At 41.0% G+C, this 244,264-nt stretch overlaps 1 protein-coding gene and 1 pseudogene across 3 annotated transcripts; one reads left to right on the forward strand and one right to left on the reverse strand.

Moving 5' to 3' along the window:
• Positions 1 to 8,665: 8,665 nt before the first annotated feature.
• ATP7A (ATPase copper transporting alpha) lies at positions 8,666 to 241,714 on the reverse strand. Of its 2 annotated transcripts, XM_080653267.1 has the most exons (23): positions 241,531 to 241,714; positions 129,150 to 129,290; positions 110,473 to 110,962; positions 109,256 to 109,981; positions 91,396 to 91,602; positions 87,034 to 87,197; positions 80,767 to 80,928; positions 67,037 to 67,113; positions 66,618 to 66,843; positions 64,926 to 65,159; positions 63,133 to 63,224; positions 58,683 to 58,810; positions 47,932 to 48,086; positions 47,363 to 47,497; positions 44,351 to 44,545; positions 42,226 to 42,408; positions 39,525 to 39,741; positions 21,581 to 21,745; positions 20,166 to 20,308; positions 17,942 to 18,145; positions 17,309 to 17,426; positions 13,126 to 13,228; positions 8,666 to 12,735 (listed from the first exon to the last, which is right to left on the reverse strand). In XM_080653267.1, the coding sequence occupies exons 2-23, from the start codon at positions 129,267 to 129,269 to the stop codon at positions 12,459 to 12,461; spliced, it is 4,521 nt and encodes a 1,506-aa protein (XP_080509393.1). In that variant the 5' UTR covers positions 129,270 to 129,290; positions 241,531 to 241,714; the 3' UTR covers positions 8,666 to 12,458. The 2 variants fall into 2 exon arrangements, with proteins under 2 accessions (XP_080509393.1, XP_080509394.1); XM_080653268.1 differs by lacking the exons at positions 44,351 to 44,545; positions 47,363 to 47,497.
• LOC308239427 (glutathione peroxidase 1-like) lies at positions 79,124 to 79,754 on the forward strand (annotated as a pseudogene). Its single transcript has one exon. The product of its transcript is annotated as a glutathione peroxidase 1-like (transcript).
• Positions 241,715 to 244,264: the final 2,550 nt, after the last annotated feature.

The raw sequence follows: 244,264 nt of genomic DNA on the forward strand, positions 1-244,264 counted from the left end.
TCAAAAAACTAACAGACTTAATAAATGAATTCGGCAATGTAGCAGGATACAAAATTAACACCAAGAAATCTATGGCATTTCTATACACCAACAATGAACTTACAGAAAGAGAGACTAAAAAAGCAATCCCATTTTCCATCGCACCAAAAAAATTAAGATACTTAGGAATAAACCTAACCAAGGAGGTAAAAGACCTATATGCGGAAAACTACAGGACACTGAAAAAAGAGATAGAGGAAGATGTAAACAGATGGAAGAACATACCATGTTCATGGATTGGTAGAATCAACATCATTAAAATGTCCATACTACCCAAAGCAATCTATAGATTCAATGCACTCCCCATTAAAATACCAACGGCGTATTTCACAGACCTAGAAAGAACTCTCCAAAAATTCATCTGGAATAAAAAAAGACCCCGAATAGCCACAGCAATCCTGAGAAAGAAGAATAAAGTAGGAGGGATCTCAATACCAGATTTCAAGCTGTATTACAAAGCCACTGTCATCAAAACAGCCTGGTACTGGCACAAGAACAGACATATAGATCAATGGAACAGAATAGAGAATCCAGATATCGACCCAAACCAATATGCGCATTTAATATTTGACAAAGGAGGCATGAGCATACAATGGAGTCAAGACAGTCTCTTTAATAAATGGTGTTGGGAAAATTGGACAGATACATGCAAAAAAATGAAACTAGATCACCAACTTACACCATACACAAAAATAAACTCAAAATGGGTACAGGACTTAAATATAAGACGGGAAACCATAAAAATACTAGAGGAATCCACAGGCAGCAAAATCTCAGACATATGCCAAAAGAACTTTTTCAGTGATACTGCCCCTAGGGTAATGGAAGCCAAACAGAAAATAAACAAATGGGACTACATCAAAATAAAAAGCTTTTGCACAGCAAAAGAAACCATCAACAAAACAACAAGAAACCCCACTGTATGGGAGAACATATTTGCAATTGGTATCACTGATAAAGGTTTAATTTCCAACATCTACAGGCAGCTTATACAACTTAATAAAAGGAAGATAAATGATCCAATAAAAAAATGGGCAACGGACCTAAATAGAAGCTTTTCGAAAGAAGACAGAAGGAAGGCCAAGAGACACATGAAAACATGCTCAAAGTCACTAATTATCCGAGAGATGCAAATCAAAACAACAATGCGATACCATCTCACACCTGTCAGAATGGCTATCATCAACAAATCAACAAACGACAAGTGTTGGCGAGGATGCGGAGAAAAAGGAACCCTCGTGCACTGCTGGTGGGAATGCAGACTGGTGCAGCCACTGTGGAGAACAGTATGGAGTTTCCTCAAAAAACTGAAAATGGAACTCCCATTTGACCCAGTAATCCCACTCCTAGGAATATATCCTAAGAAACCAGAAACACCAATCAGAAAGGATATATGCACCCCTATGTTCATAGCAGCACAATTTACAATAGCTAAGATTTGGAAACAGCCTAAATGCCCATCAGCAGATGACTGGATCAGAAAACTATGGTACATCTACACAATGGAATACTATGCTGCCGTAAAAAAGAAGGAATTACTACCATTTGTAGGCACTTGGATGGAATTAGAGAACATTATGCTAAGTGAAATAAGCCAGTCAATGAAAGAAAAATACCACATGATCCCACTCATTTGGGGATAATGAAAAACATTATAAACTGATGAACAAAAAGATAGTTACAGAGGCAGTAAAGCATCAAACAGACTGTCAAATTACAGTGGTAAGGTTAGGGAGAGGTGGGGGAAATAAGAGATCAACTGAAGGACTTATATGCATGTATATAAGAGTAACCAACGGATGCAAAACATTGGGGGGTGAGGGCATATATGGGAGTGGGGTGGGGGTGGGGGGCAATGATAAGATATGTACACATATAATACCTTAATAAAAATTTGAAAAAAAAAAAAAAAAAAAAAAAAAAAGAAGTGAAGAATAACATAGCTGAAATAAAAATAAAATACCCTGGAAGGAATCAAGAGTAGACCAGCAGAAGCTGAGGACAGAATCAGTGAAATAGAAGACAACGTAGAAAAAAACACCCAATTAGACCAGCAATTGGAAAACAAATTAAAAAGTAGGAGGAGAGTCTAAGGGAGCTTTGGGCCAACATGAAACATAACAATAGTCACATCACAAGTATACCATAAGGAGAAGAATCTGATAAAGGAATAGAGAACATGTTTGAAGAAATAATGGCAGAAACTTTCACTACCCTGGTGAAGGAAAAAAAAATCACTCAATTTCAGGAAACAGAGAGTCCCAATCAAGATGAACTCCAAAAGACCCAAACCTAGGCACATCATAATTAAAATGGCAAACATTAAAGACAAAGAATCTTAAAGGCTGCAAGAGAGAGACAGAAAGTTACCTACAAGGGATCTCCCTTTAGACTGTCAGCTGATTTCTCAACAGAAACACTTCAGGCCAGAAGGGACTGGCATGAAGTATACAAAGTAATGAAAAGCAATGGACTGAACCCAAAACTGCTCTATCCAGCAAGGCTATCATTCAAAATTAAAGGTGAAATAACCAGCTTCACAGAAAAAAAAAATAGGCTAAAAGAGTTTATTATCACTAAACCAGCACTGCAAGAAATACTAAAGGGACTGTTGTAAGAAGAAGAAATAGAGCAAGAGAAAGGAACACAGGCATAAAGAGTAAAAATGGCAACAGGTAAGTACCTATCAATAATAACTTTATGTAAAAGGCTTGAATGTTCCAATCAAAAGACATAGGGTAGCTGAAGGGATAAAAAAACATGATCCATATATATGCTGTCTAAAAGAGACCCACCACAGCCCTAGCTGGTTTTCCTCAGTGAATAGAGTGTTGGCCTGTGGACTGAAGGGTCCGAGGTTCGATTCTAGTCAAGGGCACATGCGCAGGTTGTGGGCTCGATCCCCAGTAGGGGACGTGCAGGAGGCAGCCAATCAATGATTCTCTCTCAACATTGATGTTTCTCTCTCCCTCTCCCTTCCTCTCTGAAATAAAAATATTTTAAAAATGCCGAAACTGGTTTGGCTCAGTGGATAGAGCGTTGGCCTGCGGACTGAAGGGTCCCAGGTTCGATTCCGGTCAAGGGCATGTACCTTGGTTGCGGGCACATCCCCAGTGGGAGGTGTGCAGGAGGCAGCTGATCGATGTCTCTCTCTCATCGATGTTTCTAGCTCTCTATCCCTCTCCCTTCCTCTCTGTAAAATATTAATAAAATATATTTTTAAAAAAATATTTAAAAAAATTTTTCTTAAATAAAAGAGACCCACCATAGAACAAAAGAGTAACACAGAATGAAAGTGAAGGGATGGAAAAATATTTTTCCATGTAAATGGAAATAAAAAAAAGGAGGCATAGCAATACTCATATAAAAAAATAGACTTCAAAATTAGGTGATAAGAAAAAATGAAGGCCACTTCATAATACTAAAGAGAATGATAGAATAAGAGGGTATAACTCTGATAAACATATATGCACCCGATACAGAAGCACACAAATATATATTTTGAAAAAAAAGTTCCGGAGGGAGGTATCAACAGTAATACAATCATAGTAGTGGACTTAAACACCACACTGACATCACCGGATAGATCTTCTAGACAAAAAAATCAACAAGGAAATAGCAATCCCACACAACACACTGAATCAGATGGGATTAATTGACATTTACAGAACATTTCACTCCAAAGCTACAGAATATACATTCTTCTTAGGTGCTCATGGGTCATTCTCAAAGATAGACCACATGTAAGGACACAAACTAAGTCTCTACAAGTTCAAGAGGACTGAAATCATATCAAGCACCTTCTCTGGCCACAATGGCATGAAATTAGAAATCAACTACAAAAAAAATACTCAAAAACATTCAAACACATGGAGGCTAAATAAGCATGTTATTAAACAACTAGAGGCCCAGTGCACAAAATTTGTGCAAGGGGCTCGGCCCCTGCTGCTGCAGCCGCTGCCTCAGTCTCGGCCCCCCACCGCCGTGGCTTCCTCCAGAAGGTTGGCTGGAAGGATATCTGGTCTAATTAGCATATTACCCTTTTATTATTATAGATGAATGGCTTACCAAAGAGATCAAGGAAGAAAGAAAAAACTTCCTGGAAACAAAGGAAAAGGAACACACAACAACCCCAAATCTATAATCTATGGGACACAGTGAAAGCAGTCCTGATAGGGACAGTCATAGCATTACAGGCCTACCTAAAAACAAACAAACAAACAAAAAACTTCTGATATACTATCCAACCATACAAATTAAAGAATTAGAAGGAGTACAAGAAAAGCCCAGAGTAAGGAGAAGTAAGGAAATAATAAAGATTAGAGCAGAAATAAATGACATATAGATGAAAAAAATACAAAATATCAATGAAGCCAAGAGCTGGTTCTTTGAAAAGATAAACAAGATTGAAGAACCTATAGCCACACTCATCAAGAAACAAAGAGAGTACCCAAATAAACGAAATCAGAAATGAAAGAGGTGAAGTAACAAATGACCCCACAGAAACACAAAGGATTGGCTCTAGCTGGTTTAGCTCAATGGATAGAGCGTCAGCACACAGACTGAAAGGTCCCAGGTTTGATTCCGGTCAGGGGCATGTACCTTGGTTGCAGGCTCAATCCCCGGCTTTGGTCGGGGTGAGTATAGTAGGTAACCAATTGTGTCTCTCTCACATCAATGTTTGTCTCTATCTCCCCCTATCCCTTCCACTCTCTCTAAAAAAACCAAAATGGAAATCCTAGGGTGAAGATTAACAAAAAAAAAAAAGAAAGAAAGAAAGAAAAGAAACAACAAAGGGTTGTAAAAAAAATACTATGAACAACTATTTCCAACAAACTGGACAATCTGGATGAAATGGACATATTCACACAAAAATACAATCTTCCACAACTTAATCAAGAAGAATCAGAAAACCTGAACAGGCTGCTAACTACTAATAAAAATGAAGCAGTAATAATAATAATAAAAAAAAAACTCCTAGCAAACAAAAACCCTGTTCTGGTCTGCTTCAAAGGAGAGTTTTAACAAACATTCAAAGAAGAACAAACACCAAGCCTCCTCAAACTATTAAAAAAAAAAACAAGAGGAAAAACACTTCCAAGGTCTTTTTATGAGGCCAGCATTAGCCTAATTCCAAAACTAGATAAAGACACTACAACAAAGGAAAATTATAGGCCAATATACCTGATGAACATAGATGCTAAAAATCTTCAACAAAATATTAGCAACTTGGATCCAACAATATATTAAAAAGATCATACACCATGACCAAGTGGGATTTATTCCAGGGAAGCAAGGCTGGTACAATATTTGCAAATCAATAAATGTGATACATTACATAAACAAATTGGAACACTAAAATCACTTGATCATATCAATTGATGCAGAAAAAGCCTTTGACAAAATCTGACACCCCTTTTTGATAAAAACTCTCAGCAAAGTGGGAATAGAGGGATCATACCTCAACATAAAAGTCATATATGACAAACCTACAGCCAACATCATACTCAATGGTCAAAAATGAAAAGCATTTCCCCTAAGAACAGGAACAAGACAGGGATGTGAGCTTTCATCACTCTTATTCAACATAGGACTGGAATACCTAGCTACAGCAATCAGACAAGAAGAAAAAAATAAAAGGCATTCAAATTGGAAAGGAGGAAGTAAAACTCTCATTATTCGAAGATGAGATGAAAACCCTAAAGACTCCACCAAAAAACTATAAGATTTAAAAAATGAATTCAGCAATGTAGTAGGTTACAAAATTAACACCCAGAAATTGATGGCATTCTTATTTTTAATTCTTTTTTAATATATATATATATATTTTTATTGATTTCAGAGAGGAATGGAGTTGGGAGAGAGAGATAGAAACATCAATGATGAGAGAGAATCATTGATCAGTTGCCTCCTGCACGCATGTGCCCCGAATGAGAATTGAACTGTGACCTCCTGGTTCATAGGTCGAAGCTCTACCACTGAGCCACGCCAGCTGGGCTTGACAGTATTCTTATATACCAATAATGATCTCTCAATAAGAGAAACTAAAAAGGCAATTCATTTCACCATTGCAACAACAACAAAATTAAAATACTTAGGAATAAACTTAACCAAGGAAGTAAAAAGCCTGTACTCGGAAAACTACAGGACGTTGAAAAAGAAATAGAGGAAGATATAAACAACTGGAAGAATATACCATGTTCATGGCTTGGTAGAATTAACACCATTAAAATGTCTATAGTAGTACTACCCAAAGCAATGTATAGATTCAATGTAATCCCTATTAAAACACCAATGGCTTATTTCACAGAAAGGAACAAAGTTGGAGGGATAACAATACCAGATATCAAATTATATTACAAAGCCACTGTAATAAAAAACAGCCTGTACTGGCATAAGAACAAGCATATAGACCAGTGGAACAGAACAGAGAACCCAGAAATCGACCCAAGCCATTATGCTCAATTAATATTTGACAAAGGAGACAACAGCATCCAATGGAGTAAAGACAGTCTCTTCAACCTGGCTGGTGTCACTCAGTCGTTGAGCACCAACCCATGAACCAGGAGGTCATGGTTCAATTCCTGGTCTGGGCACATGCCCGGGTTGCAGACTCGATCCCCAGTAGGGGACATGGAGGAGGCAGCTGATAAGTGATTCTCTCTCCACTAATATTTCTATCCCCTCTCCCTTCCTCTCTGAAATAATAAAAATTTTAAAAAGACAGTCTTCAATAAATGGTGTTGGGAAAATTGGACAGATACATGGAAAAAAAAAAAAAGAAAGAAAGAAAAAAAAAGAAACTAGACCACCAACTTACACCATACACAAGAATAAACTCAAAATGGATAAAAGACTTAAATATAAAACCATAAAAATCTTTGAAGAAACCATAGGCAGTAAAATCTCAGGCATTTCTCATAGCAATATGTTTCCCAATATATCTCCTAGGGCAAGGGAAACTAAGGAGAAAATAAATAAATGGGACCATATCAAAATAAAAAGCTTCTGCATAAGAAACCATCAACAAAATGAAAAGGGAGCCCACTGCATGGGAGGACATGTTTGGCAATGATACATATGATAAGAGGTTAATTTCATCTTTTTTTAAAAATATATTTTATTGATTTTTTACAGAGAGGAAGGGAGAGGGATAGAGAGCTAGAAACATCGATCAGCTGCCTCCTGCACACTCCCTACTGGGGATGTGCCCGCAACCAAGGTACATGCCCTTGACCGGAATCGAACCTGGGACCCTTGAGTCCACAGGCCGACGCTCTATCCACTGAGCCAAACCGGTTAGGGTGTTAATTTTCATCTTACCGGTTTGGCTTGGTGGATAGAGCATCGACCTGCAGACCAAAGGGTCCTGGGTTTGATTCCTGTCAAGGGCATATACCTTGGTTGCAGGCTTCTTCCTGGGCCCTGGCCCTGGTCGGGCCCCATGCAGGAGGCAACCAATTGATGTGTTTCTCTCACATCAATGTTTCTCTCTGTCTTTCCCTCTCTCTTCCACTTTCTCTAAACATCAATGGAAAAATATCCTCAGGAGAGGATTAACAAGAAAAAAAGAGGTTAATTTCCAAAATATATAAGGAACTCATACAACTGAACAAAAGGAAGACGAACAATCCAATTAAAAAATGGGCAAAGGACCTAAATAGATACTTCTCCAAAGTGGACATACAGATGGCCAAGAGAGTATGAAAAAAATGCTCAAAATCACTAATCATCAGAGAGATGCAAATTAAAATGACAATGAGGTATCACCTCACACCTGTCAGAATGGCTATTATCAACAAGTGACAAATGCTGGCGAGGATGTGGAGAAAAGGGAACCCTAGTACACTGCTGGTGGGAATACAGACTGGTACAGCCACTGTGGAAAACAGTATGAAGTTTCCTTAAAAAACTCAAAATGGAACTGCCATTTGACCCTGTGATCCCACTTCTAGGAATATATCCTTAGAAACCTGAAACACCAATCAGAAAGAATATATGCACCCCTATGTTCATAGCAGTACAAATTACAATAGCTAAGATCTGGAAACAGCCCAAGTGCTCATCAGTAGATGAGTGGATAAAAAAGCTGTGGTACATTTACACCATGGAATACTATGCAGCTGTAAAAAAGAAGGATCTCTTACCCTTTGAGACAGCACAGAGGAAACGAGAGTATTATACTAAGCGAAATAAGACAGTCAGAGAAAGACAATTATCACATGATCTCACTCATATGTGTAATCTAAAGAACAAAATAAACTGATGAACAAAATAGATCCAGAGACATAGAAACATAGAACAGACTGATAGATCTTAGAGGGAAGGTGGGGGTGGGGTTGTGGGTAGGAAGATTAACCGAAGATCTTATATGCATATATGCATAACCTATGGGCACAGACAATTGGGTGTTTAAGGCCTGGGGCGGGGGGAGAGGCGGGTTTGAAGGGTTCAATGGGAAAAAAGGGTACATCTGTATTACTTTCAACACTAAAGATAAATTAAAAAAAAAGAAAATTAGTATAAAAATAGCTAATAATTTGACATGAATATATATACATTTTATTGATAAAATAATATTTTTAAATATTGAAAACTAAGAACTAAACAAACAAAAAATCCAAATGGAGTTATTCCAGGAATGTTTTTATTCTCATTAAAGTAATCAATAACCAGATGCCTCACCCCCAAAAAATAACAAGAGTAAAATAAATATTAATAAAAATCATTTTAAAGCAAGATCCACAAGTAATGGAAAATTTTTCTAAGAACATACATTCTTGATTTTAAGCTGTGTACATAAAATATATGTATGCTTAAATTTTTGGAAATGTCTGTCTACAGTGCTATTTAAGCATTCTGAACAACGAATACATTTGAAAAAAGAATACTTTTTAAAAAGTTAAAGCACAATATAAAATTATTTATTCACAAGACATCAAATTTTACACTCTAAAATGTTGATACTAAACAAGGAAAAATAGGATTTCTATTTTCACAAATAACAACCATACTTTATACTATGACACTAAATACTTTAGTTGTGTTTTAAGCTTTGAAATTCAAAAGGCATCTTTGGATATTTAAGATAAAAGGCGCCCCCCAGAGTTGAGTCCGAATCAGCACTGGATATCAAAACATCTTTGTTAACTTCAGACTGAGGGCATGGTTGCTGAATGAATACAGAAGAGTGATAAAGGAATAACAAATAAAGAACTTCAAATATTAAATTCAAATATACAGTAGTGCCTCCTTATCTGTAGTTTCAGTTTCCCCTATCAGCTATACATGGTCAACCATTGTCCGAAAATCTTAAATGAATAATTCCAAGAAAAAGACAATTCATAAGTTTTAAATTGTGCACCATTCTGAGTATTGTGATGTAATCTCACACTGTCTCAGTCCATCCCACCCAAAACATGAATCATCCCTTTGTCCAGCATGTCCACATTATAAATACTCCCCACCCATTAGTCACTTAGTAGCCATCACAGTTAACAGATTGACTGTCATGGTATCACATTGCTTGTGTTCAAGTAACCCTCATTTTACTTAATAATGGCCCCAAAGTGCAAGAGTAGTGATGGTGGCAATTTGGGTATGCCAAAGAGAAGCCATACAGTGTTTAAGTGAAAAGAATGTATGTAGGGAAAAGCATAGCATAGTGTTCAGCTGTATCTGCAGTTTCAGGCATCCTCTGGGGGTCTTGGAACATACCTCCCACAGATAAGAGGAACTACTATCAATCTATTTTCCTTCTATAGGGTAATATGTGTGTACATATGTGTGTATTTATATATGTACATGAACAGATATACACACATACATACACATTTCTAATATTTGTTCTCACTAGTAACCAGTTTCTTAATGCTAATTTTAACTGAAAGCAATGTTTTTGATCCTCTCTACATATCACCTCTCTCTCTCCTGTAAATCAGGGTGCTCTATGAAGCTAATGGGAGTTCAGGATTGCAAAAGACAACTTGTAGTAGAGAACTCAAAGATGGCTACATATATTTAAAGCAGGATTGTTTCTAAACAGCATGCTTTGTGTTCTGGTAATAAGGGCTGAAATTATATCCTTGATTTTTCCCAGACTATAGGCTGCTCTTCTCACTATCTTAAAACTTTGGGTCCCTTGGCAGGTGGGGCCAAGAGCACAACTCAAACGCACACATAATAATAAAAGTAACTGGCTTCAGAGAGAGAGAGGAAAAAAGTAAGAGAGAGTGAGTGACGGGAGGGGTGCTTCTTTTTTCAAAAGTCTAGTATACACCTATCGTATTAACTGTTTCTTCTGGAAGAAACAAGTTATAGTATGATGGGCCACTGGAATAAATAATAAGAAACATTAAAATTCAAACTGGTAGCATGGAAGATGGCATAGGCATTGGTCTAAGAAAGAGCCTAGACATACAAACTCATTCTTATTTCATTAAAAATGTGTTTGCCTTTCTAGATTAATAGCACCTTCATCAAGTTTCAGTTCTTTCTTTAAAATAGCTGAGATAAAAATGAGATCTTCTCTAAATCTGAAAAGACAACATGGAATAATGTAAACTTTTTTGTGTGTGTATGAAAAGATGAGAGAGAGAAAGTAGACTGGAAAGAAACCCATCCCCCACTACCATCTGATTTCAGACTCTGCTCTTTAACAATGATTTTTAATATTTATTACTGACCTCAAGCAGAGAAAAGAGTTAACATTTACTGAATACAAACCCTATGTACTAGGCACTGTGTTAGCAGCTTTATGGCAATGGGAACAAAATATTGGAAATTTATTTATGAGTTCACTTACATATTCTACATATGAAATCCATCTTACAATTACCAAGGAAATTTTAATAGTGATACAAGTACAGTACCAGATCTCTGGCCAATGTATAAACTCCCAGGCACTCACAGAGGAATTTCTAAATTTATATGGTAATGAGAACAAACCTCTGAATTTGCCAATCACACTAATTAGCAAGTGCATAAGTTTTAACTAAAGAAAAGTAGAGATTGGCCTAAAAGGTATCACAACCTAGAGAAATTCTCATTTCTGTTTTATAATTTATTGTATTTTTGGTAAAAGAAGTTTTGTATAATAGCATTAAAAGTCATTTTGAGTGGTTATCTAAAACACTAAAAGACAATTAAAATCTATTAAGTTATATATACCAGCTAAGGACAAATATATACCACATAAAAGGACAAATTTAGTGAACCCAAGTAATTTTTTATGACCCTTATATGTTAAAGATGGTAAAAAAAAATACCTTTAAAAATGTTTTTATTGATTTCACAGAGGAAGGTTGAGGGAGAGCAGGGGGTAGAAACATCAGTGCTGAGAGAGAATCACTGATTGGCTGCCTCCTGCATGTCCTCTACTAGGGAGCGAGCCTGAAACCCGGACATGTGCCCTGACCGGGAACCAAACCATGACCTCCTGGTTCATAGGCCGATGTTCAACCTCTGAACCACACCAGCTGGCAGTAAAAAATTCTTTGAAAAGTCTTTGATCTTTGAAAAAAATCAATTGTGGAAGAAGCTTAAAAATCTTAAGTTTCTGGATTGAGGCTGATAGACTACACTAAAAACAACCTAGAGCTGAACTCTGCAGGAGTGAATTGAAAGCTTGCACCAAGCTAGAGTGTCACTGAAGGAAGAACCTGATATACTTTTAACAACAATGGAAATATGAGATGGGAAGCAGGGAATGCTAAGGACCTGTAAAGTCTTTTGAACTACAAGATAAAGAAAGGAACAAGATATTGGAAATATTGTGTTAATTTTATCAATGAAAAACCACCCATACTTAGCTTACTCAAAAGGAGATACAAAAGAAAACATACTGGGTCATCTAAGAAAGCAAATACAAAGACAAAGATGTACAGAAATAAGGGGGAAAGAAAGCCTATAATAATGAAGGCATATCTATTTTCAAACAGTTTCTACTATTTTCCTTCTAAAACTAGATGCTTTACACAGTGCTTTGAAAGCCACTGTTTCCCAATCTGGCAGGGATGAAGGCTCAAGAATCTCCTCAAGATCATGCTCTAAAATCTTCAAATTTTTAATTATCCTTCTCTTGAGGTTTCTTTTGTCAAATAAAAGAATCATCTATCACTTTAGCAGCAGTTTGGCAATCTTCCATTGAAGGGCTTGCTGTAAACCTCACTGGCCTACCTGATTGGTTGCTAGTGAAAACAAAAAATAATGGAAGTTTATTTTTAATAAAGCTGGGTTCAGAGCTGATACCCTGAAAAGTATATTTTTGTTATCAGAAAAATGCAATCCAAATAGAATCCCTAATATAAGAGCATAAAACCTATACAAAATCCTTTCATAATATTTTGAAAAGCTAAGGTGGCATCAAGTATACTGTGTCAGTGTATAAAACATGAGCTCGTAGCACTCGTTGTGGCCTGTTACAATGCAGTGTCGTCATCTTCCCTGCAGTCCCCTACCAGGAGTGAATGCTTGTCAGGTTCACTGGTACCAACGCTGTTTAGGGACCGTTTATCAGACAGTAGTGAGTTTATGGAGGCTCTGCTGTAATTAACAATCCGGTCCAGCAAACCCAGTTTAGGAGAATTTCTTGAGGTGTCATCTATTCCGACATGAATGCTGATTTCTGAAGGATTTTTCTGTCCCATGTGACTTCGGGCATGCAGTTCGTAATTCTCATAAGTCGGTTTCCTATAACTGGACACATGCAAAAGTACACTAGTTTGAAATAACCAAATGTGAACTAGATGCTTGTTACATTAAAAAATGAAGAGATTTACCTGTATGAAATGTACAAAGATGGTCCCTGCTAGGAAAGCTCAAAAGGAATGGTGTGTAGTCACATGATCAGAAATCCTACCTCTCAGAGTCTATGTACTCGATTTTACCCCACTTGGTGCTTGTGCTTGCTATGTATAGACTATATAAGGTGATAATTACATAGGTGACATTTATTATTAAGACAGTTTGGACTTATTATTAAGACTATATAAGGTGATAATTACATAGGTGACAGTTATTACCAAGACTGACTGTGGAAGATAAAAGTAATATAAAACACAAATGTGAACAAGCCATCATACTTACAGTTTAAGGAAGAGAGAAGAAAGTACTACTGAAACAGATGAAGCAGCCATTGCAGCAGATCCCATCCAAGGCTGCAAAACCAAACCAATGGGCATAAACACTCCTAGGAAACAGGTGTGGATTAGTTACAGCAGATAGTACTAAACAGATCACCAATGTGTTTCTAATACATATTTACAAATCATTTCCTCATTTGATATTTATTCAGCAATTAATATTCCTGTTGGTGGAAATTTATGTGGTTGTCAATTTTTCACTAATAGAGTATTGCCGTGAACATTCTTGTGCATGTCTCCCTGTGCACGTGTTTGAGAATTACTCTAGAGCAGGGGTGGGCAAACTTTTTGACTCGAGGGCCACAATGGGTTCTTAAACTGGGCTGGAGGGGCGGAACAAAAGCATGGATGGAGTGTTTGTGTGAACTAATATAAATTCAAAGTAAACATCATTACATAAAAGGGTACAGTCTTTTTTTTTATTTCAATAGTTTTATTCATTTCAAACATTTTAACAAGAAGAATGTAAACACTAATTATTATAATTTGAAACTTCAAAAAATGGAGGAATCATAGCACAATAACATACCTTATATTGAAGATGGCAAAGGCAAAATAAAATTGCCTAACAAAGGAAAGGTACAAAAGCCTTTCAAATTAAACTTAAATATAATAAAATAATTTAAAACTAAAACAAATAGAAAAGAACAAAATGTGTAAACAGTAAATTAAACATTTTCTTTAGTGCAACTTCCAAATTATGCCCGGGACGTAGATGTAGATGGCAATGTAGACTGGGTTGAAAGGTTTTTGGTCTTTAAAACATCAACTTCAGTGGGAACAGTGTTGTTGGTCTCCTTTTTAGCTAATGCTCTGATACTGTGCTCTCCAGGGCCGTGTCTCCCTACATCACCACAATAATGTGTCTATGCATTCCCAGGGTGATGTCGGGGGACGCGTCCTCGGGCATTACAAGGAGCCTCTGGAAGATTGAGAGGTTGTTCCTTCTACTGAATGGGCGGATATAAATCCGCCCACTCAGAAGAAGGAGCTTCGGCCCCGTGTTTCCCGACATTGCCATGTTAACACTGCTGCTGGTGAAGGAGCGGAGGGGAGAGCAAGAGAACCCTCCGCTCTTTCAGCTCCACGGGCCAGATAGAACAGCCGAACGGGCCGGACCGGCCCGCGGGCCGTAGTTTGCCCACAGCTGCTCTAGAGTCACACCTAGAGGTGTAGCTGCTGGGTTATATATAACATGGGCACATTTTCAACTTTAGGTGGATATTCCTCAGTTGCTTTCCAAAGTGGCTGTAACAGATCACAGTTCTATCAAAAACTTGTCCACACTTGGTTTTGACAGACATTTTAATATTTGCTCATATGATGGGGATGAGATAGACTTATTGTATTTTTAAATTTTTATGTATGTAACTGTATTTTCTACTTTTTCTACAGAGATCTTATATAATTTACATATATTTTTAAAAAATAACTTGCTCCATAAATTAATCTATCCGGATTTAAAAAATTTTTTTGATTTGAGTGAGAGGAAGGGAGAAAGAGACAGAGAGAAACATCAATTTGTTGTTTCATTTATTTATGCATTCATCGGTTGATTCCTTTTTTAAAATATATTTTTACTGATTTTAGAGAGGAAGAGAGAGGGAGAGAGATAGAAACATCAATGGTAAGAGAGAATCATTGATCGTCTGCCTCCTGCATGCCCTCCACTTGGGATCAAGCCTGCAACCCGGGCATGTGCCCTTGACCAGAATCGAAGCCAGGACCCTTCAGTCTTCAGGCTGATGCTCTATCCACTGAGCAAAACTGGCCAGGGCATCATTGATTGATTCTTGTATGTGCCCTGACCAGGGATCAAACCCACAACCTTGGTGTGTTGGGTCAACACTAACCAACTGAACTATTCGGCCAGGGCTAATCTCTCTGGATTTTAATTGTTCTTTTACTCTTTGTCCTCTCAGCATTTGTGTTTATCAACAGCTTTGTAATTGCTCTCATGTCATTTTGTCTTTCTTCAGCTCTCAAACCAGAGAAAACAAGAAGAAAATGACAACTATTTCTCTTATGTTATTACTAACCTCTATCAAGCCCCCAAGTACAGGAGATTATCAGGTGTTTATTAAATAACTAGAGGCCTGGTGCACGAATTCATGCATGGGTGGGGTCCCTCTGGGTGGCCTGCAGGGATCGGGCCAAAACCTACAGTCCAACGCTGCCTGCAGCTCCTACCTGCCACTCCTGCTTATCCTGGCCCCACTGGGCCTGCTGTGGACTCACGCCCAATCAGTCCCAATCGGGAGAGGCTCACGCTGCCATTGCAGTGCTCGCCAGCCTTGAGCCCTGCGTCTGGCACCCTCCCAAAGGGAGTGGCCTGTGGGATCAGGCTGAAACTGGCTCTCTGACATCCCCCGAGGAGTCCCAGATTGCGAGAGGGTGCAGGTCAGGCTGAGGGACCCCACTGGTGCACGATTGGGCCGGGGAGGGACCGCAGGAGGGCTCCAGGGCATGTCCGGCCCATCTCGCTCAGTCCTGATCAGCCAGACCCCAGCAGCAAGCTAACCTACCTGTTGGAGCATCTGTCCCCTGATGGTCAGTGCACGTCATAGCAACTGGTCAACCAGTTGACCATCTGCCCCCTGGTGGTCAGTGCACATCATAGCAAGCAGTTGAGCAGCCTTAGCATATCATTAACATACTAGTAGCCCTGTGTACGAATCCGTGTGCAAGCAGGCCGCTGCCGCCCTCCTGTAGCTCTCCACCCGCTGCCCCGCCTTCCTGTAGCTCCCCCCACCCCCCCCCTCATAGCTTGCTGCCCTGCCCCCTCCTGAAGCTCTCCACCTCCCGCTTGCTTGCTGCCCTGCCCTGTACTGTAGCTCTCTGCTGCCCACTTGTAGTTCGCTGCCCCACCCTCCTGCAGATCCGTGATCCGGTCATTACGTGGTCAGTCGTTATGCCTCAGGGCGTAACAGATAATTGGCATATTCCTCTCTTATTATATAGGATTATGCTTTGATTGGTTGTTCAGTTGTTCTGCGGTTTGGTCTATTTGCATATTAGCCTTTTATTATATAGGATTCTAAAATGCTTTTTCTTGGTCATATTCCTTCATCCAATCTCTCATCTGGTCCCCAAATGTAAAAAACAAAACAAAAAACCTATTGGCTATTGTAACATTACATGAAGAGCAGAAAATTCTCTGTATGCTATAATTACAACTATGTGACCAGACAAAAACTAATGCAAAGTAAAAAAAACCTGAAGTAAATAGACTAAATGCTAACAGTAGTTGTGTTTAGGTAGTGAGATTAATGGTAAATTTGTTCCCTTAAGCAAAAAAATCCTATATAATAAAGAGGTAATATGCAAATTGACTGTCATGCCCTCACAAGATGGCTGCCTACACCCAGGCCAGCAGGGGGGTTAGTGAGGGACGACCAAACGACTGAACAAGCAGGCTGCATGGGGCGACCAGGCCAGCAGGGGGGCCGTGAGGGGCAACTAGGCCGGCAGGTGAGGCAGTTGGGGGCGACCAGGCCAGCAGGGGGGACAGTTGGGGGTGACCAGGCTGGTGGGGGGGCAGTAAGGGGTGACCAGGACAGTGGGGGGGGGCAGTTAGGAGTGACCAGTCCAGCAAGGAGGGGGCAGTTGGGGGCGACCTGGCTGGCAGCAGGGGGCAGTTAGGGGTGATCAGGCAGGCAGGCAGGTGAGCAATTAGGAGCCAGCAGTCCAGGATTGTGAGAGGGATCTCGGATTGGAGAGGGTGCAGGCTGGGCTGAGGGGACAACCCCCACCCCATGCACGAATTTCATGCACTGGACCTCTAGTATATATATGTATATGTATGAGAGTATATGTAGAAAGAGATGAAGCAATGTAACAAAATATGATTAACTGATGAATTTAAGTAAGTGTATCATTTTTTCCCCTGTAAACTTGGAGAAAAAGATAAAGTAAAATAAAATAAACCTGTCAGAATGCTTATACATTCTAGACCATAATGAACATTGCTGAAAATAAAAATGTGGATTTTAATATTACCTCTCAGCATACCAGCAGGCTACACACAAAAAAATGAGCTCAAAACCAATAAAAAGCCTAAAACTTCCAAAATGATATGTCTCTAATGACCTCAGAGGAAAAAGCAATACTAGTTAACAGTCACGTACCAGCAGCTATAGGAATTCCAACCAGATTATAAATTAGAGCGAAGACAAAATTAATCCGAATCCTCTTGACTGTCTTCCTTGATAAATCAATACTTGCCACCACATCCAGGAGATCATTCTGAGAACAGAAATATTTGTGATATTAGCAAGAGACTCTAACCTAACTAGTAATTTTTACATTTGATACTGTGTATATTGAAGATGACATGTACCTTAGGGTAATATGTAAATTAACTACAAATCTCAGATATTGCTAAAAACTTGAGTCAGCCTTGGAAGATGTTTTTCAAGAACTTTTCTGAGTTCTGAAAACACATTAGGGTTGTATGCTAGTAGAGGGATTAAATACTATTAAAATAACCTCACTATTTATTGAAGATAATTTTAAGTATGTTCCCAAATCTTGTTCTTCACTTTAGAAACTTTTCATTCTCATTTGCTTTGCTGGATTAAGAAAGTCTAGAAGTAATTAGTAAGACTTCTCATACACCCATCTCGAATTCTCCCAGTCTCAATAGCTGGGAGCATGGGAATTAGAAGAACAGAATCATCCTGCTCGATGCACTTTATGACACTATCCCTGACTATGTAGAGCAGATTTACACTCCTCAAAGTGCAGGCTACAGGACTTACCCTTATCAAAACCACATCGGCCGCTTCAATGGCTACATCTGTGCCTGTGCCAATGGCAATCCCAACATTGGCCATTGCCAGAGCTGGGGAGTCATTGATTCCATCTCCTACCATTGCTACCCGTTTCCCCTCCTCTTGAAGTTGCTTCACCTTAGCAACCTTGTGGGAAGGTAGAACTTCAGCAAACACCTTAGTAATGCCAACCTATGTCAGGAAAAATAGACTCAATTCAAAAAAATATTACCGAGTACCTGAAATATAACTCAGCAATGAGCCTTCATTTTCTGCCCACCACATGTCCAAGTTTTAAAAGGCTGATAATACCCAGTGATAGTAAGGATAGGAAGAGATGAGCTTCCTTATACACTGTTGGTGAATGTGTAAATTGGCACTGTCTTTTTGGAGGGTATTAGGCAGCATCCATCAAATTGTGCACATCATTTGGTTCAGCAATTCCACGTCGAGCTATATTTTGTACAAATTTATACGTGACAAAAAGAGGTATGTTCAAGGATGCACATTACTACCCTGTTTGTAACAACAAAATTTTCAAAACCACCTAAGTGCCCATCATTAGAGGAATGGTTAAATAAATCATGATACAGCCACACCATGGAATTCCTTGCAGCAATGTAGAAAGAATAAATAACTTTATATGTTTAGACATGGACAAAGCTCCAAGGCAACATATTGTTATGTAAAAAAGCAAACTGCTAAACAATCTATATAAAAATGATCCAATTGCCCAGTCAGCATAACTCAGTGATTGAACACCTATCTATGATCCAGGAGGTCACAGTTCGATTTCCTATCAGGGCACATGCCCGGGTTCTGTGCAGGAGGGAGCTGATGAATGATTCTCTCTCATCATTGATGTTTCTATCTCTCTCTTCCCCCTCTCCCTTCCTCTCTGAAATGAATAAGAATATATATTTTTAAAAGATTATTCCATTTATGTTGAAAATGGAATAATCTTTTAAAAATATATATTCTTATTCATTTCAGAGAGGAAAAAAAGACTTATATTAGTTCAAATAAAAAAATTTAAAAAAGGTTATTCCATTTATGTTGAAAATACCAAAATGATACATTTGTATATGAATGTGTATACATATGAAAAAGTGTGGGTGATAGGACTTACAGGAAGCTTGGGAAAAAGGTGAGGAACTTTTCACTTTATAACCTTCTGTATTTTTATACAAGAATGCATTCATGCCCTAACCGGTTTGGCTCAGTGGATAGAGCGTCGGCCTGCGGACTCAAGGGTCCCCAGTTCGATTCCGGTCAAGGGCATGTACCTTGGTTACCGGCACATCCCCAGTAGGGGGTGTGCAGGAGGCAGCTGATCGATGTTTCTCTTTCATCTATGTTTCTAACTCTCTATCCCTCTCCCTTCCTCTCTGTAAAAATCAATAAAATATATTTTAAAAAAGAATGGATTCATATATTACTTGTGTTATTTAATAGGAGACAAGGCATTCCTAAGAAAAAAAGACTAATATGAGAAAAGTTTTGACGGTAAGGCAAATATAGGTGTCAGTAGCAGAAAAATGATATGTCAAATGGTGTACTAGGAAGATGGTTTCATCAGTGGTGTTCAGGATGAACTGAAGAGGAAAGTGCATAAAGCTAGTGCTGTATTTTTGGCATAAGAAGATTAGAGCCTGGCCTAGGCTGGCAGCACTGGTGAAAAATCTGAGCAACATTTCAAAGAAAGCATCAACAGAAACTGGTGCACAATGTCACTTAAGCATCTCATGAACTAAGTAAATAGCTTTCTACTTATTACAGTAGCACAGAAAGCCCAAATTCCTGCCTGAATAGCATGCCAATTTTTTAAGAAACCAGTTACATCTACTCAGGGGTAATGAAAATAATAGATAATATGAACTTTTTAGCATTTGAAGGCAAAAAAAGGAAATGTATATAAAGAATTAGAAGTGCCCCAGCTGGTTCTGTTCAGTGGTTAGAGCATCAGCTGACTGAAGGGTCCTGGGTTTGATTCTGGTCAAGGGCAGGTACCTCAGTTACAGGTTCGATCCCCAGCCCCGGATAAGGCTTGTTCAGGAGGCAACCAATCGATGTTTCTCTCTCTCTGCCTCCCCCTCCCTTCAACTCTCTCTAAAAATCAATGGAAAAAAATAAACTTGGGTAAGGATTAACAACAACAAAAGAATTAGAAGTTACTACATACCCCACCCCAACAACTAAGTAAACCAATTACCTGAGAAGCAATAGATCTAGCTGTTTTACTATTGTCTCCAGTCATCAGAATTACTTCCAAGCCCATGGATTTTAGAATATGGACAGCCAGTTCTGCTTCAGGCTTCACTGTATCAGCAATAGCTATCAAGCCGCACAGCACATCTAGTATAGGAATACCAAAAAAAGAAGAGAGTTTGGAATACCGAGAAAGCAGAATAATATTCTGACTTAAAATTTCATAAACAAAAGAATTTTGTGAAGGAAAATTGTTCAGGGCTTGGCTTAACTAAAAATATCGCCAAGCCAACACAGAGTTTATACCACAAACTCTGTAACAAACCTCCATGTTTGTTTATGAAAATTTCATAGAGTAAGATAGGGGTTATTAATAAAGATAGTAACAGGAAAATGAAAAGAGGAACCTTACTGGATACTAAAAGACCCCCTTTCTTTCCTTAGAGAAGTATTGGCCAATAGCCCAAACAATTTAGCTAATTTACAGGCAAATGAACTGAAAACTAATACTTTTTTTTTTATTTTTACGATAAAGGAGTGGATAGAGATAAAACTGGCATTTTACTGGGGGAGGAGGGGAGTCACTGCAAGTAGTTATTTCATTTTTAAAAAGAAAAGTATATTATATTTTCTGCTTCTTCCTAGACTTCAAAAGGCCTTATAGTAAGATACTGTGTTCATACTTAGCAAGGATTATAAATGTTGACTAATTAATCTCACAGCTAGAAATTTATCCTAAGAAGTAATTTAACAAAAGAAAGGACCTAAAACCTCAATATGTTTATTGTAGTGTTATTTACAATAATGAAATATCAGGAATAGCTTAAATTTACAACAGGGTGATGATTAAATTAATTATAATGTATAAGTTTGATAAATTATGCAGCATTAAAATAAAATTGAAAAATATTTGGTATTATATAAAATAAAGCAAAATAAAATAGTATGTATATAAGAAATTTTAATTTTGTATTCAATTTTATTGAGGTAAAATTTACATACAATAAAATGCAACCATATGTACTAATAGTGTAATTCTCTTTGTGAATGTATATGTATGTATATACATATATAAACCAGAAATGGAATATATACAGTTAAAACTGACATTGTTAGAATGATGAGATTATAAATATTATTTTACTTTGCTATTAGTTTAATGTTATTTCATTTTTAGGTTTTAAAAAAACCTTGATTAGTTTTTAAAAACAACAACACATAGGCTAGGGAAGAAAATAAAGTCAGGCAAATGCAAGAGAATTTTAAATTTATCTATAACAAATATGTATTGCTAACATTTTCATTGCATTCAGGCTGCTTTCAAATAATCCTTATAATTCAGAAGTCTCTAAAAAATACACATAAAACAATAGCTGAGATCACAACATTGAGTCATAGTGTACTCATTGAAAACCTTACTATCAATTGCCACCAATACAGCCGTACGGCCTCTTCTCTCATGTTCAGTCATGGAATCATCTACATCATTATTAATGACAAGACCATTTCTAGTCATCCACTCCCGGTTACCAATGAGGACTTTGTAGTGCTGAGCATTAAGAGCTTCTGAGTATGAAAGAGCACCTGAAAGTACAGAAATAACATTTAATGAGCTCATTTTATATTTATAACAACCCCATGAGACACATTCTTCCTGCCTAACCTTGCACAGTCACTACATTGTATTTTTAGTAGAATGCAGACTATAACACTGCTTTCCAAATTTTGAAGAAACATACTCTGCTCTTCCATGCCTGTGGGCTTTCGAATATGTTGCTGCCTCCACCTGGAACATCCTTACCCCTCCTCTCAAAATACTAAACTGCATCATATTCTTTTTTAAAAATATATTTTTATTGATTTCAGAGAGGAAGGGAGAGGGAGAGACAGAAACATCAATGCTGAGAGAGAATTATTGATCAGCTGCCTCCTGCACGCCTCCTACTGGGAATTGAGCCTGAAATCTGGTCATGTGCCCCGACTGGGAATCAAACTGTGACTTCCTGGTTCATAGGTTGACGCTCAACCACTGAGCCACGCCGGCCTGGCTGCATCATATTTTTCAGGAGCCTGTTCAAATGTTACTTTCTTGGTGAAGCTTACCTTTTGGCCTTTCCCCTTGACCTTCCAAGGTAATTGAATTAAATTAAAAATATTTATTGTGGATCAGTAGTTGAATGTGGTTATATGAAAACATACAACCATACTGATGTCTCAGTGTAAGCGTGTAACTATTAACTTTAAGTGGGCCCTTAGTGCTGTCTGGCAATTCTATTATGGTTCCCTAGTCCATTCATTCTCCATTTCTTCTATATCTCTTCTCCCATTCTCATACCAGAGGATAACTCTGCATCCTACCTCAGAAAAAAAATAAAATCAGAATAGAACTTCTTCAAGCTCTCATTGCCACATCTACTCAGCTACCTGTCTGTATCTGTGTACACATTAATCTACCTTCCCTTCTATCATATACTGCCTCTGCTCCTATTTAAGGACAACCTCTCTACTTTTGCACTAGCTCCCCATCCTTTGCATATTCTACAAACATCTAACAACTCACCCCTCTCTCTCTTACATAATAAAATTTTCTATCTCTACTATACATAGTCCTATCTTTTTTAAAAAATCCTTCTTGATCTCACTTACCTCTCTATCTACTGTCCCATTTATCTGCTTCTGTACATATAGAAAAACTTCTCAGAAAGTGTTGACTTCATTGGCAGCTCCAATTCATATCTTCCCTTTCTATTATGAACCCATTCCAATAAAGTCTTTGTTTCTACTACTTCAAAGAATTGTTCATACAGTACAACCAGTGACCTTTACTTTAATAAACATAATGGCAAATTATCAGTCCTCATTTTACTTGCCCTATTAGCCGCATTTTACACAGATAATCACTCCTTTTTTTTTTTTTTTTTTTACACTCACTACTACTTGAAATACTTTCTTCACTCGGCTTCTAGGACACCACATTCTTATGAATTACCTACCTCCTCACTCACCACTTCTTCTCAGTCTTTTTCTGATTCTTCCTCATCTCCCTGATCTCTTAATTTGTAGTGCTGCAGAGCTCAATCCTTAAGCCTCCTTTTTACCCTCTATCTAGTCTCACTCCTTGTTGATCTTATCCAGTCTCATGGCTTTAAATGCCATCTATATCAGTGCTGTCCAAAAGGATTTTCTTTAGTGATGGAAATGTTCTATATCTGCTCTGTTCAATACACTAGGCACTAACATGTGGTGATTGAGCACTGAATATGTGGCTAGCATGATTGAAGGCTGAATTTTAAATTAAATTTAACTTTACTTAAATTTTAGAAGTCACATGTAACTAGTGACTACCATATTGGACAGCACAGATCTATAATTGGATCTCCCAAATCCCTATCTCCAACCCAGTCTGTTTCCTTGAACTCCAGACTTGTGCAGCCAACTGCCTAGTTGATAGTTCCATTTACATGACATCTTCACTTGAATATCTAATAGGCACTCAAAATTTACATGTTGAAAACTAACTCCTGATCAGTTTTCCTCAATATTGCTCCTGCTGTGGTCTTCCCCATCTTATTTAAATGGCAACTCTACCCTTCTAAATTGCTTAGTCCACAAACCTTGGCATAATTCTTTATTTTTTCTTTTTCAATTACAGTTGACATAAATTATTATATTAGTTTCACATGTACAACCCAGTGGTTAGACATTACATAACTTATTAAGTAATCATCTCAATAAATCTCACACCATACATAGTTATTAGAATACTAGTAGCCCTACGCATGAATCTGCGAGCCAGTAGCTCTCTGTGGGGCCTGGCCACTCCACGCCAGCTGCGCAGAGGCTCTCTGCAGCCCAGAGGCCCATCCACAGCCAGGCGCAGAATGCTTGCCTCATTGCTGTGGCAACAAAGCAAGCATTCTGCCAGGCTGCTCACGCTGCCCACTCTCAGCAGCCGCCCCCGTCCTCCCAGGACTGGGGGACTCCGTCAGGGCTGAGAGAACTGAGCACCTCCATCTTGTGGCTATGGGCGCCTCCATATTTGTGACGAAGTTATGGTTAATTTGCATATTATCCTTTTATTAGATAGGATTATTGACTATTATCCCTATGCTGTACTTTAGATCTCCATGAATATTCTGTAATAACCAATTTGTACTTAATCCATTCACTTTTTTCACCACCACCCCCCCCTCACCACAATCCCACTCCCATCTGGCAACCATCAAAATGTTCTATCTGGAGAAAACCAAGATCGTGGCATAGGTAAGCACCTAAACTGCTGCCTTGCACAACAATTTCAAAACTACAACTAAAAGACAGAATGGACATCATCCAGAACCACAAGAAGGCTGGCTGAGTGGAAATTCTACAACTAGAAGGAAAGAGGAAAGCTCATGGAGAATCAGAGGAGCGGCAAAGGAGGGTTGAGGTGCGGAGACGTGCGCAGAGAGGAAGGGTGACTGAGTGCCTGGCTGACTTTCTCTGGTGGGAGGGGGAAGGAAGCCCCCGACTGCACTGAACCCCAGTTCCGACTGCACTGAAACCCAGTTCCGGGAGAAACCCCGTGGACCCAGCCTCATACAGGGGGAGTCTGGACTGTCAGGTAGAGAGAAAGGCCCACGGAGACACAGAGACTCGGAGACCCAGGGGAGTCGTGGCGGGTGTGGAGGCTCGCGCGAGAAAGCTGAATGCGGAGGTTGCCGCAGGCATTTCCCTAGCGGAAGGGAGTCGGAAGCTCCTGACTGCACTGAATCCTAGTTCTGACTTCACTGAACCCCAGTTCCGGCCAAGCCCCTGGGGACCCACGCTCTTACAGGGGGAATCTGGACTGTCAGGCAGAAACTCAGGGGAGTCGCGAAAGGCAGAGGTCTGGAGGCGCGCGCACAAGGGCAGGGCTGACGGGAAGCCAAGACTGTCTGCTCCACCCTGACACTCTGCCCCATCCAAGCTGAGCACAGAGGCTTTTGCAACCTGGCAAGGCTAATCCTATAAGGCTGTCTCCAGCACCGAACTTCTCCCAGCGTAGACACAGCTGATCCTCACAGCCAACTGGCCTGGAGGTCTATTCCTCCCAGTGATACCAACAACAATCAAGACTTAACTACAACAAGGCTGTACACACAGTCCACAAAGGGGTGCACCAAGAGTGTCCACCTCAGGTTAACTGGGGAGGCCGACCCACTGGGCCATATAGGAAACCTAGCACACAAAGCTACCCTACCAACTCAGGGAAGCAACGAAAATGCGGAGGCAAAGAAACAGATCACAAACGAAAGAAATGGAGAAAAACAAATGACTGGATATAGAATTCAAAACCACGGTTATAAGGCTTTTCAAGAATATCCTAGAAAAGGCCTATAAATTTAGCGAGACCCTCGAGGGTATGAAAAAGGACCAACTAGAAATTAAACATACACTGACTGAAATAAAAAATATTATACAGAGACGCAATAGCAGACTAGAGGAACGCAAGAATCAAGTCAAAGATTTGAAATACAAAGAAGCAAAAAACACTCAACCAGAAAAGCAAAAAGAAAAAAGAATCCAAAAAGTTGAAGCTAGTGTAAGAAGCCTCTGGGACAACTTCAAGCGTACCAACATCAGAATTATGGGGGCGCCAGAAGAAGACAGAGAGCAAGATACTGAAAACCTATTTGAAGAAATAATGACCGAAAACTTCCCCTACCTGGTGAAAGAAATAGACTTACAAGTCCAGGAAGCACACAGAACCCCATACAAGAGGAATCCAAAGAGGACCACACCAAGACACATCATAATGAAAATGCCAAGAGCAAAAGACAAAGAGAGAATATTAAAAGCAGCAAGAGAAAAACAGTTAATTACCTACAAGGGAGCACCCATACGATTGTCAGCTGATTTCTCAACAGAAACTATGCAGGCCAGATGGGAGTGGCAAGAAATATTCAAAGTGATGAAAAGCAAGAACCTACAACCAAGATTACTCTACCCAGCAAAGTTATCATTCAGAATGGAAGGTCAGATAAAGAGCTTCACAGATAAGAAAAAGCTAAAGGAGTTCATCACCACCAAACCAGTATTATATGAAATGCTGAAAGGTATTCTTTAAGAAGAGGAAGAAGAAGAAAAAGGTAAAGATAAAAATTATGAACAACAAATACATATCTATCAACAAGTGAACCTGAAAATCAAGTGAATTAAAAATCTGAGGAACAAAATAAACTGGTGAATATAATAGAATTAGGGGCATAGAAAGGGAGTGGACTGATAATTCTCAGGGCGAAAGGGTATGGGGGGGTGCAGGAAGAGACTGGACAAAAATAGTACACCTATGGATGAGGACAGTGGGGGGGGTAAGGGCAGAGGGTGGGGTGGGAACCGGGTGGCGGGGAGCTATGGGGGGGGGGAGGAGAAACAATTGTAATAATCTGAACAATAAAGATTTATTAAATTTAAAAAATGTTCTATCTATGAGTCTGTTTCTATTCTGCGTGTTCATTTTGTTTTTTAGATTCAATTGTTGATATATATACTGTATATCTATATCATTTATACTGTATATATATATATATATATCATATATACTGTGTATATATATATATATATATATATATATATATCATTGCCATTTTGTTGTTCATAGTTTTTAAATATATCTTTATTGTTAAAAGTATTACAGATGTCTCCCTCCCCCCCTATTGGCCCCTCCTCCCCACTCCTGCCCCCTGTTGTTCATAGTTTTGCTCTTTTTCTATTAAAGAAGACCCTTTAACATTTCATATAATGCTGGTCTGTTGGTGATGAACTCGTTTAATTTGTTATTTCTGGGAAGCACTTTATCTGTCCTTTGCTTCTAAATGATAGCTTCACTGGGTATCGTAATCTTGGTTGTAGGTCCTTGCTTTTCATCACTTTGAATATTTCTTGGCAATCCTTTCTGGCTGCAAAGTGTCTGTGGAGAAATCAGCTGACAATTTTATGGGAGCTCCCTTGTAGGTAACTAACTGCATTTCTCTTTCTGCTTTTAAGATTCTCTCTTTGTCTTTAACCTTTTTCATTTTAATTATGATGTGTCTTGATGTGGGCCTCTTTTGGTTCATCTTGTTTGGGACTCCCCTGCATTTCTGGGACTTGTATATCTATATCTTTCACCAAGTTAAGGAAGTTTTCTGTCATTATTTTTTCAAATAGGTTTTCAATTTCTTGCTCTCTCTCTTCTTCAGGCACCCCCATGATGTGAATGTTGGTACACTTGAAGTTGTCCCAAAGGCTCCCTACACTATGCTAATTTGGGGGGGATTCTTTTTTTCTTTTTGCTGTTCTGATTGGCTGTACTCTGCTTCCTTAACTTGCCAATCTCTGATTTGATCCTCCGCTTCATCTACTCCACTGTTGATTCCCTGTAATGTATTCTTCGTTTCTGACTGGATCTTTTTTATGTTTTCTAGTTATACTTTTATGCTTCCTATCTCTTTTTGAAGTTCTCACTAAGTTCATCTACTCTTCCCCTGAGTTCATTGAACATCCTTATAACCAGTGTTTTGTACTCGGCATCTAGTAGATTGCTTGTCTTCATTTTGTTTACTTCTTTTTCTGGATATTTGTTCTGTTCTTTCATTTGGGCATGTTTCTTTGTCTCTTCATTTTGGTAGCCTCCCTGTGGTTGTTTCTATGTATTAGGTAAAGCTTCTGTGTCTCCTGAGCTCAGTAGAGTGGCCTAATATAGTAAGTGTCCTGTAGGGTTCAATGGCACAGTCTCCCTGATCACCCAAGCTAGGTGTTCAAAGTGCGTCCCACATGTGGGCTATGTACACTCTCTCCTTGTAGTTGAGCCTTGATCACTCTTGGCACTCCAATGGGAGGCATTTACTCGCAGGATATTCAGCTCCAAGTACTGGCTGCAACCACCAGCCACCAATCTCTAAACACTATAAAAATCAGCTGTTCAGGGGCCCATCCCACAAAACAGGACTGACGTCAGCAAGGCTCTGGTCCCACTGTGTCTGCTCCTTGAGTGTATCGGGTGCTTTGATGTGGTCTGAAGCTGTCCATGGGTGTGCTTGCTCTGGGACCTCCCAGGAGGGGCAGGCCACAGTCACCACCTGTGTCCTGCTTAGGGCCACTGGTCATAAACTACAAAGTGATCTGCCAATGGCTGCTACTTGTGCTGGGCTTGGAGGTACCCAGGCAATTCCAAGCTGTGATCCAAGTCTGACTGCCACTAGTGCCAGGCCTGGGGCCAATTAACAAGAGGTAAAGGAAACACCGAGGCTAGATGCTGCTTGTTTGAGAGATTTTAGGAAAATCTGAAGCATGAGCCAAAGCAGGCCATTTTTATGGAAAATCCATTGGAAAACAGCTTGGGTAGGCCTGCAATTTGGGTGGGACAGGGTCTCAGGGAATCACTAGGGTGAAGCAAATAGTTTGAGGCAGGTTGATGGACTCAGATAGGGTACCTGTCTGCTAGTTCGGGGCAGGGTGGGGGTCTGGCTCATCAAAGGAACAATGGTCCTTGGCAGCACTTCTGTTTGGGAGAAAGCTGCCTCTCAGCTCTTTCCCTAATGCCAGACAATTCAGTTCATCCCCACCTGCTTGGCATAATTCCTGACTTTTCTCATACCCTACCCATATCTAATCTGTGGAAAAAATTTGTCTGCCAGCTTCAAGGCACATCTAGAAATTGACCAATTCTTATGACCGCTACTGTTACCACACTAGTCCAAGCAACCATTATCATAATGGCACTAATTCACCTCCTTGCTTCTGCCCTTGCCCTTCCCTCAACAGTGTATATTTATCAGAGCAGCTGGAGTAACAATTTTAAAACGTTGTCATATTCCATCACTCCTACACTCAAAACTCTCCAGTGGCTCACATCTCAGGGCAAAAACCCAAGACCTTTAAATATCCTTACCAACCTAGTCCGGCACTACCTACATCTCTGGCCTCATCTCTTATCCCCTTCCCATGCATTTCCTGCTCTAGCCACACTGTTCTCCTTGATGTTCCTGAAACTAATCAAGCACAGTCCTGGCTCAAGGCTTTTGTATTTAACATTCCTCCTGTCTGAGATGCTCTTATCACAGATATTCATGTAACTTTCTCCCTTCCCCTGGTTTTTGCTCAAATACCACCTTCTCAATGAGGCCTACCCTGATCATCCTATCTATATATATAAAACCGTAATATGCAAATAGACCGAACGGCAGAACAACCAAACAATGGGACACTATGACGTGCGCTGACCACCGGGGGCACACGCAGAACATGGCAGGCATCAGCAGTAGGCAGCAGAGCGCAGAACATGATGGGCAGGCTGTGGTGGGATGGTGGAGCAGGTGAGTGGGGGCACCAGACCAAGGCAGGGCACTGGTCGCTGTCATTGGGGTGAGCCTCTGGTGGTTACTGAAAATTCTTTGCTCCCATGTACCGCAGTCCTGCCTGGCGCTTGCACCTGCTGCCAGTGCAGGCCCCGCTCGCACCCGCTGCCGGCACCAGGTGCCAGCCCTGATTGCTCGGCGCCATCAGTGGGTGTGAGTGGCAGCTGCTGGCCCTGATCACCCCTCAGGGCTTCTCCACCTCCCCCTACTCCTGAGGGGCAATTGGGGCAGCAGCCGCCACTCACACCCACTGATGGCGCTGGCCCCACTCACACCCGCTGCTGGCGCTAGCCCCAATCTATCCGCACCATCAGTGGGTGCGAGCAGGGCCAGCACCATCAGTGTGTGGGAGCAGTGGTGGAGGGTGCAGGGCTGTGAGCAGAGAGGAGACTGGGGGCCGCGGCGGGAGGGGCGAGGCAGGGGCACGGAGGATGGGTTGAGACCCACCCCTGTGCCCACTGCAGCCTCATGGCCCACACTTCCTTTCAAGGTGCATGAAATCATGCACGGGGCCCCTAGTATAAAATAAGACCCACTACTCCCAGCATTCCCAATATCCCTTACCCTTCTTTACCTCCATCATACATTATATATATACACTGAGTGGCCAGATTATTATGATCTCTGAACGCATAATAATCTGGCCACTCAGTGTATATATATTAGAGGCCCGGTGCATGAATTCGTGCATGGGTGGGATCTGGCCAGCCTGGCCAGGGGGAGGGGACATGGGCGGTTGGCTGGCCTGCCTGCTGGTCAAACTCCTGGTTGAGGGGACAATTTGCATATTAGCCTTTTATTATATAGGATATGCACTGAGTGGCCAGATTATTATGCATTCAGAGATCATAATAATATATATATTATTTATATATATTATATAAATATATTATATATATATATGTGTATATATATATGTATGTGTGTGTGTGTGTGTGTGTGTGTGTGTATATATATATATAAAATTTATTTATTTGCTCAAGTCTTGTGTTCCCCCATCAGGAATGTAAGTTCCATGAGATAGGGACTTTCTCTATTCTGCTCACTGTTGTTTCTTTAGTGTCTTCAACAGTGCTTAATAAAAGCTGTCAATTGAACAAAATTACTATGTGTCAGTGTGCTTGATACTAGAAGTTCATGGAAAAATAGAAAGAAATTACAGTTTAGTAGAATCATATAGGAAAATAAAGAATTTTCATGCAGTGTACCTAGTACAGAGACTAAGTACAGTTATGATTTAAAAAGAAAAGCAAATATATCTGCCTATGTATGTCAGTCAGTGAAGGCTTCACTGAAGAGAGATGTGAGCTGAATCTTAAAAAGATGAAAATAAGTTAATGAGGTAGATGCCATTGTGAACAAGGATATTACCCAGAGAAAATAGTAAACGAGCCCTAGCCTGTTTGGCTCAGTGGATAGAGCGTCGGCCTGTGGACCAAAGGTTCCCAGGTTCAATTCTGGTCAAGGGCACATACCTTGGTTGCAGGCTCCTCCCCGGCCCGGACCCTGGTCTGGCTCATGCAGGAGGCAACCAATCACATCGATGTTTCTCTCTGTCTTTCCGTCTTTCCCTCTCTCTTCTACTCTCCCTAAAAATCAATGGAAAAATACCCTCGGGTGAGGATTAACAAACAAACAAATAGTAAATGAAATTATCTAATAAGCATGAAATGACATGATATAAGGAGGAACAATAAGTAGTTCCATATGGACAGAACACAGAGTACATGGCGGGGGGGCTAGCAGTGAAAAAAGACAAGATGGGTAGTGCAGGGAGGCAAGAAATATATCCTGGGGAACAGATTGTGAACAAAGTCCAGAGAGACTGGACTTTGTTCTGCAAGAGACAGAGAGCCAGTAAAGTTAGGATCATTAACAGAATTCCATGAATGGGCTTTATGATATATGCAAACCTCTGAAACAGAAATTTTCTGAGTGAACATAGCTTTCATCACATTCCTCCAAAGGTTCATGATTCAAAAATAGATTATAAGCCACCATAGTAAAAGGTATTATAAAGTAATATAATCAGATTTGCATGTTAGCAAAATAACTTGAGCACAAATGGGTGGGGAGGTGGTGGAACACTTAGGTGTATATATCATGTTTGGGGGCAGATGGATAGACCAACAAGAAACTCAAGAAACAGGGCTTGGCTAGAGATATTGATTTTGAAGTGGCAGTGGAAGCCCACATGTGGTAGAATAAGCAATAGGCATGAATTAAATTGTATAGAGAGAGTATGTAAAATGAGAAAAAGACAAACAACAAAACCCCAAGAGCAGAAGAAAAGAGGAATCAGAGAAGGATTAGAAAGAACAACCAGGTAAGTGAGAGGACAATCTAGAGAAAGCAGGGTCATAGAATAAAGGGAAGAAAGAGTTTTAGGAAGAAAGAAATGATTAACATTGCCAATTGCTTTAGTGAGATCATGCAGGCAGAAGACTGAGAAGTGACCACTGCAGAGGGTATTAAATAAGGTTATCAGTGGTCATAAAAAGAATAGTTTTAGTAGTATGGATGGGGCAGAAGCCAGACTGAGCCATGAATAAGTGAATTCAACAAGCCTAGGCTACTATTTCTAGAAGCGTGGATATAAAGGGAAAAATAGGACAAAATATTGATGGGAATATAATGATTTTGATGGAACAAGTATTTATATATTTAGAAAAAAGGAGCTAGTACAGAAAGAGAGCTGAAAAATAAAGAAACAAGGGGACATAAGAGAGGGATGTCCCTGAGGAATCAAGAGAGGGTGGAGAGCCCTAACTGGTTTGGCTCAGTGGATAGAGTGCCGGCTTGCAGACACAAGGGTCCCGGGTTCGATTCCAGTCAAGGGAATATGCCTGAGTTGCAGGCTAGATCCCCAGTGGGGGGTGTGCAGGAGGCAGCCGATCAATGATTCCCTCTCATCATTGATGTTTCTATCTCTCTGTCCCTCTCCTTTCCTCTCTGAAATCAATAAATGTGTGTGTGTGTGTGTGTATACTTTCCTCTCTGAAATCAATAAATGTGTGTGTGTGTGTGTGTGTGTGTGTACATATATATATATATATATATATATATATATATATATATATATATACCCTATCTAATAAAGAGGGAATATGCTAATTGCCATCACTCCGTCACAAAGATGGCTGCACCCACAGCTGAAGCCAAGTTCCTATAAGGAGCCTTAACAAGCAATCAGCAGGGACCTGAGGCTACACCCTCCCCCGCCCCCATAGGGCCTGACAGGGTACCTCAGGCCGCATCCCCCACCCGGCAGGGCTTGCTGGGGGACCTCAGGCCACACACCCCGCCCCGGCGCCAAGCCAGGGGACCTCAGGCCATGCCCCCCACCTGGAGGAGCTTGACGGGGGACCTCAAGGTGTGCTTTGCGTCCTGGTTCTGGGCTAGGGGACTTCAGGCCGCACCCACCACCAGGCCGGGGGACCTCAGACTGCACCCCCCGCCCAGCGGGGCTTGACGGGGGAACTCAGGCCGTGCCCCCCACCCAGCGGGGCTTGACAAGGGACCTCAAGGTGCACCCCCAGTGCTGGGTCGGGGAACTCAGGCTGCGCCCCCCACCCAGCGGGGCTTGACAGGGGACCTGAGGCTGCAATCCCCTGCTGGCGGGGCTTGACGGGGGACCTCAGGCCACACCTCCCGCCTTGGCACCAGGCCAGGGGACCTGAGGCCACACCCCCCACCTGGCGGGGCTTGATGGGGGACCTCAAGGTGTGCTCCCCATCCTGGTGCTGGGCTAGGGGACCTCAGGCTGCTCCCCCCGCCCCAGTGCCAGGCCGGGGGACCTCAGGCTGTGCCCCCCGCCCCAGCACCGGGCCAGGGGACCTGAGGCTGCGCCCCCTTGCCTGGCGGGGCTTGACAGGGGACCTGAGGCTGCACGCCCCCACCTGGCTTGACGGGGGACCTCAGGCCATGCCCCCCACCCAGCGGGGCTTGATAGGGGATCTCAGGCCATGTCCCCCACCTGGTGGGGCTTGACAGGGGACCTCAAGGCACGCCCCCCACCCCGGTCTGGGCTGGGGGACCTCAGGCCATGCCCCCCGTCCTGGCGCCAGGCCAGGGGACCTGACGCTACATCCCCTGCCCGGCGGGGCTTGACAAGGGTAGGACTGGCCAGGTCTGGATCTAGCCCAATGGGGGCGGGGGCCAGCTGGGTCTGGGTCCCACGCGATTTTGAGGTGCATGTGGGTGGGCGGGGACTTGACTCTGGGTCTCGTGGTGCGCCCCAGACTCTGACAGGTGGGGTTTTCATATACATTTTACTAATTTTCTTTCATCTCTGACACTTCTATTATAGAGAAAGGGCAAATAGCAATATTAAATTATTTCCCCTAATTAATCCCCTTTTAATGTGCACGAATTTTGTACACCGGGCCAGTAGTGTGTGTGTGTGTGTGTGTGTGTGTATATATACATATATATATATATATATGCAAGAGAGGGTGGAGGTAGAGGGGGGTGAAGAAGGTGGCAGGGGGCATAAAGGGGATAGTGATGGGGAAAAAAATATATATATATATCCTATATAATAAAAGCCTAATATGCAAATTGTTTTACCGGGAGTTTGACTGCTTGCTATGATGTGCGCTGAGTACCAGGGGGCGGTGCAGAACATGGTGGGTGTTGGTGACATGGCGCTGGCAGTGGATGGCAGTGGAGGTGCTGCCAGCCCTGATGGTCCCCGACAAGATCAGGACAGTGGCGGGGTGGTGGAGCAGGTGAGCGGGCGGCACCAGGCCAAGGCAGGTATGAGTGGGGGCCCAACTGCCCCGCCGATTGCATCGCAGACTGCGACTAGCAGTGGCAGCAGGGTTGGGGCCGCTGCCCGGCTCCCAGGCACTGAGAGAGCCAGGCAGGGAGCCCGGCCCTGACTGATTGCCCCACAGGCGGGATGGTGGAGCAGGTGAGGGGGTGGCGCCAGGCCACGGTGGGGTGCCAGGCAGGGCTGCGGGGCTGCAAGGCTGGGGGCGCGAGCTGGGGCTGTGAGCCTGGGGGCACGAGCTGGGGCCCAATCCCCACAGGCCACCCCGAGGGACCCCAGCCCAGCCTGCACCCTCAGCAATTTGGGACCACTGACTCCTAACCGCTCACCTGCCTGCCTGCCTGATCTCCCCTAACCACTTGCTTGCCTGCCTCACCAACCCTAACCACTCTGCCTGTCTGATAACCCCTAACCCCTCTGTCTGCCTGCCTGATCGCCCCTCACCACTCGCCTGCCTGCCTGATCGCCCCTAACGGCCCCTGCTATGGCGGCTTTGTCTGGAAGGACGTCCGGAAGGTCGTTTGGCTGTCCAGTCTAATTAGCATATTATGCTTTTAATATATATATGTAAAGAGAGGATGGAATCCAGAGCAAAGATGAGGGGATTCATTAGACAAGATGAAAAAGGAATAAATCTGGGGGAGGGGGAGGTGTCTGCAGCCTTAATTTTCCTATGTGAAAAATAAGCCAGATAATTTGCTTAAGGAACTACAGGTAAGGCCACAGGATCGTGTGAAAAATATTAAGTTTGGAGTCTAATGAACAAAATAGAGCCAGAGACATAGATGCATGGAACAGATTGTTGAATCTCAGAGGGAAGGCAGGGTAGGTGGGTGTATGGGAAGAGATCAACCAAAGAACTTGTATGAATGTATGCATAACCCATGGACACAGACAATAGGGTGGTGAAGGCCTGGGGTGGGGGGCGGGGGTGGGTTAGAAGAGGTTAATGGGGAAAAAAGGGGACATATGTGATACTCTCAACAATAAAGATTTTTTTTTTTTAAGTTTGGAGTAGCTACAGATGAGAAATAAAAGAAAGCTGAAATTAGATGAAAGATCAGATAAAGGCTAGACTTCATCACTCTATAGTGGAATCAAGAAGCACAGTTGAGGGCTACAGCAAGGAAGACACGAAGATGGCCAGGTAGGTAAACACTAGTACTCCCTGCCTCCCACAACCACATCAAAATTACAACTAAAATACAGAACAACCGTCATTCAGAACCACCTGAAAACTGGCTGAATGGAAGTCCTACAAATAGAGAAGTAAAGAAGAAAGTACATCAAACCTGGTAGGAGTGGCAGAGTCATGGAAAGGGCTGGTCCAGCACCCATGTGTGGAGGTTTCTTCAATCAAGAGAGATAACTTGGCTGCAGAGGCCTCCCGTGAGGAGTAAGGGATCCCAGCCCCATACCAGACATCTCAGCCCAGTGTTCCAGAGCTGGGAAGAGAAGTCCCCATAACTTCGGGCTGTAAAAATCAGCAGGGACTGTGGCTGAGTGACATGGAGGCTACTGGAGCCCCAGGCAATTCCTTTTAAAGGGCTGACACATGGCCCTAACCCAGCCGTGGGCAAACTACGGCCCACAGGCCGGATCCGGACCGTTCGGCTGTTCTATCCGGCCCACGGAGCCAAAAGAGCGGAGGGTTCTCTTGCTCTCCCCTCCGCTCCTTTACTTTGAATTTATATTAGTTCACACAAACACTCCATCCATGCTTTTGTTCTGGCCCTCCGGTCCAGTTTAAGAACCCATTGTGGCCCTCGAGTCAAAAAGTTTGCCCACCCCTGCCCTAACCGGTTTGCCTCGGTGGATAGAGTGTTGGCCTGCAGACTGAAAGGTCCCAGGTTTGATTCCAGTCAAGGGCATGTACCTTGGTTGCAGGCACATCCCCAGTGGGGGGTATGCAGGAGGCAGCTGATTGATGTTTCTCCCATCGATGTTTCTAACTCTCTATCCCTCTCTCCCTTCCTCTCTGTAAAAAATCAATAAAATATATTTTAAAAAAATAAATAAAGGGCTGACACATGAACTTACACGGCCTGCTGCCTTTGAGCTCTAGTGCCAGGCAGCAGCTTTGGGGGATGCAGAGACTTATGGGAAGGAACTGGATTGTCTGGGATAAGGGCAGGAACCTGGAGGCAGCTCTCTGACGTGTAGACAGGGGTGCTTGAAGGGATTATTATTCCTGTGCTGGAACCTCCCCACAGAGCTGACTGGCAGCCACATCCGACTCTACATATCCACAAGTGACACACTCAAGAGGTAAACTCAGTGAGCACCAAAGCCCCATTGAAGCAAGTCCTGCTCCATAGCGGGGTCTCCTGCACAGCAGCTCTCCCACTGCAGTCACAGCTGGTCCCCACAGCCAATTGGCCTGGAGGTCAATTCCTCCCAGTGACACCAACAGCAATCAAAGCTCAACTACAATAAGACTGTGCACACAGCCCACACAGGGGCACACCTGGAGTGTCCAGCTCAGGTGACTGAGAAGACCGAGCCACTGGGCCCTACAGGATACCTACTACACAAGACCACTCTACCAATTCTAGGAGACATTGCATCTCTACCTAATACAAAGAAACAAACACAGGGAAGCAGCCAAAATGCAGAGACACAGAAACATGTCACAAATGAAAGAAATGGAAGTAAGCAAACTATTGCATATAGAGTTCAAAACAATAGTTATAAGGTTGCTCAAGGATCTTAATGAGAGCTTCAAGGAACTTAGTGAGACTTTTAAGAATTTTAGTGAGAATTTCAAAGACCTGAAAAAGGAAGGACCAGTCAGAAATTAAGCATACACTAACTAAAATAGAGAATAATTTACAGGGATTCAACAGTAGAGTAGAGGATGATTCTGAGAATCAAATCAACCAATTGGAACATAAGGAAACAAAAAACACCCAATCAGAACAAAAAGAAAAAAAGAATCTTTAAAAAATGAGCATAGTGTAAGGAGCCTCTGGGATAATTTTGCATTATGGGGGTGCCAGAAGGAGAAGAGAGCAAGATATTGAAAATGTATTTGAATAAATGACAGAAAACATCCCTACTTAGCGAAATAAATAGTTATACAAGTCCAAGAAGCACAAAGAGTTTCAAACAAGAGGAACCTAAAGAGTCCCACACCCAAGAAACATCATAATTAAAATGCCAAGGGTTAAAGACAGAAAGAGAATATTTTTAAAAATATATTTTTTATTGATTTCAGAGGGGAAGGGAAAGGGAGAGAGAGAGAGAAACATCAACAATGAGATAGAATTATTGATCAGCTGCCTCCTGAATGCCCCCTGCTGGGCTGCTGGGGATTGAGCCCAGAACCTCGGCATGTGCCCTGACCAGGAATTGAATAGCAACCTCCTGGTTCACAGGTTGATACTCAACCACTGAGCCACACTGGCCAGGCAAAATGAGAATCTTAAAAGCAGCAAGAGAAAAGCAGTTAGTTACCTACAAGGGAGTGCCCATATAACTGTCTGCTGATTTTTCAACAGACATTTTGCAGGCTAAAAGGGAGTGGCAAAAATATTCAAAGTGATGAGTAGTAAGGACCTACAACCAAGATTACTCTACCCAGCAAAGCTCTCATTTAGAATTAAAGGTCAGATAAAGAGATTTACAAACAAGAAAAAGCTAAAGAAGTCCATCACCACCAAACCAGTATTACATGAAATGTTGAAGGGTATTCTTTAAGAAGAGGAAGAGGAAGAAGATGAAGTAGAGATTAAAAAATATGAATACTGCCCTAACCGGTTTGGCTGAGTGGATAGAGCATCGGCCTGCAGACTCAAGGGTCCCAGGTTCGATTCCAGTCAAGAGCATGTACCTTGGTTGCGGGCACATACCCAGTAGGGGGTGTGCAGAAGGCAGCTGATCAATATTTCTCTCTCATAGATGTTTCTAACTCTCTATCCCTCTCCCTTCCTCTCTGTAAAAAATCAATAAAATATATTTCAAAAAATATATGAATACTATGCAGCTGTAAAAAAGAAGGAACTCTAACCATTTGCAACAGCATGGATGGACCTAGAGAGCATTATGCTAAGCAAAATAAGCCAGTCAGAGTAAGATAAGTATCATATGATCTCACTCACATGTACAATCTAATGAACAACATAAACTGATGAACAAAAATAGACCCAGAGATATAGAAACATCAAACAGACTGTCAAACCTCAGAGGGAAGGCAGGGGAGGATGGAGGGGGGGAATAAATCAATCAATGAACTCATATGCATACTAGTATATGCATAACCCATAGACACAGACAATAGGGTGGTGAAGGCTTGGAGGGAGGCGAGTAGGAGAGGGCAATGGGGGGAAAAAGGGACATATGTAATACTTTCAACAATAAAGATTTATAAAAAATATGAATGATAAAATGGCAATCTACACTAATAAAAGAGAAATATGCAAATTGACCGTACCTCCACAAAGCCCACCAGCCAATCAGGGGTGAGTATGCAAATTAACCCAACAAAGGTGGCGGGTTAATTTGCATATGCAGGCACAGAGTGAAGACTGAAGTCTGAAGACTAAAGACAACTGAAGACTGAAGACTGAAGAGGCTTGGCTTCTCCGCTGTGGCCAGAGTGGAGAAGCCTCGAGGCTAGGCTTCTCCGCTGCAGCCAGAGTGAAGGCCTGGGTCCCAGGTGCCAGAGGAAATCCGGTGACGGCAGCCAGGGGAAGGAAGGCCTATTGCACAAATCTTCGTGCAACGGGCCTCTAGTAAATACATACCTATCAATAATTGAATCTAAAAATCAAAATAGAATCTAATGAACAAAATAAACTGATGAATAAAATAGAATCAGAGGCCTGAAAACATGGAACAGACTGACGAATTTCAGAGGGAAGAGGGGAGGGGGGGCAGGAAGAGATTAACCAAAGAACTTATATGCATATATGCATTACCTATGGACACAGACAATAGGGTGGTAAAGGCCTGGGGCAGAGCAGGAACCAGGTGGAGGAGGGAATGAGGAGTAAAAAGGGGGACATCTATAATACTCTCAACAATAAAGATTTTTTTTTTAAATAGGAGTATAGTTGGAAAATGTTCTCAAGTAACTTAAGTGAAGCAATCAGAGGCCTATGGTAAAATTGATGTGCAAGAATGAAACCATAATGCCAATTTTTATTTATTATATAATAGTTCAAGATTATAAATTAGACATCCATTAATTACTGTCCCGTAATTGGTACTACAAAGAAAATTAGCTTACTTGAGAACTGGGCATCAATAATCATGCAAGACGAAGTTGATGACTGTTCATTACTTGCATCAATTTGAACCAGGGATGCATTTTTAATATTATTTTCCTCTAATTTCCAGTTATTCTTATGTAGCAAGCCTTCAATATTGGTGACTTGACAGCTAATACCACAGCCTGGCACAACCTGGAAATCTATGCAGGTACCCAAGGTTTCAGTGTCCAGCTCCTAGCAAATAGAAACAGAAGGATTTCCTCTATTGTTCTAATAATCCAAGATCATCATTAGCAAGATCAAAGATTACTTTTGGTTAACTTAAAATGTTTAGAACAACATTATCACTTACCATTGTCTATTTGACAGTGGAATTTTTGGTCTTTATATTAACTATTATGTTTTATTACAGTGAAAGGACACGGATTAAAATCAGCAAAAGAAAGAGGTTCATTGGACAGGTTCAAGAGATACCCAGCATGGAGCTTCCAGTGGTCCCCTGCCAGTAGAGTCATGTGAATAATGCTTAATTCACTCAGCAAGTATGTATGATGATGTCTACGGAGTGTTGCCAACCGGGGATGCTCACCTGGAACTTGGTGTCCAGAGTTTTTACTGGGCCTCAGTCATGTAGACATGACTGACCTTCTCCATTGCTGGCCTTAGTCTCTAGCCCTTCCAGAGGCTGAGCTGATATAGCATGGCCCTAGGTCTCTCAACATAAATCATATCATTAGCATAGACTATCTGGCATGGCCCAAGGCCCCCAGGTAAACCAAGACATTCTTATCAGGCAGCATACTCCAAGGACCTAGGAGCTAGGGCCAAAGGCCAAACCTTTGGGCAAGTTTAATACTTTACTACACAGACTCACAGAGGAGGACTTATGGAGCTTTTATCACCTATATTTAAATGATAGTGGATTTAATAAGATCAAAGGAACCAAGTGTTGAGTATAATGTCCAAAGTTACAGGAGACCCTCAGAATCCTTTGTTTTAATCCCACTCTCTAAAATGTATACCAATCTTAGGGAAAGAAAACATGGATGATTTATCAATATTCTTTGCCCTTTCCAGTAGAGAATCACAAGTTAAATATTTAATTCTACTGTCAGGTCGGATTTTCTGTTCAGTACAGGGCAAAGGGCAAAACAAAGAATAAGGCCTTTAATTACTAGAGTGCCTCTCTAGAATAATTCTGTGTTCTTAGTAAACCAAGGAATTCTGGCTCTTTATATCTTCATCCTCTAAATTGTTTCATGTGCATGTAAAGAAGCCAGGTCAGTAATAGTTAATAGGTAAAAAGGAAAAAAAAAACAAATAGAGAAATGGAAACATCAATGGTAGAAATTGCCACATTTTAACTATAAAAGTATGTGAAATAACTTACAAAGAACGTATACAAAGCAATAAGAAAAAGGTAAGTAACCCTATGGAAAAATTGTCAAAGGATTCAAGCAAACAGGTTATAGAAAAGGAAATTCAAATGATTAATACATATATGAAAATATGCTCAACCTCATTCATAATTAAGAAATGAAAAGCAAACCACCAATGAGTTAACATTTTTTACTTATTATATTGGAAAAAAATAGTGTTGATGAGAATGGGGAAATGGGCAGTCATAACTTCTGGTGAAAGTATACACTATTACAACCTTCCATGTGGGTGTTGGTAATATTTTTCACATGGACATCGGTAGTATTCATCAAAATTTAACTGCATGATTTCCTTTTGTGGGTTACTGCATGTGGTTTTCAGTTTTTTCTTTTGCTGAAGGCAGTTTTGAGGTCAGAGGTTAAATGTATTTGGAGAAAGGCACCATTGGTGATCTTAAACTGAAATAAGATTTGTAACCCTTAGTTTGTAACTACTCAAACTCTCTTTTTCAGAGATCTTTTCAAATTTCCTGTGTTATTTCTAAATATAATTTAATAAGTACCCCCCCAAATTTAACTGCATGTATCCCTTGATCTAGCAATTGCATTAATAGGCATTTAACATAGAATAAACTTGCAAAAGCTGATAAGGATATTAACTGTATATTGTAAGAGCCAAAACCCAATTGTACAATAGAATATAATGTAGCCATTAAAAACAATGAGGCAGATCTATATGTCTTGATATGGAAAAATCATTTAATAAAATTGAAAAACAAGGTACCAAATATTGGTCATTGTGTGACCTTTCTATGTAAAGTTTAAAAAACAATAAATGCATGTATTTTGTTATATGCATTAAAAGTGGTTAACAGATTCACAATAGTGAATATAATAAAAAGTATTGCATTGTACACTTTATAAGGGTAAACTTTATAGTATGTGAATTGTACCTCAAAAAACTGTTATTTAAAAAGACTGTTAACAGGTTAACACTTCTTAAAGTTTGGAGAGAGAAATTATGGAAGTAGGCAGGGAATAAGACTTTCCCTTTTCCTTATGCAACTCTCTGATCTGAAGTTTCTTACCATAATTTGTATTACTTATTTTCTTTAGTCAACAGGAGTTATCTGTGTAGCATTATAATTAATTCCTGTTTTCACCTTTATATTTCTCTATATGAAGAATCAGACATATCATAAAATAAAATAAGAAAATACAAGTCTCTGTAAGCCTTATACCAACTATCTACATAAATCATGGTTAAATGCGTTTGGATTTGGTCTGAGTAATTCCAATAGTAGATGACTACATTACTAAACAAGGGGAAAAACCATACCTGTTTGCAATATTTGGTTATGGCTGCTCCTAGAGGGTGTTCACTGTGACTTTCAGCAGTTCCCACAATGGCCAGGATCTTATTACGTGATATTCTGTTACTTTCCACTAGAACCTTTATTTGACTCACTACTGGGGTTCCATGGGTAATGGTTCCAGTCTTATCAAATACTACTACCTTTACCTGTAAGAAAATTAAAATACAGCACACCTATATGACTTGATAATCCTTAATATCACCTTTCCAGAAATGAGAAAGAAGTTTACTTCTTAATAAGCTTGGACTTAATAAACTGTCTTTGGGAGAATAAGGGAAGAAATACCTTTAGTTACTTTCCATCCCCTCCCCACCACACACACACACTGCAAATGTTTAACCTACTGTGGATACATGTTAAACACCTAGAACTAATTGTTAAAGGTTGACTGTTAATAGTTAATTAAGAGATGCCTCTAGTGCAGCCGTGGGCAAACTACGGCCCGCTGTTCTATCCGGCCCTCGGAGCCGAAAGAGAGGAGGGTTCTCTTGCTCTCCCCTCCACTCCTTTACTTTGAATTTATATTAGTTCACACAAACACTCCATCCATGCTTTTGTTCCGGCCCTCCGGTCCAGTTTAAGAACCCATTGTGGCCCTCCAGTCAAAAAGTTTGCCCACCCCTGCGAGTGCCTCCAGGGAAAGATAAGACTTTAAATAGCAATGGATTACAGATCTATAGGGGAAATCTGGGCATTAGGAAGATAATTATAAAAGAAAGGTAAATAATTAAGTTGAAGTGAGCACCAGATAAAACCTGCTGGGCTGCTTTGACTTTATTGAAGAGAGAGCTCAGGGAATCAATGAGGGAACTGCAACTCAGACAGGAATAAGGAAGAGTCTGCAATTAGAAAACACAGTCACCTCACAGTAAGCTCAAAATACAAACCCTAAAAAATAAATAGCTTGAGGAACCGAGATGAAAAAATATGACAACTAAATAGAAAGCATTATTCCTGACAAGAGGAAAAATAGCTATAAAGGCCCACCCGGTGTGGCTCAATGGTTGAGCGTTGACCTATGAACCATGAGGTCACGGTTTGATTCCAGTCAGGGCACATGCCCAAGTTGTGGGCTCAATCCCCAATGTGGGGTGTGCAGAAGGCAACCAATCAATGATTCTCTCTCATCATTGTTGTTTCTATCTCTCTCTCCCTCTCCCTTCCTCCTTGAAATCAATAAAAACATATTTTTAAAAAATAGCTATAAAGGATATTTTGGTGACAACTGAGGAAACTGGAATATGGACTATTGATTAGATAATAGTATTATATCAATATTAATTTATTGATTTTGAACTTTGTACTGTGGTTATGTAAAAAAGTATCATTCTTCTTAGGAAAGGAGGCTGATATCTGCAGTAAAGGATTACAGAAATTCTTTATACTATTCTTGCGATTTTTCTTTAAGTTTGAAATTATATCAAAATAGAAAAATTCCTATAAAAATTAATAGCCTGTATTCACTAGATGAGGTTCCAAATCTGTTTTAAACTGTGTTCTGTGTTTAGTATATGCATGAATTCTATATAGTTCATATCCTCATAATAAGAACATACTAGAAGAAATATGGTTTTAGTTGAAGTCAAGCAGCCTTGATTGAGATTATGAAAATCCTAATATGAGAGAGACCAGGGATAGGATTATATTCCTGAAATCATAGTTGTAAAATGACATCTGGTGGCAGAAAGGCAAAGAAACTGTAATGTAACCACAAGTGCTACCTCGCAGTGAAGAACACAAACATGGAGTCACACACAAAAAGGTTAGAAGCCTGAAAGACCTGGGCAAACACCTCCTCTGTCTTCCTGCCCCAAAGACTTTTCTAGTCTGAGCAGGGATAGGATTCCAGATTTTCCACATCAGCATCTGCTCTAAGAGTGTAGGACTCTAGTAGTTTTAGAGGCCTTAGATAATTAAGGACAATCTGGAACAGAACCAAAATAACACCTTTCCTACCTCGACCCTCAGGATAGTGCCAGAGGCTTGGCTTATGGACCAGGTGGAAATAATTTAGAACTCTGTGTTTCTCAGTAGGTGTGCTACTGCCAGTTTGGATGGGACAATTCTTAGTTCTGGGGACTATCTTACCTTATGAGCCATCTCCAATGGCTCGCCACCTTTGATTAGTATGCCATTTTGAGCGCCTACTCCTGTACCCACCATTACAGCAGTTGGAGTCGCCAGACCCAGTGAACATGGACATGCAATGCACAGAACTGTGATAGAGGCTTGGAAAGCAAAGCGTATTATTGTTTCTGTTCGGGAGATACTTCTGTTGTAGCCCTTTAGAAGAAAGGCATGAATTTTGGTTACTGATTTAGAGCTATATAAAACAAAGTTTAACTCTACTAAAATAAAATCTCAATTTTGAAGTCATACATAATCCTACTTAACTACCAACTTATATGTTTTAGTTACTAGTAAGAAAAACATTTGAAATTTTTTTATGAATAAAAGAAATTGTGACATAACTGGTAAACAAGTCATGGTCCCAAATCAAAATTTCAATTTTACTAATTTACAGTTACAAACTATGGAATGAATATAAGGAACATAAAAGTCAGCTTTTTTGCCGCATATTAACAGTAAGTATTTTTATTAGGGACTTTCAAAAATAGCTGCAAACATAAGACGTAATTCTCAACAAATTTGATCATAATAAAAAGGAATTCTGAATCTCTGTATACTGAGGCCTACCTTCCACACTCCTCTCTAAAGACAATGGAAAAAAAATCACCCAGCATGCAAAGGGAGCTTAATCACATTTCAATAAAATTCTTTTGGACGTAACTGTGAACTGAGTATATCTGGTAGTATAGCTCTTTTTAAAAATATATATGTTTTTGTTTATTTTAGAGGGAAAAGGGAGTGGGGGGAGGGGAGTGGGGGGAGTGCAGGATGACTAACCAACTGAGCCACACCAGCCAGGGTTATTTATTTAATGTGTTTATTTATTTGTTAATTCTCACCCAAGAACTTCTTTTAGAGAGAGTGGAAGGGTGGAAGGGAGAGGGGGAGAGAGACATTGATGTGAGAGAGACACATCGATTGGTTGCCTCCTGCACATGCCCCCACTGGGGTTGGAGATTGAACCTGAAACCCAGGTACATGCCCCTGACTGGGAATTGAACCTGTGACCCTTTGGTGCATGGGCTGACACTCTAACCACTGAGCCCACCAGCCAGGGCAGTATAACTCTTAATGGCATTGAATATTTGCTTGTGTGGGTAAATATGATTGACTATACTAGGAGAAATCTCCTAAGATCCCCTGAACTCATGATACACATTCCAAAATACCTCCCAGAAATTCTCTCCAATGTTTACTTAACCAATAGGAATCAATTAAAGAACTTTTTTTTATTATACTAATGACCATACTATGGAATAGGTACACAGTTGTTATGATTCTACTTGTTCTTTAATTGAAGGGCCAAACAACATAAAACACTATACAGAACAGCATCTTTTAAAATAAAGAAACACAACAAAGTAAGACTTTCTTAGCAATAATGGTTTTACAGTGCTAGTTTCTTACTAAGTTCTCAAATACTTAAACTAAGTGTTCATCTATACACTAGCAGAGTTGGAAGGGACTTTCATAAACATCTAATCTTATGTTTTCATATATGTCAGATGTGCATGTTTTCACCTACATTAAATCCAATCCTGCAATTTAGGTATTATCATCACTATATTACAGATGACAAACTGAGGCTAAGAGAAGTGACTTAAAGGTTATATCTCTAAAATGAAACATAGTCCAGGTCTACTTTATCACTTTATGACATAATACTTTAGAGACTATCATAGAACTAGAGAGAAGCAGGCACTAATATTATCTTTAAAAATATTTTAATTGATTTTAGAGAGAGGAAGTGAGAGAAACATTGATGTGAGAGAGAAACATGCAATGTGGATCTAATAGGTAACCTGGGTGTGTGCCCTGACCAGGAATTGAACCTGTGACCTTTTGGTACGAGACAATGCTCAACCAACTGAGACACACTGGCCAGGGCCCAATATTATCTTACATTTATAAAGCATTTAATAAAGTACTAAGTGTTTCTAATATATAATCTTATTTAACTTTCACAAGTTATGCAGGATGGGATTATTAAAATCTCACTTTATAGATGAGGAAAATGAAGCTCATCGAGAAATTACATTGACCTAAGATCACACAGATGGTATGTGGCAGAGCTGAGATCCCAAGATTTTCCTCAATCCTATCTAATAAAATAGTAATATGCAAATTGACCGTCACTCCAACACACAAGATGGTTGCCCCCATGTGGTCAAAGATGGCCGACCCCATGTGTACACAAGATGGCCAGCAGGGGAGGGCAGTTGTGGGCAATCAGGCCTGCAGGGTAGGACAGTTGGGGGGGACCAGGCCTGCAGGTGAGGGCAGTTGGGGGTGACCAGGCTGGCAAGGGAGGGAAGTTAGGGGTGACCGGGTCAGCAGGGGAGGGCAGTTAGGGGTGACCAGGCCAGGAAGGGAGGGAGTTGGGGGCGACCAGGCCTACAGTGGAGGGCAGTTATAAGCAATTGGGCTGGCAGGGGAGTGGTTAGGGGGTGATCAGGCTGGTAGGCAGAAGCAGTTAGGGGCAATCAGGCAGGTAGGCAGGTGAGCAGTTGAGAACCAGCAGTCCTGGATTGTGAGAGAGCAGTCGGACATCCCTTGAGGGGTCCCAGATTGGAGAGCATGTAGGCTGGGCTGAGGGACACCCCCCTCCGTGCACGAATTTCGTGCACCGGGCCTCTAGTATATCTATAGTCCTTTGTGATAGCAAAATAATGCTGGAAATGAGATTAGGCATAAAATGTAAAAGTTCAACTACCCTCCCCTGCTGGCCTGATTGCCCACAACTGCCCTCCCCTGCCTGCTTTGGGAAAATCACATGTGATAATGAAAAAAAACTTTCTAAAAGGAAATCTTTTATATTTACAGAAATGCAAATGTTATTCTTATCAGCCTCCCACTCCAGTCTCTTAAAGATACTAGTAATTATTAAGGTTACTTTCCAATTAATTACTTATGCAAAAAATACACAAACTGTTTTACATATGGTAAAAAATTGTTATATGTCACACTTACAGCAAAGTAGGTTTCCACAACTTGAAAATTCAGAAATCCAATTATAATCCAAACCAAGAGGGTAGCAATGGAAATAATAACAATAAAAGGAACAAAGTAGCCACTGAGTTTGTCTGCAAATTGCTGGATAGGAGCCTAGAATTTAATAATAATAATAGTAATAATAATGATATATATATAAATCAAAGTTTCCTTTTTATAATAAATAGAGCACAGAGCTTTTTTAATAAATTCCTTATTAATGCAATTAGAATTAATTAAAGGAAAATATGAAAACTAAATAAAGATTTATACTGAGTGAGCTTTAAATAAAATACTTTCTGTTTCTCCTAGGGCAGTGGTCGGCAAACTGCGGCTCGCGAGCCACATGCAGCTCTTTAGCCCCTTGAGTGTGGCTCTTCCACAAAATACCACGTGCGGGCGTGCACATACAGTGTGATTGAAACTTCATGGCCAATGCGCAGAAGTTGGTTTTCGGCTCTCAAAATAAATTTCAATCGTTGTACTGTTGATATTTGGCTCTATTGACTAATGAGTTTGCCGACCACTGTCCTAGGGAATTAAGTTACCTTTGATGTTTGTGCCTCCTCCACAAGTTTTACAATTTGAGAAAGGGTTGTGTCTGCTCCAACATGGGTTGCACGGATAAGTAGTGACCCATTCTGGTTAATGGAACCAGCAATCACTGTGCTGCCAGATTTCTTAGCCACAGGCATTGCCTCCCCTGTATAAGGAGTAAAGATAGATTTAGGGAGTATAAATAAGCACTATCTTGAAATATACCATTATTTGTTAATTGTCAAAAAATATCTAAAAAGAAAATTCTTACTTCCTGAAATAGAATTTGGACAAATGCCCAGGTGAAAGTTGACCTATTTCCTTATGTCAGTTCTGGGTCAAACCTAGGCATACTGTCTTAAACTGGAAAAACCTAATATACTAGCTCGTGTTAGAAGATCTTTTTGGAACTCTACCCTAGTTTAAGATCATTTTATTCTCAGCCTATTCCCAAGGAACATTTATATATGTGGGAGGGAGTTCTTGTAATAAATGCTGGTGGGTGATGGGGTGCTGCTATTCTAATTAGTGGGCCAGGGTCAAGAATACTAAGTGGGGGAGGAGAAAAATGGCGGCGGAATAGACAGACATGTTCCGAGCCTTGTCCCAGAGCAGAAAGAAAGAACAGCTGAGGGTCGCACAAGGAGTGTTTGTTGGCAAGTTAAGGGACAGCTAAACTCCAGGAGAAGGTGGGGGACTGCTAGACGGGGTTCCCCTGACCGGGCAGCCCCCACTGCAACTGGGTCCTCTCCCGGAGCTATGGGCTCGGACGCGGAGACAGCGCCATCTTGAAAGGTAAAGTGGAGCATATCGGAAGCTTTAAAATCCACAACTGCAGCAACCACCGAACAACTGCGAGCTGGAGAGCACCAGCCCCCAATTGGCGCAAACACGCGGATTCAGAGGAGCTCTACACTCCACCACGGAAAGGCCAGATTTCGCCTGGGATAAGGTGAGGTCTCTGGTCCCGGCGGGAGAGAGGAACGCATGTTTTGCGGGAGCTGGAGGACCAGGGAAGTCTGTGCCTAGAAAAATCCGTGGCTGTTGGGGCTGGTGTGATCCGTGAATGTGGAAGGGGATCCTCAGAGCTGCTAACAGAAGGGATCTCTATAAAGCAACCCATTTTGATCTGATGTGCAGGGACAGCCTAAGAATTTCAAAGGTGTGCGGGCTGCTTAGACTTGCGCGCAGACCCATTGTTCGCACACTTGGGCTTTTTCCTCTTCAAATCCTTGCTTCTGATTGCTAGGCTCAATGCATAGGATCACCCAGTTGGGGACACCCTAGGAGACTGCAGGGGAAGGTTGTTTTTCTGGAACGTGGGGATCGGAGCGGGGAGTGACCATCCGAGAGCCAGCTCTGAGGCAGCCCACTTCCAAAAACCGGTATGGAGTGCCACAGGGAAAGAAGGATCTAAATACAGGCTAGAGAGGCCCAATAGATCTGGAAGTCAATCCAGAAACACTGCCACACAGGGGCTGAATCACAAATTGACTCTTGTGTAATCAAAAATAAAGGAATACAAGAAATTAAGACACACCGCCTGCTTAAAAATCAGGACTGGCTCACAACACTGAGGAACTGTGGAACGCAGGGAACTGCAATACTGTCCGGACTGAGAAACAGGCGTGCCAAACAGAACAATGGAGGAAGTGAATGACCTTCACTACTGCACATTTTATTTTTTTATTTTTTATTTTTATCATTTTATTTTCATTTTTTGCATCTTTTGCTCAAGAAACTAATTTCTTTTTTCCTCACTTGATTTTACCTTTTTAATTATTACATTTTTATTTTCAATCATTATTATTACTACTACTATATTACCTTTTTTTGTAAAGTATCAGTTTATTTTCTCTTTATTTTACTTTGGGATTAGTATTCTACATTTTATTTTCATCTTTACTTTAGCATTGTTTTACTCTATCTCAACTCTACCTTTATGCCATCACTCTCTTCCTAACCTTTCCCCTTTTGGTGTCCTGTTTCTCTTACCCTATTCCTGCTTTAGATCTTCCCTATTCTTTCTGTTTACCCCCTGTTAAAATTTCACCCTACTTATATATCTAATCTCCAATCCCCGGCTCCAAGTCCAAACACATCTCTCTCTTCGCTGTCTTAACTATTCAAAAAAATTGTTTTTCTCTCTGTCCTTTTGTTGTTGTTTGTTTGAATGTTGATTATATCGAAATTTTATGCTTTTTTGTGAGATTGTTTTGCTTATTCTTTTTTTTTGTTTCTTTGTTGTTGTGTTTTTGTTTGCTTTGTTTTTGCTTGTTTTTTGCTTCTATTTTCCCTTGCCTCACTTGATGTTAGTTGGTGTTGCAGTTTGTATTAATCCGCGGGTAAATGTTGCTGGAATTTGCTGGGATTAGTGGTTGTTCTATTGGAGTTTTCTCCCCATATATATAGTTTGTTCCCCTTTCTCTCTTAGTCTCTTTCTAGACTCTCTTACTTTTTTTTTCCTTTTCCCAATTTCATTTTGACACTCCTTTTTTTTTGTTCTTTCTTTTTCCTCTTCTTCTTTCTCTCCTATCCCCTAATTTGCCTTTCTATGGTTGTCACCTTTAATGGAGGTTATTAATATCGTGAATACATTTCTGTTCAGTGCCTTGTGTGTTGTACCACGTGGTGTTGTATTTTGTGCCTTTAAATCAACGCAGGAGAGAGAGAACTACATAACCAGACATCCAGAGAAGAGAGACCATGGGGAGACAAAGACACAGCCCGCATATGAAAGAAAAGCAAGCATCACCAGAAAAGGAAGTAAACGAAATGGAAGCAAGCAACCTTCCAGAGAAAGAATTCAGAGAAATGGTCATAAGGTGGCTGAAAAGAATGGAAGACAAATTCGACAATATGAGTAAGAACCAAGAGGAAATGAAGAACCAAGAAGAAATGAAAAATGACATCACTGCTGTAAAGAACTCAAAAGAAAGCATCAAGAGTAGACTTGAAGAAGCAGAGGACCACATCAATGAGCTAGAAGACAAGATGGGAAAAAATACCCAAGTAGAGCAGCTTCTAGAAACAAAAAATAAAAAGCAGGAGGAGAGCCTAAGGGAACTTTGGGACAACACGAAACAAAACAACATCCGCATAATAGGGGTTCCAGAAGGAAAGGAAGCTGAGCAAGGAATAGAAAACCTCTTTGAAGAAATAATGACAGAAAACTGCCCTGATATAGGGAAGAAAAAACCTACACAAATCCAAGAAGCTCACAGAGTCCCAAGCAAAATGAACCCCAAAAGACCGACGCCAAGCCACATTGTAATTAAATTGGCAAACACCAACAACAAAGTTAGAATCTTAAAAGCAGCAAGAGAGAGACAGAAAGTTACATACAAAGGAACCCCCATCAGGCTAGCGACTGATTTCTCAACAGAAACACATCAGGCCAGAAGGGAATGGAATGAAATATACAAAGTCATGCAAAGGAGGGGTCTGAATCCAAGAATACTGTACCCAGCAAGACTATCAATCAAAATTGAAGGTGAAATCAGGAGCTTCACAGACAAAAAAGGACTAAGGGAATTTATTACCACCAAACCAGCAATGCAAGAAATGCTAAAGGGTCTGCTGTAAAAAAAAAAAGAAAGAAAGAAATAGGAAGTGAAGAAGGAACACAGGGGTAAAGAAAATGGCGACAAATAAGTACCTATCAATAATAACTTTAGGAGACAAAATGGCGGCAGAATAGACGGACGTGTCCTGAGCCTTGTCCTGGAGCAAATAGAGGGAGCAGCTGAAACGAGTAGAATCCAGCCCAAATTGGTGAAGGAGGCTAAGCTGGTGAGACAGTTTGCAGCCGGGAAGGGCAGAGATCCCCCCAATAAAGGTAAAATCAAAGATCTAGACAGTAGAATCTGCCGGACCTCTATACCCAGAAGGTCAGGCAGAAACTACACAGCGCCAAGCCGCATCCCTGAGGACAGGCAAAGCATCTGACTGAAAAAAAAAAGGGGGGTCCACGGGACTGCAGGAGGTAGGGTATTTTAGACCTTGGAGTCTGGATTTGGGATCTGAGCTCTAAGGCAGCCCTGAAGAGTTGCCGGAACGCTCAGTGCCGGCAAGAGAGGAACTTGCAGAGACAAGGTCTCTCCTCGCGCTGTGGCCTGCGCCTTTCTCCACTGAACCTAGTTCGTAGGACCTTTAGGATACAGACAATTACCTGTGGCTGAGGTACAGGAAGGAGTGGGGTTGTGGAATCTGGGGAGAGTAGGCAGCGGATGGTCCAGGAGAGGTGGAAGCGAGTCTGGTGCTGAGTCATATCTAAGCCCCGGTCCCCATTTTCTCCTGAGAGATAGCCCCTCCCTCCAGTCTCCAGACAACCAATATAGCCACACCCAAATCCCACACTGATTAATACCATGGAATCTGAATACTCCCTGAGACCATAGGATCTGCCCTAAAGAGAAATCTTTAGAAGTTAGGCACCTCAATTACACAGCTACACTGCCAGGGCCCTTCAGAGTGCTTCAGTGTGCCTTGCTGGCAAACTTACCGCGGGTGCTCCTGTGAGCCGCCACTAGGAGTGAGCGCCTATCCACCACAGGTGCAGCAGTGAAAGCTGAGTCTGCCCACCCCATAACTACAGAACTCTGGGCATCACAGTCAAACCTTTCCAGAGTGTAGGCCCCCTGAGCCACATCACCCCAACACACAGTTCCTTGGTGCCACTGTGAGTCCCCACTGGGCACGCGTGATTTCAATTAAGGGTGCAAGACAGCAAAAATTGGGACGCACCCCTCCACGGCTGACTTCTAGACACCGCAGTTGGGCCTCTCAAGCTTGCAGGCCTACATCAAGAGAACCCAAATAGCTCAAGTAGGGAGCTACACTAGATTACCAAGCCCAGGAGAACTGAGAGATTACACCAGTATCACCATCACCAGAAGAACCTGGGTAGCAAAGCAATTGGATCTACAATTAAAACATTACAGGAAAACATGGTGAGACAAAAAAGCAACTCCCGAAGGAAAGAAAAAGAGGAATCACCAGAAAGGGAGTTAAATGAAATTGAGGCTAGCAGCTTAACAGAGAAATAATTGAGAGTAATGGTTATAAGGATGTTTAAACGGATGGATGACAAATACACACAACTCAATGAGAACTATAAGGAGCTAAATGAGAATGTCACCAACATGAAAAGAAACAAAGAAGAGATGAAGAATGACATAGCTGCAATAAAGAACACATTGGAAAGCTTAAACAGTAGACTAGAAGAGGCTGAGGACCGCATCAGCGAATTAGAAGACAAGGTAGGAAAAAACACACAAACACAGCAGCAACTGGAAAGAAGACTTAAAAAGCAAGAGGAGAGCCTAAGGGAGAGGGAGCTTTGGGACAACATAAAAGGAAACAATATTAAATAATAGGGATACCAGAAGGAGAGGAAGACAAGCAAGGAATAGGAAACCTGTTTGAAGAAATAATGACAGAAAACTTCCCTGATATTGGCAAGAAAAAAACTATGCAAGTCCAAGAAGTACATAGGGTCCCAAAAAAGTTGAACCCCAAAAGACCAACACCAAGACACATCATAATTAAATTGGCGAACACTAACGACAAAGTAAGAATCTTAAAGGCTGCCAGAGAGAGACAGAAAGTTACCTACAAGGGATCACCTATTAGAATATCAACTGATTTCTCAACAGAAACACAAGAGGCCAGAAGGGAATGGAATGAAATACACAAAGTGATGCAAAGCAAGGGTCTGAATGCAAGAATACTATACCCAACAAGGCTATCGTTCAAAATTGAAGGTGGAATCAGGAGCTTCACAGACAAAAAAGGGCTAAGAGAGTTTATCACTACCAAGCCAGCAATGCAAGAGATGCTAAAGGGACTGCTGTAAAAAGAAGAAAGAGAAAGGCAAAAAGAAACACAAACACTAAGGAAAAATATGACAACAAACATGTACTTGTCAATGTTAACATTAAACGTAAATGGATTAAATGCACCAATCAAAAGACATAGGGTAGCTGAATGGATAAGAAAACATAAACCATATATTTGCTGTTTACAAGAGACCCACCTCAGAGCAAAGGATTCACAGAGACTGAGAGTGAAGGGATGGAAAAACATTTTTCAGGCAAATGGAAATGAGAAAAAAGCTGGGGTTGCGATACTTATCTCTGATAAAATAGACCTCAAAGTAAAGGCCATAACAAGAGATAAGGAAGGCCACTACATAATACTAAAGGGAGCAATTCAACAAGAAGATATAACTCTGGTAAACATATATGCACCCAATGCAGGAGCACCCAAATACATAAAAAAACTCCTAGAAGATATCAAGGGAGAGATTGACAACAATACAATCATAGTAGGAGACTTTAATACACCACTGACATCACTGGATAAATACTCTAGACAAAAAATCAGCAAAGAAACAGCAATTCTGAATGACTCACTAGATCAAATGGACCTAATTGACATCTTCAGAGCATTTCACCCCAAAGCCACGGAATATACGTTCTTCTCAAGTGCACATGGGACATTTTCAAAAATAGACCACATACTGGGTCACAAGCAAAGTCTCCCCAAATTCAAAAAGATTGAAATCATATCAAGCATTTTCTCAGACCACAATGGCATAATATTAGAAATAAACTATAATAAAAACATTCCAAAAAATTCAAACACTTGGAAGCTGAATAGCATGCTATTAAACAATGATTGGGTGATCAACAAGATAAAAGAAGAAATTAAAAACATCCTGGAGACTAATGACAATAAAAACACAACAATGCAATTGCTATGGGACACAATGAAAGTAGTCCTGAGAGGGAAGTTTATAGCTCTACAGGCCTACTCAAAAAAACAAGAAAAAATGCTATTAAATCATCTAACTCAACAACTCAAAGAATTAGAAAGAGAGCAACAAGAAAAGCCCACAGTGAGCAGAAGGAAGGACATAATAAAGATCAGAGCAGAAATGAATGACATAGAGACCAAAAAACCAATACCAAAGATCAACAAAACCAAGAGCTGGTTCTTTGAAAGGATAAACAAGATCGATGAACCTCTAGCCAGGCTCACCAAGAAGCAAAGAGAGAGGACCCAAATAAACAAAATCAGAAATGAAAGAGGAGAAATAACAACAGACTCCACCGAAATACAAAGGATGGTTAAAAAATACTATGAACAACTCTATTCCAACAAACTGGACAACCTGGAGGAAATGGACATATTCCTAGAAGAATATAACCTTCCAAAACCCAATCAGGAAGAATCTAAACATCTCAATAGGCCAATAACTATGGAAGAAATTGAAGCAGTCATCAAAAAGCTTCCAGCAAACAAAAGCCCGGGGCCAGACGGCTTCACAGGGGAGTTTTACCAAAAAATTAAAGGAAGAACTAAAACCTATCCTCCTCAGACTATTCCAAAAAATTCAAGAGGAAGGAACACTTCCAAGCTCCTTCTATGAAGCCAGCATCAACCTAATACCAAAACCAGATAAAGACAACACAATGAAAGAGAATTACAGGCAAATATCCCTCATGAACATAGATGCCAAAATCCTCAACAAAATTTTGGCAAATCGGATCCAGCAGTACATCAGAAAGATCATACACCATGACCAAGTAGGATTTATCCCAGGAATGCAAGGATGGTACAATATCCGCAAATCAATAAACGTGATACATCACATAAACAAACTGAGAGATAAAAATCACATAGTCATATCAATTGATGCAGAAAAAGCATTTGACAAAATCCAACACCCTTTCTTGATAAAAACTCTCAACAAGGTGGGAATAGAAGGATCATACCTCAACATAATAAAAGCTATATATGATAAACCCACAGTTAACATACTCAATGGGCAAAAACTAAAACCATTTCCCCTAAGAACAGGAACAAGACAGGGATGCCCACTCTCACCACTCCTGTTTGACACAGTACTGGAAGTATTAGCCATTGCAATCAGACAAGAAGAAGAAATAAAAGGCATCCAAATTGGAAAAGAAGTAAAGCTGTCCTTATTTGCAGATGACATGATATTGTACATAAAAAACCCGAAAGAATCCATGAAAAAACTAACAGACTTAATAAATGAATTCGGCAAAGTAGCAGGATACAAATAATGCCAAGAAATCTATGGAATTTCTATACACCAACAGTGAACTTACAGAAAGAGAAACTAAAAAAGCAATACCATTTACCATCGCACCAAAAAAATTAAAGATACCTAGGAATAAACTTAACTAAGGAGGTAAAAGACCAATACGCGAAAAACTACAGGACACTGAAAGAAGAGAGAGAGGAAGACATAAACAGATGGAAGAACATACCATGTTCATGGATTGGTAGAATCAACATCATTAAAATGTGCATACTACCCAAAGCAAGCTATACATTCAATGTACTCCCCGTTAAAATACCAACAGCATATTTCACAGACCTAGAAAGAACTCTCCAAACATTCATCTGGAATAATAAAAGACCCCGAATAGCCACAGCAATCCTGAGAAAGAAGAATAAAGTAGGAGGGATCTCAATAACAGATTTCAAGCTGTATTGCAAAGCCACTGTCCTCAAAACAGCCTGGTACTGGCACAAGAACAGACATATAGATCAATGGAATAGAATACAAAATACAGATATTGACCCAAACCACTATGCACAATTAATATTTGACAAAGGAGGCATGAACATATAATGGAGTCAAGACAGTTTCTTCAATAAATGGTGCTGGGAAAATTGGACAGATGCATGCAAAAATATGAAACTAGATCACCAACTTACACCATATACAAAAATAAACTTAAAATGGATCAAGGACTTAAACATAAGACAGGAAACCATAAAAATACTAGAGGAATCCACAGGCAGCAAAATCTCAGACATATGCCGAAAGAACTTCTTCACTGATACTGCCCCTAGGGCAATGGAAGCCAAAGAGAAAGTAAACCAATGGGACTACATCAAAATAAAAAGCTTTAGCACAGCAAAAGAAACCATCAACAAAACAACAAGAAAGACCACTGTATGGGAGAACATATTTGCAAATGTTATCACTGATAAAGGTTTAATCTCCAACATCTACAGGCAGCTTATACAACTTAATAAAAGGAAGATAAATGATCCAATAAAAAAATGGGCAACGGACCTAAATAGAATCTTTTTGAAAGAAGACAGAAGGAAGGCCAAGAGACACAGGAAAACATGCTCAAAGTCACTAATTATCCGAGAGATGCAAATCAAAACGACAATGCGATACCATCTCACACCTGTCAGAATGGCTATCATCAACAAATGAACAAACGACTAGTGTTGGCGAGGATGCAGAGAAAAAGGAACCCTCATGCACTGCTGGTGGGAATGCAGACTGGTGCAGCCACTGTGGAGAACAGTATGGAGTTTCCTCAAAAAACTGAAATTGGAACTCCCATTTGACCCAGTAATCCCACTCCTAGGAATATATCCTAAGAAACTAGAAACACCAATCAGAAAGGATATATGCACCCCTATGTTCATAGCAGCACAATTTACAATAGCTAAGATTTGGAGACAGCCTAGGTGCCCGTCAGCAGATGACTGGATCAGAAAACTATGGTATATCTACACAATGGAATACTGTGCTGCCATAAAAAAGAAGGAATTCTTACCATTTGTAGCAACCTGGATGGAATTGGAGAACATTATGCTAAGTGAAATAAGCCAGTCAATGAAAGAAAAATACCACATGATCTCACTCATTTGTGGATAATAAAAAACATTATAAACTGATGAACAAAAACATAGATACAGAGTCAAAGAAGCATCAAACAGACTGTCAAATTACAGCGGGAAGGTTAGGGAGGGGAGGGAAATAAGACATCAATCGAAGGACTTATATGCATGCATATAAGAATAACCAACGGATGCAAAACATTGGGGGGTGAGGGCATGTATGGGAGTGGGGTGGGGGGGGGCAATGGTAAGATATGTACACATATAATACCTATTAAAAAAAATAAACGAAAGAAAAGAATACTAAGTGTACTACAATGTGCAAGCGAGTCCCTCAGAACTAAGAATTGTCCCATTGAAACTGGCAATAGCACACCTATTGAGAAACACAGAGTTCTAAGTTATTTCCACCTGGTCCATAAGCGGAGCTTCTCCTGTCACTCTCCTAAGGGTTGTTATGTTGGTACTGCTTCAAATTGGCATTAGTTATCTAAGTATTCTAAAACTGCTCTCTTAGAGCAGACGCTGATGTGGAAAACCTGGAGTCCTATCCCTGCTCAGACTAGAACAATCTTTAGGGCAGGAAGACAAAATAGGCATTTGGTCAGGTAAATTTGCCAAAGTCTTACTGGGGTCTACAGGAGAATTAGACAATTTCCTGTGGTTATATGTTCTAGTAATTAAAAATTCTTAGTGAAAAGAGCCTTCACTTAGCAAAACTAAAACCACAAAGTAAATCTGCAGAAATTGACTTAATACAGTCTTTTAAAAATATGTTTATTGATTTTTTTTATAGAGAGGAAAGAGAGAAACATTGATCCTACTGGGGATCAAGCCCACAACTGGGGCATGTGCCCTGATCCAGCATCAAACCAGCAACCTTTTGATGCATGACACGACGCCCAACCAACTGAGCCACACCAGGCAGGACAATTTAATACAGTCTTAAAATAACTCATATTCTCTTTGCTCATTATTTACTCATTCCAATTTCTACAAAAAGCTCTTCACCTTGCATGCCTATTTTTCATTAACGTTTTGGATTCACTTAACTTTCACGACCCTCTGAAGAACATACCTGTGATGAGGGACTCATCTACCATAGAATGTCCTTCAATAACACGACCATCCACTGGAAATTTGCCTCCTGGAACCACTTTAATGATATCTCCACGTTGCACAAGTTCCACATCCACTTGTTCTTCACTGGATATGAGTTAAAATAAAAAGCATTGTTATAATATGCTTCTCATGCTGATTTTTCCTTTTTTATTACTTTTTTAAAATTTCTTTATTGATTAAGGTATTACATATGTGTCCTTATTCCCCCATTACTCCCCACCACCCATTCATGCCCCCAACCCCCCTGTTGTCTGTGTCCATTGATTAGGCTTATATGCATGCATATAAGTCCTTTGGTTGATCTCTCCTCCTTACCCCCACCCTCCCCTACCTTCAATCTGAGGTTTGACATTCTGATTGATGTTTCTTTGTCTCTGGATCTATTTTTGTTCATCAGTTTATGTTGTTCATTATATTGCACAAATGAGTGAGATCATGTGATATTTATCTTTCTCTCACTGGCTTATTTCACTGAGCATAATGCTCTCCATCTCCATCCATGTTGTTGCAAATGGTAAGAACTCCATTTTTACCGCAGCGTAGTATTCCATTGTATAGATGTACCAAAGATTTTTAATCCACTCATCTGCTAATGGACACTTAGTCTGTTTCCAAATCTTAGCTATGGGGAATTGTGCTGCTATGAACATAGGGGTGCATATATCCTTTCTGATTCGTGTTTCTAGTTTCTTGGGATATATTCCTAGAAGTGGGATCACTGGGTCAAATGGGAGTTCCATTTTCAGTTTTTTTGAGGAAACTCCATACTGTTCTCCACAGTGGCTGCACCAGTCTGCATTCCCACCAGCAGTGCACGAGGGTTTCTTTTTCTCTGAATCCTCACCAGCACTTGTCGTTTGTTAATTTGTTGATGATTGCCATTCTGACAGGTGTGAGATGGTACTGCATTGTTGTTTTGATTTGCATCTCTCTGATGATTAGTGACTTTGAGCAGGTTTTCATATGTCTCTTGGCCTTCCTTCTGTCTTCTTTCATACACTGTCTATTTAGATCAGTTGCCCATTTTTTCATTGGGTTATCTTCTTTTTGTTAAGCTGCATGAGTTCCCTGTACATGTTGGAGATTAAACCCTTATTGTTGATATCATTGGCAAATATGTTCTCCCATGCAGTGGGCTTTCTTGTTGTTTATTGATCGTCTCCTTTGCTGTGCAAAAGCTTTTAATTTTGATGTAGTCCAATTTGTTTATTTTTCTCTTTAGTTTCCATTGCTCTAGGAGCAGTATCAGTGAAGAAAGTGCTTTGGCATATGTCAGAGATTTTTCTGCCTATGGATTCCTCTAGTATTTTTATGGTTTCCCATCGTATGTTTAAGTCCTTGATCCATTTTGAGTTTATTTTTGTGTATGGTGTAAATTGGTGGTCTGGTTTCATTTTTTTTGCATGTATCTGTCTGATTTTCCCAACACCATTTATTGAAGAGACTGTCTTGACTCGATTGTATGTTCATGCCTCCTTTGTCAAATATTGAGTATAGTGATTTGGGTCAATTTCTGGGTTCTCTATTCTATTCCATTGATCTATATGTCTGTTCTTGTGCCAATACCAGGCAGTTTTGAGAACAGTGGCTTTGTAATACAGCTTGATATCTGGTATTGAGATCCCACCTACTTTGTTCTTCTTTCTCAGGACTGCTGTAGCTATTCGGGGTCTTTTTTTATTCCAGATGAATTTTTGGAAAGTTCATTCTAGGTCTGTGAAATATGCCATTGGTATTTTAATGGGAAGTGCATTGAATTTATAGATTGCTTTGGGTAGTATGGACATTTTAATGATGTTGATTCTACCAATCTATGAACATGGTATGTTCTTCCATCTGTTTATGTCTTCCTCTATCTCTTTTTTTCAGTGTCCTGTAGTTTTTCTCGTATAGGTCTTTTACCTCCTTAGTTAAGTTTATTCCTAGGTATCTTAATTTTTTTGGTGTGAAGGTAAATGGGATTGCTTTTTTAGTTTCTCTTTCTGTAAGTTCATTATTGGTGCATAGAAATGCCATAGATTTCTTGGCGTTAATTTTGTATCCTGCTACATTGCCGAATTCATTTATTAAGTCTAATAATTTTTTGATGGAGTCTTTAGGGTTTTCTATGTACAGTATCATGACATCTGCAAATAAGGACCGTTTTACTTCTTCTTTTCCAATTTGGATGCCTTTTATTCCTTCTTCTTGTCTAATTGCAATGGCTAGTACTTCCAGCACTATGTTGAACAGGAGTGGTGAGAGTGGGCATCCCTGTCTTGTTTCTGTTCTTAGGGGAAATGGTTTTAGTTTTTGCCCATTGAGTATGATGTTGGCTGTGGGTTTGTCATATATGGCTTTTATTATGTTGAGGTATGATCCTTCTATTCCCACTTTGTTGAGAGTTTTTATCAAGAAAGGGTGTTGGATTTTGTCAAATGCTTTTTCTCCATCAATTGATATGACTAGGTGATTTTTATCTCTCAATTTGTTTATGTGATGTATCACGTTTATTGATTTGCGGATATTTTACCATCCTTGCATCCCAGGATAAATCCTACTTGGTCACGGTGTATGGTCTTTCTGATGTACTGCTGGATTCAATTTGCTAGAATTTTGTTGAGGATGTTGGCATCTATGTTCATGGGGGATATTGGCCTGTAATTCTCTTTCATTGTGTTATCTTTATCTGGTTTTGGTATTAGGGTGATGCTGGCTTCATAGAGTGAGCTTGGAAGTGTTCCTTCCTCTTGAATTTTCTGGAATATTCTGAAGAGGATAGGTTTTAGTTCTTCCTTGAATGTTTGGTAAAACTCCCCTGTGAAGCCGTCTGGCCTCGGGCTTTTGTTTGCTGGAAGCTTTTTGATGACTGCTTCAATTTCTTCCATAGTTATCGGCCTATTGAGATTTTTATTATCTTCCTGAGTAAGTTTTGGAAGGTTGTATTTTTCTAGGAATGTGTCCATTTCCTCCAGGTTGTCTTGTTAGAATAGAGTTGTTCGTAGTATTTTTTAACAATCCTTTGTATTTCTGTGGGGTCTGTTGTTATTTTTCCTCTTTCATTTCTGATTTTGTTTATTTGGGTCCTCTCTCTTTGCTTCTTGGTGAGTCTGGCTAGAGGTTCATCAATCTTGTTTATCCTTTCAAAGAACCAGCTCTTGGTTTTGTTGATCTTTTGGATTTTTTTTTTTTTTTTTTGGTCTCTATGTCATTCATTTCTGCTCTGATCTTTAATATTTCCTTTCTTCTGCTCACTGTAGGCTTTTCTTGTTGCTCTCTTTCTAATTCTTTGAGTTGTTGAGTTAGATGATTTATTACTATTTTTTCTTCTATTTTCATGTAGGCCTGTAGAGTTATAAACTTCCCTCTCAGGACTGCTTTCATTGTGTCCCATATTATTTGCATTGTTGTGTTTTTATTGTCATTAGTCTCCAGGATGTTTTTAATTTCTTCTTTGATCTCATTGATAACCCAATCATTGTTTAATAGCATGCTATTCAGCTTCCAAGTGTTTGAATTTTTTGGAATGTTTTCATTGTAGTTTATTTCTAATATTATGCCATTGTGGTCTGAGAAAATGCTTCTCATGCTGATTTTTCCATGCAAGCTTTTCAGTTCACATCAAGCTGTGGCTCCATAATTGTTACCAATGGAGGCTAGAATCATCATTTAAGCTAGGAACTACAATGTCAGTCCTGTTAACTGGTGAAGGACAGCTCAATTTCTGGTAAAATATTTAGGCACTCTAAATATTTATTGAATAGTCATTGATCAAATAAATGAAAACCTTAGAAAATAATGTAATAGATTTTATTTAACTAAATAATTTATTTGTTGTATAAATTTGTCTAAATAATTTTATGAGTATACAAATGAGAAATGCAAAAGAATGAAATCTAGTCAAGCCTTTAGCTCTAACTTCTAGTTTACAGGTAACACAGGAGTTATAAAACAAGTTAAATGACACCACACAGAAGCAAAGACAAATCCAAACTGGGATATTACACAGGACAACTGATGGATGTTTCTTTAACAAGTCAATTGCATGGAGAGGGAGAAGGGGGGAGGAAAAAAGGAGTGTAAAAGAGAAAGATGAGCTGTTCTAGATTAAAAGAATCATGCATTTGATTAAAAGAATCAAATGTAATGAACCATGAACCTTTCTTGAATTCCATTTCAAACAATGAAACTTAAAACATTTCAGAACAACAGAGAAATGTGAATATAGACTGCATATTAGATGATATTAAGGAGTTTTTGTTCATTTTGTTAGATGCAAAATGGTGTTACAGTTATAAATGTGAAAAATTGTTAAATCTGGGAGATGGATTATGTGCATTCATTATACTCTACTCTCTACTTCTGTATATATTTGATATTTTCATAAGGAGTTAAAAAGGAAAAGTGGGAAGAATAAAGATAAATACCTCAGAAGGATATTATCAGAGTCAATAGTTACAATAGTTGCTTCTGTAGCTTGTAGTGAAATTAGCTTGGCAAGAGCCTCTGATGTTTTGCCCTATAAATTAAAAAAACAGTCAACAATGCTATGGAAGAAAAAGCACAGGTATTACCTAAAATAAAGATATAATCTTTAATATTTACCCACAAGACAGCTTTAAGAATATTAATTAGTTCAAGTCAGAAAATATTTTACTTCAAAAATATGAAGTACACAAAATATAAAATGTATAATTAGCTATAACTTATAAGTAAATAATGTAAATTAATAAGAAAAACATCAGGAACCCAATAGGTACACAAGCAAAGGACATGAATAGGCAATTCATTTAAGAAGAAATATAAGCCCTGGCCAGGTAACTCAGTTGGTTAGAGCAGTGGTCGGCAAACTGCGGCTCTGTTGACTAATGAGTTTGCTGACCACTGACCTAGACTCTCGATTCCAATAATTACAGGCTGTTGTTGTTCCTTGTGATTAAGCCCCTATCCCAGTGGTCGGCAAACTCATTAGTCAACAGAGCGGCAAACCGATGTGGCTCGCAAGCCGCGGTTTGCTGACCACTGGGTTAGAGCATTGTCCCACTACACCAAGGTTTCAGGTTTGATCTCTGGAAAGGGCACATGTGAGAAACAACCAGTGGAACATAAATGGGTGGAACAACAACAAATCAATGCTTTTCTCTCTCTCTAATAAATCAATTAAAAATTTTAAAGAAGAAATATAATATCTGATGTGTGGAAAAATGTTTATCCCTGCTATTAATGCAAACTAAAGCAACTATATTATACCATTTCAAGAATTTAGATAAGAGTCAGTGCTGATGAAGTTGTAGTAAAACTACTTCACTAACATACCCTTGCTGGCAAGAATTGTTTCAACTTGTAGCATAAACTACAGAAAGCATTATGTCTTTTAACCATATGCTTTGTAATTTATCCTAAGACACTAATTCAATAGAAATGACATTAGACATGAATATGTTTAATGCAGGTTTATCTAAAATTAAAAATTGGAGCCTGGCCAGCGTGACTCAGTGGTTGAGCATCAACCTATGAATCAGGAGGTCACAGTTTGATTCCTGGTCAGGGCACATGCTCAGGTTGCAGGCTCGATCCCTAGTGTGGGGTGTGTAGGAGGCAGCCAATCAATGACTCTCATCATTGATGTTTCTCTCCCTCTCCCTTCCTCTCTGAAATCAATAAAAATATATTTTTTAAAAATTGGATCATAATTGAGAACAAAACCAGAATAGTTTAGTAAATTATAGCATGTTGGTTGGACATAATATTATTCAGAAATGCCAAATAAGTATCTCGACTACAAAAATGGGGGGAAAACTATATAGTGTTAAGGGCACAAAGGGGTATGTAATATTAACTTTGCCACTCTGGAAAATATAAACATATGTGCAACAGGATTATAAAGTGATTTCCATTATAAAGTGAGATTATGGGTAAATTTTTTCCATCATTATTTTAAATACTGTGGTCACATCAATTTTTCGTGATATAAATAAAAAAATATGTACTTCTTAAATGCCTCTCTCTTAAAATAAACATGAATAAACTCTACAGTATTAATTCCAGAAATTTCTAAATCTTCTAAAGGAATACTTAACTTAAAATATTGCCAAACAAACACACTTATTTCAGTAAATGATTACATAAATCAATATCTATTTCCAATAACTTGTCTAGAAAATATTATGGTCATTTAGCTACCCAAGATTTTAGCAAATGTCACCTTTTCTGACTTTACCTTTGCTATATGTTCCAGCCACCGGCCTAATGCAATAAACACAAATAGCATAGGTGGTGTGTCAAAGAAAGTAATAGGGTTCACTTTGGCTCTTTCATACATTGCGACCAGAAGAATAACCAAAGAGTAGGCGAATGCAATGGTGGTGGCCAGCACAATCAATACGTCCATATTTGCAGTTTTATGCTTCAGTGCTTTGTAGGCATGAATGTAGAAATACCAGCCTCCGAAAAACTGTAATATAGAAACAATAATCATTGCTTTTTTAAAAAATACTGAAATTCACATATATACCTCAATAGCTAAGATATGGTATCAATGTTAACTTCCTTTGGCTTTTATCTAATCCATAAACAATAAAGAGAGATTTTTAAGTTGAAACAATAGTTTGTATTTTAGCAAATATGTGTGCATTAAGATTCAAATTGGTGTACAAGCCCTTGGCAGCTGTCCTCCATACTCCAATGGATATTCCATAATATAAACTCAGATGGTTCTTAGAATTTTCTTTTTGATCCCAGCAAAAACAAGAACTAGAAAATGAATTACACTCTTTTGACAAGGATTTTTCTATATAAAACTCATCTCCCCCTTTCCAAAATTGAACCTAAGTGGTATACCTAAGCTATTAGATCTGTTGGCTGGTTTTGTTGGTAAACATAACCAAAAAGCTTATTTTTCATTAGTATAGAGAAACACACTAAAATGTTTAAAAAATCATTATTGCCTTCTACAAGGATCAGAAAAAGGAATGTATTTATTAGATGGAAGTGCACCACAGTAAAAGTTTATCTCAAAAGAAGAATTGAAAACATACAAAAAGTAATGATTTTAAGTGCTGGGGAAAAACAATATAACTAATAATATAATAATTATTATAAGTATTATATTTTAAATAATAAATTAATAACATTAAAATATATTTAATATCATTAATATAAATATAATTAATTTTAAAATATTAAATAAACAAAATGTATTTTTTTAATTAGAAGAGAAATTTTATTTAGAAAGTTACAGAGGTAGAATAAGTGAGCCAGCTGGACTACGTAGGCTCAGGATATCTTACTGTTATAATAATTTAAAATATAAATTTACATACAATAGCAGAATGAATACTAAATTCATATCTGAATACAAATTAAACTCTTATTATCTGCTTTGTCACTAAACAGTATCCTTAGGAGTTATGCGGAATTTATTATTTATTTTAACCACTCAGTTTAAGATTATTTTTATAAAGCATCCAGCATAAAATGATAGGCTTCTGGCTAACATCTGCTTTCCAACTGAAAATAGGCTTGCTTGCCATACTTTATTATTATTATTATTATTATTATTATTATTATTATTATTATTTTAATCCTCATTTCCAGATGTTATGTTTTCCATTGATTTCTAGAGAGAGTAGAAGGGAGGAAAGAGAGATGAAAGGGAGGGAGGAGGGAAGGAGAGAGAGAGAAATAAATTACGTGAGAGACACACATCGATTGGTTGCCTTCCACTCGCACCCTGACTGGGGCTTGGGATTGAACCTGCAACGGAGGTATGTACCCTTGACTGGGAATTGAACCCGCAACCCTTTGGTCCACAGGCTGATGCTCTAACCACTTAGCTAACCAGCCAAGGCTGCTTGCCACATTTTAGCTAGTTTTCATTATTAACAAATATACTTGCTAACATTTCACTTGCCTGTACAGGTACACACAATAAAAAAGATAGCAAATTCATAATGGACAATCCTGGCAGGATCTGGCGCTCCAGGAACATAGAAGAATGAATGTTGACCATTTCTTCTTGACTCATGTTCTGATTATGGTGAAGAGTTGCAAGGTGGTGGTCCATAACCATCATATATATCATTAGTCCCATTACAGGTATACAGAAAAAGAGGCTCACAAGGAAGGACCGTCTCCATCTTACGTAGAAAAGAAAAATCCTTTTAGTAAGTAGCTAGAGGTTAAAGATTCTATGTAGTATAGGTAAATACAAGTTGAGACCAATCCACCGAGAATAAGAATGATATTGTAAAAACTGACATGCTCAGAGGATATTAAATTTGTAACAAAGAATCACAATCTGTTTTTCACTGACACTCCAAAAGTACTTACTGTCTTATTTCTCGTTTATGGTCTAGATGGCTTGCTGACCGATCCTTCTTGACCAAAGAAGCTTCAAAACCTAAGCTCTGAAGGAAATTCATGAGAAAATAATTATTTCACTGAATGTATAAATATTAAATAAAGAAATCCTAAACCATGGTTTTATCATTAAGAACAATTCAATTCAATTACTGAGTGCCAAGTTACTGTAGGGGAATATAAAGATGAAGATGTGATTCCTTTCTTAATTACCTTTGTTATAAACTTTCGTCAAAGAAATAAGTACCTCCTCAATTCTTATTAGTGTCTATCCTACTGTTCTCAAACTAATGATTTCACTCAAGTGCAGCTGTCCTCAGTAGAGGTTCTTTTGTGTGTGTCCATCATTTTTTTAATTTTCCCATTTAAACATCATTTTTATTTTTCAGGTACAGTTGAGATACACTATTATATTACTTTCAGGTGTACACCTCACCTCAGTGATTAGACATTACATAACTTATTAAGCGATCAGCCAGATAAATCTGGCACCCTTCTGACAGCATACACAGTTATTAGAATGTTATTGACTATATTACCTATGCTGTACTTTATATCCCCATGACACCAAAAAAGCCTTAACAAATTCAAGACTGAAATCTTATCAAGCATCTTCTTGGATCACAATGGCATAAAACTAGAAATCAACTACAATAAAAAAAACCCTCAAAGAATTCAGACATATGGAGTCTAAAGAGCATGTAATTAAACAGTGAATGGGTAAACAATGAGGTCAAGGAAGAAATAAATAATTTCCTGGAAACAAATGAAAATGAACAATAACAAACCCAAATCTGTGGAACACCGCAAAAGCAGTCCTGAGGAGGAAGTTCATAGCATTACAGGCCTGCCTTAAGAAACAAGAAAAGTGTGGCCAATGTGACTCAGTGGCTGAGCATAGACCTATGAACCAGGAGGTCATGGTTCAATTCCCGGTCAGGGCACATGCACAGGTTGTGGGCTCGATCTCCAGTAGGGGTCCTGCAGGAGGCTGATCAATGATTCTCTCTCATCACTGATGTTTCTCTCTCTTTCTCTCCCTCTCCCTCTCTCTCCCTTCCTCTATAAAAATCAGTAAAAATATTTTTTAAATAAAAGAAACAAGAAAAAGCTAAAATAAAAAAATCTAACCCTACTACTAAAAGAATTAGAAAGAGAACAAGAAAAGCCCAGAGTACCCGGCTGGTGTGGCTCAGTTGTTTGAGCATTGTCCCATGTACCAGTAGGTCACTGGTTTGATTCTCAGTCAGGACATGTGCCTGGGTTGAGGGCTCAATCCCCAGTAGGGAGCATGCGGGAGGCAGCTGATTGATTTGTCTCTCTCATCATGTTTCTCTCTCTTCCTCGCCCTTCCTCTCTCTGAAGTCAATTAAAAACATATTGTAAAAAAAAGATTATATTCATTAAATTAAAAATATAAATGAATTAATTTTTAAAAAGAAAATCCTAGGGATAGGAAGATGGCTGCCAACGGGAAGGCAGGCTGTAAGACAGTGTGTGAGTGAGAGAACGAAAGGAGAGTGTGTGGATGTATTGGGAGTGTCTATTTGTGAGTGAGGGACAGTTATATTCCAAGGGACTGTTGGGGACTGCCGGACCGGGCTCCCCTGACTGGGGAGCCTCCACTGCTGCTGAAATCTCTCCCAGAGTGACCAGCTCTGCCGCAGAAACCACGCCATCTTGAAGGGGAGAGTGACTGATCAGAAGCCTAGCCTTACCTTCATTCGGGAAGAATCGGATACCTCCTGGGACCCTACAAAACCACAACACCCAGGGACAAGCAGCGAACCCACAAACACCGGGTCTCAAGCAGCGTGAATACGTGGACTCGGACGAGCTCTGCACCTTCTCACAGAAAGGTCAGATTTCGCCCAGAGAAAGGTGAGGTCTGTGATCCAGGCTGAGGGGAGAAACACACCCAGCAGGCTCTAGAGGTTCAGAGGAAGTCTGCGCCCCACAAAATCCGTGGACATTGGGGACAGCACAGTCCACGAATGTGGAATGGGGTCCACAGGGCTGCTGACGGAAGGGAACTCTAGAAATCAACCCATAGCTGAGCTGGGCACAAAAAGGCAGCCTGAAGGTTTACCAGTAAACCAGCTACACTGTGCCAGGAGAAAAAGACGTGCACAGAGACGTGAGCAGAATCACGCGCAGTGCCGGGGAGAAAAAGTAATGAGTTCACACACTTACTCTGGCTCTTTTTCTCTTTAAATCCTTGCTTTTGATTACTAAGCCCAGTACATAGTATCACCTAATTAAAAACACTCTCAGAGACTGCAGGGGAAAGTTGTTTTGGTGGAACCTGGGGATCATAGCGGGAAGAAACGATCAGAAAACCAGCTCTGGGGCAGTCCATACCCCCAAACCAGTATTAAGTGCAGCAGGGAAAACAAATTCTAAATACTGGGTAGAGAGAACTTATAGCCACAGATGTCAATATAGAAACACTGCCACCCAGGGGTTGAATCACAAACTGACTCTTGTGTAAATACAACCACAGGCAGGCTGGGTAACAAAGAAATAGAGCCTGCTTGAAAACAGGATTGTGGTTTACCACACAGAGGAGTGGTGGAAAGCAGGAAACTTCAATACTGTCCTGACGACCTGACAGAAAACAGGCATGCCAAATAGAACAGTAGAGGAAGTGAATGACCTTCAATACTGCACATTTTTATTTGTTCTCTTTTACTTAATAAATTAAATTTTTTTCTCACTTGATTTTACCTTTTTAATTATTATATTTTTATTTTTAATCACATTTTACTTTTGAAAGTTTCATTTTATTTTCTCTTTATTTTATTTTATCTTATTTGGGGATCAGTGTTCTACATTCTATTTTCATTTTTCCTTTAGCATCATTTTACTCTATCTCAACTTTACCTTTATGCCAACACTCTCTTCCTCACTTTTCCACATTTGCTGTCCTGTTTCTCCTACCCTATTCCTGCTTTAGATTTTCCCTATTCCTTCTTTTTACCCCCTGTTAAAAATTCACCCTATTTATATATCTAATTTCTGATCCCCTGCTCTAAGTCCATACACACCTCTCTTCTCTTTCTTCACAATCCAAATTTTTTTCACTCTTCCCTTTTTTGTTTGTTTTTGTTGCTTTTTTTTATTTATGTTTTTTGTTTTATTTTGTTTTGTTTTACCCTTCTTTCTCTCTGTCTTATTGTTGTTAGTTTGATTGTGGATTAGATTGGTTTTTTGTTTGTTTGTGTGATTGTTTCTCTTTTTTTTACTTCTGTTTTTCCTCTCCTCGCTTGTTAGTTGTAGTTTGTAGTTTGCATTCAATCTGGGTGTTAGTTGTTTGCATTTTTTTATTAGTTGTTGTTTTATTTGAGATTTATCTCAAAATATATAGTTTTTATCCCTATATAGTTTCCCCCTTCTTTATTATTCTCCTTCTTTTCTCTCTTACTTTTTCTCTTTTCTCCATATCATTTTTGCACTTTTTTATCCCATAATTCTCTTTTCTCTGGTGGTCACCTTTTTTTGGGGTTATTAGTATTGTGAATACATGTGTGTTCAGTGCCTTGTGTGTTGTATTTTGTACCTATAAGTCAATGCAAGAGGGTGACAGCTACATAACCAGATATCCAGAGAAGAGAGATCATGGGGAGACAAAGAAACAGCCCACATATGAAAGAAAAGGAGATATCACTAGAAAAGGAAGTAAACAAAATGGAGGCAAGCAATATGTCAGAGAAAGAATTCAGAGAAATGGTCATAAGGTGGCTGAAAAGGATGGCAGACAAATTCAACAATATGTGTAAGAACCAAGAGGAAATGAAGAAGAACCAAGAAGAAATGACAATACTACAATAAAGAACTCAATAGAAAGCATCAACAGTAGACTACAAGAAGCGGAGGACCACATCAGTGAGCTAGAAGACAAGGTAGGAAAAAATACCCAAGCAGAGCAGCAGCTATATATAAAAAAAAAAAAAAAAAAAGCATGAAAAACCAGAGGAGAGCCTAAGGGAACTTTAGGACAACACAAAATGAAACAACATCCACATAATATCTGCTGTCTACAGGAAACCCACCTCAGAACAAAGGACTCACACAGACTGAGGGTGAAGGGATGGAAAAAGGTATTTCAGGCGAATGGAAATGAAGAAAAAAAAAAGCTGGGGTAGCAATACTAATATCTAACAAATTAGATCTCAAAGTAAAGGACATAACAAGAGATAAGGAAGGCCACTTCATAATACTAAAGGGAGCAATCCAACAAGAAGACATAACTGTGGTAAACATATATGCACCCAATACAGGAGCACACAAATACATAAAAAAAAACTTCTGGAGGATATCAAGGGAGAGATTGACAGCAATACATTCATAGTAGGAGACTTGAATACCCCACTATCACCATTGGACAAATCCTTTAAACAAAAAAGAAGCAAAGAAATATCAATCCTAAATGACACACTAGATCAGATGGAATTAATTGACATCTTCAGAACATTTCACCCCAAAGCCACAGAATATACATTCTTCTCAAGTGCACATGGGTCATTTTCAAAGAAAGACCATATGTTGGATACAGGCAAAGTCTCTTCAAATTCAAGAAGATAGAAATCATATCAAGCACTTTCTCAGATCACAATGGCATAAAACTGGAAATCAACTAAAATAAAAACAATAAAAAATCAAACATCTGGAGACTAAATAGCATGCTATTGAACAATGACTGGAATACCAGAGAGATCAAAGAAGAAATAAAAAGTATCATGGCAACAAACGACAATGAAAACACAACAATCCGAAATCTATGGGACACAGTGAAAGCAGTCTTGAGAGGGAAGTTCATAGTTCTACAGGACTACCTCAAAAAACAAGAAACAATGGTAATAAATTATCTAACCCTACAACTCAAAGAGTTAGAAAGAGAGCAAAAAGAAAAGCCCAGCGTAAGCAGAAGAAATGAAATAATAAAGATCAGAGCAGAGATAAACGACACAGAGACCAAAAAAATAATATAAAAGATCAACAAAACCAAGAGCTGATTCTTTGAAATGATAAACAAGATTGATGAACCTCTAGCCAGGCTGACCAAGAAGCAAGGAGAAAGGACCAAAATAAACAAAATCAGAAATGAAAGAGGTGAAGTAACAACTGATCCCACAGAAATACAAATGATTATGAAAAAATACTACGGACAACTCTATTCCAAAAAAATGGACAACCTAGATGAAATGGACATATTCTTAGAAAAATACAAGCTCCCAAAACTCAAGCAAGAAGAATCAAAACACAAGTTTCTTCGATAACTACTGAAGAAATTGAAACAGCAATCAAAAATCTTCCAGCAAACAAAAGCCCTGGCCTGGACAACTTTACAGGGGAGTTCTACCAAGCATTCAAAGAAGAACTAAAGCCTATCCTCCTCACACTATTCCAAAAAATTCAAGAGGAAGGCACAATTCCAAGCTCTTTCTATGAAGTCAGCATTACCCTAATCCCAAAACCAGATAAAGACACCACAAAAAAAGAGAAGTACAGGCCAATATCCTTGATGAACATACATGCTAAAATCCTCAACAAAATTCTAGCATTAGATTGAGCAATACATTAGAAAGGTCATACACCATGACCAAGTGTGATTTATTCCAGGGATGCAAAGATGGTACAATATCAGCAAATCAATAAATGTGATACATCACATAAAGAAACTGAGAGATAAAAATCACATAATTATATCAATTGATGCAGAAAAAGCATTTGACAAAATCCAACACCCTTTCTTGATAAAAACTCTCAGCAAAGTGGGAATAGAGGGATCATACCTCAACATAATAAAAGCCCTATATGACAATCCTACAGCCAACATCATACTCTGTGGGCAAAAACTAAACTCATTTCCCCTAAGAATAGGAACAAGACAAGGATGCCCAATTTCACCAATCGTGTTCGACATAGTACTAGAAGTACTAGCCATAGTGATCAGACAAGAAGGAGAAATAAAAGGCATCCAAATTGGAAAAGAAGTTAAACTGTCCTTATTGACATATGACATGATGCTATACATAGAAAACCCCAAAGACTCCATCAAAAAAACTACTAGAATTTGGCAATGTAGCAGGATACAAAATTAACACACAGAAATCTATGGGCTTTTTATACACCAATAATGAACTCACAGAAAGAGAAATGAAAAAGACAATCACATTTACCATTGTACAAAAAAAAATTAAGATACCTAGGAATAAACTTAACCAAAGACGTAAAAGACCTATACTCGGAAAACTACAGGACATTGAACAAAGAGATAGAGGAAGACATAAACAAATGGAAGAACTTAACATGTTCATGGATTGGTAGATTCAACATCATTAAAATGTCCATACTACCCAAAGCAATCTATAGATTCAATGCAATACCTATTAAAATACCAATGGCATATTTCAAAGATCTAGAACAAACTCTACAAAAATTCATCCGGAATAAAAAAAGACCCCGAATAGCCACAGCTATCCTGAGAAAGAAGAACAAAGTTGGGGGATCACAATACCAGACATCAAGCTATATTACCAAGCCACAGTTCTCAAAACTGCCTGGTACTGGCACAAAAACAGACATATAAACCAATGGAACAGAATAGAGAACCGAGAAATGGACCCAAGCCATTATACTCAATTAATATTTGACAAAGGAGGCAAGAGCATACAATGGAGTCAAAACAGTCTCTTTAATAAATGGTGCTGGGAAATCAGAAAGGATATATGCACCCCTATGTTCATAGCAGCACAATTTACTAGCTAAGATTTGGAAACAGCCTAGGTGCCCGTCAGCAGATGACTGGATCGAAAACTATGGTATATCTACACAATGGAATACTGTGCTGCCATAAAAAAGAAGGAATTCTTACCATTTGTAGCAACCTGGATGGGATTGGAGAACATTATGCTAAGTGAAATAAGCCAGTCAATGAAAGAAAAATACCACATGATCTCACTCATTTGTGGATAATAAAAAACATTATAAACTGATGAAAAAAAAGATAGATACAGAGTCAAAGAAGCATCAAACAGACTGTCAAATTACAGCGGGAAGGTTAGGGAGGGGGGGGGAAATAAGAGATCAACCGAAGGACTTATACACATGCATATAAGAATAACCAACGGATGCAAAACATTGGGGGGTGAGGGCATGTATGGGAGTGGGGTGGGGGGGGCAATGGTAAGATATGTACACATATAATACCTTAATAAAAAATAAAAAAATGAAAAAAAATGAAAAATAAAAAAAATGGTGCTGGGAAATTTGGTCAAATACATGCAAAAAAATGTAACTAGATCAGCAACTTACACCATACACAAAAACAAACTCAAAATGGCTAAAGGACTTGAATGTAAGACGGAAAACCATAAAAATCCTACAAGACTCCATAGGCAGCAAAATTGCAGACATATGTTGTAGCAATATCTTTACGGACACAGCTCCTAGGGTAATGGAGACTAAGGAGAAAATAAACAAATGAGACTACATCAAAATAAAAAGTGTCTGCACAGCAAGAGAAACCATCAACAAAACAATAAGACAGCCCACTGCAAGGGAGAACATATTTGCCAATATCATCTCCGATAATAGTTTAATCTCCAACATTTACAGGGAACTCATACAATTTAACAAAAGGAAGATAAACAATCCAATCAAGAAATGGGCAAAAGATTTAAATAGACACTTTTCGAAAGAGGACATTCAGAAAGCCAAGAGACATCTGAAAACATGTTCAAAGTCACTAATCATCCGAGAGATGCAAATCAAAACAACAATGAGGTAACACCTCACACCTATCAGAATGGCTACCATTAACAACTCAAGAAATGACAAGTGCTGGAGAGGATGCGGAGAAAAAGGAACCCTCCTTCACTGTTGGTGGGAATGCATACTGGTGCAGCCATTGTGGAAAACAGTATGGTGTTTCCTCAAAAATGTAAAAATGGAACTGCCATTTGACCCAGTAATACCACTTTTAGGAATATATCCTAAGAAAACAGAAATACCAATCAGAAAGGATATATGAAAAAGCCATTTTTTCATATATCCTTTCTGACTGGTATTTCTGTTTTCTTAGGATACGCAGCTGGCTTTCTCAATGGGGAGGGAGACAAAAGCTCCCAACTGCTCTGAACTCCAGTTCCGGGCGAGACTCTGGGGACCCCGACTAATTCAGGGAGAAACTGGATTGCGTGGCAGCGGGCGAAACTCGAGGGCGGCTTTCTCTCAGAGGTGCTTGCAGTGATTACCATAGGACACTGAGACCCAGGGGCCTCTTAGGGCAGGGCTGACGGGAAGCCATTGCTGCCTGCTCCACCCTGAGACTCTGCCCCATCCAAGTTGAGTACAGAGGCTTTTGCAAGTCTCGTCTCATAAAGGTGTCTCCAGCACAGAAGTTCTCCCATCCTAGACACAGCTGATCCTCACAGCCAATTGGCCTGGAGGTCAATTCCTCCCAATGATACCAACAACAATCAAGGCTTAACTACAACAAGACTGTGCACACAGCCTACAAAGGGGTGCACCAAGAGTGCCCACCTCAGGTAACTGGGGAGGCCGACCCACTGGGCCATATAGGAAACCTAGCACACAAAGCCACTCTATCAACTCAGGGAAGCAGCCAAAATGTGGAGACAAAGAAACAGATCACAAATGAAAGAAATGGAGGGACTGGATATAGAGTTCAAAACCACGGTTATAAGGTTTTTCAAGAATTTTCTAGAAAAGGCCGATAAATTTAGCGAGACCCTCGAGGATATAAAAAAGGACCAACTAGAAATTAAGGATACACTGACTGAAATAAAAAATAATATGCAGAGATCCAACAGCAGACTAGAGTATCGCAAGAATCAAGTCAAACATTTGAAATACAAAGAAGCAAAAAACACTCAACTGGAAAAGCAAAAAGGAAAAAGAATCCAAAAATATGAAGATAGTGTAAGGAGCCTCTGGGACAACTTCAAGCATACCAACATCCGAATTATGGGGGTGCCAGAAGAAGAGAGAGAGCAAGATACTGAAAACCTACTGGAAGAAATAATGACAGAAAACTTCCCCCACCTGGTGGAAGAAATAGACTTACAAGTCCAGAAAGCACAGAGAACCCCAAACAAAAGGAATCCAAAGAGGACCACACCAAGACACATCATAATTAAAATGCCAAGAGCAAAAGACAAAGAGAGAATATTAAAAGCAGCAAGAGAAAAACAGTTAGTTACCTACAGGGAACACCCATACGACTGTCAGCTGATTTCTCAACAGAAACTATGCAGGCCAGATGGAAGTGGCAAGAAATATTCAAAGTGATGAATAGCAAGAACCTACAACCAAGATTACTCTACCCAGCAAAGCTATCATTCAGAATTGAAGGTCAAATAAAGAGCTTCACAGATAAGAAAAAGCTAAAGGAGTTCATCACTTCCAAACCAGTATTATATGAAACTAGAAGCCCGGTGCACGAAATTCATGCATGGGGGTGTGTGTCCCTCAGCCCAGCCTGCACCCTCTCCAATCAGGGACCCCTCGAGGGATGTCCGACTGCCCGTCTAAACGTGCTGTCGGACATCCCTCTCACAATCCAGGACTGCTGGCTCCCAAGTGCTCACCTGCCTGCCTTCCTGATTGCCCCTAACTGCTTCTGCCTGACAGCCTGATCACCCCCTAACCACTCCCCTGCCAGCCTGATGGATGCCTAACTGCTCACCTGCCAGCCTGTTTGCCCCTAACTGCCTTCCCCTGCAGGCCTGGTCACCCCTAACTGCCCTCCCCTGCAGGCCTGGTACCCCCCAACTGCTCTTCCCTGCAGGCCTGAGTCCCCCCCACTGCCCTTCCCTGCAGACCCAGTCACCCCCAACTTCCCTCCTCTGCCAGCTGGGTCACCCCTAACTTCCCTCCCTGCAGACTTGATCGCCCCCAACTGCCCTCCCATGCAGGCCTGGTTCCTCCCAACTGCCCTCCCCTGCTGGCCTGATCGCCCACAACTGCCCTCCCTTGTAGGCCTGGTTCCTCCCAACTGCCCTCCTCTGCTGGCCATCTTGTGGTGGCCATCTTGTATCCACATGGGGGCAGGATCTTTGACCACATGGGGGCAGCCATCTTGTGTGTTGGAGTGATAGTCAATCTGCATATTACTCTTTTATTAGATAGGATAGAGGCCTGGTGCATGGGTGGGGGCCAGCTGGTTCGCCCTGAAGCGTGTCCCGGATCAGGGTGGGGGTTCCCTTGGGGCGTGGGGTGGCCTGGGCAAGGGGCCTGTGGTGGTTTGCAGGCCAGCCACGCCCCCTGGCGACCCAACTGGAGGCCCTGGTATCTGGGGTTTATTTATCTTCTAAATTGAAACTTTGTAGCCTGGAGCGGAGCCAAGCCTTCTATTGATATTTATGTATCTTCTATAATTGAAACTTTGTAGCCTTAAGGGAGGCCTGGGCCAGCCAGGGTGTGCGGAAAGCTTGGCTTCCTCCATCGCCGGGGGCAACCCTAGCCTCCTGCTCTTTCCAGCTCCGTGGCTGCCGCCATTTCTGTTTGGATTTATGTATCTTCTATCATTGAAACTTTGTAGCCTTGAGTGGAGGCCTAGGCCGGCAAGGGCAGGCAGAAAGCTTGGCTTCCTCCATTGCTGGGGAAACCCAAGCCTCCCTCCTGCTCTCTGTGGCCGTAGCCATCTTGGTTGGGTTTATTTGCATATTCGCTCCTGATTGGCTTGTGGGCGTGGCTTGTGGGTGTAGCAGAGTGATGGTTAATTTGCATATTACTCTTTTATTAGATAGGATGCTGAAAGGTATTCTTTAAGAAGAGGAAGAAGAAGAAAAAGGTAAAGATAAAAATTATGAACAACAAATACATACGTATCAACAAGTGAATCTAAAAATCAAGTGAGTAAAAAATCTGATGAACAGAATAAACTGGTGAATATAATAGAATCATGGGCATAGAAAGGGAGTGGACTGACAATTCTCAGGGGGAAAGGGTTGTGGGGGGGAGCAGGAAAAGACTGGACAAAAATCATACACCTATGGATGAGGACAGTGTGGGGGTAAGGGCAGAGGGTGGGGTGGGAACCGGGTGGAGGGGACCTACGGGGGGGGGGGGAAGAGGAACAATTGTAATAATCTGAATAAAGATTTATTTTTTAAAAAAAGTAAACAATTAGCAAAATTCACCCATGCAAATTGAATCTCCTTCATATTAGCATAAGAAAATGGCTAAAAGATAGGTCCGAAATATTGATGCTGGCTTTATTCACAAGTGTGGCCCACTCTAAGTATGCCATAAGGATAAAATGAATTGTTTAAGAGTTTAATGAATTTGGAAAGACATTTTAACTTTAGTAGTTTTAAGTGGTTCTTCAAATACCAATAAGGAGTAGATGGAAATAAACATAGCTATTTAATTTCTTAAAAAAAAAAGAAAGGATATATTCTCCCCTATGTTCTTAGCAGCACAATTTACAATAGCTAAGATTTGGAAACATCCTAAATGCCCATCAGCAGATGAGTGGATTAGAAAACTATGGTACATCTACACAATGGAATACTATGCTGCTATAAAAAAAAAGGAAGGAATTCTTACCATTTGCAGCAGCATGGATGGAACTGGAGAGCATTATGCTAAGTGAAATAAGCCAGTCAGTGAAAGAAAAATACCACATGATCTCACTCATTTATGGATAATAAAGAACATTATAACCTGATGAACAAAAAGATAGATACAGAGGCAGAGAAGCATCTAACAGATTGTCAAATAACAGCTGGAAGGCTGGGGAGGTGGGGGTGAGGGGGTGGTAAGAGATCAACGGAAGGACTTGTATGCATGTAAATAAGCATAACCAATGGACGCAAGACACTGGTGGGGGGGAGGGCATGTATGGGGTGGGGTGAGGGCCTGTATGGGGGGAGGGTAGGGGAGGCCGGGGGGAAGGTCAATGGGGGAAAAACAGGAGACATATGTACTACTATTTGTAATACTTAAGAAAAAGAAAAGCCCAGGTGTTCCTGTCCCCAGCGCTCCCTATTCTTCTGCACTCCCCATGTCACGTGCTCTGCTGCTCAGATGGGGCTGGCCAGCCGGCCGGCCACGGTGGCCCTGCGCTCGGTGCACGAGTTCTCTATGCGCCCACTGGCCAGTGGGGAGCCCGTGAGCCTGGGCTCCCTGCGGGGCCAGGTGCTGCTCATTGAGAACGTGGCCTCGCTCTGAGGTACGAGGGTCCGCAACTACACCCAGATGAGATTAAAGAGCTGCAGCGGCACCTCGGACAGCGGGGCCTGGTTGTGTTCGGCTTCCTGGGCAGCCAGTTCGGGCAGCAGGAGAACGCAAGAACGAAGAGATCCTGAATTCCCTCAAGTATGTCAGGCCTGGTGGCGGGTTCGAGCCCAATTTCAAGCTCTTAGAGAAGTGCGAGGTGAGCGAGGTGAACGGCGCAGGCGCACCCCCTCTTCCTCTGCCTGCGCGAGGCTTTGACCGCACCCAGTGAAGATGCCACTGTGCTCATGACAGACCCCAACTTCATCACCTGGTCTCCCGTGTGCCGCAACGACTTAGCCTGGAACTTCGAGAAGTTCCTGGTGGGCTCGGAAGGCCTGCCTGTGCGCAGGCACAGCCGCCGCTTTCCGACCATTGACATCGAGCCGACATAGAAGCCCTGCTGGCCAAGGTTCCCAGCAGTTGCCTAGGGCGCCCCTAATCACCCACCCGGCCCTCCGGGGAGTTTATCCATGAAAGTGTTGCCTCTAAACCTACATGGAGTAATGCCTGATGTCCAGCTAAATCCCCCCAGATGGGCCCTGGTCCTGTCCATCCCAGCCTCTCCCTCCCACACCATCGCTTTTCACAAAAAACTGTCTAGTGTCAGTGGGGGGAAAAAAAGAAAAGAAAAGCCCAGTGTAATTAGAAGGAGGAAATAATCAAGGTCAGAGTAGAAACAGAGGCTAAAAAAAACAAAAACAAAAGATCAATGAAAACAAGAGCTGGTTCTTTAAAAGATAAACAAGATTGATGAAACTTTACCCATACTTACCAAGAAACAAAGAGAGAGGACCCAAATAAATAAAAAATGAGTGTGGGGCATGCAGGAGGCAGCCAATTAATGATTCTCTCTCATCATTGATGTTTCTATCCCTCTCCCTTCCTCACTGAAATCAATAAAAATATTTTTTAAAAAGATCTTATCTGAACTATTAATGTGCTTTAGATCATTAGAACACCAATGCTATACTACACTGAAACTTTTAAAGCACTTCCACATGTAAGATATACTGAAAAACACAAGATGAATTTATCATAAAGAAAAGGGTTTGGTCATTTAAATTTCTTACTTTAACTTAAAACTACATCTTTTGCTTTGACCTAACAAACAATAAAGCATCTAGCAGAATGCTTCATTTCCTTCATGATTAACATATATTTTACTCATAACAAATTGTATTTCACTTCCATTTTCTAAACATTTTTAAAATTCCTTGTGTTTCCACTTTAAGTCGGCTCCTGATTTATAGTGTCAGTATGCCTTTGCCTACCTCTTCCTGAAAAATACCATAAAAAAGGCAGATTACAAAATTTACATTAAATTTTGAGCCAGATGCTATCTAGAGTAACTAAATGTGTCAGATATTTTTCATTGTCTCTGTCTGATACAAACAGAAGCAATTCAAAGGTGTGTTGATTAAATAGTCAAGAACACAGAAATTGACACTTACTTCAATTGTATGGATAATATCTCTGGGACCAATAATTTCTGGATCATATTTAACATGTGCTTTGTTGGTTGCCAAGGCCACAGAGCAGTAGAAAATACCTCTGTGCTTTGTGAGGGTAGACTCTATTTTATGTACACAGGAGGCACACGTCATTCCTCTCACCTATTAAACACAAAAACATTATTCAGAAATACAATTTTCCTCCATTAAACATGAGTTATTACTTTAAAATAACTTTTGTAACATGGGATTAACACACAAGATCCTCTGCACTATTAATATCCTTTAGATATGACCATTAGAACATCTTCAGAACACTTTTTATATCACATTGAACAAGGATAACGTCGAGCTGAACAGGTTACACAGAAGAGGATCTCATTAAAAGTCTCTTCCTGTCACTACTCATTGTGCAGAATTTGACAAATCATTGTTTCTTGTATTCAATGTCTTGCTTCCCTCTAGATATTTCTTCATCCTGCTAAGTTATATAGCCTTTAGTATTACTTTTAGTAAATGTTAATGGATGACAAAGTGTTCTACATTTGTTTAAAATATTTTTGCCCTATGTGTTGAGTTTATATATAGTTCAGTTGGATATTAAATTCTAAAGTCATGAGGCAGGAATTTGGGGATGACTGTGTAAGGAACTCATCAATTCCTTTCCCCTAAAAAGCAATGGTAAAACTGAGGAAACATTTCAAAAAGCTATTAAAAGTGATGCTGGAAAGATTAGACAGATATATGAAAAAAAAGAAGAAAGAAACTAGACCACCTTCTCACAAAATATAGAATAAACTCAAAATGGATTAAAAATTTAAATGTAAGAGTCAAAACCATAAAATTCCTAGAAGAAAACATAGACAGTAAAATTTCTGATTTTCTCTTAGCAGTATTTTTTTCTGATATATTTTCTCGGGCAAGGGAAACAAAAAGTAAACAAATGGGACTATGTCAAACTAAATAGATATTGCACAGCAAAGAAAACCATCAATGAAATGAAAGGACAACCCACAGAATATTACATCTGATAAGGGGTTAATATCCAAAATCTATAAAGAACTCATGCAATTCTACACCAAAAAACACCAAAAACAATCCAATAAAAAAATGAGCTGAGGACCTGAATAGACACTTTTCCAAAGAGGACATACAGATGACCAATAGGGATATGAAAAAATGCTCAATGTCACCAATTGTCAGAGAAATGCAAATTAAAACCACAATGAGATATCACCTCACCCTTGTCAGAATGGCTATAATCAATAAATCCACAAATGACAAGTGTTGGTCAGGATGTGGAAAAAAAGGAACCCTGATGCACTGTTGATGGGGATGCAGATTGGTGTAGTCACTATGGAAAAAAGTATAGCGCTTCCTCAAAAAATTAAAATGAAACTTCCTGCCTGGTTGGTGTTGCTCAATGGTTGAACAGCAACCCAGGAACCAAGATGTCACTGGTTCAATTCCCAGTCAGGCGACATGCAGGTTCGATCCCCAGTGTGGGGCGTGCAGGAGGCAACCAATCAATGATTCTCTCTCATCATTGATGTTTCTATCTCTCTCTCTCCCTCTCCATTCCTCTCTCTGAAAAATCAATAAAAACATTTTTTTTAATGGAGCTTCCTTATGACCCAGCAATTCCACTTCTGGATATTTATCTGGAGAAACCCAAAACACTAATTTGAAAGACTATATGCACCATTATGTTCATTGCAGAGTTATATACAATAGCTAAGATATGGAAGCAAGCCAAGTGCCCATCAATAAAATAAGTGGATAAAAAAGCTGTGGTACATTTACACAATGAAATATTACTCAGCCATAAAAAGTATGTAATGTTACCTTTTGCAACAGCATGGGTGAACCTAGAGAGTATTACACTCAGTGAAATAAGTCAGTCAGAGAAAAACAAATATCATATGATTTCACTTATATGCGGAATCTAAAGAACAAAATAAATGGTTAAGGGACTGGATGAAAGAGGTGAAGGGATTAAGAAGTACAAATTGATTGTGACAAAATAGTCACAGGGATATAAAGTACAGCATAGAGAATATAGCCAATAATATTGTGATAACTATGTATGGTGCCAGGTGGGTATTAGAAATATCAAAGGGAACACTTTGTAAAGTATATGATTGTTTAACCATTATGCTGTACACATGAAAACAATACAAAATAATATTGAAAGTAAATTGTAATTGAAAAATAAAAACAAAAAAAGTGTTGAAAGACTCTGGGAAGTAACCAAAAAGTATGCAATGAATTGAAAAGCATTTATTCAAGAATATCTACTATAGGGATATCAGTAATGGTGGAGTAAGGATCTCTGAAAATTTTCTCCTTCATAAAAGCAATGAAAAAACGGGAAAAAATTGTCAGAACCAACTTTTTCAGAAATTTGGAACTTAAACAAAAACTTTCAGCAACCCAGGAAGCATTTATTCAAGAAAATCAGATGAATCCCAATAAAACAGTAATCTATGAGCATTATAATTGCCCCTCCCCTCCAGCTCTGTGGTATTCATGAAGACCACCAGCTCACAATCATGATAAAAAACAAACAAACAAACAAACAAACAAACAAAACCTGCAACAGAAGCCACCAGAGAGGGCAAAAAGGGTTGGAGCTCATTCAAAGTCTCTTTATCAGAAAGTTTTCATTATTTGAGCCATCTGATGGTTCTATGAAATATTCCACTTGCAAAGATGTCTGTATTTGCTCTGACTGGAGCTCAGAGGGTACAAAAAACTTTTTCCTCTGGAAGAAGTTGACATAAACAGTTAGAGGTAATTATTTAATCTTATGGCTGCCTGAGCCAATGGATAATAGCTGGTGCAAACAACAGGCCAACCAAAGAGCCTAAAAGGAAAAACAAGGAAGCAAGACATCCATAACAGTTCCAACATTCTCCTAGGAATCTAGAAGACAATGCACATGCATAGGGTTGTACACATGTCCAGAGCTGTGCACAGAAAAAAACTAAAAGGACCCTAACCTCTCTCACCTCAGGCTTACCTTTAGGCTCTGTAGAGACAGAAAGTGAAAGCTAAGGCAAAACTGACAACCACATAGCTGAGTGTTGAAGGCATGCCCCAACATTTACACAGAGCTCCTCAGCAAAGACTGAGAGACTTATTGGTTTCAGGTCCTTAAGAAAATCTCTATTCAATCTTTAGCTGACCACTGAGCTAATAAAGCAGAGACTTCAGTGGCCACACACAACAAAGAATATAGACTTCATGGAATTAGTTCAGAAAAGTCACTAAACAAACAATAACTACGACAAATGACGACAAGAGCAAACCTTGAAGAGGTGGGAAGAATCTTATTTCCAGAGTTGCTATATTATATTTTTAACAAAAATATCATGAGACCATGCAATGAAATGAGTATGGTCTATAAGCAGGAAAAAAAGCATTCAATAGAAAATGTACCTGAGGAAGCCCAAACACTGGACTTACTAGACAAAGATGTTATACCAGCAATTTTTTCAATTACAGTTGACATTCAATATTACTTTATATTAGTTTCTGGTGTTCAGCACTGTGGGTAGCCAATTATATAATTTACGAAGTGATCCTCCCCAATAATTCTAGTATACAGCTGGCACCATACATAGTTATTAGAATACTAGATGCTCAGTGCACGAAATTCATGCATGGGTAGGGTCCCTAGGCCTGGCCAGTGATCAGGGACAGCCTCCTGCTTGCCAGACGGGGCCTTCCTTCGTTCCGCACCGCCCCCTGGTGGTCAGCGCATGTCATAGCGAGCAATCGAACTCCCGGTCTCCCAGTCAAACTCCCGAGGGGACACTTTGCATATTAGCCTTTTATATATATAGACTAGAGGCCCGATGCACAAAATTTGTGCAAGGGGCTCGGCCCCTGCCCACCACAGCTTCGGCCGGAAGGACGTCTGGTCTAATTAGCATATTATGTTTTTATTATTATAGATTATTGATTATATTTCCTGTGCTGTAATTTACATCCCCAGGACAATTTTGTAACTACCAATTTGTACTTCTTAATCCCTTCACCTTTCACCCAGTTCCATAACCACCTTCCTCTCTGGCAATCACCAGTCTGCTATTTGAGTCTATGAGTTTGTTTCAATTTTGTTTGAGGTGATACTAGCACCACTCTGAAAATATACTAAAAACCACTGAATTGTACACTCTAAAAGAGGTTTATAATTTGTGAATTATGTTTCAATAAAGCTATTAATTTTTAAAGTCTTTAAAAAGTAAAAATCTGCCCATTCTTTTTAATAGCTGTTTAGTATCCTACAGTATGGATGTGTCATAATTTATTTACCTATTCCCTAACTGACATTTAGTTTTTTCCTATCTTTTGATATTATAAGTAACAATATAATGAACATCTTTACACATCATTTCATACATACTAGTATGCAAACGTCTGTTCGATAACTTGCTACAAGCGAAGCTTCTGAGGCAAAAGCTATACGCAACTTTACTTTTGATAGATATTGTCAAATTCCTGCTAAGAGCTTAAATCAACTGATATTGCAAGAGCAATATGAAAGATCACAAACACAGTGTTAACAAAAATTGTTTTTAATTTTTACTAATAGGTAAAAAATGGCATTTCAATGCAGTTTAAATTTGCTTTACTCTTATTAAAATGAAGTTGAATAGCTTTTCATATGTTTAAAGAGGTAATGTTTTGGTTTTTCTGTGAGCTGTCTGTTCATATCCTTTACCATCTTTCTTTTGGGTTGCTGGCTCTTTTCTTATTGATTTATAACAGTTTCTCGTATATTAAGAAAATTAACCTTCATCTATGAGATGAATTACAATTATTTTACTTCCCTTTGGCTTTATGTTGCTTTTTTCCCAAGAAGAAAACGTTATGTACCTGATTTATCCATCTTTTCATTTGTGGGTGTTATATGAGATAAAAAAAAGGCCCTTCCTACTCTAATATTATTTTTTAAATGACAGATTAGATGTTATCATTAGGGAAATCTGGGTAGAGGCTACATGGAAATTCTCTGTGCCATTTTTGTAACTTATTTGTGAGTCTAAAATTATTTCCATAATGTATTGATAGACTTATGTATTATAAAAACAAATATACTAAAATGTTAATTGTAGAATCTTGGTGGTGTGTATAAGGGTGTCCACTGTATAACACTTTTGATTTTTCTGACATTTGAAATTTTAATGCTAGCCTATTGAAAAAAAGCTCCAAATATTTCTTTTAGAAATTTCATGGTTTCATTTTTTACATTTAAACTTTTGTTTGAGCTTGTACCTATTTTGGCACAGGGTTGAAATGTTCATTTTTAATTGTTAAAGTTATACAAATAAAACTTGATTTGCTGGGTTGGAGAAAATGACCATTTTAAACCAATATGCCCCATTGCTTCTTGGCCTTTGAGCTAAGATCAAGTGTAAATCAGTATGTCTTACTTCAGCCGAAACCGGTTTGGCTCAGTGGATAGAGCGTCGGCCTGTGGACTGAAAGGTCCCAGGTTCGATTCCGGTCAAGGGCATGTACCTTGGTTGCGGGCACATCCCCAGTGGGAGGTGTGCAGGAGGCAGCTGATCGATGTTTCTCTCTCATCGATGTTTCTGGCTCTCTATCCCTCTCCCTTCCTCTCTGTGAAATATCAATAAAATATATTTTAAGCCAAAACCGGTTTGGCTCAGTGGATAGAGCCTCAGCCTGCGGACTGAGGGGTCCCAGGTTCGATTCCGGTCAAGGGCATGTAACTTGGTTGCGGGCACATCCCCAGTAGGAGGTGTGCAAGAGGCAGCTGATCGATGTTTCTCTCTCATCGATGTTTCTGACTATCTATCCCTCTTCCTTCCTCTCTGTAAAAAATCAATAAAATATATTTAAAAAAAAATATATATATATATATATATATATATATATATATATATATATATTTAAAAAAATATGTCTTACTTCATTTATAAAACTGTAATGCATCTGAAACTTATTATTTTACATGCTATAGGTAAGAATCATACTACATTTTTAAAAGTTGATTTTCAGTTATTCATTTAAACCAAATTCTTCCTTTTGGGTTCTTAATAGAGATATGATTATCTTTTACATTCCATGCTTGAAGGCCACCATTAAGATATATCTTATCCTTCCATTTTCCAGTTCCCTTAATTTTCCTTTTATGTCTTATTTTCCCAGCTTTAATTATGTCTGGAACTCTTTTTCGAATCATTGTTAAATTTTCCTGGAAATTTTATTAATTACACAAATATTCTTACTTACAATAAGTTCTAAAACACCATCCCCTTCATCAGCATTTTCTATCACAGTGGCTCCAAATCCAAGCTCTCGAATGAACTCAGCTATTATCGGGGGTTGTGTAACAGCAGGATTATATCTTACTTCTGCTTTCCCAGCCATCAAAGCCACAAGTACAGAATATATTCCTAGGAGCATTGATAAGAAAAACAATTCAGATAACACACCTTTAAAAAAAGAGTAATATTCCAAGGTTGCGCGTTTGATCCCCAGTCAGGGCACATATAAGAATCAACCAATAAATGCATAAACAAGTGGAACAACAAACTGATGTTTCTCTCTCTCTTTCTCTCAAAATCAATAATTTTTTTTGAAAATTTTTAAAAAGAGTAATGTTTGTTTTTCATTTAACCGTGAAAGGATTAATGGGAATCTGGAGAAATTTGTTACTGAACTTTAATCTTAAACCCAAACCAAATAAAACTATTTGAAAAGAGGGCCTTATTTTCTTAAAAATTTTATTATGGAAATTTTCAATTATATATATACAAAAGAGAGAACAACATAAATTTGATGTATCGATCACCCAGCTTCAACAATTATCAATAATACCAGGCTAATTTTTCTTCTATGTTCCTATCCAAGTAATCTCTGCCCTCTACCCTGATTATTTTCAAGCAAATCTCAGACATCATATCATTTCACATGTCAATATTTAAATATGCATTTCTTAAAGATAGAGACTGTTCTCTTTAAAAATAAACATAATACCATATAATAGCTAAAATAATTCTTCAATATCATCAAATATCTAGGCAATATTCACATGTCCACAAGTGTCATATAACCATTTATTAGTTAATTTAACACAGGGTTTTTTTGTTTGAATTAGGATCCAAATAAGGCCCATGAATTGCAATGAGTTAAGACCTAATCATATAAATATAAAGCATTTTTAGAAACTAATGAAATAGTCCTAGAGAAAGGAACTCATGATTTTAGGAGATCACTGCAGTTGTAGCAAAGAGTTTAAGACTGTACCAACATACACATAATATCAAATAATAGTCATTTATTTAAATTCGCCAAGTTTTACTGTCTGGCACACACTAATCTAAAGTGCTCTTATTTCTAGAATGAAAAAGTGCCACACACTTGTTAACAGAACAAAGGAGTTCATTTTATGGCAGTCACACTGTTCTTTGGTGAAAGCCTTTTGTTAACAAACATCCCACTTCTCTAGGCCAGCTATTGCTCTCATTGCCAGGAAGAAAATTAATTTCACATAGTAGAAAATGGCAGCTCTTTCTAGGAATCTGTGGCACTTAGTGGCTACCTGATAAGGAATGGGGACCACTAGTCAGTAGGTCAGCTCTGGAGTTTGATAAAAAGGAAAAACCCCACAAATATTACCTTAATAATTTTTATTAAAAAAACAAAGCATCTAATAGAACCTAAGTTTTCTATATCAAGTGCTTCTCTGGACCTTGTGGGTACCAACTAATTCAGAGGAATGGTTCATAGGAAAGTGTCACTAATAAAAGGATAGAGGAAATAGGAAAAATTATTTTTTGCTCAAGTGAATGTAATCTATAGCCAAACCGAAATAGAAGGGAAATTCTGGTTTATTAAGTTTCAAAAATAGGTTTAATACTTATTATGGATACTTTTAAAATTCTTACTTCAAATTATAATTAGAAGTCTCTATTCAATTTTAGAAATATAATGAGGCTAAACTATGGGAAGACCAGTGTTACTTAGTTTAAAAAGAAAAAAGTCAACGTAGTCACCCCAGCTAGGCCAATGGTATTCCTAATTGGGTTAAAAGGTGGTAACGGGGATAATAGAGAGTAACTGGTAGAATCAGCTTAATAATTTTTTTTAAAAGATTTGTAATTGGCACAGGCATTGCTTGTCTCATGAAAATGGCTATTTCTGACTTGCCCAAAATAGTTGATTATAAAATTAAACAGGAGTCCCAGAAATTTCTTTTTGCTTTCATTTCCTTGCAACCTCCTTCCTTTTCTTTTTTAATCAATCAAAGTGTAATATAAGCTTCAGCCTTGACTGCACTTTTATTAGATATAATGGAGGCTGAAATGAAAGATGCAAAAGTGAAAGAATGCAGACAAGATAATATTGAAATGAAAATGGCTCTGTATACATTTTGTTATAATGTTTTGGTCTTATATATAAGGTGATTCTACTTACCCCAGACCTGCATTATTACTATATATACTTTGAGCTATTTCCCCAATAGTGGGAATAAGCTTATACTAATCTTACTTATTCAGCCCTTGTGACTAACAGCATGTATCTTTAAGACATCTGGGGTTAGGGGTGCCCATGACTTAAGTCTCATTAACATAATCACGTATCTCTATGGTTAAGAAATCTACTATGCCATACTATGAAGTCCAATAATATGAATGTAAATGTATAAGCTAAAATATCTGAGTGTGACTAAATAATGTTGTAGAATTTCTAAGACTTTGTAACCTAAAATTACACAATATTAACTTTTTTTAAATATATTAACTTTTGAACATTTTTACTGCAAGCAAAGTTCAACGATCAAACTGTTGTAAGAGAACAATATAAGGAGTGGACAAAAAAAGTTTACAGTTGTGAGTATGTGAAACACAGAGTTTATTCTTGTATTACTAACTAGCGGTCCGGTGCACGAAATTCGTGCATGGTGGGGGGAGGGGTGTCCCTCAGCCCGGCCTGCACCCTCTCCAATCTGGGATCCCTCGGGGTATAACCGGCTGTCGGACATCCCTCTCACAATCCAGAACTGCTGGGGCCTAACTGCTTGCCTGCCTGCCTGATTGCCCCTAACTGCTTCTGCCTGCCAGCTTGATCATCCCTAACTGCTCCCCTGCTGGCTTGATTGCCCCTAACCACCTCTGCCTCGGCCCCACACCCGGGACCCAGGATTCCCTCCTCCAGCTGACCACAGGCAGGCATCTGGGATCCGGGCTTCCCTCACTCTGGTCAGCCATAGGCACCTGGGCTGGCTGCAGCCACAGGGGATGATGGGCAGGTAGCTTCGCCTGGGCTGCAGCGCAAGTGCTGGCACCCGGGACCGCGGGGTGGGTGGCTTCTCCGTCCCCCCGGCCACAGCCAGCCGTAGGTACTGATGCCCGGGACTGCAGGGTGGGCGGCTTCTCTGTCTACCAGGATGTAGCCAGCCTCAGGCGCTTGCACCCGGTTTCTCTGTCTCCCCCAGGACATGGGGCAGGCAGACATGAGGCTTCTGCAGCTGGCTGCGGCCTGGGATCATGGGGCAGGCGCCTTCTTCATCTCCCAGGCTGCAGCCAGCCTCAGGCACTGGCACCCGGTTTCTCCGTCTTCCCCAGGAAGTGGGGCAGGCAGACATGAGGCTTCTGCAGCTGGCTGCGGCCTGGGATCATGGGGCAGGCAGCTTCTTGGTCTCCCTGGCTGCAGCCAGCCTCAGGCACTGGCACCTGACTTCTCCGACTCCTACAGGCCCGGAGCAGCTGGGGGGCGGGGCCACTACCATCTTTGTCAGGTTAATTTGCATACTCACTCCTGATTGGCTTGTGGGCTTAGCAGAGGTACAGTCAATTTGCATCTTTCTCTTTTATTAGTGTAGATTAAGTTATTATAGTATTATTTATATTATTTGTCTTCTTTTTGTTATTATTTATATCCTTACTTATGATTTATCTTTTAGTAACAATGGCTAGTAATTTAACCTACTTTTTCCCACCCCTGTAATTCCAAAACAAACTTGGTTTTAGTCTTATGCTTGGTCTAGGTATAGTAACAATTTATGGATTTTAGTTGTCAGTTTTACACATAACTTTATCAGGAAATTTGTATGTTTTTTAAAATACATTGCACCCAAGGTCCATAAAGAGTAATAATCTTGCCCTAGCCAGTTTGGCTCAGTGGATAGAGTGTTGGCCTGCGGACTGAAGGGTTCCGGGTTTGATTTCGGTCAGGGGCACATGCCCGGGATGCCGGCTCGATCCCCAGTGCAGGGAGGCAACCAATCAATGATTCTCTCTCATCATTGTTTCTATCTCTCTCCCCCTCTCCCTTCCTCTCTGAAACAAATAAAAATATATATTTTTAAAAAGAATAGTAATCTTATGTATTTCCTTTTGATATTTTTCCTACAAGTTTCATTGATATTAAAATGTGATCATAAAGCAAACGAGATAGGAACCATATATAAGGGAACAAAACACTAACAACAACTGGCTGTCAGAAAGTCAAGGCTGTCCTGAACATTACTGATACTCTTTAGGAGGTCTTGGCAAGAATTATAAACATGGTAACAAAACGCATACAAAGACAAAAAAGTCAGAGTCCTCAAACTAGAACATAAAACAACAAGCTTTAAGAGTGTCTCACCTTCTTCTCGTCTTAAATTCCGTTCAATGTTTGCTACACAGGAAGCACAAGTCATACCGGTGACTTGTATGTAACACTTAGATGACGTCTTTGCCTCCTCCTTGTTGTGAATTGGTGTCATCATTTTAGCATAAAATTCATTAGTTGCAGTCAAATGTGGCATTTCTGACGAGGGCTGAGCTATTACTACCAATGGCTCATGTGTACCTGGTAGACAGGAAAAGATTCTTTTCATTTGATGTATTCTCCAGCTGCATCCTAGTCATTCATCACAATCCACCGCCAGACACTGTCAATCCATTCCTTTGAAAGCAGCATGGACCTATGTTATCTTTACACTTTCTAGGAAGTGACTTCTAATTTCAATGCTGTTCATCCCAGTTTTAAGGAAAGTCTAAACTGAGTAAATAAAACTTTGGTTATATCAAGTTATTTCAGCCATTATTTCCACCCCAAACCCTAGGTAGAGAGTAGTTTGTTAATGGATAGCTCTTATTTTTATAGCAGATTTTTATCACCATGCTAACAATTTGCATACTCATATTAAAGCAATTCGTGGTATAGTAAATGGAACCAAAAGCAATTTACAAAACAGCATTGCAGTATAATGTTATTTAAATTTTTGAGTGTATGTATATATGAAAACATGCATCAGAAAGCCTGGGAAGCTACATACCAAACTATGAACAGTGGCTACTTCTGTTAGAACAGGAACAGAATGACAGACAAATAAACAAATTTACTCTATAGACACTTCTGTATTGTTTGAATTTTTAACACTAATATATGGTATTTTTTAAACTAAAATATCTTTGTGGACAATGGAAGAATAGACAAGGAATAAGTTAGCAATAATCTTAATTTTGCACAAAGGAGTACTTAAGAATCTCTTTGTAGAATGCTTATGGTATTTGGAACAGTGGGAAGTGCCTATCATCCCAGAAGCTCCCCTGAAGTCTCAAAAAAAGCTGCTATTTCTGTTTTAGTTTATTCAGTGCAGTATTAATCACTTCCCAGAAGGAATAAATTAGACTCTCTAGCATATCCATGCACCTGTAAAAAAAAATCTAAAGATTTTCTACTCTCCTGCAGAAATAAGGAAGAAAAGAAGTGAAGTGGAAATTTCCACTAACCTATCTAACTTGTTCTTTCTTCCCCTTGAGCAAAAATCTGGTTCAGGTCTATATGGAGAGCTGACAGAGGAAGCCCTACATAGCAGAATTGGTTTTTAGGATGCTGAAGAAGGGCATCTTTGAAGAAACTTTAACAAAAGCCTGACCATTTCTCTGATGAATGTAATGACATAGACTCCTCGAATCAGTATAATAATGGTTCTAAAATTTTAATGCACATACAGTCACCTGGGAAATCTTGTTAAAATGTAGATTTGATTCAGTACATGTAGGGTAGGAGCCTGAGATTCTGTTTTTCTACCAGTCTGGGTAAAGCAATAGACACTTTGAATAGCAAAGGCCTAGATTCTTCCAATTCTGAAATTACTCAGTCTTGAATGAATCACTCAGACTATGAGAGCATCATTCAGAACATAGCAGGCAAAATTTACCAAAGAGTACCGTAATGTTAAAGAACTCATAAAGGAGGCTCATTTGCCCAAAGAAAATAGCTTTGGCTTTGAAAAAAACATTTTAATCTCACCAGGATCTTACTTAATTCTCTCATAATTACTACCAAGACTTAATTTTTTTTTAATATATTTTTTTATTGATATTTCACAGAAAGGAAGGGAGAGGGATAGAGAGCTAGAAACATCGATGAGAGAGAAACATCGATCAGCTGCCTCCTGCACACCTCCCACTGGGGATGTGCCCGCAACCAAGGTACATGCCCTTGACCGGAATCGAACCCGGGACTTTTCAGTCCGCAGTCCGACGCTCTATCCACTGAGCCAAACCGGTTTCGGCCAAGACTTAATTTTTTGAACTTGGAAAATGAAAAATGTTTATACTGTGAATTAGTTTATGTCTTATTCCAGAAGAAGTTAGTTATTTCAGGCATGAGAGGTAATCTGCAATTTCCACACTATAAGTACAGTATTAAATTAAAATGTCATAAAAATAAAATAAGTCATAGAGGCAGTCCCTTTTAGTTACACTGGCATGACCTCTCAACACAATGTATAGGTTAAAAAGCCACAATGAATTAAGTGGGTATAGTTTCTTTAAATTAGCTTTTCTACCGGCTATCGCAACACTACTTATTCCTAAATGAATTCAAAAGAAAGGTTAACTTTCCTGCTCTTGAGGCACCAATCAGAAAAGATTCTAAAATTTTCAAGAAAGGGTTTCCAATCCGATCCTCAAAACTGGTAGGTTCAGTGTCTAAACTAACGTGAAGAATAAATACATAATCAGAAAATGGTTTAAAAACAATTATAAATATCATGTCTGCAACTTACTCTCAAATGATTCAGAAAAAGTTATATATGTGTGTTTTTATTTATGTGTATGTATAGATGTCTATCTGTTGATAGAGAAAGAGAATGATAAAACAAATGTGGTAAAATATTAACAAATGGGGAATGTGAGTACAATTGGTAAACAGAAATTCTTTGTACTATTCTTGCAGCTTTTCTGTAAGTTTGAAATTAAAGATAAAAATGTTACAAAAAGGAAAGGAATTTAATCAAGTATTTTGTTTGCTTTAACTGGTTAGTGAAGACAACTTCATATGTCTGCTTAAGAGAATGATGAGATTGATGGTCATAAAAAGCACCCCCATTTCTTCTCATTATCTTCTTTAATATTTACAGCTTATCCAGGACTAGTATGACATGAAAGTGAAATGTGCTGATCTCTGTTTGGGTCAGGTTACAGTGGTATACAATGGATCAGCACTGACACTGACATTCAGAAAATGGGTAGCAACAATTCTGGTGGCATCTTAAACACTGATTGATCTCTAGCAGAAACACAGAATACAGTCATTTGATGTCAAACTTTTATCCCAATAATATGGGTCACTGTAGCCACTATTCTACCTATTCTTTTATGGTGACATTCACTGTGCCACGGGTTTTTTGTTGTTGTTTTTTTCACCTATTCACCATGGCCATCAATGTGTTTATGAGCCCTAACATGCATGGCACATAACAGGCTCCTGGCAATTATTTGCTGAATAATCAAATCCTAGCACCCTTAACAATAGTAGGTTGAAGTAAAAACCATTATTAAAAGTTACTGAACAGCCCTGGCCGGTGTTGGTCAGCAGTTACAGTGTCGGCCTGCGCACAAAATGGTCGTGGGTTCGATTCCCAGTCAAGGGCATGTACCTGGGTTGCAGGTTCAATCCCAGGTCCCAGTTGGGGCATGCGTGGGAAGCAACCAATCAATGTGTGTCTCTCTCACATCAATATTTCTCTCTCTCCTCTCTCTCTCTCTCTCCCCTCCACTACCCCTTCCACTCTCTCTAAAAATCAATGGAAATATCCTTGGTGAGGATTTAAAAACAAGTTACTGAACATGTTGCATTCATGGTTCTGAGGACTAGGTAAATGACAGACATGGTGCCAGCACTATCAAGTACTCTTGAATTCCACTTACTGATCTGATCAAAATGTTTCCTATTGTTCAAGTGCATCTTTGAATTCATCTAAGGTAATTAGAAAGTTCAACTTTTGCTGCACCCATATTTCTTTTCTTTTAATTTCTTTATTAAGTTATTACATACGTGTCCTCATCCCATTAGCCCCCCCATGCACCCATATTTCTTATATAAAACCTCATATATTTAGCTATTTTAAATTATATTATTTAATGTTATATTATTGCATTAAATGAACAATGTTAATATACTATTAATGAATATCTATTAATGAATTTAATAGATTAAATTCAGAGATTTTATTCAAAGAGGTCAATGCAGCAAATTATTCAGACAAGTGCTTCTCAAACTTTAATGTGTATGTTAATTACCTGGGGAGCTTATTAAAATTCAAATATAGACTTTGTTACAAAAATATAGACCCAAGTGAAAAGAACAAATTCCATTTTGAGGTCCAGTCTGAAAGTTTGTGCAGTCATTGCTTATGATATGACAGATACCAGATTTGATCATGAAAAATATTTGTTTCATACCATATGTAATATAATTTGTGTTTCTATATATATGAGCCACAGGAATATCACAGTGTAAGTAACTTGTTTGACTAATATTGATGTAAATTAAACTTATTTATGTAGTGTTCATCATTGGCAACATCATGTATGCCAAAATATTTTAATTTAACAGAAACTGAGGAATAATTCAACATGAATTAGTGAAATGTGAATCAATATAATTTCAAATATTGTCATTTTGAACATTTAAAAGTTGTGATGATAGATACAATTAAATTTTGCTGAACTAATTTTAGTCATTTTTTATGGCTACCTGATAGAATTTCACTTCCAATATTTCCAATTTAAATTTTTCTTCATGTTTAATAATTTCCTTTTACAATTATAGATTCTTATAATTTATTCAGACTTTTAGTATTGGAGCTCTTTAACATTTTAGTATTCTGTATAAATTTTCTAATAGGGAGTTATTTATCCCTATTAGAAAATATTGGTCTGAAATTTTCTTTTATCAAAATGAGAATTCTAGGTAGAAATATAAAATTGTACAGCTACTTTTAAAAAGATTTTGGCAGTTCCTACAAATGTTAAATATGTTCACCATATGACCCAGAAATTCCACTCCTAGGTATGTACCCAGGATAAATAAAAACATATATTCATGCAAAAAATTGTATACAAATTGGCCATAGCAGCATTATTTATAACTAGAAGCCCGACGCACGAAATTTGTGCAAGGGGCTTGGCCCTCGCAGCCCCGGCTGCCTTGGCCAGCCCTCACAGCCCTGGCCAGCCCTTGCAGCCCCGGTTTCGTCTGGAAGGTAGTCCGGACAGTCATTCTGCTGTTCAGTCTAATTAGCATATTAGCTCTTTATTATATAGGATAGCCAAGGAGTGGAAACTACCTAATTTTATATCAGTTGATAAATGGAGAAACAAAATGAGGTATATACATACAAAGGAATACTATACAGCAATAAAAATAAATAATGTACTGATACATGTTATGAACATGAATGAACATTTGCATACCTTGAAAACATTATGCTAAGTGAAAGCAGACACAAAAGGACAAATGTTCTATGATTACACTTACTAGTACATGGTACCTAGAGTTGTGAAATTGATAACAACAAATATAGAACAGTAGATAACAGGGGCTGGGATAGGGAAAATGGGAAGTCACTGCTAATGAGTATGAGGTTTCTTTTGCAGGTGATAAAATGTTCTAAAATTAGATAGTGGTAATGGCTGCAAAACCATGTGACTATAGTAAAAACCACTGGATTGTGAAATTTAAAAAATTTTTAATCCTCACCTGAGGACATTTTTTCCATTGAACCTTAGAGAGAGTGAAAAGGGAAGGGAAGAGATGGACAAAGAGAAACATCCATGTGAGAGACACATCGATTGGTTGCCTCCCACACGCGGCCTGACTGGGGCCAGGGATCGATCCTGAAACCCAGGTACATGCCCTAGACCAGGAATCGAACCCATGACCCTTCAGTGTGCCAGCCAATGCTCTAACCGCTGAACCACACCAGACAGGGCAGACTGTGTACTTTAAAAGGGTGAATTTTAAGGTATGTGAACTCTATCCTGACTTTAAAAAGTGAGAATTCTATAATTTCTACCTTTTGCCATGAATGTAAGAATCTTTAGTATATCTCTGGGTCCTCTTCCACTAAAACTTATCTACCATAATAATTTAAGCTGGGTTTAATATAATTTTTTATGCTTCTCAGTTTTAGTGAGCTTGAAAAAATTATTTTATTTGATATCCTTCATTTTGATCAGAAGAGCAAAGGTTACTGATGACATGGTCTGGGAATTCATTATACAACTTTTCCATTGTTATTTACAGCAAGACATTTCATTAGGGCATTTCCAGTTTAATTCAAGGCTATGTGCAATTCCAGTTCAAAACAACAGCTTTACATTGGAAAGTTCCATTGTATATACATTTTTTGTTTCAGTTCAAGGTAAGAAATGTCAGAAAATAAGAAGATTTTGGGCCAGGTCTGGAGTAAGTTGAATGCCTAAATTTAAACTCATGATTTAAATGTTATGATTTATTTCTACATTTTTTCTTTTTTAAAATAATATTTGCTTTTCCTATTATATATACACTAGATGCCCGGTGCACGAAATTTGTGCGGGGGGGTGGGGGGTGTCCCTCAGCCCAGCCTGCACCCTCTCCAATCTGGGACGCCTTGAGGGATGTCCGACCGCCCATTTAGGCCCGATCCCACTGGGACTGTTGGCTCCCAACTGCTCACCTGCCTCTACCTGATTGCCCCTAACTGCTTCTGCCTGCCAGCCTGATCACCCCTAACCACTTCAATGCCAGCCTGATCGACGCCTAACTGCTCCCCGGCCAGCCCGATTGCCCCTAACTGCCCTCCCCTGCCGGCCTGGTCACCCCTAACTGTCCTCCCCTGCAGGCCTGCCCCCCCCAAATGCCCTCCCCTGCAGGCCTGGTCCCCCCAACTGCCCTCCCCTGCTGGCCCGGTCACCCCTAACTGCCCTCCCTGCTGGCCTGATCGCCCAAAACTGCCCTCCCCTGCAGGCCTGGTCCCCCCCAACTGCCCTCCCCTGCAGGCCTGGTCCCCTCCCCAACTGCCCTCCCCTGCAGGCCTGTTCCCCCCCAACTGCCCTCCCCTGCAGGCCTGGTCCCCCCAACTACCCTCCCCTGCAGGCCTGGGTCCCCCCCAACTGTCCTCCCCTACAGGCCTGGTCCCTCCCAACTGCCCTCCCCTGCAGCCCTGTTCCCCCCAACTGCTCTCCCCTGCAGGCCTGGTCCCCCCAACTGCCCACAACTGCCCTCTTCTGCCAACCATCTTGTGGCGGCCATCTTTGTGTCCACATGGGGGCAGCCATCTTTGACCACATGGGGGCAGCCATCTTGTGTCTTGGAGTGATTGTCAATCTGCATATTACTCTTTTATTAGATATGATATATACATACATACATTCTTGTCATAAAAAAATCTTAAAATACATAGGAAAGTACAAGGGAAACAAACATCACCATTATCCTACCATTCATTAATAAACATTGTCAAAATTTTAGTTCAATTCCTGCCAGGAATTTTATTAATTCATATACATAAATAACAATATATGGTATAAAAAATCTTTACACCTATGTTTAATACTGACATAGATCTGTTTAGCTTTTCTTTTTTTTCATTTAACAAAATATGTGACACTCTCCTCTAGCATTAAGTACATTTAATACCATAATTTTTATGGCTTCATAACATTTCATCATACAGATGTATCATTATTTATTTAAGGTTTCTAGTTTTTAAATAATTATGTAAACATCTTTATGCATCTTTGTATATACATCACTGACTACCTCCACATGACTTAATTCTAAAAAATGGAATTACAATGCTTATTACTCATTTCTCATTAATAAAAGACAAAAGAACCAGCAAAATGGAGATAAATGAACATTAGGAAATTCAAAGGAAAAAGTGATGAAGATACCAAGATAGCTGCAGAGTAGGTAGAAGATAAACTCACTTGCTCCTGGCCCCAAACCAGATTTACAACTAAATTACAGAGCAATCAATCTGAATAACCAACTGAAAGCTAGCTGAACTAAAATACTATAATCAAGGATTTATAGAAGAAGCCACATAGAAACTAGTAAGAAGGGCAGAAATGCAGAACGGGCTGGCCCTCACACCCACATGTAGGGATGAAAAGCCAGAGGGATATCTCAGCTGCAAAACTCCCTACACCTAGGAGTGAGGGGTCTCAACCCAGTGCAGGGATCCCCATCCCAGAGTGACAAAGAAGGGAGAGGAGCCCACAAAGCACCTGCTGGGTCAAATCAGTGGAGATTCAGTCTGCCTGGGAGAGAAGACAGTCTGCTAGAGACCCAGAAACCAACTTCCCAAGGTCGAGCACTCCTATTGTTACAGCACCAAACTGAGGAATACACTACCTGGTCCTCCAGCTACTGGCCACACTACTCTGCCAGGCTCAGGTCCTACAGAGTGGTCTACTGACTGCACTGAGTTGAGACCTTTGGAGTGCTCTTTTTCTTTTTCTGGAGAAGCTTTTGGTCGAAACTCAGACAGTGATTGAACTGTGTCACTTTGGAAAGAGGACCATTCTTCCCCACCTCGAGTGCATACCTGTTCCCTCGCCCAACCTGTTCAATCACTGGGCCTACCACTGTAGGCCCTACTGAGTTCAGTCATGCTGGGAGGATTGCAGAACACTGGGACTTTTGGAGTGTCTCTCAGGCAGGCTTTTGTCTGGGAGTTAGATGGGAGGGGGCTGAGTTGTGTGACTACATTGCGAGGGAATCACTCCTATCTCCACTGGAAGTTCAGCCCACACTATCCCAGGAAAGGAGAGAAGTGTCCGCCCTCCAACATGTTTGCTGGCAACATCCCCAGAAGAAGATTGTTTGGCCTTCCCAAGTCCCAGTGACCCCACCTGGCTGAGCTCAGTTCTGCAGGGGGAAGGGTGTGCTGCTAGGAGATGGGACATTCAGAGTGTGTTTCCCTCGCTACTGTCTGGAACCAGGACAAAATACTTGGGCCCGTCCTGCGGGATTGGTCAATACCACCCCAAAGGGAGACTCTTTCGATCTATCTTCCTGAGTCCCAGTGGCTCCATCCTGTTGAGCTTGTTCCTACAGAGGGGATGGCTGGCTGCACCCAATCTGAACCTGTGGCATGCTCCTCCAGGGTGAACTACAGTTGGAAGCTCTGACAGAGACAGAGTTGTTTGGCTCTGGAGTAGGGGCCACTTTGCCCTCAATGATTGTATGACTGTGGGGCCCCAAGTAGGGGACCCACTAGCCCCGTCCTCCTAACCCATCTCACCCCACCCTACTGAGCTGATAGCCTGTAGAAGGGTCTGTGCATCATGGCCAACCTGAGCCCACTCTACAGCCTTCCTTTCAAAGGCTCTAGAGAAATACCAGGCAAACTCTGGGGGAGGCAGAATAGCTGACAAGTGGAGACAGACCTCAGGGAGCCTTGGACTTTTTACAGATACTAGAGGCCCGGTGCATGAAATTCATGCAGTGGGGGTGGAGGGCGTCCCTCAGCCCAGCCTGCACCCTCTCCAATCTGGGACCTCTGAGGGGATGTCCTATTGCTGGTTTAGGCCTGATCACAATCCGGGACTGCTGGCTCCCAACTGCTCGCCTGCCTGCCTGCCTAATTGCCCCTAACCACTTCAGCCTGCCAGCCTGTTCGCCCCCTAACCATTCCCCTGCTGGCATGGTCGCCCCTAACTGCTCTCCCCTGCAGGCCTGGGCCCCCTCAACTGCCTCCCCTGCCGGCCCAATCGCCCCCAACTGCCCTCCCCTGCTGGCCTGTTCGGCCCCAACTGCCCTCCCTAGCTGGCCATCTTGTGATGATATGGGGGCGGCCATCTTGTGACAACATGGGCATGGCCATCTTGTGACCACATGGGGGGCCATCTTGTGACCACATGGGGCCACCATTTTGCGACCACATGGGGGTGGCCATCTTGCGACCACATGGGCGTGGCCATCTTGCGACCACATGGGGGCGGCCATCTTGTGACCATATGGGGGCAGTCATCTTGCGTAAGGGTGTGACGGTCAATTTGCATATTACCTCTATTATATAGGATGTGCCCAGCTCTAAGCTGGAGGAAGCTGACCCTTGTACACAGATTGGTCCCTCCCATACAACCCAGGATAAATAGACAGCCACACACAGAGAATGACATGGTAGCACCAGACAGGTAGCCAAAGGCTAGTTACATACAACATCAGACATCGACCCGTACCTGAACCCTGCCCAAGTGAATGCAGAACCAACACAACTAGTGGTGGGCTTCAGACCACACTGGAGCCCAACCTAACTAGTAACGTATGTGGCACACCCAAAAGGGGATTCTCACAAGCACTAGACCAGGGGTGGGCAAACTTTTTGACTCGAGGGCCACAATAGGTTCTTAAACTGGACCAGAGGGCCGGAACAAAAGCATGGATGGAGTGTTTGTGTGAACTAATATAAATTCAAAGTAAAGGAGCGGAGGGGAGAGCAAGAGAACCCTCCACTCTTTTGGCTCCGCGGGCCGGATAGAACAGCCGAACGGGCCGGATCCGGCCCGCGGGCCGTAGTTTGCCCATGGCTGCACTAGACCCTGCTGGGAACAAATCCACCTCAGGGGCAGCCCCTGCACAGTGACTCATATACAGTGATCAAGGTTTATCCTTATAGTCAGCCAGCCTGAAGTGTTAACTCCACCCATAAAAGAACCAACAGCATTCAAGATACAACTACAACAGGAGGATTTACCTAACTCACAAGAAATATTCCTGGAGCATTGAGCTCAGGTGATGTGGAAGACTGTGCCACTAAGCTCAGCAAGACACTTTCATCATAAAGCAATTATAACACATTTGGGGGTCATTGCAGAGCTAACCAATACAAACAGACAAAATGGGGAGACAAAGAAATATACCTCAAATGAAAAGAACATGAGAAATCCCCAGAAAACAAATTAAATGAAATGGAAGCAACCAAGATATGAGATTCAAAGTTTAAAACAATGATTAAAGGATGCTCAACCAGCTTAGGGGAAGAATGGATGATCTCAGTGAGAACTTAAACAAAGATATAGTAAGCATTAAAAAGGACATAGAAACCATAAAAAAGAACCAGTCAGAAATTAAGAATACAATACCTAAAATGAAGAATACACTAGGAAGAATCAATAGCAGGTTAGGTGAAGCAGAAGATCAAATCAGCAATTCTGAGGACAAGATAACAGTAAGCACACAAGCAGAGCATCAAAAAGAAATTAGAATTTTTTTAAAATGAGGCAAGTCTAAGAGACATCTGGGAAAATAGCAAATGTAATAACATCTGTTTCACAGGGATACCAGGAGTAGAAGAGAGTGAGTCAGGGATCAAGAACCTGTTTGAGAGCTTGTTTGGAGGTTCTAACAGGAGAGTGCAGCTACTCATATAACCTTGACCAAAGACCAGTCCTCTCCTTTGCGGGGGAAGGTTGTCCTCTTCAACCAAGCATGCAGCTTCGGGAGGGATGCACATGGATTGGTGAAGGAGGAGGGGGACACCCACCTAGCCAGCCAGATCAGCTGAATCAACCATGGTGATCAATGGAGTGACAGATGTCACAGCCAGATCGCCCTCACCCTTTGAGATAGCACAGAGGGACCTGGAGAGTATTATGCTAAGCAAAATAAGCCAGGCAGAGAAAGACAGGTATCACATGATATCATTCATACGTGGAATCTAATGAACAAAATAAACTGATAAACAAAATAGATCCAGAGACATAGAAGCATGGAACAGACTGACAAATTTCAGAGGGAAGGTGGGGGTAAGGGGGTGGGAAGTGATTAGCCAGGGAACTTACATGCATACTAAAAACCTGGTGCATGAAAATTTGTGCACTTGGGGGGTCCCTCAGCCTGGCCTGCACCCTCTCACAGTCTGGGAGCCCTCGGGGGATGTCCAACTGACAGCTTAGGCCCGCTCCCCATAGGGAGCGGGCCTAAGCTACAGTCTAGCCTCCCTCTGCGGGAAGCAACTGGCAGGCCGATCGGGGGATGGTGCTGGCCAGTGAGCGGCCGGCCCCGCCCCCTACTGCCCCACCGCTGCCGCCGGTGGCATCCCTCTGCGGGAGGCGACCAGCAGGCCAATCGGGGTATAGCACTGGCCAGCAAGTGGCCAGCCCCACCCCCCATCGCCCGGCTGCCGCTGCTGGTGGCCTCCCTCTGTGGGAGGTGACCAGCGGGGCAATTGGGGGATGGCGCCAGCCAACAAGTGGCTGGCCCCACCCCCCGATCATCCCTCTGCCGCTAGTCACCACCGCCCCCTCAATCACGTCCCCTCCCTCTGCTGGCACCCGCCTTGGCTGGCCTGGCACTGCCTGCTCACCAGCCCCGCCCCCCGCCAACCAGTTGTTCTGCTGTTAGGTCGATATATGTATTAGGCTTTTATTATATAGGATATGGACACAGACAATAGAGTGGTAAAGGACTGGGGGGGCAGGGGTAGAGTACAGGGGGTCAATGGGGGAAAACAAACAAAGCGGACATCTGTAATACTTTCAACAATGAAGAAGAAAATAAATAAATGAAATCTTGGTGGACTTTAAGGGAAAGATAACAGCAATATAGTCATAATAGGGAGTTTTAACACCCCACTGACATCAATGGATAGATCTTACAGACAAAAAAATCACTAAGGCAATAGTGACTTTAAACACACTAGATAGAATGGCTTTAATTGATACTAGAGGCTCAGTGCACAAAATTCATGCACTCAGGGGGTCCCTCATCCCGGCCTGTGCCCTCTTGCAGTCCGGGAGCCCTCAGAGGATGTCCGACTGAGCAGGCCTAAGCAGGCAGTCGGACATCCTTAGCACTGCCGCGGAGGCAGGAGAGGCTCCCGCCACCGCCACTGCGCTCACCAGCCATGAGCCCAGCTTCTGGCTGAGTGGCGCTCCCCCCGTGGGAGTGCACTGACCAGCAGGGCAGCTCCTGCATTGAATGTCTGCCCCCTGGTGATCAGTGCATGTCATAGCAACCGGTTGTTCCACAGTTCGGTCGATTTGCATATTAGCCTTTTATTATATACTAGAGGCCTGGTGCATGAAAATTCATGCACTCAGGGTGGGGGGGTCCCTCAGCCTGGCCTGCACCCTCTCGCAGACCAGGAGCCCTCAGGGGATGTCCGACTGATGGCTTAGGCCCGCTCCCTCTGGGGAGCGGGCCTAAGCCGCAGTCTGGCCTTCTTCTGTGGGAGGTGACCCGCGGGCCAATCAAGGAATGGCCCCAGCTGCGAACGAATGGCCCCGCCCCCCATTACCCCTCAGCCACCACTGGTCAGCCGCCCCCTCATTGCCATCCCCTCCCTCTGCCCACTGGCACCTGCCTTGGCTGGCCTGGCGCCGCCTGCTCATTGGCCCCACCCCCTGCCAACCAGTCGTTCCACCGTTCAGTCAATTTGCATATTAGGCTTTTATTATATAGGATGACTACAGAACATTTCATCCCAAAGCATTAGAATACACATTCATCTCAAGTACATGGAACATTCTCAAAGATAGACCACATGTTAGGACACAAACTAAACCTTAATAAATTCAAGAAGATTGAAATCATATCAAGCATTTTCTCTGACCACAATGTTATAAAACTAAAAATCAATTAAAATTAAAAAACTGAAAAATATTCTAACACTTGGAGGCTAAATAAAATATTAAACAATGAATGGGTTAACAATGAGATCAAGGAAGATATCAAAATCTTCATGGAAACAAATGAAAATGAACACACAACAACCCAAAACCTATGCGACACCCTGAAAGCAGTCCTGAGAAGGAAGTTCATAGCATTATAAATCTACCTCAAGAATCCAGAAAAATCTCAAATAAATAATCTAATCCTACACTTACAAGAAGTAGAAAAAGAACAACAAACACATCTCAGAGGAAGTAGAAGGAAGAAAATAATAAAGATTAGAGCAAAAATAAATGACATAGAGATGAAATAATAAATAATACAAATGATCAATAAAAGAGGTGGTACTTTGAAAGATTTCTGAAGATTGACAAACCTTTAACCAGACTCATCACGAAAAAGAGAGAGAGGACCCAAATAAATAAAATCAGAAATGACAGGAGAAGTAACAACGGACACCATTGAAATACAAAGGGTTGCAAGAAAATACTATGAACAACTATATGCCAACAAGCTGGACAACCTGGGTGAAATGTATAAATTCCTAGAAACACACAATCTTCCCAAACTAAGCCAGGAAGAATCAGAAAAATGGAACAGACCAATTATAACTAATAAAAGCAAAGCATTAATTTAAAAAATCTCCTAGCAAACAAAACTCCTGGATGGGATGGCTTCACAGCCAAATTTTATCAAACATTCAAGAAAGAACTAACACCTATCCTTCTCAAACTATTCCAAAAATTCAAGAGGAGGGAAGATTATCAAGCTCTTTTTTCGAGGCCAGTATTATCCTAATTCCAATACCAGATGAAGGCACTATAATGAAAAAAACAAAAGTTTTCCCTGATGAACATAGATGCTAAAGTCCTCAACAAAATACTAGCAAGCCAGATCCAGCAATACATTAAAAAGATCAGCCCTAGCTGGTTTGGCTCAGTGGATAGAGTGTCAGCCTGCGGACCTAAGGGTCCTGGGTTTGATTCCAGTTGAGGACACATGCCCAGGTTGCAGGTTCAATCCCCAGTGGGGGGGGGGGCATACAGGAGGCAGCCGATGGATGATTCTCCCTCATCATTGATGTTTCTATCTCTCTCTTCCTCTCCCTCCCTCTCTAAAAATCAATAAAAATATATTTTTTTAAAAAGATCATATACCATATTCAAGTGGAATTTATTCTGGGGATGCAAGGTTGGTACAATATCCAAAAAACAGTAAGCGTCACACTTCATATAATCAAAATGAAGGATAAAAATCATAAGATCATGTCAATAGATGCAGAAAAGGCATTAGATAAAATCCAGCACCCATTTTTTTTATAGAAACTCTCAGCAAAATGGGACTAGAGGGATCATACCTCAAAATAATAAAGGCCATATATGACAAACCCACAGCCAACATCATACTCAGTGGGAAAAAAACTAAAAGCATTCCCTTAAGATCAAGAAGACAGGGATGTACACTTTCACCTCTTTTATTCAACACTAGAGGCCCAGTGCACAAAATTCGTGAACGGGGGTGTGTGTCCCTCAGCCCAGCCTGCACCCTCTCCAATCTGGGACTGCTGGCTCCCAACTGCTCACCGGCCTGCCTTCCTGGTTGCCCCTAACCACTTCGGCCTGCCAGCCTGATCACCCCCTAACCACTCCCCTGCCAGCCTGATTGATGCCTAACTGCTCCCCTGCCAGCCTGTTTTCCCCTAACTGCCCTTCCCTGCAGGCCTGGTCACCCCCAAATGCCCTCCCCTCCAGGCCTGGTCCCCCGCAACTTCACTCCTGTGCAGGCCTGGTCACCCCTAACTGCCCTTCCCTGCAGGCCCGGTCACCCCCAACTTCCCTCCTCTGCCAGTCTGGTCACCCCTAACTGCCCTCCCCTGCAGGCTTGATCGCCCACAACTGCCCTCCCTTGCAGGCCTGCTCCCTCCCAACTGCCCTCCCCTGCTGGCCTGATCACCCACAACTGCCCTCCCTTGCAGGCCTGGTCTCTCCCAACTGCCCTCCCCTGCTGGCCATCTTGTGGTGGCCATCTTGTGTCCACAAGGGGGCAGTCATCTTTGACCACATGAGGGCAGCCATCTTGTATGTTGGAGTGATGGTCAATCTGCATATTACTCTTTTATTAGATAGGATAGTACTGGAAGTCCTAGCCACAGCCATCAGAGAAGAAGAAGAAATAAAAGGTATCCAAATCGGAAAAGGGCAAGTAAAACTGTTATTATTCGCAGATGACATAATTTTGTATGTAAAAACCCCTAAAGACTCCACCAAAAATTATTAGATATAATAAATGAATTCAGCAAAGTATCAGGATACAAAATTAATATTCAGTAATCAGTGGCATTTTTATACACCAATAATGAACTAACACAAAGATTAATTAAGAAAAGAATCCACACTAGCTGGTATAGCTCAGTTGGAGCATCGTCCCATGTACCGAAGGGTTGCAGGTTCAATTCCTGGTCAGGACACATACCCAGGTTGCAAGTTCCATCCCCTATGAGGCACATATAGGAAGCAACCGATCATTGTTTCTCTCTCCATCTCCCTTCCTTCCTCTCTCTCTCTCTCTCTCAAAAAAATCCCATTTACTACTGCAACAACAAAAATAAGGTACCTTGGAATAAATTTAGCCACGGGGGTAAAAGACCTGTACACAGAAAATTATAAGATACTGAAGAAAGAAACTGAGAATATACAAATTAGTAGGAGCATATAACTTGTCCATGGATAAGAAAAAAAATAACATCAATAAAATGTCCATCATACCCAAAGCAATCTACAGATTCAATGCAATTCCTATTAAAATACCAATATCATACTTCACAGATTTTGAACAAATATTCCAAACATTTATATGGAACCAAAAAAGACTCCAAATAGCCTCAGCAATCTTGAGAAAAAACGAATAAAGTTAGAGGTATCATACTACCTGATATCAAACTATAGTACAAGGCTATATTAATCAAAACAGCATGGTATTGGCATAAGAACCTCGGATTCTGTTCCATTGACCAGAATAGGGAGCCCAGAATAAATTGACCTTTATGGTCAATTAATATTTGACAAGAGAGGCAAGAGCATACAATGGGGTAAAGACAGTCTCTTCAATAAATAGTGTTGGCAAAATTTGACAGATACTTGCAAAAAAATAAACTACACCACCAACTTACACCATACACAAGAATAAATTCAAAATGGATTAAATACTTGAATGTAAGTCACAAAACCATAAAAATCCTAGAAGAAAACATAGGCAGTAAATTTTCAGGCATTTCTTTTAGCAATATTTTTGCAAATGTATCTAATCAGGAGAGGGAAACAAAGGAAAATATTAAAAATGGGACTACATAAAACTTAAAATCTTTTGTACAACAAAAGAAACCATCAACAAAATGAAAAGGAAACCCACTGAATGGGAGAACATATTTGCCAATGATACATCTGATAAGGGGTTAATTTCTAAAATATATAAAGAACTTGTACTACTCAACACCAAGAAGAAGAAAAAACAATTTTAAAAATGGGCAAAGAACATGAATAGACACTTCTTGAAAGAGAACATAGTGATGGTCAATACACATGAAAAAATGCTCAACATCAGAGAGATGCAAATTAAAATCACAATGAGATATCACCTCATACCTGTCAGAATGGCTATCATCAATAAATCAATGAACAACAAGTGTTGGAGAGTATATGGAGAAAAGGGAACTCTTACATACTGCTGGTGAGAATTCAGATTGGTGCAGCCACTGAGGAAAACAGTATAGCGTTTCCTCAAAAAATTAAAAATGGAACTGCCTTTTGATTCAGTGATTCTACTTCTGGGAATGTCTGAAAAAACTTAGAACACTAATTCAAAAGAATATACTAGTATACATCCCTATGTTCATTGCAGCATTATTTACAATAGCCAAGATCTAGAAAAAGCCCAGGTGATCAGCAGTAGATGAGAGGGTAAAAAATCGTGGTACATTTACACAGTGAAATACTAAAAGGAAATCTTACCTTTTGCTACAGCATGGATGGACTCAGACAGTAATAAGTTAAGCGAAATAAGTCAGTCAGAGAAAGACAAATACCATATGATCTCACTTATATGTGGAATCTAATGAATAAAACAAACTGATGAACAAAATAGAAACAGGAGCTTGGATACATGGAACAGACCAGAGAGCTATCAGAGATGAGGGGGACTGGGTAGCTGTATGAAAGAAGGTGAAGGGATTAAGCACAAAAAATGTGTGTGTGTATGTGTATGTATGTGTGTGTGTGTGCGCGCATATGTATATATATAACATATAGACACAGACAACAATATGATGATAGAGGGAAAAGGGGATGGGGACTAGGTGTGGTGGTCAATGCGGGGAAGGGAACAGGGACATAAAGAGACTTTGCTTGGGGCAGTGGGCACCCAATGCTGTGTGCAGATGGTGTTTTGTTGAGTTGTACACTTGAAATCTGTTTGATTTTGTAAACCAATGTCACCCCAATAATTCAATAAAAAATAAAATGAATAAATAAATGAAAAATAAAAGAAAAAGGTGATAAATTACCTGACAAGGTAGCATCAAATCCCATTTCTTCTATAGCTTTTCTCAAAGTTTCTGGAGAGGTTAGTAGAGGATCATATTCAACAGTTCCATTGGCATTTGCAAGGGATACTAGTATGGATTTTACACCTGCCTTCTTTGATATGACACCCTCAATAGACTGCACACACGAATTACAAGTCATGCCATCAATGTTTATCACGGTTTCTTGAGTCAGAGGCTGGCTAACTATGTTCAAAGGAATCTTTTGAAGAGATGAGCTGGAGGGAGAGTTTGAGGTACTCTCAGCTCCACTTATAATACTAACTCTATATTGTCCTGGTGATATGGCCTCTATTGCTTTTCTCAGAGTTTCTGGAGTGACTAAGCTTGCATTGTACTTTACTACAGCAGATCTATTCTCTAAAGAAACCACTATGCTGCTTACATATTGGAGTGTAGATAAAGCACTTTCAATATTTGACACACATGATTTACAATGCATGCCATCTATGATGAAAGTGACTGTGGAATCATTGGTATATGATGGACTCCTTTGCTGTGATCCTTCTGAGAATTTGACTGGTGTGTTTTTTAGACGTTCTATATCAATACTTCCCAATCTGAGGTACTTGGGCTGCTTTTTGATGAATGCTGGAAAGCCCGCAGCTTCAATCTGCTTTTTTATTTCCTCTACTGTGATAAGATGAGGTTGATAAACAACAGTAGCTTCTTGGTTGTCCAAGGATACTAATAAAAAGAAAAACAATTATTTAATTCAATTATCCCTGGGCTACTTCAGAAAACATTCTGTAGACCAAATCAATACCACACAAAATTGTTTCTCTCTCATTGTTGTTATTATCCTTTGTTAAAACAATTATTTTCTTTTCAGAAAATGTTATTGACATATACTGGAAAAAAGTAAAAGATATGACCACTGTATCTATGGTCTCCAAGTTTCTGCATGCCTGAGTAGAAATATTAGTTATTAAGAACTCTGAACTCCATGAATCACCACCCCAACTGCCTTTTCTGCTAGTTCAAGACTCATGTAACTTTTAATCATTAGCTTTACTGATATTAATCCTGGGAATACACTGTACCTCAGATTTCAATGAAGCAATAAGCATTCCAGTCCCACAGATTCAAATCCCATGCTTAAGAAGAAAGCAGAAAGTTAAAAGGCCAAGCAGAAAACTGAGCCTTACAAAACAAACAAATAACACCAGATGTATTACCTTTAATTCGCTGAATACCTTGTAGTTTCCCTATTTTTCCTTCAATGGTGCTAGTGCATGAATGGCAGGTCATCCCTTCCACTTTCATCTTCAGCATGACTTCACCTGCTTGAGCCATACTATAATCTTCACAAGTTCCTGACTTTTTCTCCAGAGTTCCAGTATCTAAACTGAGATCCGGAACTAGCTCTATTATCTGATTGGCATTCACTAAAGAAGGGATTATTGTCACCACTGCAGTTCTTAGCTGAGGGGAAATTTTAATATCTGTGACACCCTTGGTCTTGAGCAATGTACTTTGGATATGGTCCCATGGCGGAGTCGGTGAAGCAATGGCACTTAGAAGCACAGTGTTGGTTAAAACAGGGAGAGGGTTAGGATTGTGAAGAATAGCATCAAAGCCCATGTCATCAATAGCTTCCTGCAGGGTCCTTGGAGTCTGTAGTTTAGGGTCATAAATAATAGTTGCAGTTTTTTCTTCCAGTGAAACCTTTGGAGGGAAATTTCAGAAGTCAGTTTAATTAAATTACATGACATAGAACCTAAAAACAATCATTGCACGCCACATTTAAAAATGAAACAAATAGTACAATCGAATGGAGTTTCTATACTACTTCTCATCACTCCTATTATCTTTGGAAACACAAATGTCTTGTGTACCTATCAGAATGGTAAAGTTATATGTAGGTGTACATGACTCAGGTACTGATCATACCTTTGAAACATACTCATAGACAAACACACCCTAGACCTATTACCATGACTGTGTGCATCTCTTTGGCTGATATCTTACAAAAATTTATGATGTAGTCACTCACTGTCTCACACACAGGTACACTGGGTTGGAAATCAGAAGATTTGAGTTCCAGTATCATTTCTCACCTAGTAGCCAACCATACCCATTAGTTCTACCATCTGAAAAATGGGAAATATGCCCTATTGTCTTCCAGGTTGTTATAAGGATCAGATGAGTAAACAGATAGGAAAACAGTTCTTTCCGGGTTGTTATAAGGATCAGATGAGTAAACAGATAGGAAAGCAGCGAATAATATAAAAGTAAAAACATTGAACGACTAATATTTATCAAGCACTTATTATATGTGCCAAGAACTGGGATTCTCAGGATACAAAGCTGAGCATGACATAGTCACAGGAAAAAACACTAGAAGAGAGAATAGGGAAAATGGACAGCCATTCATTCCTGAGAATATGACTTCTTAGCAGTGATAATACCAGAATGTTATAAGACAAACAGAAATCAGCAAGGATATATGAGGCAGGGAATTCAGACAAATGGATGCACAAAAGTAGAGAAAGATGAAAGGCTGAAGAATTAAGCAACTGCTTTATTATAGGGCCTCTTGTATGCCAATAATAGTTTGAAATTTATCCTATCTATAATAATAAAAATGTAATATGCTAATTAGACCAGCCATCCTTCCGGATGACCTTCCAGATGAAGACAGGGCTGCGAGGGAAGCCCGGGTACTGGGTGCCAGAGGAAACCAGTGTCGGCAGCCAAGGGAAGGAAGGCCTACTCTTGCATGAATTTCGTGCATCGGGCCTCTAGTAGGTTATAAAGAGTGATGGGAAAGTTAAGCAGGGGGGTGACATGATCATATCTGGATTTTAGAGAAGAATCATTTTGGAAGCACTGTGGAAGATTATGTTGGGGTGGAGTGGAGTGACATGGGAGAATGGGAGATCAGTTAGGAGGCTATTGTAATTGCAATAATGGTACAACAGAAGTCTGAATTAAGGCATGAATGCTGGGGGTAAAGAGAAAAGGGGCAGTGCCAAGATAAATTTTAAGAGGGCAAGACCTAGTAAGGAGAGTATAGTGGGTAAAGGAGATGAGTAGGATGACTTAAAGGTTTCTGTATTGGGCCAGTGGATATCAGAGAGAGGAGGAAAACTGGAGGATGTTAAGAAGTTATACGGGAGAGGAAAAAAGATGAATTTAGTTGTAGACCTGTTAATTTTGAGTGGCAACAGGGTTTAATGTTCTAAGGGCTGTTAAAATATGGGCATTATGCCGAAACAGGTTTGGCTCAGTGGATAGAGCATCGGCCTGAGGACTGAAAGGTCCCGGGTTCGATTCCGGTCAAGGGCATGTACCTTGGTTGTGGGCACATCCCCAGTGTGGGGTGTGCAGGAGGCAGCTGATCGATGTTTCTCTCTCATCGATGTTTCTAGCTCTCTATCCCTCTGTGAAATATCAATAATAAAATATATTTAAAAAAAAGTTTAAAAATATGGGCATTATTATTATTATTATTATTATTATTATTGGTTCCTGCTGAAAAGCTTTGTTCCATAAAATAAAAATAACCCCAAAAATATAATTAAAAGTAATTCAGAGTAGAAAATCTAATTTTAAATCAGCTACAATAGTTATATAGTTAAATCTTCCACTTATTTTAATAAATATCATATTTTTATCTCTCCTTTAGCTTCTCCCTCATCTTTAATGTTTCTATCTCTCTCTCCCTCTCCCTTCCTCTCTGAAATCAATAAAATATATATGAAAAACAAGCTTCAGAATAGCCCTAGCCAGTTTTGCTCAGTGGCTAGAGCCTCGGCCGAAGGCCTGAAGGGTTCTGGATTCGATTCCAGTCAAGGACACATGCCCAGGTTGCGGGCTTGATCCCCAGTAGGGCGTGTGCAGGAGGCAGCGGATCAATGATTCTCTCTCGTCATTGATGTTTCTATCTCTCTCTCTCCCTCCCTCTTTGAAATCAATAAAAATATATTTTTTTCTCAACACAATGAAAGAGGCCAATATCCCTCATGAGCATAGATGCCAAAATCCTCAACAAAACTCTAGCAAATCAGATCCAGCATTACATCAGAAAGATCATACACCATGACCAAGTAAGATTTATCCCGGGGATGCAACGATGGTACAATATCTGCAAATCAATAAATGTGATATATCACATAAAAAAATTGAAAGACAAAATTCACAAGGTCATATCAATTGATGCAGAAAAAGCATTTGACAAAACCCAGCACCCTTTCTTGATAAAAACTCTCAGCAAGGTGGGAATAGAAGGATCATACCTCAACATAATAAAAGCCATATATGAAAAACCCACAGCCAACATCATACTCAATGGACAAAAACTAAAACCATTTCCCCTAAGAACAGAAACAAGACAGGGATGCCCACTCTCACCACTACTGTTCAACATAGTACTGGAAGTACTAGCCATTGCGATCAGACAAGAAGAAGAAATAAAAGGCATCCAAATTGGAAAAGAAGAAGTAAAATTGTCCTTATTCGCAGATGACATGATACTGTACATAGAAAACCCTAAAGACTCCATCAAAAAATTATTAGACTTAATAAATGAATTTGGCAAGGTAGGATACAAAATTAATGCCAAGAAATCTATGGCATGTCTATACACCAATAATGAACTTACAGAAAGAGAGACTAAAAAAGCAATCCCATTTACTATCACACCAAAAAAATTAAGATACCAAGGAATAAACTTAACTAAGGAGGTAAAAGACCTATACGTGGAAAACTACAGGACACTGAAAAAAGAGATAGAGGAAGACATAAACAGATGGTAGAATATACCGTGTTCATGGATTGGTAGAATCAACATCATCAAAATGTTTATACTACCCAAAGAAATCTATGGATTCAATGAACTCCCCATTAAAATACCTATGGCATATTTCACAGACCTACAACGAACTCTCCAAAAATTCATCTGGAATAAAAAAAGACCCCAAATAGCTGCAGCAATCCTGAGAAAGAAGAACAAAGTAGGTGGGATCTCAATACCAGATATCAAGCTGTATTACAAAGCCACTGTTCTCAAAACAGCCTGGTACTGGTACAAGAACAGACATATAGATCAATGGAATAGAATAGAGAACCCAGAAATTGACCCAAACCACTATGCTCAATTAATATTTGACAAAGGAGGCAAAAACATACAATGGAGTCAAGACAGTCTCTTCAATAAATGGTGTTGGGAAAATTGGACAGATACATGCAAAAAAATGAAACTAGACCACCAACTTACACCATACACAAAAATAAACTCAAAATGGATCAAGGACTTAAACATAAGATGGGAACCCATAAAAATACTAGAGGAATCCAAAGGCAGCAAAATCTCAGACATATGCTGAAGCAATTTCTTCAACGATACCGCTCCAAGGGCAATGGAAACTAAAGAGAAAATAAACAAATGGGACTACATCAAAATAAAAAGCTTCTGCACAGCCCTAACAGGTTTGGCTCAGTGGATAGAGCATCGGCCTGCGGGCTGAAGGGTCCCAGGTTACATTCTGGTCAAGGGCATGTACCTTGGTTACGGGCACATCCCCAATAGGGGGCGTGCAGGAGGCAGCTGATCGATGTTTCTCTCTCATCGATGTTTCTAACTCTCTATCCCTCTCTCTTCTTTTCTGTAAAAAAATCAATAAAATATATATTTTTAAAAAGATTGTCTTTTTTTAAAAAAAAGCTTCTGCACGGCAAAAGAAACCATAAACAAAACAACAAGAAAGCCCACTGCATGGGAGAACATATTTGCCAATGTTATCACCGATAAGGGTTTAATCTCCAACATTTACAGGAAACTCATACAACTTAACAAAAGAAAGACAACCCAATCAAAACATGGGCAAGGGACCAAAATAGATACTTTTCAAAAGAAGACAGAAGGAAGGCCAAGAGACATATGAAAACATGCTCAAAGTCACTAATCATCCAAGAGATGTAAATCAAAACAACAATGCGGTACCATCTCACACCTGTCAGAATGGCTATCGTCAACAAACGACAAGTGCTGGCAAGGATGAGGAGAAAAAGGAACCCTGGTGCACTGCTGGTGGGAATGCAGACTGGTGCAGCCACTGTGGAGAACATTATGGAGTTTCCTCAAAAAAACTGAAAATGGAACTCCCATTTGACCCAATGACCCCACTTCTGGGAATATATCCCAAGAAACTAGAAACACCAATCAGAAATGACATATGCACCCCTGTGTTCAGAGCAGCACAATTTACAATAGCTAAGATTTGGAAACAGCCTAACTGCCCATCAGCAGATGAGTGGATTAGAAAACTGTGGTACATCTACACAATGGAATACTACACTGCGGTAAAAAACGAATTCTTACCATTTGCAACAGCATGGATGGAACTGGAGAGCATTATGCTAAGCGAAATAAGCCAGTCAGAGAAAGATAAATATCACATGATCTCACTCATTTATAGAATATAATGAACAACATAAACTGATGAACAAAAACAGATCCAGAGACAGAGAAACATCAATCAGACTGTCAAACCTTAGAGGGAAGGTAGGAGAGGGTGGGGGAAGGGGGAGAGATCAACCAAAGGACTTGTATATATGCATATAAGCCTAACCAATGGACACAGACAACAGGGGGGGTGAGGGCATGAGTGGGGGGGGTGCAATGGGGGATAAGCACACATATGTAATACCTTAATCAAAAAAGAAAAAAAAAACTTTAAAAAAAGCTGCAGAATAGCTACAACACATATAGTTTGGACATATATTTTGAAAGAGATTCAATATAAACATAGGTACTATAAAATAAAGGCTTTTGTGTCTTTAAAGAGATTCTCCTTTAAACTCTAATATCACCAGCCTGAGGCCAAATGATTTTCTGATTAATAAAATTACTTTAAAAATCTAAACATTTAAGCTAAAGGGGATTATAGAGACCAGATGAGGGGTGGGGAAAGAGTGAACATAAAGTGGCAGCACAAGGGAGTTTTGGGTGGTGATGGGACTGTGCTATCCTGGTTGTGGTGGTAATTAAATAAATCTATGTTTGTGTTAAAATTCAACAAACCAAAAAATATTATAGAACTGTACACCAAAAAGTCAATTTTATTGTATGATAATTTTTAAAATATATTAAATAAGATTAAAAATTCAGTTCCTCAGTTTCAATAGCCATATTTCAAGTGTTCAATGGCCAATGTAGCTAGTAGCTGCCATACAGGACAGGTTAGATATAGCATATTTCCATCATTGCAGAAAGTTCCATTGGACAGTATCACTCTAGGTACTAATCTTTCTGATAAAGTACTAAAATTTTTAAAAAGGAAGGGGGATTCTTTTCCTTTTAAGATTAAATACATTGTATCTGATATTTATTAAAGAAGACCTGGTTTTGAGATTTTTAAATTTTTTATTTTTTTAATTAAATTTATTGGAGTAACACCAGTTAATATCATTATATAGGTTTCAGGTGTGCAACTTTATAATACTACATCATATGTATATTTCATCGTGTGCCCACCACCCAAAGTTTAGTCTCCTTCTATCACCACACATTTTTATTGTCACCTTTAAACCCCTTTACCCTCTTCATCATCCTCCCACCCCTTGAGCTAATTTTCCCCCTAAAAATGTCAATTTGTCAACATACCCAATGAGAAATTATTCTCAAAACTGATTTTTTAAAAGCAAAATTTACTTTGTCACTAGATGTTTATCTGCACTTTTTATTCCTTCAGCCTAACTTCTATTGATAAAAAGATATAAGGAAATAAAGAAACTGGAGCATTGCCTCGAGAGAGGATCCAAGATGGCGGCGTAGGTAAACACCTAAACTCCTGCCTCGCACAACAATTTCAAAACTACAACTAAAAGACAAAACGTCTATCACCCAGAACCACGGGAAAGCTGGCTGAGTGGAAGTTCTACAACTAGAAGGAAAGAGAAAAGAGCATTGAGACGTGCACAAGCGCTGAAAAGCTGAGGTACGGAGGCGCGCGATCCAGGCTGGCGGCAGGCGTTTCTTTTTTCAACCCGAAGGGAGACAAGCCCCCGATTACTCTGAAATCCAGTTTCTGGGGAGACGCAGGGGACCCAAACTCCTACGGGGAGAAGCTGGACTGTCTGCCATCGGGTCGGAAAGTGAGGGTGGCTTGCTTGCAGAGCTGCGCGCAGGAATAATTGTTTACTGTGCTGGGGCGCAGGACGCTGGGACGCGGTCGGAGACGCAGAGCTGGCTAACTGGCAGCCATCGCTGTTTGCCACGCCCTAGCCTAGTGACGCCCTGAGACCCCGCCCCGCACAACCTACAAACCCACCCAAGCTCCAAGCAGCGGCTTTAGCATATGAATGGCCTGCCCTATCACAACTTAACCTAGCAAACTTGCAGCCCAGGTCAGACAGCTCCAAACCGCCAAACCCCAAGCAAAGAGGAGAAAACTGTAGTTCTCGCTGTAGCGCCTGCTGGGTGGCCTCAGACAGTAGCTGACCTGCACCCCATTGGAGATCCAGAAGCCAGTGTACCTAGTGGTCAGTGTGAGACACCAGATTTCAACTCCTCACATCCATAAGTGACACATTCAAGAGGCAGACTCAGTGAGCACCAAAGCCCCACTGAAACAAGTCCTGCACCATAAGCGTGTCTCCAGCACAGCAGTTCTTCCATTATAGACACAGCAGGTCCTCGCAGCCAATTGGCCTGGAGGTCATTTCCTCCCAGTGTACCAACAGCAATCAAGGCTTAACTACACCAAGACTTTGCACTCAGCCCACAAAGGGGTGTACCAAGAGCATCCACCTCAGGTGATTGGGTAGGCTGAGCTACTGGCCCCTATAGGTCACCTACCACACAAAGCCACTCCATCAACACAGGGAAGCAGCCAAAATGCCGAGACAAAGAAACATGTCACGAATGAAAGAAATGGAGGAAAGCAAACTACTGGACGACATAGAGTTCAGAACCACATTTATAAGGTTACTCAAGAATCTTCTAAAAACCTCTGAGGAACTTAGTGAGACCTTTAAGGATCTTAATGAGAATGCCAAAAAAAATGGAAAAGGACCAGTCAGAAATTAAGCATACACTGTCGAAAATAAAGAATATACAGAAACTCAACTACAGATCAACATACCCCAAGAATCAAACCAAAGATCTGAAATATGAGGAAACAAAAAACACCCAACCAGAAAAACAAAAAGAAAAAATAATCCAAAAATATGAAGATAGTGTAAGGAGCCTCTGGGACAACTTTAAGTGTACCAACATCCAAATTTTTGGGGTGCCAGAAGAAGAGAGAGAGCAAAATATTGAAAACCTATTAGAAGAAATAATGACAGAAAACTTGCCCTACCTGGTGAAAGAAATAGACTTACAAGTCCAGAAAGCACACAGAACCCCATACAAGATGAATCCAAAGAGGACCACACCAAGACACATCATAATTAAAATGCCAAGGGCAAAAGACAAAGAGAGAATCTTGAAAGCAGCGAGAGAAAAACGGTTACTTACCTACAAGGGAGTACCCATACGACTGTCAGCTGATTTCTCGGCAGAAACTATGCAGGCCAGAAGGGAGTGGCAAGAAATATTCAAAGTGATGAACAGGAAGAACCTACAACCAAGATTGCTCTACCCAGCAAAGCTATCATTCAGAGTTGAAGGTCAGATAAAGAGCTTCACAGACAAGAAAAAGCTGAAGGAGTTCATCACCACCAAACCAGGATTACATGAAATGCTGAAGGGTATTCTTTAAGAAGAGGAAGAAGAAGAAAAAGGTAAAGATAAAAATTATGAACAACAAAATGACATCAAATACATACCTACCGACAAGTGAATCTAAAAATCAAGTGAATAAAAAATCTGAAGAACAGAATGGACTGGTGAATATAATAGAATCAGGGACATAGATAGGGAGTGGACTGACAATTCTCAGGGGGAAGGGGGTGTGAGGGGTGCGGGAAGAGATTGGACAAAAATCTTACACCTATGGATGAAGACAGTGGCAGGGGGTAAGGGCATGGGGTGGGGTGGAGAATCAGGTGGAGGGGAGCTATGGGGGGGAAAAAAAGAGGAACACCTGTAATAATCTGAACAATAAAGATTTTTTTTTTAAAAAAAGAAACTGTATATATAATACTATCTAAAAAGTTTTATTACCCTGTTTTTTTCATGCTGCAGATTGGAAAACATTTCCTTATTTAGTAATTTTATGTGTGTGTTTTAAAACAAGCAACCATGCTTACACACAAAAATGTTTCCCTTGTTCCCTTTTCCAGTAATAGCACTCAACTTTTCCTCTGAATGTTAGATATCAAAGAGACTTTTCAAGCCTAAAATCTCAAAGGAAACAAAAACAAGCAAATCCTTTATTCTATTAAGAGGAAATTCATGTAATAATTATCACAAAACTGTTCTGGATGCCAAATCCTTGAGCAGGAAGCTAAAACAGCATTTATTTATTCAACAAATATTGACTGCATGCTTATTATATGCCTGGCACTGTGCTAACTGCTAGGTATACAGTAGTGAAAAAAAACAGGTACAGACTTCATAGAGTCAGAAATTGTTTGTAGCAGTCTGATTCTGGTTCTGTCCAGCTCTCCTTTCACAGGATCACCACCCACAAAAACCACCTCTGCCTATTCCCCACATTGTTCCAAAGTTCAGCTTGTCTTTTTCTCAGAACTTTTCATTAGGGACCAAAGCTGTTATTTTTATTTTCAGAGGAACAATTTTCCCATTATATTAATAGATCCTATGAAAATAAACATGAAACAGTCTACAAATTATGAATGTGGTTCATAGAAAGGACTCAAGGGGGAGGACTAGTCACTGAATTTAGATGAAGGCAGGAGTGGGAGAGTAGAAAAGAAATTAAATGTTCTCTGTGCCCTCAATAGCATTAATAGTGATATAGAGAATGCTAACTGTCCACACAGATTGCAAAGATCCATTATTTTAATGTGTAAGGTGTTCTTTATCTACTGAAATGTCTAAAATATGAAATTCAGGCATAGTATACTTTATCTGCATGTGATTTCTGTATAATTTGCATAAATATAGAAAGTCTGTATCAGCTATTCTCAAGTAAGATGAAATCTAGAACTTTGGAGAAATCACCCTAATTCGAACAGCTGCAGTATCTTGAAGGACTGGACCATATAATCCCTTTTAGCTCTAATCCTATATAATAAATGTCTAATACACTAAGTGTCCAGTCGTCCAGTCGTCCATTCAGCCAATCAAAGTATAATATGCTATTGATATGCTAAGGCCGCTCAACCACTCACTATGACATGCACTGACCTCCAGAGGGCAGACAGTCGACCGGTCAACCAGTCGCTACTATGTGCACTGACCACCAGGGGGCATATGCTCTGACCAGTAGGTTAGCTTGCTGTTGGGGTGCAGCTGATCGGGACTGAGCAAGAGAGGCTAGACACACCCTGGAGGCCTCCCACGGTTCCTCCCCAGCTGGTCAACCTCCTGCATCCCTCCCCAGCCCGGTTATGCACCAGTGGGGTCCTTCAGCCTGGCCTGAGCCCTCTTGCAATCCAGAACCCCTCGAGGGATGTTGGAGAGCCGGTTTTGGCCCAATCCCGCAGGCCAGGCTGAGGGACCCCACTGGTGCACGAATTCGTGCACTGGGCCTCTAGTTTTCTATAAAAGCTAAAAACTATATCACTACCACTTCTTGGGTTGTCATTAGTACATTTCTCTCTTTTGTATTCACTCTCATCCATATATATAAAAGCCTAACCGACCATTCGACTGTTCGGCCATTCAACTGGTAGCTATGACCCGCACTGACCACCAGGGTGCAGATGCTCGACACACAGGCATGGAAACATGGAACAGACTGATGAATCTCAGAGGGAAGGGGGCATGGGGGAAGGCGGAAAGAGATTAACCAAAGATCTTATATGCATACTAGAGGCCCAGTGCATGGATCCTTGCACCGGTGGGGTCCCTTGGCCTGGCCTGCACCCTCTTGCAATCTGGGACCCCTTGGGGGATGTCAGAGAGCCAGCTGTTGTGGCTCAGTGGTTGAGTGTCAACCCATGAAACAGGAGGTCACAGTTCCATTCCTAGTCAGGGCACATGCCCAGGTTGCAGGCTCGATCCCCAGTAAGGGCTGTGCAGGAAGCTGCTGATCAATGTTTCTCTCTCATTGTTGATGTCTCTCTCTCTCTCTCTCTCTCTCTCTCTCTCTCTCTCTCTCTCTCTCTCCCCCTTCCTCTCTCTGAAATCAATAAAAAATATTTTTTTAAGAAAAGTGATTTAAAGAATATATTCCTTTGGCTTTTTATCAGGATTGACAATTGGTATATTCTAAAACTTTCCCATTTTAAAAATCACTTTGGGAAAGGTCCATGGTGAAAGTTTTAGCACACTGAAATTCCTTTATATTCCCCTAGGAATTAATCCTATATAAAGAGGTAATATGCAAATTGACCTTCACACCCTCATAAGATGGCTGCCTACAACCAGGCTGGCAGGGTGGTTAGTGAGGGACGACCAAACGACTGAACAAGCAGGCTGCATGGGGCGGCCAGGCCACCAGGGGGGTTAGTGAGGGACGACCAAATGATTGAATAGCAGGCTGCATGGGGCAACCAGGCTGGCGGGGGGGGCAGTTGGAGGAAACCAGGCCAGCAGGGAGGGCAGTTGGGGGTGACCAGGCCAGCAGGCGGGGGCAGTTGGGGGCAAATAGGCTGGCAGGGGGGGGCAGTGAGGGGCAACTAGGCCGGCGGGGGGGGGCAGTTAGGGGCGACAAGGCCAGCAGAGGGGGGCAGTTGGGGGTGACCAGGCTGGCAGGGGGCAGTAAGGGGTGACCAAGACAGTGGAGGGGGGGCAGTTAGGAGCAACCTGGCTGGCAGCAGGGGGCAGTTAGGGGCAACCAGGCTGGCAAGAGAGGCCAGTTAGGGGTGACCGGGCCCACAGGGGAGGGCAGTTGGGGGTGACCAGGCCTGCAGGGGAGGACCTAAATGGTGGGATCAGGCCTTAAACAGGCAGTCGGGCATCCCTCAAGGGGTCACAGATTGGAGAGGGTGCAGGCTGGGCTGAGGGACACACCGCCCCGCCCTCCCATGCATGAATTTCATACACCGGGCCTCTAGTAGTAGTATATAATACATGTAACCATTTTATATTCATGGTCTATTTCTGGAAGGATACAGACATAGCAAACTGATGACTTGTTTCCTTTGGGAGAGGGTTTTTACTCTGTACATATGTTACTTTTTCAAGAATTAAAAAAGTTATTTTTGCCCAGCCAGTGTGGCTCAGTTGGTTATGTGTTGTCCCATGTACCAAGAGATCACCAATTCGATTCCCGGTCAGGGCACATGCCTGGGTTGCAGGCTCAATTCCCGGCATGCAGGAGACAGCCGATTGATGATGTTTCTACCTCTCTCTCTCTTCCTCTCTCTATAAAATCAATGAAAACATATTTTTAAAAGTTACTTTTAAGGGAAACAAGAAATGTATTCAGCCACAGGATGAATTTAATTACTGCTAGCATCTAGGTTGTCAATTTTTTTAAAGGATAGTCAATATTACACAGACAACACAGTGTGGTGATAGCCAGAGGGAAAGGATGCGGGTACTAGGTGGTGGTAGGCAAAGGTGGGGCGAGGAGGGGAGGGGGAATGGGGACGGAAAGAGACTTTGCTTGGGGCAATGAGCGCATGATGCAGTGTCCAGATGATGTTTTATTGAGTTGCACACTTGAAACCTGTATGGTTTTGTGAACCAATGTCACCCCAATAAATTCAATTCTAAAAAATAAATAAAAGGATAGTCTATATTAGCAGAACGGATGGCAGCCTTTATCTGCATAAAGGCAAAAAGCACTAAAAGAGTTAGCAGTTTAAGTTTCAAGGACAAAGTAATTTGCTAATAAGGCATTAACCTTTGGAGTCATTCAGTACTTATATCTAATTAAATTTGTTTTACATTTCACTTTCAGAAAAGCCAACCAATCCCAGAGAAAGACCTTCACATTATCTGCCCATTTCATTTTCCCCCTGAACAGACCACTAGGGTGATTAAATTAAACTTCAGGCTAATCCCTTTAGAGTCTAGTTTTAACACTGGCAGGACAAACAAGAGTATTAGAGTCATTTACAAACTTTACAATTTAAGAGAAAATTCCAAAATGTATTTAAATGCTGAAGCTGCAAAGAGAAATAATCATACATTCTACTTATTGAATAATTAGAGACTTCTTGACTATTCACTCTCCTTGAATTCTGTTAAAGCTCTAATCTGTTCTACTGGAGAATTTTTTTCAATAAAACAACCCCGCTCGATTTAACAAAACAATTACATTACTTCATATCAGACTTTCATTCCAAATACTACCAGAACTTCTTGAATTAGTTGAAATAAGGTCCTCTCCAAATCGTGTTTCCAAATTGACTGCACATTAGCCTTAGTAAGTGCAATCTCAGAAACTATTATCTAGAAATTTTAAACCTTGACATTCGTTAAAAGTGAGCCATATTTATATATTAACATTTTGAAGTAAATTCTGACTATAAATTATGTCTGGATGTGGACAATTTTCTATATGATTCCTAGAAAAAGGTGAGTCCACCTTTTGTGGCCTCTGAAGCTTAAACATTTTGGTAAACTGTATTTAAGAAAAATAATGAGACTAAAAAACAAAAACAAAATTCTGTACAGGAGTAAAAATATTATGAATAAGTAACAAAATTAAAATCTATAAATTTTTAAAAGCTAGCAAATACCATGAAGTCCATAAAATAACATGTTTACTAATAATGCCTGATACACCTACCTCTATAATATTTTATTTTCCTATATTTTGGGTTGTATACTCTGCTGCTTCATTTGACAATGATTTTGTAAAAATACTTTTCAACATAGAGACAAGAAAGATAATTGTCTTTCCTGCAGGTCAAACTATTTTTTATTAATGAGAGTTTAGAAAATTTCCTTTCAATGTCACAACCAGAAATTGATAAATTTTGAGCTGTTGTCAAATTCAGGAAAATTATCAGTTTCTTTCATATATGAGCTTTAAGATTTCAGGGCATTTTCAGAAAAGTTTTCTTGTGCAGTGATTAGTTTTAAATACTCTTTGAATTGATAACAGCTATTTTACACTGGGCACTACACCTTTAAGCCATAATACTGGGTGAGTCAGTGGGTGATAGGAGTATTACTAAAAGCTATTGCTACCCCAGAATTTCTAGCAAAAATATCACTATACCCACAAGTGATTAAGAACCACATATAGTCAAATATTCTAACACCAAACTAAACATATTCCCACTGACCCTCCCTCCCCTTAGATCTTCAAAATGTCCATGGCACATCCAATGCCACCCAAAACAAAGGGGAAGTCTAACAGAGGGGGAGTCAAAGTGGCAATAGACAACAGGCTTAATGGATTGTGGTTAAAATATTTTACTTTTGCAAAAACATGTAACCATGTGAACACATTGCTAAGACCCCATCCAGGGTCTCAGAAGAGGTCATTCACTGAAACTTAAGCTTCATTAACTTCACAATAAATCTTCTCTGGGCCTAGAAGACTTAGCGGTTAGTAAAATATTTTTTTTTAAATATATTTTATTGATTTTTTACAGAGAGGAAGGGAGAGGGATAGAGAGTTAGAAACATCGATGAGAGAGAAACATCGATCAGCTGCCTCCTGCACACCCCCCACTGGGGACGTGCCCGCAACCCAGGTACATGCCCTTGACCGGAATCGAACCCGGGACCTTTCAGTCCGCAGGCCGACGCTCTATCCACTGAGCCAAACCGGTTTCGGCAGTAAAATATTTTTTATTAAATATATTGGATAACAGTGGTTAATCCTATCTAATAAAAGAGTAATATGCAAATTGACCATCACTCCAACACACAAGATGGCCACCACAAGATGGCTGGCAGGGGAGGGCAGTTGGGAGGGACCAGGCCTGCAAGGGAGGTCAGTTGTGGGCGATCAGGCCAGCAGGGGAGGGCAGTTGGGAGAGGGACCAGGCCTGCAGGGGAGGGCAGTTGGGGGGAAGCAGGCCTGCAGGGGAGGGCAGTTGGGGGGGACCAGGCCTGCAGGGGAGGGCATTTGGAGGGGACCAGGCCAGAAGGGGAGGGCAGTTGGGGGGGACCCAGGCCTGCACGGGAGGGCAGTTGGGGGAGGACCAGGCCTACAGGGGAGGACAGTTGGGCATGACCAGGCCTGCAGGGGAGGGCAGTGGGGGGACCAGGCCTGCAGGGGAGGGTAGTTGGGGGGGACCAGGCCTGCAGAGGAGGGCAGTTGGGGGCGACCAGGCTGACAGGGGAGGGCAATTAGGTGTGACCAGGCCAGCGGGGGGGGGGGGGGCAGTTAGCAGCAATCGGGCCGGCAGGGGAGCAGTTAGGCATCGATCAGGCTGGTTGGGGAGTGGTTAGGTGGTGATCAGGCTGGCAGGCAGAAGCGGTTAGGGGCAATCAGGCAGGCAGGCAGGCAAACAGTTGGGAGCCAGCAATCCTGGATTGTGAGAGTGATGTCCCAGATTGGAGAGGGTGCAGGCTGGGCTGAGGGACACATACACACACACACACACACATGCACGAATTTCATGCACCGGGCCTCTAGTAACATTATATAAATTTCAAGTTGCAACTTTATAATGCAACAGTATACTCTATTGTGTGCTCACTACCCAAAGTCTAGTCTCCTTTTGTCATCTTGTATTTGACCTCCTTTACCTTCTTCATCCTCCCCCATCCAACAAAATATGTTTTAAAGAAAGGAAAAAAAAAGAAAAGAAAGGAAAAAAGAAGAAAGATCAAAATTATACTCTATACCAGTGGTCAGCAAACAGTGGCTCGCGAGCCACATGTGGCTCGTGAGCCGCGGTTTGCCACTCTGTTGACTAATGAGTTTGCCGACCACTGCTCTATACTATATATGGGCTTTTGACTAAAGGATGAGAGGTGAGCTGGAAAAGGCAGAGAAAGTGTGTTTCCTTTTGTTTTTAGCAATCAAATTATGAACATGCCCTGGAAAGTACAGCCATAAGTATCTGTCACTGGGATCCACTGTAGATAACACAAAGTGCTTTAACATTACATAACTGCTACTTTTTCTTTACACTTATTCCAATTCAAATGCATTTTCCTGACCTTAAGCAAGCTTTATTAAACAGAAGTGAATTCTAGAAAGATGCAGTAGAAACAGCAGCCTTACATACGAGTAGGATTTTGGGGGGAATCTAGAGAGGAATGTACTTGCAAATTTAAAGTAGAATTTAGTCCTTCATTTATACATGGATATGTTAGAAAAACGAACATTAATCTAAAATAGTTTGCCAGACAAAGAATAGGTATGTAAGTCCCTTGGAGAAAAATTTTGCGAACTAGTTTCTTGATGCAATTAGCTTTACTGCAATTAGCACCGACAATTAGTAAAACTTAGCTTCTATTCCTGCCCACCTTAAATCACGTGAAGGAGGTTTAATTGATTTCATTTGAGGATAAAATCAAGTGCAGATGTCATACTTATTACTCTCTGAAATGAAATGACTTGTTTTTAAAGCTTTGGAACTAAAGGTTGTAGAGTTACTTTTGCCATCCTCTTTTCAAATCAACAAAATATCCTGCAAAATATCAATCTAATTTTTGGATAGTTACAAATTAATGAAAAAAATTACAAAATGTTTTTATAAATTTGAATATTTTAAAGATAAACCAATTTAACAAAACATGCAGTATAGTAAATATTGTCACTTCTCAGCACTTCCAATTGGCTTTCTCCCCAAAGCAAATTAAAGAAAGCAGCATACTTGTGTAGGGGTTGAAGAGCCTCCAAAACTGGAGTTATATGAAGGTAGATGGTGAATACAAAAGAAAGTCCTACTTTTGGAGCATGAGAAAGTGAAAAATTCATATCTAAGTCTGCCTATGGATGCCTTCAGGGTAGAAAACTTAGCAGAAGGTTTATTATACTACTAGAGGCCCGGTGCACGAAATTCGTGCACGGGGGCGGGGGGTGTCCCTCAGCCAGCCCAGCCTGCACCCTCTCCAATCTGGGACCCCTTGAGGGATGTCCGACTGCCCATTTAGGCCCAATCCCAATAGGGCAGTCAGACATCACTCTCACAATCCAGGACTTCTGGCTCCCAACTGCTCGCCAGCCTGCCTTTCTGATTGTCCCTAACCGCTTCAGCCTGCCAGCCTGATCACCCCCTAACCACTCCCCTACCAGCCTGTTTGCCCCTAACTGCCCTCCCCTGCAGGCCTGGTCACCCCTAACTGCCCTCCGCTGCAGGCCTGGTCACCCCTAACTGCTCTCCTCTGTAGGCCTGGTCCCCCAAAACTGCTCTCCCCTGCAGGCCTGGGTCCCCCCACAACGGCCCTCCCCTGCAGGCCTGGTCACCCCTAACTGCCCTCCCCTGCAGGTCTGGTCCCCCCCAACTGCTCTCCCCTGCAGGCCTGGGTCCCTCCCAACTGCCTTTCCCAGCAGGCCTGGTCGCCCTCAACTTCCCTCCTCTGCCAGCTTGGTCACCCCTAACTGCCCTCCCCTGCAGGCTTGATCACCCACAACTGCCCTCCCTTGTAGGCCTGGTCCCTCCCAACTGCCCTCCCTTGCTGGCCATCTTGTGGCAGCCATCTTGTGTCCACATGGGGGCAGGATCTTTGACCACATGGGGGCAACCATCTTGTGTGTTGGAGTGATGGTCAATCTGCATATTACTCTTTTATTAGATAGGATAGAGGCCTGGTGCATGGGTGGGGGCCAGCTGGTTTGCCCTGAAGGGTGTCCCGGATCAGGGTGGGGGTTCCCTTGGGGCATGGGGTGGCCTGGGCGAGGGGCCTGTGGTGGTTTGCAGGCCAGCCACGCCCCCTGGCGACCCAAGTGGAGGCCCTGGTATCTGGGGTTTATTTATCTTCTACAATTGAAATGTTGTAGTCTGGAGCGGAGCCAAGCCTTCTGTTTTCTCCGTGGCGGCAGCCATTTTTGGGGGATTTATGTATCTATAATTGAAACATTGTAGCCTTAAGCGGAGGCCCTGGCTGGCCAGGGTGTGCGAAAAGCTTGGCTTCCTCCATCACCGGGGAAACCCTAGCCTCCTGCTCTTTCCAGCTCCGTGGCTACCGCCATTTCTGTTTGGGTTTATGTATCTTCTATCATTGAAACTTTGTAGCCTTGAGTGGAGGCCTAGGCCAGCAAGGGCAGGCGGAAAGCTTGGCTTCCTCCATTGCCGGGGAAACCGAAGCCTCCCTCCTGCTCTCTGTGGCCATAGCCAGCTTGGTTGGGTTTATTTGCATATTCGCGCCTGATTGGCTGGTGGGTATGGCTTGAGGGTGTAGCGGAGTGATGGTTAATTTGCATATTACTCTTTTATTTTATAGGATGTAAATTTAAAAAATTAGCCACAACCATCAACACAGTCTTAGCTGACCAGAGTGTGTAGTGTAGACAACAAATGAGAGAAATACTGCTTTCCCACCGTACAAATAGTAAAAATGGATCCAAAGTTTACTTTGCCCTCTTTGGCCAAGATGAATATGAAACTCAGATGTGAAAAAAAATCACCTACAGTTTCATGGAAAAGAATTACCCACATATTGCCATCACACTTCACATGACTCTTGAAGTAAGGAAATTTTATATCAAACTTCATGAAGAATCACTATATGCCAATTAGCCAATTTATTTGTAATAAAAACAAGGGAAACTGAAGTCAATTTGCTCAAGATCTTATGAGAAGTCTGAATCATAGACAAGAATATTGTAGAGACAAGAAGGATAAATTTTGGGGGGAAAAAACAACACAAATAAATCCGAAATGGCAAAAAAAGTATAAACTCTTTACTTCACTGAAAAGCCAAACCCATTCTGAAATCTCTGACTTCACAAATTCCCAAAAAGTAACTTACTTTAACGTGATGTACACCATTCAGTTTTCCAATCTGCTGTTCAATGGTCCAAACACAGGAACTACACGTCATCCCCTCAACAGTGATGGTGACAGAATTCACACCCATACTTGGATCCATTTTGATTTCTTCTTTACATTCCTATTAGAAACAACGAATTCATTCATTTCAGCCATGGAAATAATACTTCCTCATTTTCCCCCTCCTCCTCATTTGAAAATATCTATATTTATAAAAGGCTAAGTGACGGACCATATGTCCATTCGACCATCCGACTGACCAACCAGCCGGTACATATGACGCACACTAGCAATTTAAAAATAAATGTTGACTAGCACATGCATATAAAGCTCTCACTGGCACCAATCGCATGCATGTGTTTCAGTCTGTCATTGTCGATTGTGAATTTGGTTGACACTTCTATTACAGAAAAGGGCGAATAGTGATATTAAAATATTTCTTCTAATTAATTTCCTTTCAATGTGCATGAATCCGTGCACCGGGCCACTAGTAGTACTAATAAAATATAGACAGTATTCTTTTCCCTCACCTCATGTTAGTCTAATTTCAGGGCTTTTGCTTTCACTATTCCCTTAGTTTGGGACTTTCTCCTTCCAGATATCTGCTTTGCTAACTTCCTTATCTCTTTCAAGTCTTTACTCAAATCTAACCTTCTTAATGAGTCTTACACTGACCTGTTTAAAATTGCAACCCACATCTTTCCATAAACACACACTCTGATTCCCTTTACCTCTGCTCTATTTTTCTTTTTTCACAGAATTTATCACCTTCTAATGTTGTCCATAACTTATTTAATATGTTTATTGCTTTTTATCTGTCTTCCTGCGATGGTTTTAAAGCATATTCACAAATTCTTTGTTTACTCCTTGCTTCAAGAGGTGGAAATTAACTCCTTTCCCCTTGAGTGTGTCCTGGGCTCAGTGACTTGCTTCTAACAAATAGAATATGGTGAAAGCAACAAGGTGTGACTTCCAAGACTAAGTCATAAAAGGCACTGCAAGAGGGAGAGAAAAGTCATTGTGGCTTCCTCGTCGTCTTGTCTTGAATCATTTATTCTGGGGAAAGGCACCTGCCATGTCATGAGGATACTCAAGCAATCTTACGAAAAGGTTCACGTGTGGAGAAATTGAGGCTTCCTGACAACAGCCAGGTGAGTGAACTGTCTTAGAAGTTGATTCTTTTCATAAAATATGTTTTTATTGATTTAATATTTTTTTAGAGAGAGGAAGGGAATGGGAGAGATTGAAACATCGATAAGAGAGAACACATCGCCCTAACCGGTTTGGCTCAGTGGATAGAGCATCGGCCTGCGGACTGAAGGGTCCCAGGTTTGATTCCAGTCAAGGGCATGTACCTTGGTTGCGGGCACATTCCCAGTAGGGGGTGTGCAGGAGGCAGCTGGTCGATGTTTCTCTCTCATCGATGTTTCTAACTCTCTATCCCTCTCCCTTCCTCTCTGTAAAAAACAATGAAATATATTAAAAAATAAAAAAATAAAAATAAAAAAGAGAGAACACATCGATCGATCCATCGGCTGCCTCCTGCACGCCTCCTAATGGCACCCACAACCAGGAATTGAACCAGAATTGAACCAGTGACCTCCTGGTGCATAAGACAATGCTCAATCCACTGAGCCACACCAGCTGGACAGAAGTTGGTTCTTCAAACTCAGTTAAGCCTTTAGATGCCTGCAGCTCCAGACAACATATTGACTACAACCTCATCAGAGACCTTGAGCCAGAATCACACAGCTAAACCCTCCCAATTTCATGACCCACAGAAACTCTGAGATAATAAATACTTGTTGTTTTCAGCCAGTACATTTTGGGGTAATTTATTACACTAAAATAATTAACTAATACAAATTCCACTGGAATGAAAATTCCATAAAAATAGGAATCTGATTTTTTCACTGATATTAGTTTGAACTGCATAAAATTGCCATTGCTGCATATCAAAGTAGTGGAATATTGGCAACTTCATATAGATTAACCTAATATATCCCATGAAAACAGTGGTCTCCTTTGGTGAGGAGAACTGGGTGGTTAGGTAATATGCATGAGAAAAAGAATTTTCACAATATAACTTTTTATACCTTTTTTTAAAAATATTTTTTTATTGATTTCAGAGCGGAAGGGAGAGAGAGAAACATCAATGAAGAGAGAGAACACTGATCAACTGCCTATCGCAGGCCCCCTACTGGGGACCGAGCCTGCAAGCTCGGCATGTGCCCTGACCGGGAATCGAACTATGACCTCCTGGTTCATAGGTCAACACTCAACCACAGAGCCACACCAGCCAGGCTTTTCATACCTTTTGTAAAAATTGAGATGTAACTGACATATAAAATGGTGTAGTTAAAGGTGTACAATATGTTGGCTTGACACATCTATATATATAAAAGCCTAAGTGACCGGCCAACAAGCCAACCAGCCAGTAGTTATGATGCACATTGACCACCAGGGGGCAGATGCTCAATGCAGGAGCTGCCGAGTGACAGCAACTTTGCAGAGTGCCGTCTAGACCTCCGGGACCCCTCAGGGAATGTCAGACTGCCAGTTTCAGCCTGATCCCCATAGGCCAGGCCAAGGTACCCACCAGTGCACAAATCCTCTAATCTATACTAATAATAGACAGATATGTAAATTGACCGTACCTCCGTGATGCCCACAGCCAATCAGGAGTGAGTATGCAAATTAACCCAACAAAGATGGCAGGCCTGTGGGCAGCGCACACGCACACAGGCGCCAAGCAGCCGTGGGTGAGGTGCAACGCCCACCCGCCCTCCGCGTAGCCGGGGAGATGCGGCGGGCGTACCCAGGATCCTGGCTGCTCAGCTCCAGTGCACGTGCATGCTGGCCACAGGGACACGCTGGTCCCGGGGATGCCACTGGAGTGTTCAGTCCTGTCAGCCCGGCCTGGGGGCAGCTGGAGTTCTCAGTCCTCTTGGTTTGTGCAGCCCGTGGACCGGAAGCAGAAACCAAGAGCGCGGGGAGCACCAGGAATTCTGGGAATCATAGTTCTGGTGGCAGCCCCAGGACTGGAAGTGGAAGTCCAGAGTGCAGGGAGCACCAGGAATGCTGGGAATCGTAGTTCCGGTGGCAGACGTGTTGCCGGATCTCCTAGACCAGCCGTGGGCAAACTAAGGCCCACGGGCCGGATCCGGCTGTTCGATCTGGTTCTCTTGCTCTCCTCTCCGCTCCTTTACTTTGAATTTATATTAGTTCACACAAACACTCCATGCATGCTTTTGTTCCGGCCCTCCGGTCCAGTTTAAGAACCCATTCTGGCCCTTGAGTCAAAAAGTTTGCCCACCCCTGTCCTAGACACTAGAGCAAAGTGAGCCTGGAGCAAGTTACTGTTATGGGTGGGGGATGGAGGGAAAGCAAAGGTGAGAGACATAAGTAAAATCAGAGTGTCTAGGAAAAACTAAAGGGAAGATATCCTGCAACTTCTAGGAAATCTCCACCAATGGAGCAAAGAAAAAAAAAGCCTCTATTATTCTTTTTTTTTTTTTTTTTTTTTTTTTTTTTTTTTCCAAATTTTTATTAAGGTATTATATGTGTACATATCTTATCATTGCCCCCGACCCCCACCCCACTCCCATATATGCCCTCACCCCCCAATGTTTTGCATCCGTTGGTTACTCTTATATACATGCATATAAGTCCTTCAGTTGATCTCTTATTTCCCCCACCTCTCCCTAACCTTACCACTGTAATTTGACAGTCTGTTTGATGCTTTACTGCCTCTGTAACTATCTTTTTGTTCATCAGTTTATAATGTTTTTCATTATCCCCAAATGAGTGGGATCATGTGGTATTTTTCTTTCATTGACTGGCTTATTTCACTTAGCATAATGTTCTCTAATTCCATCCAAGTGCCTACAAATGGTAGTAATTCCTTCTTTTTTACGGCAGCATAGTATTCCATTGTGTAGATGTACCATAGTTTTCTGATCCAGTCATCTGCTGATGGGCATTTAGGCTGTTTCCAAATCTTAGCTATTGTAAATTGTGCTGCTATGAACATAGGGGTGCATATATCCTTTCTGATTGGTGTTTCTGGTTTCTTAGGATATATTCCTAGGAGTGGGATTACTGGGTCAAATGGGAGTTCCATTTTCAGTTTTTTGAGGAAACTCCATACTGTTCTCCACAGTGGCTGCACCAGTCTGCATTCCCACCAGCAGTGCACGAGGGTTCCTTTTTCTCCGCATCCTCGCCAACACTTGTCGTTTGTTGATTTGTTGATGATAGCCATTCTGACAGGTGTGAGATGGTATCGCATTGTTGTTTTGATTTGCATCTCTCAGATAATTAGTGACTTTGAGCATGTTTTCATGTGTCTCTTGGCCTTCCTTCTGTCTTCTTTCGAAAAGCTTCTATTTAGGTCCATTGCCCATTTTTTTATTGGATCATTTATCTTCCTTTTATTAAGTTGTATAAGCTGCCTGTAGATGTTGGAAATTAAACCTTTATCAGTGATACAATTTGCAAATATGTTCTCCCATACAGTGGGGTTTCTTGTTGTTTTGTTGATGGTTTCTTTTGCTGTGCAAAAGCTTTTTATTTTGATGTAGTCCCATTTGTTTATTTTCTGTTTGGCTTCCATTACCCTAGGGGCAGTATCACTGAAAAAGTTCTTTTGGCATATGTCTGAGATTTTGCTGCCTGTGGATTCCTCTAGTATTTTTATGGTTTCCCGTCTTATATTTAAGTCCTGTACCCATTTTGAGTTTATTTTTGTGTATGGTGTAAGTTGGTGATCTAGTTTCATTTTTTTGCATGTATCTGTCCAATTTTCCCAACACCATTTATTAAAGAGACTGTCTTGACTCCATTGTATGCTCATGCCTCCTTTGTCAAATATTAAATGCGCATATTGGTTTGGGTCGATATCTGGATTCTCTATTCTGTTCCATTGATCTATATGTCTGTTCTTGTGCCAGTACCAGGCTGTTTTGAGGACAGTGGCTTTGTAATACAGCTTGAAATCTGGTATTGAGATCCCTCCTACTTTATTCTTCTTTCTCAGGATTGCTGTGGCTATTCGGGGTCTTTTTTTATTCCAGATGAATTTTTGGAGAGTTCTTTCTAGGTCTGTGAAATACGCCGTTGGTATTTTAATGGGGAGTGCATTGAATCTGTAGATTGCTTTGGGTAGTATGGACATTTTAATGATGTTGATTCTACCAATCCATGAACATGGTATGTTCTTCCATCTGTTTACATCTTCCTCTATCTCTTTTTTCAGTGTCCTGTAGTTTTCCGCATATAGGTCTTTTACCTCCTTGGTTAGGTTTATTCCTAAGTATCTTAATTTTTTTGGTGCGATGGAGAATGGGATTGCTTTTTTAGTCTCTCTTTCTGTAAGTTCATTGTTGGTGTATAGAAATGCCATAGATTTCTTGGTGTTAATTTTGTATCCTGCTACATTGCCGAATTCATTTATTAAGTCTGTTAGTTTTTTGATGGAGTCTTTCGGGTTTTTTATGTACAATATCATGTCATCTGCAAATAAGGACAGCTTTACTTCTTCTTTTCCAATTTGGATGCCTTTTATTTCTTCTTCTTGTCTAATTGCAGTGGCTAATACTTCCAGTACTATGTCAAACAGGAGTGGTGAGAGTGGGCATCCCTGTCTTGTTCCTGTTCTTAGGGGAAATGGTTTTAGTTTTTGCCCATTGAGTATGATGTTAGCTGTGGGTTTATCATATATAGCTTTTATGATGTTGAGGTATGATCCTTCTATTCCCACCTTGTTGAGAGTTTTTATCAAGAAAGGGTGTTGGATTTTGTCAAATGCTTTTTCTGCATCAATTGATATGACTATGTGATTTTTATCTCTCAATTTGTTTATGTGATGTATCACATTTATTGATTTGCGGATATTGAACCATCCTTGCATTCCTGGGATAAATCCTACTTGGTCATGGTGTATGATCTTTCTGATGTACTGCTGGATCCTATTTGCTAGAATTTTATTGAGGATTTTGGAATCTACATTCATGAGGGATATTGGCCTGTAATTCTCCTTCATTGTGTTGTCTTTATCTGGTTTTTGTATTAGGGTGATGCTGGCTTCATAGAAGGAGCTGGGAAGTGTTCCTTCCTCTTGAATTTTTTGGAATAGTCTGAGGAGGATAGGTTTTAGTTCTTCCTTGAATGTTTGGTAGAACTCTCCTGTGAAGCCGTCTGGCCCCGGGCTTTTGTTTGCCGGAAGCTCTTTGATGACTGCTTCAATTTCTTCCATAGTTACTGGCATGTTGAGCTGTTTAGATTCTTCCTGATTGAGTTTTGGAAGGTTATATTTTTCTAGGAATATGTCCATTTCCTCCAGGTTGTCCAGTTTGTTGGAATAGAGTTGTTCGTAGTATTTTTTAACAATCCTTTGTATTTCGGCGGGATCTGTTGTTATTTCACCTCTTTCATTTCTGATCTTGTTTATTTGGGTCCTCTCCCTTTGCTTCTTGGTGAGCCTGGCTAGAGGTTCATCAATCTTGTTTATCCTTTCAAAGAACCAGCTCTTGGTTTTGTTGATCTTTTGTATTGTTTCTTTGGTCTCTATGTCGTTTATCTGTGCTCTGATCTTTATTATTTCCTTCCTTCTGCTTACACTGGGCTTTTCTTGTTGCTCTTTTTCTAACTCTTTGAGTTGTTGAGTTAGGTAATTTATTACCCCTGTTTCTTGTTTTTTGCAGTAGGCTTGTAGAGCTATGAACTTCCCTCTCAAGACTGCTTTCGCTGTGTCCCATAGATTTTGGATTGTAGTGTTTTCATTGTCATTTGTTGTCATGATGTTTTTTATTTCTTCTTTGATCTCTCTGGTAACCCAGTCATAGTTTAATAGCATGCTGTTTAGTCTCCATGTGTTTGATTTCTTTGGGTTGTTTTTATTGTAGTTGATTTCCAGTTTTATGCCACTGTGGTCTGAGAAGATGCTTGATATGATTTCTATCTTCTTGAATTTGAAGAGACTTTGCCTATGTCCCAACATATGGTCTATCTTTGAAAATGACCCATGTGCGCTTGAGAAGAATGTATATTCTGTGGCTTTGGGGTGAAATGTTCTGAAGATGTCAATTAATTCCATCTGGTCTAGTGAGTCATTTAGGATTGATGTTTCTTTGCTGATGTTTTGTTTAGAGGATTTGTCCAATGGTGATAGTGGGGTATTAAAGTCTCCTACTATGATTGTATTGCTGTCAATGTCTCCCTTGATATCTTCCAGGAGTTTTTTTATGTATTTGGGTGCTCCTGTATTGGGTGCATATATGTTTACCAGAGTTATTTCTTCTTGTTGGATTGCTCCCTTTAGTATTATGAAATGGCCTTCCTTATCTCTTGTTATGTCCTTCAGTTTGAGATCTAATTTGTCAGAAATAAGTATTGCTACCCCAGCTTTTTTTTCAGTTCCATTTGCCTGGAAAACCTTTTTCCATCCCTTCACCCTCAGTCTGTGTGCGTCTTTTTTTCTGAGGTGGGTTTCTTGTAGACAGCAGATATATGGGTCGTGTTTTCTTATCCAATCTGTTACCCTATGTCTTTTGATTGGGGCATTTAATCCATTTACATTTAAAGTTATTATTGATAGGTACTTATTTGTCGCCATTCCTATTCTTTACCCCTGTGTTACTTCTTCGCTTCCTGTTTCTTTCTTTCTTTTTTTTTTTTTTTTTTACAGTAGACCCTTTAGCATTTCTTGCATTGCTGGTTTGGTGGTAATAAATTCCCTTAGTCCTTTTTTGTCTGTGAAGCTCCTGATTTCACCTTCAATTTTGATTGACAGCCTTGCTGGGTACAGTATTCTTGGATTCAGACCCTTCCTTTGCATGACTTTGTATATTTCATTCCATTCCCTTCTGGCCTGATGAGTTTCTGTTGAGAAATCAGTTGCTAGTCTGATGGGGGTTCCTTTGTATGTAACTTTCTGTCTCTCTCTTGCTGCTTTTAAGATTCTTACTTTGTCGTTGGTGTTTGCCAATTTAATTATAATGTGCCTTGGCGTCGGTCTTTTGGGGTTCATTTTGCTTGGGACTCTGTGAGCTTCTTGGATTTGTGTGGGTTTTTTCTTCCCTATATCTGGGAAATTTTCTGTCATTATTTCTTCAAAGAGGTTTTCTATTCCTTGCTCAGCTTCCTTTCCTTCTGGAACCCCTATTATGCGGATGTTGTTTTGTTTCGTGTTGTCCCAAAGTTCCCTTAGACTCTCCTCCTGCCTTTTAATTTTTTTTTCTAGAAGTTGCTTTTCTTGGGTATTTTTTTCCATCTTGTCCTCTAGCTCACTGATGCGGTCCTCTGCTTCTTCTAGTCTACTCTTGATGCTTTCTATTGAGTTCTTTACAGCAGCGATGTCATTTTTCATTTCTTCTTGGTTCTTCTTCATTTCCTCTTGGTTCTTGCTCATATTGTCGAATTTGTCTTCCATTCTTTTCAGCCACCTTATGACCATTTCTCTGAATTCTTTTTCTGGAAGGTTGCTTGCCTCCATTTCGTTTACTTCCTTTTCTGGTGATGCCTGCTTTTCTTTCATATGCGGGCTGCTTCTTTGTCTCCCCATGGTCTCTCTTCTCTGGGTGTCTGGTTATGTAGTTCTCTCTCTCCTGGGTTGATTTAAAGGCACAAAATACAGCACTACCAGGTACAACTCACAAGGCACTGAACAGAAATGTATTCACGATATTAATAACCTCCAATAAAGGTGACCACCAGAGAAAGGCAAATTAGGTGATAGGAGAGAAAGAAGAAGAGGAAAAAAGAAAGAAAGAAAGAAAAAAAGAAAAAAGGAGTGTGAAAATGAAATTGGGAAAAAGGAAAGTAAAGAGAAAAAAAAAGTAAGAGAGACAAGAAAGTGACTAAGAGAGAAAGGGGAACAGACTATATATATTGGGGATAAAACTCCAATAGAACAATCACTAATCCCAGCAAATGCCAGCAACAAGTGCCTGGGGATTAATACAAACTACAACACCAACTAATATGGATTGAGGCAAGGGAAAGCTGAAGCACAAAACAAACAAAAAAATAAACAAAAGAAGAATAAGCAAAACAATCTCACAAAAACAGCATAAAAATTGGATATAATCTACATTCAAGCAAACAACAACAAAAGGACAGAGAGAAGGACAAGTTTATGGATAGCTCAGACAGCGAAGGGAGAGGTGTATGTGGACTTGGAGCAGGGGATTAGAGATTAGATATGTAAGTAGGGTGAAATTTTAACAAGGGGTAAACAGAAAGAATAGGGAAAATCTAAAGCAGTAAAAGGGTAAGACAAACAGGACACTGAAAAGGGGGAGGTTAGGAAGAGAGTGATGGCCTAAAGGTAGAGTTGAGATAGAGTAAAACGATGCTAAAGGAAAGATAAAAAATAGAATGTAGAACCCTAATCCCAAAATAAAATGAAGAGAAAATAAAATGACACTTTAAAAAAAAAAAGATAAAATAGCAGTAGTAATAATACGGATTGAAAATAAAAATGTAATCATTAAAAAGGTAAAATCAAGTGATGAAAAAAGAAAAAAAAGTTTCTTGATTAAAGGATGCAAAAAATGAAAATAAAAAAAAATAAAAAAATAAAAAAATAAAAGGTAAAAATAAAATGTGAAGTAGTGAAGGTCATTCACTTCCTCTGTTTTTCTGTTTGGCACGCCTGTTTCTCAGTCCAGACAGTATTGCAGTTCCCTGCGATCCACTGCTCTTCGGTGTTGTAAGCCAGTCCTGATTTTAAGCAGGCGGTGTGTCTTAATTTCTCGTATTCCTTTATTTTTGATTACGCAAGAGTCAATTTGTGATTCAGCCCCTGGGTGGCAGTGTTTCTGGATTGACTTCCGGGTCTATCTATGGCCTCTCTAGGCAGTGTTAGAGCCTTCTTTCCCTGTAGCACTGCCACCGGCCTGTGGGCGTGGTCTGCCTCAGAGCTGACTCTCTGATGGTCACTCCCCGCTCCGATCCCCAGGTTCCAGAAAAACAACTTTCCCCTGCAGTCTCCCAGGGTGTCCCCAACTGGGTGATCCTATGTATTGGGCTTAGTAATCAGAAGCAAGGATTTGAAGAGGAAAAAGCCCAAGTGTGCGAACTCCAGGACTGCGAGTAAACCCAGGCACAAAGGGAGCGCACGGGCTGCGCGTAAGTCTGGACTGCCTGAAATTCTTAGGGTGTCCCTGCATGTCAGATCAAAATGGGTTGCTTTTTAGAGTGCCCTTCTCTTAGCAGCTCTGAGGACCCCTTTCCACAATCACAGATCACGCCAGCCCCTACAGCCACGGATTTTTCTAGGCACAGACTTCCCTGGTCCTCCAGCTCCCGCAAAACGCGCGTTCCTCTCTCCCGCCGGGACCAGAGACCTCACCTTATCCCAGGCGAAATCTGACCTTTCCGTGGTGGAGTGTAGAGCTCCTCTGAACCCGTGTGCTTGCGCCAGTTGGGGAGCGTTCGAGCCTCTATTATTCTGTGAGCACCAAACCAAACTGGGTTGGGGTCTCAGACAATTTGCTCATATGACTGCAAAAACAGACAGAAACTCCCGAATTGGAGAAGGCTTCCCTGACGGCTCCCAGACTGGAGAGGGTGCAGGTCGGGCTGAGGGACCCACCCCCCGTGCACGAATCTTCATGCAACAGCCCCTAGTTTTTTATATTGCAATAAGACTTCCACCATTACTAACACCTCTATCTTATCACTTACCATTTTTTTGTGTGGTGAGAACAATTACAATCTAGTCTCTTATACCTTTTTAATTTTATAGCATGAAAATGTATTATTATTCAAACACATACACAGTCACAAACACACAGACATATGCACACACAAAACAGTGGACCTGAATATTAGAAAACAATAATATGGATGGGAGTTTGTAACTGAGCATTCCAAGGTCCTTGGTCTTCTTTAGAATGTATATAGAGAAAGAGATAACCTCTGGTTTTGTTAAGAATACATGTTAGAAATTTAAGGATAATGGTAGGAGAAATGTCTATGCAAGCCCTTTACCCATTTTTAATAGGGATTTGGGGGTGGTTATTGAGTTGCATGATTTCTCTATAACTTCTGCATATTAATCTCTTATCAGATATTATTTCCAAATATTTTCTCCTATTCTATGTGTTATCTTTCTACTCTATTGGTAGGGTTCTTTGATGCCCAAAAGTTTTTAATTTTGATGAAATCCATTCTATTTTTTGTTGTTATTGCAACTATTCATGTTTTAAATTGAAATAAAATTGACATATAACACTATTAGTTTTAGGTGTACAACATGATTTGATATGTGTAGATATCACAAAATTATTATCACCATAAGTTTAGTTAACATCCACCACCATACAAAGTTACAAGTTTTTCTTGTAATGAGAAATTCTAAGATCTATTCTCTTAGCAATTTTCAAGTACGTAATACAGTATTTTTAACTATAGTCACCATGCTGTACATTACATCCCCAGACTTATTTATCTTATAACTAAAAGTTTGTACTTTTTGACCACCTTCACCCATCTTTCTCACCCCAACCCCCTCGCTCTGGCAATGAACTAACCTGTTCTCTGTATCTATGAGTTTGTGGGTTTTTGTAGATTCCACATATAAGTGAGCTCATATAATATTAGTCTTTCTCTGCTTATTTCACTTAACCTAATGACCTTAAGGTCCATCCATGTTGTTGCAAGTGGCAGAATTTCCTTCTTTTTTGGCCATTCATCCCTCAACAGACACCTAGGTTGTTTCCATGTCTTGGCTATCCAATATAATAAAGAGGTTAATATGCAAACTGACCATCACTCCAACACACAAGATGGCTGCCCCCATGTGAACACAAGATGGCCACCACAAGATGGCTGGCAGGGGAGGGCAGTTGTGGGCGATCAGGCCTGCAGGGGAGGGCAGTTAGGGGTGACCGGGCAGCAGAGGAGTGCAGTTGGGGGCAATCAGACTGCAGGGGAGGGCAGTTGGGGGAGACCAGGCCAGCAGGGTAGGGCAGTTGATGGGAATCCAGGCCTGCAGGGGAGGGCAGTTGGGGGCGAGCAGGCCTGCAGGGGAGGGCAGTTGGGGGGTACCAGGCTAGCAGGGGAGGGCAGTTAGGGACAACCAGGCCTGTAAGAGAGGGCAGTTGGGAGTGACTAGACCTGCAGGGGAGGGCAATTGGGGGGGACCAGGCTGGCAGGGGAGAGCAGTTAGGGGTGCCCAGGCCTGCAGGGGAGGGCAGTTGGGAGGGACAAGGCATGCAGGGGAGGGCAGTTAGGGGTGACCAGGCCTGCAGGGGAGAACAGTTGGGGGTACCAGGCCTGTAGGGGAGGGCAGTTGGGAAGGACCAGGCCTGCAGGGGAGGGCAGTTAGGGGTGACCAGGCCTGCATCGGAGGACAGTTGGGGGGGACCAGGCCTGCAGGGGAGAGCAGTTGGGGGTGACAAGGCCTGCAGGGGAGGGCAGTTGGGGGCAACCAAGCCGGCAGGGGAGGGCAGTTAGGGGCGACCAGGCCTGCAAGGGAGGGCAGTTAGGGGTGACCAGGCCAGCATGGAAGGGCAGTTGGGAGCGACCAGGCCTGCAGGGGAGGACAGTTAGGAGTGACCAGGCCAGCAGGGGAGGGCAGTTAGGGGAGACCAGGCCAGCAGCGGAGGGCAGTTAGGGGCAATCGGGCGAGCAGGGGCGGGCAGTTAGGGGTGATGAGGCTGGCAGGGGAGGGAAGTAAGGGGTGACCAGGCCAGCAGGGGAGGGCAGTTGGGGGCAACCAGGCTGGCAGGGGAGGGCAGTTAGGGACGACCAGGCTGGAAAGGGTGGGCATTTAGCGGTGACCGGGCCAGCAGGGGAGGGCAGTTAGGGGTGACCAGGCCGGCAGGGGAGGGCAGTTAGGGGCAATATGGCCGTCAGGGGAGCAGTTAGGCGTCGATCACGCTGGCAGGGGAGTGGTTAGGGGATGATCAGGCTGGCAGGCAAAAGCGGTTAGGGGCAATCAGGCAGGCAGGCAGGCGAGCGGTTGGGAGCCAGCAGTCCTGGATTGTGATTGGGGTCCCAGACTGGAGAGGGTGCAGGCTGGGCTGAGGGACACACCCCCCATGCACGAATTTCGTGCACCTGGCCTCTAGTTGTAAGTAATACTACAATGAATATGGAGTGGAGATATCTTAGAGATAGTAATCTCATTTCCTTTGGATAAATACCCAATAGTGGAATTGCTGGATCATATGGTTGTTTTATTTTTAATATTTGAGAAACCTCCATGCTGTTTTCCATACCTATTCATCTATACAACATGTAAAAACAAAATCTTAGAAAAGATGAAAGAAACATTCATCCTGCAGCCCACTATGTTCAGACTTAATTTCAACTAGCACTAATTGTGGAACTATTGTAATTTATAATGTGACCTAAGCTGAAATAGATTCATAATTGTTAGTCTATTTGTGTTATTTACTTTTAAAGTTATAGCTAAAGCTATTCCAAATGCAATAGATAACAAGTTATGTCCACTGGTTCTTATTAAGTTAGTGTTACATTATTACCTATCCTATATAATAAAGAGCTACTATGCAAATGGTCATCATGCCCTCACACCGTCACACCCTCACACCATCATGCCGTAACTGCTCAGACACTCAACACTGGGGAGAGAGGAATGGGGACCATCCAGGCACAAATGAGCTTGCGAGAGAGGAATGGGGACCAGCCAGGCACAAATGAGCTCGTGAGAGAGGAATGGGGACCAGCCAGGCACAAACAAACTCTCAAGAGAGGAATGGGAACCAGCCAGACTGCAGTCCGGGAGAGGGATAAGCCACCCGCCCCGTGGTCCAGGTTGCCAGCGCCTGCGCCTGCACCTGTGGCCCGGGAGAGGGACAAGCCGCACACCCCGCAGTCCTAGGTGCCAGCAGCTGGGGCTGCGGCCCGGGAGAGGGACAAGCCGCACACCCCGCGGTCCCAGGCGCCAGCGGCTACGCCTGCGCCTGCAGCCCGGGAGAAGGACAAGCCGCCCACCCCACAGTACTGGGCACCAGCGGCTAGGGTTGCTGCCCAGGAGAGGGACAAGCCGCCCACCCCATGGGCCCAGACACCTGTGGCTGCAACCCAGGCAAAGCCGCCCACCCATAGTCCCCTGCGGATGCAGCAGGCCTGGGGGAAGCTGGCCCAGGTCCTGGATATCTGTGGCCGGCCAGAGGGAGGCAAGCTCGGTCCCAGGTGCCTGCAACCAGCCGGAGGAAGGAATCCTGGGTCCCAGGTGTGGGGCAATCAGGCCGGTAGGAGAGTAGTTAGGGGCAATCAGGCAGGCAGGCAGGCATAGGTGGTTAGCAGTGATCAGGAAGGCAGGTGAGCGGTTAGGAGCCAGCAGTCCCAGATTGCAAGAGGCAGTCAGGCATCCCCTGAGGGGTCTCGGACTGGAGAAGGTGCAGACTGGGCTGAGAGACATCCCCGCCCATGCACGATTTTCATGCACTGGGCCTCTAGTTCTTACATAAAGAGACTTAAAATATCTCTTCAATATAAAAGAATAAATTCATCTAATTTTTGTTTTTAATTACTTCAAGCAGCCTTTATTCAAGGTAAAAAAAAAAAATCATGATCCCGAGAGAACAAAGATGGTGGCATGGGTAAAAGCCTATACTTGCTGCCTCTCACAACCACATCAAAATTACAACTAAAATAGAGAACAACCATCATGCAGAACCACCTGAAATCTGGCTGAATGGAAGTCCTACAACTAGAGAAGTAAAAGAAGAAAGCACACTAAGATTGGTAGGAGGGGCAGCAGCAAAGAACGATCTGGTCTGACACCCACGTGTGTCTGTGCTTTAATTGGGAGGGATATCTCGACTGTGGAGGCCTCCCATGAGGAGCAAGGAGTCCCAGCCCCATACCAGACCCCAGCCCAGGGTTCCAGAACTGGGAAGAGAAGTCCCTGTAACTGCAGACTATAAAAACCAGTGTGGATTATGGCTGAGTGACACAGAGGCTTCTGGAGACCCAGTAGTTCCTCTTAAAGGGCCCTAGAATGGAATTACACGGAATCATTCCCTCTGAGCTCCAGCACTGGGGCAGGAGCTTTGGGGGAACCAGGGACATATGGGCAGGAACTGGATTGTCTGGCATTGGAGCAAATACTCAAGGGCAGATTTCTCACAGATAGGGGTGCTTTCAGGGGTCAGCCATATCTGAGTTTCCATCAGCCTGGCTCACAATGTTTGCTCTCCCCAGTGATTCCCTGATATCCCACCCCACCTGCTTTACAGCCCCACCCAAACTGTTTGCAATGGCTTTTCTATATGAATGGCCTGTCCTGACTCAGGCTTCAAAGTTTCCTAAAATCACTCAAACAAGCATCTGCTGGCATCAGCATGCCCCATACCTATCAATAAGAGGCCCAAGACCCAGCACTAGCAGCAACCTGCCTTGCTTCATAGCTTGGCCTAGCCTGGGCACTTACAAGGCAACACAAGTAGCAGCCATCTGCAGATCACTTTGTAGCTCCTGATGGATGGCCCAGGCAGTGGCTGATTTTGCACGTCCCAGGAGCCACCAGAGCCAGTGCACCCAGTGGACAGCTTCAGACCACACCAGATTACAACTCTACACGTCCACAAGTGACCAACTCCAGGGGCAGACTCAATGAACATGAAATCCCCACTGAAGTAAGTCCTGCTCCATATGGGTGTTTCCTGCACAGCAGCTCTCCCACTGCTGTCACAGCTGGTCCTCATAGCCAATTGGCCTAGAAGTCAATTCCTCCCAGTGGCACCAACAGCAATCAAGTCTTAACTACAACAAGACTGTGCACATAGCCCAGCTCAGGTGACTTGGGAGACTGAGCCACTGGACACTACAGGACACCTACTACACAAGGCCACTCTACCAATTCCAGGAGACATAGCAGCTCTACCTAATACATAAAAACAAACACAGGAAAATAGCCAAAATGTGGAGACAAAGAAACATGTCACAAATGAAAGAACATTAGAAATCTCCAGAAAAAGAACTAAATGAAATAGAAGCAAACAAACTACTAGATACAGAGTTCAAAACAAAGGATGTTCGAGGATCTTAATGAGAGTTTCAAGAGACTTAGTAAGAATTTCAAGTACCTTAGTGTGAATTTCAAGAACATGAAAAAGGACCAGTCAGAAATTAAGCATATACCAACTGAAATAAATAATCATTTGTAGGGATTCAACAGTACAGTAGAGGATTCCAAGAATCAAATCAATGAATTGCAACATGAGGAAGCAAAAAACACCCAATCAGAAGATCAAAAAGAAAAAAGAATCCAAAAATATGAAGATAGTGTAATGAGCCTCTGGGACAACTGCAAGTGTACCAACATTCACATTACAGGGGTGCCAGAAGAAGAAGAGAGGGAGCAAGATATTGAAAACCTATTTGAAGAAATAATGACAGAAAACTTCCCCTACCCAGTGAAAGAAATAGACTACAAGTCCAGGAAGCGCAGAGCATCCCAAACAAGATGAACCCAAAGAGGTCCACACCAAGACACATCATAATTAAGATGCCAAGGGTTAAAGACAAAGAGAGAATCTTAAAAGCAGCAAGAGAAAAACAGTTTCCTACAAGGGAGCACCCATACGACTGTCAGCTGATTTCTCAACAGAAACTTTGCAAGCCAGAAGAAAGTGGCAACAAATATTCAAAGTGATGAATAGCAAGGACCTACAACCAAGATTACTCTATTCAGCCAAGCTATCATTTAGAATTGAAGGTCCACTAAAGAGCTTAACAGACAAGAAAAAAAAGGACCTCATCACCACCAAACCAGTATTACATGAAATGTTGAAGGGTATTCTTGAAGAGGAACAGGAGGAGGAGGAGGAGGAGGAGGAGGAGGAGGAGGAGGAGGAGGAGGGGGAGGAGGTGATGACGATGACAAAATAAAAGTATGAACAATTAAATGGCAATAAATACTATTTATCAACAATTGAATCTAAAAATCAAAATAAACAAACAAGGAATCTAATGAATAAAATAAACTGATGAATAAAATAGAACCAGAGGCATGGAGACATGGAAGAGACTGACGAATCTCAGAGGGAAGGGGGTTGGTAGGAAAAGATTAACCAAAGAACTTATATGCATTACCTATAGACACAGACAATAAGGTGGTATAGGCCTTGAGCAGAGCGGGAATCAGGTGGAGGGAGGCAACTAGGGAAGACATCTGTAATACTCTCAACAATAAAGATTTTTTTTTAAAAAAAATCATGATCCCTAATAAACCACACCACATAAGATTTTCACATTCTGGTAATATATTATTTATAAGCAATCTATATATATAAAAAAATAAGCTGTCACTGCCCTGAGAAAGACCACCTTTCTTCCTCTAGCCAGGGCAGTAGTTATCAATAGGACAAAATCTGAATCTTTGAATTGAATGATAAGTGGAATAAGGGAAGAAGCAGTAGAACTAAATTAGTTTAGAGGAGGTAGAACTAGCTACTCCAGCTCATAAACAAATTCTTCATACTGTCTGAATTTTCCATTGAGCAAAATTTCATAATTTTAGATTATATTAATACATACATTCCCTTTTTTCCAAATTTTTATTATGAAAAATTTCAACCACACATATAAGATGAAATAGTACAATGAACATCTATCTGTATATCTTCTGCGTGAATTCAACAATTGTTAACATTTTGATATATGTTCTCTTTTTTTCTAGACCATTTGAATGTAAGTTTTAGAAATCATAATGCATTTTCAAAGAATAAGGACTCCGGCATAACCACAATACTATTATCATGGCTAAGAAAATTAATGATTGTACTTTATCTAATACACATTCTCTATTTAAATTATCTCAAATGTCCCAACAACATCCTTTACAGCTTTTTTTTTTTTCCACAGCTCAAGATTCGGACAGGGTTCACAAGTACCATTTGGCTGTGTCTTTTTTGTACATTTAACCTAGAACAGTCCCTCCCCCATATCTCTTTTCCCTCATGAAGTGACTTTTTTAATAATCCAGGTCAGTTGTCTTAACAGACATTGTATCCTCTTTTTAAAATACAAATTCCTCTTTGATAGTTTAAGGGGCTGATAGCTGGAATTACAAGTAAACCTCCTAATCTATATATATAAAAATCTAAGTGACTGTCCAAGTGGCCAGTAGCTATGACATGCACTGACCACCAGGGGGCAGGTGCTCCATGCAGGAGCTGCTGAGCTGTGGTCACCTGGCAGCAGTGGTTCTCGGGTGACGAACCCCAGAACCAGAGAGGAGGGAGCCTGATTCCTCACGATTCCTCGCAATTCCTCTCTCACTCCAGGACACCTTGGGGGATGTCGGAGAGCCACTTTCAGCCTGATCCCTGCAGGCCAGGCCAAGGGACCCCACCTGCCAGAGGGAACCCGCTCACTCCACAGATGCCCTTCGAGCCGCAGTTCCGGCCTAGGTGCGGCCGGCTGGAGAGGGACCACAGGAGGTTGGCACCAGGGCATGTCTGGCCCGTCTTGCCCAGTCCCACTCTGCCAGCCACCACCCGGGACCACCTGCATTAGTCCCTGCACCAGAGGGATTAATTAATTTCCTTTCAATGTGCACAAATCCGTGCACCAGGCCACTAGTACCTATATAAGATCATTTAATACAAAAACAGAGGTCCAGATGGGACAGGAAAGGCAGGTAACTATGATCAAAGGATAATGGGGATGAAGGGAACTCACAGGCCCAGGTGGTGAGTCCATGATAGGGTACTTAAGGCAATCATGAGGCTTTAGGATCTAGGGAGAGGGTCACTGGCAAGCAGTGATGGGTATGAAAGGGAAGTGGAATAATGTCTAAACAAACAAATCCTATAAAAACTGTGCCTACAGTTAGTCCTGTGCCTAAGAAAGGAGACTCTCTTCCTCTTTCCTCCTCCAGGATAGAACACTCAGATTTAGTACTATATAGCTCAGATATTTTATGGGTCAAATGGGGCTTCTGAGGGTTGATGTGGGTACATGATCAAAATGGACTACATTGTTTTATGGGAAAATGTCAAGTTGAAACAGAAGAATTGGTAACAAACTTTTAGAATACAATACACTCAGCAAATGAAGGCTAGTTTACCTGGTTAGTTAGGAATGTAATTTTGTAATACAGTTTTATTGTAGGGTATGTCACAGACCAAAGTACTGGAGCATCTCCCAGGATTACTGAGATGATAAAGCAGAAAGGCACTTTTAAAGTAATTGAATAATTCAACCCAGAAGTATATAGTAAGAAGTAAAGAATTTCTGAGCATAAATGAAAATTACATTAATATAGCCACATTTCCCACTACATACATTTATGCAGGTCAAATCATCTATGAATAATATATATTTCTGACTTCATACTTCACCTGTTTTTCTTCTACTTAAATTGGACCTTACAAGTAAAACATCAGAGGAATTCCTTCTCCCTCATACCACTCTATTATATATATACACACAACTCTAACTGATTTTGTAATATATGTTATGTCCATCTTTTGAATTTTAAATGTTTCAAACATAGTTCCAAAGTCAGGAACATTTTTTAACTACCCATTGCATTTAGGCAAATAACTCAGAAAACAGAATAAGAGCATAAACAATTTCATATGGTGTGGGGGGGCAGGGGGGAATGTAGGCTTCTGTGAGATCACAATATCAAAGAAACAAATCTGGCATGCAGCTATTAGTAATGAGGCAATGCTGAGAACAAGAGCATCCAACAACATTGAGGGGAAATAACTTCTAGTTATTATTAAAGTATTTTGAGTCACTCTCTAAACACAGATGGTAATCACCATCGGTAATAACATTTCCCAAAAGGAAGAACAGTATTATGATTAGATTATCGTGTCTGGTTTGAAAAGAAACTGCAGAAGTTGAATACAAACATGACATGTATGAAGTCTAACTGCTCAAAACCACTTCATAAAGCTGATCACAGAAGTTAACATATTATTTTTAAAATCCCCCTAAAAATTGTTCCCTTAATTTAGGAAAGGTTTCTGAATTCTCAATAAATTAAACAGTAAAATTTAATCCTTTTTTCAATACAATTCTGCCTGGATAATTTATCTTTATTGTTGAAATCATTACAGATGTCCCCTTTTTTTCCCCGATGGACCCCTTCTATTCTGAACCCAAACCCCACCCCAGGCTTTCACCACACTATTGTCTGTGTCCATGGGTTATGCATATATGCATAAAAGTTCTTTGATTGATCTCTTCCCACCCATTCACTCCCGCCTTCCCTCTGAGATGAGACAGTCTGTTGCATGCTTCTATGTCTCTGGATCTATTTTGTTCATCAGTTTATTTTGTTCTTTAGATTCCACAAATGAGTGAGATCATGTGATAATTGTCTTTCTTTGACTGGCTTATTTCGCTTAGCATAATACTCTCCAGGTTTCTCTGTGCTGTCTCAAAGGGTAAGAGATCCTTCATTTTTACAGCTGCATTAATATTCCATGGTGTAAATGTACCACAGCTTTTTTATTTCATCTACTGATGGACATTTGGGCTGTTTCCAGTTCTTAGCTATTGTAAATTGTGCTGCTATGAACATAGGGGTGCATATATTCTTTCTGATTGGTGTTTCAGGTTTCTTAGGATACATTCCTAGAAGTAGGATCACTGGGTCAAATGGCAGTTCCATATTTAATTTTTTAGGAAACTCCATACTGTTCTCCATAATGGCTGTACCAGTCTGCATTCCCACCAGCAGTGTACTAGGGTTCCCTTTTCTCCACATCCTTGCCAGCATTTGTCATTTGTTGATGTGGGAGCCCACTATATGGGAGAACATATTTGTCAATGATACATCTGAAAAGGGGGTTACTATCCAAAATACATAATGTACTTATATAACTTAACAAAAGGAAGACAATTTAAAAATGGGCAAAAAAAAGACACTTCTCAAAAGTGGACATACAGATGGCCAAGAGACATATGAAAAAATGCTCAAAGTCACTAATCATCAGAGAGATGCAAATTAAAAGGACAATGAGGTATCACCTCACACTTGTCAGGATGGCTACCATCAACAAATAAACCAATGACAAGTGCTGGTGAGGATGTGGATAATTTTTTATCACTGTGGTCATCAACAAAATGCAAATTAGAACCAAAATGAATATGATTTACACCCATAAAGCAGACAAAAATTTATTTTATTTTTTATCCTTTTTAATTTATTGGGCTGACACTGCTTAACAAAATTATACAGAGTTCAGGTGCACAATTCCACAACACATCATCTGTACACTGTACTGTGGGTTCACCACCCCAAGTCAAGTCTCCTTCCATCACCATTTATCACCCCTATACACTCTTCCACCTCTCCCCATCCACCTTCTGCTCCAAGATCACCACACTGTTGTCCATATCCATGAGACTTTTCTCTTTTTAAAAATGTTTTTGCACTGCCCTAGCTGGTTTGGCTCAGTGGATAGAGCGTCAGCCCATAGACTGATTCTGGTCAAGGGCACATGTCCGGGTTGCGGGCTCTGTCCCCAGTGGGGGTATGCAGGAGGCAGCGATCAATGATTCTCTCTCATCATTGATGTTTCTCTCTCTCTCTCTCCTCTCTCCCTCTCTCTCTCTCTCTCTCTCCCTTCCTCTCTGAAATAAATATAAATATATTTTTTAAAAATGCTTTGCTCAGTTCCACTACCCACCATCCCATCTCTCCAAAACACCCCAACTGCTGTCAGCCTGCTCTATCTATGAGTTGGTCTCTATTTTGCTTGGTAGTTCATTTTGTTCATTAGATTCCACATATGAGTGAAATCATATGATACTTGTCTTTCTCTGACTGGCTCATTTCACTTAATATTCTCCAGGTCCACCCATGCTGTTGCAAAGGGTAAGATTTACAACTTTTTATGGATAAGTAGTATCATCTACATATGGACACTTGGGCTGCTTCCAAACTTTGGCTATTGTAAATAACTCTGCAGTGAACATAAGGGTGCATATAATTTTTTGAATCAGTGTTTTGGGTTTCTTTGGATAAATTCCCAGAAGTGGGATCACTGGGTAATAAAGCAAATTTTTTTAGGTAACTCCATACTGCTTTCCACTGTGGCTGCACCAATCTGCATTCCCACCAACAGTGCACAAGGGTTTGCTTTTCTCCACATCCTTACCAATACTTGTTTATTTATTGATGATAGTCATGCTGACAGATGTGAGGTGATATCTCATTGTGGTTTTAATTTGCATTTCTCTGATGATTAGTAACGTTGAGCAACTTTTCATCTGTCTATTGGCCACCTGTATGTCCTCTTTGGAGAAGTGTCTATTCAGGTCATTTGATTGTTTTTTAATTGGATTGATTTTTTTAGTGTTGAGTTTTATAATTCTTTATAAATTTTGGATAGTAACCTCTTAGCAGATATATCATTGATTGGCAAATATGTTCTCCCATTCAATGAGTAGTCTTTTCATTTTGTTGATGGAAGTTTCCTTTGCTGTGCAAAAACTTATTAGTTTAATGTAGTTCCATTTGTTTATTATTCTTTTCTTTTTTAATATTTTAAATAACTTAATTATTTCTATGATTATCACAATAATATTCAACTTAACCATAGAGTATATTAAAAAGTATAAAGAATAATGCCTGCAGATAAAACCATACAATATTCCATGAAAAAAAGTACAGAGTACATGGAAATAAGATCTAAATTGACTTCAAAATAATATTTTATACATATTCTATTGAATCCTCACCTCTACACTGTGAAACAAGAGTTGTTATTCCCATATAATCTCAGAAGAATTATTTTTCATCCAAAATTATGCAGATATTGAAAGGTTGGACTACATATGAATTTAGGAATTTCTCAAAGTTTTCTTCTTTCACCTACAGCTTCCTTCTTTAATTTTTAATTGAATTTATTGGGGTGACATTGGTTAATAAGATTATATAGGGTTCGGGTATACAATTCTACAATACATCATCTGTATATTATATTGTGTGTTTACCACCCCAAGTCACGTCTCACCATTTATCCCCTCTTTACCCTCTTCTACCTCTCCCCACCCGCCCCGCTTCACTCTGGCAATCACCATACTGTTGTCTGTGTCCATGAGTCTTTCATTTTTTTTCCTTTACCTAATTCCTAACCGGTTCCCCCAGCTCCCAACCCCCTCCCCTCTGACAGCTTTCATTCTGTTCTCTGTGTCTACGAGTCTGTCTCCATTATGTTTGTTACTTTATTTTGTTCATCAGATTCCACATATAAGTGAAATCATATGGTACTTGTCTGACTGGCTTATTTCACATAGCATAATACCCTCCAGGTCCAATCATGCTGTCACAAAAAGGTAATATATCCCTTTTTATGGCTGAGTAGTATTCCACTGTGTAAATGTACCACAGCTTTTTTTTTTCTTTTAAATCTTTATTGTTGAAAGTATTACATATGTCCCCTTTTACCCCATTGCCCTCCCCCCTCCCCCCAGGCCTTCACCACCCTATTATCTGTTCCTATGGGTTATGCATATATGCATATGAGTTCATTGGTTGATCTCTTCCCCCCCCACACCCTCCCCCGCTTTTCCTCTAGGGCTTGACAGTCTGTTTAATGTTTTTACGTCTCTGGGTCTACTTTTGTTCATCAGTTTATGTTGTTCATTAGATTCCACATATGAGTGAGATCATGTGATACTTATATCTTTCTTTGACTGGCTTATTTCACTTAGCATAATGCTCTCTAGGTCCATCCATGCTGTTGCAAATTGTAAGAGTTCTTTTCTTTTTCACAGCAGCATAGTATTCCATTGTGTAGATGTACCACAGTTCTTTAATCCACTCATCTGTTGATGGGCACTTGGACTGTTTCCAAATTTTAGCTATGGTAAATTGTGCTACTATGAACATAAGGGTGCATATATTCTTTCTGATGAGTGTTTCTGACTTCTTGGGATATATTTCTAGAAGTGGAAACACTGTGTCAAATGGCAATTCGATTTTTAATTTTTTGAGGAAACTCCAAACTGTTCTCCACAGAGGCTGCACCAGTTTATTATTTTCTTTTGTTTTCCTTGCACGAGGAGTTACATCAGAACAAAATGTTGCTATGAGAAATGTCAGAGAATGTACTGTGTATGTTTTCTTTTAGGATTTTTACATCTTCAAGTCTAACATTTAAGTCTTTAATCCATTTTTTATTTTATTCTTGTGTATGGTGAAAGAAGGTGGTCTAGTTTCATTTTTTTTTACACATCTGTCCAATTTTCCCAACCTCATTTATTTCATACACTTCCTATCCATAAACACGGTATTATGCTTCCATTTATTTGTAACTTCAATTTCTTTCTTCAGCATCTTATAATTTTATGAACACAGGTCTTTTACATCCTTGGTTAAAATTATTCCTATTTGATTCTTTTTTTATGTAATTGTGAATGGGATTGTTTTACTAGTTTCCAATTCTGAGAGTTCATTATTGGTGTATGAAAATGCAACTGATTTTTCAATATTTATTTTGCATCCTGCTACGTTACTGAATTCATTTATCAGTTCTAGTAGTGTTTTGGTGGAATCTTTAGGGTTCACTATATCATGTCATCTGCAAATAACGACAATTTTACATCTTCCTTTCAAATTTGGGTGCCTTTTATTTCTTCTTCTTGTCTGATAGCTATGGCTAGTACTTCCAGTACTATCCTATATAATAAAGAGGGAATATGCAAATTGATCCTCACTCTGCCACAAAGATGGTGGCGCCCACAGTGGAGGCAGGGTTTCCATAACACAAGATGGCTGGACCCACAGCAGAGGCCAAGTTCGCATAACGAGCCTTAACAAGCAATCAGCAGGGACCTGAGGCTGCGCCCCACCCCCGTGGGCCTTGACAGAGCACCTCAGGCCACGCCCCCCTCCCCAGCACCAGGCTGGGGGACATCAGGCCATGCCCCCTGCCCAGCAGGGCTTGACGGAGGACCTGAGACTGCACCCCCCTTCTGGTGGGGCTTGACAGGGGACCTGAGGCTGCATCCCCTCCCGGCGCCAGTCCGGGGGACCTGAGGCTGTGCCCCCCACCCGGTGGGGCTTGATGGAGGACCTCAGGCCACACCCCCCACCCAGCAGGGCTTGACAGGGGATCTCAGGCCATGTCCCCCATCCGGCAGGGCTTGACGGGGGACCTCAAGGTGCGCCCCCTGTCCCAGCCCGGGCTTGGGGACCTCAAGCCGCACCCCCCACCCCGGTGCCAGGCCAGGGGACCTGAGGCTGCACCCCCCCACCCGGCGGGGCTTGATGGAGGACCACAAGGTGCGCCCCCTGTCCCAGCCCAGGCTTGGGGACCTCAAGCCGCACCCCTCGCCCCGGTGCCAGGCCAGGGGACCTGAGGCTGCACCCCCCACCCGGCAGGGCTTGACAAGGGTGAGACCGACTGGGTCTGGATCTAGCTCAATGGGGGAGGGGGGGTGGCTGGGTCTGGGTCTCATGCAATTTTGAGGCACATGTGGGTGGGCAAGGACTTGACTCTGGATCCCGTAGTGGGCCCCAGACTCTGACAGGAGGAAGATTTTCATATATATATTTTACTAATTTTCTTTCCTCTCTGACACTTCTATTATAGAGAAAGGGCAAATAGCAATATTAAAATATTTCCTCTAATTAATCCCCTTTTAATGTGCATGAATTTCATGCACGAGGCCACGAGTGTTGAATAAGAGTGGTGAAAGCTGACATTCCTTTCTTGTTCCAAGTCTTAAGGGAAACATTGTAGTTTTTTGCTATTAATTAAGATGTTGGTTGTAGGTTTGTCATAGATAGCCTTTATTATGTTCAGGTATGTTCCCTCTATTTCTATTATTTCAATCTTCTTAAATTTATTGAGAAGTTTTTATCATAAGTGGGTGCTGGGTTTTATAAAATGCCTTTTCTGCAGCTATTAATATAATCATGTGGTTTTTATCCTTCATTTTGTTTATGTGGTGAATCACATTTATTGATTTGTGGATATTATATCAAGCGTGCATCCCTGGAATAAATCCCACATGACCATTTCAATGTACTGGTGGATCCAGTTTGCTATTATTTTGTTGAGACTATTTGTATCTATGTTTATCAGGGATCCTGACCTATAATTTTCTTTCTTTGTAGTGCATTTATTTGATTTTGGAGTTAGGATAATGCTGGCATCATAAAATGAACTTGGGAGTCTTTCCTCCTCTTAAATTTTTTGGAATAGTTTAAGGATAAGTGTCAATTCTTGGAATGTTTGGAAAATTCACCTATGAAGCCATCTGGTCCAGTTCTTTTGTTTTTGGAGTGTTTTTGTTTGGTTGGTTGGTTTGGGTTTTTTTGTTGTTGTTGTTTTACCTGCTTCCTTTTCACTAGTTGCCATCTCTCTATTCAGATTCTCTGATGCTTCCTGATTCAGGTTTAGAAGATTGTATGTTTCTGGTAATTTATCCATTTTATCTAGATCAGTGGTCGGCAAACTCATTAGTCAACAGAGCCAAATATCAACAGTACAACGATTGAAATTTCTTTTGAGAGCCAAATTTTTTAAACTTAAACTTCTTCTAACGTGACTTCTTCAAAATAGACTCGCCCAGGCCGTGGTATTTTGTGGAAGAGCCACACACAAGGGGCCAAAGATCCGCATGTGGCTCGTGAGCCGCAGTTTGCCGACCACTGATCTAGATCATTCAGTTTGTTGGCATATAGTTGTTTGTAATATTTTCTTACAATCCTTTGCATTTCTGTGATGTCATTTGTTACTTCTCTTTCATTTCTGGTTTCATTTATATGGGTTCTCTCCCTTTTTTTCTAGATGAGTCTGGTTAAAGGGTTGTCAATCTTGTTTATCTTTTCAAAGAACTAGCTCTTGGTTGACTGATCATATTTTTTTTACACTCTATTTATTTCTGCTCTGATCTTTATTATATCATTTCTTCTACTCACTTTTGGCTTTGTTTTTTTGTTCTTTTTATAGTTCCTTTAAGGGTAAGTTATATTGTTTGAGATTTTTCTTGTTTCTAGAGATATGCCTGTAACACTATGAATTTCGCTCTTGGGACTGCTTTCACAGTGTCCATAGATTTTGGGTTGTTGTGTTCTCATTTTCATTTGTTTCAAGGTATCTTTGATTTCTTCCATGATCTCATTGTTAACCCATTTATTGTTTAGTAAGATGTTGTTTAGCCTCCATGTCTGGGTGGTTTCAGTTTTTTTATTGTATTGATCTCTACTTTCTTAACATTATGGTCAAATAAGATGCTTAATATGATTTCAATCTTCCTAAATTTATTGAGACTTATTTTGCTGCTTTGTGGTGAAATGCTCTGAAAATATCAATTAAATCCATTTGATCTAGTGTGTCATTTAAGGCTACTGTTTCCTTGTTGATTTTCTGTCTGTAAAATATATCCATTGATGTCAATGGGGTGTTGAAATCCCTATGACTATATTACTGCCAATCTCTCCCTTTATGTCCATCAAGATTTCTTTTACATATTTAAGTGCTCCTATGATGGGTACACAAATGTTTACAAAGGTTATATCCTCTTGTTGGATTGTTCCCTTTATTATTATGTAGTGTCCTTCTTTGTCTGTTATGATAGCCTTTGTTTTAAAGTCTATTTTGTCAGATATAAGTATTACTACCCCAGCTTCTTTTTCATTACCATTTGCATGAAATATTTTTTATCCTTTTATTTTTAGTCTGTATCTTTCTTTCTGAGGTGAGTCTCTTATAGACAGCAGATATATGATCTTGTTTTCTTAGCCATATGTCTGTTGATTGGATCATTTAAGCCATTTACAATTAAAGTGATTTATTAATAGGTAGGTATTTATTGACATTATATTATTTTAACCATGTTCCTCTGTCTCCACCTCCTCTTCCTTCCTCCTTCTCTCTCTTCTTCTAAAAGAACCTTTAACATAATACTGGTTTGGTGGTAACAAACTCATTTAGCTTTTTCTTATCTGAGAAGCTTAGATAAAAATTTCCAAATCTGACAATACCAAGTGTAGGTGAGAATGTGAAATAACAGGATCTCTGTTATACAGCTGATAAGGGTATAAATTAGTACAGCCATTATGGAATCTGCTTGGCAATACCTGGTAGAGTTGAAGACATACATATACTAGAACTCAACATGTACACTACTCCTGAGCATATTTTTTACTCTACAGATAGTCTCACACATGTGCACAAGAAAACATGAACAAGAATGCTCATGCCGAAACCGGTTTGGCTCAGTGGATAGAGCGTCGGCCTGCGGACTGAAAGGTCCCGGGTTCGATTCCGGTCAAGGGCATGTACCTTGGTTGCGGGCACATCCCCGGTGGGAGGTGTGCAGGAGGCAGCTGATCAATGTTTCTCTCTCATCGATGTTTCTAGCTCTCTATCTCTCTCCCTTCCTCTCTGTGAAATATCAATAAAATATATTTTTTTTTAAAAAAAGAATGCTCATTATAATAGTGTTCCTAATAGTTAAAACTTTGAAAATAACCTAAATGTCTGTCAACCAAAATATGGATAAATAGGTGGTACTGTATATACAATAACTCATGATACAGTAATTAAAGTGAATAAACTAAATAGTGATTCTCACCGGGAGCAGGTGAGATTTCACCACCAAAGGAATATTTGACAATGTCTGAAGACATTTTTGGTTATCACAACTAAGGAGGAGTGGAAAGTGCTACTGGGATGTAGTGGGTAGAGGCCAGGAATACTGCTAAATATCCTTTAATGTACAAGAAAGCTGGCTCCCCAGAATAAATAATCATCCAGCCCCAAATGTCAATAGAATAGGCTGAGAAAATCAGAACTAGAGTTACAAATAGCAACATGGATACATCTCATAAACATACTTGACAAAAATAAAGTTTCAGAAGCATAAAAACATCTAAAAAATACTATATATTGTTTTCGTATGCACACATATGTAGTAGTATTGGTCAAAATGTAAAAAACGCACATGAGAAAGATGATCTCCAAATTCAGGAGTGTAAGGAGGGATGAAGGTATGTGATTGGAGCACAAAGGGAATCGTCAACTGTATATGTAATGTTTAGCTTCTTAAACTGCATAGTAGATACACATATGTTATAGGATACTCTGCATTCTTTGTAGGCCTAAATAACTTCATCATAAGAATTTAAAAAATAAAATAAATGAACCTGGAAGACATTATTGCTAAGTGAAATAGCTCAGACATTAAAGAAAAAAACTACATGATCTCACTTAACACATGGAATCTAAAAATGACAAACTACATGATCTCACTTAACATATGGAATCTAAAAATGACAAACTACATGATCTCACTTAACATATGGAATCTAAAAATGAAACCAAGATGGCGGCATAGGTAAACACCTAAACTGCTGCCTCACACAACAATTTCAAAACTACAACTAAAAGACAAAACAGACATCAACCAGAACCACAGGAAGGCTGGCAGAGTGGGAATTCTACAACTAGAAGGAAAGAGAAAAGCACATTGAGACTTACAGGAGCTGCGGAAGGCAGAGGTACGGAGGCGCACGCGTGCGGAGAGGGCTGGCAACTGAGTATGCGGCTGGCTTTCTCAATTGGGAGGGAGACAAAAGCTCCCGAATGCCCTGAACTCCAGTTCCGGGTGAGACTCTGGGGACCCAGACTCACACGGGGAGAAACTGGACAGTCTGGCAGCGGGCAAAACTAGAGAATGGCTTTCTCTCAAAGATGCTTGCAGCGATTGCTGTGGGACACTGAGAACCAGGGGCCTCTTAAGGTAGGGCTGACGGGAAACCATCACTGTTTGCTCCACCCTGAGATCCCGCCCCACGAAGCCATTACTGATTGCTCCACCCTGAGACTCAGCCCTATCCAATCTGAGCGCAGAGGCTTTTGCATATGAATGACCTGGTCCTTTGAATTTTAAACTTAACTAACAAACTGCAACTAAGTCAGTGAGACCCAGAATATCCAAAAGAAGGCACAAGGACCCACAGCAGCTTGCATTGCTTCACAGCTGGGCCTCATCTGGGAACCTCCAAACCCCAAACAAAGAAGAAGAATCTGCAGATCTCTCCGTAGCTCCTGCTGGGAGGCCTCAGACAGAGGCTAAATTAGCACCTCCTTGGAGATCCAAGAGCCAGGATACCCAGGGGTCAGAGTGGGACCATCCAGATTACAACTCCTCAGATCCATAAGGGACACACTCGGGGGGCAGACTCAGTGAGCACCAAAGCCCCAATGAAACAAGTCGTGCCTCATGAGGGTGTCTCCAGCACAGAAGTTCTCCCAGCGTAGACACAACTGATCCTCACAGCCAATTGGCCTGGAGGTCAATTCCCCCCTGTGATACCAACAACAATCAAGCCTTAACTAAAACAAGACTGTGCACACAGCCCACAAAGGGGTGTACCAAGAGTGTCCACCTCAGGTAATTGGGGAGGCTGAGCCACTGGGCCCTATAAGACACCTAGCACACAAAGCCACTCTATCAACTCAGGGAAGCAGCCAAAATGTGGAGACAAAGAAACAGATCACAAATGAAAGAAATGGAGGAAAGCAAATGACTGGATATAGAGTTCAAAACCACAGTTGTAAGGTTTTTCAGGAATTTTCTAGAAAAGGCCAATAAATTTAGCAAGAACCTTGAGGATATGAAAAAGGACCAACTAGAAATTAAGCATACACTGACTGAAATAAAAAATAATATACAGAGATCCAACAGCAGACTAGAGGACCACAAGAATCAAATCAAAGATTTGAAATACAAAGAAGCAAAAAACACTCAACTGGAAAAGCAAAAAGAAAAAATAATCCAAAAATATGAAGATAGTGTAAGTAGCCTCTGGGACAACCTCAAGCGTACCAACATCCGAATTATGGAGGTGCCAGAAGAAGAGAGAGAGCAAGATACTGAAAACCTATTTGAAGAAATAATGACCGAAAACTTCCCCCACCTGGTGAAAGAAATAGACTTACAAGTCGAGGAATCACAAAGAACCCCAAACAAAAGGAATCCAAAGAGAACCACACCAAGACACAACATAATTAAAATGCCAAGAGCAAAAGACAAAGAGAGAATATTAAAAGCAGCAAGAGAAAAACAGTTAGTTACCTACAAGGGAGCACCCATACGACTGTCAGCTAATTTCTCAACAGAAACTATGCAGGCCAGACGGGAGTGGCAAGAAATATTCAAAGTGATGAATAGCAAGAACCTACAACCAAGATTACTCTACCCAGCAAAGCTATCATTCAGAATTGAAGGTCAGATAAAGAGCTTCACAGACAAGAAAAAGCTAAAGGAGTTCATCACCGCCAACCAGTATTACATGAAATGCTGAAAGGTATTCTTTAAGAAGAGGAAGAAGAAGAAAAAGGTAAAGATAAAAATTATGAACAACAAATACATGTCTACCAACAAGTGAATCTAAAAATCAAGTGAATAAAAAATCTGATGAACAGAATAAACTGGTGAATAAAATAGAATCAGGGGCATAGAAAGGGAGTGGACTGACAATTCTTGGGGGGAAAGGGTGTGGGGGTGCAGGAAGAGACTGGACAAAAATCGTACACCTATGGATGAGGACAGTGTTGGGGGGGGCGTAAGGGCAGAGGGTGGGGTGGGAACTGGGTGGACGGGAGCTATGGGGGGAAAAAGAGGAACAACTGTAATAATCTGAACAATAAAGATTTATTTTTAAAAAAAGAATACCAACCAACAAAACAAAAAAATAAAAATGTCGAACTCTTAGCAGTAGAGACTAGAACAGTGGTTACAATGGCTGGGTGGTGGGGAAATGGAGAGATGTTTATCAAAGGGTACAAAGTTTCAATTATGCAGGATGAATAAACTGTAGATCTAACCTACAGCAGGGTGACTATAGTCAATACAACTGTATTATATATATGAAATTCGCTGAGAGATCTCAATAGTTCTTAACAAAAAAACAGTAACTATTTGAGATGATGAATATATTGATTAGCTTAATTTTGGTAATCATTTCACAATGTATATGTATATGAAAACATTTCGTTGTATGCCTTAGGTATACACAATTTTTATTTGTCAACTATACCTCAATAAAGCTGGAGAAAAAAGATTTTTTTAAAAAACAGTCCATTTTAGAGGGAAATAAAGAAGAAGAAAATATAAGGGAATGTGCAGAAATTAAGAGAAAAGTTACCAAAATTGAAATAATTTAGTAAGTGAGACTAATAATAAACTCCAACATATACTAGTTAGCAGTCAAAATCATCCACTCAATTTTACCAGGGCTTTAAAAATACCCGTCTGTTAAACAAATTGATTATTTCAAGTTATGCAAACAACACTGAACTAGTTTTGCATTCAGGATATCTACATAATATTTCCAAATCAATTAAATTTTTTTCTATTTAAAATCACTACCACCTCTAAATTAAAAATAAAAGGAAGCCCTGGCTGGTGTGGCTCTGCTCAGAGCATCGTCCATGCCCCAAAAGGTCGCTGGTTCAATTTCTGGTCAGGGCACATACCCAGGTTGCAGGTTTGATCCACGGTCAGGGTGCGTACAGAGACAATGGATCCATATTTCTCTCTCACATCAATTTCTCTTTCTCTCTCTCTCTCTCTCTCTCTCTCTCTCTCTCTCTCTCTCTCTCTCTCTCTCCTCTCTCTCTCCCCCCCATCTAAACTGAAATAAAACATTAAAAAAGAAAACAAAATGGGAAAGCATTAACCTACCTATTATTTTTTATAATTCATTTAAATTGTGTAAGCCTTTACAATGAAAACTGATCTTACTCTTTAACCATTCAAAATAATGAGTGCCTAATCTCTTTCATCAGACAACTGTCATTATATAAACAGAAGACTAAGATTCCAGATGAAACAGCTGGAGTAGACAAGTGTATGTTTTAAAACATAATTGTTCTTTTCATTTGATCATTCCCAAAAGATTAGGAGCCAATACTTAAGACATATTAGTAAGGTCAAAAAAAGAACAAGGTATTAAAATTAAGAAAAAGCAATGTGCTGTGCTGGCCATTTTTGTGGCTCTTGGTAATCACTGCTTTCTTTAAAAAAAAAATAGTTGTCTTTGTGATAATACATATACTTCATATTCCTATAGCATTGAAGAGTTGACATATACATGAATTTCACAACAATCCTGCCACATAAATAGGGTAGTAGCCTCCTTTTAATATTAAGGAAGCTAACGTTCAGATTTACCCACGCTCATACAGCCAATTCAGGCTAGAGTCCATAGCTAACAATAGCCTCAAAGGGATTAACTTAATAGGGTAATGTCTGCAAAACTCATAAAACAAAACCAGCCTAAGGTGGGAGTAGGTTAGAAAAAATGCTTGAAAATAATGTCCCTGCAATAAACACAGCTGGAGACAAGTTCTTCAGAAATGAGAAATAGTCCTCCAGTTACTAGGTTCTTTTCCACGAGGGGTGAGCATCTGCTGCGATGTCAATAATAGACTGGAGTTAAAAAACACATTTTTTAAATATGGATGAAGCTTTTCTTGCCTCAGACAAGGCCATTCTAATCGTTGGAAAGTAAAGGAAAGCAGGATTAATTTATTTGACATTAAAATGTGTCAGTTACTTTTCAACCATATTATCGGTTAAATATGGTCTTGGTGCACTTGTGTACCTTAGATTGTAAGACTGGTAGTTAGAATGCTTCTTTCCCCCATCAAAACAATCATCTAATTCAAGCTTGTCAGGTACAATCTGTAGGTAAATCACAGACTGTAATGCTACGGCTTTCTTCATAAGGAAAAATCCACCTTACAATTTTAGCTCTAAGACAAAACAGAGCCCAAACCCACTGATGAAAAAACATTAAATACCAATGAAAAATAAAAAAACAACTGTCAGTATTTAACCATTAAATAAAGTTGGAAAAGCACTTATTTTACATTTGCTATAACTGATTATGAACAAGTATAAAATAAACAATAAAAGTTTAGTGAAGCTGAAAATGACAACTCAGTTTGAACAAACTTTTTAAGAATGTCATTAATTTTATTTTAAAATTACTAAAGCGATAATAATGCTAATTACCCTATCACATATTAAAATGCCTTTTAAAATATTATTTTAAAAGTCTTATATTGATGTGAGAATAGACAGATCCTTGCAATAAAATAGAAAGTCCAAGAAACAGACATATGTGTATATATAAGAGTTTCATATACACAGACAATAAAATAGTTATTATAAGAGGGATAAGGGGTAGGGGGAGGTAAAAAAAAAGGTACAGGGAAAAGAAATGGTGATGGAAGGAGACGACTTGGGGCGGTGAACACACAATGCAATATACAGATGATGTATTATAGAATTGTACACCTGAAACCTATATAAATAATTTTATGAACCGATGTCAACCCAATAAATTGAATTTTAAAAAATAAATAAAAATAAATAAAAAATGTTTTTAATTTATTAAATCTTTATTGTTCAGATTATTACAATTGTTCCTCTTTTTCCCCCCATAGCTCCCCTCCACCTGGTTCTCACCCCACCCCCTGCCCTTACCTCCCCCCCACTGTCCTCATTCATAGGTGTACGCTTTTTATCCAGTCTCTTCCCGCACCCCTTTCCCCCCGAGAATTGTCAGTCCACTCCCTTTCTATGCCTCTGATTCTATTATATTCACCAGTTTATTCGGTTCGTCAGATTTTTTATTCACTTGATTTTTAGATTCACTTGTTGATAGACATGTATTTGTTGTTCATAATTTTTATCTTTACCTTTTTCTTCTTCTTCCTCTTCTTAAAGAATACCTTTCAGCATTTCATATAATATGGGTTTGGCGGTGATGAACTCCTTTAGCTTTTTCTTGTCTGTGAAGCTCTTTATCTGACCTTCAATTCTGAATGATAGCTTTGCTGGGTAGAGTAATCTTGGTTGTAGGTTCTTGCTATTCATCACTTTGAATATTTCTTGCCACTCCTGTCTGGCCTGCATAGTTTCTGTTGAAAAATCAGCTGACAGTCGTATGGGTGCTCCCTTGTAGGTAACTAACTGTTTTTCTCTTGCTGCTTTTAATATTCTCTCTTTGTCTTTTGCTCTTGGCATTTTAATTATGATGTGTCTTGGTGTGGTCCTCTTTGAATTCCTCTTGTTTGGGGTTCTCTGCGCTTTCTGGACTTGTAAGTCTATTTCTTTCACCAGGTGCGGGAAGTTTTCAGTCATTATTTCTTCAAATAGGTTTTCAGTATCTTGCTCTCTCTCTTCTTCTGGCACCCCCATAATTCGGATGTTGGTACGCTTGAGGTTGTCCCAGAGGCTACTTACACTATCTTCAAATTTTTGGATTCTTTTTCCTTTTTGCTTTTCCGGTTGAGTGTTTTTTACTTCTTTGTATTTCAAATCTTTGACTTGATTCTTGCAATACTCTAGTCTGCTGTTGGATCTCTGTAAAATATTTTTTATTTCAGTCAGTGTATACTTAATTTCTAGTTGGTCCTTTTTCATATCCTCAAGGTTCTTGCTAAATTTATTGGCCTTTTCTAGAAAATTCTTGAAAAACCTTTTAACCGTGGTTTTGAACTCTATATCCAGTCATTTGCTTTCCTCCATTTCTTTCATTTGTGATCTGTTTCTTTGTCTCCACATTTTGGCTGCTTCCCTGAGTTGATAGAGTGGCTTTGTGTGCTAGGTGTCCTATAGGGCCCAGTGGCTTAGCCTCCCCCAGTTACCTGAGGTAGACACACTTGGTGCACCACTTTGTGGACTGTGTGCTCAGCCTTGTTGTAGTTACGGCTTGATTGTTGTTGGTATCACTGGGAGGAATTGACCTCCAGGCCAATTGGCTGTGAGGATCAGCTGTGTCTATGCTGGGAGAACTTCTGTGCTGGAGACACCCTTATGAGACAAGACTTGCAAAATTGCAAAAGCCTCTGTGCTCAGCTTGGATAAGGCGGAGTTTCAGGGTGGAGCCGATAGCCTTGGCTTCCCGTCAGCCCTGCTCTATGAGGCCCCTGGGTCTCAGTGTCCCTCAGTAATCGCTGCAAGCACCTCTGAGAGAAAACCGCCGAGTTTCGCCCGCTGCCAGACAGTCCAGTTTCTCCCCGAATGAGTCTGGGTTCCCAGAAACTTGCCTGGAACTGGAGTTCAGTGCAGTCGGGAGCTTCCATCTCCCTCCCGCTTTAGAAAGCCAGCCGTGCACTCAGCCGCCCAAAGCCAGCCACGCACTCAGCCGCCCGTGCATTCAGCAGTCAGTCCTCTCTGCGCGCGTGCTCTTCCGGACCTCTGCCTTCCGCAGCTCCCGAGTCTCAGTGTGCTTTCTCTTTTCCTAACAGTCCAGATTCCTCCCGAATGAATCTGGTTTCCCAGAGTCTCACCTGGGACTAGAGTTCAGTGCAGTCGGGAGCTTCCCTCTCCCTCCCGCTTTAGAAAGCCAGACACGCACTCAGCCACCCATGCATTCAGCCGCCCATCCTCTCCGCACATGCGTCTCCGTACCTCAGCCTTTTGCAGCTCCTCTGAGTCTCAATGTGCTTTCCTCTTTCCTTCTAGTTGTAGTACTTCCACTCAGCCAGCTTTCCTGTGGTTCTGGATGGTGTCCGTTTTGTCTTTTAGTTGTAGTTTTGAAATTGTTGTGCAAGGCAGCAGTTTAGGTGTTTACCTATGCCGCCATCTTGGTTTCTCTCCCAATAAAAATTTTTTTAAATGTTAAATAGTATAGTATATATAATAAGGGCAGTATTTCCAATCAGTGGAGAAATCAGTAAGTCATGTTGGCATAATGGCTAACCATTCCTTTTTTCTGTGAAGAAATCTATTCAGTGTCATATAGCACTGCTGTGGAACAGCTCAATATGTTCTAACCATTTGAGGTAATTTTTTATAGATTCCCATCTTACACCAAAATTAATTCCAACTGAGGAAAAGAGTGATATGTAAAAAGAAAATATTAAATGCTACAAAGATATAAAACTGAACATTAATTAACAAGAGTAACAATAAAACTTGGCGTGGGGAAAGCCCTTCCAAGCAGAAACCAAAAGCAGAAATCATAAAGGGAAAGAATTTACAATTTTATATAAAATTTTAAAATTTCATGTGGCAAAATACACCATGTAAACAAACTACAAAAACATATATGAATGGAGTTTCTTTCGGGGGTGATGAAATGTTCTGGAATTAGAGAGTGTTAACAAATCGGTGAATATAATAAAAACCATTGAATTACACACTTCAATAGAGTGAATCTTAGAATATCTAAATTATATCTCAAAAAACCCATATAGTAATATATATCTCAGGCATTTGACAAAATAAGAAATTGAAAATACCAATAAATACATGAAAATTTACATTTACATTTTTTTAGTGTTTTCCTTTCCTTTTTTTCTTTTTATTGAATTTATTGGGATGAAACTGGTTAACAAAATTATACAGTTTTCAGGGACACAATTCCACCGCACATCATCTGTACACTACTGTGTATTCACCGCCCCCCGCAAGTCAAGTCTCCTTCCATCACCATTTATCCCCCCTATAACCTCCTCCACCTCCCCCAGCCCCATTCTTTCCCTGGCAATCACCACACTGTTATCCGTATCCATGAGTTTTTTCTTTTTATTTTTCTTATTCTTTTTTGCTCAATCCCTCTATCCCCCCATCCAACCCCACAATACCCAACCCCCTACAGCTATCAGTCTGCTCTCTATCTATGATTCTATCTCTATTTTGCTTGTCAGTTCATTCTGTCCATTAGATTCTGCCTATAAGTGAAATTACATGGTACTTGTCTTAAAAATTATAAATTAGGCCCTGGCCGGGTAGCTCAGTTGGTTAGAGTGTCCCCTTAATACGCCAAGGTTGCAGGTTTGAGACCCGGTCAAGGCATATACAAGTATCAACACGTGGAACAACAAATAGATGTTTCCCCTCCCCTCCTCTCCTCCCTCCCTTCCCCTCCCCTCTCCTCCCATCTCCTCTCCTCCTCTCTCTCTCTTCATCCCTCTCCATCACTCCTTCCTTCCTCCCTCTCTCTCCCTCCCTCCTTCTCTTTAAAATCAATCAATTATAAATTAAAACAACTAAGATAAAACATTTACCCCTACTACATTATTAAGATATATCTATTACTATGTAGCTTAAAATAGAACAACATAAGAAACAACCTAAACTTCTATAGTAGGTCATTACTGCACCCACTACTGAAGCCAAAGTGGGAGTGGGGGATATTTCCTTACCTTTCATCCTTGAAGCTGAGATGCTGCTAAATGATTCTAGACCGGGTTGGGCAGATGCTTCTTCCCAGAGTTTTGAATCTTGATGAAGTGACACAGTGATAGTTACAGAGCAGTTTTGGCAGTTACAGCAGCAAAATCAAGATGCCAGCTGTGGTGGTGGCAAAAGTACTGAGAAAGCCAGTGCCACTGGAAAGTTCCTCACCAGACTGTTCCTACGATGTGACCTTGTCCTATTTTAGCCTCACTGGATTCCTGCCCATTTCTCAAGACTGGCTGACCATCTTCCCTGTTGACTCTATAAGCAATCTTAATAGCCTACCAATAAATTCGTTGTATGGTTAAGTGAGTCAGAACAGTTTTATAATGTTTGGAAGCAAGAACTTGGCCTAATATATGTATACCATGTGCCCATTAAAAACAATGATGTAGATCTCTATTTACAGATAGGAAAAATGTTCAGGATACATTAAGTAAGAAAAAGCAAATTTTCACTCTGCAAAAAGTTCTCTTAACCAACCTCTAATGGATTAGCTGATGGTCTCCATTCTATCATTAAAATATTCAGATGTCGGTTACTTCTCTTCTGTCTTACTCAGTTCTCAGTGCCCTTTTTCTGGAGTCCAGCTCCAGTCTGTCCTTGCTTACCCCCTACAAGAGTGGCTATTAGCGGGAGAAAAATGGCGGCGGAATAGACAGACGTGTTCCGAGCCTTGTCCCGGAGCAGAAAGAAAGAACAGCTGAGGGTCGCACTAGGAGTGTTTGTTGGCAAGTTGGGGGACAGCTGAACTCCAGAAGAAGGTGGGAGACTGCTAGACGGGGTTCCCCTGACCTGGCAGCTCCCACTGCGGCTGGGTCCCCTCCCGGAGCTGCGGGCTTGGACACGGAGTCGCCGCCATCTGGAACCGGAAAGTGGAGCTTATCGGAAGCCTGAGAATCCACAACTGCAGCACCCAAGGAACGACTGCAAGCCCCAGAACAACACTCCCCAATTGGCGCAAACACACGGGTTCAGAGGAGCTCTACACTCCACCACGGAAAGGTCAGATATCGCCTAGGATAAGGTGAGGTCTCTGGTCCCAGCGCGAGAGAGAAACGCGCGTTTTGCCGGAGCTGGAGGACCAGGGAAGTCTGTGCCTAGAAAAATCGGTGGCTGCTGGGGCTGGCGTGATCTGTGAATGTGGAAGGGGGTCCTCAGAGCTGCTAACAGAAGGGCTCTCTAAAAAGCAACCCATTTTGATCTGAAGTGCAGGGACACCCTAAGAATTTCAGGGGTGTGCTAGACTTACGCGCAGCCACGGAGTGCGCACACTTGGGCTTTTTCCTCTTGAAATTCTTGCTTCTGATTACTAAGCCCAATTCATAGGTTCACCCAGTTGGGGACACCCTGGGAGACTGCAGGGGAAAGTTGTTTTTCTGGAACCTGGGGATCGGAGCGGGGAGTGACCATCCAAGAGCCAGCTCTGAGGCAGCCCACTCCCACAAACCGGTAGTGAGTGCCACAGGGAAAGAAGGCTCTAACACTCCCTAGAGAGGCCATAGATAAACCCGGAACTCAATCCAGAAACACTGCCACCCAGGGACTGAATCACAAATTGACTCTTGTGTAATCAAAAATAAAGGAATACGAATTAAGACACACCGCCTGCTTAAAATCAGGACTGGCTTACATCACTGAAGAGCAGTAGAACGCAGGGAACTGCAATACTGTCCGGACTGAGAAACAGGCGTGCCAAACAGAACAACAGAGGAAGTGAATGACCTTCACTACTCCACATTTTATTTTTATTTTTTATTTTTTTATTTTCATTTTTTGCATCTTTTACTCAAGAAACTAATTTTTTTCCTCACTTGATTTTACCTTTTTAATTATTACATTTTTATTTTCAATCCGTATTATTACCACTGCTATTTTATCTTTTTTTTTTTTAAGTGTCATTTTATTTTCTCTTCATTTTGTTTTGGGATTAATGTTCTACATTCTATTTTTATCTTTCCTTTAGCATCATTTTACTCTATCTCAAATCTACCTTTATGCCATCACTCTCTTCCTCACTTTTCCCTTTTCAGTGTCCTGTTTATCTTACCCCTTTCCTGCTTTAGATTTTCCCTATTCTTTCTGTTTACCCCCTTTTAAAATTTCACCCTACTTATATATCTAATCTCCAATCCCCTGCTCCAAGTCCATACACACCTCTCTCTTCGCTGTCTTAACTATCCAAAAAATTGTTTTTCTCTCTGCCCTTTTGTTGTTGTTCGCTTGAATGTAGATTATATCGAATTTTTATGCTTTTTTGTGAGATTGTTTTGCTTATTCTTCTTTTGTTTATTTTTTTGTTTGTTTAGTGCTTCTGTTTTCCCTTGCCTCACTCAATATTAGTTGGTGTTGTAGTTTGTATTAATCCCCAGGAACTTGTTGCTGGCATTTGCTGGGATAAGTGATTGTTCTATTGGAGTTTTATCCCCAATATATATAGTCTGTTTCCCTTTCTCTCTTAGTCTCTTTCTTGTCTCTCTTACTTTTTTTACCCTTTTCCCAATTTCATTTTGACACCCCCTTTTTTTTCTTCTTCTCCTTTCTTTCTTTTTCCTCTTCTTCTTTCTCTACTATCCCGTAATTTGCCTTTCTCTGGTGGTCACCTTTATTGGAGGTTATTAATATCGTGAATACATTTCTGTTCAGTGCCTTGTGTGTTGTACCTGGTAGTGCTGTATTTTGTGCCTTTAAATAGACGCAGGAGAGAGAGGACTATATAACCAGACACCCAGAGAAGAGAGTGCATGGGGAGACAAAGACACAGCCCGCATATGAAAGAAAAGCAGGCATCACCAGAAAAGGAAGTAAACGAAATGGAAGCAAGCAACCTTCCAGAAAAAGAATTCAGAGAAATGGTCATAAGGTGGCTGAAAAGAATGGAAGACAAATTCGACAATATGAGCAAGAACCAAGAGGAAATGAAGAAGAACCAAGAAGAAATGAAAAATGACATCGCTGCTGTAAAGAACTCAATAGAAAGCATCAAGAGTAGACTAGAAGAAGCAGAGGACCGCATCAGTGAGCTAGAAGACAAGATGGGAAAAAATACCCAAGTAGAGCAACTTCTAGAAAAAAAAATTAAAAGGCAGGAGGAGAGCCTAAGGGAACTTTGGGACAACACGAAACAAAACAACATCCGCATAATAGGGGTTCCAGAAGGAAAGGAAGCTGAGTAAGGAATAGAAAACCTATTTGAAGAAATAATGACAGAAAATTTCCCTGATATAGAGAAGAAAAAACCCACACAAATCCAAGAAGCTCACAGAGTCCCAAGCAAAATGAACCCCAAAAGACCGACGCCAAGGCACATTATAATTAAATTGGCAAACACCAACGACAAAGTAAGAATCTTAAAAGCGGCCAGAGAGAGACAGAAAGTTACATACAAAGGAACCCCCATCAGACTAGCAACTGATTTCTCAACAGAAACTCATCAGGCCAGAAGGGAATGGAATGAAATATACAAAGTCATGCAAAGGAAGGGTCTGAATCCAAGAATACTGTACCCAGCAAGGCTCTCAATCAAAATTGAAGGTGAAATCAGGAGCTTCATAGACAAAAAAGGACTAAGGGAATTTATTACCACCAAACCAGCAATGCAAGAAATGCTAAAGGGTCTGCTGTAAAAAAAAAAAAAAGAAATAGGAAGCGAAGAAGGAACACAGGTGTAAAGAATAGGAATGGCGACAAATAAGTACCTATCAATAATAACTTTAAATGTAAACGGATTAAATGCCCCAATCAAAAGACATAGGGTAATGGATTGGATAAGAAAACATGACCCATATATCTGCTGTCTACAAGAAACCCACCTCAGAAAAAAAGATGCACACAGACTGAGGGTGAAGGGATGGAAAAAGTTTTTCCAGGCAAATGGAACTGAAAAAAAAGCTGGAGTAGCAATACTTATATCTGACAAATTAGATCTCAAACTGAAGGACATAACAAGAGATAAGGAAGGCCACTTCATAATACTAAAGGGAGCAATCCAACAAGAAGAAATAACTCTGGTAAACATATATGCACCCAATACAGGAGCACCCAAATACATAAAAAAACTCCTGGAGGATATCAAGGGAGAGATTGACAGCAATACAATCATAGTAGGAGACTTTAATACCCCACTATCACCATTGGACAAATCCTCTAAACAAAACATCAGCAAAGAAACATCAATCCTAAATGACTCACTAGACCAGATGGAATTAATTGACATCTTCAGAACATTTCACCCCAAAGCCACAGAATATACATTCTTCTCAAGTGCACATGGGTCATTTTCAAAGATAGACCATATGTTGGGACATAGGCAAAGTCTCTTCAAATTCAAGAAGATAGAAATCATATCAAGCATCTTCTCAGACCACAGTGGCATAAAACTGGAAATCAACTACAATAAAAACAACCCAAAGAAATCAAACACATGGAGACTAAACAGCATGCTATTAAACCATGACTGGGTTACCAGAGAGATCAAAGAAGAAATAAAAAACATCATGACAACAAATGACAATGAAAACACTACAATCCAAAATCTATGGGACACAGCGAAAGCAGTCTTGAGAGGGAAGTTCATAGCTCTACAAGCCTACTGCAAAAAACAAGAAACAGGGGTAATAAATAACCTAACCCAACAACTCAAAGAGTTAGAAAAAGAGCAACAAGAAAAGCCCAGTGTAAGCAGAAGGAAGGAAATAATAAAGATCAGAGCACAGATAAACGACATAGAGACCAAAGAAACAATACAAAAGATCAACAAAACCAAGAGCTGGTTCTTTGAAAGGATAAACAAGATTGATGAACCTCTAGCCAGGCTCACCAAGAAGCAAAGAGAGAGGACCCAAATAAACAAAATCAGAAATGAAAGAGGTGAAATAACAACAGATCCCGCCGAAATACAAAGGATTGTTAAAAAATACTACGAACAACTCTATTCCAACAAACTGGACAACCTGGAGGAAATGGACATATTCCTAGAAAAATATAACCTTCCAAAACTCAATCAGGAAGAATCTAAACAGCTCAATATGCCAGTAACTATGGAAGAAATTGAAGCAGTCATCAAAGAGCTTCCGGCAAACAAAAGCCCGGGGCCAGACGGATTCACAGGAGAGTTTTACCAAACATTCAAGGAAGAACTAAAACCTATCCTCCTCAGACTATTCCAAAAAATTCAAGAGGAAGGAACACTTCCAAGCTCCTTCTATGAAGCCAGCATCACCCTAATACCAAAACCAGATAAAGACAACACAATGAAAGAGAATTACAGGCCAATATCCCTCATGAACGTAGATGCCAAAATCCTCAACAAAATTCTAGCAAATAGGATCCAGCAGTACATCAGAAAGATCATACACCATGACCAAGTAGGATTTATCCCAGGAATGCAAGGATGGTTCAATATCCGCAAATCAATAAATGTGATACATCACATAAACAAATTGAGAGATAAAAATCACATAGTCATATCAATTGATGCAGAAAAAGCATTTGACAAAATCCAACACCCTTTCTTGATAAAAACTCTCAACAAGGTGGGAATAGAAGGATCATACCTCAACATAATAAAAGCTATATATGATAAACCCACAGCTAACATCATACTCAATGGGCAAAAACTAAAACCATTTCCCCTAAGAACAGGAACAAGACAGGGATGCCCACTCTCACCACTCCTGTTTGACATAGTACTGGAAGTATTAGCCACTGCAATTAGACAAGAAGAAGAAATAAAAGGCATCCAAATTGGAAAAGAAGAAGTAAAGCTGTCCTTATTTGCAGATGACATGATATTGTACATAAAAAACCCGAAAGACTCTATCAAAAAACTAACAGACTTAATAAATGAATTCGGCAAGGTAGCAGGATACAAAATTAACACCAAGAAATCTATGGCATTTCTATACACCAACAGTGAACTTACAGAAAGAGAGACTAAAAAAGCAATCCCATTTTCCATCGCACCAAAAAAAATAAGATACTTAGGAATAAACCTAACCAAGGAGGTAAAAGACCTATATGCGGAAAACTACAGGACACTGAAAAAAGAGATAGAGGAAGATGTAAACAGATGGAAGAACATACCATGTTCATGGATTGGTAGAATCAACATCATCAAAATGTCCATACTACCCAAAGCAATCTATAGATTCAATGCACTCCCCATTAAAATACCAACAGCATATTTCACAGACCTAGAAAGAACTCTCCAAAAATTCATCTGGAATAAAAAAAGACCCCGAATAGCCGCAGCAATCCTGAGAAAGAAGAATAAAGTAGGAGGGATCTCAATACCAGATTTCAAGCTGTATTACAAAGCCACTGTCCTCAAAACAGCCTGGTACTGGCACAAGAACAGACATATAGATCAATGGAATAGAATAGAGAATCCAGATATCGACCCAAACCAATATGCGCAATTAATATTTGACAAAGGAGGCATGAGCATACAATGGAGTCAAGACAGTCTCTTCAATAAATGGTGTTTGGAAAATTAAACAGATACATGCAAAAAAATGAAACTAGATCACCAACTTACACCATACACAAAAATAAACTCAAAATGGATATAGGACTTAAATATAAGACGGGAAACCATAAAAATACTAGAGGAATCCACAGGCAGCAAAATCTCAGACATATGCCGAAAGAACTTTTTCACTGATACTGCCCCTAGGGCAATGGAAGCCAAAGAGAAAATAAACAAATGGGACTACATCAAAATAAAAAGCTTTTGCACAGCAAAAGAAACCATCAACAAAACAACAAGAAACCCCACTGTATGGGAGAACATATTTGCAAATGGTATCACTGATAAAGGTTTAATTTCCAACATCTACAGGCAGCTTATACAACTTAATAAAAGGAAGATAAATGATCCAATAAAAAAATGGGCAACGGACCTAAATAGAATCTTTTCGAAAGAAGACAGAAGAAAGGCCAAGAGACACATGAAAACATGCTCAAAGTCACTTATTATCCGAGAGATGCAAATCAAAACGACAATGCGATACCATCTCACACCTGTCAGAATGGCTATCATCAACAAATCAACAAACGACAAGTGTTGGCGAGGATGCGGAGAAAAAGGAACCCTCGTGCACTGCTGGTGGGAATGCAGACTGGTGCAGCCACTGTGGAGAACAGTATGGAGTTTCCTCAAAAAACTGAAAATGGAAATTCCATTTGACCCAGTAATCCCACTCCTAGGAATATATCCTAAGAAACCAGAAACACCAATCAGAAAGGATATATGCACCCCTATGTTCATAGCAGCACAATTTACAATAGCTAAGATTTGGAAACAGCCTAGGTGCCCGTCAGCAGATGACTGGATCAGAAAACACAATGGAATACTATGCTGCCATAAAAAAGAAGGAATTACTACCATTTGTAGACACCTGGATGGAATTAGAGAACATTATGCTAAGTGCAATAAGCCAGTCAATGAAAGAAAAATACCACATGATCTCACTCATTTGGGGATAATGAAAAACATTATAAACTGATGAACCAAAAGATAGTTACAGAGTCAGTAAAGCATCAAACAGAGTGTCTAATTACAGCGGTAAGGTTAGGGAGAGGTGGGGGAAATAAGAGATCAACTGAAGGACTTGTATGCATGCATATAAGAGTAACCAACGGATGCAAAACATTGGGGGGTGAGGGCAGGTATGGGAGTGGGGTGGGGGGGGGGCAATGGTAAGATATGTACACATATAATACCTTAATAAAAATTTGAAAAAATAAATAAATAAATAAAAAGAGTGGCTATTAACTGGGTGATGACATCGAGTGTTTTCCATCTTTTGCCCATAATTTTTTTTTAATTTGAATATTTCACATTGATTGACGTATGACATGGGGTACCAAGGATGCCACTGGTTGGCTGGGCCTTTTTTCCATTTTCTCTGGCCTCTGGGATCAAGGAGCTGAGCTTGCAAGTCAACTGCATTCCCTTGTCAAAGGAAAGTAAGACAAAAGAGAGGGCTCATGGTCTGATACATATTTTTAATAGAAAATGGTAATGATACTCAATTTTCTGCCATAATTTTTTTTTCTCCTTCTGTAGTGAGAGCAAAAGTCCTCTTTGTGGAACAGAAAAAAATACGCTCCCTCTGAACAATGGATTGAAAATGCATTTGATTTATAAATGAGAAGACTGAGGGCGGGGTACTGATTCAGAAATTCTGCAGCATGTAATAAAAGAAGAGGAAATGACACGGCATCTCTGCCTCCTGTGATTTGAAGGCCATTGTGAAGAAAACAATGCAGTGAAAGAAAGTTCTTCATATTAGGACATATATCATTGAATCACATTTCTTTATCTTTCTGGATATTTTTATAGCCCGTAATAAAATATATTAAAATAAAAAATAATAATAATAAAATAAAATAAAAATAAATAAAATATTCAGATGTCCATAGCATGTTTATATGTACTCCTTGCCCACACTTAGTTCATCTGTGTTTGCTTATGCCCACTGAACTTCATGTAATCAAGTGATTTAATTAAATAATATGTGAAATAACTGGTGAAACCTATATATATCAAAGGCTAATATGCTAAGTGTCTGACCGTCTGACCGGTCGCTATAATGCGCACTGACCACCAGGGGGCAGACGTTCAATGCAGGAGCTGCCAAGCTGCAGTGACTTGGCAGCAGCTGTTCTCGGGTGACACACTCCGAAACGAGAGAGGAGGGAACCCGATTCCTCATAGGGCCATGTGATTCCACATTCAGCCATAGGTTCTGTTGCTGCTGGGGCACTGTTGGCCCAAATCTGATTTACTGCACAATTGCATTTGAGTTCCACACTCTATATGACAGCAACTTTGCAGAGTGACCTCTCGCACTCCAGGACCCCTCAGGGGATGTCAGAGAGCCAGTTTCGGCCCAATCCCTGCAGACCAGGCCAAGGGACCCCACCTGCCAGAGGGAACCCGCTCACTCCAAAGATGCTGGAGAGGGACCACGGGAGGTTGGCTCCAGGGTGTGTCTGGCCCATCTCACCCAGTCCCGCCCCACTGGCCACCTTCTAATTAATTTCCTTTCAATGTGCACAAATCTGTGCACTGGGGCACTAGTGTGAGTATAAAAAGGAGCTATTCTTTGTATGAAAATAAAGGTAAATGCTTTTAGAAACACTCAATAAAGGTGAGCAATAAACTGCTGAAATAGCTGTGCATGAAACAACTTAAAGGGATTGAGGGGAAATCATAAATATCTAAAAGAATTCTGTTCTCTACTTACATGAAAATAAACTAGAAACTAGAAATCTGGAATGAAGTGATACAAATGTGGTTTATGCAAGAAAGAAAAAGGCTTCCAGAGGACCCATATGCAAAGAAAGAGCTTTGGCCCTACATATAAGTATTAGAGAATGAACAAATATAAGTTCTAGGTTTTTATTTTTTATTTTTTATTTTTTTATTTTTTTTTAAATATATTTTATTGATATTTTACAGAGAGAGGAAGGGAGAGGGATAGAGAGCTAGAAACATCGATGAGAGAGAAACATCGATCAGCTGCCTCCTGCACACCTCCCAGTGGGGATGTGCCCGCAACCAAGGTACATGCCCTTGACCGGAATCGAACCCGGGACCCTTCAGTCCGCAGGCCGATGCTCTATCCACTGAGCCAAACCGGTTTCGGCAAGTTCTAGGTTTTTAAAAAAGAATAAGCTATATATACATAGTTTATATGGTTTCCTTCAGTTAGTCAACCACTGGATGTTTAGGAAAGTTTCTACCATGGTTTCATTTTCTATGAGGGAAGACTCTGAAATATATCATAGAACAAAGAAGGGAGGAACATCTGATTCCATATTTTTTAAAAGGGCCCTAGTAATTTTACATTTTCAGCCTTGACTAAAAACTGTCATAAGCCAACTTTTTTCTTTTTTCTTTTTTTAATCCTCACCTGAGGATACGTTTTTACTGATTTTAGAGGGAGGGAGGGAGGGAGGGAGGGAGGGAAGGAGAGAAAGAGGGAGGGAGGGGAAACATCAATGTGAGAAACACTGATGCATTGCCTACAATATGCACCCCAACTAGGGATCAAACCTGCAACCTGGACATATGCCCTGACCAGGAATCAAACCCATGACCCTTTGGTGTGTGGGACAATGCTCCAACTGAGCACACCAGCAAGGGCAAGCCAACTTTTATAAACAGTTACATAACAAGGTAGGATTGAGAATGGATCCCTAACAAAGATATCGCTGAAATCTAGATTTTGAAGAATCTTCTTCCCATCATTGGATTGCCCATGTTTGTCCTATAAAGCAATGAAATGCAATGGCCTATTATAATGATTATGTTCAATATGTTATGCTGTTATTTTTTTAAGTAGTTATCATTCAGAACCTCAGTGGAAGTCAGAGATGATTTTTCTCATGCACACTTTTATATGACACTAGAGGCCTGGTACATGAAATTTGTGCACTGGGGAGGGGTGTCCCTCAGCCCAGCCTGCACCCTCTACAATCTGGGACCCCTCAGGGGATGTCCGACTGCCCATTTAGGCCCAATCCCTCTCACTATTCGGTACTGCTGGCTCCTAACCACTCGCCTGCCTGCCTGCCTGCTTGCCCCTAACCGCTTCTGCCTGCCAGCCTAATAAGTCCCTAACCGCTCCCCTGCCGGCCTTATTAACATCTAACTGCTTCCCTGCCAGCCTGATCGCCCCCAACTGTCCTCCCCTGCTGGCCTGATCTCGCCCCCAACTGCCCTCCCTTGATGGCCTGATCTCACCCCCAGTTGCCCTCCCCTGCTGGCCTGACCTCACCCCCAACTGCCCTCTCCTGCCAGCCTGGTTGCCCCCACCTACCCTCCTCTGCCTGTCTGGTCGCCCCCAACTACCCTTCCCTGCAGGCCTGGTCCTCACCAACTGCCCTCCCCTGATGACCTGGTTGCCCCCAACTGCCCTCCCCTGCCGTCCTGATCTTGCCCCCAATTACCCTCCCATGCTGGCCTGATCACCTCCAACTGCCCTCCTCTGCCGGCCTGATCGCCCCTAACCGCCTCTGCCTGCCTGATCACCCCTAACAGCCCTCCCCTGCTGGCCTGATCTTGCCCCCAAATGCCCTCCCCTTCAGTCCTGACCTCGCCCCCAACTGCCCTCCTCTGCCAGCCAATTTGGTTCTGATTGGTCAGTTTCTATGCCAGTCAGTGTCAAAAGCTCCACCCCTATGCAGCCATTGGCTCCTCACAGTTGATCCAGATTTGGTTCTGATTGGTCGGTTTGTATGCCAGTCATCGTCAAAAGCTCCGCCTCCTAGGCAGCCATTGGCTCCACACAGTTGACCCAGATTTGGTTTTTATTGTTCAGTTTTGAGAAACAAAAATCACATAATCATTATCAATTGATGCAGAAAAAGCATTTGACAAAGTCCAACACCCTTTTCTGATAAAAACACGCAGCAAAGTGGGAATAGAAGGACCATACCTCAACATAATAAAAGCCTTATATGACAGACCTACAGCCAACATTGTACTCAATGGACAAAAAACTAAAACCATTTCCCTTCAGAACAGGAACAAGACAGGGATGCCCGCTTTCACCAATCCTGTTCAACATTGTACTGGAAGTCCTAGCCAAAGTGATCAGACAAGAAGAAGAAATAAAAGACATCCAAACTGGAAAAGAAGTAAAATGGTCATTATTCACAGATGACATGATATCTATACTAATAAAACCTAGGTGGCCCTCACACCCTCACATGATGCCCTCACGTCATCACAAGATGTCTGCCCCTGTGTCATCACAAGATGGCTGCAACCAGATGGCCACCCCAACATCATCACAAGATGGCCGCCACAAGATGGCCGCCACAAGATGGCTGGCAGGGGAGGGAAGTTGTGGGCAATCAGGCCAGCAGGGGAGGGCAGTTTGGGGTGAACAGGCCAGCAGGGGAGGGCAGTTGGGGCGACCAGGCTGGCAGAGGAGGGCAGTTGGGGGGGACCAGGCTGGCAGGGGAGGGCAGTTGGGGGCGATCAGGTTGGTAGGGAGGGAAGTTGGGGGCGATCAGGTTGGCAGGGAGGGCAGTTGGGGGCAATTGGGCCAACAGGGGACAGCAGTTGGGGGCCATCAGGCTGGCAGGGGAGGGCAGTTGGGAGCGATCAGGCTGGCAGGCAGAAGTGGTTAGGGACAATCAGACAGGCAGGCAGTTGAGTGGTTAGGAGCCAGCAGTACCAGATTGTGAGAGGGATGTCCGACTGCCTATTAACCGGTACACCTAGTATATATAAACAGCACCAAGCACTAGTTATTGCTATGTAAGTGTTACTTTTAATCCTATATAATAAAAGGCTAATATGCAAATCAACCAAACAGTGGAATGACCGGTCGCTATGACACGCACTGACCACCGGGGACAGACGCTCAATGCAGAAACTGCTCCCTGGTGGTCAGTGTGCTCCCACAGGGGGAGCGCTGCTCAGCCAGAAGCCAGGCTCACGCAAAGGATGTCCGACTGATGGCAGGTGGACATCCCCCAAGGGCTCCCGGGCTGCCAGAAGGATGTCTGACTGCCAGCTTAGGCCCGATTGCCCAGGGAGTGCATTTAAGCCAGCAGGTGGACATCTCCCAAGGGCTCCCAGACTGCCAGAGGGATGTCTGACTGGCAGCTTAGGCCCCACGCCCCGGAGAGTGGGTCTAAGCCATCAGTCAGACATCACCCAAGGGTCCCAGATGAGAGAGGGCGCAGCCTGGGCTGAGGTACCGACCCCCCCCCCCCGAGTGTACGAATTTCATGCACTGGACCTCTGGTTATGTAATAAGTATTATTACTATACAATAAAAAGTCAGAAATCAATGGCATGAGCCAAAATCACATATATTTAGCCAAACACAAACCCAAATATCATAACTTTTTTTTTGCTTCTCCATAGGGACTCCAAATAGTGGCAGATAAAACTACAGCATAAACATTTGCCTATACTTTTTTCCTTTTTCTTAAGTGAAAATGATTTATTTCAAATATTCCAAATCTGAATGGAGGAGAAAACCATATTGGGAGGAGAGAGAAAAAGAGAGACATCAGAAGCAGTTACTCAATAAATATTTTTTTGTTGTGTGGATTGTCAGTTGACTGATGGATAGACAAAACTCCACTGAATTCTCCTGTGAAATGAGAAAGTTGAAAGGGAAAAGTGATTTCTTCTTGGTCAGAAGACCAAAGATGGTGTGAAACTACTAACACTGTGAGATATTTTCCAGATACCCTTTACTTTTCCCTTGACTTCAAGATGAACACTCAACAGAACAAGTCTACCTTAACTCAGTGACCATTATTAGTATCACTAATAGTGGAATAACCAGGCATTGTATACCTCCTATACACACCTATGAAGTATTCTCAACAATAAAATCTATACCTTGTATCTAATAAAGCTTTATAGCTAACTTCCAATTTATTGCAAATAACCTGGAATAAAGGATGGTGTTAAATGACAACAAGAGTAAATAATTAGAAAAATCCAGAAAGTGGGACAAGAGCAGCACTGTCTAGTAGAATTTTCTGCATTGTTAGAAATGTTCTATATCTCCACTGTCCAATACTGCAACCACTAGCCACAGGTGGCAATTGAGCCCTTGAAATATACCTAGTAAAAAATAAGATGTGCTATAAGTAAAAAATAAATACTGGATTTCAAAGACTTAGTAGCAAAAATGTTAAAAACTATCTCAATAATTGTATATTGATTGGATATTAAAATGACCATAAATTAAAAAAATTAAAAAATGACCATAACTTGTACATACTATCCTATCTAATAAAAGAGTAATATGCAAATTAACCATCACTCCGCTATATCCACAAGCCACGCACACAAGCCACGCACACCAGCCAATCAGGAGTGAGTATGCAAATTAACCCAACCAAGATGGCTGCGGACACAGAGAGAGCAGGAGGGAGGCTTGGATTTCCCCGGCGATGGAGGAAGCCAAGCTTTCTGCACACCCTGGCCAGCCCAGGCCTGCACTCCAGGCTACAAGAAGATAAATAAATCCCAACAAAAATGGCGGCAGCCATGGAGCTGGAGAAAGCAGGAGGTTAGGGTTGCCCCCGGTGATGGAGGAAACCAAGCTTCTGAAGCCCTGGCCTGCCTTGGCCTCCGCTTAAGGCTACAAAGTTTCAATTATAGAAGATAAATAAATCCGAGATACCAGGGCCTCCGCTTGGGTCGCCGGGGGGCGTGGCCGGCCTGCAAACCACCACAGGCCCCTCGCCCAGGCCTTCCCACACCCAAAGGGAACCCCCAACCTGATCCGGGACATCCTTCAGGGCAAACCAGCCGGCCCCCATGCGTGCACCAGGCCTCTATCCTATCTAATAAAAGCGTAATATGAAAATTGACCGTCACTCCAACACACAAGATGGCTGCTCCCATGTGGACACAAGATGGCCACCACAAGATGGCCAGCAGGGGAGGGCAGTTGGGAGGGACCAGGCCTGCAAGGGAGGGAAGTTGTGGGCAATCAGGCCAGCAGGGGAGGGCAGTTGGTGGGACCAGGCCTGCAAGGGAGGGCAGTTGGGGGCGTTCAAGCCTGCAGAGGACAGCAGTTAGGGGTGACCAGGCCAGCAGAGGAGGGAAGGTGGGGGAAACCTGGCCTGCAGAGAAAGGCAGCTGGGGGGGCCAGGCCTGCAGGCCTGCAAGGGAGGGCAGTTAGGGGCAAAGAGGCTGGTAGGGGAGCAGTTAGGTATCAATCAGGCTGGCAAGGGAGTGATTAGGGGGTGATCAGGCTGGCAAGCAGAAGCGGTTGGAGGCAATCAGGAAGGCAGGCAGGCGAGCAGTTGGGAGCGAGCAGTCCTGCATTGTGAGAGGAATGTCCGACTGCCCGTTGAGGCCCAGTCCCACCAGGATCGGGCCTAAACGGGCAGTTGGACATCCCTCAAGGAGTAACAGATTGGTGAGGGTGCAGGCTGGGCTGAGGGACACCCCACCCCCCCCCGTGCACGAATTTCATGCACCAGGCCTCTAGTCTATACTAATAAAAGGGTAATATGATAATTAGGATGGACATCTTCTGGATGTCCACCTGGACGTCCATCCGGACAAAGCCGCAGCAGCTGTCTGAGGCTCAGGCAAGCCGCGGGTGGTGGCTGCTGCTGCCCAGGGTCGGCCCCATGCTTAGGCAGCCATGGTGGCTACCAGTGGCAGCAGCAGTGGGGTGATGGGGTCAGCGCCTTCTCCTGATCTGCCAGGTCGCCTCCAGCAGAGGGAGGCCAGAATACAGCTTAAGCTGGGGGCCAAGGCAGAGGCGGTTAGGGGCGACCAGATTGGCAGGGGGGCAAGGTAGGGGCAATTGGGCTGGCAGGAGGGCAAGGTAGGGGCAATCAGGCCAGCAGGGGGGCAATGTAGGGGTGATCGGGCCAGCAGGGGGCAAGGTAGGGGCAATCAGGCTGGCAGGGGGGAAGTTAGGGGCAATCAGGCTGGCAGGCAGGCAGAGGAAGTTAGGAGTGATCAGGCAGGCAGGCAGGCGAGCAGTTAGGAGCCAGCGGTCCCAGATTGCGACAGTTGGACATCCCCCAAGGGGTCCCAGATTGGAGAGGGTGCAGGCCAGACTGAGGGACCGCCCCACCCACCCCGTGCACGAATTTCATGCACTGGGCCTCTAGTATTAAATAAAATATACTATCAAAATTAACTTCCCATTACTATTTTTTTTTTTTTTTGCTATTAGAAAATTTTAAATTATATGTGTGGTTCACATTACATTTCTACTGAACAGTGATGTTCCACAATTATTATTTTACCTTTCATAATTTAGGTCTATGATCCATCTGGAACTTCTTTTTCTATATAGTATGATGTAGGAGTTAAGGCTCATTTTCCCTATATGATACTGAATTGATCTGTTACCATGTAATGTTCTTGTCAGGTTTTGGTATAAATGTTATGCTGGTTCTATAAAAAAACTGGAAACTATTTACTATTTTCCAGCTCTCCAGAAAAGTTTGGTGTTAGATTTGTATTAGTTCTATACTAACTGGAAGACTTCACCATGGAAGCTGTTTGGGAATTGAGATTTCCTTATAAAAAGGTTGTTACAGCAATTATTAAGAGAGGTGTATTAAAATCTCGAATTATGATTATGGACATATTTCCCCTATTAGTTCTGCCAATTTTTGTTTTCTGTATTTCTAGGCTATGCTATTAGGTAAATAGAAAGATAGGAATATTATATCTATCTGTTGAATTAATATTTTTATCATTATAAAGTACTAGAGGCCCGGTGCACAAAATTCATGCATGGGGGAAGGGAGTATGTCCCTCAGCCCAGCCTACACCCTCTCCAATCTGAGAACCCTCAAGGGATGTCCAACTGCCCGTTTAGGCCCGAACCCAATAGCATTAGGCCTAAACGGACAGTCGGACATCCCTCTCACAATCTAGGACTGCTGGCTCCCAACTGCTCACCTGCCTGCCTCCCTGATTGCCCTTAACTGCTTCTGCCTATCAGCCTGATCACCCCCTAACCGCTCCCCTGCCAGCCTGATTGATACCTAACTACTCTCCTGCCAGCCTGTTTGCCCCTACCTGCCCTCCCCTGCAGGCCTGGTCACCCCTAACTGCCCTCCCCTGCAGGTCTGGTCACCCCTAACTGCCCGCCCCTGCAAAACTGGTCCCCCCCAACTGCTCTCCCCTGCAGGCCTGAGTCCCCCCCCCCAACTGCCCTTCCCTGCAGGCACGGTCACCCCCAACTTCCCTCCTCTGACAGCCTGGTCACCCCTAATTACCCTCCCCTGCAAACTTGATCGCCCCCAACTGCCCTCCCTTGCAGGCCTGCTCCCTCCCAACTTGCCCACAACTGCCCTCCCTTGCAGGCCTGGTCCCTCCCAACTGCCCTCCCCTGCTGGCCATCTTGTGGTGGGTATCTTGTGTCCACATGGGAGTAGCCATCTTTGACCACATGGAGGCAGCCATCTTGTGTGTTGGAGTGATGGTCAATTTGCATATTACTCTTTTATTAGATAGGATAGAGGCCTGGTGCACAGGTGGGAGCCAGCTGGTTTGCCCTGAAGTGTGTCCCGGATCAGGGTGGGGGTTCCCTTGGGGCATGGAGCAGCCTGGGCGAGGGGCCTGTGATGGTTTGCAGGCCAGCCACACACCCCCAGCAACCCAAGTGAAGGCCCTGGTATCTGGGATTTATTTATCTTCTGTAATTGAAACTTTGTAGCCTTGAGCGGAGCCAAGCCTCCTGCTTGCTCCGTGGCTGCAGCCATTTTTGTTGGGATTTATTTATCTTCTATAATTAAAACTTTGTAGTCGAGGCCAAGGCAGGCCAGGGCTGCCAGAGCTTGGCTTCCTCCATTGCCGGGGGAAACCCAAGACTCCTGCTCTCTCCAGCTCCGTGGCTGCCACCATTTTGTTGGTATTTATCTTCTATAATTGAAACTTTGTAGCCTTGAGTGGAGGCCCGCCCGCCAGGGTGTGCAGAAAGCTTGGCTTCCTCCATTGCCGAGGAAACCCAAGCCTCCTGCTTGCTCCATGGCCGCAGCCATCTTGGTTGGATTAATTTGCATACTCGCTACTGATTGGCTGGATTAATTTGCATACTCGCTACTGATTGGCATGGCTTGTGGACGTAGCGGGGTGATGGTTAATTTGCATATTACTTTTTTGTTAGATAGTATTATCTTTCTCTAAAGTAATACTTCTAGACTTTGTCTGCCAATAGTATGGCCACAACAGTTACCTTCTGTATTTGTATAACATTTTTCATCCCTTTATTTTTAACCTTTCTATTAAGAGCATACAGTTGTTTGCTATTTCTGTGAATAGCAATTAAGTTATTTTTTTTAAATCATTCTCAAAAGCTCTGAATTGAACTTTAATTTTGGTCCATTTACATTTAATAAAATTATTGATGTTTTTTGTTTATATCTATAATCTTGCTGTTTTTTTATTTGGACCAAGTGTTCTTTGAGCCTCTATGAGCTTTTTCTCTCTTCTCTCAGTTTATTTTAGAGAAATTAAATATTTTTCTTTATTCCCCTTTTCCATGTAATAGCTTGTTACATTTTTTTTTAATTTTCTTTTTGTACCCTAGAGATTATAACATGCCTCCTTGATTTATTACCTTAAATTAGAAGTTATACCTCTGCCTGGATAATGCAAAAACATTAAAACATATTAACTACATTTGAAATCTACCCTTTATTGGTTTCCTATTTCTATTGTAAGAATTTGCCACAAATAGCAATGCATTATCTTATAATTCTGCAGGTCAGTAGTCCAAAATTGGTCTCACTGGGTGAAGTGATGTGAATGAAGCAAAGTCCACTTTGACTCAGTGATGAATATTAATTAGTATCACAAATAGTGAGACAACAAATAATATGTGCTTCTTATGCACCACCAATGAAGTATTTTCAGCAGAAAGCTTTAACATGTATGTAATCAAACCTTTAGAACTAACTTCCAATGTATACGAAATAATAGAAACTAAAGGATTTCATCTTGTAGTCAAGAGAAAAGGGGAGGAGAAACCAAGATGGCGGCATAGGTAAACACCTAAACTGCTGCCTCGCATAACAGTTTCAAAACTACAAGAGAAAAGGAAAAATAATTAAGATGTTAGCAGGGCTATGTTTTTTCTGGAGGCTTTAGGAAAGAATCTATCTCTCTTTTTCTAAATAATTTTTTATTATTTTTCAATTACATTTGACATACAATATAATAGTTTCAGGTGTACAACCCCATAAGTAGACATTTACATAACTTACTAAGTGACACCCCAATAAATCTAGTACCCATCTGACACCATATATGATTATTACAGTATTAATGACTATATTCCCTATGCTGTAATTTACATCGCCATTATTATTCTGTAACTACAAATTTGTACTTCTTTTTTTGGATTTTTAAATAAATCTTTATGGTCAGATTATTATAGCTGTTGCTCTTTTTTCCTCCCATAGCTCCCCTCCACCGGGTTCCCACCCCACCCTCTGCCCTTACCCACCCCACCCCCACTGTCATCATCCATAGGTGTACGATTTTTGTCCAGTCTCTTCCCGCACCCCCCACACCCTTTTCCCCCCAAGGATTGTCAGTCCACTCCCTTTCTATGCCCCTGATTCTATTATGTTCACCAGTTTATTCTGGTCATCAAATTTTTATTCACTTGATTTTCAGATTGACTTGTTGATAGATATGTATTTGTTGTTCATAATTTTTATCTTTACCATTTTCCTCTTCTTCATCTTCTTAAAGAATACCTTTCAGCATTTCATATAATACTGGTTTGGTGGTAATGAACTCCTTTAGCTTTTTCTTATCTGTGAAGCTCTTTTCTGACCTTCAATTCTGAATGATAGCTTTGCTGGGTAGAATAATCTTGGTTGTAGGTTCTTATTAGTCATCACTTTGAATATTTCTTGCCACTCCCGTCTGGCCTGCATAGTTTCTGTTGAGAAATCAGCTGACAATCGTAAGGGTACTCCCTTGTAGGTAACTGTTTTTCTCTTGCTGCTTCTAATATTCTCTCTTTGTCTTTTGCTCTTGGAATTTTAATTATGATATGTCTTGGTGTGTTCCTCTTTGGATTCCTTTTATTTGGGGTTCTCTGCATTTTCTGGACTTGTAAGTCTATTTCTTTCACCAGGTGGGGGAAGTTTTCTGTCATTACTTCTCAAATAGGTTTTCAATATCTTGTTCTCTCTCTCTTCTTCTGGCACCTCCATAATTCGGATGTTGGTACACTTGAAGTTGTCCCAGATGCTCCTTACACTATCTTCATATTTTTGGATTCGTGTTTTTGGTTTCTTTTGTGTGTGTTTTTTTTGTTTGTTTGTTTGTTTAGGTTTTTTTTTTTTTTTTTTTTGCTTTTCCGGTTGAGTGTTTTTTGCTTCTTTGTATTTCAAATCTTGCCTTGATTCTTGCGATACTCTAGTCTGCTGTTGGATCTCTGTATATTATTTTTTATTTCAGTCAGTGTATGCTTAATTTCTAGTTGGTCCTTTTTCATATCCTCAAGGGTCTCGCTAAATTTATCAGCCTTTTCTAGAAAATTCTTGAAAAGCCTTATAACCGTGGTTTTGAACTCTATATCCAGTCATTTGCTTTCCTCCATTTCTTACATTTGTGACCTGTTTCTCTGTCTCCGCATTTTGGCTGCTTCCCTGTGTTGACAGAGTGGCTTTGTGTGCTAGGTGTCCTATAGGGCCCAGTGGCTCACCCTCCCCAGTTACCTGAGGTGGACACTCTTGGTGCACCCCTTTGTGGGCTGTGTGCTCAGCCTTGTTGTAGTTACGGCTTGATTGTTGTTGGTATCACTGGGAGGAACTGACCTCCAGGCCAACTGGCTCTGAGGATCAGTTGTGTCTACACTAGGAGAACTTCTGTGCTGGAGACACCCTTATGAGGCAAGACTTGCTTCAGTGGGGCTTTGGTGTTCACTGACTCTGCCCCCTGAGTGTGTTCCTTATGGATCTGAGGAGTTGTAATCTGGATGGTCTCACTCTGACCACTGGGTACACTGGCTCTTGGGTCTCCAATGAGGTGCTAATTTAGCCTCTACCTGAGGCCACCCAGCAGGAGCTACAGAGAGATCTGCGGATTCCTCTTCTTTCTTTGGGTTTTGGAGGTTCCCAGATGAGGCCCAGCTGTGAAGCAATGCAAGCTGCTGTGGGGCCTTGGGCCTTCTTTTGGATGTTCTGGGTCTCTCTGACTCAACTGCAGTTTTTTAGGTAATTTTAGATTTCAAAGGACCAGGCCATTCATATGCAAAAGCCTCTGGGCAGAGCGTGGGTGGGGAAAGGTCTCAGGGCGGAGCAAACAGCAACAGCTGACCGTCAGCCCTGCCCTAAGAGGCCCACAGGTCTCAGTGTCCCTCGGTAATCACTGCAATCACCTCAGAGAAAGCCACCCTCGAGTTCCGGTTGATGCCAGACAGTCCAGTTTCTCCCCGTATGAATCAGAGTCTCGCCCGGAACTGGAGTTCAGAGCAGTCGGGAGCTTGTATCTCCCTTTCGATTGAAAAAGACAGCCGCATACTCAGTTGCCAGCCTTTTCTGCATGCGCACATTCGTTCCTCTGCACCTTACTTCCACACCTCCTCCGAGTCTCAGTGTGCTTTTCCCTTTCCTTCTAGTTGTAGAATTTCCACTCAGCCAGCCTTTCTCTGGTTCTGGATGATGTCCGTTTTGTCTTTTAGTTGTAGTTTGAAGTGGTTGTGTGAGGCAGCATGTTCAGGTGTTTACCTATGCCGCCACTTGGTTTCTCTGTCCAAATTTGTACTTCTTAATCCTTTCACCTTTTCCACCCATTCCCGCAATGCCCCTCCCATCGGCAACACAGTCTTTTTCTATTGTTTGTTCATTTATTTTGTTTTTTAAGATTACACATAAAATCACATGGCATTTGTCTTTCCCTATCTGACTTATTTCACTCAGCACAATACACTTCAGGTCCATCCATGTTGTTGCAGATGGCAAGATTTTTTTTTTTTTTATGGCTGAGTCATGTTCCATTGTATATATGCACCACTTCTAATTTCTTTATTTAAAATATATATTTTTATTGATTTGAGAGAGGAAGGGAGTGGGAGAGAGAGAAAAAAACATCAAAGATGATAGAGAATCATCGATTGGCCACCTTCCACAATCTAGGCAATGTGTCCTGACCAGGAATCGAACCATGACCTCCTAGTTCATAGGTCAATACTCAACCACTGAGCCATGTTGACTGGGCTGCACCAATTCTTTATTCTTTCATCTATTGATGGGCACTTAGATTGCTTCCATATCTTGGCTACTGTAAATAATACTGCAATAAAAATATGACTGCATATGTGCTTTCAATTTAGTGTTTTGGGTTTCTTCAGATAAATACCTAGAAGTGGAAATGCCGAGTCCTTTTCTGTTTCATTTTCAAGTCTGATGTAAGTAGTGCTACCCCTACCTTTTTTTCAATTTCATTAAATACCTTTTTTCAACCCTTTACTTTCAGTCTGGTGACTCTCTTGCAGACAACATAAGTAAGGGTCTTGTTTTGCTATCCAATCACCCACCATAAGTCTCTTGATAGGAGCATTTACTCCATTAACATTAAAAGTAATTGTTGCAAGAGGGAATAATGGCGGCGGAATAGACAGACGTGTTCCGAGCCTTGTCCCGGAGCAGAAAGAAAGAACAGCTGAGCCGAAACCGGTTTGGCTCAGTGGATAGAGCGTCGGCCTGCGGACTGAAGGGTCCCGGGTTCGATTCCGGTCAAGGGCATGTACCTTGGTTGCGGGCACATCCCCAGTAGGGGGTGTGCAGGAGGCAGCTGATCAATGTTTCTCTCTCATCGATGTTTCTAGCTCTCTATCCCTCTCCCTTCCTCTCTGTAAAATATCAATAAAAAATATATTTAAAAAAAAACACATGGGAGTGGTTCTTATATTAAAAAAAAAAAAAAAGAAAGAACAGCTGAGGGTCGCACAAGGAGTGTTTGTTGGCTGGTTGGGAGACAGCTGAATTCCAGAAGAAGGTGGGGGACTGCTAAACGGGGTTCCCCTGACCTGGCAGCACCAACTGCGGCTGGGTCCCCTCCCGGAGCTGCGGGCTTGGACGCGGAGTCTGCGCCATCTTGATCCGGAAAGTGGACCTTATCGGAAGCCTGAGAATCCACAACTGCGGCACCCAAGGAACGACTACGAGCCCCAGAACAACGCTCCCCAATTGGCGCAAACACACGGGTTCAGAGGAGCTCTACACTCCACCACGGAAAGGTCAGATTTCGCCTGGGATAAGGTGAGGTCTCTGGTCCCGGCGGGAGAGAGGAACGCGTGTTTTGCGGGAGCTGGAGGACCAGGGAAGTCTGTGCCTAGAAAAATCCGTGGCTGTAGGGGCTGGCGTGATCTGTGATTGTGGAAAGGGGTCCTCAGAGCTGCTAAGAGAAGGGCACTCTAAAAAGCAACCCATTTTGATCTTACGTGCAGGGACACCCTAAGAATTCCAGGCAGTCCAGACTTACGCGCAGCCCCTGTGTTCCCTGGGTGCCTGGGCTTACGCGCAGTCCCGGAGTTCGCACAACGGGCTTTTTCCTCTTGAAATTCTTGTTTCTGATTACTAAGCCCAATACATAGGATCACCCAGTTGGGGACACCCTGGGAGACTGCAGGGGAAAGTTGTTTTTCTGGAACCTGGGGATCGGAGCAGGGAGTGACCATCAGAGAGTCAGCTCTGAGGCAGCCCACTCCCACAAACCGGTAGTGAGTGCCACAGGGAAAGAAGGCTCTAACACTGCCTAGAGAGGCCATAGATAGACCCGGAAGTCAATCCAGAAACACTGCCACCCAGGGGCTGAATCACAAATTGACTCTTGTGTAATCAAAAATAAAGGAATACGAGAAATTAAGACACACCGCCTGCTTAAAATCAGGACTGGCTTACAACACTGAAGAGCAGTGGATCGCAGGGAACTGCAATACTGTATGGACTGAGAAACAGACGTGCCAAACATAAAAAAAGAGGAAGTGAATGACCTTCACTACTTCACATCTTATTTTTACCTTTTATTTTTTTATTTTTTTTATTTTTTTTATTTTCATTTTTTGCATCTTTTAATCAAGAAACTTTTTTTTCTTTTTTCATCACTTGATTTTACCTTTTTAATTACTACATTTTTATTTTCAATCCGTATTATTACTACTGCTATTTTATCTTTTTTTTTTTTAAAGTGTCATTTTATTTTCTCTTCATTTTATTTTGGGATTAGGGTTCTACATTCTATTTTTATCTTTCCTTTAGCATCGTTTTACTCTATCTGAACTCTACCTTTAGGCCATCACTCTCTTCCTAACCTCCCCCTTTTCAGTGTCCTGTTTATCTTACCCTTTTACTGCTTTAGATTTTCCCTATTCTTTCTGTTTACCCCTTGTTAAAATTTCACCCTACTTACATATCTAATCTCCAATCCCCTACTCCAAGTCCACATACACCTCTCCCTTCGCTGTCTGAGCTATCCATAAACTTGTCCTTCTCTCTGTCCTTTTCTTGTTGTTTGCTTGAATGTAGATTATATAGAATTTTTATGCTTTTTTGTGAGATTGTTCTGCTTATTCTTCTTTTGTTTATTTTTTTGTTTGTTTTGTGCTTCAGCTTTCCCTTGCCTCACTCCATATTAGTTGGTGTTGTAGTTTGTACTAATCCCTAGGCACTTGTTGCTGGCATTTGCTGGGATTACTGATTGTTCTATTGGAGTTTTATCCCCAATATATATAGTCTGTTCCCCTTTCTCTCTTAGTCACTTTCTTGTCTCTCTTATTTTTTTTTCTTTACTTTCCCTTTTCCCAATTTGATTTTCACACTCCTTTTTTCTTTTTTTCTTTCTTTCTTTTTTTTTCCTCTTCTTCTTTCTCTCCTATCACCTAATTTGCCTTTCTCTGGTGGTCACCTATATGGAGGTTATTAATATCGTGAATACATTCCTGTTCAGTGCCTTGTGAGTTGTACCTGGTAGTGCTGTAGTTTGTGCCTTTAAATCAACCCAGGAGAGAGAGAACTACATAACCAGACACCCAGAGAAGAGAGACCATGGGGAGACAAAGACACAGCCCGCATATGAAAGAAAAGCAGGCATCACCAGAAAAGGAAGTAAACGAAATGGAGGCAAGCAACCTTCCAGAAAAAGAATTCAGAGAAATGGTCATAAGGTGGCTGAAAAGAATGGAAGACAAATTCGACAATATGAGCAAGAACCAAGAGGAAATGAAGAAGAACCAAGAAGAAATGAAAAATGACATCGCTGCTGTAAAGAACTCAATAGAAAGCATCAAGAGTAGACTAGAAGAAGCAGAGGACCGCATCAGTGAGCTAGAAGACAAGATGGAAAAAAATACCCAAGTAGAGCAACTTCTAGAAAAAAAAAAATTAAAAGGCAGGAGGAGAGTCTAAGGGAACTTTGGGACAACACGAAACAAAACAACATCCGCATAATAGGGGTTCCAGAAGGAAAGGAAGCTGAGCAAGGAATAGAAAACCTATTTGAAGAAATAATGACAGAAAATTTCCCTGATATAGAGAAGAAAAAACCCACACAAATCCAAGAAGCTCACAGAGTCCCAAGCAAAATGAACCCCAAAAGACCGACGCCAAGGCACATTATAATGAAATTGGCAAACACCAATGACAAAGTAAGAATCTTGAAAGTGGCCAGAGAGAGACAGAAAGTTACCTACAAAGGAACCCCCATCAGACTAGCAACTGATTTCTCAACAGAAACTCATCAGGCCAGAAGGGAATGGAATGAAATATACAAAGTCATGCAAAGGAAGGGTCTGAATCCAAGAATACTGTACCCAGCAAGGCTGTCAATCAAAATTGAAGGTGAAATCAGGAGCTTCATAGACAAAAAAGGACTAAGGGAATTTATTACCACCAAACCAGCAATGCAAGAAATGCTAAAGGGTCTGCTGTAAAAAAAAAAAAAAAAAAAAAAAAAAAGAAAGAAAAAAAGAAAGAAACAGGAAGCGAAGAAGTAACACAGGGGTAAAGAATATGAATGGTGACAAATAAGTACCTATCAATAATAACTTTAAATGTAAATGGATTAAATGCCCCAATCAAAAGACATAGGGTAACGGATTGGATAAGAAAACACGACCCATATATATGCTGTCTACAAGAAACCCACCTCAGAAAAAAAGACGCACACAGACTGAGGGTGAAGGGATGGAAAAAGGTTTTCCAGGCAAATGGAACTGAAAAAAAAGCTGGGGTAGCAATACTTATATCTGACAAATTAGATCTCAAACTGAAGGACATAACAAGAGATAAGGAAGGCCACTTCATAATACTAAAGGGAGCAATCCAACAAGAAGAAATAACTCTGGTAAACATATATGCACCCAATACAGGAGCACCCAAATACATAAAAAAAACTCCTGGAGGATATCAAGGAAGAGATTGACAGCAATACAATCATAGTAGGAGACTTTAATACCCCACTATCACCATTGGACAAATCCTCTAAACAAAACATCAGCAAAGAAACATCAATCCTAAATGACTCACTAGACCAGATGGAATTAATTGACATCTTCAGAACATTTCACCCCAAAGCCACAGAATATACATTCTTCTCAAGTGCACATGGGTCATTTTCAAAGATAGACCATATGTTGGGACATAGGCAAAGTCTCTTCAAACTCAAGAAGATAGAAATCATATCAAGCATCTTCTCAGACCACAGTGGCATAAAACTGGAAATCAACTACAATAAAAACAACCCAAAGAAATCAAACACATGGAGACTAAACAGCATGCTATTAAACCATGACTGGGTTACCAGAGAGATCAAAGAAGAAATAAAAAACATCATGACAACAAATGACAATGAAAACACTACAATCCAAAATCTATGGGACACAGCGAAAGCAGTCTTGAGAGGGAAGTTCATAGCTCTACAAGCCTACTGCAAAAAACAAGAAACAGGGGTAATAAATTACCTAACCCAACGACTCAAAGAGTTAGAAAAAGAGCAACAAGAAAAGCCCAGTGTAAGCAGAAGGAAGGAAATAATAAAGATCAGAGCACAGATAAACGACATAGAGACCAAAGAAACAATACAAAAGATCAGCAAAACCAAGAGCTGGTTCTTTGAAAGGATAAACAAGATTGATGAACCTCTAGCCAGGCTCACCAAGAAGCAAAGAGAGAGGACCCAAATAAACAAAATCAGAAATGAAAGAGGTGAAATAACAACAGATCCCGCCGAAATACAAAGGATTGTTAAAAAATACTATGAACAACTCTATTCCAACAAACTGGACAACCTGGAGGAAATGGACATATTCCTAGAAAAATATAACCTTCCAAAACTAAATCAGGAAGAATCTAAACAGCTCAACAAGCCAGTAACTATGGAAGAAATTGAAGCAGTCATCAAAGAGCTTCCGGCAAACAAAAGCCCGGGGCCAGACGGCTTCACAGGAGAGTTCTACCAAACATTCAAGGAAGAACTAAAACCTATCCTCCTCAGACTATTCCAAAAAATTCAAGAGGAAGGAACACTTCCAAGCTCCTTCTATGAAGCCAGCATCACCCTAATACCAAAACCAGATAAAGACAACACAATGAAAGAGAATTACAGGCCAATATCCCTCATGAATGTAGATGCCAAAATCCTCAACAAAATTCTAGCAAATAGGATCCAGCAGTACATCAGAAAGATCATACACCATGACCAAGTAGGGTTTATCCCAGGAATGCAAGGATGGTTCAATATCCGCAAATCAATAAATGTGATACATCACATAAACAAATTGAGAGATAAAAATCACATAGTCATATCAATTGATGCAGAAAAAGCATTTGACAAAATCCAACACCCTTTCTTGATAAAAACTCTCAACAAGGTGGGAATAGAAGGATCATACCTCAACATAATAAAAGCTATATATGATAAACCCACAGCTAACATCATACTCAATGGGCAAAAACTAAAACCATTTCCCCTAAGAACAGGAACAAGACAGGGATGCCCACTCTCACCACTCCTGTTTGACATAGTACTGGAAGTATTAGCCACTGCAATTAGACAAGAAGAAGAAATAAAAGGCATCCAAATTGGAAAAGAAGAAGTAAAGCTGTCCTTATTTGCAGATGACATGATATTGTACATAAAAAACCCGAAAGACTCTATCAAAAAACTAACAGACTTAATAAATGAATTCGGCAAGGTAGCAGGATACAAAATTAACACCAAGAAATCTATGGCATTTCTATACACCAACAGTGAACTTACAGAAAGAGAGACTAAAAAAGCAATCCCATTTTCCATCGCACCAAAAAAATTAAGATACTTAGGAATAAACCTAACCAAGGAGGTAAAAGACCTATATGCGGAAAACTACAGGACACTGAAAAAAGAGATAGAGGAAGATGTAAACAGATGGAAGAACATACCATGTTCATGGATTGGTAGAATCAACATCATTAAAATGTCCATACTACCCAAAGCAATCTATAGATTCAATGCACTCCCCATTAAAATACCAACGGCGTATTTCACAGACCTAGAAAGAACTCTCCAAAAATTCATCTGGAATAAAAAAAGACCCCGAATAGCCACAGCAATCCTGAGAAAGAAGAATAAAGTAGGAGGGATCTCAATACCAGATTTCAAGCTGTATTACAAAGCCACTGTCCTCAAAAAAGCCTGGTACTGGCACAAGAACAGACATATAGATCAATGGAACAGAATAGAGAATCCAGATATCAACCCAAACCAATATGCGCATTCAATATTTGACAAAGGAGGCATGAGCATACAATGGAGTCAAGACAGTCTCTTTAATAAATGGTGTTGGGAAAATTAAACAGATACATGCAAAAAAATGAAACTAGATCACCAACTTACACCATACACAAAAATAAACTCAAAATGGGTACAGGACTTAAATATAAGACGGAAAACCATAAAAATACTGGAGGAATCCACAGGCAGCAAAATCTCAGACATATGCCGAAAGAACTTTTTCACTTATACTGCCCCTAGGGCAATGGAAGCCAAAGAGAAAATAAACAAATGGGACTACATCAAAATAAAAAGCTTTTTCACAGCAAAAGAAACCATCAACAAAACAACAAGAAACCCCACTGTATGGGAGAACATATTTGCAAATGGTATCACTGATAAAGGTTTAATCTCCAACATCTACAGGCAGCTTATACAACTTAATAAAAGGAAGATAAATGATCCAATAAAAAAATGGGCAACAGACCTAAATAGAATCTTTTCGAAAGAAGACAGAAGGAGGGCCAAGAGACACATGAAAACATGCTCAAAGTCACTAATTATCCGAGAGATGCAAATCAAAACGACAATGCGATACCATCTCACACCTGTCAGAATGGCTATCATCAACAAATCAACAAACGACAAGTGTTGGCGAGGATGCGGAGAAAAAGGAACCCTCGTGCACTGCTGGTGGGAATGCAGACTGGTGCAGCCACTGTGGAGAACAGTATGGAGTTTCCTCAAAAAACTGAAAATGGAACTCCCATTTGACCCAGTAATCCCACTTCTAGGAATATATCCTAAGAAACTAGAAACACCAATCAGAAAGGATATATGCACCCCTATGTTCATAGCAGCACAATTTACCATAGCTAAGATTTGGAAACAGCCTAAGTGCCCGTCAGCAGATGACTGGATCAGAAAACTATGGTACATCTACACAATGGAATACTATGCTGCCATAAAAAAGAAGGAATTACTACCATTTGTAGGCACCTGGATGGAATTAGAGAACATTATGCTAAGTGAAATAAGCCAGTCAATGAAAGAAAAATACCACATGATCTCACTCATTTGGGGATAATGAAAAACATTATAAACTGATGAACAAAAAGATAGATACAGAGGCAGTAAAGCATCAAACAGACTGTCAAATTACAGCAGTAAGGTTAGGGAGAGGTGGGGGAAATAAGAGATCAACTGAAGGACTTATATGCATGTATATAAGAGTAACCAACGGATGCAAAACATTGGGGGGTGAGGCATGTATGGGAGTGGGGTGGGGGGGGGCAATGGTAAGATATGTACACATATAATACCTTAATAAAAATTAAAAAATAAAAAGTAATTGTTGCCATAGCAGGTTTGGCTCAGTAGATAGAGCGTCAGCCTGCGGACTGAAGGGTCCTGGGTTTGATTCCAGTCAAGGGCACATGCCTGGGTTGCTGGCTCAATCCCTAGTAGGAGATATGCAAGAGGGAGCCGATAAATTATTCTGTCTTATTATTGATGTTTCTATCTCTCTCCCTCTCTCTTCCTCTCTGAAATAAATAAAAATATATTTATTAAAAAGTAATTGTTGATAGATATGTATTTATTACTCACACTAGAGGCCCGGTGCACAAAATTCGTGCACGAGGTGGATGTCCCTCAGCCGAGCCTGCACCCTCTCCAATCTGGGACTCCTCGAGGGATGTCCGACTGCCCGTTTAGGCCCAATCCCGATAGGCTCCCAACCGCTCGCCTGCCTGCCTGCCTAATTCCCCTAACCACTTCTGCATGCCAGCCTGATCACCTCTTAAGCACTCCCCTGCCAGCCTGATCGATGCCTAACCGCTCCCCTGCCAGCCCAATTGCCCCTAACTGTCCTCCCCTGCCGGCCTGGCTGCCCCCAACTGTCCTCCCCTGCTGGCCCTGTCACCCCTAACTTCTCTCCCTTGCCAGCCTGGTCGCACCTAACTGCCCTCCCCTGCCAGCCCAATTGCCCCTAACTGCCCTCCCCTGCCGGGCTGGTCACCCCTAACTGTTCTCCCCTGCTGGCCTGGTCCCCCCAACTGCCCTCCCCTGCTGGCCTGGTCTCCCCCAACTGCCCTTCTCTGCCAGCCTGGTCATCCCTAACTGCCCTCCCTGCTGGCCAGATCACCCACAACTGCCCTCCCCTACAGGCCTGGTGTGCCCCAACTGCCCTCCCCTGCAGGACTTGGTTCCCCCCAACTGCCCTCCCCTGCCAGCCTGGTCACCCCCCAACTGCCCTCCCCTGCAGTCCTGGTCTCCCCCAACTGTCCTCCCCTGCTGACCTGGTCTCCCCCAACTGCCCTCCCCTGCTGGGCTGGTCACCCCCAACTGCCCTCCTGTGCCAGCCTGGTCACTCCCAACTCCCCTCCCCTGCTGGCCGGGTCACCCCTAACTGCCCTCCCCTGCAGGCCATCTTGTGGTGGCCATCTTTGTCCACATGGGGACGGCCTTCTTGTGCATTGGAGTGACAGTCAATTTGCATATTACTCTTTTATTTGATAGGATTTTAGTTCTCTTTTATCTTCTTCTTAAAGAAGGTTCTTAAACATTCTATCTAATAAAGGGGGAATATGCTAATTGACTGCCCTGTCCTCAAAGATGTCGGCACCCACAGCCAATAAGGAGGAAATATGCTAATGGACTGCCCTACCCTCAAAGATGGCAGTGCCCACAGACAATAAGGAGAGAATATGCTCATTGACTGCCATGCCCTCAAAGATGGCGGCACCCACAGCCACAAGATGGTGGTGCCCAGTCCCCTCAGCCCCGCTGGGGCAGCAGGCACATGGCAAAGCCGGACCCACCCCCAGGTGGGCCCAGCCATTCCGCATGCCTACCTCCGGAGTCCCCCAGTCCCCTCAGCCCCCCAGTCGCCCAGGGCCAGCCCAAGGCTCAGGCAAGACTCGGATGGTGGCTGCCCAGCCACCCAGGACTGGGCCAAAGCACAGGCAAGCCTCAGATGGCACCTGCCCAGCCACTCAGGGCCGGCCCAATGCTCAGGTAATCAGGGCTGGCCGAGGCTTGCGCTGCCGGCAGTGGCAGCAGCAGAGGTGTGATGGAGCATCGCCTTCCCCTGATAGCTGGGTCGCCTCCCGCCCCTGAGGGCTCCTGGACTGTGAGAGGGGGCAGGCTGGGCTGAGGGAACCACCCCCTCCAGTGCATGAATTTTCATGCACCGGGCCTCAAGTTTAATATAATACTGCTTTGGTGGTAATGAACTCCTTTAGCTATTTCTTGTCTGGGAAGCACTCTATCGGTCCTTCAATTTTAAATGATAGCTTTGATGGGCAGAGTAATCTTGGTTGAATATTTCTTGCCACTCCCTTCTGGCCTGTAAAGTTTCTGTTGAGAAATCAACTGACAGTTTTATATGAGCTCTTTTGTAAGTAACTAACTGCTTTTCTCTTGCTGATTTTAAGATTCCTTCTCTAACAGTCCAGAGATGGAAGACGCTGACGACGCCTTGCCACGCTAGCAGTCAGCAGCTGTGTGTCCTAGGACCAAACCAGAGAGGGTTGGACCTGCATTGCCACCATGTGCCCACCATCCAGATATCATTGCTGACATGTACACATAAGGAACTGTTTGACACTGGAACGCGGACTCAGAACTGTTGGACATTGAAATTGGGACTCAAACATTTTTTGTTATTATATGTTTATTTCTAGTCTGCAGAGGCAAGATTTTTTAAAGGAATGAAATGGGGAAAAAATAGATACAGAGGCAAAGAAGCATTGAACAGACTGTCAAACTACAGCAGGAAGGCAGGGGAGGTTGTCGGGGGGGGGGGCTGTAAGAGATCAACTGAAGGACTTGTACGCATACATATAAGCATAACCAATGGATACAAGACACTGGCGGGGGGGCAGGTAAAGGCATGTACTGGGGGGTAGGGGAGGCCGGGGGGGAGGCTAATGGGGGGAAAAAAAAGGAGACATATGTACTACTATTTGTAATACTTCAAACAATAAAAAATAAATAAATAAATAAATAAATAAATAAATAAATAAATAAAAAGATTCCTTCTCTAAATAAAAATAAACACATTTTTATTTAACGAAAAGAGAGCCCACTGTATGGGAGAACATATTTGGAAATGATACATCTGATGACGGGTTAATATCCAAAATATATAAGGAACTCATACAACTTAACAAAAGAAAGACAAACAATCCAATGAAAAAATGAATAAAGGACCTAAATAGACACTTCTCCAAATTGGACATACAGATGGCCAAGAGACATTTTAAAAAAATGCTCAAAGTCACTGATCATCAGACAGATGCAAATTAAAACAATGAGATCACCTCACACCTGTCAGAATGGCTACCATCAACAAATCTACAAATGACAAGTGCTGGTGAGGATGTGGAGAAAAGGGAACCCTAGTACACTGCTGGTGGGAATGCAGACTGGTGCAGCCATTACGGAGAACAGTATGGAGTTTCCCCAAAAAAATAAATATGGAATTGCCATTTGACGCAGTGATCCCACTTCTAGGAATATATCCTAAGAAACCTAAAACACCAATCAGAAAGAATGTATGCACCCCTATGTTCATAGCAGCACAATTTACAATAGCTAAGATCTGGAAACAGCCCAAGTGCCCATTAGTAGATGAGTGGATAAAAAAGCTGTGGTACATTTATACCGTGGAATTCTGTGCAACAGTAAAAAAGAAGAATCTCTTACGCTTTGAGACAGCATGGAGGGACCTGGAGAGTATCATGCTAAGTGAAATAAGTCAGTCAGAAAAAGACAAGTATCAGATAATCTCACTCATATGTGGAATCTAATTAATAATATAAACTGATGAACAGAGTGGTGCCAGAGATATGAAGTGTGGAAGAGAGTGAGGAATCTCAGAGGGAAGGTGGAGGACAGTGGGTGGGTAGGAGGTAATCAACCAAGGACCTTGTATGCATATATGTATGGCCCATGGACACAGACAATGGGATGGTGAGGGCCTAGGTCAGGGGGTGGGGGCAGGCTGGAGGGGGTCAATGGGGTGAAAAAGTATGCAATACTTTTAACAATACTGGTAAATTATTTTTTTAATGACATACAAGTTCAGAGAGATAATCAGTGCTACTTTGCTGAATTCTAAGAAGCTAATAAATGAGTAGAAACTGATTCTAACTCAGACCACTTAGACTCCAAAAACTACGCTCTTTTCCCTATTTTGTGTTGCTTTGAAAGAACAGTTCAGACAAAGGATGAGGACCTAAACTAAGATAAAAGTCATTACCGTAAAGTTTGAATAGGTTCAAGAGATTCTTTGAATGTACTGTAGCAGCACAAATTGTTCTCAAGCACAAACAGATCACTGATCAGTTCTGTACAGGTATATGCAAATATTAATACTAATAATCATTCATACACTTGGCAATTTGGTGACAATTCAACCAGAATGTCCATCCTCACTCATCCTGGAAAGATATATCATCTCAAATCAATCTCCTACTTCCTTACCATTTCCTAGATGTTTTCTCATAGAAAGAACATTAAACATGCCCTGGCCAGTGTTTCTCAATGGTTAGAGTGCCTGCCTGTGCACCAAAGGGTTGCAGGTTTGATTCCCAGTCAAGGGCAGGTACCTGGGTTTTGGATTAGTTCCCGAGTCCCGGTTGGAGCGCATGGGGGAGGCAACCAATCAATGTATTTCTCTCACATTGATGTTTCTCTATCTCCCTCCCTCCCTCCCTTCCACTCTCTATAATTCAATGGAAAAAATATCCTAGGATGAGGATTAACAACAAAAAAAAGAAAAGAAAGAACATTAAACATAATGACTAGGTTCACAGACTGGTCTTCAGAACTTTATTTAGGCAATAATGCAGCTAAACTATCCTATATAATATCCTATGTAATAAAGAGGTAATATGCAAATGGTCATTATGCCGTGACACATAACAACTGATCACCAGGAGGGCAGGGCAGCGAACTACTAGTGGCAGAGAGCTACAGGAGGGTGGGGCAGCAAGCTACGTGCAGCAGAGAGCTACAGTGGCAGTGGGCAGGGCGGCCAGCTGAGGCAAGTGGCAGCGAGCTACTAGTGCATAGATTCACACACAGATTCATGCGCAGGGCCACTAGTACTAGTATATTAATAGTACTTTAGCACCACTTCTTATGGGGAAATGCACAGTGAGTTCCAATTAGGAAATCAAGATGTCAAGTAACATATATCTTTTGTTCACATTCCCAGCTCTAGAAAAGACTTCTCTGCCACATGGAGGCAGTGATAGGGATAAGTTGTCTGTCCTCATCTCAAAGACAGGCAGCAATAACAGGGGTACAATGAACATATGTACTCCTATGTTCATTGCAGCACTATTTACAATAGCCCAGATATGGACCACCTAAGTACCCATCAATATACAATTAGATGGAATCACGATACATACATATAATGGAATATTACTCAACCATAAAAAATGAAATGTCACCATTTGCAATACGGAATTACCTAGAGGATATTATGCTAAGCACAATAAGTCAGACAGAGAAGGAAAATACCATATGGTTGCACATATATGTGGAATCTAAAGAACAAAGAAAACAAAACAATACAAACTCATAGATACAGAAACCAAACTGATGAATGCCAGATGGGAGGGGGGATGGGGATTGGATGAAAAAGATAAAGGGATTACGACATACTAGTTTCCAAAATAGTCAGGAGAATGTAAAGTACAATGTAGGAAATAGTCAATAACATTGTAATAACTATGTAGGGTACCAGATGGTACTGTGACTATTGGGAGAAATCTTTGTCTAACCAATATGCTTTAAACCAGAAACTAATACAAAATGATATTTGTATTAAATGTAGAGGGGTGATATTGGATCACAAAATCATACAGGTTTCAAGTGTACTACTCAACAAAACTTGATCTGCACACTGCATCATGTGCCCATTGATCCAATCAAGGTCTCTTTCCATCCTCATTTTGCCCCCTTGCACACCTCCACCTCCACCCACCCACCCACCCTTTACCTCTATCACCACACTGTTGTCTGTGTGTCATCACACACACACACACACACACACACACACACACACACACACACACACAAACAGATATATATATCTATTAGAAGCCTGGTGCACAAAATTCGTGCACTGGAGGGGGGTCCCTCAGCCCAGCCTGCACCTTCTCCAATCTGGGACCCACTCACCTGCCTGCCTGCCTGCCTGATTGCCCCTAAAAGCTTCTACCTGCCAGCCTGATCACCCCTAAAAGCTTCTACCTGCCAGCCTGATCACCCCCTAACCGCTCCACTGCCGGCCTTATTAACACCTAACTGCTCCCGTGCCAGCCCGATCGCCCACAAATGCCCTCCCCTGCCAAACTGATCTCGCCCCCAATAGCCCTCCCCTGCCAGCCTGATCTTGACCCCTGCTGGCCTGATGGCCCCCAACTGCCCTCCCCTGCAAGCCTGGTCCCCCCCCCAACTGCCCTCCCCTGCAGGCCTGGTCCCCCCCAAATGCCTTCCGCTGCTGGCCTGGTTGCCCCCAATTGCCCTCCTCTGCTGGCCTGATCTCACTCCCAACTGCCCTTCCCTGCTGGCCTGATTGCCCCTAACTACCTCTGCCTGCCTGATCACCCCAACTGCCCTCCTCTGCCGGCCTGATCTCACCCCCAACTCTCCTCCTCTGCTGGCCAATTTGGTTCTGATTGGTTGGTTTCTATGTCAGTCAGCGTCAAAAGCTCCACCTCCTAGGCAGCCATTGGCTCCTCACAGTTGATCCAGATTTGGTTCTGATTGGTAGGTTTCTATGCCAGTCAGCATCTCTGGGCCTATCAACGGGGCCTGATCAGAAAGGCGGGGCTGATCAGCAGCCCAGATGGTGGCCTGAAGAGAAATGGAAGGGCGGCTGCTGGCCAGGCCCGATGCTAAAGAGAGAGGCAAGTGCTGATCAACAGCTGACACAGAGAATATGGATCAGACCCTGCTTCTCTCTTTAGGCCTCTCTCTGGGCCTGATTCACAGCCCCCTCAGCAGTCAGTGCTAAGTCACCATGCCTGCAGCCACGGCAACCCAGCACTGATGGCAGGACTGACTTCCGGTTGGTCGATCCTCCTGGTCGTTGCTGATGTGATGGACCTAGGGTTTTTATATATTAGGATATAGATTTCAGAGATGAAGGGAGAGGGAGAGTTAGAAACATCAATGATGAGTATCATTGACTGGCTGCCTCCTGCACACCCCCTACTGGGGATCAAGCCCACAACCCAGGCATGTGCCCTGGACCAGAATCGAACCTGGGACCCTTTAGTCCACAGGTCAACACTCTATCCACTCAACCAAACCAGCTAGGACAAGGTTTTCTTTTTTATTATTATTACTAATGGCCCGGTGCACAAAATTCGTGCACGGGGGGAGGGTGTCCCTCAGCCCAGCCTACACCCTTTCCAATATGGGACCCCTCGGGGGATGTCCGACTGCCAGTTTAGGCCCGATCCCACAGGGAATGAGCCTGAACCGGCGGTCGGACATCCATCTTGCTATCTGGGACCACTGGCTCCTAACCACTCACCTGCCTACCTGCTTGATTGCCCCTAACCACTTTGCCTGGCAGCCTACTCGCCCCCAACTACCCCCCCACCAGCCTTCTCGCCCCCAACTGCCCCCCTTGCCGCCCTGATCGCCCCCAACTGCCCCCCCTGCCGGCCTGCTCACCCCCAACTGCCCCCCGCCCCGCCAGCCTGCTCACCCCCAACTGCCCTCCCCTCCTGGCCTGATCACCCCTAACCGCCTCTGCCTCAGCCCTGCCACCATGGCTTTGTCCAGAAGGACGTCCGGAAGGTCTCCTGGTCTAATTAGCATATTACCCTTTTATTAGTATAGATTATTTTAATCCTCACCCAACGATATTTTTCCATTGGTTTTTAGAGAGAGTGGAAGAGAGAGAGAAAGACAGAGAGAAATATTGATGTGAGAGAAACAGATCAATTGGTTACCTCCTGCACATGCCCTGACCAGGGCCTAGGCCAGGGAGGAGCCTGCAACCAAGATACGTGCCCTTGACCAGAATCAAATCTGTGACCCTTAGATCCTTAGGCTCACACACTATCCTTTGAGCCAAACCGGCTAGGGCTATGTTTTCTTTTTTACAAATATGTTTATATTGATTTTAGAGAGGAAGGGAGAGAGCTAGAAACATCAATGATGAGAATCATTGATCGGCTACCTCCTGCATGCCCCACACTGGGGGTCAAGCCTGCAACCCGGGCATATGCCCTGACCATGAATTGAACTGTGACCTTCTGGTTCATAGGTTGATGCTCAACCACAGAGCCAACCAGCCAGGCAGATCTTCTTTGAATATTTGTTAAAATTCACCTGTGAAGCCATCCGGTCCAGGACTTTTGCTTGCTGGGAGTTTTTTTTATTAGTGCTTCAATTTCATTGTTTGTAATAGGTCTATTCAGAGTTTCTGCTTCTTCCTGATTTAATTTTGGAATACTGTGTTTCTAGGAATTCATCCATTTCACCCAGATTGTCCAATTTGTTGGCATATAGTTGTTTGTAATATTTTCTCACAACCCTTTCTATTTCTGAGATGTCAGTTGTTCCCTCTCTTTCATTTCTGATTTTATTTATATGTGTCCTCTGTCTTTTCTTGATGAGTCTGGTTAAAGGTTTTTGTTTTTTGTGGGGGTTTTTTATTATTGTTGTTCATATATTTTTTAAATTTTTATTATTCAGTACTGAAGATGTCCCCTTTTTTCCTCCATTGCCCTTCCTCCACCCAGGTCCCACCCTGCCCTGCCCCAAGCCTTCACCACCCTATTGTCTGTGTCCATAGGTAAGATCTTCGGTTAATCTCTTCCTGCATCTCCTTGCCCCTTCCCCCTGAGATTTGTCAGTCTCTTCCATGTTTCTATGCCTCTGATTATATTTTATTCATCAGTTTATTTTATTCATTTGATTTCTTGTTTATTTTGATTTTTAGATTCAATTGTTGATAGATATGTATTTATTGACATTTAATTAATCATATTTTTATTTCTTCTCTCCCTCCCATGCCCCTCCACCTTCTCCTCCCTCTTCTTCTTCTTCTTCCTCTTCCTCTTCCTCTTTTTAAGAATGCCCTTCAACATTTCATACAATACTGATTTGGTCGTGATGAACCCCTTTAGGTTTTTCTTGTCTGTGAAGCTCTTTAGCTGACCTTCAATTCTAAATGATAGCTTGGCTGGGTAGAGTAATCTTGGTTGTAGGTTCTTACTATTCATCACCTTGAATATTTCTTGCTACTCCCTTCTGGCCTGCAAATTTCTGTTGAGAAATCAGCTGACAGTCGCATGGGCTCTCCCTTGTATCCAACTGTTTTTCTCTTGCTGCTTTTAAGATTCTGTCTTTAACCCTTGGCATTTTAATTATGATGTGTCTTGGTGTGGGCCTCTTTGGGTTCCCCTTGTTTGTGACTCTTTGCCCTTTCTGGACTTGTAAGTCTATTTCTTTCACTGGGTAGGGGGAGTTTCCTGTCATTAATTCTTCAAATAGGTTTTCAATATCTTGCTCTCTCTCTTCTTCTGTCACCCCTATAATGTGAATGTTGGTACTTCATTTAATGCTTGAAGTTGTACCAGAGGCTCCTTACACTATCTTCATATTTGTGGATTCTTTTTTCTTTTTGCTCTTCTGACTGGGTATTTTTTGGTTCCTCATATTCCAAATCATTGACTTGATCTCAGAATCCTGTCCTCTACTGTTGAATCCCTGTAAATTATTCTTTATTTCAGTTACAGTATGCTTAATTTCTGACTGGGTTGTTTTTTTGTCTTTGACATTCTCACTAAGATCCTTGAAAGGCTCACTAAGACCCTTGAACTCTCTTTGAGTGCCTTGAAGCTTTCATTAAGATCCTTGTTTTTATTTCTTTCCTTGCTTCCATTTCTTTCATTTGTAACATTACTTTGTCTCTGCATTTAGGCTGCTTCCCTGTGTTTGTTTCTATGTATTAGGTAGAGTTGCAATGCCTCCTGGAATTGGTAGAGTGGCCTTATGTAATAGGTGTTCTATAGGGCCCAGTGGTTCAACGTTCCCAGTCACCGGAGCTGGGCACTCTAGGTGTGCCCCTGTGTGGGCTGTGTGCAGTCTTGTTGTGGTTGAGCCTTGAATGCTGTTAGTGTCACTGGGAGGAATTAACTCCCAGGCTTTGTGAGAACTACAGTGGACGAGCTGCTGTGCAGGAAACACCCCTATGAAGCATGACTTGCTTCAGTGGGGCTTTGGTGCTGAGTCTGTCCCTTGAGTGTCACTTGTGGATGTGTAGAGTTGTAATCTGCCATGGTCTGAAGCTGTCCACTTGGTGCACTGGCTCTAGGGCCTCCAGGGAGGTGCAAGGTCAGCCACTGCCAGGGGTCACCCAGTAGGAGCTACAGAGAGATCCGCAGACGGCTACTATTTGTATTGAGCTAGGAAGTACCCAGGTGAGGCCCAGCTGTGACAAAAGGCAGGCTAGTGCTGGGTCTTGGGCCTTTTATTGATAAGTTTGGGGCATGCTGATGCCAGCTGCAACTTGTTTGAGAGATTTTAGCAAAGTCTGAAGCCTGAGCCATTCAAATAGAAAAGCTCTGGCAAACAGCTTGGGTGGGGCTGCAAATTGTAGCGAACAGTGTGAGTCATGCTTATGGAAACTCAGATATGGTTTCCAGCTAGCCGTGTGATGGGGGAGATCCCAGCACAGAAACAATACCCCTAGGAGCATCCCTGTCTGGGAGAAAGCCACCCCTGAGTTCCTGCCCCAATGCTAGAAAATCCAGTTCCACCTCATATGTGTCTGGGTCCCCCAAAGCCACTCAGCGCTGGAGCTCAGAGAGATGGAGTAAGTTCATACACAAGCCCTTTAAAAGGCCCTGCCTGGGTCTCCAGCAGCCTCGGTGTCACTCAGTCACAATCCCCACTGGTTATTACAGCCTGAAGTTACAGGGACTTCTGTTCCCAGCTCTGGAACTCTGGGCTGGGGATTTAGTGTGCAGCTGGGACTCCCTGCTTCTCACAGGCGGCCTCTACAGAGATAATCTCCCCCCCCCCCCAATTAAAAAAGGTACACATGGGCCCTAGCCAGTTTGGCTCAGTGGATAGAGCATCGGCCTGTGGACTAAAGGGTCCCAGGCTCGATTCCAGCCAAGGGCACGTGCCAAGGTTGTGGGCTTGATCCCCAGAAGGGGACGTGCAGGAGGCAGCCGATCAATGATTCTTTCTCATCACTGATGTTTCTGTCTCTCCCTCTCTCTTCCTCTCTGAAATAAATACATTAAAAAAAAATTTAAAGGCACACATGAGTGTTGGGCCAGCCTGTTTCGTGCCTCTGCCCCTTCTACCAGTCTCAATGTGCTTACTTCTTTACTTCTCTAGTTGTAGGACTTTCATTCAGCCAGCTTTCAGGTGGTTCTGAATGATGGTTGTTCTGCATTTTAGTTGTAATTTTGATGTGATTGTGGGTGGTGGCACATACTAGTGTTTACTTAAACTGCCATCTTTGTTCTCTCTGGTTAAAGGTTTTTTAATCTTATTTATCTTTTCAAAGAACCAGCTCTCAGTTTCATTGATCTTTTGGAGGTTTTTCTGTTTTTGTTTTTGTTTTTGTCTTTGTGTCATTTATTTCCACTCCAATCGTCATTATAGCCTTTTTTCTACTCTGGGCTTTGTTTGTTGTTCTTTTCCTAGTTCTTTTAAGTGTAGGCTTACACTGTTTATTTGAGATTTCTCTCACTTCTACAGGTAGGCCTGTAATGCTATGAACTTCCTTCTCAAAACTGTTTTCACTGTTTACCATAAATTTTGGGTTGCCGTGTGTTCATTTTCATTTGTTTCCAGCAACCTTTTGATTTCTTCCTTGATCTCATTGTTAACCCATTCCTTTTTTTTTAATACAGATTTGCCCTAGCTGGTTTGGCATAGTGGATAGAGCATTGGCCTGCAGACTGAAGGGTCCTAGGTTCGATTTGGATCAAGGGCACATGCCCAGATTGCAGGCTCAATCTCCAGTAGGGGGCATGCAGGAGGCAGCCAATCAATGATTCTCTCTCATCATTGATGTTTCTATCTCTCTCCCTCTCCCTTCTCCTCTGACTGAAATCAATAAAAATATATTAAAATTAAAAATACAAATTTAAACTTTTATTTTTTTTATTTTATTGATTTCAGAGAGGAAGAGAGGGGGCGGGCATCAATAATGAGAGAGAATCATTGATCGGCTACCCACAATGAGCCTGCAACCCAGGAATCAAACCATGACCTTCTGGTTCATAGGTCAACGCTCAACCACTAAGCCATGCCGGCTGGGCCAATTCATTGTTTAACACATGCTATTTAGCCTCCATGTGCTTGAATGTTTTTCATGGTTTTTTATTGTGATGGATTTCCAGTTTCATATTTGTGGTCAGAGAAGATACTTGATATGATTTCAATCTTCTTGAATATATTAAGACTTATATTGTGTCTTAACATGTGGTCTATATTTGAGGATGTTCTATGCCCACTTGAAAAGAATGTATATTCTCCTGCTTTGGATGAAATGTTCTATAAATACCAATTAAATCCATCTGATGTAGCGTGTAATTGAAGGGTGCTGTTGCCTTCTTGATTTTTTGTCTGGAAGCTCTATCCATTGATGTTAGTGGGGTGTTAAAATCTCTTACTGTAACTTTACTGCTGTTTATCTCACTCTTAATGTCCACCATGATTTTCTTTACATATTAAGGTGTTCCTATGTTGGGTGCATATATGTTTACAAGGATTATATCCTCTTGATGGATCTATCCCTTTGGAATATGTAGTAACCTTCTTTGTCTCTTGTTATGGCCTTTGTTTTTCATTGATTTTTAAAAAGAGAGAGAGAATTATCAATGTGAGAGAAACATCGATTTGTTGCCTCCCATACATACCTGACCAAGGATTGAACCCACAACCTAGGTATATGCCCTAACCTGAATCAAACTCACGATGTTCTGATGTAGGGACAATACTCCAATCAACCAAGTCACCTGTCCAGGACATGGCCTTTGTTTTGAAGTCTATTTTGTCTGATATAGGTATTGCGACCCCAGGTTGTGTTTTTGGTGTGTGTGTTTTCATTTCCATTTGCATGGAATGTTTTTTCCATCCCTTCACTTTCAGTCTGTGTGCATCTTTTATTCTGAGGTGGGTCTCCTCTAGACAACGTATGTATGGGTCATATATTCTTATCCATTCATCTACATCATGTGTTTTGATTGGAGCATTTAATCCGTTTATATTTAAGACTATTATTGATATGTACTTATTTATTGCCTTTTTATTCTTTATACCCATGTTCCTCTCTCTATGCATTTCTCTTTATCTTCTTATTCTCCTTCTTCTAAAGAATAGTTTATTGATTTTTAGAGAGAGAGGAAGGGAGAAGAGAGAAACATCAATGTGGGAATGTAACCTCAATCAGCTGTCTCCTGCATGCCCCCGAAGGGGGATCAAGCCTGCAACCTGAGAATGTGCCCTGACCAGGAATCAAACCAACAACTTTTCAGTGCAGGGACAATGCCCAACCAACTGAGCCACACTGGCCAGGACTCCTCTTCTTAAAGTAGGCTCTTTAACTTTTCTTACAATACTGGTTTGGTAGTAATGAACTCCTTTATCTTTTTTGTGTATGTAGGAAGCTCTTTACTTCTCCTTTAATTTTTTAAAATATATTTTTATTCATATCAGAGAGGAAGGGAGAGGGAGAGAAAAACATCAATGTGAGAGACAATCACTGATCGGGTGCCTCCTGCATGCCCCACACTGGGGATCGAGTCCACAACCCGGGCATGTGCCCTGACCGGGAATCGAACCATGACCTCCTGGTTCATAAGTCAGTGCTCAGCCACTGAGCCACGCTGGCCAGGACCTCCTTTAATGTTAAATGATAGCCTTGCTGAATAGTCTTGGTTGTATGTCCTAGCTTTGAATATTTCATGCCAATCCCTTCTGGTCTGAAGTGTTTCAAGAAATCAGGTGACAGCCTTATGGGAGCTCCTTTATAGGTAACTGTCTCTCCCTTGCGGCTTTTAAGATTCTCTCTTGCTTTTAACCTTTGCTATTTTAATTATGATGTGCCTTGGTGTGGGCCTCTTTGGGTTCTTCTTGACTGGGACTCTCTGTGCTTCCTGAACTTTTGTGACTTTTTCCTTCAACAGTTTAGGAAATTTTTCAGACATTATTTCTTCAGACAGGTTCTAGATCCCTTGCTCACTCTCTTCTACTTATGGTATACCTATGATGCGGGTGTTATTGCTTTATGTTGTCCCAGAAATTCCTTCAACTTTCCTTATTTTTTTTTTTCTTTTTGATGTTCTGCTTGCTTGCATACTGTTGTCTTGTACTCTAAATCAGATTCGATTCTCAGCTTGATCTAACCTGCTGTTGATTCCTTCTAGTTTATTCTTCATTTCAGATATTATATTCATCATTTCTGTCTGGATCTTTTTTATGGTTTCTATATCCTTGTTAATACTTACTATTCTTTAAGTTATCACTGACATCACCTATTTTTCCCATTAGGTTCTTGAGCAACCTTATAACCATTGGTTTAATCTCTGCAGCTGGAATCTTGCTTGCTTCCATTTTGTTTAATTATTTTTCTGGGGATTTATCTTGTTCTTTCATTTGAGGGATATTTCTTTGTCTTCCTCATTTTGTCTCTGTGTATTACATAGATCACTATGACTCCCAAACTTGTTATGATGGCTTTATAATGTAGGTATCTTATGGGGCTCAGTTGTGCAATCTTCCAGATAGGTGCTCCTGAAATATTTCTTGTAGGTTATGTGCACCTTCGAGTCTTGAGTCCTATTGGCCCTTCCATGGGTAGAGTTACCCCTTCAGGCTGGTTGACTATAAGGATAAACCTCAATCACCATGTCACTATGCAGGGACTGTCCCTCATGGTGGAGTTGTTCCCATTTGGGTCTGAGGCCTGCCAGAATCCCTTTTGGGTGTGCTGCTTGTGTGGCTAGTTGGGTCAAGCTCTGATGTGGTATGAAGCCCACTACTCGTTGTGTTGGTTCTGGGTCCCCCTAAGTGGGATTCAGGGACAGGTCAATGTTAGTCATTGTGTGTAACTGGCCTTGGGCTACCTGTCTGGAACTAGCATGCTATTCACTGTTTGTGGCTGCATCAACTGGGCCTGGATGTGCTTAGGCGCAGCCAATCTTTGTACAAGGCTCAGCTTCCTCCAGCTTAGAGCTGGGGGAAGATTTATAAAAGGCCTGAGGCTCCCTGAGTTCCACCTTCCCCTGTCAGTTACTCCACCTCCCCCTGAGGTTGCATGGTCTTTCTCCAGAGCCTTTGGAAGAAAGACTATAAAGTGGGCCCACCACTTGCCACCACCCACAGACCCTTCCACAAGTCATGAACTCAGTAAGGCAAAGTGACCAGGGTTGAGGGGAAGGGCTAGTAGGTCCCCTACTTGGGAGTTCTGCAGTTAGGCACTCAATGAGGGGAATGTAGCCTCTACTCAAGTGTCATACCCCTAAGTCTCTGCTAGAGTCTCCAATTTTAGTTCCCCTGGAAGAAGTGTGCTGCAGGTTCAGGTTGGATGCAGCCATCTGTTGCTCTGCAGGATGAAGCTCAGCCATGCGGAGCCACAGGGGCTCAGGAGGACAGATCAAAAGAGTCTCTAAGCAGGTGGGAGATGTCAGGGTGGGAGATGGCACCTTCGCCTAAACCCTTTTTGCCCACAGGGAGATGCTGAAGGATCCCTTCACGTGCTCCAAGCTCATCTCACCGCCCACCAACTTCAACCACCTGGTACCCATAGGCTTTATGGACAGGAAGCCCAATGTCAGGGACCTGACCCCGGCTCCTGAAGGGAAGGGACAAGGTGCCTACAGCTCCATCCCACAGCGACCCCACAGCTTCTTGGAGGCCTCGTTGTGCCCAGCCTCCATGGGCAGCAATGGAAATATAGACCCCATGAAGAGGAAGCCTTGGACATCTCTGTCCAGCAAGTCTGTATCCTGCCCCCAAGGATCTCTGAGCCCTGCAGCCTCCCTGATACAAGTCTCAGAGCGGCCCCAGAGCCTCCCCCCAGCCCCTGAATCAGAGAGCTCCTCTTGACACCCTCTGGCAGAGCCCACCTGAATCCCAGGACTGAGATGTGAGGGAGCAAAGAGCCTGAGGAGTGCCACGCTCCAACTGGTCTGGGACATGTGGAGATTTGGACTCAGGGAGAGCCTGGGCTGGGAAGTGAGCAGACTCACGTCTGGGCTGCGAGCAGACTCACATCTGGGCTGCACACTCTCCAGCCTCCAGGGAGGCCAAGTTGGGGCCTCTGCTCAGGGTCAGGGCGAGAAGGACAGGCTCTAATCCAGAGGAAAGAAGCTAGAGAAGCAGGGGGAAAATGTAGGTGAAGTAAGTGAGAGGCAAGTAGGGAGAAAGGAAGTGGAGAGGAGGTGACAGTGATTAGAAGAAGGGAAAAGCCATGCAGAGAAGGAGAGAGGGATAAAGGAAGATGGATGAACAAGAGAGAAAAGGGGAGAGGGAATTGGGGGAACACATCCACGGGTCCTTTCTCTGGGGAGGATCTTGGTGGGGTTGGGAACAGGGAGAAGCTCCATAAGCCAACAGACATTGTTATCTAATCCATCCAGAGGAGAAGATAATTCCTAAGCAGGGATGGGATGGGGAGGGTATTTATATGGGCTACTTGGTAGGAGATGGGCATCTGACCGGTCCACTAGTTGGGGTTGTTGCTGGCCAAGTCCGCATTAGGGGGCCAAGCACTTCGTCCCAGTCCTAGACAATAGTCTGAGAGAGACGCATTCCAAATATCCCAGCTCCGAGCAGCACTCCTTCCCTCTGTGGAGCTGAGCTCAGCAGGGCAGGACCACTGGAACTTGGGAGGGCATATATAAACAGTCTCCCATTAGGTGTGGTGCTAGTAAACAGGTAGGAGGGGGGCAGGCATTTCTTCCCCTTCCCAGGAAAAAGCCTCCAAAGTGCACCAAAGTTCCCAGCTCCCAGAAGCTCTCTGATCCCCCACAAAGAACTGAGCTCATCAGGGCAGGGCCCCCAGCTTCTGGCTGCTGGAAAAGCAGGTAAATTGAGTCTCCCATTGGGGGAATAGCTTGGACTGAGCTTGCAGGGGAGAAAGGAGTGCCCCACCCTGTGATGTAGCCACACAACTCAGCTCCCCCCTGTCTGATTCCCAGACAAAAGGCTCCCCAGGAGACACACTCCAAAAGCTCTGTGCTACACTCTGATCCCCTGGTAGGGCATCAGGGAATGGAAGTGCAGACCAAATGATTTGACAAGTGGAGGCTCTATGGCTGTGTGCTTGAGGTGGGAAAAAGAGGTCCCCTTTCCAAAGCTACACAATTCAACCACTCTCTGAGTCAAGAGCTTCTCCAGAAAAAGAGCTTCTTGCCCTAGCTGTTTTGGCTCAGTGGGTAGAGCATCGGCCCACAGACTGAAGGGTCCCAGGTTCCATTCCGATCAAGGGCACATGCCTAGGTTGTGAGCTCGATCCCCAGTAGGGGGCATGTGGAAGGCAGCCAATCAATGATTCTCTCTCATCATTGATGTTTCTATCTCTCCCTTTCCCTTCCTCTCTGAAATTATATATATATATATATATATATTTTTTTTTTTTTAAGAGCTTCTCAAAGGTCCCTGTTGATGCAGCCAGCAGACCTTTCTCCAGAATGCAACTCAGCAGGGTGGGGTGACCAGTAGTTGGAGGACTGGGCAGTGCACTCCCCAGGCTAGTGCTGTAACAATAGGAGTGCTCAACTCTTGGAAGGTGGTATCCACATCTCTAGCAGGGTCCCTTCTCTCCCAGGCAGACTGAATCCCCACCGATTTTCACCATCAGGTGCTATGCAGGCTCTTCTTCCCATCTCTGTTGCTCTGGGTTGGGGATCCCTATGTGAGGTTGAGACACCATGCTCTTGAGGGGAGGAAGTATAAAACAGAACATACCCTACAAAGTTTCTAAAACACAAGTTGGCAATATTTATCATTAGCCTAAAATATGAATGCCCTTTAACCCAGAAATTCTACTTCTAATAATATATCCAAAGAAGAAAAAAGGTATAGACAACTGTACAAAGGATGCTTATAACAACATTATTTATATGATTGAAAAATTGGAACCAACCTAAATATCAATATGGATTTGATCAAATAAATTATCATATATTAAAGACACATTGCCATACACTTGATGACACCAAAAGATGTACATGACACGTTAGGTGAAAAAAGGAGAGTTAAGAGAGAGAGAGAGAGAGAGAGAGAGAGAGAGAGAGAGAGAGAGAGCCTACAAAGCCTAAATGTGGACTATAGTCCCATTTTTATAAAAGTATTTTATAGCCCAGCTGGTGTGGCTCAGTGGTTGAGCATCAACCTATGAACCAGGAGGTCACAATTTCATTCCTAGTCAAGGCACAATACCAGGTTGCAGGCTTGATCCCCAGTGTAGGGCATGCAGGAGGCAGCCAATCAATGATTCTCTCTCATCACTGATGTTTTTATCTCTCCCTTCCTCTCTGAAATCAATAAAAATATTTTAAAGTATTTTACATATTTTACAGAATGTGTATACAAGAGAAAAATACTTTTAGAAGAATTTATATCATATCTTAACAGAAACTAATCCCTGGATGGTGGAATTAAGGGTATTTTTTACAAATATTTATTAAAATCCTACTATGTTTTAGGTATTATTCCAGGTGCTGGTGATACATCAATAAAGAACACAGACTCATTCCCTACTTTCATGGGGCTTACATTCTCATGAGGGGGATGGAGACTGAGAAAACAAATATATAAAATCGAGTAATGACAAATATTATAAAGATAAAACAAAGCCCAGTAAGGAGAGATATCTAAATACTGCCTGGATTTTTTTTACATTGACCATTTACACACACACACACACACACACACACACATATATATATATATATATACACATATATATATAAAAGTCTAATATGCTAAGTGTCCTTCCCTCCATCAGGGTAATGACATCACGTAGCAACACCCGGCTTCCTCTCCCTAGCGACGACTAGCCTCCTTGCAGTTTCTTCAGCCCAGGAACACGACTTGCTTTATAGCCAGGTGGTAACACTTTACACTGTAACCAAATGTCTGTGAAGCGTTTTCCCATGCTTCATCTCATTTGATCCTCACAGAAGCCCTGGAGTAGGTAGATAGGAGACTCGATGGAATCCTATTTTCTTTTCATTAGCCAGAAAATGGAGATTTAGAAAGCTTAGAAACTTGACCCGACTGAAAAGAATATGTGGTGGACATTGAAAATCACTTCAGGTTTTCTCACTGTGCAGAATATAGTCAAATACTGCTGCAGTTAAATATTTTACCCTTTGTTCTCCCTGCATGATCTACAATAATAATCTGCTTAGTGTTGATATTTACTGTTGTGTTGCTGACAATTACCTGAAAGAGAAGTTGGGGTGCTTCACTGGGCTGGAAAAAGTTTAGCTAAATCAGAAAGCAGGTCTAATTAAGCAAGTTTGTTCTATATCTATAAAAGGCTAAATTGACTTGCGTATGGACGATACATATAAAACTCTCATTGGCGCCAATCGCACACGTGCGTTTCCATCTGTCATTGTTGATTGTGAATTTGGTTGACACTTCTATTATAGAGAAAGGGCAAATAACAATATTAAAATCTTTCTTCTAATTAATTTCCTTTCAATGTGCACAAATCCGTGCACCAGGCCACCAGTTTTCTCATAAGAAAAAAATATATTTTTATTTTAGAAAAAGTAAATGTATTTCAAGGATACTTTTGGAGGATTCATGCATTAGATAAGAGACAGGCCCAGATCTCTGAATGACTAAAATTTAAAGGGTAGACTTCACTTTTTTTGGAAAATTCACTTTTGTAAAATACCTCATTCTTCAATAGTGATCAATAAAAGGTACTATATATAGATCACACAAAAACACACTGAAAGCTCAATTTCATAGGATTCCCAGGGGCTCACTTAAAATTTCTCTACTCAATATACAAAAGCTTATTAAATTCCCAAAAGTTATTTATAGTTTCAATTGCGAAGCTGTAGATATGTAACTCTAGAGACATCTGTTGAGATCACTTTATGGAGATGAAAAATAAGCCCTATTACTTTTTACAAATGTATAGACTTTCCTTGGTTCTCTGAAACCATAAAGTTTTGGGACAAGAGTCTGGAGATAAAAGCAAAAAGGGATCTGGAGTTGAAATCACAGTGGCACTTTATGAGCAGAATATTTCAGATATCCAAAAGAATAAGTTTCTAGCCTGCCAGTGTTGCTCAGTGGTTGAGCATCAACCCATGCACCAAGAGGTCACTGATTCGATTCCCAGTCAGGGAACAAGCCCAGGTTGCAGGCTCCATCCCCAGTAGGGGATGTGCAGGAGGCAGCTGATCAATGATTCTCTTTTATCATTGATGTTTCTATCTCTCTTTCCCTCTCCCTTTCTCTCTCTCCAAAAATCAATACAAACATATTTTTTAAAGAAAAAATTTTTTCTAAATTCAACCTCCATTGGTAAGCGATATCATAAAAATATGTATGATGTGTTTGAAAGCCTGGATATTAGACACGCCAATCAGGAGTACAAAGGCATGGGTATTGATGATGATTTGCTGAGCTATCTTTTCTCTGGACAAGCCTCCCTCTTAATTAACAAATTGCATTCAGAAAATCATGCATCAGTGTTAGAAGTATAGCTAATGACTTCAGAGGAGAAGTGCTTCCCACAGAGATTAAGTCCATAACTTTGGCTTTGTTGACACTGTTTAATCAGCCAAACCAAAAGGAACCAGATAGATTTATACCACCAAAAAAATACACAATAGCATTTGACTTGTGTTGGAGCAAACAGTAATACTCAGTATATGTGGTATATCTGGGTGACCCATCTTGCTGATTATGCAAAGGTATCTCCCCAACCAGGTAAGAATATAGTCAATCCTGCCAAAAAAAAGCAGTTAACATATTGGTATACAAATTATTTTGCCTTAATTTTTATAGTTGAAATATTCATATGGTGTGACTGAACCCTAAAAATTAACTTAATATACCTATGTATTTTTCAGAATACTTTGACTTTTCCTAACATCTGTATTTTTCATAAATTTTCTCTTTTTATCAACCAAGGTCCAAAGAGCAATTTTCACCATGAAGTAAGCAAACATTTCATAAATATAGTCCAGATCTATACTCCCACCCACACTCAACCCCTCAAATCCTAGACTTGGGTTTATAAAGGCAAAAATCTGGTAACATTCTCTCCTGTTAAAAAGTTGAATCACTATCAGAGCAAATAAGGATGAAAAATTATGTACTAGAAATGTGAGCTCAGTTTTTAAAAAGGAACTAGCAATTAAAAAATTATCTAGGACAACTATTTAGCGAAGTATTTTTATACAGATGAATGAGAATGAATTCAGGAAGGCCTACATCATTCCACACACTTAAGAGTTTTTAACTGGCAAGTTTCAAGTGCTTTGTTATCACAAGCAAGCAGAAGCCTCAATACTAATGGTTATATCAAATCTACTAAATTGCTGGGAAAATATTAATTTAAATTAATTGCACATTTGTTGAACAAAAATCAAGACCAAAAGCCATCAACAACATTCACTGTTTCGGGAATTTAAAGTGCAAATTCATTGTGATTTGCAAGAAAAAAAAATATTTTCAGAATTCATTCCTCAGTTGTGTGATTCTGTTCTTTCTTAGAAATCACTGGTATGAATTTTGTCTTCTCATAAAACTACAACTCTAAAATAGGCTGAAATCTTTAGAAAGTGGTTCTGGTAGAGTAAAAAATGTGCTTTATACATGGGAGCTATTTCCCCCACATTTTAGACATGTAATTTTCACAAAGTGGATAGTTCCCTTCAGTTATTTTGCTCTAAAATGAGTTCACCTTTTTAATAATGAAAAATCTGTGGGGAGTCAAGCTATAACTAAAGTCTAAATTTTGGTATAGTATATTTGTTGGGTTTTTGAAATAAATTATTGAAGTGCCTCTTCTCTTGCCTTATCCACCTCATTTTTCTCTTTTGATAAAGGGTTCACGTGGATGAACACACATCTACATAAATGAGTAAGACAGACTGAACTTACTAATTAATATCTTCTAGCTAAAAACTAATTCTGAAAATTAATTCAAAAATTCCTTTTGAAAATGGTATGACTATAAATGTAGGAAATTAAAGTTGGGCATAGCACAGAGAAAAGTAAACAGATCAAATTAGGAAAAGTGTAAGTATGTTCAAAGATGATACTGCCATACTTTGGTATGAAACAAATTATATCTGGCCAGATACTTGCAATTGAGTCTCTCAACATGCACACACAATAGTGAGTTTGATGGAAATGACTGGATTAATATGAAAAGCTTTGTATCATAATTGTGAGCCAAGTTCCTAAAGAGTGGGTAGAACCCAGGCTATATCAAAAGACATATGGAGAACTAACATGCCAGTTGAACAGAGAGAGGAAATATTATGCACAGGAGCAGGAAAGCTGGTTTGCCTAGTCAGGATCAAGGGTGTGAGTGGGGATATAGCAGAAAAGAAATAACAATAACATATCTTTACATTCATAGAGCATATTTCTGTTTACAAAGGAGTCTTTCAAAAATTATTTCATTTAAGAAAGTAGGCATATTCGTTAGGTAATTCATTAATTCAATATACATTAAAGAGAATATTTTTTGTATGAAACTTAAACTTGAATTCATATTCTGCCACTTACTAGTTATGTGACCATCAGCAAATTGTTTGATCTTTCTAATGCTCAGTTTCCTCATCTAAAAAAACAACTCTTACTCATGGGACTGCTGAGAGGAATATATCAGATAACACATGTAAAGTGCTTGGCACATAATTCCATTACCACTAAACCTTACTAATATTACTAGGAACCTAGTATCTTTTACGTTCTGTGCCAGGCCCTACTGGGGATACAAACGTGAATCAATATGACATAGGCTCCGCCTTCAAGGGGCTCAGGGTTGCATAGTACTGTATACTATGGTGACCTAAAGGATGAAGGGAGTTCAGCAAAGAATTCACAGAAGAGGTGCTTTAATTGTCTTCTTTTCCCTTTAAAATATAAAAAAAAAGTCAACTGGAGAAAAATAGAAAATATAGATAAGCAAATATAAAAAGAAACAACAGCCCAGTCAGTGTGTTCAACCCATGAACCAAGAGGTCATGGTTCCATTCCCAGTCAGGGCACATGGCCGGATCGTGAGCTCAGTCCCTAGTGTGGGGCGTGCAGGAGGCAGCTGATCAATGATTCTCTCTCATCATTGATGTTTCTATCTCTTTCTCCCTCTCCCTTCCTCTCTGAAATAAATGAAAAAATATATATATTTTTAAAATAAAAACATATTTTTAAAAAAGAAACAATAAGCCCTAACCGGTTTGGCTCAGTGGATAGAGCGTCGGCCTGCGGACTGAAAGGTCCCAGGTTCGATTCCGGTCAAGGGCATGTACCTTGGTTGCAGGCACATCCCCAGTGGGAGGTGTGCAGGAGGCAGCTGATCGATGTTTCTCTCTCATCGATGTTTCTAACTCTCTGTCCCTCTTCCTTCCTCTCTGTAAAAAATCAATAAAAATATATTTAAAAAAAAAAAAAAAGAAAAGAAAAAAAAAGAAACAATAAGTCAGTCCAGAGCCATTTTGGAAAACACAGGACAGATGCAGCTATATTGAGAACATTCAGGAAAAACCAAGATGGCGGCATAGGTAAGCACCTAAACTGCTGCCTCGCACAATTTCTTTCTTTTTTTTTTTTTAAATATATTTTATTGATTTTTTACAGAGAGGAAGAAAGAGGGACAGACAGTCAGAAACATCGATGAGAGAGAAACATCGATCAGCTGCCTCTTGCACACCTCCTACTGGGGATGTGCCCGCAACCAAGTTACATGCCCTTGACCGGAATCGAACCTGGGACCTTTCAGTCCGCAGGCTGACGCTCTATCCACTGAGCCAAACCGGTTTTGGCAGCCTCGCACAATTTCAAAACTACAACTGAAAGACAGAACGGACATCATCCAGAACCACAGGAAGGCTGGCTGAGTGGAAATTCTACAACTAGAAGGAAAGAGGAAAGCTCACGGAGAATCAGAGGAGCGGCAAAGGAGGGCTGAGGTGCGGAGACGTGCGCAGAGAGGAAGGGCGATTGAGTGCCTGGCTGACTTTCTCTGGCGGGAGGGGGAAGGAAGCCCCCGACTGCAATGAACCCCAGTTCCGACTGCACTGAAACCCCGTTCAGGGCGAAACCCCGTGTACCCAGGCTCATACAGGGGGAGACTGGACTGTCAGGTAGAGAGAAAGGCACACAGAGACTCAGAGACTCAGAGACCCAGCGGAGCCGTGGCGGGAGTGGAGGCGCGCGCGCGTGCCCATGCACACACGAGTGCTCACAGAGAAAGCTGAATGTGGAGGTTGCCGCAGGCTTTCCCTAGCAGAAGGGAGTTGGAAGCTCCTGACTGCACTAAACCCTAGTTCCGACTGCACTGAACCCCAGTTCCGGGCGAGTCCCTGGGGACCCACGCTCTTACAGGGGGAATCTGGACTGTCAGGCAGAAACTCAGGGGAGTCGCGAAAGGCAGAGGTCTGGAGGCGCGCGTGCAAGGGCAGGGCTGACGGGAAGCCAAGACTGTCTGCTCCTCCCTGAGACTCCGCCCCATCCAAGCTGAGCACAGAGGCTTTTGCAACCTGGCAAGGCTAATCCTATAAGGCTGTCTCCAGCACCGAACTTCTCCCAGCGTAGACACAGCTGATCCTCACAGCCAACTGGCCTGGAGGTCTATTCCTCCCAGTGATACCAACAACAATCAAGACTTAACTACAACAAGGCTGTACACACAGTCCACAAAGGGGTGCACCAAGAGTGTCCACCTCAGGTAACTGGGGAGGCCGACCCACCGGGCCATATAGGAAACCTAGCACACAAAGCTACCCTGACAACTCAGGGAAGCAGCAAAAATGCAGAGGCAAAGAAACAGATCACAAACGAAAGAAATGGAGGAAAACAAAACGACTGGATATAGAATTCAAAACCATGGTTATAAGGCTTTTCAACAATATCCTAGAAAAGGCCGATAAATTTAGCGAGACCCTCGAGGATATGAAAAAGGACCAACTAGAAATTAAACATACACTGACTGAAATAAAAAATATTATACAGAGACCCAACAGCAGACTAGAGGAACGCAAAAATCAAGTCAAAGATTTGAAATACAAAGAAGCAAAAAACACTCAAACAGAAAAGAAAAAAGAAAAAAGAATCCAAAAAGTTGAAGATAGTGTAAGAAGCCTCTGGGACAACTTCAAGCGTACCAACATCCGAATTATGGGGGCGCCAGAAGAAGACAGAGAGCAAGATACTGAAAACCTATTTGAAGAAATAATGACTGAAAACTTCCCCTACCTGGTGAAAGAAATAGACTTACAAGTCCAGGAAGCACACAGAACCCCAAACAAGAGGAATTCAAAGAGGACCTCACCAAGACACATCATAATGAAAATGCCAAGGGCAAAAGACAAAGAGAATATTAAAAGCAGCAAAAGAAAAACAGTTAATTACCTACAAGGGAGCACCCATACGATTGTCAGCTGATTTCTCAACAGAAACTATGCAGGCCAGATGGGAAATATTCAAAGTGATGAAAAGCAAGAACCTACAACCAAGATTACTCTACCCAGCAAAGTTATCATTCAGAATGGAAGGTCAGATAAAGAGCTTCACAGATAAGAAAAAGCTAAAGGAGTTCATCACCACCAAACCAGTATTATATGAAATGCTGAAAGGTATTCTTTAAGAAGAGGAAGAAGAAGAAGAAAAAGGTAAAGATAAAAATTATGAACAACAAATACATATCTATCAACAAGTGAACCTAAAAATCAAGTGAATTAAAAATCTGAGGAACAAAATAAACTGGTGAATATAATAGAAAGGGAGTGGACTGATAATTCTCAGGGGGAAAGGGTATGGGGGGTGCAGGAAGAGACTGGACAAAAATTGTACACCTATGGATGAGGACAGTTGGGGTGAGGTAAGGGCAGAGGGTGGGGTGGGAACTGGGTGGAGGGGAGCTATGGGGGGGGGAAGGAGAAACAATTGTAATAATCTGAACAATAAAAATTTATTAAATTAAAAAAACACACAAAAAAAACAAATCAGTCCAACATCAAGAGATAACTAATGTTAACATTTTGAGGTAGGAATGTATATGTGTCTGTGTGTGTATGTGTGTGCATGTGTGTAAGGTTAGCAGGTTATTTTATATGTGTGTGTATATATATAAACAGAGATTTTTAAATATATGATATACTAGTACTATTGTTTTATAACACACTTCTTTTTATTCAATGCTATAATAAACATTTTCTATCTCAGTAAATCTATACTAATAAAAGCCTAGGTGGTCCTCGTGCCCTTGGGTGCAATGTTGTCACAAGATGGCTGCCACAAGATGGCCACCACAAGATAGCTGCATGCACAGCAGAGATGGGGCCTGGCGGCCACTCCTCATGGTGAGGACTGGTGGTCCCGCGGCTCTATGTGGAACAGAGGAGGCTGGTCCCGGCATCTCCACCGCCTCACGCGGAGGAGGCGGGTCCCAGCAGAGGAGGTGGGTCGCGGCAGGGGAGGGCAGTTGGGGGCAATCAGGCCGCCAGGGGAGGGCAGTTGGGGGATGATCGGGCAGGCAGGGGAGGGCAGTTGTGGGTGATCGGGCCGGCAGGGGAGGGCAATTGGGGGTGATCGGACTGGCAGGGGAGGGCAGTTGGGGTGATCAGGCTGGCAGGGGAGCAGTTAGGCATCAATCAGGCTGGCAGGGGAGTGGTTAGGGAGCAATCAAGCTGGCAGGCAGAAGCAGTTAGGGGCAATCAGGCAGGCAGGCGGGCAAGCCGTTAGGAGCCAGCAGTCCCGGATTGTGAGAGGGATGTCCGACTGCAGGATCGGGCCTAAACCAGCAGTCGGATAGCCCCCGAGGGGTCCCAGATTGGAGAGGGTGCAGGCTGGGCTGAAGGACACCCCCCATGCACAAATTTCATGCACTGGATCTCTAACAGTAATATATAATAACATACACCTAATACTTTTTACTATTTTAACCCTCACAAACCAATGGGATACATACCACTATTATCTCTATTTTACATATGATTACATTGAGACACAGAGAGGGTAAGGGACTTTCCCAAGGTCAAACAGCTAATAAGTGACATAATTGAAATTTGAACCCAGTTAAGTCCAGTCCACAGTCTGTGCTTTTAATCACTAATGTGTATGTGTGTGTGTGTATATATATATATATATATATATATATATATATATATATATATATATGCCATAATTTCAAAAGACAAAATAGAAGTCCATTATATGACTGCAACATAATTTAACCAATCTATTATTATTAGGTAAACTGGGTCATGAAGGTTGAGTACGAGTTCTCTAGAACAGAAAAAAGCTCCAAACAAAGGGCCACAAACAAAATTACAAAAGTATCAAACAGCGTGGCAGCCCTAGCCGGTTTTGCTCAGTGGATAGAGCATCAGCCTATGAACTCTCAAGGGTCCTGGGTTTGATTTTAGTCAAGGGTGCATGCCCAGGTTGCAGGCTCAATCCACAGTAGGGGGCATGCAGGAGGCAGCCTATCAATGATTCTCTCTCATCATTGATGTTTCTATCTCTCTCTCCCTCTCCCTTCCTCTCTAAAATCAATAAAAATATATTTTAAAAAATAAAATAAACAGAGAAATAATTTAAAAAAAAACAGCATGGCATATTTGAAGGAGTGCTTTTGGTATGGCTGGGAATACATGAATGGGAAAGACAAAGATATTTAAAAGGTAAATAAAGCTATATTATGGAGGATAAATTTGAAAGGGACAAGACTAGAGTCAGGAAGACCAGTTTAAAAAATCTATTGTCCACCTTAGCCAGTTTGGCTCAGTGGATAGAGTGTCGGCCTGCGGACTGAAGGGTCCCAGGTTCGATTCTGGTCAAGGGCACATGCCTGGGTTGAGGGCTCGATCCCCAGTGGGGGGCATGCAGGAGGCAGTCGATCAATGATTCTCTCTCATCATTGATGTTTCTATCTCTCTCTCCCTCTTCCTTCCTCTCTGAAATCAATAAAAATATATTTAAAATTTTAAAAAAATCTATTGTCCAATAATGGAATTTTTTCAGCTATAAAAGGAAATGAAATTCTCATTTGTACTTCTAGATAAACCCTAATGACTTTATGCTAAGTAAAATAAGCAGGACTAAAAGAAAAATGATTCCAATAATAAGAGTTACCGAGAGGAGGTAAATACAGAGACAAAAAGCAGAATAGATGTTACCAGGGGTGGGAGAAGGGGTAAATGAGAAGCAATTGTTTAACGGGTACAGAGTTTCTGCTTGGGATAATGAAAAAGTTCTGGAAAAGGATAGTGGTAATAGTTACACAACATTGTGAATGTACTTAATGCCAATGAACTGTATACTTAAAATGGTCAAACTGATAATTATTACATATATTTTACCACAATAAAAAAAAAAAACAACTATTGCCCAGAAGGGAAATGATTAGAGACTGGAGAGAGAAAGAAGGGGGGAAATTTGAAAAATATCAAAACTAACAGATATGATGATTGGTAATATGAGGTGAGAAAAAATAACTCATGGGTTTCTGGGTATAGAGAAGTGGCACTTTAAATTTCCCTTTATAGATAAGGAAACAAAGGCCCAAAAACACAAAGTAAGTTGTCCAAAGTTATATTTTGTTAATAGCAGATTGAAACAAACACGAGATTCAAATTTGGTACTCTTTCCACTACAACACAACACATCAAGAAAGAATATTACCGCCCTAACTGGTTTGGCTCAGTGGATAGAGCGTCGGCCTGTGGACTCAAGGGTCCCAGGTTCGATTCCAATCAAGGGCATGTACCTGAGTTGCAGGCACATCCCCAGTAGGGGGCGTGCAGGAGGCAGCTGATCGATGTCTCTCTCTCATCGATGTTTCTAACTTTCTATCCCTCTCTCTTCCTCTCTGTAAAAAATCAATAAAATATATTAAAAAAAAGAAAGAATATTACCTCATATTTATATAGCATTCTATAATTTACATTATTTCATTTGATTCTACTCATTACAATCTATGAGATAGGGCAGGTGCCATGATCATTTTACCAATGAGTACATTTATAAAGAGTAAGAAAATTAATGCAACTCTGTAAAATCCTCAAAGATCTAAATTTCTTGATTAAAGGAGAGTCTTAAAGTGGGAAGTGAAATGCAAGTGATGAATTTGGGACTACCATGCTGCTACTACATGTAATAGATATTAAGGGGGGAATTAGGGCTAAAAATAGAAGTGGTGTGGGTAGGTTTCAAGGCCGCCATATTGCATAACTCCATGTCATAATTTTTACAGACTCATAATGTGACTACTGCCACCTGGAGTTGTGTAAGACATCAGCCCTAGATGAAACAAAGTGGGAGTCTCCAACCTGCAAATCAGGATCTACCAGTAGGTCTAGAAACCTCACCTGATGGAGCTCTAAGCCAGTTCCCAATAATGTATTTTCTCTGCTACACACCTTTCTGCCACAAGTCTCAGCTAATATTCCCAGAGTGAAGGGGTGAGAAGCAAGGCCAGCAACAAAGTCTCAAAGACTGCAATGCTTATATCTGCCCTGAGCTCAAGGCTAAGATTAAAAGAAGCTCTTCCATATAATAAGGTCGGAGTTCACCCTAATAAAGGATTGGGAGGAGACAAAGATGGTCTTGTGTGATTTTTTTTTTTTTTTTGGTCTGGTGGGGGGAAAAAAATTCCAGAAAGTGCCAGGACATTAATGTTAAACTTTCTTAGTATATGATCATACTATATTAAATCCAAAGGTAACAAGAGAGAATAAGGGAGGTTGTAACAGGCATTCATTTGGCAATTCACTTATGCCTTAAACCAAGTTGAGAGAATACTAACACAGATTACAAACACAACTTACTACATAAGCTTCTGACCAAGTTGTATTTAAGTACCACATAAAACTAGGACACAAATGGTCTAGCCAAATGCTTCAAATACAGAATATAATCTAAAACTGACCACATGCTTCAAATGTAGAACAGAACCTTAAACAATGACTATTGGTAGTCCTCAAAAGGCCAAGTCAAATAAATGCAGTTAAATTTCTCTTCCTATTCTTACAGAAACACAATGGAAAACAAAGTTTAATCAAATGTAGTCTGTTTTGCTTGAAGACATTTCTGATGACATTCCACCAACCATTGCAGAATGTATTTCTTTCCTTGCCTAACCTCCTTCTACCTCTCCCAACTTCTTGGACTTCCCACTGGCATTTCATGTGTACATTGTTCTCCACTGTTACATGGTGCAACTTGGGTTATGGACCCCAGAGCTCTGAGTAAATATCATTTTATTGCCTATATAGTTGTGTCACTAGGAAAACTCAATACAAAATTCTAAACTCAGAAAACAAATTAGATGGTATCAAATTGACACAGTACGACTCCAAAGCCCATGCAGCTAACCCTCTTCAAAATAGGTTATCAAAAGGAATTTAATGCAGATTAAATCGCTGTTTAAAACATTCAAAAGATGATTGACTACATTGGAAAAACCCAGATTTCTGTCCCGTGTTTCTCCTTAACTCTTATACAACTATCACACTCACAACTCTTCTGACATCAGATGTATAGAGGTTTTCCCCACCAAGCAATTCTATGTGACACCAGCTGAGTGTCGTACAATTTAATTCAATTCTGACACTATCTACCGGCAAATAGGGTCAGATCTCATAGGGTAAGGGCTCGGTCCCATAAGACTACTCTACCCCACTTCCCACAGACTTAAATAGCTGTTCAAATCATGCAAAAGAGGACCCACACTTTATAAAAATAAAGGGATCGATACAACAAGAGGATATAACTCTGAAAAACATATATGAACCCAATGCAGGAGCACCCAAATACATAAAAAAAAAACTCCTGGAAGATATCAAGGGAGAGATCGACAACAATACAATCATAATAGGGTGATTTTTCAGCATTTTCTCAGACCACAATGGCATAATATTAGAAATAAACTACAATAAAAACATTCCAAAAAATTCAAACACTTGGAAACTGAATAACATGCTATTAAACAATGTCTGGGTTATCAATGAGATCAAAGAAAAAATTAAAAATATCCTGGAGATTAATGACAATAAAAACACAAAAGTGCAAATGCTATGGGACACAATGAAAGCAGTCCAGAGAAGGACGTTCAGAGCTCTACAGGTCTACCTCAAAAAACAAGAAAAAATGGTAATAAACCATCTAACTCAACAACTCAAAAAATTAGAAAGAGAGCAACAAGAAAAGCCCACAGTGAGCAGAAGGAAGGAAATAATAAAGATCAGGGCAGAAATGAATGACATAGAGACCAAAAAAACAATACAAAAGATCAATGAAACCAAGAGCTGGTTCTTTGAAAGAATAAACAAGATTGATGAACCTCTAGCCAGGCTCACCAAGAAGCAAAGAGAGAGGACCCAAATAAACAAAATCAGAAATGAAAGAGGAGAAATAACAACAGACCCCACCGAAATACATAGGATTGTTAAAAAATACTATTAACAAATCTATTCCAACAAACTGGACAACCTGGAGGAAATGGACATATTCCTAGAAAAACACAACCTTCCAAAACTCAATCAGGAAGAATCTAAACATCTCAATAGGCCAATAACTATGGAAGAAATTGAAGCAGTCATCAAAAAGCTTCCAGCAAACAAAAGCCCGGGACCAGACGGCTTCACAGGGGAGTTTTACCAAACATTCAAGGAAGAACTAAAACCTATCCTCCTCAGACTATTCCAAAAAATTCAAGTGGAAGGAATACTTCCAAGCTCCTTCTATAAAGCCAGCATCACCCTAATACCAAAACCAGATAAAGACAACACAATGAAAGAGAATTACAGGCCAATATCCCTCATGAACATAGATGCCAAAATCCTCAACAAAATTCTAGCAAATAGGATCCAGCAGTACATCAGAAAGATCATACACCATGACCAAGTAGGATTTATCCCAGGAATGCAAGGATGGTACAATATCCACAAATCAATTAACGTGATACATCACATAAACAAATTGAGAGATAAAAATCACATAGTCATATCAATTGATGCAGAAAAAGCATTTGACAAAATCCAACACCCTTTCTTGATAAAAACTCTCAACAAGGTGGGAATAGAAGGATCATACCTCAACATAATAAAAGCTATATATGATAAACCCACAGCTAACATCATACTCAATGGGCAAAAACTAAAACCATTTCCCCTAAGAACAGGAACAAGACAGGGATGCCCACTCTCACCACTCCAGTTTGACATAGTACTGGAAGTATTAGCCATTGCAATTAGACAAGAAAAAGAAATAAAAGGCATCCAAATTGGAAAAGAAGAAGTAAAGCTGTCCTTATTTACAGGTGACATGATATTGTACATAAAAAATCTGAAAGACTCCATCAAAAAACTAACAGACTTAATAAAGGAATTCGGCAATGTAGCCGGATACCAAATTAACACACAGAAATCTATGGCATTTCTATACACCAATAGTGAACTTACAGAAGAGACTAAAAAAGCAATCCCATTTACCATCGCACCAAAAAAATTAAAATACCTAGGAATAAACTTAACCAAGGAGGTAAAAGACCTATACGTGGAAAACTACAGGACACTGAAAAAAGAGATAGAGGAAGATGTAAACAGATGGAAGAACATACCATGTTCATGGATTGGTAGAATCAACATCATTAAAATGTCCATACTACCCAAAGCAATCTATAGATTCAATGCACTCCCCATTAAAATACCAATGGCATACTTCACAGACCTAGAAAGAACTCTCCAAAAATTCATCTGGAATAAAAAAAAGATTCCGAATAGCCACAGCAATCCTGAGAAAGAAGAATAAAGTAGGAGGGATCTCAATACCAGATTTCAAGCTGTATTACAAAGCCACTGTTCTCAAAACAGCCTGGTACTGGCACAAGAACAAACATATAGACCAATGGAATAGAATAGAGAATCCAGATATAGACCCAAACCACTATGCGCAATTAATATTTGACAAAGGAGGCATGAACATACAATGGAGTCAAGACAGTCTCTTCAATAAATGGTGTTGGGAAAATTAAACAGATACATGCAAAAAAATGAAACTAGATCACCAACTTACACCATACACAAAAATAAACTCAAAATGGATCAAGGACTTAAACATAAGACGGGAAACCATAAAAATACTAGAGGAATCCACAGGCAGCAAAATCTCAGACATATGCCGAAAGAACTTCTTCACTGATACTGACCCTAAGGCAATGGAAGCCAAGGAGAAAATAAACAAATGGGACTACATCAAAATAAAAAGCTTTTGCACAGCAAAAGAAACCATCAACAAAACAACAAAAAACCCCACTGTATGGGAGAACATATTTGCAAATGGTATCACTGATAAAGGTTTAATCTCCAACATCTACAGGCAGCTTATACAACTTAATAAAAGGAAGATAAATGATCCAATAAAAAAAATGGGCAACGGACCCAAACAGAATCTTTTCGAAAGAAGACAGAAGGAAGGCCAAGAGACACATGAATACATGCTCAAAGTCACTAATTATCCGAGAGATGCATATCAAAACGACAATGCGATACCATCTCACACCTGTCAGAATGGCTATCATCAACAAATCAACAAACGACTAGTGTTGGCGAGGATGCAGAGAAAAAGGAACCCTCGTGCACTGCTGGTGGGAATGCAGACTGGTGCAGCCACTGTGGAGAACAGTATGGAGTTTCCTCAAAAAACTGAAAATGGAACTCCCATTTGACCCAGTAATCCCAATCCCAGGAATATATCCTAAGAAACTAGAAACACCAATCAGAAAGGATATATGCACCCGTATGTTCATAGCAGCACAATTTACAATAGCTAAGATTTGGAAACAGCCTAGGTGCCCGTCAGCAGATGACTGGATCAGAAAACTATGGTATATCTACACAATGGAATACTATGCTGCCATAAAAAAGAAGGAATTCTTACCATTTCCAACAGCATGGATGGAACTGGAGAACATTATGCTAAGTGAAATAAGCCAGTCAATGAAAGAAAAATACCACATGATCTCACTCATTTGTGGATAATAAAAAACATAAACTGATGAAAAAAAAGATAGATACAGAGGCAGTAAAGCATCAAACAGACTGTCAAATTACAGCGGGAAGGTTAGGGAGAGGTTGGGAAAATAAGAGATCAACCAAAGGACTTATATGCATGCATATAAGAATAACCAACGGCCCTGACCGGTTTTGCTCAGTGGATAGAGCGTCGGCCTGCAGACTGAAAGGTCCCCGGTTCGATTCCGGTCAGGGGCATGTACCTTGGTTGCGGGCACATCCCCAGTGGGAGGTGTGCAGGAGGCAGCTGATTGATGTTTCTCTCCCATCAATGTTTCTAACTCTCTATCCCTCTCTCTTCCTCTCTGTGGAAAATCAATAAAATATATTAAAAAAAAAAAAAAAAGAATAACCAACGGATGCAAAACATTGGGGGGTGAGGGCATGTATGGGAGTGGGGTGAGGGTGGGGGGGCAATGGTTAAGATATGTACACATATAATACCTTAATAAAAAAAAAAGATTTGGAAACAGCCTAAATGCCCATCAGCATATGAGTGGACTAGAAAACTATGGTACATTTACACAATGGAATACTACGCTGCTATAAAAAAGAAGGAATTCTTACCATTTGCAGCAGCATGGATGGACCTGGAGAGCATTATGTTAAGTGAAATAAGCCAGGCAATGAAAGAAAAATACCACATGATCTCACTCATTTATGGAAAATAAAGAACATTATAACCTGATGAATAAAAAGATAGATACAGAGGCAGTAAAGCACCAAACAGACTGTCAAATTACAACGGGAAGGCTGGGGAGTGTTGGGGAGGGAAGGAAATAGATCAACCAAAGGACTTGTATGCATGCATATAAGCACACCAATGGACACAAGACACTGGGGGGGGTGGGATGAGGGCGTGCGACAGGGGGTAGGGGAGGCTGTGGGAGTCAATGGGGGGAAAAAGGAGATATATGTACTAATATATGTAATACTTTAAACAATAAAAAATATTTTAAAAAATAGAAAGAAAGCCCACTGCATGGGAGAATATATTTGCCAATGTTATCTCCGATAAGGGTTTAATCTCCAACATCTACAGAGAACTCATACAACTTAACAAAAGGAAGATAAACAACCCAATCAAAAAATGGGTAACAGACCTAAATAGATACATTTCGAAAGAGGACATAAGGAAGGCCAAGAGACATATGAAAACATGCTCAAAGTCACTAATCATCCAAGAGATGCAAATCAAAACAACAATGAGGTACCATCTCACACCTGTCAGAATGGCTATCATCAACAAATCACCAAAGATAAGTGTTGGCGAGGATGCGGAGAAAAAGGAACCCTCGTGCACTTCTGGTGGGAATGCAGACTGATGCAGCCACTGTGGAGAACAATATGGAGTTTCCTCAAAAAACTAAAATGGAACCCCATTTGTCCCAGTGATCCCACTTCTAGGAATATATCCCAAGAAGCTAGAAACACTAATCAGAAAGGATATATGCACCTCTATGTTTATAGCAGCACAATTTACAATAGCTAAGATTTGGAAACAGCCTAAGTGTCCATTGGCAGATGAGTGGATTAAAAAACTGTGGCACAAAACAAAAACAAAAACTGTGGTACATCTACACAATGGAATACTACGCTGCTGTAAAAAGGAAGGAACTCCTACCATTTGCAACAGCATGGATGGAGCTGGAGAGCATTATGCTAAGCGAAATAAGTCAGTCAGAGAAAGATAAATATCACATGATCTCACTCATTTGTGGATTATAATGAACAACATAAACTGATGAACAAAAATAGATCCAGAGACTGAGAAGCATTGATCAGATGCTCAAACCTCAGAGGGAAGGTAGGGGAGGGTGGGGGTAAGGGGGAGAGATCAACCAAAGGACTTGTATGCATGCATATAAGCATAACCAATGGACACAGACACCAGAGGGGTGAGGGCATGAGCGGTGGTGGGGGCAATGGGGGGATAAGGACACATATGTAATACCTTAATCAATAAAAAAAATTTAGTTTGCACACAACTTTATAAGAATATAGCTATTGCCCTAACTGGTTTGGCTCAGTGTACAGAGCGTCGGCCTGCCGACTAAAGGGTCCCAGGTTCAATTCCAGGCAAGGGCATGTACCTTGGTTGCGGGCACATCCCTAGTCGGGGGTGTGCAGGAGGCAGCTGATAGATGTTTCTCTCTCATTGATGTTTCTAACTCTCTATCCCTCTCCCTTCTTCTCTGTAAAAAAATCAATAAAATATATTTTTACAAAAAAAAGAATATAGCTATTTTGCAGAGTTGGTTAGACATGAATAAAGCCTTTTCCATTGCCAACATTTTATATTTCAGAAATTATTCATCAGGTATGGTTCAGCATTTGGCAGTTAAAAGACACTCAATAGCCCAGAGTCTGTGGCTAACTAATTCTACAAGCAGATTGGTGAAGAAGTAGAATGAGTACATCAGGGTCATATGACTTGCTGGCTGTCATAATGAGTTTTGAGATACCATGTACACATACCGTAGGTGTATTGTAGGCTACTGGTGCCCTCCCAATGTGAGTTTTCCATTTTCTATGGTGTAATGTAGAAATTAAATATTGTTTGCAGGTACTAATTGATTAGTATATTGCTCTGGTAATCTACTAAATTTATAGAACAGCAAAACTATATTTTAAAATTTTATTATGCAGATTGTTAAAACTACATTTACAGAAAATAATGTATGAAAAGAATAATAGTAACTACTTTGTATGTAAATTGCCTGCCAGGTACTGCTTTTAGGGTTTATATGTATTAATTCACTGACAATCCTAAGAGTCGGGTACTGTTATTGCCCCCAAATTTTGAGGAACTTAGGCAAAAAAAAAAGTAAGAAATCTGTCTAGGGTCATACAAGTAAAGTAGTAAGCAGAGGAGCTGGGTGGAATCCCAATCCAGGCAGTCTGGTGCCACATACCCCGTTCTTTAATCCTATGTTATAGTGCCTCTCCAAAACAGCACATCACAGTACAGTAGTGAAGTTAAGATGCTTTGACGTTATCAGGAGAATAATATACAATAGTCCAAAAAATGTAACCAGCAATGTTCCAATTTATCCTTATCAACTTTTACTACATGATCTAATAGTACAGTTTAAATGAAAAACATATCATAAATATCAAAGTCTAACCAAGTTCAAAGATGTGCTTCCTGTAAAGATGATAAGACACACATAAACCATTTCTTTTCCTGGGAGACTCTGAGAATACAAATAATATAAGACTAACATCATTTTAAACATTGGACATTTTAGCATATATTTAAATAAGTTAATAAAATAAAAACAAAACTATGGATCCTTACTTTGGAATTTAGTTTGACACTACCAAGGAAATTTTGAGCTGCCAATGCTTTAATTTTTTTAAATATGTTTTTACTGATTTGAGAGAGAGAGGAAGGGAGGGGAAGAGAGAGAGAACATTGATAAGCTGCCTTCTGCACTCCCCCTACTAAGGATCGAGTCTGCAACCCGGGTATGTGCTCTGACCTGGAATCAAACCAGCGACCTCTTGGTTCATGGGTTGTTGCTCAATCACTGAGCCATAACACCAGGCAATACTTTAACTTTTAATCATCAAATAAATTTGTTCATTCATATTTCCAAAAAAGATAAATGGGCATGTATCTCTCTTTTTTAAAAAATATACTTTTTAATATATTTATATTGTTTTCAGAGAGGAAGGGAGAAAAAGAGAGAAACATCAATGATGAGAGAGAATCACTGATCAGCTGCCTCTTGCTTGCCCAACTCTGGAGATCAAGCCCACAACCCAGGCATGCCCCCACTGGGAATCAATCTCAAACTTCCTGGTTCACAGGTCACTGCTCAACTACCAACCCACACTGGCCGGGCTGGACATTTCTCTCTTTAAAAAATCTTTATTGTTGAAAGTATTACATATGTCCTCCCCTCACCCCCATTAACGCCTTGTAGCCCGCCCCTCCCCTCTGCCCCAGGCCTTCACCACCCTATTGTCTGTGTCCATGGGTTATGCATATATGTATACAAGTTCTTTGGTTGATCCCTTCCTGCCCCCCTTTCCCTCTAAGAATCATCAGTCTGTTGCATGCTTCCATGTCTCTGGATCAATTCTGTTTGTCAGTTTATTTTGTTCATTAAATTCCACATATAAGTGAGGTCATATGGTATTTGTCTTTCTCTGACTGGCTTATTTCACTTAGCATAATAATCTCCAGGTCTATCTATGCTGTCTCAAAGGGTAAGAGATCCTTCTTTTTTATTGCTGCATAGTATTCCGTGGTGTAAATGTACCACAGCTTTTATCCACTCATCTACTGATGGGCACTTGGTTGTTTCCAGATCTTAGCTATTGTAAATTGGGCTGCTATGAACATAGAGGTGCATATATTCTTTCTGGTCGGTGTTTTGGATTTCTTAGGATATATTCCTAGAAGTGGGATCACTGGGTCAAATGTCAGTTTCATATTTAATTTTTTGAGGAAACTCCATACTGTTTTCCATAATGGCTGCACCACTCTGCATTCCCATCAGCAGTGTACTAGGGTTCACTTTTCTACACAATGCATCCTCGCCAGCACTTGTCATTTGTTGATTTGTGTTTTTGTTTGTTTGTTTTTATGTCTTTATTGATTTCAGAGAGAGGAAGGGAGATTGAAATATCAATGATGAGAATCACTGATTGGCTGCCTCTTGCATGCCCCCTACTGGGGATCGAGCCCACAACCCAAGCATGTGGCCTTGACCAAAATAGAACCCAGGACCCTTCAGTCCACAGGCGGACACTTTATCCATTGAGCCAAACTGGATGGAGCTCATTTGTTGATATGTTGATGATAGCCATTCTGACAGGTGTGAGGTGATACCTTATTGTTTTAATTTGTCTCTGATGATCAGTGACTTTGAGCATTTTTTCATATGTCTCTTGGCCATCTATATGTTCAATTTGGAGAAGTGTCTATTTAGGTCCTTTGCCAATTTTTTAATTGGATTGTTTGTCTTCCATTTGTTGAGTTGTATGAGTTCCTTATATATTTTGGATATTAACCCTTTATCAGATGTATCATTGCCAAATATGTTCCCCAAACAATGGGCTCTCTTTTCATTTTGTTAATGGTTTCTTTTGCTGCGCAGAAGCTTTTTATTTTGATATAGTCCCATTTGTTTATTTTCTCCTTAGTTTCCTTTGCCCTAGGACAGTGGCCGGCAAACTGCGGCTCTGTTGACCAATGAGTTTGCTGACCAGTGACCTAGACTCTCGATTCCAATAATTACAGGCTGTTGTTGTTCCTTGTGATTAAGCCCCTATCCCAGCGGTCGGCAAACTCATTAGTCAAAAGAGCGGCAAACCGTAGCTCGCGAGCCGCATGTGGCTCGCGAGCCGCGGTTTGCCGACCACTGCCCTAGGAGATGTATCAGTAAACATGTTGCTATGAGAGATGCCTGAGGTTTTGCCTGGACTTTCTCTCTGTAGGACAATCAATAGACCTAATTTTGCTCAAATGTCTATGTTCTTTAAAAAATACAGTTCAAAGGGCTGGCAACTGAGTATGCTGTTGTCTTTTTCAATCGGGAGGGAGAAAAAAAACACAGTTCAGCCCTAGCTGGTGTTTCTCAATGGTTAGAGCATCACCCTGTACATCAAAGGGTTGCAGGTTCAATTCCCAGTCAAGGGCAGGTATCTGGGTTGTGGGTTCTCCCCCTGCCTCTGGTAAGGGCACGTGTAGGTGCAACCAGTCAATGTGTCTCTCTCACATCTATGTTTCTCTCTCTATCTCTCCCTCCCTCCCTCCCTTCCACTCTTTCTGAAAAGCAATGGAAAAAATATCCTTAGGTGAGGATTTAAAAAAAATACAGTTGAGCCCAGCCAGTATGGCTGTGTTTGAGCGTTGATCCATGCACCAGGAAGTTGCTGGTTCCATTCCCAGTCAGGGCACGTTGCCAGTTGTGGGCTCAATCCCCAGCAGGGGGCGTGCAGGAGGCAGCCAATTGATGATGTTTCTCATCCATGTTTCTCTCCCTCTCCCTTCCTCTCTATCTAAAAATCAATAAAAAAACATATTTTGAAAAAATAGAGTTCATTTTTGTTAGGTAAGACTATAGGTTCTTAAGCCAGATTGACTAGCTAATCTCAGTTTAGCCACTTGTTAGGTCTAGGATTAAAATTTTGCCCTATGATATCCCACTTTTCTCCCCCCATTTCAACAATAAAGGTAATTTTTTTAAAAAAATACATAGAGCTATATATTCACTTTTATCTCAGTTTTGACTTACAGAAATATACAAGCACATATACTTTCATATATATGCATATATTTCAGGATTTAATAAAGCTGAATACCACTTTAAAATTTTTGCCCTATGAAAGAATATGTCAACTCTTACCAAAGTGCAAATAACAAAGTACCAGATTTATTTTTCCACATCAGACAGAGGAACAATTCTGGCATTTTTCACTTAACTGCAAAAAAAAAAAGAGTGAAAGTCTGGCAGGTGTGGCTCAGCGGTTGAGCACTGACCCATGAACCAGGAGGTCACAGTTCAATTCCTGGTTAGGGCACATGCCCAGATTGAAGGCTCAATCCCCAGTAGGGGGCATGCAGGAGGCAGTCAATCAATGATTCTCTCCCATCATTGATGTTTCTACATATCCCTCTCTCTTCCTCTCTCTCTAAAAATAAATAAAACTTTTTTTAAAGAATGAAAGATTCAGGATCCAATGACTTACCACTTGCCCTAAAGTTAATTAACAGGAATTCGTAAGTTACATTTGTAATAATACAGTGAACAATCCCAATCACAAACCTGACAGTCAAGGTCAAATAACACACTATACTAAATAAATTACTCCTTTATTCATCATCATACAATGAATTTAAGACTTTAAAACTATCTGAAGACTACAAAGGTTTATCCTGTTATCACCTAGCTAGAAAAAGATGAGCAAGATAAAACACTGCTTTAGATAGACAATACTTGAAGATATATGACACCAATCTGATTGCTAATACATAAAAATGAACTTACTGTTGTGATTAGAAATTAATACCAAGATATTGTGGCTATAAATCTGAACTAAAAAATGATATTAATAATTAACAGTAAAAGGGTATAGTAAAATAAAACATTTCTTGACCAAAATGAAAATAGTTGTATACAAATAATTTAATATTAGTGTTTTAATAATATAATTAATATATTTATCAATAATCAATATATGGTACTTTATTTTATTAAATTAATAATAGTATAATCATTAAATAATAATTCTTAGAGCAAATAATTTTAGCATCACCAAAAAAAATTAGAAATATTTTTTCCTGCCATTTTGAGTGCAAGGATAACAAAGATTACACTTGGAACGCTTTAACAACTAAGCTCTCTGTTTTTGTTAGCTCAAGGATCAACTCTTAATTATCCTCATGACAGTGTCGGTCAACTACAAATTTATCCTAAATAGCCCTCAGATTTTTTTTTTAGAATTCCACTGTGAAATTCTTTCTCTCTGTTCTTATATCTCTGTTGACAGTTTTTCAAGCCCTCTTAGTGCTCTCCTCTCACAGTGGCAGGTAGTGTACTTCAGGTGAACACTCAAGAGGGCAGAAACCAGTTTCTTCACAATTCCAGGAAGCATACAGTGCTTTTCAAACTCTCAGGTGGGGGCAGGGGAGGGAAGTAATTCTAATATTATTCCTTACCGATCTGCTTTGGTTGGGGACATCAAATACATAAGCAGGATCAGCATCAGTTAAAACAAAACAATCATTTTTACAAACAAAATCAACTAAGGTAAATGGCCAGGCTAAAACAATTTTCCTAAGATGTGAAATAACCCATTTACTTCAATCAGTAAATTGTTAAAATGCACTTCTGATTATAGGTCTGAAAAACTGGAATTCTACACTAGAGAATTATAAAGTAAAAAATAGGTTAAAAATTAAATCCTTGAGACACAGCTGTGTAATTCTAAATGTGGGCAGAAAACATGGGACAAAGCACAACTAATTGGCTCAAAATGGGGATATTTTATCGTCGTTTCCTTCAAGGAAAGAAGTATCTGTGAAAACATGTAACCTACCAATATCCCACACATTTGATCCCATAAGGATGAGGAAATCACTTACATTTTCCAACAGTGCTGGAGAAACTAGGAACATATTTATGAAACCAGAATCATCCTACTCTTTCACTTTAATGAAACATATTCCAAAAGTCTTGATACATTTCCTGCCATACTATCTCAGCAAGTAAGTTATATCACATTAAATCAACCTGAAGACAAATTTTTAAGTTAAAAACGGGATTGCTGGGATGGTAAATTGAAATAAATAGGCCTGACTGTTGTCTGCCTCCCCGCTCCCTGTTCCCATCTTAATTTATGTCCTAAGAAAGATCACTATTTAAAAACCAAACTCTATGAAACCTTTAAATGCTCTACTGCCCTTTAACAAAGATGAATAAAGGAAATTTTGAGGCAAAACTCCCAAATATTATTCTCATCATGTCAGACAAATCTCTTCTCAAAATTTATTTTACCTACTGGCAAATGAAGATTATTTTCACTCACTGGGATGTCAAAAGTATTGATTAAAGATTTCCAAGTGTGTGTAGACTGGCAAACTTTAATTATAACAAGGGTTTATAAAAAGGAATCTATTGCCTTAGAGCCCTTAGAGAAATAAAGGTTGTAGTGTATTAGTCGAGGTTATTTTTGCTCACTCTCTTGCTCTCATTTTCAAACACATTTTACTGCTTTTGCATGTACTTTTAAAAGAAAAACAACCTTCTGCATTACAGTCCAGAGATGTTAATCTATCCTCTGGAGGGGTTATTGCTTAAGCTAACCCTACCAAGAGGCCACTAATCTAGTCCTTTTGAAGACTATGGTTGGAAAATAATAGATTCTATCAGGTTAAGACCAGTAGAGAAATCAGTTTGAAGGAGAAAAGGAAATGCAGAAATTCCTTGTGGAAAACCTGGGACAGCTTCTGGCTTTAGACAATGTTGTTTCATTCCCAGCAATTTGGAAAATGATTCCAAATTATATTTTAGACACAACACTCAATCAAAATTAAAGTACCTATAGCCAGCTTCACTTTTTTCTCTTTTAGATTTGAGTTTATGTCAGAAATAAATATCATACTACATTAACACTGTTTTTGACATTACATATTTTTTTTCTCTGTATAAACTTTTTATGGATTAAATGGTTAATGTTAGCAGGAGTAGAGAATCTCACCAACACAGAAAAAAAAAAAACAGTGGATATATTATGAGGTGATGGAATTATGGGTGATTTCTATGTTTTTATTTTTCAATTACAGTTGACATTCTACTCCACCATCTTGACCAGAAGTGTATAAACTTTTTTATTGGCTGCAAGGTAGTTGGATATGGTTGTAAGTTTACCAGTTTTGTATTATATATTTTTTTCTTTTAACCAGTAAAATCTTAGAAGATGTGGCTGTGTTAGAAATTGGGATGTTAACATACAGTGTGTTGTTGGATGTCCTGCATCTTTCTAGCCCCCCAAGCTGTTGCTCACATTATTTTTTCTACCTGGCCTGCCCTCCACTACAAAGCTAAATTCTATCCATTCTTCAAGGCCTAGTTTAAATGCTCCTTTCCCTGCACTCTCATAACACTTTCTGTTTCTAATATACGTTACTTAGATTAAAAGGATATATTAGTCTTTCCTATTACACTGTGAGACCCTCCAGTATAAAAAAAAAAACCCTCTCATGTCATGACTGTAGACATAAGAAAGTTTAAGAGATAAAAAATAACATCTTAACCAATGTCATCCCAATACTTAATTAAAAATACATTTTTTAAAATTTCAGTTCAAAATATCCTTAAAAAGGATTAGAAAAGCAGCCTAGTTATTCAATCACTGCGATTGCTAGAATCCAGAATCTTCATAACTAAACTCAACTACTTGAGTGCAAACTCTCAGGCCAGTGACTCTGGCCTATTTCTTGTTTATGGCACCCTATCACCCACCCCCCCACACCTCAGTATCACCTAATTCAATGTTCTGCACACACTTTTAATACAAAGCATGAATACATATTATTGTAGATGAAGAAGCTGTAATTAAAACAAAGATGAAATACTGAAAAATACTGACTTGTGAACCCCAATTAGTATTGTCGGTGATTAAGATAACGACCCCTTCTACAACAAAAAAGTGACAAAGATAAAGATGACACAGTGTGCGACAAGGATGGTGAGTAACTTTACTGGGAAGGGGACAGAATGAACAAAATGGAATGGAAACAAAAGTGCTCCCTCAGTTTAGCTTATGCTCCCAGAGGGACACAAGAAGCAAAACAATTTTTATATTATTTCATTGATGATGACATGATCAGCCTATGTGACTTCCAATATCGGGCACAGATCTTCCAAATTAATTAGGTAATAAGATAGGCCACGGATGATCAGGACACTACCCCACTAGGGTACAAGAAATTGACACAGGTCAGGACCTAATCTCCCCATCTCATTCCCCTGGAAAGGGAAGTAAACCAAGAGTGTGGTAAATACTGGAGTTGTGAAGAAGTGAGTTTGGAGACCGCCCCAGATTAAAATGACCTTCTTGCCACACTCAGTAGCACAGACTGACAGTAGAGAGCAGCCCTCCAGTAGAAGTGGACGACGGAAAGCCGATATAAGACTTACCTAGTTTTTGTCCTATGGTTAAACCTCGGGAGCTACGTAACCCGTGACAGCAACAAATCCACGCGCGGAGGCACCAATCTCACGCGGCGGGAGAAGTCATAGTAGCTGCGAGAGCTGCGGCAACACGTACCTCTGTGGCTTCTCTCTCTCCACCCGCTGCTACCTGCCAGGCGCCTTTACCCCTCCTTCCCTCCTCCCCCCACTTCCGGGTGTTGCCCAGGCCGGAAGCAGGGCGGGCGAGGCTGGGAGAGGGACATGTCACGTGAGAGGGAAGACAAGGGCTACAGTCAAGCTTTCCGGTTTCCTGCTGCCCCCTGGCTGGCAAGCCGCCTGGGTAAGTTTTTTAGGCGCTACAGAGCGCCTCCTTCTTCCTTCACCAAAACCGAAACAAAACAAAGACCCACCCAAATTTCTGTCACCAGTAGTTTCCTAACCTCCAGCCAGGAAGTAATAGAGCTCCTTGTACTAAATTATCTTTCAAATAGTTTAGCCCCGTGGTCGGCAAACACATGCAGCTCTTTGGCCCCTTGAGTGTGGCTCTTCCACAAAATACCATGGCCTGGGCGAGTCTATTCTGAAGAAGTGACGTTAGAAGAAGTTTAAGTTTAAAAAATTTGGCTCTCAAAAGAAATTTCAATTGTTGTACTGTTGATATTTGGCTCTGTTGACTAATGAGTTTGCCGACCACTGGAACCTTTCGGAGCATGAAATTAACGCATGTCTGTTGGATTGTAGCCCAACTCCAGAGGTAAATGCTAGAACCATAAACTTGCTCTCATCTCTCCACTGAAAAATGATTGCCAAAATTTTTTAATTCATAAGTTTTATATATATACTTTTTTTTTAATTCATGCATTTAAATTCATAATCTTTATGTGTGTGTTGGAGTTAGGACAGGGATCTCACTGCAAACTACCTTCACATGATCATTCCAGTCTCTGAATCACTTCCACGTTCTTTAATTTGTCCAGCATTTCAAAACCTAGAATTCCCGCCCCCCCCACCCCCCACTTGGCTCAGTGACCTATGAACCAGGAGGTCAGGTTCGATTCCTGGTCAGGGCACATGCCCTGGCTGTGGACTCGGTCCCAGTGTGGAGCATGCAGGAGGCAGCCGATCAATGCTTCTCTCTCATCATTGATGTTTCTATCTCTCTCCCTCTCTCCCTTCCTCTCTGAAATCAATATATATATTTTAACAATAAATAAATAAAAACCTAGAGGATTCCAAGGATGTAAAAATATTATAGTATATACCACCGTAAGTTTTACATAGAAATGAGATGCATAAAATGTAGCAATACAATGCAAGTAAGTGGTACAGAATCATTTGAGAAAAATTAATTTTTATTCCTGTTTTCCAATTTGACTTTTTAAAAATTAGCAGCAAAATCCTAGGATTTTTAAAACTATGAACATTAACAATAAGAGGGTGCGGCTCCATCTCAAATAGAGATATGGTCTTTTCATATTTCGTTTCATGAAATATCTGTCATAAGATGTAGAGGGGAAACTAATCACAGGATTATTTATATTTTCCACTGGGACCATTTGAAACCAGTTCCCATAAAAAGAGTATCAAGTCTGATAATGTTGCAGAACTCAAAATAGTACATAAATATAAATATTAAACAAATTAATTAATATTTGCAAAAAGGCTTATAAAAGTGTCTGACACACAATAAACATATATAAATATTAAATAAAATATTTTCCATCCTACCTGTTGTCAAATTCCTATTAAGTCTTGACAGACAACACTTAAAGATGCCCACAGATCTAAATTATAGGCCTGCAACTAAGTATTTCAGAAGGAATTATTCCTTCCCCCTCAACACTAATCCACATAAATAAAAAATTAGCTTCAGAACTCCTTACCTTCTGGGACAGGAAGTTGTACTCGCCAATGTGCACAGCCTAACTATTAAGATACATATTCAGCCCCAATTTTAAAATCTTAAAACTACATCACATGAAATTAAGATGTTTTTTAAGAGGGCTTCCATTTATTAGCACACTAGTTTTTAACAACAATATTAACACTGTGTTGAGTTATCAAAGAAGTTTGCTCAAATGCAGAAAACCAGGTTTACCTTCTGATAACCTTTATCAGAAGAATATAAAATCTACTAGCTCTCTAGTTTTTATATCAAGTTTATTATTATAGCCCTAGCCGGCTTGGCTCACTGGATAGAGCTTCAGCCTGCGGACTGAAGGGTCCCAGGTTCGATTCCGGCCAAGGGCCCATGCCTGGGTTTTGGGCTCGATCCCCAGTAGGGGGTGTGCAGGAGGCAGCTGATCAATGATTCTCTCTCATCATTGATGTTTCTATCTCTCTCTCCTTCTCCCTTCCTCTCTGAAATCAATAAAGAAATATATATATATATATATATATATATATATATATATATTTTAAAGTTTATCATTATAAACTGCAAGATCCTCTACCATGCACATCCTCAGCCACCAAGACATTCACTCATTCTAAAACACCTCATGTCCTGCCTTGACTGGTGTTGCTCAGTGGGTTGGAGCATCGTCCTGTACATCCAAAGGTGGCAGGTTTGATTCCCTATTAGGACACATACCCAAGTTTCTTGTTTCAGTTTCATCTCCTGTCCCTGCGCCTACAGGAGACAATCTCTCCCTCTCCCTCCCTTCCTTAATCAAAAATCAGTGAGAAAAAGAAAAGAATAATAAAACACATCATGTCTCTAAATGCATCAACCTGAATC

Source organism: Plecotus auritus (genome assembly GCF_963455305.1).
Source record: "Plecotus auritus genome assembly, chromosome: X".
NCBI classification, from domain to species: Eukaryota; Metazoa; Chordata; class Mammalia; order Chiroptera; family Vespertilionidae; genus Plecotus; species Plecotus auritus.

What these genes read in the sequence shown, in the direction of transcription:
- ATP7A (XM_080653267.1), bottom strand. Translation starts at nt 129,269, where the DNA reads ATGGATCCAAGTATGGGTGTGAATTCTGTCACCATCACTGTTGAGGGG. An exon ending in ATGGTGTTTTAGAACTTATT is followed by an intron (nt 80,929 to 87,033) that starts GTAAGTAAGAAT and finishes TGTGTTTAATAG; the next exon opens with GTGAGAGGAATGACGTGTGC. An exon ending in ATATTATCCATACAATTGAA is followed by an intron (nt 67,114 to 80,766) that starts GTAAGTGTCAAT and finishes AATTTCCTTCAG; the next exon opens with AGCTTAGGTTTTGAAGCTTC.